We start from the raw sequence: 230,598 nt of genomic DNA, 5'->3' as shown, positions 1-230,598 counted from the left end.
TATAACCAGGCCGTACCCCTCTGCCCATCCTCAGGTGATCGGTCTGTTTGTGCCAGTACCCTTGGAAGGTGATGATTTGATGTGGCTTCTGCCAGTGCCTTGCTCTTGTGTGTTGCTGCTGGTGTTTCAAATGCTACTGAAGATGTGAAGGGTTCTGAGCAATTTTCTTTGTATTGGGTCCAACAGGAAACTGCCCTCTGGGCATCTCTCCTTAGGCCAATTGTTATTTCCCTCATTTTTTCTTTCTTTTCTCCTCATACTTGTAATACGGGCTCCGCAACATGAAAAAGAAAAGCATAAGAGGGATGAGAAAGTAGGGGGCATAGATAGATACGAGGGTTAGCCGTTCGTGGAAAGTCTTAGGTCCTTGTCCTTTGAAACCATTGGCTTCGGAGAAATCCTCAAATAGAAATGTGGAGAGAATTGGAATTAGAAGTGACATGACGTGAACTGAGTAGATGATTGCAGGGGTGCGGATCCACTTGCAGCCTCCTGAAGTTGTTGGGAAGAGAGAGATAAACATTAGTTCTGTTCATGACTCCAGGGATGCCCATGACATTCTCCATGCTGTCTCTGCCTGTTTCCTTCGGCTGAATCATTCTACCTCCTTTTCCAAGTGGAAATAAATGGAAAATCAGATATGTTATAGTACTTCCTAACTGAACAAACTAAGGTGACAGCTGGGGCCCTAGCACAATGATAGCTGAAAAAGCAAGGGTGGGGGTTGGAATTTAGAAAAACTAGGGCAGTAAAACGGCCATTACCAGTTGAACCTGTTAGGTCTAAATTCAAAGGCAGGGGACTGCCAGTAGCATCTGTTAAGTAAGTGCATCTGTTAAGATCAACAGATTCTGCTAAGAGATGGATTTGAGGGCTCCAGTGGGAAACAGGTTGCATAAGCTTAGTTGCCACATACGTTGGTACGTCTACCTTCTTATAAAAGCATTAATCATATAGAGACATCGTAAGAATCGTTTTTAAATAAGAAGCCCTTTAGGAATTAGCCTGAGGGATGCCACTGCATATAAGGCAGTATGATACTACCTAAAGCAGAAAAATAAAAGCCAATGATAAAAGAAATTCTGTGAGGAGAGTAAAAAAAAAAAAACCAATAAAAAGCAACAAGTTCAATCTTTAAGTAGTCTCAGGTTTCATGTATATGAGAGATTTCCAGTTGGCTAAGGCCATCATGCAGCCCAGCCCACCATATACTTAAGTCAGCCACGTTAGTGTCGGTTTACAGGAGCTACCCTGGCCATTCCCACCAGATCACCCTCACACAAACTACAGGAACTACTACCCTCTCCCTTGGGGATACTTTCCCAAAAGATTTCTGGGACCTGATTTCAGAGCAAAAATGGGATTTCCCCACCATTTACCAACCTTTGAAAAAGGCGTATGTTGCAACAGGAAAGAAGGGCAGCTGAAACACAAGCTCGCAATACAGGAAAGACTTAAACCATGTTGGGGGGTCCTGTAGCAGAGGGTCTTTGAACTCCTTAGCATACCACTTTAGCACGTTTCTCAACTGGAAAAAGAAAGATCACAATGAATATAGCCACCTGGCAGGATAGGCTCAGCAGCTCCAACCCATTGGAAGAGTCATTCCCCAGTCCCCGCTTGGCAGCAGATGGCACACCCATCACAAGCTGGCGTTTGTGATGCAGGCTAGATGATTATTTAATAAAAACTCACTAGCTCTAACTCAAATGTTACCTTCTCTGAGAAGCTCTCCTCAGCTCTTTCGGCCCCTTTGTGCCACCCAGCATGTGTTTGTGATTCCACGATAACGCATACATGTGTTGCCCATTGTCAAAAGCAACATCTGGCACTTAGTAGGCTCTTAGCTTGCAGAATGAACACACAAATATGACATATCTGTCAACAATATCGTTCTTTATAAAGAAATGACATGTGAAAACCATCCTGACATCTGTCCTTTCAATAGTAACTGCACACCAAGCTCTGAGGGCCACGTTTTCTCAAATAACAGAAATGAATTGAGTTTGCCTTTTTGAGGGGTGCGGGTGGGGGTGGAAGGGAGATAAATTGAACCTCTGCGAAGATGCAATTTTATACAATTTAATCACCAAATCTCAAGCTCTTCATCATTCTTAATCCCCCTAGTTCTCAAGTCTTTTCTTTTAGGAGACCAGTAGGATATCTGTAGAACAAACTGCCTCAAACCACAAACTATATAGTTTCTAGGCTATGTCAGAACTTGAGGTTAGGCCCCGTCCTCATGTCAAAAGATACAGATCCATGCTGACAGGCAGAGGAAGGAAGGAGGGTTTGAGGCTGCCCATTTTGTGCTTTTTTAAGAGCCCAAGGTCTAGGGCTCTGCACGCTCTGTGGACTACCGAAGGTCTATTGCATCTAACCTCCTGGAGATGGCATTGTCTTGACACTCCTGCCTTCAAAGCCAAATATGTCTTTCTATTATGATAAATAAAGGCAACTTTCAAGGTAAAATTTAGCTTACAATGGAAAATCCAAAGATATTTTTCCTGTTAATGTTCTTTTTCCCTGTTAATTTTTAATCACAAGATAAAGGCTCACTATTGTTAAATAGAGGCCTCAGTGGTGCAAGTGAGCTTTAAGCAAATATCCGGAAACAAGCTGTTAGCACAGTAATTTCAGAAAGGCTGTGGCTAGATAACCAATTTATTGACCAAGTGATCTCTAGTTTGTACTTAACTTGAAATTTAAATTCATGGCAATACCCTTAGCTTCCTGCTAAGTAAGCACTTTTCAGGATGGTAACGTGGTAGAAAATATTCATAAAGGTTAGGCCATGGCACCTCTCCTGAGCTCTTGTTTCCTCATCTGTAAAACAAATACTGGACTAAATGTTTTTTAAGATTCTTTTTTGCTTTCTAGATTTACTTAAAATATACTGGAGAGAACAACCTGCTTTAAAAGATTACTGCAGGATTTAAAAGGCATGCTGGTTCATTTGAATTTCATTTTCTATTCGATTTGTATACAATCTCTCAGATCCACCTATTTCATAAATCCAGGTAGATCTGTACAGCACTGTAATTTCTAAGGGTTGCAGGATGAAAGTAGCAAAATTTGAAATAATCATCCAGCTCTTGTAGTAATCAATTAGAACCGAACCACTTGCCCACAGTCACACAATCGCCACCTGGTGCCAGAAGAGGGCTAGTAGAACGCAAAGCACAGGTCCCCAGCAGAGTAAAAGGCGTGGGACCTGGGGGCAAGAGTGGCTGGCTCTGAGTGCTGGCTCTGGACAAAAGCACTTAATCTCACTGAGCTTGTTTCCCAATCATAGTACTTCACTGTTGGTAAGATAAAATGAATTAATACATACAATCTTCAAAACAATGGTTAACACCTAAAGATTACTTAGTTGAATGTAATTAATACGTATTTGGAGAAGTTTAATTCTATTAAAATTTCACATGCAACTGGTCATTAATAAGAATTATTCTTATTAGGGTAATAAGACCAACTAAGGGTAACAAAACAGTTTCCATTTATACCTGAGTCACATTTGACTCAACTTACCATTGTTATCAATTAAAAACATTCGCCTGGCCTGCACATGGAATTCTAAGGCATGTTTTCAAAGAGAATCTGAGACTAACTCAAGGCTTTTAAAATTATTATTTTCCCCAAAGAGAAGCAAGAAAACCATCAGTCATCACTCTAGGGCAACAAGAGTGACTAGAGACACAGGCCTTCCAAGCCAGGATGCCCATGTTCCTAATGCCTTCAAATCAGACAGACAGACAGACAGACACAGACCCAGACCCAGACACACACACACACACACACACACACACACACACACCCCTCTCTCTCTCTCTCTCTCCCCCACCCCCATCAGATCCTGCTTGCATTGGCCCTTGACTTCTTAGAACAAGCTGACATTAAGTAAAGCTGAGAAAGCTTTACCAAATCAAATACATAATTTTAAACAGGAACTTTATGATGCTGGACATATTTTAATTGTATTTTGTGAGTGGTAAGCAAGGATTTGTGGGAATGGCACATTCAGAAAGGATAAAATAACAGCTGTTAAGTCTGGAATAACCTGGAGTAACATATCTGCCCAGTATTAAAGGAATTCATAACCTTACAGATTATAAACAGGCAGCCTGCCTGAGTTTTGCTGGCCACACGGACTTTGAAAACCACAGACATGGCTCTCTTTTCTTCAAGGCAACTAATGGCTAATGCAGAGCTTTGACAACCTGTTTAGAAAAAGTATGTACTACCTGGGCCTGTGTGGTAGGCTGAATAATGCCCCCCAAAGATGTCCACATCGTAATCCCCAGATCCTGGAATGTGTAACCTTACTTGGCAAAAGAGACTTTGCAGATGCGATTAAGGATCCTGAGATGGGGAGATTATCCTGGGTTATTTGGTGAGCCCTAAATGTAATCACAAGTGTCCTTATAAAAGTAGAGCAGAAGGAGATTAGACTATAGAAGAAAAGGCAGCAAAGTGATGCCAGAAGTGGAGATTAAAGTGACGTAACCACAAGCCAAGGAACACTGGCAGCTACCAGAAACTGAAGAGGCAAGGAACAGATTCTCTCCTAAGACTTTCAGAAGGGATCAGCCCTAGCAAGATTCATTCTGAACTTCTGAATTCCAGAACTGTAAGGAATAAATTTATGTTGTTTTAAACCACTATGTTTTTGGTAATTTGTTACAGCAGCAACTGTATATGCTTTAGCTTATAATTCAACCCAACTCAAATACACCCTGTATTTGCTTGAGTTTACAATTCAATCCAACTCTGTCTTGACAACTGAGACTACAAAGTCCTGACTTGCCCATGACACTCATGCAAATCTGGGAATAACCCAATCCAAGTCTGCAGTCCAGTGCTCTAGTCACACACTACCTATGCTCTTCCCAAGAAAAGTTAGGTCAGAGGTCTTCCCAGCTATGCTTCAATTTAGAAGCAAACAAAAAAAGGCTGTGGAGTGGGGTTACATTGTAGAGTAATGGCTCTTTACCTTTCTGGTAGGGTCAGACTCCTGGAAAAACTGATGGAAGCTATAGACTCTCCTTTCAGAAAACACTAGGCATACACAATTTTGCATACACCATCAAGGGTTCATGGACCTCAGGTTAAGAAAAAGCATTTGAAACAGGACAGAGACTCATGGGCATGGACAATGGACTAGCGGTTACCAGAGGGGAGAGGGGAGGGGAAAAATAAAATAATAAAATGTAAAAAACAAATAAAAAAATAAAAAGCACTTGAAAAGAAACAGGCAAAATCCAATCTATAGGTTGACAAAGTCAGTCTGTGGTACTGTTGGCAGGTACAGACAGAATGGAGAAACAGAACTGAGGACATGAATTCCATGGAAGTTACACAGGGTCCATACATGAAAAGACTCAGGAAATGATATTCTAAAATATAAAGCATTAAAGGAAAGTTTGAGGTAAAGAATGCTTTCCAACCACCAAGAAAATAAGGCTTTTCACCTCTATTTCTACTCAGGTGATCATTCTTACTAGAACCCAATGAAAAGGGATGATCTGAAAAGCTGTTAATTTACTTCTGAGCTTTTGAAGTTGGTGGATCCTGATCTTGAAGTAATGACCATCTGCGAATGCCCCTAGGACAGGTCTAATTCTACTTGAATTATTTTTTCGGGATTAGATGGTATTTTAAAGTTCTTCCAAGAAACACAATCATAAAACATTCAACGGGATTTAGACACTGGTTCATCTAGGACACTTCCCTCAAATACTGACAACTGACCAGAGGTGGGGTGTAAGAGCCTTAAACACACCCAGGGAAGAAGTGTTTTTACAATGGACAGTGTTTTGTCCCCAGCAGCTTGGGGGAAGGGTCTGGGATAGACAAAACCCTCGAGTTGAAGGGTAAGGAGGAGCTGGATCACCAGCAGGACCTAAGGAAGGCGGGAGAGAAAGAAAAGCCATTGAGACACCAAGGCACAATCGCAGCGCGCGGAGGGGCCTCAAACTTTGCCACTGGCGGCCAGGGCCGACGGGCGCCCTCACCTCCAAGGGGTAGAGTTCGTGCGGCAGCATCACCTGCATGTCCAAGAGCAGGGTGATGGGGATGTGGAAGAGGAAGAAGAGCCCCAGTAGCCACTCCAGGCCGCGCCGGACGCCCCGAGTCCCCAACATCCTTTCGTTGGGCGCGACAGGAGCCGAGGTTGCGCTCGCCTGGACAGCCGACGTGGGAAGAGGAGCTCGCGTTGTGCATCCGGACCTTGGGCGGCGGGCGGAGGCCGCTACAATTGGTTCGCAGAGGAGAGGCGGGACTCTCTGCAGGGCGCTTTGTTTCCATTGGCCGCCAGGAGCATCGCGTGTTATGGGGAGGTGGGCGTCGGCCTGTGGGCTCTAGGCCCAGCCGCGGGCTCCCCCCTGTGGCCCTTTCACTCAGTGCTCCTTTCATTCACTCCCTTCGAGCGCCTCCTGTGTGCTTGGCGGTGGGCGCTTCTGGAGATGGAGCTCCCAGTGCCGTGCGGATGTCACAGACCAGGGCCGACTGGACAGTGCATTGTGATCTGGGCTGTGGCACTGCAGTCATGGGCTGTGGGAACACCGGGCAAGATCCCTGTCCCGCCAGAGCTAAGGGGTCTTGGAAGCCTTTCCAAAGGTGAGTAGGAGGCAGCCAGCCTCAATTAAAAAAAAAAAAGCAGAGATAAAATTGACAGGTTTTTGTGACTGGCTGTGAAGAATGAGGGAGGAACAAGGATTCATTTATTCATTCAACAAATATTGATTTTTATATGCTGGACCAGGTCTGCTCCGGATGGGGCTGCCATTCGCGGAGAAGAGGGACAAAAAGAAGTGAGTTGAAGAGAAGGTAACTTGGCTCAGACCATGTTGACATTAAGTAGTCTTTGCAGCATTTGAGTGAATTCTTGGAGGCATTTGGATGAACCTGTCTGGAGATGTAGATTTGTGAGGCATTAATGTTTGATGGGAGTTGAAGTTCTGAGAGCGGAGGCCCTGTAAAAGATTTGAGGAGCTTCGACCTCAGGGTTCTTGGGAGGAGGGAAATGAGATGCAGGTGGACAATAGGAGTGCGATGTCACAGAAATGCAGGGACAGAGAGAGGGTCAGCTGTGTCAGAGCAACACTGAATAGTACCCACTGGTGGCCCTGTGAGAGCCAGATGACAGCACCATCAGGTGTAAGGAAGTAGGGAGATGGAGGCAGGAAGTGTAGATATCTGTTTGTGAACCCGGGGCGGGGTGGGGGAGACATGGGGCAGCAGCTGGAGGGAAATGCGTTCAAGAGAGGGCTAATTTATTTTTCAGGTTAGAGAGACTAGAGTACTTTCATCTGTTTAGATGCTGTTGGAAGTTTCTGGGATGGGGAGAGGTTGCCCATACAGGAGGAAGAGAGAAAGAAATGGGGCTCCAGGACCCCAGGACCCCAAAGAGCTGGAAAGAATGGAAGGATTGGGGTTAGGCCAGAGGAGCTCTGTGCTCCCCAACATGGGCCCCATGGGACGAAGACAGAGAATTTGTTGGCAGTATAGAGGGCCCAGCTAAGGTGGGTTACCATTGATCTGGAGGCCCCAATCGCCTAAGCTGTGTGCTTTACTCCACCTTGGGGTATGTTCAGAAAATAAATGGCTGTTGGACTCATCCAGTTTGGGGTTCAGAAAAACAATGGTGATTTCGAAGAGTTGAATGAGTGAAGAGATGGAACAAGCAGGTCAAGCTGGATAGGTAGTGAAAGACATGAGGCCAAAAGGGCTGGTAGAGAAAAGTGGAAGAGTGAATGGATTTGAGGCTGAGGAAGCCTTGCCAATAACTGGATGAATGGGCCAGAAGGATGGGAAATTATGATAAGGGAGTATGATGTCTGAGTTCCTGGAGTCAGGAAGAGGTTCTGTCCATTGAAGGTGTGGCTAAATTGGAGTGGAGAGGAAGGTCTTTGGAGATGAAGTCAAGGGACAGAGGGCTCAGGGTGTGCGACAGATTGACTGCAAAGGCCACCCAGGATGGTGATGGCAGTCAAGTGGAGAGAAGACTGTGAGCCAATAGCCAAAGTCTTTAGTGTGTAAGGGGCGTAACCAGGATGAAAGTGGGCATGGGCTTTGGTATGGCTCAGACCTCAGAGAGTAGAGGAGAAATGGGTGAATGTGGCCTTAGCGAGCAGGGAGGCTGGTGACTCTACTTCCTGACCCTGAGCTCATGAAGTGTGAGAAAATGAACACCTTGCACTGGAGAGAGCTGTGGAGAAGCCAAGACCTTGAGGGACAGGTGGAGCTAGGTGTCAACTACTGCAGGAGGTGAAGGCTGAGGGTGTGGAGAGCTTCGTTAGCTCCGCATTAGAAGGATTTAGGCTCTGGGGAAGAGGGGTGTTTACTAGGGAGAACAACATCATGGGTGGCTGAACACTGTCAGAACACAAAGTTCTGTCATCCCCAGGGCCTTCTGGGAGCAGGCTGGAGCATTCTGTACACAGGTATACTCAGGAGGGTTCTGGCAACAGCATGCGCCTCCGTCCCCAAGGATGGCTTTCAGGACACAACAGCATCTTTTAAGCTGTACCCCGTGACTATAACTGCTTGCTGCTGGGAGGGAGTGTGGGGTCTCTAAGCTGGAATTTGAGAACGTGGTAAGTGTACAGCTGTTAATGTGACTGTTCCTCAAAAAAAATTCTACCCAGCCAAGTTCATTATTTGTAGATAAAGATTTTCAAGGCCAAATACTTTCACTGGAAGTCTATCCAAAAAAAAAAAAAAAAAATCTGTCCAGCTGCTGTCTTAGTTTGAAATTTCTTTACTGGAGAAACGGAGAAACAGCAGCTCTTAACTTCACGAGGTCAGGTAAGTGATAGAAGGCAAATGGCCCTCTACCACTTGCTGTGGAAGACATGGCTAATTAGCAGGTTCCTGCCCAACCTGGTTGAGTGAAAGAATGAGGGAGGAGAGGCAACACTTAGCACCTTTTGAAAATTATTTGTATTGTGATGAGACAAATACCATTAGCCAAATAATGGGCCCTATGGTGGTGGAAATGGAACTCTAACATTGTAAGCCCAAATACAAAATGCTCAGAGAAGGCCCGTGCTAGACCCTCAGCTTTTCTCTTTGGCAGCAACTATACAAAAAGCTTTTTCTTCTCCTCTTGTCTTTTGTTTCACTTTTCTCTCTCCTTAAATACACCCACCCTTCTTCCCCGACTCCTGCTCACTTCCCCCATTCCTTAAAATACTTTAAGGCTCAGCTGAAGGCCACCTCCTCTGATTGGCCTGATTTGGTGGCATTGCTGCCATCTCTGAACCTCTTCTCTGACATGTTTATTCCTTTATGAGCAACACTGATCTGAGTACCTTTCCCGCTAGACTGTAGGTAGATTCCTTGACAGTGAAGACTGTGTCTTTGGCATCTTTATTTGACTAACACAAAGTTGTTAACTAAATATGAGACTCCTTTGTCACACGGAGACCTCTTGCTATGCAGTGAAATGGTAAAGGGAACCCTGGGTGTAAGAACAGCCAACCAATGGCAACATGGAGATATATTAAATTTCAAGAGATTCTGCTGCTAATGGAAAATGATAAGACCTGGAAAGTTGCTGTGGCTCCAGAATCAGCCACATACCTTAAAGCCAAAACATATATTCATTAACTAAAGCTAAGATTCCATCACTGCTGGAGGCTATGTGCTGGAGATTCAGAATGGTCTTGAGATCTGTGGGTTTCACTGAGGCAGACAGAGGACAACTGGTCAGCTGTCTTGAGTGATTACCATCTTTTCATGTCAAAGAACCTGTGAACTTGGGTGGAGGGACAGAACAGGTGGAAGTTAATTCTGAAAGACTTTACAATTTGGATATTTTGTTGTTCATAGGTCTTTTTGCGTTAATTTTGACTTTAAAAAATATTGCATTAAAATATTATCTCGATTACTGAGTTTTTTGATGCCCACCTAAGTTTTGTGCTTGAAGTATCTTACTTATCTCACCCTAGTCCCAGCTCTGGTTGTCAGGTAGGGGTGGAGCTAAGTTTGATTTGGGGAGGAGAGGTCTGCTATTGGGTCTGGAAAGTTAAGAGCCAATAGATTTGATATCAGGCAGTAGGGAGACAGTGGGAGATCTTGAGCAAGGCAGTTTGGAATTACAATAGTGTTTCAGAAAGATTCATTCATGTGCAAATAGGACTGGTTGGGGAAGGCTGGAAACAAGATATTGGAATTTGTATACTAGATCACGTGTTTTCAGAAGTTTTGCAGCTAAAAAAGGAAAGAACTGGAGGTATTAGGGTCAGTGTTTTTAAAAAGATAAATGTATCTAAATATATTTAGTGATGGAAGTAAAGGGGTCTATTAATGGAAGAGTTAACAGTTCTCACTTAAGGAGTGACTACTATATACTACTATATAGTAGAGCAGGGGTTGGCAAACTTTACTATAAATGGCCAGACAATAAATATTTTAGGCTTTGTGGGCCGATCTCTGTCCAAACTACTCAACGCTACCGTTTATTGTGTGAAAGCAGCTATAGACAACATGTACATGAGTGAACATGGCCATGTTCCAATAAAGTTTATTTACAAAAACAGGCATTGGGTCTGATTTGACCTGTGGTGGTTATAGTTTTCTGATCCTCTCCTCTAAGGCATTGTCACCTTCAAGGTCAAGGCCACGTGACCGTGGGTTCTAATTAGTAAGTGGAAAAAAAGCATGGAAGGAGTGCATCCACCATCCTAAGGCCTAGGCCTGGGAGTGACACACATCCCTTCCAATCACATTCCATTGGAGAGCATCTTACTACCAGGGGGTCTGAGCATGTAGTCTAGCCTAGTGCCAGGGAAGGAGAGGTTGCCATGGTCCATGAGAGTCTTTGCCACAGCTTCCTTTAGGGGCAGTTTCAGAACCTTCATGAAAGGTATGTTCGCATACTCAGAGAAATTTTGATGAATCCTTCACTATATGGCTGAACCTGTTTAGGGTGAAAAGAAAATGCCAAGTGTAGAAGGAATGATAGAATTAGGAAATCAGTATTTTCTAGTCACTAACGTAATAAATAATTGGGGCAAAGATCGTTAATAGATGGCACTAGGTGAGTTTGTTGAGGAATACAATGTGGCCTCCAAATATCTCTCCATAGATTACTTATTAATTACAAAGGGAAAAGGCACCTTTACAATGGAGAGATCTGGCAAACACAACCTTAAGCAAAAGACCAAACTTAGTATCACCAAAATTAGGTCAAACATTATATGCCTCCTGATCTGATGGATACCACATCACCTGTATAACAGTCTTTCCAACTTGAATCTAATCACGAGGAAACAATCAGAAAAATCTAAATCTTTGTAGGGCATTCTACATGACAATTGGCCATGTGCTTTCATAAATGCCAAATGCCATGAAAGAAAAGGCAGAGAGATTCTCCTATATTAAAAGGTGCTAACAAGATATAATCAAATGCAAGACATGATCCTTAGCTAGATCTTGAATTTTAAAAAATAGCTATAAATAAATTTTGGGGGACAACTGGAGATATTTGAACATGTCCTGTGTATTAGGTAATATACCCATGTTAAATTTCTTAAGTATCATAATGGAATTGTAGTTATGTAGGAAAATGTCCTTGTTTTTAGGAGAAACATTAGGGGTGAAGTTTCATAATGTTTTAGCAAAAATAAAGCACATGTATTTGTATACATATACATACATTATGTATATATATATACACATACACACATATTTGTTACATAGACTAATAAAGCTAATGTGATAAATGTTTAAAACTGGTGAATCTATGTGAAGGGTATATGGATTTTCATTATACTATTTCTTTCTACTTTCCGACAGGTTTAACATCTTTCAAAATAGTTTTTGGACAAGCCTAACTGCTCTCGAAATACAAAAACACAAAAAGGTTTTCTTATTAAATGCTATCATTGATGTTTATTTTAACAGAACTGGAAACTTTTCATTATCCCTTTTACCCTCAGGAAAAAATAGAAAAGCTTTATATAAATTTTTTAGTGCAGTGTTTTCCAGAGGATGCTAAACTTTATCATAAAATTCTGAGGGTAATATATTAAAAAACTATTAGAACTAATCAACAAGTTCAGCCAGGTTGTGGGATAAATACCAATATACAAAATCAATTGTATTTTTATATATTAGCAATAAACAATCTGAAAATGAAATTAAAACAACTCATCAAAAATAATTACTCGAGAATAAATTTAAGAAAGGAATGTAAGACTTGTATACTGAAAACTACAAAACATTGAAAGAAATGAAAGACCTAAATAAATGGAGAGAATTCCCATGTTCACGGATCAAAAGATTTAATATTGTCAAAATGGCATTGTTCCCTAAATTCATTTACATTCAATGCAATCCCTATCAAAATCTCAGCTGGCCTTTTTGCAGAAATGAACATGTTGATTCTAAAATCCATATGGAAATGCCAAGGGACTCAGAAAAGCCAAAATAATCTTGAAAAAGAACAAAAGTTGGAGGACTCACACCTCTTATTTCAAAACTTACTGCAAAGCTACAGTAATTAATACAGTGTAGTAACAGACATATTTCAATGGAAGAGAATTGAGAATCCAGAAATAAACCCTTACATTTATATGTATATATTTAATTGTGATAAAATATACACAACATAAAATTTACCATTTTAAACATTTTAAGTGTACAGTTCAGGGGCATTAAGTACATTCACATTGTTGTGCAACTATCACAACCATCCATCTCCAGCACTTTTTCATCATCTCAGACTGAAATTCTATGCCCATTAAAAAACTCCCCATTCCCTCTCATTCCCTTGGCCCCCAGCCCCTGGTAACCACTATTCTACTTTCTATCTCTATGAATTTGACTATTCTAGGCATGTCATATAAATAGAATCATATGGTATTTGTCCTTTTATATCTGCCTTATTTCTCTTAGCATAATGTTTTCAAGGTACATTCATGTATTATGTATCATCATTTCCTTCCTTTTAAAACCTGAACAATAATTCTTTGTATGGATAAACCACATTTTGTTTATCCATTCATCTATCAATGGACATTTGAGTTGTTTCCACTTTTTGGCTATTGTGAATAATGCTGCTATGAACACTGGTGCACAAATATATTTGAGTCTCTGCTTTCTTTTGTGTATACACCCAGAAATGAAATTGCTAGATCAAAGAGTAATTCAAATTTTTTTTTTGGAGGAACTGCCACACTTTTTCATAGCAGCTGTGCCATTTTACATTTCTATTACCAATGCACAAAGGTTTCAATTTCTCACATTCTCTCCAACACTTGTACTTTTTGGGAATTTTTAAATCTTTTGCTTCAAATGTATTTTAGTTATAACTTTATAGCTACCGATCCCAACAAATTCTTATTATGGATAACTGACTACCATATAAACAAACTAATTGGAAAGTTATCATTGGCAAACCAAGCAGTCAAAACTAATTTCCAAAAGGAAAAAAGTCTGCCTTCATTTTGTTTGCATTAAAAAAAAAAAAATCTCACTTCTGAATTTTAAGTCAGAGCTGTGCCATGAATTTGTTACTCAAGTGAAATAAAATACTGCCAATCTCAATATTTCTTCCTAATGCTATCTTTGCTTTTACCTTCAAGGGTTTCTCTGTCAGGATTGATGTATTCAGAGTATTGAGATGAAATAGGTGAGGTCTTCATGAACAAAAGCTGTTTCAAATTTTTCCTTCACTTGGCAACTCAAGAAGTTTTTACACACAGGGAGACTGCATTAAGATGTGTAAGAAATATGCCTTTTGTAAAGTGAGAGAATGATGATTATGAAGGAGGTGGTGGAAAGGACACCCTGGAGAATGGGGATGGCAGAAAACATATTGAAGTTGACTGTCTTAAAAACATGTGCCTATGAACCTCCTGGAGAGTCTTCCCTTGTCCCCAGGGGTCTGTGTATCCCAGGTTAAAGAATGCCTGTTTAATTTATTTTGTTCCCCTCCCAATTAGACATTATTATTGCTCTATGCAGTCTGTGTTTGCTTAGTTTTCTCCACATTTATCAATTCCTTTGTTCAACATTCTTGCACTGGAGACCTTTTAGTTATCCTTTTTATTCTTCTTGAAGTACATCCTTTAGAATTGCCTTTAGTGAAGATCTGTTGATCGTGAACTAAATTTGTTTTCTGAAAATATCTTGTGTTTTTGCACTAAATGATAGTTTATAATTCTAGATTAAGTTATTTCCTCTCATTCTTTTAGTTTCAATTGTTCCTGCTGAGAAGTTTCAATGTTATGGGTAAAAAACTCAGCTTAACCTGATTTTCAATAGATGAAAGAATATATTAATGTTTTTGTCTTTCTACTGGTCTTTTTGCCATATATATGATGATGTGAAGACATGAACTTTTCAGGCCCCTGTTAGTAAAATAAATGAACGAATATTGAATATAAAATTTGGAAAACAGTCTACGGCCATGCCACCCTGAACAAGCCCAGTCTTGTCTGAAGCTAAGCAGGGTTGGGCCTGTTAAGTACTTGGATGGGAGACCAACTAGGAATACCAGGTGCTGTAGGCTTAAAAAAAAATTTGGAAAACAGTATGGTATGAGAAAAGGTACACAAATGAATAGACAAGGCTACATCTGAATCTGACAAAAGTGAGGAAATTTGTACACCTAAATGCCTTTCATTTTTTTTTTTTCAGTGTGGTTAGTGGGATGGAAAAAAGTTAAAAAAATGCGGTTTGAACACTTTTAGTGAAATTTGTAATAAAATAAAAAAGAAATTTTAAAACATGTACTACTATACATGTGAGCGATGGCTTACCTGGGGAAAGCTGGTTAGTTGGTTCTCCCTTGAATTATTTGCCTTCATGGAGAAAAATGTCACGACAAAGGATAAAACATGGATAAAGGGTAATGAATAAGTTATTCATTGTTCACCTTCGTAATAAAAAATTATGGCTCAAATTAAAATTATGTGTCTTCATGTGGAATGAAGACACATAATTTTCTACATATATGAAATGGAAAAGGCAAGATGCAGGACAATGCACAAGTTATACTATCATTCCTATAAAAATATATAAGCTTGATTATGTAGAGTATCTATCTCTGGAATGATACACAGTAACTAGAAATAGTGGTTTGCGCCTATAAGAACAATTTCCTTTACACTACGCTTTTGTAGATTGTACCATGTGAATGTATTACCAACACACATCAAAGAAACTACATATATGTATATAGTTTTAAAAGGATCACAATATTGTCTTTACAAGACTTTTCTTCTCAAGGATAAACATTCTCAAAAACTCTAAGGCAAAGCTGTTCATTTTTAAAAACCACAGCATGATTGCTGCAATTAAGAATTAGAATAGATAAGCTGGCTGTGAGGATGAGCTGTGAAAATTAGTATTATCAAAATAAAAACTTAAATAAACCCATCTTTCTTTACTAAGAGGTCTCCGATGAGTATTCCCCTGAGAGAGTAGGAGACTGACTACTGGATCAGAGACCTTTGAGGTCTGCTACCTCACATAAATTCTGACTGACCTCTTAGTGAGAAGGTCCACTTGTTAAAAATTCTACCAACAGCAACCTAAAAACAAAATTTACCTTTTCTTCCAAGTATCTAGGCTCATTGATAAAAGTCACTTAAAAGTGTAGGGGAAAATGTTACTACTTAATGTGTTTGATTCTCAAATTATTTTAAACCTGGGAGAGGAGAAACTAGATGTTAAATTCAGTCTAATTCAGCACTGATTTCCAAAACGGAAAATAAGATTTAATAGCATCTAACTCATTAACTGAAAAAATTTTACTTTTCCCCCTCCTTTATGGTGTGTTAAAACATTAGCAGTATATTAAAGAATGGAATGCATAATGTGCATGAATTCTGGAGTTAAGATGGGAGCGAGGAGGACTCTGATTTGTTATGTAGCTGGGTGGATGGGGAAGCCCAGGAACAGTACTGAGGCGTAGAGAAGAGATGGAGTATCGCAGCTCAAGTCTTTCTCTTCCATCTCACCTGCCAAAAAAAGAAAACCTGGTGCTGTGTTGTCAGAGTACCACCCCGGCACAGGTCCTAACCCAGTGTGACGAGAGAGAGCTACAGCCTGGGTTGGCTCACAACTCTGTCCCCTTTGCCCCCAACTGAACACACAATTCCTTTCCCTTCCACAATTCCTCCTGAGATGCTCAGAGTGGCCCTAGCTAGTTAAGCCTCAGATATTTTGCTAGTCTAGGAAAGGGGAAAAAATGGGGCCAGTAAAGTGAGAATGATCTAATAGTAATAAAGTTGTAGGGTGAAACATTTATTTCATTTTTGACATAGCTGAGGTGCCTATAAGACACCCATATGGAAATTTCTAATAGGCATATAGGAGAGGTTGAAAGTCAAATACTGCAGGGAAGACTCTAAAAGTGTCCATTTACTAATATATTGAGATGTTACTAGGGCATAGTAGGAAACATCACCCCCAGAAAGCTACCTTAGTTTCATAATTCATGCAAATTTTACATTCTATTCTTTGACATTTTTATTTTGATAAAAAAATATTTTAAATGACATCTCGTGGAGGAAAAAAAACTTACAAACTTTATGAGTCATCTTCTGGGTTCTTAAACTGCAAACAAAATGCAGCTGATTATAGCCCTAACTTATCCATACCGACTCCACTGGCTGTAGAAATTCCACATTTTTGTGATTATCAACAATTTTAAATAAAAAAAATAAGGCACAGATTCCTTGGTTAGCTGAGCAGGTTCCAATGGGAATAGGTCAATATATTTTTTCTAACATTTATCTGTGGAGAACTTTAGTTGCAAAGTGTTATATGTGCAGTTCATAATGCTTTCTTGTGAGTGATGAAAACTACTTTTCTTATTTAAGCATTTTTTTAAATATTAATGAAGCTTCCTTATAAGTAATTCTTGCACTTAGTAGGTATTCAAAAGGGTGCTGAATGAATAATATGTGTATTTGTATTAATGCAGATGAGTTAGAACAGTCAAGTCACCCTATGTCAGGAAAAAAAAATCCACTCATTATGCTAAACCAATAAAAGAAATGGGAAAGTACATGCCATCTACAAACCCAAGAGTAATGTTGGTTTATCCAGCTTCTGGAAAAGTATTCCGAAGTTAGGAAGTCTGGTGTCAGGTCTTAAATACGTACACACCACCCAGCTGGGACATCTTCCTTAGCTGGAAGTAACTTTGGGCTGCAAGAAGCAGGAAGCAGAAAGGAAGAGGGGAAAGAGATCAAATCCCCTAGGCAGTCTGCTTCATTCGGAGCAGTTCCTGTTTATTTAATAGAGTTTGATTTCATATGAAAACAGGGTTCTTTGCTCAAAAAACCACTAGGTAGACTCTAAGGTCTGGAAAGACTTACAAATTGTATACATTTAACTCAAAATGTCTTTGATATTGGTTAAGTTTTCAATATATTTTTGGCAAGCTAACGTTTCTGGGAAGATTTTTTTTAAAGCACATCTAATTTCCTCACATATCTAAATGGAAATATAAATAGGAAATGTCTCAAAACTTTGCAAATTCAGGATACAAGCTGTACTGAAGAGAAAACAAAGGAATTGAAATAAAACTGATGACACATCTTTTTCAAATGTCACATTTAATGTTTTCACCACTGTACTTCAAATCTACATTGTACAAAGTGACCAGTAAGTGTGCCACGGTAATTGACCAACCTCTGAGATTGTACCTTTCACACCAGTGTCGTCTTGGGCTCTTTTGATACTAAACACGTTTCTCATTCAAGTGAATTGAAATGCTTCAGTTGGGTTGATTCTCAGGAGCCTCATAAAAAAAAAACAAAGATATTGCACCATCTTTGTTTAGTAATTCAATGTTTGTTTCTTTCACAGCAAATAATTACTTCATTGAAGTTAAAACTTCCAAACATAACTTATTAATAGTCTTCAAATTCAGCTCAGATCACTCAAGATGAAAATACTCTGCTAAATACAGATAACTTACAATAACTTTAACAGTTAATTGTCCATAACACACACCAAGGTTTTTTCCTAGACCAATTTTAAGACGATCCATTAGTATTCCTTGTACAGGTGAAAAACGATCTTCAATTTTCTTGTCTTTTTATTTTTAATATAAAAGTTGGAAGGGACATTCAAGTTTCAAGTCTCCACATTGAACTTAAAAAAAAAAAATAGTCATCATCAGCATGTGGAGGTAAACAAGCCAAGTTGTATAACTCCAGGAGGTAGAGGCCTTCAGTTTGTATTCATATATACATATGCACAGAAGAATTCAGTGTTCCAACAGAAAAAAGAATTTGTCAAAAAGTAATAAGTTATTTACTACTGTGACATTTCAAGACTCCCACAGCTTTGCCTAAGGACACAAACACATTTGACATAATTCCCTATGTGCCTTTTTTTTTTTTGTGGCTTTAAAATTTTTTTAAATTTGTTTTTGTCTTTTATTATTTATTTTTATTGTCCAGTGCAGGAAAAGTCTCACAAAATTTCACAGACCTAAAATGTGCAAGCTAGTTCTCTCTATACAGCAATGTTGGGATTCTTTTGAAATTAGCCCAGAAATGAATTATTTACATACATGAAAGATGCATGCTTGGGGTTCTTTTATGTAAGAAAGAGCAGAAAAACTTCTAATAAAAATAGATTAAATATATATATATATATTTATACTGGGTAAGGAAAACAGAAGTTTAGTCTCTCCTAGTCACAAACTCATTCTCTCTACCCACAACATTGGATTTTAGACAGCACACATCACCGTCACGGCTCTAATGAGAAGCTAATTATAGGGCTTGATCATTAGGTGGCATGCCCCTCCCCCCGCCCCCCCAGGTGCAGCCACGATCATCTCACGTGGCTCCATGATTGGTCGCAGGCAGGCAAGGTTTCTAGATTCTTTCGTTTTAGAAAACCCATAATTTTCAGGAATGGCTCAAATATCAAAATGTATGACTGTGTATGTGTGTGTGCGTGCGCACGCGTTTGTGAACAATCTCACTTCATTTTAAAAAAGAAAAAAAAACAAAAAACAAAAAGCACAAAACCCCAAACTCCCAAATTTGGTTCAATTCTCTTTTGTTCTGAGGTGAGCCATAACAGCTGCACTAAATTCATAAAACATGTGCAACTCTGGGTAAAATATTTTTCTTCTAAAAGCACAACCACTTTACAAGATTAAAAGTCTAGTAACATTTCTAAATATTATTCATATCATACAAGTAGTGGTTGTTAATTTAAAACTTCATTAGTAAAATTACAGTACAAGCATGATTAACCTCCAGAATTGCAAATCCCAGACTCCAGTGGAAAGCTACATTACATCTTCAGTAGTACGTTATCTTCCACCGTCACTCCCACACTAGAGGAGAGGGGGGCATCTCAGATGGCTGAGCAACAGTGGAACTAGAAAAAAATGGAGACATGGTGAAATCAGCTGAAACACCGCAAAGGGCAATTCACTGCTGCCTGTTTTCCTTTTTTAAAAAATTATAAAGTCCATTTCTGGATTTTTATTTGTTTCTTAACTTCTTTAAAGTTGCATTTGTTCCAAATTGTTTAAGGATCTATATTCTACAGTGACATTTCAAGACTCCCATGGTACAGTGGCTAATACATGGCCTTGAAAACAACATATCATTTATTAGTTGTGTGACATACAGCAAATTCCTTCATCTTTTGTTTGGAAAGGGATGATGTTATCCACCTCATTGTTGTGGTAAATAAATGAGATAAGGTATACAAAGTGCTTTCCACAGTGCCTACTGCATAATATAAAGTAAATGATAGCTATTATGAATAATAATGTCTATTATCAATCAGGAAAATAACCTTAAGGGATACAGAATTATCCATCTAAAAGTAGCCTCTCAAAATGCACTGACTTTAAGTGGAAATCTATTTTGAATGAGTCTCATAAGCATTCTTTATCAAGTATTAATTGAGTAATAATGGATAATCATTTAGCATTTGTCATCCACAGATCTTTTTTATCATTTATTTCACATGTCTGTCTAATGTTGCCAACTAGCTTATAAACATGATGGTGTGTGTGCAACCATTTTGTTTCCTTGGGGTTCAGGATAATGAGTAATTTGCCCCCTAAAGGGCATTAAAACACCTGACTGACTGGGCCACTTACTCTTAGGGGAAAATATTAAAACGAAGTACTTTTAAATCACAGAGAAGTAAAAGTGCAACACGATTCCTTCTTTCTACTGAAATATGCATGGAAGAAATGAAAGTCCTCCTGATTTAAAAATTCTAAACAAAAAAATCTTGATTTGGGTTCAATAAATTCAATCAACTTCAATATCACAAATTAAAGTCCAATTAAAATGGAAGTGAGGGGAAGGGAAAGAGAAGCAGGGAGATGGAAAAAGGAGAGAGAAAGGTAGGTGGGGGAGAAAGGAGAAAGAGTGTGGCCTCTCAGATCCAAATCTGCTCTTCTTTGTGATACCAGAGCCAGACCCTGTTCACATTCCTCTTTTGCCACATGGTTTGATGTTAGCCTTTGTCGCTAGAGGGCGCTGGAAGAGCTCTGTAAGGCCACAGCATTAGGAAGCAGCTGTCTTTCCTGGTTCTGGTGTGCTTGTTTTATGCTGTGGAAGGTCCAGCTCTGGTCTACCTAAACATTCTGGCAAATTTCTTTGCAACTCAACAGACCTCTTTGATGGACCAGTTCTGTCCCCACTTTTGAAAAGTTTCTTTTCCACCCTCACACTGTATGTTCCTATCCTCTTCGAAGAGTTCCAAATCTTATTAGCCTTGGGTAGAGGGGCCTCCTTTAAGTTCTTCACTTCTTCCTTGTTCACTCTCCCTCAGTTTAGAGGGAGTACATGTTTTCCGCATTTGCTACTTTGAGACTCTTCTGAATTCTCTTTCATGCCTTAGTAGTTAACCATCTTTTCCTAGTTAATGTTTCTTACTAAATTTTACTGGGTGTGGTTTCCTTCTCCCAACTGGACTTTGACTAAAACAAGGAGTTAGAGAAAAAGACTGAGAAGGAAAGAATAGAGAATGAAGCTTGCTAGATTTCAAAACAGGTTTATAGCTCTTTAACTGATAAGCCTATGGGCTTCTTCTTAAATAGGACATATCAGCAGTCCACCTATGAAAAATAATTTTCTTGCTTGCAGTTATTATTATAATGTAGATGGTAGTGGGAACCCAAATGACCATGTCTAACTCCAGGAGAGTGGCTGCCACACTGTTGCTTGCTGCAGGAGGATCCCCAAATACATGATCAGGCAGCACAATGGTCAAATGGGGAAAAAAATGCTGATGCAACCACAATGAATTGGCATCAGTGTAAAACTAAAGGTGACTTTTTAATCTGTTTTTGACTAAAGCCAAAGCTCATAACAGAAACTTTCTGTTGGACTTCTTATCTATGTTATCTAAATAAAAACAGAAGTATGCTGAATAACCAAATCACAATGGCATCATTTTCATTCTAACAAGAAAGTTAGAATTACATACACATAGTTAGTTACCTAATAAAGCTCTTAAAAGCAGCAGACTGAGGGTTGATGCAGAGAGGCACTCTGTTTCCTTTCTGCTGTTCCAGAATGAACTGGTGAATAATTTCTGTGGAGAAAACAAACATCGTACCAAGCATGCCAATTTGCGGGTCTGGGAGCCGTGGATTCTCAGCTAACTCTAGCCAGCACTAGAATGGCATTTCCTACTGGTTTAGTTAAATCAAACACATGTCATCTATTAGGCAGAATCCAGCACAACTTTCCTGAAACCAAAATGGCAGTTGCTGCTAAACACAGGCAAAAACCTCTGAAGTGGCATTTCATGGGTTGGAATTCCCATCATTAAGAGTAAAATGGTCTATAAATTTGAGAGTGACTCTACAGGGTTGGCATTATGAGTGAACCCTTCTCAATTGCTAGTAATTACCACCTTCTTGAAAATCACTTAAATAACCTCAGTTGGTGTTTAAGTACATAGTTTTGGGCTGCTTACTATGGGGACTACTCTCTCTCCCAAAATGTCCTAGAGCAGACACAAAAATCATTCAGAATTTTGGATGTCATTAACCCCCATCCCACCCCAATAGGAGATCGTGTGGGGAAATTTTATGAGTCAACTAGCAGAAATTCTCTTCTCGTCATCAACCAAAGACTCGTTCCCTCAGTGTATGTTTATCTTTTTTAAAACATTGGGTGTTATACAAAAAAGAAGTTCACAATGTTTCATTCAATAAATAAATTACAATGAGTGAATACGTATTAAATATATTGAGTCACACTCATTAAATAAGCCGGCTTTGAAAACAAAAACAAAATATTCATTCTTTTGCCTGACCTTCCTCTGGATATAATATTAAATCAGTGTTTTATAACACACAAAGCTTTCTTGGCATACATGGCCTGAACAAACAGCTATATACAAAGTTGTAAAATAAAGAGACGAAGGAGCTTTGGTCACCATCCAGATCTCAGCTTTACATGGCCACAAAATGAAAAATGTTACTAGTCATCCTGATCGGCCAAAGACCAAAACCAAAACCAAAACCAAAACCAAAACCAAAACCAAAACCAAAACAAAACCCCAACTCACCTTTAACCTGTCGAACAGAACTGAGGTTCTTCTCAAAAGTGTCATCAAATTTGGGATTGGTGACGGGCTCAAAGTCACTGGTATAAACTCTTCCAGTAGAGGTGGAAAAGCAACATTTACACATACATGTGTGATATCGTAGTCGCCCTTCATCTAGGTAGGGGTGGGCTAAGGCATCCTTAGCGGATATTCTTTTGGACTGAAATAAAATTCAGAGACCAGCACATCAATACTACAGATAAACATGATTGTCTATGCAGGTTCTTTCACAAGACACAGTAACTATTTTATGCAACTTATATGGTACATCCTGTGTAAAGATGGGGTAACTGAATTTAAAGGTGAGTAATGTAGCAGCAGCAGGAGTATATGATTTAGGACAAGAAACTACTATTATAAGCCATCACATACCACAAAGCACTCAGAAATGACTTTCTGCTAAGATCCTGAGAAGTTCCTACCTTGAAATAAATGGAAGCAGGGTCAAAAATGACAAATATCATGACATTTAAATATGTAATGCTTCAGAGGGGTAAGTTTACATTTTAAATAACAGTTATAGTTTCTAAATATGTCTCAGCATTTAGAAGAGATGTGATCACAGTGGCAATTTTATAAAGCTGCTTGAAACTTTTATGTTCTTAGAATACCAAATCGACTTTGGGCAAAAGCCTGACAGCTGCTGGAGTTAGGCAGCAGATAACAGCCTAAATGCCATGTTTAAACATCCAGCTCAGTCTGAATATCAGCAGCCTGTGGATTTCTGACACTTCAGATCAGAATACTTAATATACTAGTTTCAGGCTGATAAACTATAAACTTTTAAATTTATTTCTACATTAAAAAAAAAATGTCCCTTCCTTTAGCTCAGTGGACATATAAGTACTACTGAGGAAAAGTGAATTTTAAAAGATGTAAAGATGGTCTCAATAGTAGAGAGTAAAACAAAACTGACACTTTGCCCTACTTTCAATATGATCAGGCATTTCACATAACATGATTAAAAAAAAAAAAAAAACCATTTTGTACTCAATTAAACCAAAAAAATAGCCAGATCATCCTGACTGGTTCTAGTCCCCCAAATAATAAAATGTTAATCATGTCCCATAAACCTGGATTCCCTGAAAACACTTTTGTTTCTGATTTTTTTAACATGCTGATATTAAAAGGCATGTCATGACCTTTTAGGACATGATAACCACAAAGGAAAGCTGCTGTTTATCTGGCATGGACAAACCAAACTTGACAACCTTGGTTATGTTCCTTTTGCCACCTGCCATGTTTTGTATTTGGTGGTCAAGCTGAAGTCTGATTCACTGGTACTCTTAGCAAGTAAACTTTTTCTTTTTTTTCCCTAAATGCAGCTATTCCTGGAGGTTCCACCGGGATAAAGGACTACTGTCAGAACCAAAAGAATCAAGCTGGCTGACAATGCACCTTGACCAGAAGTGGGCCGCTCATCCTCAGCGTCTCTGGCCGGTCTCATCTGTGGGACTAAGTTCTTTGGCTTTTGCACACTAAATGTTGCTCTTGGCCAAGTTGATTTCTGTTTCCGATTGAGCATGATCATGTCTGGCTGATCATGTCCACACTTGGTGGCAGCAGGGATTGAATCTGGGGTTTAATTTTATCATCTCACCATTAAGTCATTTCTGTCAGGTGGCAAATGTCAGAAATTAGGTCCTTATCAGCTGCCATCAGCAGCTGGAATCTGGTTTCGCTCTTAGTCTTTTTTGTCCGAGGATTCTGTTATTTCCTGAAATTTGAGAACGCAGCATTGAAAGGATTTTGGTGTTTCCCCAACTATTGATAGATGTGTTTGTATGATCTCTGTGTGCCAAAATGGGGGGGGGGGTGTCTTCTAAAGTGTCTTACCTAAGAGAAGCCTTTGAATAAAAAGTGAATCAAATTCATAGCACATCATAATCAACTTTCATTTCTCTAAACAAATTAAAGTCTCTTTATGACTTCTGAAATAAGGCTAAAGAAAGGAGACTGCCATTTTGCAAAGGGTATGGACACTGAAAAGAAATAACTGTCCTGCTAAATAGAGAAAGAAATTACAAAATTACTCAGATTTTCAGTAAAGGTGTTCTTTTGAAAGACCTAATGGTGCTTAATTATGTCCTATGTATTTTAATTACATATTGTACATATCTTGTTTCTTTAACTGATCACATTTGTAATAGATATGGATACTTATTTCTATCCTAGATTTTGTTGCTTTATCAATATTGGCTCTTCTAGTTTTGAATAAGTTGAGAAAATTTTCCATTTTATAAATATAAAATATTTCTAAATAAACAAATTGATGTACTTTGTATATTTCTGAAGACAGTTAAAACATCATATTATGAGATCTCTTAAAATGGAGCTAACTCCCATTCCAACTGGCTTTTAGAAACAATATTAACACATTAAAGACATGTAAAAAGAAATGGAAAAAATATTATTCTTCCTTATCTATTTAATATATTGGCTCTTTAAAATTTTTTCCTTGGTAAATATATAAATCAAAGATTAAAAAAAGCTTTACCTGTTAAAATAATATTCTTGGTTACTAGGTTACAAAGTATGAAACAAAACATAATTCTATAAGATAATGAGGTCATGTGACATTCTTATGCAAGATGACTCTTTGGAAAAACCAATCTGTTATAAAAATTTAAAAACATGTTTTCTTCCTAATTTTACCTCCAATTACAAATAATGTTAGCAAAATATCCTAGTTTATACATGTTTTGGGTTTGTTTTCTCACAAAAAGCCTAATCATTTTGAATTTGATTTTTTTTTTTACTGCTTTTGTAGATTAGATAAACTAATATCACTCTAAGATTATGAAATTTCAAAAATTACGTGTTCAACTAAATTAGAATGAATAATAGGTAATGTGTTTCTAAAAAGAAATTAGGCTTTAGAATGCTATAAATCATAAGGACTTAATGTGTCAACTCGAATTTTAATCTTCTGATTCTCAGTTAACATAAGACTTTACTAATATTAATTTGAGTTAATAAAGTCTGTTGACACCTGTATATAATTTTAATATGCTTAGGCTCTTCATTAATACCTTATAGAATAGCTATCAATAAACAGTCAAAAAACATATGAAAATAAATACCTTTGGGTTAAAGTACACACATTTTTTTTACAGAATGTAAAGGACTGTGTGATGGTATGAAGATGTGTATGCAAGATAACGTTTTTGTTTGTCAAGGGAAAATAATGAACAATTTTGTCTAAATTCCTAATAATTATTGTTGTGCTTTAAAAATATTGCTTTTAGATAAATTAAGGTCTCTGGAGATTTGTTTATCATCTTCACTATTTTGAGGTAACAGTTAATTACATCTTTATGAATTGATTATTTATTATACTCCATTCCTTCCAATATTGTTGATATTATAATAAAAGAACCAGAATCCCTTAATCTTATCCTCCACTGCTGCTTTCTGCCTTTTTCTTATATTTGCCTAAAGGCTCCTGGTACCAAGCTAAAAATCAAGAATTGAATCTTTCATAAGAAATATAACATGGACCTCAGTGAAGGACTATTATCTGGTACTCTTGACAATTGTCTTCATGGTATAATTCATGGGTATAACGGATATCATCACCTCAGACAATCACCTCTTAAGACTGAACCAAGTAACCGAGTCAGGATGTCCAGGAATGTTTCAGTGCAGGAGCAGACATGTGGCAATAGGCTGCCTAACCCAAGATCAACAAAATGAGAATTAACTACTGCAGACTAAACAGACTTAATGAATTGACTTAATTATGGTTATTCTATTTTTAATGACTTTTAAAATCATTTCTTCTTAATATATCGCTAACACTCAACAGGTTAAAACCAAAATAAAATTCCTTTAAAATGGCATCTATTTCTAAGTGAACTATCAGAACTGAAAGAAAAGAATCCTTAATATCAATCATAAACAAATAAAACATCAGACCAATTTAAAAATAATAATTCTGTAAAAAAATTACATATTTGTTGGCCTTGTTCTATAAGATGATGATAAAAATGGTTAAATGTTATGCAGTGGCTTAAGACAGTCCAGCCTCAGAGTTGTAAAGACTATGAGCTCCTGGCAGATCAGGAGCATTAATAAACATGGAACCTCTGAGAAAGAGGATACCTTACAGCTGTAAGTATTGTAAGTAAAACCTGGTACCAGTGAATCACATGGTTCTTGGTTCCTAATCTAGTAGAAATAATAAAGAGAATAAGGTATTTCTGACAAATAAAAGTAAATTTTAACCTCGGGGCCTTTACAAAACCCTCTATGGGCAGACAGAAATTACCTCTGGAGGCTGAATTCTGTTGCTCTAGTTTTGTTAACCATACAAAAGGTCTTTATGTATTAAACAAAATCTCCTGTTAGATATGCAGATAAAACTGCCAAATAAAAAAATATGTCAAACTAATGACACTAAATCACAAGCTCATTGGGCAAGTTATGTTGTTGGAACTGTCCTTAATGGCAGGAACTTGACTGCAAGGAGAGACTGTGGAATCAAGAACCTCCGCTTTGTCTTGCTTTCCTATCACTAACATGCCAAAGTAAACAAAAGGAAAACAAAAAATAAACACCAAACAAAAATCCACTTTGTACCCTGAGTGTAACAAAAATAACTTGATCACTCTGATTGGTTCTGGTCCCCTAAATAATAAAACCTTTACTATTTCTTAGAAACCTGGACTCCCTAACCAAACATTTTTATTCCTAATTTTTGTTATGCTGATGTCTCAAGATAGTTCTGACCTTTGTGGATTTGATGATCACGTGAGACAGTTGCTGTTTTCTCTTCAAAAACAGACCAATGTAAACTTAATGATAATTTTGTGAGTACTTTCCCCCTTTAAATACCTGTTCTTTTTTGTATTTGGTGACTTCCTTGCATTCTTGGCAAGTAAAATTTTTTCTAAATGCTTCCATTTTTGAGTCTTCTTTGACAATAGTTATTGGCACAGACATGAATAATAAATATCCTTTGAACGAATGACTAAATGAAGAGCTGAATTTTGTCCCAGAAGAGTCAAGATTAGAAATGGCATTTGGAAAAGCTACTATTTCAACGACTGAAAAAGTAAACGATTTTTCAAATAATGTTAACCTTTTTTTCTCCTGATTTAACTTGCCAAGCTCCTTTTACAAATATTGAGATAAAAAAAAGGGTGGTACAGTTCCTTATCTCTCTTCACCTTGACTGATAAGTGTTAATAATCAAACTTCTGTGTGATGAGCATGATATAGATGAAATTGGGGACTACAGTTTATCTTTTGAAAAGTCATTATTTACACTGCCCATCTATCGATGTTTTTCTTAAAACACATGTGTTTTTAATTCATTAAAAAATAAAAACAAACACTACTTACTGGATCAAAGACCAACATCCTGCAAAGGAGATGAACAGCTTCATGTGTAGCCTGGCTAGACAGGGTATAAAGTACAGGAAGAGATGGCTGTGAAAAAATAAAGAATTCAAATATGTAAATGAATCTTTGTGTAAGTAGATATGGAATACAGCCAATTTATGACAAGGTAAGTACCCAGATCTAAAGATGTATGCACATAAATCTAAAACTCAAAGGAAATGAGTATTCCTCTCATTAACCAGTCTTCAAAAACAACTGTCATTGACTTCCAATAGCATATTTTATATTACATGATTACTCATTGTAGATTAGAGCACAAAAGAGCCCATGGAAAATGAAAGCTAATCCTGTAAATATGGAGCTCCTTACACTGTAAATGCTCTGGCAAGAAGGGAAGAACAAACATACCTAGGGGTGGGAGAAAAAAGATTTAATATCTTGTCCATATGCAAAATTAAGCATGTGAACTGTGAAAAGTAAGCATGTGAACTATGCCTCATGGCAACACTACCATAAAGTTGCTAAAACACTAGTCCTAAAGGAGCTATAAGGCACTCAAGGAAGTTACAGAATCTTCTAAACAAGAAGTATGCTATTGCTTTCTCTAGCTATGCATATTTTGCCTTTAGCACTTAATTTCTCATTGTCTTTGTAGGTGGCAGGCATATCCACATGCCCATATCTAACCTGGCGCTGAGGCAAGGAGATGGCTCTGATGACATGTGAAGTCCCAAAGCTTATAAAGCTTCCATTTCACTGCCTGGAGGGTCAGGGGACAGAGCAGGTGAATGGCATTGCTGCTCTCTCTCATATAAGTGACACTAAAAGGTCTCCTTGTATCTCGATCACAGCCTCAGAATCTTGCTATGACAACTACTAACATCAAATATTTTACATATCTGCCTCCTTTCAACAAAGACACATAGGAAAATCCAACAAGAACAAGATAACTCAGAATCATCCGGAGATAATTATTCAACTTAAAGAAGTTTTCTTCAGGATCAAGGAGTAATAGAGATGAGATGGGGGTTCTAGTTCACTAACAAATTAGATAAATCGACATGTCTGAATCTCAGTATTCTAAATGATATCTTAAGTTTACTTTAGTTCTAAAATTATATGAGACTTGTTAGGACTACTACAGATAAAAAGCATTATATACATAGAACGTATATGTAGTTGTCATTCAAATATTTGTGCACCAACTTACTATTTCTTGGTGCATTTACATATTTGCAGACAGAGAATTATTTTTGTTAAAATATGCAAGTCTATGGTAGCTCTGAAATTATTTATATTAGTCAAGACAATGGGGTGTGTGTGTGGAGAGTGTGAGGAACAGGTCTTAACTAACAACTTAAATATATTTTTCCCTAAGAATTTTTTTATTGGGCAAAATGAAGTAACTTGATATTCTTAAAGGATTTTGATTCTTGGTTTCACTGTAAATAGCTGTCTTCCTTTTCACCTGTTTGTGCAAGTTGGCAGCCAAATTCCGGCCAATTCTTACTGACTCAAATGTCTCACCATAAGCAATTCTTTCCTTTCCACTCCTTAAGTGAATCTACCCCTGATCCTATTTTTGTGGTGAAGATTATGTTATAGTTTAGGGAAAAGAATACTGGAAGATGTGGGTTCAAGTTCTAACTTTGCCATTACTAGACTCGGGTAAGTCATTTGAACCTTGGCGTTCTCATCTATTAGACTGCACCAGTAGACCTGTCTATCAACATCATTGCTAATCGCCTAACATCCACCAGGTCCTGAGCTAGGTGTTGGGGCAAACAAAGATAAATAACACCTTTCAAGTAGGCAAGGAAAACATAATCAAGTAGTTCCAGAAGCCACTGAATGGAGGATAGAGAACAAATTAGAAGGCAAAATTTATAAGACTTAAGGACATCTGGATATGGGATGGGGAGCTTGTGAAAATCAAATAAAATTTTAAACACCCCCCCCAATTTCTTTACAGAAATATACCCCCCAAAAATATACTAAAAATAAGGCTAAGTTTAATTTCTGCCTAGAACAGTCAGTCATATTATATACTTTCTCTTCTTCTGTGTTTATATGCATTTTAAAAAGAGGAACAGAGAAAAAGAAGAGTCAGTTTAGTCATGCCAATACCTCTCCAGAAAGATAACCGTTAATAACTTAGTTCTAGCACTGGCTCCACAGGAAAGATGCAATGTTAGAGATGTTGCCATTTCTATTTCCATTTTCTTCCCCTCTAATTCACCAACCATAATGGTTGAAACCAGATGGGCCCAGAGTATCAGAACTACACAAGATGTTTATAATCCTTTTCAAGTGCAATACAATCAATTTCAATAAGAGAGAAAATAGAATGCTTAAAATATACCCTAAATCTCCTCTGGAAAAGTTTTTGCCAGTTCCCCTAACATTCATACATATCACCCCCACCTTCTTTAAAGTCCATTTTCTATTTGTTCTGCAAGTTTATAAGTCACTCAGCAATGTAGGAGTGAGTGGGTGCCAGTGCTGAAATCATGAAGCAAGGAAGGGTTATAAAGAGTACTCTATTAATGAATGTGATTGTCAGTGAAATAAATCAAGGATGAGCTTCTGGTCTTGGGTGAGAGGCCCTAAATGGTTATCCCATATAAGCCAACTGCAGAATGCTGGTCACTGCAGTGGAGTCAGCCAGGCTGTGTGAGTCCTATTGGACATTCTTGTTAGTTTTCATTTGGCAGCAAAGAAGCTGTGATTGTCACTCAGCAATGTTAATTGAGTCCGTACAATGCACAGTGCCCAGTGGTAAGCACTTTGGGGTTATATAAAAGAAACCCTCACTTGAAAAATAAATGAACTAAATGAACTCACTAATATACTCTGATTCTATTAAATGTAAGATATGGTCCCTGTCAGGAGACAAGACTATTTTAACTTCACTGAAAATAAATCTATTTCCGACAAAATTAGCTGGGAACAATCTGAGGAGAAAAGATGATCTAAATCTTATAAGAGATGAACAAAAGATTAAGTTAGACTTTTCAATCCTGTCAACAGGTCAGTGTCTCAACAAGTATCTACCTTAATAGATACTTAGGCCATGGCAGCTGAGATTCTCTTCACCCAAGATTCTGAGCTGTAGAAAAGAGACAGTAAATAAAAAATTCCATACAGTTTTTGTCTGCCCAGCATTTCCTGACCATTAGGGAAACACTGTCTTTTCACTCTCAAATCAAGTGGTTTGGCTAGGCTTGATTTCAACCCTGAACTCCAAAGATGGCACCCGACTCAGCCTGGCCAATCAAATGATATATCCTCTGAGCACCATGACTGGCTCCAGGATGGGCACCTGGTCTGAAAGAGGTTAGGGGACAGCCATGGAATGGCTAACCCAACAAAATCCCCCAATCCTCTTCTTCCTTGTTGACCTTCATTATATGGGATGGGAAAATACTCATTTTTTTTTCAGCCTGTCTTGCATCTGGAAGGCTACATGTTACACAATTCTGAACAATGACATACATGCAGAAGTTTAGCAGGCAGGCTTCTGGGGAAACTTTTGCTAGTGCTCCCTTTGTCCTCCATTTTATGGCTTTGAATGTGAACAAGCTACAGCCATTTTGTAACCATGAGGCAATGAGAGAGTATGAAGTCAACATTCTAAAGACGGCAGAGCAGAAAGAAAGAAAAAAACTAGATTCTTGATGACATAATTGAGCTGCTATATCAAACTTGATATGAAGAAGAAAGGAATCCTATTTCTTTACTGTAAACAAGATTTTCTATTACTTATAACCAAACACATTCCTAAATGAATCAGAGAACATCCAAATATTTTTTTCTGGATTTATTTGGGAAAGCTCTTTCCTGAATGATTTACTAATAGTACGTGGGCCTGGACTACTGGTTCCATTTTTGCAAACAGATGGAAAAAAGCCTGTCTGAAAATGAAGCCAACACACAGGAAAACAGAACAAAGAGGGTCAGATTCCTGGCACAGAACATCACTCGATTACCTGAATCCAGCAGGGCCTGAAGTCAGTTGTAGCTCAAGACTTTTTAGTTATATAACTAGTAAGTTTCCTATTTTTGCTTAAGTCAGTTTTTAACTGATTTTCACTGGAAAGTGTACTATTACACCACAGGGAAGTATGTATATTAATCGATCAACACAAGTAAATTAATTTGAGGCAGTAATCTGTGACTTTAAGAAGATAGCTAATTAGGTTCTCCTGTACATGTATATAGTTTTCAAAAAGTCTCAACAAACCAATAGCACATATTTCTGTTTGTACAAATATATGTAAATAGGTGCACAGAAAAATTTGTCAAAAAGATATTCTCAAATTAATTCAGAGGAGACTGGGATGGTGTGGGGGATAGCTAAGGATGACTAACTCAGTAAAAATTTTATTTTACATGTACTCACATATTATTTGCATATAAACAAATGAAATAATAATAATTTTAAAAAACCCTGCTGAAGGTATATGTACCAGGCAGTGACTAGCTAAGAACAGAGGTTTTAGAATTAGAGAAATTTAGTTTTGAGATCTGGCTTATGGCCTTAAGCATATTATTTAACCTCAGTAATCCTCTATCTTCTATCTGTGAAAAGGAACAATAAATGGTACATTATAGTGTTGTGAGGATTTAATATATTAATTAAGGTAAACATCTTTTCATTCTTGGGATAAACTCCCCTTGATTATAATACGTTATTAAAAAAAAATCATAAGCTTTAGCTATTATTTTAGAGTGATAACTTTGTTAATATTTATTAAGTATTTAGAATGCCAGGCACTATTTTATGCTTTCCTTGCACCCACTATCTCTTTATTAATATAACAATTTAACGAGGTTGGAACTATTTTTATTCCCATTTTACAGGTGAATAAACGGAGGCACACAAAGATTAAGTAATTTGCCAAAGGTCACAAAATGAATTACTGGTAGAGTTGGGGTACATATTCGGTCTGTCTGAAAACTGCAGTGTACAACTCCTGGGATATCATTCAACATGTGCAATGTGATGAGCCTGAGACTGACACCACAGCCTGCACTCTTAATCACTATAGTCCAGAGAAACATAAACAGAGTATACGTTCAGTATACTGAGCTAAGCACTATGCCCTTTGCAGAACAGTCATGATGTATAGAACTACATAAGCTATATTGTATATATTGGATTGGGGACCAAATTAATCTTTTAAAGTTAAAAAAAATCCAAGTGGCTACATACCAAATATACTTGTGTGTGGGTGTGTATGTGTCTTCCAATCTCAGCTTTAAATAGCTGTAACATGAATGGAGATACCTTCAAGCAGCTGCTAACAGGCTAACTAGAGACATCTAAGATATGCATCATGGGGTAAGAGAAGGAGTAGGAAGGGAAAAGGCAGAATCTGACTAATGGCTGCCTTAAAGAGCTTCAAGAGTCTGTTAACTTGTTAACGTCTCTCGAGAGCAGTGGTGGTATGAAGATCGACTTGCAAATGTAGATAAAAAATTGAATTTCCATACTGGGGGAAAAATGCAACCAAGTACTGTGCTAAGTTCATTTACATTCAATTATATATGGCAGGTATAACTTACTCTATACAAATCTACCTGGGCTGGTGTTCAAAGACCATGAACACCTGCCTAAAGAGACCATTGCCAGAATGGGTTAAAAGCCATCTAAAGATAAGACTTGAAAGTCGGTGCAAAGCATATCTAACTTTTGAGCAGAAATGGTCCCCTAATTAATTTTCACTCTGTCAGTCTTCTCTTCAAAATCAAAATATCAAAAATCAAAATATTCAAGACTAGCCAGAGCTAATCCTACCTTTTACTATGATGCTCTCTTAAGGCCATCACTAAACTTAGTGATAAGCAAAATGTTAAGCTCTAAGAAGCATTACTATTAAGAGACCCATTCATGGAAAAATGTATTAAGAAAGAATTCTGTTAAACATCTTAATCTATTTAACTAGTTAAATAAATATGGAACTTAAAATTTTCCTTTCTTCCTCCCTTTGTTTTAGACAATAATGATAGTTACTAGTTCGGGCTGGTTTTAGAAGATAAACGCACTGTACCTATTGCCCTTTATGCCAGTGAAAATGGATGCTCTGGAGTCATACTAGAATCACAGAGAGGAAAAGGCAAGGCCTTGCTTGACCAAACATCTGGCTGGAAAGCTGAAAGAAGGAGTGTTAAACTCGGTCTATCATTTGGTCAACTGGATCAATCAGAACTTCTAATGATCACTCAGATCATCTAAATACCCAACTTAAAAGAAACCATGCGAAAGCTGGGGACAATTACCTGCCAAGCTTCCTGTTTCAGTTTGTTTCTAAGAAAAGTATTCTCCTTAGTCATTCTTCACATCATTAAGCTGTTTTGTCCAAAGGAGATTAGGAAAGTGTTTCTAAAAAATGCTGCTAAATCAACAGAGTAGAGAGAAAGACCATCTTGTCTTTCTCAAAAGTGAGTTGGCTGGTTCCAAGTAATAATGATCAATGCAAATCTGACAATCTCTCTTCATACTTTTCTAACAACATTCACATTTGATTCCATGTTAGTGGCAAAAGTGCAAGAGGAATAGCTTCACATTCTTTGCTGAAATAAAAGATACCAGGTCTTTTGGCTCAGTATTTGATATACATGTACTAGGTTAGGGCATCGAGGTTAAAGCTCCACCCCCAGTAACTTTTCCTAGACACATCAAAAAAGCAGGAGACAAAAAGCCAGGGGTCATTTATTAGCAGGGCTACAAAAATATTTACTTTTTCCTATAGCATTGGGAATTACCATATTTTATTTGATTTGACAAATATTTAATATTTTCTTACTTATGGCCATGACATACGAAATAAATAAAACTTACAAGTAACGTTTTTGTTTAAGAATTCTTACTTCTTTATTCTGTTGGAAGGGAAATCTCGTCCAAACAGATGGTTACCAAATACAGATACCCTCCTTCTTCTTTTACCTGTTTATGAGGACCCCTGAGTATGTGTGCCTTAGCGCCTTCACAAGCCGTCCTCATTGCTTCCAGTGATGGTGTGCCCAAGAGATCCGTGATCAAATCCAACTACAAAGAAACGTGAAGTACAGATGGATAGATAACAAGCTCACGTAAACAACTTTTCATTAGAGATGAGGACCAAATCTGGCAGAAGTAAACCTTAAGGCAATTTCCAGATTAACCAGTAGGATCCCCTATTTTCACTTTTTGGACTATTAAAAAAACCAGAAAAATAATCATTAGGAATCTATGTGATAGAAATATAGAAAATATGTTTTTAGCAAGCATGGCATTCTAAGGCTATAATAATTTAGAAGTCGGCATCTACCCGCCCTGTGTCTTGATACCATAGCATCTATGATCCTTACAGAGGTGAACTGCTCTTCTGCTGATGGCTAATGACTATTACTTTCAAACAGTTAATGAATAGATTCTGATGCTTTCACATGGATTCAGGCTCATCAAGGAGCTAATCCACAAATCAGGCAGCTGTGATTTAGTAAATACTCAGAACATTCACAGCTGAAATTAAGGCTAAACTATCAATGTTTGGGCCAGTTACACATCCTTTACATTCTAGTTATGCTAGAAATCTCTCACACTGGCAGAAAACTGTGGTACTTAGAATCTAACAATGACACTGTATAAGGCCACATTTAGTTAGCTGGGTACAATAAAAGAGACCAATAAAAACAGTCTTCTCACAAACAAGTCTTTCTAAGTACCAAACTACCTTAACAATTTTCTGTAGTACTACTATTGTTTTAACCTCATAACCTAATTAGCAGTAACATATCATTCGAATTCCTCCAGAATGGAAAATTTTTTACCTAGAGAATATTTCTTTTCCTGGTGCCAGGGATGCCAAATATAAAGCACTATTTTCTGCACTTATCTAAACCGTGGGGGTAACCATCAGTGTCAATGACCTCCAGGATAACGGAGGTATCTAAGTAGCTTGTTCTCCACAGAAGTAAAGACCTCTATACAAAGCTTTTTGGGAAAAGTGCATTGGTGCTACTTTCGGACTTCTGAAAACTACACTAAAGGCAGAAGGAAATGACTGGCTCATGAAAACAAATGGAAACATTCAGAATGTTGTTTAAAATGAATCAGATCCATGAATGAGAAACATTTTTATAAAGTGTGCTGGTACTAAAGTACCTAGGATATTTATTTCTCAAAGATACAAAGAAAATGCTACAGAAAATAACCAATTCCATTTAGAAGTTATTCTTTTTTCCATCTTATTTACTTTATTTTTTATTTTTTTTTAACTTAAATTTATTGCTACTTTTTCCCATTTTATATCTTGATTTCTCACCCCCAAATACACTAATGGTAGATTCGAGTTTCCCTCAGAGGCTACGTCAGACTAGGAAACTCAAGATCTATGTATTTCTCTAGACTATGAGGTATCTGAATATCATTCCAGTTGCTTCACACTTTCCTTTATATGTTCTTTTCAGCAGCAACCCAAGGTCATTGTTTAATATATAGGATTTGAACAACCCCTTAAATTTAACTTAAGCTTTTTTGTATAGCAGCTTTTTATGTCCAGGTATGCTAGCCATATAAGTAACTCTGCGAAACTCTACAGAAATTGAACAGTAAAGTGGATACTGTCAAAAGTACCCAACATTAGGTAATATATTATTTTTATCACTAGGATCAATGTTTAAGATGTAAACTTAAAAAATAGATTTTGCATGTGTAGTAGAGAAATACATTTAAATGTTGATTATAACATATAGTTTCTAATGTATCAGTTAACAATTCTTTGTAGAAAGAGCATTAAAGAAATGATTCCATTTTTGTTCAAGTGCCTGAATTATTTATAAAGATACATGGTAGTTAAGGTGATCTTTTAAAATGTGATCAATAAAATCTTAACACTCTCTTGCTCAAAACTTTCATATAGCTTTCCATCACACTTTGGAGAGAATAAAATCCAAAGTCCTTATCAGGCTGACATGGTCCGGCTCTCTCTCTCTGATCTTGTCTCCTACATGCTCTTCCTTGATTATGCCATCCCTCCAACATGCCACACTTGTTCCTGCCTCAAAGGCTTTATATTGGTTGTCCCTTTTCCCAGAACACTCTTTTCTAGTATCTTGCTCCCTCATTTCACTTGGGCCACTCTTCAAATGTTATCCCTTCAGAGTATCCCTTAGGACTGTTCTGCTCCACAATCATTCTCTATCCTTAACCTGATAGACCTGATCATTACTTGGGATTATATTTATTTGTATGCTTATTTATTTTGTTTCATGTGAAAGTCTCACGAAGACAAGAACTCTGTCCTATTTACTGCTCAATCCCTAGCATCCTGGCACACCACCACCATCATAATTGCTAACATTTACTGAGTGCTTACTATGTGTCAGGCCTTATTTTCACCTTTACTACTTTGTTTAATCTGCATAACAATCTTCAGAACAGTTTAGCATGCCCAAGAGTTAATAGATAGTAAATGGCAGAGCTAGGATTTGAACCCACCAATTTCACGCTACAGCCTGAACTTATCATTGTTAAATTATTCTCATGCAAATGATATTGTTAAAATTTATTGATAAAAAACACTTAGAAATTATCCCAAGAAAATGTGTAGTAATGAATTAGCAATAAAGGCAGACAATGAAAGTATCATGAATGGTTTATTAAAGCTACATTTTAATCAGCTTTTGATGTTCTCTGCCATATTTAAATATTTTAGCCCAATAATAAAGGTTAAAAATGTTCAAGATTAAATAATAATAAAGGTTTCTAAATGTTCAAGTTTAAAGAAACCAGCACTCAAAATTTATATTCTAAGCATAAACTATAAGTACATTAAGTCACCAAACACATTTTCAAGTCAGACCCATTCAGTTAGAAAGAATAGAGGCCTTCTAACAATTGAAGATTATAACCTGTGGAAATTGTTACAGCAGAGTCTGCTGCTATGCATCAGTGCATGTAATAAAGTCACATCCTTTAATAGGCTTGTAAGTTATAAAATGAATCTCTCTCTGAATGGAATTGAAAGCATCTAAAGCCTAAAGTGGTATCATACCTGCTGAATGGGACTCTGTGCCTGAAACAGTATTCTTCGTCCTAGTAGTTCTGCAAAGATACATCCAACAGACCAGATGTCAATAGCATTGCTGTAATGACGGCTTCCCATCAGGATTTCTGGAGCCCGATAATACTGAGTTACAACTTCCTGAGTCATATGACGAGATTCATCTAATTCTTCCACTCTGGCCAATCCAAAATCACAAATCTAAATAGAAAAGATTATCATTATATTGTCAAACAGACAAATGGAAAAGTAAAACAAAACAACAACAAATTAAAATCTTGATAGACCTCTAAACTCTGAAAACTTTTCAATGGTACAAGTAAAGAGTATTTGTGTTAATATATAACTTGATCTTATTTGGATGGGAGGGAAAAGTCTCAAACTTTCATATTTCTATATAAAATGATATCTATTAAAAATATGCTTCTTATCTTTAATGTTTTCAAGTACTAAGCCCTCCCCCCAAAAAAGCTGAATATATATTTCTAGGTTTTAAAAAACCAAGCTATCTATTTTCAAGGATGGCTTATCGAGAAAGATATTATTAAAAAAAAAAAAAGGCACATCTTGAAGGTGTCCTGAGTTATGTTCACCATTTTTATGGAATATATATAATAAAATTTCTTTAAAACTATGGGTTTCAAACTGAGTCCTGCTAAATCCAGTTGTGAGGAAGTACTTCAGGAGTTCCATAAACACTGTACCTCAACTTCACATGTATTTAAACGCTAATCACACTCAAATGTATAAATACGTCAAAATGTAGCATACTGTAGAATGCCAGTGCTACTAGGTTCATTCATTTCTTCATGCCATAAATATTTAATTGAGCGCTTCTATGTTTTAGATAGTATGCTATAACCTGGAAAGACTGGTTAATTTATATTCAGACCTAGAAATAAATCTTTCCTTGCTATTTCTGTTTAACTGAAAAGTATGCTGAGGTTGCAAGGTGAGCTGTTAGTAAACAGCCACAGTGCTGTCACCACCAACTTTTGTTTGTTTTCAGGAATTAAAATTTTCTTGATACCGGGCAACCAAACACACACTAGGAACACTGAAAACGAGATAATGGAGTGATGGCTATCTAAGCTCCAGTAATCTAAGTGATTAACTTTATGAGTCACTGTTATAAGTGACAAAATAATACTTTTTATCTGTTTTCTAAGTTGAGGTCCCAGCATAGATTTTACTTGAAAAAAAGGGCCTGGAAGCTTAAAAAAAAAAAAAAGAAATTGAAAACCATTGCTTTAAAGAAAACAAACTTTACTCCTAATTTTTGGCAATCTTCTCTTTCTGTCTTCAATTTACTTTGTCTGGTCAATTCAAATGAATTCGTGTTTGTATGCAGAGATATTCAAATCCTTCCAAAGGCTAGAGTTCAATAAAACATATTTTATTCTCTATTACTCGGCCATAAATTTTTAAGATATCTTTTAGAACAAAGCAAAAGCAAAGGAAATAACTTACATGCACTTTCCTGTATCTTTTTTGTATTTATATATATTTAAAAAAACCCAACCACCCACCCAACAAAAAATGTTTTCTGTTATCAAGCAAGTCCTTTGTTAAAAATATCAGTCTGATCTGGAAGACGAGCAAAACCCAAAGAAAAAAGCTTATGTGATAAGATAACCAAAAGGATATTGAGACTTCCAGCAACATTATCCATTTTGTGCATAACAGGAAACAAAATATATTCATAATATGAAAAGATACTAATTTAAAAATATACTAATTTAAAATAAATATTTTATCATAATTATTTTCGATGAATTTGCACTTGAGAAGAGAGTATCAGTGTTGTAGCCAGGCGCTCTGGTTTTTAAAAGTAGGCTACTAGGACAAGTCAAAGCAGAGCAAAATTTCAATTTATTCTGGTCTGTGTGTTGTTTATTCATAAATGACATTTTTCTTTACTCATTCATGTAGCCAGAGGTTACAATACCATAACAGACTATTGGGAAAATGGACTTCAAGCAAGCAATTAATGGCATCAAGCATGACAAGTTCTACATAAAATACTCTGTGAAGTTCTCCAACCAAAATCCAAAATCAGAAGAAACTGGCTTAAATTGTCATAAAACTGATTTGGTTTCAATAAGACAAAAAATTCTTGGCTATAGGATTCTAAATTAAAAATTTTTTTTTTTTTTTTAATTAAAATGGGTTATGGGGATAGGTTGCAGCTCTCTTTAAAAAGGTGACAAGGGAGGAAGAGAATGAACTGAATGACCTATAGAAGGAATATTCGGTGGATTCTGGGGACAATTAATCTCTCTGTGGAAACAAAAGAATGAATTACAATATGAGTTGTTTTCAGGTAAAATATGAAATACAGGTTTTTAATCTTTCTAGAGTTAAAACAGGAACAAAGTTCTTGAAGGCTATATGAAGGGAGAATTTTTATTCAAAAGCAGCATAACATGCCAATTTTTAAAGAACATTGACCCACAGTTTAAAAAAAGTATTTAAAATAAAAACTGAAATTCACTTATATATTTGGTTTTAATGTTTAGTTTAATTGACAACAAGCTAAGCAATAATGACAACCTGGATTACTTTTATTTTTAATTATGAAATTAATTTATTTTTAAATTATACTTGACATACAATACTATATTAGTTTCAGATATACAACAGTGATTTGACATTTATGTATCTATGAAGTGATTAACACAAGTCTAATAATCTGCTACCACTGTGCAAGTTATCACATTAGTGACTATATTTCCTATGCTATACATTAGATTTATCTCCATGATTTATTTTATAACTAGAAGTCTGTACCTTTTAATACTTTCACCTTTTCTACCCGTCCCCCATTGACTACTTTTAAAGTAGAAACCATTTAAAAGTTTTCGTTTTTAAGCTATATCAGTCAAAAACGTTAAGATTTTACATTTACTGCAGACTGAAACACCATATAATACTGTAGCCACTCATAAAATAAGTGGAATTTTAATTTTCTCAAACAGCGATAACACAACTCTAGGAAAGCCCTTACCTCTAAATTCTATGATGGGGAAAAATATGGCAGACCTCTCACTATTTAGAACTTCTGCTAATACATATCTCTATTAGAGGTGATAAAATCCACATATGTGGATTTTACAATTTGTGAATTACTCTGACAAAAGACAATGGGGTGGGGAAGGTACTGGAAAAAGTAAAATTAAAACTGATGGCTTGAGATTTTGGGGCTACTAACTATAATTAATCCTGTAAGTAATTCCCCTTCAGAGGAATAACTGAAGACTGGCTACTATATATTGTGGAAATATATTTGACCCTTTTCTGGTTTAGTATTTTACTTTTAAATGTTTCCATTTCCCTACTTTGCTATCTCAGTCAAACAGCACACAGATATGTTAGCTGTACAAAAAGTCTTCTTAAAAGCCATACTTCATTCCCATATAAATAGAAGCTTACTCATCTTTTGATATTTCCTCTGATATACACTTCCTTTAATAATAGAACAATCTGAAAAGAAATTGCCTTCTCTATTCTTGTTTCTAGTCACACTGCAATTCCAATTTCAGTGCTTCCAAAACATATGAAAAATATCATGAAGAAACCATAAGTCAATACTACAAATTAGTTACTATGGCCATGACTAGTGATATTGCTAGAGAAAACTGAGTTCTTTAATTTTTGATAAAGTGATAAAAATAAATTTAATATTTCTTTCAAAAAAAATATTGTTCTTAAACCTGTTTGACATTCTGATTTTTTTTCTTAGATATTTAAACTGAAAAGCTACCTTTAGAACACAGTTGCTGTTCACAAGGAGATTCCCTGGCTTAATGTCTCGATGTAAAATGCCAGCTGAATGGAGATATTTCAAACCTGAAATAACAAAAAGATTTAATTGCAGATATTTAATTCCTTTTACTCAACCAATGATTTAGGGAAAACCACAGAAACAGAGAATACAGGATTTAAAATTGTTCCCTAAATAACTGCATAATAAACATTATTAAAAGTTTGACTTAGTTTTACTCTATTTTGCTAAAGTATCATCAAAGGTTTACACAATCTAGAGATAATTTCTCTAATTCAAAAGATTAATTACATTTAAGTATAGAAAAGCTTTTCAGGCAATGGAGGTAAGGCTGACCATACCAATATCCAGTGGCTATTGTAGCTCTGCTACTGATACTTTCAACCTGTGATTCTGAGCCTGCTCCAACAAAACAGTTCCCATTAGCCAACAGGAGTCTTTCCCAGGACAGCTATTCAATGAGTGACAAAATTCAGAAACCTGCCCAGGTTTCTTGGTAGTATTCTCCACCACTGAGAATCAAGAGGGTAATTAATTACTTTAAAAATATTTTTGACATCTTAAAAGACTGGAGGCTTTAGCACTGTTAGATAAAGGTCCAGCCTCAAGGTGTTTTCTGAAAAAAATATGGCAAACTACATTTTTCACAAGTGTAAAAAAAGATCCAATATCCACTATGAAAGGTGAACTTTATAATGTGTACATGTTTTAATCCTTTTGGCAGATGCTTTTCAATCTTTATAAAGAATGTTTTAATTCTGTGAATTTAGCGGGGGGCGGTAGTATTTTACTAGGTCAGAAAGCTATTTCAGTTTTAAATAATTCTCCATTTGTAATAGCAAAACTCTGAAGGACACACCCAATGGTCAGAAAAAACTCTAACAATATCTGCCCAAATTGTTTCTTTATCAAGTCAATGATCTTTAATGAGCCGGACTGGAGGACTATTTAGTTGGCTATTTCTATCAGTCTCCTCCATGTTGTGGTTTTAAGAGTCATTTTGTTTTTCTAGAGTTGGACTTAGGTATACCAGTAAACACTCTGACCAGGTGCACCTACTGCTGGCTTGAAGAATGGATGACATCCATAAGGAACACAGTTACTTTTCAATTTTGTGGTCTCCTACTAAACCATCACTGCTTAACAAACCATCCTGCTTATTTATCTCTACAAATTAACCCACCCAAATGCCTAATGAATGAGACAGGGCTTTGTATTCCATCACTGAAAATAAGAACCGTATGGCTACTCTTAAAAACCTCTTATTTAACATCAAGTATAAAAATGGTCAAAAGAAAAAAGTCTTTAGGGACAAAGAAAGCATTGAAAGGTCAGATTAAAGTTCAAATGAAAAGCAAAGCAAAACATTTCATTTATACAGTGACACTACCTTTTTCTTCATAATAAAGTCTTACCTCGCAAAATTTGATAAAGAAAAACTTTGACATGATCTGAGCTGAGTGGTTGAGGAGAGACGATAATTTTATGTAGGTCACTCTGCATCAATTCTGTGACAACATATCTTGAGGTATAAAGTTAAGGAAAGTTCAGAAATTCAGCTCCCAATGCCCTCAAAGTAGGTACCAGATCTAAAGAATAACTTCCATTCTTAAGGCTGGAAAAAGCTTACGAAAAGAAAGCTTCTAGCCAGTATAATAGAGGTGAGAATCCAGCCCTTAGAAGATAAAACATTGCCAAAATTAAATAATTTACTGTTTAAAAGTTAGCAGTAGTAAACAACCAAGTGACTTCTCCATACTCAGCATTATAAAAGAGACAAATAAGGGTAGACATTTTAAATGACAGCCAGGCCAGGAAAAGTATGAAGACCAAACAGTCTCAGGGTCTATTAAGACATCCTGGAAGTGTCCTTTGAATACAAATGAGAGGGTTGGTGGTCTCACTCTAGGCCACCATTGCACCAATGACAACCTACCTATTAATTGTAGTTTTGTTACTTTATAAAGTATGGTACTCCTAAAATATGTAAAATGGTTTGTTCAAATCCAAGTCTCTATAGTATTAACAATTCTTTTATTACTTAACTATTTACAGATTTATACCCTTACTAAATTTTAAGCTTCTTATGCTTTGTACTCTGTTATATTCTCAGAGTTTTGCTCAATCAACACATGGCAGACAATCAAAGGCTGGGGCCTGGGGAGAAATGAAGATATGAAATTCAGAACTCTTGCAATGGTAATGTCTTTTGCCATATCGAGGAGAGATTCATGTCTTACCCCACCCACACTTAAGAACTCATTAAGTCTGAGTGAGTTTTACGATTTAAATAGTCATACGTTGCTTAACGATGGGGATACTTTCTGAAAAACGCATCATCAGGCGATTCTGTCATTGTGCGAACATCAGAGTGCACTTACACAAACTTAGATGGTGTAGCCTATTGTTCCTAGGTTACAGACCTGCACTGCATATTACTGTACTGAATACTGTGGGCAAATGTAACACAATGGTAAGCATTTGTGTATCTACACATAGAAAAGGCATAGTAAAAATATGGTATAAAAGATTAAAAATGGTACACCTACATAGGGCACTTACTATGGCTGGAGCCTGCAGGACTGGGAGTTGCTCTGCATGAATCAATGACTGAGTGGTGAGTCAATGTGAAGGCCTAGGACATCACTGTACACTAAAGCTACACTGCATTTATAAAAACATTTTTCTTTCTTCAGTAATTAACCTTAGCTGTTTTTTTACTTTATAAACTTAAAAATTTTAAAAACTTTTCAACTTTTTTGCAATAACTTAGTTTAAAACACAAACATACTGCACAGCTGTACAAAAAATTTCTTCTTTATATCCTTATTTGACAATCTTTTTATTTTTAAAAAACTTTTTGTCAACAACTAAGACACACACACACAGCAGCTTAGGCCTACACAGGGTCAGGATCATAAATATCACTGTCTTCTACCTCTGTATCTTGTCCCAGTGGCAATGACACAATAGAGTTGTCATCGCCTATAACAATACCTTCTTCTAAAATACCTCTTGAAGGACCCGCTTGAGGCTCTTCTTGAGGAAGTGTCACTCTTTTCAGAAATATGTCTATGGTGGTTTGCTTGGTTGCTTTTTTCCATCATAGATTTGCTTGTAAGTGAATAATGTACCATGAACACTCCTCCTCTCTACTACTCTGTTTTGGCAAGTAATTTTCCTCCATGATCAGCTTATCCAGAGTTTCCAAAAATTCTTCAGCTGCCTTCACATCAGCACTTGCAGATTCATGAATTACTTTCACATTATGTAATGAATAATGATTCTTTAATCATTTAAACCACTCAGAGTTAGCAATAAATTCAACATCACAAACTTTTTGCTTTGGTTGTGATCGTCATGGTGCTTAGAGGGATGTGCTTCTGTGTTTGGTTTTTAATCCAGCTCATTAGAAGTTTTCCATGTCTGATATAGGCCCTTCTTGAATTTTGTTAACCTCATCGCCTTCAATGAAGCAGATCCTTTAACAGCTTCCGTCACTTTGTTCCTGTTCCTCAAGATCATAGTAGCTATGGTGGAATGGGACATGTTTGACTGATGAGCAATACCCATCACTGATGTTTTACTTTCATAATCTTAATCACTTATAATTTCATTTCCTGGTCAATCGCTTGACATGGACTTTTACTAACAACACAAGCAGTGGATCTGATAAGCTTAGGGGCCACGATAAAACAACACAAGATTAAATCAAGCACAAGGGAAAATGATGCAATCAAAAGACGTTAGTAGACACAGGATGTATGAGGCTGCTGTTAGCATAACACAGCATTCTGTTTTACAACAAATATAATCAATCCTCTAGCTCCAATGACCAGTTTACTAGAAATATGAGAAGTAAAAAACCAAAAGACACCATGAAAAAGCAATCAGCCAAACACATGATGTTGATCATTCTTGGAAAAATCTAACAAATCAATGAAAAAAGAAAACGTGTGAAGGGAAGAAAAGGTAGGAATGAATGTTTGGAATAAGAGAGTCTGAAGAGACATAATAACTAAATGCAAGCTATGAACTTCATTTAAAGCCAGATTCAAACAAATTGATTAAAAAAGAACTTTGATAGCAAAGAACTATCTAATTTTATTAGGTGTGATAACATGATGGTTATGTTTTTAAGGTCCTTATCAGATAAAAATGCATATTTAAGTTATAGGTAAAATAATGTGATACTTGGAATCTACTTTAAAATACTCCAGTACAGTCTACGGCCATGCTACCCTGAAGAAGCCCAATCCCGTCTGATCTCAGAAGCTAAGCAAGGTCGGGCTTGGTTAGTATTTGGATGGGAGACCACCTAGGAAGACCAGGTGCTGTAGGAGTAAAAAATAAAAAAAATAAGGGATTGTAAGCTGACAAGGTCCTTGCAATCTGTGAGGTCAACCAAGGGTTGCCTCACCCAAAATAAAAAATAAAAATAAACAAATAAAATACTCCAGTCTACCTTTCCCTCCCTTCTCAATAAAAAGGGATCAAGGAAAAGAGATTGGCAAAATGATTAATAATTGTTGAAGCTGGGTATCGGGCTGTGGTAGTTATTATACTATTATGTATTTTTGAAAATTTCCAAAATAGTTTAAAAAACACCCTTCATTGTAGAAAACTAGGGAAATGCAAAGAAGTCACAGAATATAAAAACTACCCGGAATCCTTCCTTTTTGAACTAACCTATAACAACTTCATGAAAATGTTGTGTACATACATATATGTATACTTAAAATAGGGATTATATACACACAGCTTTGCTGCCTGTTTTCTTAATAAAATATAAGCATTATACCATTATTAAATATTCTAGTAAAGCAAAATTTTTATGACTATATAATGTTCCAATGTATGGATATATTACAATTCGTTTGATCAATCTGTCATTGTTGAATATCCAAGTTATTTCAATTTTTAAAAACTATTTAAAATAATCCTGAGATAAACATTATATATTTATATGGCTTTATGTGAATCTGATAATATCCTGATATATTCCTTGAAGGAGAATTATGGTGTCAAAATAGACCATATTATATAATCATATTATATATTTTTATTTAAAATATCTTCTGAACATCTTTCCATGGTATATGATTCTTTTACATTATTTTAAGTGTTTGTGTCATTTTATATAATATGTCAAGACTTAAGCAATCCCCTATCACTGAACATTTAGGTTATTACTGTTTGTAATGTAGCTCTGTGGAAGGACTTAGAGCTTTATAGTTGTTTCATGAGGGTTCCTCAATTATGCTGATCCTCTCTCTTGGGCTAATCCATTTCTCCAGAAAACCACCTTCCAAACTGCTGTCTTAGAAGGCATAGGTCAGGCTGCCAGGGTTCTATATGAGTAGGGGAAGGGACCAAAGTCACCACAGTTAGCTCATGCTGTCTCCAAGGAATAAAGCTTTAATCTTCTGCAGGACAGGAGATCTGAACATCTTATTACTTCTTACACAGGCTTATAACCTGTCTCCCTACTTTGAGATGCTTAATGTGTTCCATTCTTGAGCTATTCTGATGTTCTATAGCATGAACCAACCCGTTTCTGTGTTCTCACTACAGCATACATTTCTGCCTCTTTTAGTTTTTAACTCTTAAATCGCATTTTAGGGGCACTGCAGGAAAGACTGGCAGTGAAGATTTGTGTTCTATTAACTGTTTTCATGTTGAAAATTGTTTACATGTTTATTGGCCACGTATATGTGTATGAGAGAAAAAAAGAAGAGAGAGACAGAGAAAGGCTGTTCTTGTCCTTTGCTCAATTTTCTATTGGGGTGATAATTTTTAAGAGTGCTTTACATATTAAGGTTATTAATCCTTGTGTACATAATGAAAGAAAATTTCCCACTAGGAAATCTTAAAGGATAGAGAGACAGGAAAAACTTCTATTTGTACTATTAAACCTTAATCAGAAGTATCAATATTTTTAAGTTCATTCCAGAAATCTCAAGGGACAAAAACAAAGAAACATTAACAGGAAAAAAAACAAACAAAAGAAAAACAGAAAAACTCTGCAACTGCCATCACTATATTAAGTGTTGTTAACGAGAAGTTTTACTCAGGAAAAAAAATTCCTAAACAGAGTATGAAGTACTTTTCTATATAGGATGTCAGCCATATCTGCTGAGTTTATTGACAATTTTTTGTTCCTGCCAGGATTGAAAAGTTCTTTCCTGGACGTGTATGTATAAAGCAGGTTATATTCTATTCTGTCTCCCAAATCTACAAAGCTGGCAGCCAAGTTGTGACGCCAGAATTCCTGTTAGTAGCGACAGTTGGTATGCATGTAAGCAGCAGAGAGAAAACACCTAATTTTTCAAGTTATCAAGTTGAATTCATACTGAGGGTACTTGACAAATCTTGTTTTGATTTACAAAAGGTACAAACTGTTACAAAAGCCAAAAACAGAGAATAAGTAAGAAATAAATGTCATATGCTTTCTTCTAACAGTGACTACACTTTCAAAGAAAGGGGAAAAGGAAAACATTGGCTGGAAATGGTCCTGTTCTAACCAGATATTTTACAGATAATTATTCATTTCAGAAAAATATTCTTACATTTCATTTAGCATTACAAAACATGTATTTCTAGATCAGGGTGTTGTTGAGCCTAAACCTATTAGATTTGAGTTGATAATACCGGACTATATTTGACCAACAAAAATAATTTCAGATGTTTCAACCTAATACAGAGCAAAGTATTACCAGATTTCAAAAATTCAAAAAGCAAGGTGTTTGAAATGGCTAGCGAACAGTTCAAATGGTAACGTCAATTCTTCTACACTAAGATCACATACATATGTGCTTAATTTTTCTCTTGAAATAATTTATTTCTCAAAATATAAACCAGCAGGTAGTCCCACAAATGACTAGATCACCACATCATTGTCCTCAGGATCTGTGAACTTGCAAAATTTTTCATTCAATTTCTTGTTATAATATTTAAAAAAGAAGAGTTTAAGAGTGCTACTTTTATATCTCTGCTTCTTAAGATAACAGGCTGGGTTAAAAAAGAATGGAGGTCAGTTAATAAACTCTTAATTTAACCTGAAAGTTCAGGGCAAAACCACAAAAAGCCCTGGTCCACTTTTACCATTTTGTTTACCTTTTTTGCAGAGATGCTTTCCCTTCCTTTAGTATCTTTTAAACATAAAAGACTTAACCATTTTAAATGTATGATTTTTACAAAGAAAAATCCACAGAGATTTTTTGTTACACTTTAGTTTAGCAAAGTAAATTCTTCAGGGGAAATACATTTTTCACTCAAGTAAAGCAGTTTTTCTTTACAGAAAACAAGCCAACAACCAACCAGGCTGACCTTTTACAAATTAACTTCTCCAAAAAATACAATTCCTGAATTTGAAGATTTAACAATATAGGTGTAGAAATTGAGAAGCAACACATACCACTTTATGATAAGGTTTCCAGTTTGCTCTAGTATAAATTCTCTAAAGTCTCAATCCCCAGCATAATATCTCCCAGATGTCTCAACCAGTTGCCATGCCAACTAAAGCAGCTTAAATTAAATGAGGGCCTGAAAAGGCACCTGCATCACTCCAGGTCTGTTGCACATTAAATAAAGCTCTCTTGACAGGGACTCAGAGGTGCCATTAACTTGAACAGTAGCTATCTGATTATTGTTTCTGAGTAATCTAATGAGGGTCTCTAAACAAGAGGAAAAACTGGGTGCTCTTTCTCTCTCCCAGTCCTTCTAAATGGGACAGCCTCTCCAACAGCTGGTGCACCCACTGGGTCAATGACTTTGCTATGGCCTTTTAAGTTACCACTGGGTAAAGATAAAATATAGAACCAAAGTTAGAGCTTTCAGGAGACTATTAACAGATTAACCATTTTCCCCTATTAAAACTTGTCATTAAAAACATGATCATAAAAAACACACTGTGCATGGTATGCCAACCTCAGAGTGCTTTAAACAACTCTGCTATAAAATAAATTACTGTTGATTGCAGCAATTAGTTAAGTAGCTCCATGAAATATGGATTTCAAAAAGTACTGATTTGCTTCAGAAAAATGAATGATGCAAATTAACAATTAGAAATGTATAAGGGGTGGGGCATGGCAGCTCTGATGCCTCAGGTGCCTAAGAGAAACAAGTGTTACCATGTTGTTTTAAAGAGTTAATTTTGGGGGAGATGTTGGTGGTAATATTGACGTTACAGAAGCTTCTTTACTACAGTGTTGAAAATAGTCCTTTTGCATTCTCAAATATTATTAATCCCTGGAGAAAATCACTTAATAGAAACACAAACTCAGGGTAGAGAAGTTATTACCCAAGGTCATATTTCCAGTCTGTAAAAAACCAGGACTACCTTAGGTTTCCTGACTCCTAGTCCAGTGCTCTCTACCTCACCAAGCTGCTTCCCACAGAAGCTTGCCTAGTATTCCCATTTCTTAACAAATATCACCACAGTATACAGATTGAAATAAAAAAAGCTGAATTACTTTTAATTATGTGCTATGAGGAGAAGAAAAGGAGAAAGGAAGCTAACTTTTTGTTGAAGATACTATGTGCCACTTTCTATGTCACCTCATTTAATCCTCATAATACCTAATTTATTAACTCTCCGAGGCTGGGAGAAGTTAAACTGCTGACACAGAGCTTGGATTCTAACCTAGGTGGTAAAGATTCTGAGGCCTGACCTTTTTCATAAAATTTGCCTCACTTTGTTTACTATTAAACGAGAAAAATGAAATTCATGAGACTTGACATTACTTTCACGTTGCAAAAACTAGGTTTCAAGGAAAAATCAGAAATTTAATACTTCATTAGTTGATGCAGCTTTTAGAATCTCTCCTTTGCCATGTGTTTTCAAATGGAAAGTCACTCTCTTCATTCTTCAACAAATATTCTCAACAGTATAGCATGTGAAAGACACTGTTCTAGGCACTGGAAATGCAGTGGTATACAAGACCGTCACTGCCCTCACTGAGTTTATAGCCTAACAAGGGAGATGAACAATTAAACAGGCAATTACAATACAGATGCTCAAAGATTACAACGTTATGATTGTTAATCTCACAAAGCCCCTTAGACATTACTTTGGAACGGAATATGCCAGATTTGCCATCAGATAGCCAATAAAAATAAAAGCAAGAAAGAAGTACAATCAGGAGATATTTTTCAAAGAGATAAATCTCTAAATTATTAGAATTGCTAAATTCCAGTGACTACAGAGATTTAAACCTTTAAACATGTAAAAAAAAAAAAAATCAAGATTTCTTCAGCTCCTACTGAATTTCTAAATTACATGCACATTCTAATTGGCAATTTAGCTATATCTGTAAAAACACAAACATATTTGGTTTCCAAAAATGGTTCACCTTAACATTTTTTAAAAAACACATGAGAAATAATAATAAAAGCAATTAACATTTATTAAGTTCTCACTATGAGTCAGGCACTTTCTAAATGCTTTATGTGAATTATCTCAATGAAACCTCACAACATAGGTGGCAGGTTATTCTAAAGAACTAATTATTCTGAGTTTTAGTCTTTTCTTTTGGAAGGAACTGAATCCGAAGACATCTGAAGTAATTGCCCAAATCCACGCAAGTACTCTTCTTCATTTCTTCTAGTACCTAAATGGTAGGTCTTCATTCCATCACTCCTAGACCATACATAACCTCAAATAACAAATAATTTCACAGTTTGCTGAAGAATTATCCTAGTTTGCTGAAAAGCATTTTGAGTCTACTTTGTACCACTTTTAACATAGTCACCTCATTTAACACTCATAACAACTTGGGACTATTCCCAAGTTGTAACTAGACTGAGGGTGAAGAAATGTCAGGTTGACAGGCCAAATAATATTCCTTTTGCCAACAGCTGAAAAATAATACAAAGGTTAAAAAAATCATAAAGGCAAGTTTTCCTACCTCATACTCTCTTTCTACCTCCTGAGCATTAACTTTTTTAAAGTCTTATTCCTTTCACCCTTCTTTAGTCAAATTACAAAGCTAAAATTGACATTTTCTTGTACCTATGAATCATATATTCCCCACTATTTTTTTTAATGCATGAGGAAAACTTAAACAATTAGAATATGTGTGTATATAATAGGAACCCCTGGGTAACTATTTGTGTGTAGTGGGATAGAGTGGTAGGCTAGTAGCCCTCACCATTAAAGAGTCTGAACTAGAGATTGCTGGAAATATAGGACAGGCCTTCGGTGGGAGATCTAAGTTGAAAATATAAGTTTGGGAATCATTACTTATGGCAATAAATAAATAACAATCTCTACTTTCTACTAAATGAAATCTGCCACAGATGGAATATTAATTTTGGTTTTGGTTATAATCTTTTCTTTGCATAAGATTTTCTTTATTAAAAAAATTTTTTCCATTTCTTTCCTTCTTTTATTTTGAAAATCTGGATACTGAAATTATGGAAGCATGTCACCATTAATGAGTTAGAAATTCAACCTTGATGACATGACATTCTTTAGAATAAGGCACACCAATATTCATTCTGTACACTAATGCATACCAGAGTTGTTAAGTGTACAGTGTCCAAATATAATATGCAGGACATCCTGCTAGACTCCCACAAAGGTTGCTTAAGAAGAAAATGTGTTCATGGGGGACAGAGTTTAAAACAGGAAAAAACAAAAATAAGGAATTTTCTGGGGATCAAAGAAATGAGGTGGGAATGTATTAGATATACCAGAAAGGCAGAGAAAAAAGACAGATGTTTAGAATTAAGAAGTTCTGTACAATTTTCTTTGATGCAAAAAGGATTATGGGCAAGAAAACTAGGAAACTAATCTAGAGCCTGGCAACACACAACTCAATGGTGAGCCTCCCCTGACCTCCTGCTCCAATTAAAACAAATCTGTACTACAACCAATATTTGTTTAATCTACCTCTACGATGCTGTACCTATTTTGGGAAGTAATTTAAGAATGCATGATAATCAGCCTCATGCCAGAAAGCCTAACTACTCCAACTGTCAAAGGTAATTCTGCAGAAAAAGCTACACAATCATTGCAGAAACAAATGCTGACACCAAATTCTGACCTTCAATTATGTGTAAGATGATTGAGTCCTTTTCTGTTTTTAGGATATTCATGATTACTCAAGCAGTCTCAGTGGCTGCAGGACTGGTGCCAACAGCATTTTTGTTTAACCATCATCATTAGCACCAATAAATACTGACTGGGCACCAAATGGGTGTAGAGAGCATGCTAACTCACTGACAACACAGAGGAAAAAGATGGATGCATGCAAGGCAACATTCAAAAGATTATAAAAAGATCGAGACTGATATGTAAAAATCAAATACAAAAAACAAAGAAGCAAAATGATTTTAACAAACATGGCCATAGAAACTTGACAGAAAAACAGCTGGTATTGTGAGTTTTCTATATGTTAGGCATCCAACTTTAAACTTTTTTAGCCTCATCTATTCCTAATTACTCTAAGAAATAAGTCCGATTATGATTCTCATTATACAAATAAGCAGAGATTTAGAGTGGTGAATGAACTAGACAAAGGTCACAGCTAGTATTCAGCAGAGTTGGCACTAGATCTCAGCCTTTGTTCCTAACTTGTGCTCTGTCTTTCAAAAGATGAACTAAACCTCAGCAAAGAGGGAAATGAAATAATTCTACTTCAGAAGAGAGAAGGCCAGGAAGCTGATTTTTAAAGTGAGGAGTTAAAAAGGATTTACACAGTAGGAGGCAATGTAGTGTAGGTTTTGGAATCAAAGACCAGGTTAGAATCTTACTCTTCCACTTACTAACTTGATAACATTAGGCAAGTTAGATGTTATATGGGAATTACATATAAATGCCAGGCACATGGCAAATAGGGATTACACAGTAGCTGCTATCATCATTATCATCATCATGGGAGGAAGAAAGGGTACTGAATTTATTAAATATCAATATGCCAGGCATTGTGCCAAATGTCTTACATACGTTAATTCATTTATTCCTTGCAATAGTCCTTTGAGAAAAAATATTATATCCATTTATCATTGAGGAAACTGAAGCTCAGGGAAGAACATCAAATAACTTTTTCAAGATCAAAAAGCTAGTACGTGGCAGGGGGTGGGGAGTGGTTATCAGGATTTGAACTCAGGGCTGCCCAATATCAGAGTCCATGACTTACCAAAATGACTGTGTTCTTATTTCTTCCTAGCATTTCCATTCCCCCCGCAAGAAAAAGCCAAAAGAATAGAAGTATAAAAGAAACACAAAACAGGTGACCAATTTAAAAAGCTCTTTTAAGTTACTGATCTTAAAAGGAAAGATTAGGCAATCTTAAAAGGATATCATTGCTGAAGAGGAAAAATTTATTCACTTATTGAGGTCTCATGAGGTTTTTTGTTTGTTTGTTTGTTTTTGCACCACACAACAGTATGTCCATGATAGTCATACTCCTTCATATGAGGACAAAAATATTTTCTTAGACCAAGATAAGTTTTCTACAGGGCATATATTATTTTTGAGAGAGACATAGATTGGTTTTGGATAGACTGAAAACTCAAGGGAGCAATTAAAAGCCCTAATATCTGTGAGGTCTCTGAAAACCTCCACAAAGGGGATCCCTGATTTTGGTAAGGAGCTTCTAGTAACCTGGAGTCTTGAGCCCAAGGTGGCAAAAATTAGCTATCAGATTGGTATCCCATAACTGATTAGTATTCTATATTTCTAAAACAACAAAAACACATACATAAAACAAAACTTTGTTTGGCTCACGCATATTTCCTTTGGAAAAATGCCACTTTGACCTAATCCTATTTTCTACCATCTGGCTCTCTTGCTACCTCTAAGTGAGGTACCAGTAAGAGGAAAAGATTATCAATTAAACACATAATTATTAAACCCATCACCAATTATACAATTCAGTGCTCTAAATTAACACTTAATAATACTCATATATGTGCAGAGAACTGATATAAGCAATACATATGTAAGTTGTACTCTGGCTACAATACAGATTTGTGCTAGTGTGCTATAGGTCTATTATGTTCCCTGCTCTCAAATAAATTGAGTTGGTAGCAGGAGACTCAGCTGGTCTATGAAGTGGCTAAAAGCCCCAGCGCTTCCCCAAATCCTCCAATTAAGGCAGGTCTAATATATTTAGTGGCTTCTGAAACCTCTGGGTCTCCACATAACACATGCCTGCTGGTGTCTACCAACTTTAAAAAAATAAAGCCTGAACAGTGGACTTTAACAAAAGATCAAATAAATAGTCCTATGAGCGTTCCTAAACTCTCACACCTGAATTAAATATGTCTGGAGGCTAGTAATCAGAAGGTTAACCAGAAGGTTAAGCAATTCAGGAGAATGATAATGGACTTTTAAGGCTTTTCAGCAGCTCAAATTAGGTGTGGCTTTGTTGTTATTCAGTACCACCTTCTAATAATTGGGAGGCCTGATAGCATTTCATTCCCACCAGCTGGGACATTTTAGAGATATTTATTTTTAAGAGGTGAAAAGACTGAATTCAAGCTTTAGATTTTGGCTTCACCTGGAACACAGGTGTTTCAGAGAGCTGCTGTGAATAAGTTGTTCCAGCTATGTACAGTGGCTCTCTACAAAGCAGGGGGGAAAAAATCCAACTGTGAGCTAGGAACTTTAAAACAACTTCGGGCTTTGTTAATACACTAAGGCCTAGGTAATCTTTATGTGGCCAGGAAGGGACTACTACTAGGGGATGTGACTACCACTGTAGAGCATAACGGGGAGTGGTTCTTACAATGGCAGGCTGAAGGAGGAAATATGTCATATCTTTCTCATTAATAAGAAAGGATTGGTAAAGGTAATGAAAAAAGCAGTAAGAAAGATAATGTGGATGCAGTCTGGAGAAAGGCTTGGAGGTGCTAGGTGAGATGTACATGAAATATTTTCTGGGAAGAAGGGACCAGGTTAAGGGAATATGAGGTAGTGAGGTTAACAACCCGTTCCTCATTAATAGTTTACATCTTATTTAAAAAATCTCTATAAACAGGCTAGGTTTGTTACTGATAGGCCATTATGAAAGTCCATTTCTTTGTGAGTACTTGCTAATGCCATCTGTTGGTAGTGGGCTTGACACACTTTGTTTTCACTAGAAAGTTCACAGAAGTTCCTATTGTCTTTCTGGGTCACTAAGTTCTATCTCTGTCTATTTTTCCATTCCAGTTTAATTCTCAAGATAACTCTATGAGATAGATACGATTATTATTCACCAAGAAATTGAGGCACAAAGAGGTTAAGTAACTTGCCCGAGATCACACAGGTAGGCTAAGAGGGAAAGATGGGATTCGAATTTAGACTCCATGTTCTTTGCCACTACAACATAGTTTCTTTCTCTTTCCTCAAGCTAGCAGAATATGCTGGCTCGGTAGGCCCTGAAACAATCATAAGGATTTTGAAATAAACAGAGGACGAGGATCTTGTTCCTGTTTCATGTGATAGTAAGTCACTAAATTCAAGACTGCTGCTGTTAAGCAGCAGAAAACTAAGAGACGATGAGAGTATCGCAGTCAGCAGGAATGGAGAAGGACACTGATTTTAGAATGCAATTATTTAGGCACTCTACCAAGTGCATGGTACCGAGGCTTTGTAGGGAGAAGAAAGGGAGACACTTGCTTGTCAGTTTCCTATAACAGTCCTCTAAGAATATGGGATGAAGGTCGATTTTCCACATTCCCAAGTTCAGGCCTGCCAACTAGTCTATGACTTAGATTGTTCCCACCTTTCAGGCAAAAGGGAAAGAATAAAGTGATTCATTACATAGCTTCTAGAGTAATAGAAACTGGGGGAATCTATAAACTATTAGGAATGAGTGCTTACTATTGATGATAAAGTGTCGTGCAAATATAAGAAAACACAACTAAATAAGCACTTCAGTAATAGAGCTAATCACTCTGGATAGCTCAAGTTGTGTATATATGTGAAAATCTGTGATATGGTCTTGTATAAAAAAACTATCTATCAGGTTCAACAACTCTCGCCATCTAGGGTGCAGCACTATAGCCAGCTGGCCTGCTTGCTAAACTAAAGTCTAAGAACACATTTAATGTTCTATTAACAAATGCAATGAAGACACAAATGCAATGAAGACTGATATATGAAGAACTATTAATGTGTTAAATCCTTTCAGATAGCAAAATAAAAGTATTTAACTGGTTTAGCTAGATTGGGAGAAGAAAATGGAGAATCTATTGTATTGAATTCATTCTGTAAATGAATATGGACAGAAAGCTTTGAAAACATAATTTTAATCCCTTAACATTTTTACTAACTTCAGACAAGAAAAAGTAATTCATTCTTTTTTCCATTTCATATTGGACAGAACCAACACTAAGTCAGATTATGAAAAAGAAATTTTGAAATTTTGGCTAGGTGGAGAGCCAGAGGAGAGAAAGAGCAATTAGGGGGATCATTTTATAAACTATATAAATGTCTAACCAATGTACTGTATACTTGAAACTAATAAAATAAAATTAAAAAATTATCAAGTAGGTGGCATATGGGTCAAGGGTTCTACAATCATTTTTTAAAAAGCCTTCCAGCTTTGTATGATACATTTTGGAACAAATATGAGAGTTAAGTGATTTTTCCAAAAGGATACAATAAATTTTTGGTTTAATAATTGTAGTATGCGGATCCTCAAGTCTGGCTCCTTGAGCCATGGATTCTGTTTTATGAAAGGAAAAGTCCAAGAATGGCAGTTAAAACATGCTTAATCCCAAATAATGCACACTAATTCTGAAATCCTGCCATTCCTGTTTGAAAGAAGAAGATCTCACAACTATAAATATGCCAGCTTTAATATTATCTCTTTCCTCATATCTTTTCCTTCCAAAATCTGGTCCACAGAGGAGGGAAATTTCAACCGAGACCTCTAATATGGAACTGCCTCTGAAATAAAAATGAGGGCATTAAATAGCATGGATAATGAAAATTCGGTTTATGGATATTGTCGATTTCAAACAATGCTTTCCACGTGAAAGAAAAACAGCAATGTATCACAGAGAGAATTGCTTTCTCTTGTAACAAATGGTCAGCCTTAAATCTCATCATCTTCTTTGCAACAAAAAGCATGGACGCCTTCACGACTAGAAAAAAGATCCGTGTGTGTGCTTCAATTAGAATCACTGACCTTTTCTGTAGCATGCCCGTGTTTCTCTATAAAAATCAATGGGATAAAAGGTCACGTTGTTAAAATGTTTGAATACAACAATCTCTTTCCCTGATAAAGGCAAATTCTTTTTCTTTTTAAGGTAAACAATTTGCTATATAGAATGTTGAAAATTAAAGCTACCTTTAATTTGCAATTTAAAATTGACTAAAAAACATGAATTTCTACCACCAGAAAAAAAACCCGGAAAGCTGTCATTCTACATACTCTGGCATAGCCCAGAAGGTTCTGTTGGCTGAGTCTTTGGTACTAAGGCTATAAACACATATGCAATAAAACAGAAAGAGCATTCTAGAGAAAATGTTCTTATTTTAAACGTCAGCTCTCTTCTCCCCAAAGTGCCCTGGAGAAGGCAAAAGCAAGTTCTGTGTCTGTCAAATGTAGATGGTAGAGCCTGGTAACTACTTATCTTCCACCATCATAACTCTCCTAAGCAAATGTACATATACACAAACCCAAGGAATAGAAGCCAAACGAAATGACTGAAATATTCACTGCTTTTTTTCTGAACATAAAAAAGAACATTTGAAAGAAGAGCCTCTACCTAGTTTAGAAAAACATTTTACCTAATTCACGAAGACTAGGGGAAAATTCTTCAATCACCGCTTGATTCAGAGGATAAAGGATGCACATTATCAGTCATATAAACTGCATCATACTTCTTTCTGCCGACACAACAAACCTTTAACACTTCCTTCAAGAGACAATGAGCCCTCAAATTAGACCCAACCACCTATCTTTTCTGAATGGTGAAAAACTTACTTCCATGTCTAGACAATCTGGTTTCAAATGTCCTTCCACCCAACAGTATTTGAGGGCAATTTACTGCAGTCTGATCTACTGTAAAGCTGCAAGAATGATGTCATTAAAACGGAGTAGTTATGCTACCATAAACAACCACAAACTGCATTCTCAAGGGAGGACAAGCCTCTCAATATGCCAAACTATAGATTCTTCCTTACCTACCCAGAGCTACCCATCACAAGTGAAATTCATTTTTGGTTGAAAATTTTGAAAGACAAAATTATCAAAAGGAATAGTGAGCATTCAAAATATACACAGGACAAAAAAATCTAGAAGAATCTAGGAGAGGTATATCAGAAGTCTGTTTCTGAGTGCTTTTATGTCAGTTAAGAAGAGATAAAATGGTGGTCCATTTAAAGAGATCTGCCTCCTCTGTCAACATATTAGATCTATAATGTCAATTATATCTCAATAGTTGGAAAAAAGATAAAATCTGACATAGAGTGCTTTAGCCATTTGTTCAGAGTACCCACTTTCTAACATTTATGGAATAAATGCTTTATTATACACTCAGATATGCCAACTATTAGCATTGTTCCACATTGCTATTTACTGAAAACATCTATGCAAAAAGGGTTACATGGATGCACCAAAAGAAATCAGATACTGTCTAAAATTTTATGGAAGAATAAGATTGGAAATATTGAAAATATATTTATATTCTACTAATAGGTAACTATGGATTGATATAGGAAGGGTTAATGAAAATGTCTTATTCTATGAAAATTCTAAGTTCCAGTTAAGTTTTCCAAACTTTTTTTGGGGGGATGGGGGAGTGAGCAGAAGGGAGAGAATAAAGGCAGAGCAGTTTTTTCTACTTAAGAAAATTTGATTAGTAGCTCTATTTTAAAACTGATTACCTGGTATTATAATTATTTGAAAATTGTCAATCATCTCCATTGACACATGAACTCCTTATCCAAGGATAACAGCAAAGGCTGTTATGCTTTACATTACCTGCTAGAACATCTTTCCTGAGGGTAAAGTTCTAAAGTTAGGGTATAACATGAACATTAAGTATCACCAAAAAGATCACCTGGAAAGATACTATGTTGGAGACCAATATAGCAAACTCTCATTAAATTCACCAGGACTGTGTTCTGTGGTATTGGAACAGAGTGCTGTTTTCTTTGATTGAACCCCGTATGATACAGCAGGCTTGTGTTAAAAGATCATGCTATATTAAAGTACCTCTTTCAACACCAGCACCGCACTCAGCTTGGTGAAACGCTCTGATGATGGGAAGCCTATGGGAGCTGAAATTACCCGAGGAATAGCACATTCTTGATTCCTATCTCGTGTTCACTCTGGAAAATAAGCTAAATGAATAAAATTGAAAATAAACTAATTATTTCTTTTTTAGTCATGTTAAAAACCATGTTGCATATGCTTCAGTTTCAATGCATGATTCTAACTCTACTGTAAATTCAAAAACTCACCATTCAAAGAATGAACAAAACAGATTTCGGGTGATTAGTACAAGGCTCTGAGTCAAACTTTCCATACCTCATTTTGAATCCTGCCCTTTCCATTATTGATGTGCCAGAATAAAATAAAGGTGGGACTTTCTGCCTAAAATATAACATATTTTGACTTTCTTAAGGCTTAAACAGAAGATGAATTAGATCTTGAGGTTTTTAAAGATTTGTAGATCACAGTTAATTTAGTTGTCAAAAAGCATTTATGATGGATTTACATGAAGAGCATCAACATGATTATGGGGAACATGGTCTTCATCTAAAGAGCTTTTAAGTAGAGGAGTAAGCTACTTCCTTCTCGCCTACCCTTTCTCCAGGTTATGGTTGGTCCTATCCGCTACTGCTCAAAGACCTCTCCTTTAAAAATACACACTCTAGAACCAAATTGCATAGTCTTTTACCTTTGTCTTTTCTAGCATATCTGATTTTACCTAGATGACACAATAGCTGGTTCATACTTGCATACTGAAAGTCCCTCAGGTAGTAACTGATAACTTCAACATTCATGCTTTAAATCACTCCAGTGCTTTAGCCTAGTGGATCCTAACTGGAGCCTAGTGAGGACATTAAGATAACTGGCAGGAACTTTAAAAAATACTAGGACACAACTCAAACCAATTAAATGAGAATCTCTGGGATGTAGGATCAGGGCATCTGCATTTTAAAAAATGCTTTCTAGGTGTTTTTAATGTGCAGCCAGGGTAAAAATTCTCTACCCCTCAGTTTCTTAATTTTCTGGTTTAGAAAAAAAGTGCAGCTCACGTAGGAATGCTATGTTTTCTGGGGTTTGACATTTTCAGCAATCAAACTACTAAAAACAGAATGCTATAAACAGAATGATGTCATTTGTTTCCAAAGACTATCAATATACTAGAGCGATGCAAAAATAATAAAAGCGAGATAGTCCATGGCAAATTTTGGGGGTAAGCTTAGGACTATAATCTGTGAGTTATCTCGGGGCAAACGGGAAAAAGGTGAACCATCTGAATTCTATGGACTTTCATTATCATGTTCCTTCATCGACCTCAAATCATGGCTCTGCTTTATATCTTGAAGTGATACAACTTGTTCTAACTACAAATTTCCTTTCTTGGAACACAATCTCCATATTCTAACGACACCAATAGTCCTGCTGAATCTGCTCTTTGCTTTCATCTCAACATTTTGTCTTTGGATCTCACCTCTCCCCTTTCTCAGAGTACATCGAGTCCTCTTCTGATTTCAACTGCTTCTCTTCCAATGTGGCTAGCCATTCTGTAATGTTCTAGGTAGCCTGCCAGACTGAAGTATGATAATGTTTTCCAATCAAACAATTAGAGCTGATTTCTTTTGGATTAAATTTCAGTAGGCTCAAAGTAATTAAGTGCCAAATTGTTTTCATACAGATGTCCAAATAGAAGAAACTCAAAGTATAAAATGAATAATACAATCTTTTAACAAGCTAAAAGTTCAGCTCGGAAAAATACATAATCTTTAATTTCTATTAAAGAACTTATTTTCTAGGTTGACATACTTGATTTAAAAAATATGAAGACACAAAAGCTAGATGATAGAGGTTGTGGTAGTTTATTGCTCCTACCATACCTGCTAAATCTGTTGCACCTTGTAGGTAGATTTGCAAACAGTTAAATCTAGACTTTTGTCTTTTTAAAAGTTACTTAAAGAATTATGTAAAGAGGCTTGGTCTTTCAAAACCCTAGCTAAATTTTTGGAGGGCACTAATATGATTATTTTATTACAGTTTCAGAGAAAGACATATGATTAACTGCATGATACTACATGCTGATATGTTTATTGTACACTTGATTACATCAAAATGTTCACAGATCTAGGCATTTCTAAAATTAAATATTCAATTAGTTTAAAAGACATCTGGTTTAAAATGTTTACCTGGAGTGGGGTGGGGGAGAATGTTTACCTACTAAAAGTTACACATGCAATATAATATCCCAATTTTCTGGTCTTAGAAAAAAGTGTGAGAATGTGGTACTGTATGTATAATGGAAGATTATTTATTTCCCTTTACAACTGAAATATGACATAAATTTTTGACTCTATGAACTGAATTATTTATCAACTAATTATTAAAACATGCATTAGATGCATAGCAATATATTTAGAATTTACCTAAAACGAGAGCTTCAAATAGACCTCAAAAAGTTTCTTCAAAGCACAAGTCTATGATCATATATTTAAAACTCAAAATATCACCCATTCCGAAATCTGCAAAGACACGACAATCCTCCAAAAAAACCCATCATCTAAAAACACTTGTAATACCTATGCCATATTTCTGAGATACTACAGAGGAAGCTGCTGACAGATGGATAATACATAAAGTTGAAATCAAATAGTAACTTGAGATTCTATTAAAATTGTCAATGTTTTTGTGCTTTAGGTATTAAGTTGTCTTATTTTACAGAGAGAAATAAAAGAAAAAATTATTTTTTGCTTTGGCTACAATAAACATATTTGTATTAAAAAGCACAGGACCCAGAAAACTTCCTGTCTGGGATAGAATCAGCAAAGGCAGAGTTCATATATAACTAAAGCATTTCTTACGTTTCCTTTTAAAAACACAAATTTTTAGTATCTTGTACTCTAAGCTAAATCATGCCTTCCTAAAAAGTCTTTATAATCCTATGGCAGCTATAGGTTTAATTCCTTTTTATGTTAAAAGGATTCATTGTTTTCCAAATGGCATCACCACTGGAAAACACTTTTTTCCCCCCTGTGCATCATTCTACATATAGCTAAAAATTATACAACAGAAAACAAGAACGCTGAGGTTTAGTTTGAATGATTTTCCCATCTGTATCCAGCTAATTACTGTGAAAGCAACGAGTATCAATTTTTAACCTGAAGGTAAAAAATTAAATAAGAAAGTGAAACTTTTAAGTAAATGGTACACCAGAGGGTTCCACAAATATTTTATGGCAAAGTCTTTTATTTAAACATTCATGAACAATTTTGGGGAGAGTCATTTCATATAAACATTCTGTTTATGAAATGGGCTGAAATCAGCTACCAACAGCTACTATATCACCTATTCACTCTTGGTTTTAAAGCATAACTATTCTAGCTTTTCCTCTGTTGTGCAAGTATTTGAAATAATAATGAATCAAGGATTCCCCAGACTCGATTAGATTATGGTCAATAAGAAGCAACTGAGAACTTCTAGCTTACTGAAACACGCAGGGTTTTTAAAGAATGACAAACCCAATTACACAAAACTAATACCTCACATAAACAATTCATGTTTGAATTATAAGACAGAAAATGGATAAAATGAATTTGTTAAGTATTCATGAAGAGAACTGAAATATATTTGGCATTTATTATATAAACCCGCGTTCACCAATTATCTTATATGAAAACATTCTTTGCCCACAGAAGGCCTATGTGCAATAAAGGCTTAATTCAGCAGATGTGGGTTACCCAAACCCTACATATTTCCAAGTCTTTAGGATTGGCCCCTGACCAGCTCCTGGGAAATAACATTTGCACTTTTGCAATATTTTGTTTCCTAAGAGTCTCTTAGTACCTGGTGCTTTGGCCACAACACACAGTTTATGCTAACAATGTGATTGAAGGTGCACATCTGTTTTTGTTCACCTGGGCCTTGGTCCAGCTGTATTAATTCAACCTCTGGTGGGGAGAAAGGTGGATGGCTGGAGACTGAGTAGCTAAGGTCAGTCCCTTGGGCTTCCCTGACTGACCTCCAACAAAAACCCCGACTCAAAGGCTCAGATGAGCTTCCTTGGTTGACAACACTTGCCTGTGATGTCATAAATTGTTGCTGGGAGAATTAAGCACTATGTATGCAATTCCACTGGGAGAGGACAACTGAACTTTGTGTCTGGTTTCTCAGGGACTGTTTTATACACCCTTTTCCTTTGCTGATTTTAATCTGTATCCTTTTGCTGTAACAAACTGCAACTGTGGTGGAACGCCTTTCCTGGGTCGAGTCCTTTCAGAGAATCACTGAACTTGAGGGTGATCTTGGGGATCCCCAACATAGCCTGTAATACAGTAAAATTGTTATTCAATAAAGAGAATTTCTTCTAATTTCAAGGTTTGGTCAGCAACTTTATTTCCAAAAAGGCAGAAATAGTATTATACACTCAAAGGAATGCCTTCTAGTATGTGGATTCCCTTACCACCAATTAAAAGGAGTCATTAATGCTTTCTCCTCAGTTGCTACTACTGACTTATAATTGAGGAAAAAATTCTTCTATCTTTAGGTTAATTTGGTACTCTTTTAAAAAGGGCCATCCAGCCTAGCCTAAGACCTCAGGTATACAAAGAAACTCTTCTCAGCAAGGAGTCAGTGAAGGGCCAGTCCTTTCTTTGGAATGTGCAGGGTTGGAGCACCCTAACTCCAATGATTTAACCTTTTACAAAGGAATTAATTTCATAAAGGATTCATGAATTAAAGTATCACCAAGGATTACTGTATTCAAGAGCTTTTGGTTTATCAGATCAAAACATCCCAGCAGTGCTGATCAGTCGCAATTCTGTCTAATAAGATTTCCCAGTTCCCTAGTCAGCTTAGTCATTCTCTTTCCCTTTGGGAAGCTCTTAATTGTTCCCAGTTACTAAGGAAATTATCGAAATTAATTGTCTAGTATGAAATCACCTACCACCTCTGTAAGAATGAGACTTTTGTTTATTTCACTGCTGAATCAGAAAAAGTATCTTGCTATTATACTGGTGTCCATTCTGAGTCACAGGCCTAGTGTTAATAAAAAGCCTTGAGTGGATAAACTGTACTATCATGAGCTCACTGACCTCAATGTTTAGGATCTCGTCTTTCATTTAAAGCTTTACCAAGTGTAGAATGTTAAATGGTGATGCTTTGTCAAGAATGTCAGATGGACTAACTTATGTCCTAATATTTTTCATGCACAGTCCCAGGAGCTATTATCAGGCATTAAAGCCTTTATCCTGAGACAACCATATATGTAGGAGTTGAAATCAAGACGATAGAGTCAGACTGCCTGGAATTGAACCTAGATCCCAACACTTACTAGTTCTGTCATCTTGGTCAAGTTTTTTATCTTTTGTGCCTCAATTTCCCCTTCTGTTAAATAAGAATAATCACAATACCTCCCCAGATGGATGTTACAGGGATTAAATTAATGCATATGTGTACGGAACTTAGAATTGTACCCTGCATCTTATGTAAGTCATGGCTATTACTAACACCATCACCACCACCATTATTTCATGGAACTTGGGACATTTAACTTACATTATCTCTTTAATTTTCACCTTACCCCAAGTGGTAGAAAAAAGGGTAGAAGTATCCTCTTGACTGACAGGCAGTTGTTATATAGTGACATGAGCACTTTACTGAGATCCACTACAACATAGCTGCCTCACTGGTTTTATCTGCAAAATGAAGATGGTAATAACCTATCTCATAAGACTGTGTAGGGATCAAGCAAAATATCTGCTCAGATGTCAGGATATATTGATAATACCTGGTAAAATTACCTGGTTCCAGGTACTCAACCACTTCTGCAAGGATGAGATTTAATACACTTCAAAGCATGACCCCCAAAATGTGCTAAATAAATGAATTAATAAAAAATTGTCCCCTTCTTTCATATTCCCTGGTTAGGATACATTTCTTCAAAATAGTCAATGTGTGGAGGTTGGAGTATGTCAAGGGCAGAGAGTACCTGAGAAAAGGGGGAAAAAAAAGTCAAATTTAGAGAACTAAAAAAGAAACAACATGACATATATGCACGTAAATACTATTAACACTTTAATGATTTAAGGTTTAGTTACGACTGCCCACTAAAGTTAACTAAATTTATCAGTCAAGAAACAGTTGTACACTTTAAGATGTGTTTGTAAACTTACTATCTAAAAAATAATTCTACCTAAACCAAATGAGAGAGGCAACTGGGTTAAACCACATGCTACCAGAACCCCTGCATAGAAGAGTGTTGGAAAGAAATGCCCTATTTTTTTTAACAATTGGTGCTGCTCTCAGAGTATGAAGAGCCACATCTACCATTCATTCTTTTATTCCTCTGTTCAAAAAATGTTTACTAAATGCATTCTATCTGGAAAGCACTGTGGCAAGCTCTCGGGTTAAACAAATTAGACATTAAACAAATAGTAACACAAATATATAATTATGATATTTATTATTATGAAGGGAAAAAGTAAAGAGGAATGGGGAGAAAACGCTTCCCTGAAGTCACACTACTCTAAGAGTGGAAGGCTGAATAGGAGGAGTTGGTCAGGCAATGAGTAGGCACTGAGGCAAGAAAGAACCAGGAAGAGCCTAGAAACAGAAATGCCAGTGCTTACGGAACCTAGTGGGTGGGAAAAAAATAGAAGAGAAAGGCAGGTGATATATCACACAAAAGTTCTTTAAATTATGTTAAGCATTTTGAATTTTATCCCAAGTATAAAAAAAGAAGTCCCTAGGGTGGAGGAAAAAAAGACTTTAAGGCATCTGAAATTCAAGTTCTTTATAAAAGTAACATACTACCAATATCACTTCTGCCATTGAAACAGAATGAATAAGCCTATTTCCCCTACCAGCTGTCTAGCTACTCCTTCAAGTCTCATCTATGATGTCACACCTAAGAATCTGAACATATCTTGCTAACAAGAAATACCAGGCTCAAAGGATATAGAAGAAGTTATTTAACAAGAAATAAATTGTGCAGTGGTACAAGTTCAAATTTTTTGATCTTTAGCTTAGTCTATTAAGAAAAAAAAATTTTATTATAGAGAATTTCGAACATAAAAGAATACATAAAGAATACACATGTACTCAACATCTGGCCTTAGTAGTTATCTATACATGGCCATTCTTGCTTCATCTATACCCTTCACGGTCCCTATATAATTTTGAAGCAAATACTAGATTTATTTCAGCCATACATGAGTAAGTATCTCTAAAAAATAAAAACTTTAAAATAATATAATTGTAAAATGAAAAATTTAATGTTTTTTAATACCATCGAATATCCAGTGCTCAAATTTCCAGTTTCCTTCCTTCTTTCCTCTTTTCCTCCCTCCTCTCTTCCTTTTTTAAGTTTGTTAGTCAAAGTTGGGAGCTAAAGAAGACTTACACTGTATGGCTGATTTATGTCTTTTAAGTTTTAACCCATAGATTTCTCCGCCATCCCCTTTTCTTTTCCCTTTGCATTTACGTGTGGAAGAAATCTTGTTCATTTTAAAAGTTACTCTTTTTTCAGCCAAGCATTTGTCACTTTAAAATTTTAAATTAAACTAAAACTTCCTGTAATGAAAAAGCCTTCACTTACTTTAAAACCAGTTAAAGGTTTTAAAATAGTTTGGATGTTTTATAAAGGACATATTTCTTTCCTTTCTGAATTAAAGTGTTTATATTCAGAATCTTGGTACAAATGGGAAATAACAGATTTTCCAGTTTCTTCAAAGAATAATTTTTATCATATAAAAGATAAATTATTTCATTTCTATATTTTAAAAAACCCTATAATTAGCCAGTGTCACAAATTCATGTAAATTCATTTCTCATTATGTGATAGAACAATTTTTAGCATGAATATTTGATGCCTGAGGAAGGTAGTTAGAAATTAGTGTTTTACTTGACATCTTTCGGACTCAAAACTCTATATCTGAACGACATACATCCTGTCTTGCAGGAAAACAGAATGCAATGAGTGACAGCGTCCATTAGACAAAGCTATTTTACACTTCAAGTCTATCTGCTATAATTAGAGGGTATCTAGAGGAAAGTGACAACCATATATTTAAACCTTGATAGAGAAGAATGAAGCTTTCTTACTCCAAATTTGATGAGGCTTTTTGTAGAAAAGCCATATAAAACAGGGTTAGACATTTGCACTAAAGCATTTAGCTGTGATGGTTAGCTCCAAAGAAGCAATATTTTAAACTCTGCCTGGAATTTTTTAAACGTCTGTTGTTTTTAACTCCTGTTCTTTCTACCTAAAAATGTTATCAAAGGATGGCATTCAAAAATGTTTTGAGGTGGCAGAAAAAGTGCTAATAAGACCAGTAGAAATGATCCAGGAATCTCCGAAGTGAATAACTGAGAAGGAATAGTAGCAGAGTTTCAAACTCCAAACTTCATGTTTGACTCCCTATTTAAAAAGCCCAAATCCTTCTATATATAACTCTACTATTATTTGTGGGAATAAAGTGTGTTAGATTAGCCTTGTGATGTAAATATAGGAGGATGCCTGTAAAGACTTTGACTTGTATGTAAAAAAAAATCAATGTACTCCAAAATACCACCAATTCTTCAAAGGATCTCAAACACACACACACACACACACACACACACATACACACACACACACACACACACACAGCTAATTAAAAAAATGAACTAAAGCTTAAATAATGGTCATTACCAAACAGTGTCTCAGCACATTTCTCAAATCTTCTATGAAATAGACAAAAGCTCATTATGGTAGCTGCTTTTTAGAATTTTAACCTCTGTGATGTTAGAAGATTATAAATTGGTTACATGATGAGTAAATGACTTAGTTTTTTTTTTAGTCAGTCCTTTATCAATAAAACAACTGCTGTGAATAACCTCAATTCCTAATATAGAGACTAGAAATTTAACTGTTTATAGAATTGAGTTAAATCCCATATTTAGCAAAGGAGCTACTCCCTTCCCATTCTCTCACATCCCCAGTAGAATTTAAGTTCTTTTAAGGCAGAAATTATGTTTTTATGATTATTTTTTTTTACAGAGTTGTAACATAAAGTAAAGTACACAAATCCTAAGTGTATAATTCTATTAATTTTTACAAAGTATATATGTTAAATTTTTACTCCATGATTAAAATCTAGATCATGAAATTGAGCATTTCAACATCCCTTCCCAGTCAAAACCCCTCCCTGCTCAGAGGTTACCACTAATCTCGTTTCCATCATCACAGATTTGTTTTTCCTGTCCTTCAACTTTAACAAATCAAATTATGAAGAGTACAGTCTTTTTATATGGCTTCTTTCACTTACTGTTATGCCTATGAAATTCCTGGTTGGGATGACATTGAACATATAGTTTAAGTGGTTCATCCTTTTTATTGATGTGTAGTATACCATTATATGAATGGAATAAGACATAATGTATTTATCCAGGATATCAGATAACATCTGGGTGTTTCCAATTTCTAGGTATTATGAATAAAGCTTCTATGAATATTCATGTATAGGCCTTTTGGTGGATATATGCAATTGTTTGTCCTGAGTATGGCAAGGAGTAGAACTACTGGGTCATTGGGTAGGTGTATATTTAGTTTTAGAAGAAATCACCAGTTTTTCTAAGTGTTTTTACAAATCTGCACTCTCACCAGCAATGATAGCATTTCAGTTGATTCACATCCTTGCCAGCACTGGGTATTGTCAGTCTTTTTGACTACAACCATTTTGATGGATATACAGTAATATATTATTGTAGTTTTAATTTAAATTTCTCTGATGACTAAAGACTTTGAGCACTTTGTCATATGCTTACTAGCCATTTGGTTATAGATTTTTTTGTGAAATTCTTGTCTTTTTTTCTTATGAGCAAAAATTCTCTATTTGTCAGAAGCTCTTTATAACATATATGTTTAGATACAGAATTTACAGTCTGAAAAATGTCAAGTAAAATATTTATTTCTAATGAACTTTCTAAAACTAAATATTTATTTTTAAAATTGTTCTATTATATTGTATATGTTGAAAACAATTTTTTTTGGATACCTGTCTTTGATCGTCTTTTCATTCTTTTAACTTTTGATGAGCATTAATTCTTAATGTTAATGGTGTCCAGTTTAACAATCTGTTTTTAAAAAATGGTCAATACTTTCCTTGTCCAGCTAAGAAATATTTGCTTATCTCAAAGTCATGAAGGTATTTTCCAATGTCTTATTATAGAAGCTTTATTATCTTACCTTTCACATTAAGTCTATGATCCATTCTGAATTAATTTATGGATATGTTGTGAAATAGAGGTTTTTCATATGAATATCCTGTTTTTCATATAATTCCTGATTACTGAAGTGGCCATCTATTTCCCCCAATGGACTGCGGTAATGGCACCTCTTTTGTAAATCAGGTGAACATATATGCGTATGTCAGTTTACAGACTCCCTATTCTACTCCATTAATCTATTTGTCTATCCTGGTGCTGCCTTGATTACTGTGGCTTCATATGTCTCAATACCTGGAAGTGTGAATCTTCAACATTGTTCAACTTCTTTGAAATTGTCTTGAGTATTTTAGGTCTTTTCCATTTCCATAAACTTTAGAATGTTTCTCAATTTCTATACACACACATAAACAAAACCCTGCTGGGATTTTGGCTGGGATTACATTGAATATCCAGTTCAACCTGAGAGAACATGCCTATTAATAACAATGAGCTTTCTAATCCATGAACGTGAAAGGCTGTATTATTTTAAATGTATCAAGAATCTGCCCAATACCATAAATTTTAGGCACAGAGTACACAAAACCAAATTTACTCAAAAGTAACCTAATCTACAAAATCCTTTGCCTTTTCACATTCCTTAGCAGCAGAAGCATCAGCATAATAATGTTTACAGCTAAACAGTATGTTTGCATTGAGAAGGGTCCTATTGGTCCCATACTGATATGATTCTTTATCCTACTTATGAACCCAAAGAGGCTTTCAGTTAGGTCAGACTATACAAAGGAAAATGAATGATCCTTCTTTGGCTCCACTAACTCCTCAATGCTGCCTCTACTCCTCTCTAGAGCAGTCCAGCATTAAAAGACTGGGAAAAAGCAACTTCAGGAAAAAGTTCACTGAGATTTCTCTTTTTCTATCACTTTCATTCATTTACTCACTTTCCAAATAGACTGCCTACTGTGTGCTTAATGCTATTGCCCAAGGACAAGAAAAAGCCCAAGACTTGTATCAGAGGGGCTCTTAGCAGGAAACAGTGGGCCATAAGGGGGCTCGGAATGAGCTTTAGAGGACTAGTGAAAGCCTAAAATGACATAAAAATTCTGTGTATGCGCATTTTTTCCAAGAAGGTTCATAGCTTTCATTAGATTCTCAAAGGAGTATAAGATTGAAAACACTGAATCTTTCCTTATCCATGTTGATAATATGACAATTATGTGTGGGTACACACATGCACAAAGGTAGGTAAAGAATATTTTTCCAGATTTTATAATAGCTCAGATTCCGGTTAGACACTAGTGATAAGCCTAAACGACATCCATCTTTGGAAAGTTAAACCCATTTCTATTTCCCTGAAGTTACATCAAGGTGAATCTATCTTTTAAGATGATAAACGACCTGTTCTTTAAGGGGGGAAAAAATGTGTGTATCTCAATCAGTCAGATCACCTGAAATCAATGAATCTGATACAGTGACTTGGTAGGTTATGTTCAAAAGAAAACCCGAAGCCTCCCAGGGCTCTGAAACTATTCTCTGACATATAAAAAATCATCCGAATCGAAATCTGACCTTCCTACATCAGCCAGGTTAATCTTTCTAAATGTCATTTGTATCATGACATTCCTTTCTTCTATTCGATCAAATCTGAATCTCAAAAGAATCATTTTAAGGTTTACCTTCTCCATTTAAAAATATTCTTTGAGCTTCTAAGTCCATAACAATTTCTCTCTTTTCCTTAATTTTATGGTAGTTTTCTGGCAACATTCATCTGAGAAACTTAAATAAATATAGCTACCTGGGTCTCAACCCCAGAGATTCCAGTATGTCTGGAATGTTTAGGTTTATCCAATTTAGTATGTCTGGGATGAGACCCATGAATCTACATTTTTTAAGGTTTACCTGGTGATTCTAATACACTTCTAGGTTTGGTTTCCCAGCTTTTTGCTACACAGAGAACACAAACTGTCCTGGATTAATGTTTAACCATGCAGGCACTCTTCCCACAGCACTGTTATCATAGTATTTATCACATTACTAAACTCTTTGGAGGTAGAAACCCCTAGAAGCTAATGTAGTTTAGGGATATAGGATGTGTACAATAAAAGTTTATAGAGTTAATGAATATGGACTCTGAAGCAAGACAGATTTAGACTCCAATCTTGTGCCACTTTGACCCTGGGCAAGTTACTTAACTCTAAGCTTTGGTTTACTCTTCTGTAAAGTAAAAATAACAAGCCCTATCTGACAAGATTTTAATGATTAAATGAATTAATGTATATAAAGCATCCAGCACACTTCCTGACACATAGTAACATGTTAAACACCTAGTCTACTTCCCTCAAGAAACGAACATGTTTTAAACTTTTTTTGTACCCTCTACATGACCTAGCACTGTACTCTGTACACGGTACATAATTAACAAACATTTGTTGCCTTAACTACGTCAAATATCGGTTGCCTCTTAGATTGGCATTCCACACATACCACATGTGCTGGCCCTGAGATGCTTTTGAAGATAGATCTCAGAGCACAGCATAAATTCATTGTGTATACAGTGGTGGTGCCATGTCATCTTCAACTAACTGCCTCACTTTTAAACCAAAGAAGTCACAAGCATTCTCTTATGATAGAGCTTAGGGGCTCCAAACAGTTGTGTTTCACAAGGTGTGATTTTCAAGAATTCAGTGTGTTTCTTTTCTTGCACTACTTACTCTGATACTAGCTTTATGACTTAATTAATTATGCTATAGCAGCGGCCCCCAAACTTTTTGGCACCAGGGACCAGTGTTCCTATGAAATCTAATGCCTGAGGATGTGAGGTGGAGCTGAGGCGGTGATGCTAGTCCGGGGAATGGCTGCAAATACAGATGAAGCTTCGCTTGCTCGCTTGCTGCTCAACTCCTTTTATAAAAGAATGATATATCATCATTCTTTTATAAAAGAAGCCAAGATAGGTCTGAATATAATAAACCATTTGAAACTCTTAGTAAGCAAATTTCCTATGCTATCTTCAAAATATTTCTTCACCATGGATACCTTTATTTGAGTCTCTGACAATGTACATCGGGTTTGTACTATTTGATGCTAGGGTGTACTCAGGCAAATTCGAGAAAAAAATAACTAAGCAAGCACTAGATAGCACTAGAAAAAAATAACTAAGCAAGCACTTTCAAAATTTGAGGAACCAGTCATAAACTTGAATGGTATTTTCAAAGTTATTGAAACAAACATTGTTAGGCAGTTCCAATCAACTGAAAGACAGAGATAACTTTTTTTCCAAGTTTAAGGAAAATGGATTGCAAGAGGAGTAATCATTAAAATGAAATATGTCAAACCAAGGAGCTTCAAGTAAACATAAGTTTAATATTCCTAGTTTTACCAAATACTTCAAACTTATATGAATTTCTCTCTGAGAGAAACACACTTTGGCCAAAGTTCTAAAGGTTACTGTGCAAACAAGCAATGAGACTCACAAGAAATTAACATTTTTTTGATAAAGTTTTTACTCCAGCAATTAAAATACCATAAATTGAGTACCAAATGCAGAATGTGAGGCAGTTTTTCTTTTCACATGACACTGAAAACTGAGTCCAATGCTAACATTCCCCACATAAATTTTACACATACCAAACTTTAAATTCAGGATTAGTTGAGGTGAAGCTATCTCTCAAACCACAATGATTCTATTCGCCCATGAGTCTTGATAACTCTAAACATAGCCATAAAAAAGCTAACCTATGTTACTTTAAGAGCTATACTGTTTTTTAAGAGGAGAATCTGTTTTTCCACATCTTTAACTTAATCTCTGATTAGAAACATTAAAAGATAAAAATAAGACATTTAAAATCAAGGGCCCATTATTTTCACTTAAATCATCCAGACTACATATTACACTCTCTATTTTTATGTTGAATATTAGTATTGTTCCTCAGCTAAATATTAACATTTGCCTTATATCAATTAATATTTATCTGTCAATCAATAAATCTTAAAATTCACTTAAACTTGCTCACTATGTGCAAAAATGCAGATTTCCAAACCCATTAATAACTTGTGTGTCCCCTTTTTAACTTTTTTGCTCTTTACTGATACAATTAAGCATGCTTAGGAAACAGTTTATCCCAAATGCCAATTTCACTTACATTATCATGTTTAAAGAAACACAACATCTTCAATTCCCGGAAGACCCTTTTGCAAGAGACCAGATTCTGGAAGACGTTGGGCATCTTTTTGAGTGCTACTCTCTTTCCATCTCTTGGATCTGTTACTGACCTAAAGAAGCAATATTTAGGGGGAGAGAAAAAAACAAACAGAGAAATCAATTCCAAAACTTGTTCTTTAATGTTTCAGAGAATAACAAAACTTTATCTTAAAAACTCAGTAGTAAATCCACTTAATAATGAATGCTTAAGGCGTCAGTGAGAAAGATTTAAAAAGTACACACCTATAGTCAAAAGGAATGTTTAGCCCACATATTTGCCATTTTTTTTTTTTTTTTTTAAATCTCTATTTTTCTACGAAAACTACTCTTTCTGAGAAGTTACTCAGCAATACATCTGAGGTAGGAGGACTATTAGTGGCAAAGTCATTTTAAAAATGGCGCATGTAGGAGTGGGGAGTATAGAACTTTAAGATGATTGAGGTCAAATTAGTTTTATGCTTTATTTTCAGAACCATATTCAAGATAGTAGAGATATCCACTCAGATGTTATCACATTTAGTTCAACATAGAGAACACAAATTAAATATATTAGTTTCTTATACAAATCAATAGCTTTTAGTAATAAAGATTTCAGTCTATCAGTAGTTGAACAGTGTCTCCTCCTCAGAAGACTGCGTGTCAGCTTATAGGTATAACTTCTAGGTTATAATTTCGTCCCTTCTGTTTCTCAGCTCTTGGTGTGACAGCTGTCTCTTGTAATTAACTATCTCTTTAATAGTTCAGTGTCTCCCTTTTTAAAACTCTTTTGGCCTTCTAACCTGTATAATCAATTCCTTGTACTTCTCCTATGTTTGAAATATTAGTGTGGTTTCCATTTTTATGACTGGACCAAATTGATACATATTAAATCAAACAGTTAGAAAAAACCAAAATAGATAAATCTGGTAAATATGGCCAATTGGCCATTTGACAAACTCATTTTCCATAAATTAACATAAAGTTTTCTTTCCTTCCACACATCATCTATGAATGGTTGTCTCTGTATAATTTATTCCTGTCAGATTTATTTTGCTAGATTCCCACCTATCTTTCCCAGTTACCATGATCTTTCAGTTCTTGTTTCAGTCATCCAATGTTTTGGCTATCTCTCTCAGATTTGTGTCATTTAAAAAATCTGTTAGGTATGTCATAAATGCCTTTATCCAAGTTACTAAAGTTTAGAACAAAATCAAGAATAGATCTCTGCAACAGATAATAACACTAGAAACCATCGACGACTGGCATCCAATCATTAATCTTTGGTATGGTTATTGAATTAGTTACTTATTTAATTAACTACAATTACTCAATTTCTCCATCTTGTGCTCGAGGATATAAGACATTCATCAATTTGCCTTCCTAAAAGTAAAGCATTTGTTACCTACAGGTCTAAAAACCATATCAAGTTTCTTTATGAATACCATGACTTCTTTATAAATTCATCTTAGTGATCACTATTTCCTTCCCTAAATACTTGTGAAACTTTTAAATGATGCATTCTAGTATTTTTAAACAGCATGAGAACTCTTCTTTCTTCCACTGATTGAAAATTTGGTAAAACAATTAAGTATTATTTTTAACTCTTCAATAGCTTGAAATGTAATTCGACTAGGCCAAAAGACCTAATATTCTTAACTGTTGTTTAAAAAATACCAACCAAAATCCACACCACTGTTTAAAATCCATATAAACTAGAAAAATAAAATAGGAAGGAAACCGAATTATAATATTTAATTCAGAAGATATATATGTTTTTGTTGTTTCAATACACAACTTCTGTACTGGAAACTGTAAGAGAGAAATGTCAATGAAATAGCAAAGAAGGAAAATTTCGGATCACATGTTGCATTTAGATGTCAATGTTTCATGAGTCTTCTTTAATCTATGACAGTTACTTGGCATTTCTTTGTCTTTCACAACAGTGGTATTTTTGATGAGTATGGGCCAGTTATTTTGTAGACTATTCCTTAATTTAGGGTTCTCTGGTGTTTTCTCATGATTAGATTAGGTTGTGCATTTTTAACAGAAATAACACAGAAGTGATATCTTCTCAGTGCATCACTTTAGGAGGCACATTATGTCAATTTTCCTCATTACCGGTGCTCACTTTGATCAATTGGATGAGGTTTGTCAGATTTTTTTTCCCCTGCAAAGTTTCTATTTTATCCCTTTGCAACTACGTGAATATTCTTTTCCTCATCAAACTTTGACCCACTATCTTTGGCATCCATTTATGATTTTTTGCCTAAATCAACTATTAGTATGATGACTACCAAATGGTACTTTAATAATTTTAATACCTGCACAATATTAGTTTTAAAAATGAGTAAATTGATTTACCACAATGCCCTTTCCAAAGGCCTCATACAGCAATATTCCTTCCCAACTTAACAGTCATTACTCTACTGTGGTGAGGAAAGCTGCTCTAAGATAAACCTACTTTGGCTCGAGGTTAGTACTGTGCCCTGTAATATTTTAAGGTAAAAATTCACAAAGCAGCATTTTATTTTATTATTTGTGCAAAAGTCAGTCATGCCTATGGCTGGTAACAATATAACTCTAATGAATGTGAATGGCTGTGCAGTAATTTCACGCCATGTTGAGTTTGTTCTCTCTTAACTTGAGGTAACAGATGCTTTAGTTCAGCACAAACAGTACCACAGAACAGATAAGAGTGGAAGCCTGTTACACAGGAATTCTTTTATTTTCTTTGTTACCGAAAGGCTTGCTGTGCTTAGTTTCTCTGCTGCTGCAATACCCTGTTTATTCCAATACACTTGCTAATGAAGCTCCAGCTGTAGAGATAATGAAATAACATTTAGGGCAACATTCCTCATTTCAGAAAAAAGGAGCCATCTTTCCACCTATAATTCCCTTACTGGTCAGTTACCTTCTCTACTAAATATTGGATGCCCTAAATAAAACAGTATATCTGTCATTTTATCTGATTATCTTCATGAGCGTTCAAGTTATACTAACATAACTTACTTTCTAAGTATTAAATTAACATTTGATTCTGCAAACGCTATATTAAAAATAAAGTCTTAAGGGTTGTTAAGAAAGAATTCTTTCTTACATCTGTCCAGAGTGCATCAATTCTTCTCTGCACTTAGAATACAAGTTCAACTCTTTGCCAGAAGAATCCAAAAGCCATTTTTCGGAAAGAAACAGAGTCAGTCAACAGCGTACAATACCAAAACAGGAAGCTTTTTGGATCTGGTATGGCTGTTTTGTTGTAGAGTTTTCTTAATGTCAGGAAACTGTGACCATTGCCACGAATTTGCTTAAATCACTGATAAGCAGAAGAGTTGGAATGAAACAAGGGTAAAATTTATAGGGACACTTTCCCAGGCACTAGAATGTTACAACATCTTTAAATTAGTATTAGCAAGAAGCTCCAAGAAATTATATGCTCCTTCATTTTATATGAAGAATCTTTTCTCCATGCTTTAGCAGTTTTAAAGTTTATGTCTCTGATCAAAGGAAATAAGTAACTTAAAATGCTTCAACTTGGATTAAGAAATCAGGTTCTTCTAATTCTATTCACATAAACTTATAATCAGCAATCTTTTATATTTTTGCTATATAATTACTATGTCAACTGTACCAATACAGTACACATCTCAATAACAGAACCTCCTAGACTCTAAATATTTAGATTATTGCTTTCACATTCCTTTAGAAATTCATTTCCTTAAAAGTTATTTTTACTTGTATTTATATTAAATCTGCTTAAGAAAACAATAGCCAACTATGAGGCAAAATTCTTGACAACAAATAAGTCTAGAAAATGTACCTTATTTGTACCTTAGTCCTTAGTCCTTGTTATATGTTCAAGGACACTATACGTTAGAAAATGAATTTATTTTTATGTCTCTCTGGTCTAAAAGAATTTTAACGGCCTGTAGTTTGTGTGCACTATGACATAATTTAGAGAGCTGCATACTATTTGGGAGAAAAAACCTTGTAGGCTTCCCTGCTTCCACCTAAAAACACATTAAAAAAAGATTATTTTATATATATGTGGAGGGTGGTGTGGTGTGTGTGTGTATTTAATTTGTTCTATTAGTTGGGGTTTTCTGATTTTTTTAATGTTTATCCAAATTTGGTATTTGCTGAGTTAGCTCTAAATATATGAAAAAGATTCTTTTCCTTTTTAAAAAGATACTTATAAAATGATCCCCAAATTTGTTAATTAGATATTACAAAGAAAAAAGGCCTTATACAATAGCTAAACCAAAGCAGTAAAATAGTTCATTCTTTTTCTCATATCCTAACACCACTGCTAAAAAGAAGAAAACATCTACATTCTACTGAAAGAGTTAAATATGAACTCCTTTAACTCTCTGATTAAATAAATATAAATAGCAATGATCCCAGCAGGTGAGGTACTACCAGATATTCTGATCTGTGGTGAGACATCTGGGGTGCTGATAACAGAGGAGGAATAAGGAACTGGTAAGCCATAAGTATCAGGCTGTCATATTTATTTTCAAACACTTACTATAAGAGAATAAGATCTAACTTTTAAGACCTTCACAATTCCTCAACCAATAATCGCTGGTTAAATTAAAATATAGGTGAAAATAATTTTATGCTAATTGTTGTCTTGGAAATATTTTTTGTTCTTTAGACCACAAATTAATTAGTTCCGTTCTTACTGCAGATGCTGGGAGGATATAGAGACTCTTTTTCTTCAGTCACTGTCAAATATCTCTGTGAAGAGTCTGACCTGCATGCAGGAAAACTGCCACACTATCTTTTCAATGGGGATTTTTCTCAGGTTAGAGGGTGAACATGACACAGCCTAGTCTGCCAAATCTAGGAAGTTTTCATGGCCCCACTAGCTACAGCCCTCTCCTAGAAACAGACCTATGAATATTGTATGGGTAGGAAAACCAGATGCAATGAAGGAAAGGTTTCTTTAAAAGCTCACAAAGGAAAATAATTCACAACTGCATTTCCTTCTTGCATTTTAACACTGGGCAAGAAGGGGTTACAAGGGGTAACCAAAACTAAAACAATGTCACACAAAAATGTGCTTGCTTTTAATTGCACTGGTGTTTTTCTGAAAGATATATGTTCAGAAAGAGGAACACTAAGGAATATGAACTTTTTTAAAAATTAAAGAATGGCAATTTTTGCTGTACATTATGTTTATAAATATAGAAACACCAAATGAAAGCAAAAAAGTTTTATTTGCATGTTAGGTTTATAACACTATGGCTTTGCCAATGTCAAAAAATTGTAATGAATTTAAAAACAAAGTTCACATTATGAGAAAAAAAATTGTTTTTAATTGTCACAGAGAATGTTTTATCATTTAGTATTTTAGTAGTTAAGCTAATATTTATTAAAATATTTATAAAGTAAATATTGACTTAGGAAGTAAATACTATTAGTATAACTGAATGCTCATGAAGGTAATCAGATGAAATTATTAAATTACTTAGCATAAAATTTAAGTCCTAATACGCTGCTAGTTAAAATCAAACTGTCCCAACATACCAATAAAAGTCATTTTTGAAATAAAAGGTGAAATTTCAATATGGCTTAGAATTATTTATGGTTATAAATAAAATGTTCATATTTTCTTGAAATGCATACTTAAGTATATATAGGTGAAATGACAGATCTAAGATTTGTTTTAAAACATTTCAATAGTATTAGTGAAATCAAATGAAGTAAATCTTGATAATTATTGAATCTGGTTGGGGTTTAACTATTCAAAAGTAAAAGAAAATGTAGGTTTGAAAATTTTCAAAATGAAAAAAAATTTCAATACTATTTATAATACCAAAAATACTCAGTATGAGATTAAAACTAACAAAAGCTATGCAAGACTTCTACACAAGACTAAAAAATATTACTGAGAAAAATTAAAGACAAATAAATGGAGCAACATACCATATTCATGGATTAGAAAACTCAATTCAATTCTCCCCAAACTAATTTATAGGTTCAGTGAAATTCCAAGCAAAACCCTAACAGGTCTTTTTGTAGACAAATTAGTTTAAGTTTTTATGGAAATGCAAATAAACCAAGGACAGCTAAGACATTCTTGAGGAAGAATAAGGTGAGAAAAATTGCTCTACCAGATATGAAAACTTATTATAAAGTTACAGTAATTTAAATAACTTTGGTATAACAGACCAATGAAAGAGAAATATGACCCAGAAATAGATTTTCACATATATAGGCACTTGGTTTATCATAAAGGTGTCTCTACAGTTGGGAACGTTGTGCATTAAGCTTCTGTTTCTCAGCTTCAAACCCATCTGTCTAAATACTGCTCTATAAAACTGAGGCTAACACTCTGCAAATCACTTTGGTTTTGCCAACTAGCTCCATGTTAGGCTCTGCCTACAGGGGGCTTTAGGGGAGACTGCAAGACTAGAGGAAGAAAAAGAGACTTACTCCTTCCTGCAGGCTTCCTATCTGTCTCTTGTTTCTGTGTCATCCTAGCAATACTTCTTCACTCTAAGCAGTGGTAGTGCCTGTAATAGCAGCTGAACCATGTTATAGTTTTCCCAACACTTATAAAACCACTCTCACTGCATCCTCCTCCCCAAGATACCAGTAGTAGGGAGCTAGTATCTTTTCCTTAGATGTATGAACTTCTGCTGCGTGGAGTTCTAAGTCTTAATAATTCCAACCTCTTCCCTTTATTTCTCCAGCTGTAGAGGGGTGGTAGTTACTTACTTTCATGATACGTTAGTGGTGTTCTCTTCTTGGTTTTTTTAGTTACCTACAACTTTACTTTAAGCTTTAGTTACAACTTTACAACTAATTAGCAAATTCCTCCTCATGTTAAACTGTTTAAATAACTTGTATAATTTCTTTCTCCTGATTGGACCCTGACAATGACAACATTCTTTTCAATGTATGGTATTGGAACAACTAGATATCCATATGGAAAAACAGAATGAACCTTCACCCCTATTTCAGTCTATACACAAAAATAAATTCCAGGTAGACTGTACATATAAATGTGAAAATCAAAACCATAGTTTTTAGAAGGTAACATAGAAAATAACTTCATGATATTGGGGAAGGAGATGGTTAAAGAAGTACAAATTAGTAGTTGATAGATGGTCACGAGGATGGGGAGCATGGCATAAAGAATGCAGTTAGCATTAATATGTTGGCTAGGTGGAGGGCCAGGGGAGGAAGGGAGTAATTGGGGGGATTGTTTTATGAACTATATAGATGTCTAACCAATGTACTGTATACTTGAAACTAATTTAAATAAATAAATTTAAAAAAGGGATACAAATAGTATTAATCACAACAAAAAAATTGATATATTTGACTACTTTAAAAATCAAGAACTTTTCAAATCTGTACATTGTTAGGAGTAAAAATGCAAGTCACAAAGTAGAACATACTTGCAACATTCATATAAAGAACAAAGGGCTTTCATCCAGATATATACAGAACTCCTACAAATCAATTTTTAAAAAGGGCTTGAATAGACATTTTACAAAAAAGGATAATCCAAATGGCCAACAAACATGAAAAGAAGCTTAACCTCATTAGTCATTTGGGAAATAAAAATTAAAACCACAATAAGAGCGTATTTATAACCACCAGAATGGCTAATATTAAAAGTCTGACTACATCAAATGTTTGCTGAAACTATGATGCAATGGGAATTCTTATAGACTGCTAGTAGGAATGTAAATTGGTATAACCATTTTGGGAAAAAGTTGGTTTTATGTACTCAAATGAAGATATGTATACACTATGAGCTAGCAATCAGATTCCTAGGTATATACTCAAAAGAATGTGCACACCTACACACTAACACACACATAGGTATGTTCTTGGTAGCATATCTGTAATACCTATAAAACTGGAAACGACCCAAATAACCATTAACAGTAGAATGGATGAACAAGTTGTCACATATTCATACAACAGAATACTCAACAGCAATTAAAATGAACTATTGCTGCACAAAACAACGAATGAATTTCACATAGTTTTGAACAAAAGAAACCAGCTGCAGATGAACAGATACTGTAAGATTTCATTTCTACAATATTAAAAATATAAGCAAAGTTAAATAAACTCTGATGTTTAGGGATGCATATTTAGGATACAGAAATTATTAAAGGAAGTAGTTACGATAAATGTTAAGATAGTTGTTATCTTGGGGGAAGAGGGAATATAATGAAGGGAAGCAGAGGGGACTTTTGGGTGTTGGGGATGCCCTATTTTTCACATAGACGGTGGCTACAGAAGTGTGTACTTTGTGATAAATCACAGAACTGTGCACCTTAATTTGTGTGCATTTTTGCATGTGTTGTTACCTAACTAAAAAGGTGAAGACAAACTTCCCAGTCAAATTTTCAAGCATAAAAAAGCATTTTAGATTGAAATCTGTATGAGTCATTTTTAAAGAGAAAGATTCTTTCATTTTTCATAAAGATATACATCTATATCATCCAATGGATTTTGTCCTATTGTTCCTTGTGCCACTGGTTTATTCTGTATACGTATCTTTCTTATGTTTTGGTAGAATTCCAAAGGAATTTGCTTGCCTAAAAAAATAAATGTTTTCTTCATCATTACACAAGAATATGCTATTAAGAAGCATTCCACAAGAGAGTGCTGTCAGCAGAATTATAGTCCCACCCCTAATCTAATCACAATCTCATAACTTCTTCCATTGTGAATCAAAATGCTGAAGCAGCTGCAATATATATGTGTGCTTCAGGTTTTTAATTAGTTAGCCTTTTTAAAAAAATAACCCAAACCAGAAATATTGCAAATACAAAACAGGAGGCAGGACTTCCAGCTGTGCCAAACTGAAGAGGTCAGCAAATCTCCCCCCTAAAACAACAATAAAACTGAAAGAAAGTGTCAAAAACAACCGTTTCAGGATTCCAGAAAACAATCAGAATCAAACGATAAATTTAAAAGTGTTTAAGTGTTTATTTATGAAAAATTGTGGAACTTTGGGTAAGAACAGTGAAAGTCAGTGGCATTACTGCTAGGGGCTGTGCTCTTTACCCATTCTCCAACTCCCATCCAAGTGCAGCCCATGCCTTAGTTGTACCTGGGTAGGGCTGGCCATGAAAACCAGAAGCTTCACTGTCAGAGGTTGCTGATGTGATCTGAAGTGAAGGGCGAAAACTACACACCCAATGGCATTGAGAATAAAAGTATTAAACTTGACTGGGAAAGAACAAAGAAAGCCTAAAGTTCTGCTAGCCTGAGGCTGCTGTCCCAGCTGGGAAGAGGAAAAGACTAACAAATCCAGAAATTTAACAAGGAGATTCTGGAAATGAGCGCCAGGGGTACTAGGTAAAGTCTCCATACATCCCTGGCTAACTGGAGGCTGCATACATGCTCAGAGGTGACTGGAGAGGGTCTAAGCTTTCCACAAATGGGAGGCCTCCATTGTATGAGGGAAAACTGAAAGGCTCAGAAGAAAAAAAAGCTGGAACAAACTGGAAAACTACATGAGCTCCCTAACATACTCACAGATAGATCAGCAAAGGGTAGAAGTTTTATTGGTTCAAGATGTTTGAACACAATCTTTAACCAGTCACTGGCTGACCATTAAGCTATGTAGACACAAGGGGGACCCCAAGAAGGTCAAGCTAAAAATTAAAAAATAACAATTAAAAAAGAAAACAACTGAGCAGAAACTTTAGTGGCTGCACCCCACAGGAGAGAAAGAATTTGCATATAAAGTCCAGTCGAGTTAACTTAAATACAATCAAATGTACATAATAACAGTAATAATGACAACTGTCAGAGGTGGGAAGGGGTTGAGGAGGAATCAGATCCAGAGTTGTTACAATATATTATCAAAGATGTCCAGTTTTTAACAAAAAAATTACAAGACATGTAAAGAAATGGGAAAATGTGATCCATACTCAGAGGAAAAAAAGCAGTCAATAGAAATTGATTCTGAGTGGGCTCAGCTGTTGTATTTGCAAAGACTTCAAAAGCAGCCATTACAAATATGTTCAAAGAATTTAAGGAAACCATGTTTAAAGAACTAAAGGAAAATATGGTGACAATGACTCAACAAACAGGGGCTCTCTGCACAAATAGAAACCACCAAAAAAGAACCAAATCAAATTCTAGAGTTGAAAATACAATATTATATGAAAAATCCACTAGAATAATCCCATAACAGATTTCAAACAGCAGAAGAAAGAATCAGTGAAACCAGAAATTATACAGTCTCAAGAACATAGAGGAAAAGGTTTGAAGAAAAAGGAACAGCCCCAGAGACCTATGCAATAACACTGAGTGTACTAATATACATCTAATGGAGTGCCAGGAGAAAGGAGAGAAAGGAGGAAAAAATATTTGAAAAAATAATGGTTAAAAACTTCCCAAATCTGATAAAAAACAATCTACAAATCCAAAAAGCTCAAATATTCTCACATAGAATAGACACAAGAGTTCTGCACCTAGACACTTCATAGTCAAACACAGATCAAATCAAATACAAACTCTTGAAAATAATAAGAAAAACAATACAATTAATTACTGACTTCTCATCCAATATAATGAAGGCAGAAGGCAGTTGGAATGCCATATTTGCAGTGGTGGGGAAGGGGAGGACAAAAATTCTGTATCCAGTTAAAAAAGGTCATATCCCTCAAAATTAAAAGCAAAGTGAAAACATTCCAAGAAAAATAATGACAGAGAATTTGTTACCATCAGACTCGCCATAAAAGAATATATAATAAAAGAATTCCTTTATTCTGAAAGGAATTAAGTCCAGAAGGTAACTCAAATCCACAAGAAGAAATTAAAAACTAGAAATGGCAGATATGTGGATTAAAAGAACATATTGTTGGGCTTATATACAGATGCAATATATATGACAATAATAGCACAAAAGGGAGAGGGAACTGAACTATACTGGAGCAAAGTTGCTGAATTTTAACAGAATTAAGATAGTATTAACCTAAAATAAATTGTCCAGAAGTTAAGATTCATACTGCATTCCCTAAATCAATAAGAAAATAACTAAAAAGCCATAAAAAGATTTAAAAAATAAACAGATGAGTTAAAATGGTCAACTAAAAAATAGTTGTTTAACACAAAGAAATACAATTTTGAAATACAAATTTGTTTAAAATAATTAAAGGAAGAATGTTGGAACAAAATAACTCTTGAGATATTTAGAAAAGAAATAGCAAAATGCCAAAAGTAAATTTAATCATATCAATAATACTAAATGTGAATGGACTAAACGCTTCAAAAAATGCAGAGAATGTCTGGCTTAATTTTTAAAAAACAAGATTCAACTATGTACTATCTATAAAAGATAACATTTTAAATTCGAAAATAAAAATTCGTTGGAAGTTAAAGGATGAAGAAGATACAGCATATAAACAGTGACCAGAAGACAGCTGGAAAATAATAAATTATGGAAATCCCCAAATATTAGAACAGTAGATATTTCTAAACAATCCATGGTTCAAAGAAAAAAAAAATCACGAGAAAATTAGAAAATATTTTTAATTGAATATAAATTAAAATGCAGTATATCAGAATTTATTGAATGCAGTTAAAGCAGTGCTTAGAGAGAAAATTTGTACCTTTAAGTAGCTATATAGGAAATAAAGGCCTCAAACCAGTAATACATAATCTTCTACCTAAAGAAAACTAAAAAAGAGCAAATTAAACTCAAAGAAAGCAAAAGGAAACAGTAAAACCAAAATTAAAGCAAAAATAAACAGAAAAACAAATCAATATAACCAATGAAATAAAAAGTTGGTTCTCTGAAAAGGTCAAACAAATTGATTAACCTTTAGCTGACTGACCAAGAAAAAACAGATAAAAATGGACAAAATCAGGAATGTAAAAAGGACATCACTACTGATCCTATACAAATTAATAGGATTATAAGGGAATGTTAAGAACAACTTCGTGCCAACAAATCAGAACACTTTGATAAAATAGAAAAAGTCCAAGAGAGATAAAAATTACTGAAAATGTCCTAAGAAGAATAGGAAATCTTGAATAAACCTATAACAAGAAATTAAATTAATGATTCAAAATAGTCCCTCAATGAACAGTCCAGGTCCAGATGGCATCATTAGTCAATTATATCAGACATTTAAAGAAGAAATGGTACCAGTCCTTCACAAATTCTTCCAGAACTTGAGAAGAAACCATTTCCCAACTCATTTTATATGGCCAAAGTCAGAAGAGATGAAAACTAAAGCTTAATATCCTTCATGAACATAGATGAAAATAACCATAACAAATGAGTAGGAAATCAAATCCAACAACAAAAAATCCAACCCCCATTCATGATAAAAACATTTAAAAAACTAGAAATAGAAACTTCTCCAACTCGATAAAGGGCGTCATAAAAAACACAGAGCTAATCACAATGAAAGGTGGAATACTTCCCTGCAAGATCAGAAACAAGGCAAAGATGTCTGATCCAGCTATGTCTATTCAAATTTTACTGCAAGTTCTCATCAGTAGAAAAAGGCCCCCATTCTGATTTTATGCTGTACAATTTCCTCCCTTGATATCTATATAGTTTTTCCATTTATCCAAATAGATATCTATATAGTTTTTCCACTTATCCAAATAGATCACATATTAATCACTTATTCAAAGACATACAGAAAAAGTCATTTCTGTCTTTTATTTTAATATTAGTGTTTTGTTTAATTCATTTGGAAATTCTTATGTTTGCAATGAGGTATTAGTTTATAACAATATAAACCATGAATCAATTTTTGGAACTACTACTTTGTTCTGTATTTTTCAACCAATATTATTTGATAATTATCACCTAATATGTCTTATAACTTTTTCACACATATATTTTATTGCCTTTTTATCAAATTCTTTAAAGCAGCCACTATCAAATTTACTTTATCATAATCAACTAGTGGGCTTTAGAAAAAACAAAATAACTCTATTTCATTAAGCTTATAGCAGGGCCTATGAATTTGTATTTTTAAAAGTTCCCAGATGACAATGACTTTTAGGCAGATTCAAGAACTATTATTTTAAACACAGTGCTTTTATAACTTTAAAGTCCATAGGGATCACCCAGAATTCTTAAAATCTTAAAATGTAGATTGATTCGCTATATCTGGGGTGTGGAATTGAGATTCTACATTTTATAACAAGCTCCCAGGTGATACTGACCTTGTAGTGCCAAAGCTTTAAGATATAATGGCATCTTACTTGATTAAATATTAAATATACTAATATAGTAAACAAGGGACTTTAATACATTTGTCCTTCCCATTAACCAGGGTACAACACCCTATTTATTCAAACTTCTTTTATGCTTGCCATTAAGTTTTGCTGTTCACATAACACACATTAAGCTAAAGTGTTTAACATGTACCACTGTAAAAAAATATATATTCATTGTTATGTAATCTATATAGATGGTTCTTGACCTACTGTGGGGTTATATCCTGATAAACACTGTGGAGTATTGGTTGTTTACCTTTGTGATCTTTTGCCTGACTAGGAACTAGGGCTTACTACATATCCCTAGCACAGGAAAAGATCAAAATTCAAAATTCAAAGTATGGTTTCTGCTGAATGCATATTACTTTTTCACCATTGTAAAGTCAAACCATCATAAGTTGGACACTGTAGTTACTTTTAATTTAAAATTTGCTATTTTCCTAAATTCAATTATTACACTGTTGAATTCTTAGATTTTCTAGGTATATAACTATCATTTACACTGTGACAATTTAATTTCATTCTTAGATATACCTGTACTTCATTTCATTGTTTAAAAAACATTTGTATGTTAGCTGACATTAGCACTGATTGATTAAAATGGAAGATGCCTCTACTTTTCTATTTTGGCTAATGCTGACTTTTAGTTACAAATATATAAGGAAAAGCTTTTTATATAGGGAAAATCTATTTCCTGTATACTTTTTAAAGCTTCAGAAATAGGTGTTGATTTTTAAAAAATGTTTTTAGGATATTTAAAATATCAATCCTTGAGTAAGGACTCTATCAAATGTGCCTTCCCAAAGTCTAGAACAGTATCTTCCCAATCTTAGGTAAATGAACATTAGTTTAATTGATTTTACTACTTCTCCTAATAATGGAATGGATTACAGTAATAGTTTTCCTTATACTGAAGCAATCTTGAATTTCTACACTAAATTTCACTTGGTCATGGTGAATATATTTTTTTAAATGTTGAATACCTTTTAATATGTATTCTATTTACATTATTTTAATCTATAGAGTTTTTTTTAAATCTATATTTATCAACAAGATTAGCCTGCATTTTTATGTTCTGGCCTTATCAGGCACCGTTATGTCTGCTTCACAAAATAAACTGGTAGCCTTCAGTGTTTAGTAGTTATTTATATGATATAGGTATTACATGTTGAAAATATTCACCAGTGATTCCAGCAAATTTTCTTGTGTTTCCTACTAACTGACTTATTCAAAGTATCTAGTTGTGTAGTATTCTAAATTTTTATAGTCTAAATTATAAATTTTTACAAAAAACTATCAATTTCAGGAGTTTTCAGCTTAATTTTGTCTACTTTATCACTATTCTTTTCTTAGATCCTTTTGAGATTAACCATCCATTATACATAATTTTTTTTTCCTATGAGATAGGCATGCAGAGTTGAACAACTGTCAGTTTAGCCTTGCCAGACTTGTAAGCTAATAATCAGTGAATAGCTTTCTAGAATAGCTTTTTGTAGTATGTATTTCCCTTTTCTATCTGGTTGAAAATCTGCTATATTTTGCTACTCATATCTTTCTTATTGTATCATAAAATGAGGATGTTTTAAGTAAAATGTATGCTGAAAGTGTTTACTAAGAAAGAGGTTATTCAAATCTGTGCATTTAAAATAAATGTTATTTCCATTTCATTCTCTCAAAAATTTATTTTATTATATTACTGAGAGCAATAAATTTTTGGTTTATTCAAATTTAAATTCTGATAGTTACTGTCTCCTACTCAAGTGTTCTGATATATAACTTTTGTATTTATCAGTTTTTGTTTCCCATGGTTTCCTGTTATGTAATCTGGAATGCATCTGCTGGCAAAAGGAAGTTTTAGGATACTTTATGTATATTCATTATATATGAACTGAAATGATTTTAAAATAATAATGTATAGGAAAATGCTATTTTGTTAATATAAATAAAGCATACTGTATTACAGAATTTGGTTGAGGATAAGTTCTGAATATGCAAAAATATTCTAAAAACAAAAAAAATTAAGAAGTTGATCTTGTTTGAGGTATATTTTCAATAAAATAGGTATAGTGAGGTGCACAAATCATTATTCTATGTATTTCATGCTAGGTTCTCAAACCACAAATACACATGCTTTAAATGCAGGGTAAGTTTTGAAAAACATACATTTTGGAAAAAATGCAACAGCAAATATTATAATTTACCCCCGATTTTTAATTATGGTAAGTAGAACAATAAAGAAAATGAAATAAATCACCCACAACAGGAACATCAAACACCGCAAACAATTTTTTTCATATGCTGTTATTCTAACATAGGGCTGCATACAGGCGTGGCTCTGGGCACTTAAGCTTGCTCTGGTATGATGCAAGATGCAATATAGCTCTAAATGAGCAGGGTGATCCTAAAAAGCTAACAATGTCTACCCCAGATCAACTTGGGGAAATGGGAATGGACTCAAACGTTGCTAGCAAGAGATAACAAGGGTTTTCTTTTATAGCTGATTTATGGGTATTATCACAAGGTCTTCAGGGCTCACTTAACAAGAGGTAAGGGGAGGATTTGGCTGCCCAAACAAATACCTGGTAGGGCTGTATCTGATGACTGAGACCTTATTTTTCCCTCAATCCATTTTTCACCAGCAAATGACACTCGCAACCCTTTGAAGAGTAATTCTCATTTTCTCTCACTTGAAAAACTTAGTTAGCTGGAGAAAAGGAGAGGAAAACACCATCCTAGGTTTAGATCTGAAGCATACCAACCTTTAAAAATTTTTATATTACCAGTTTAAAAATATATAGAGATTAATATAACATATAGATTATATCATTATAAACTCTATAAACTCTCAAGTAAAGAGGGACGCATTTGCTTCAGCCACAGTTTATTAGCCATGTTAGAGAAGCCACCTGTTACACCACAGCTAGAATTTCACATGTGTATTATATGGTAGGAGGATTTTCAATTCTCCTTTGGGCTATAAATTTGAAAGACAGTGTTGGTTGAAAGGAGGTGCCTGTTTCCTTTCCTTTCAGCTAAGACTGAAAACTTTGAAACCAAGGTAAAGATTTAAGGTAGCAATCAATAAAAAAAGTCTATCTGAAAACTACTTACGACATCTAATAAATATAATTAAAACCTAGCCCCTGTCTTCCATCGACTGACCCCACACTTAAATAAAGTAAAACTGATTGTTTATGTATAGCAATTTGTTACTGGGTCATACAAATCCCCAGGAGAAACAAGCCAGAGAAATAAGAAACTGCCAAGGTCTGAGAAGAGGCTAGAAAAAGTAGCTTTACATACTTTTATTCCAAGACCATATCTCAAAATCACTGCCTGCTCTTAGAGAATATAGTAGTTTCAGTGAACAATGTAATAAAGTGAACATCAGGCAGGAAACATATTCATCATTAGACAAATAAAGGGTCAATGGGAACTCTCAAGTTGAAAAGAAATTCTGAAGTGTTTCACTAATGAAGTAGCAACCACAACCAACAATAGAAATAGAATGTGAGTATACAAAATAAATGTATGAGTCAAAAAGCTGGCAGGTAAAGTGGTCAGAATAAATTCTTCAAAGAGCTTATCAATCTTGAAACTATTTCCCTTGGAAATAATATTCTAAGATTAAGAAGATATTAGATTTCTGCCTGTTTTCAAAAGTATTTATTCAGAACTTGGTTTCAAAAGTTTGTCACTGACATTAACTTGCCACCACTGCAATAACAGATAAAATGTAAAAATCTAAGCATACTTCCAAATCCATTATTGTCTCACTGTAAATACACATTTAAAAATTCTCTTAATTAAATCTGCAGGACTTTAAATACATAGTGACTATCTGAAGCACTCTTCTTGTACTGTTTTTAATATATGGCTCAAAACAAACAACTTTGAAACAAAAATTTTCACATTACAAAAGTTCTAAAGTTCAGAAAAAAGCGGTAAAGCATAATCTTAGGAAGTGAATGCCAAGATTTTTAACTCATAATGAAAAGGCATGCGATGCATAATCTCAATGGTGGCTGGCTTACTAAACCTCTAAACTTCCAGCGAGTGACCTACAGGACTCACCATGTCACTCTCATACAACATTTAAACACTATATATATATATATATATATATATATATATATATATATCTATCTCTGCAAGAAACAGGGTAAGAAAAACATGTTAAAAAATAAAACTTCCGTCCACTTCACCATTGTTGTTTACGATGGAATGGCAACTTCTACGTTCTCTAAGTTGGACCAGAAACCAGAAGTGCTATTTCCTTTTCAAATGGCTATTCTTAAGCATGTAGCTTAAAAGTCCTCTAAAGAGTTAGCACAGCATATAATAAAGGTAGGATAAACTTACATAACATTAGAAACACTCTAATACTCTGTAAAAACAAAGACTTTTTCAATGTCAAAATCATACCAAAGATATAAAAAAGTATTTATGGAAAAAAGAACTTCAATGATCTAACGTACACAAAAATAAATCTAATAAAGGATGAAGATAGATAGGTAATAGATGGCTAGATATATAAAAATGTAAAAATTTACTGCAAAATACAAAAATAACTTGAATAAACAAACTTAGGCTAAACCATATTCCAGAAAGAGAAGAGTATGGCAGACTGTATTTTCCAAAAACGGCCACAATATTACCAGTCCCAAATGTTTTTTAAGACTTCACCATTCCTCTCATGGAAAGATGGGCCCTAGCTTCTTCGCTCTCCTTGAATCTGGGGGATGGCAATGACTAACAGTTATTCAAATGCTGAAATTCTCCCAAACGTAGACCAATCGAACGAAATCTCTCTCGACCTTTGGAACGGAGCTACCATGTAAGCAGTCAGGCTGTCCTGCAGCCACCATGCTGAAGTGACCATATAGTGATTGAGATTCCTGAGGCATCTCAGCTGTTTCGATCTTCCCATCTTAGGCACCATTTATGTAATGAAGCCTTCAGATTGATTCTAGCCTTTAGCCCTGGAGCTGTCCAGGATGACACCAAATGGAGCAGAAACTAGGTATCCCCACTGAGCCCTCACCAGACTGCAGATTCATAGGTACGTTGTTTTTAGCCTTAAGTTTTCAGGTGGGGTTACGCAGCCAGAGTTAAGTGTGAAAATATTAGGATGTAAATTATTGATTGATTCATCTATAAATTTAACAAAATTACAATAATACTCCAGCAGGATTTTGGAGAAAATCTGATAAAATGATTCTGTAGCAGATAAAGACAGCCAAAAATTCTTGGGACACTAGCCCCTGCCCTCCCTGCTATTAAGAGTTGGGTCTATGTCCTCTTCACAAAGCCTCCTCTGACCAACAGAATATGGCAAAATGACACCACCAGTTTCCAGGCCCAGGTCTTCGGACACCAGCAGCTTCGACTTCTTGTCTGGAACACCGGCTTATAAAGACCCAAGTCACCATGGAAGAAGTCCAGCTAGACTATACAGACCACATGGAAAGGCCCTGAGGCCACGTGGAGACGGATGAGCACCCAAGTGATTCCAGCTTCCAAGTGATACCCTCTAAAGTTGTCTGACACGTGAGTGAAGCTTTCCTGGACCCTTCAAAACAGACCAACTCACAGGTAGATACCACCAAATGACCTCAGTCAAATCACGAATCCTAGCCAACTGTGCTTGACTATTTGACTCACAGATTCTGAACAAATAAAATGACTGGGTTTTAAGCCACTAAGGTTGGTTTGTTATGTAGCAATAGATAATTGAAACAGTTCTAAGATTTATCTGAAAAAATACATATTGATAGATAGAAAAATGGTAAAATGAGAAGATACTTTGCTGGCCAGATAGCAAATGCAATAAGTTACAAGTTAATAAGCTACAAGTGATAATATTATTTATGGTATTAAAATAGACATACATATCAATTTTAAAAACTAGAAAATTTTGAAACAGACCCAATTAAAGATTTTAGAGAATGATAAATATATTCAAATAAAAAGGGAAAGTACACATTATCCAATAAATGGTGATGGGACAACTAACTAATTACTTGGAAGGGGTTTATCTTTACCTTATATTTTATGCTAAAACAAACCAAATATACAAATAGACTGAATATCTGGAAGTACAAAATAAAGCCATAAAATCACTAGAGAAAATGAATACAATTACTAGAGGTGAACATTTACTCTTCAAACGAACAAGACCTTTCTAAACATGACACAAAGTAAAAGCCATAAAACAAAAAACTATAAAATTTGACTGTATAAGAATTATAAACACTATAAGAAAAAAAGAAATCCAGGAAAACATTTAAAAATATGATAAATAATACTTTATTTTTCATATATAAAGAAATTTACAAATTGATAAGAAAAACAGAAACAGCTCAATTTTAAAAATAGGCAAAGGGTATAACAGATACCTTACAGAAAAATATATATGGCCAATAATTAAAAGAAGATTAGCTGCTTAAAAAGAAGGAAACAACACTGAATGGAGTCAAGTAACAGAATCTAGACTTTCTACAACACAGCATTCATAATGTCCAGGATATAATCCAAAATTACCTGATAAATGAAGAACTAAGATAATAGAACACATGTGCAAAGGAAAATAAAATTCATTAAGTTTGACTCTGAGATGCAAGAGACGTTTAAACAAAAAGACAAGAATTTTAAAACAACTATATTATGATCCTCAACAAACTAAATCAAAGCATGCTTTTAACAAATGAAAATTTCATCAAAAAAATAAGAAATCTCAGTTGAAAAAACAAAACCAAACAAAAGACATAAGGAAATTCTAGAGCTAAAATATTCAGTTTCTGAAATAAAAAATTCACTGAATAAACTTAACAGCCTTTGGAAATGGCAAAGGAAAAAGTAAGTAAACATGAAGACAGGTCAATAGAAATTATCCAAGATGAAGAAAAGGAAAAAAATATTTTTTAATACAGGAACAGGTCAGGAACCCATATGATTAGATCAATTAGTCCGACATATTTGTAATTGAAATGCTACACAGAGCAGAGAAATTAAATGGGACAAAAATATTTCAGAAATAATGGTTGCTATTTTTCCAAATTTAATGAAAGCAACATAGTCAAACCGTTGACATTCAAACATTAAGTGCAGATATTGAAGGCAGCAAAAGAAAAACAACATATTACATACAGAGGAAAAATAAACTGATTCATAAGAAACTTCTTATTAGGAACCATGGAAAGCCAAAAGAGTGGAAATAACATCTTTGAAGTGCCTTTGAAAGAAAAAAATGATAAATATCTGGTTAATGCAAATGCTTTTTTTTGTAATTGGCCTTTTCCTCTTAATTCTCTATAAGCCATAAAACAGTTCAAAGAAAAACTTACATCACTGTTTCCTGGGGTGCATAATACACATATATAATAATTATACTATAAAGGATGAGATAGTTTGGGAATAATGTTGCAAGACTTAAATGTTTTATGATTAGTAGTGCATTATTAATTGAAAGTGAGCTGTGAAAAAGTAGGGATGTATATTGCTATATCTAGGGCAACTACTGAAAACATAATTCAAAGAAGTATGGCCGAATAGCCAAAAGAAAAACTGAAATCAAATTCTGAAAGTATAGTTCAAATAATCCAAAAGTGAGGGGAACAGGCAAAAAGAAACATGAAAACAAGAAATAGAAGATAGTAAACAAAATGGGAAACTCGAACCTGATTATGTCACTAATTATGTTAAACATTTATGAACTAAAAATTCCAGTTAAAAGGCAGGGACTGTCAGAATGGATAATAAAACAAAACCAAACTATATGCCATCTATAAAAGACACAGCTTAACCATGAAGATAGACTGAAAGTAAATGAATGGAAAAGGACAGACTATGTAAACGGTAAGCATAAGAAGTCAGGAATGGTTATATTAACATTAGATAAAATAGATTTCAAGACAAAATTTATAGATGATAAAAAGAAACATTTTCTACGCATTAAAGGACAATTTATCAGGGAGACAAAGCAATTACAAGTGTGCATGTGCCCAATAACAGCTTCAAAATAAATGAAGCTAAAATGTACAGAATTAAAGAGAGAAGTAGACAACTCCGTATAGTTGTGATTTTAACAGCTCTCTAAGTAATTGGCAGTACAATTAGACAAAACATCAGAAAAGACATAGCTGACCTTTCCTTATTGGTATTTATAGAACATCACACCCAATAACAGCAGAATGGATATTCTTTTTAAGAGTATATGCTATGTTCACTCAGGACAGACCATATCCTGAGCTGTAAAAAAGTTTAATAAATTCAAAAATATTAAAATCATACAAAGAATGTTCTTTGGTCACAATGGAATTAAATTAGAAATCTATGACAATAAGATCAAGAAAAAAAGAAATATTTGGAAATTAAAAAACATATCTCTAAATAATCAGTTAGTCAAAGAAGAAATTACAAGAGTAATTTGAAAATATTTTGAACTGGAGGATAAAATACCACAGATCAAAATCTGAGATGCATTTAAAACGCTGTTTACAGAAAAATTAATAGCTCTGAATGACTGTATTAGAAAAAAAGATACAAACCAAATAGCCTAGATTTTTACCTTAAGAAGCTAGAAAAGGAATAGCAAATGAAACGTAAAACAAACAGGAAGAAAATAATAAAGAGCAGAAATCAATTAAAGACTGATAAAATTGCTAAGCCTCTAACAATATTGATCGGGGGGAGGGGGAGAGTAAAGAAGGCCACAATTTATCAGTATCAGGAATGGATAAGGGCACATCACTATAGATCCTTGTAGCTATTAAAAGCATAATAAAGAAGTATAAAAAATTTTTAATGCTAAAAGTAATGACCTAGATGAAATGAGCAAATTTCTTGAAAGGCACAAATGACCAAAACTGACCCAAGAAGAAACAGATAACCTGAAAAGTCATGTATCAAAGAAATTACATTCATAATTTTAAAACTTCCCTTAAGGAAAATTCAAGACACAGATGGCTTCCCTGGTACATGCTATCAAATGTTTAAGTAAGAAACAAAACCAATTCAATGTAAACTCTTTCAGAAAATAAAAGAGGGAACAATACTCAATTTATTTTATAAGGGCAGTATTGTTCTACTATCAAAGGCAGAGATATCATAAGCAAAGAGAATTTCGGACTAATATCCCACAAGAACATGTTACAAAAAAAAAAAAAAACTTTAACAAATTGTTAGTAAATTGAATCCAATAGTATATACAAAGAAAAACTCATCACAATCAAGTGGTGTTTAACCTGGGAATGCAAGGTTGATTTAACTTCTGAAAATCAATGCAATTCACCATATTAGAATAAAGGAGAAATGGTACGCGATCATTTGAATAAATGCAGAAGCACTTGAGAAAATTCGATATTCTTTCATAATTAAGCAGATGATCATTTCTTCAACCAGATTAAAACTGGCAGCTTTTATAATATCATACTTGATGAAAGGCTCAATATTCTCTACGATCAGGAACAAGGCAAGGTTGTCCACTCTCACCATTTCTATTTAAGTGTACCTGAGTACTTAGCCAAAGTGCTAAGGGAGAAAATAAATAAATAAAAGGCATATGGGTGAGAATTTAAGAAGTAAAACTGTCCTCATTGACAGATGATATGATTATGCAAACTCTAAGGAACTCGCACTAAAGCTACTAGAATTATTAAATTAATGCATAAAGTCCCAGGATATGAGGTTAATATATAAAATTCAATTGTATCTCTATACACTAGCAATGAACAGTTAAAGAAAAAAGTTTTGAAAATAATCCCATTTACAATGAAATATGATGAAAAAAATCATGTACTTAAGAATAAATTTAATGAAAAATGAGCAAGGTCTATACACTGAGAACTATAAAACATCATAAAGGGAAATTAGAGCCAACCTAAATAAAAAAATATATTATGTCTACTGGCTTCAAAGACCTAACATTATGCAAGTAACAAACATAACAAAATTGATCTTCAGATTCAATGCAATTCCAATCAAAATCCTGCAGGCTTTTCTGAAGAAATCAACAGCTGGTTTTAAAATTTATATGAAAAGATAAAGGACCTAGAATATTCAAAACATTTTGAAGAACAAAGTTGAAGCACTTACTACCTGATTTCAAGAATTACAAAGCTACAGAAATCAAGATGGTGTGGTAACGGCATAATGATAGACAGGCATAAAACAGAATAGAGTCCAAAAATAGACCCACACTTACATGTCAACTGATTTTCAACAAAGGAGCCAGAGAAATTTCAGTGGAGTAAGTGAAAGAGATTTTTCAACCAATGATGCTAGAACAATGGAATAACCATGAACCATGACCATTACCACACACTGCATATAATTAAATCAAAATTGATCACAGACCTAAACATAAGAGTTAAAACTATTAACTTTCAGGAAAAAAATATGAAAGAAGTTTTGTGACTTTGTGTTAGAGAAAGATTTCTTAGGACACAAGAGGCATGAGCTATAAAAGAAAAAAAATGAAACTAACTTCATCAAGATGAAAAACTTGCTTTTCCAGAGAAACTTAAGAAAATGAAAAGGCAAGACACCAACTGGGAGAAAATAGTTTGAAAAACATATGACAAAAGGCTTGTATCCAGAACATATATCTCATATATTTCTTTCAACTCGACAGTAGAAAGACTAACAATACAATTAAAAATCAATAAAGATTTCCACACTTTATAAAACAGGATATGCAGATGAAGAATAAGCACCTGAAAAGATATTCAACATCATTACTCAAAGAAAGGCAAATTAAAATGACAGTGAGATTCCACTACACACCCACTGGAATGGCTAAAGTTTAACAAGACACACTTTTAGCACTAAATCACAGTGTACTATAATTACGGACACATTTCTCTATTTCAATAAAATATAAGCTCACATAGAAGAAAAAGACTGACAATAATAAGTGGTCGAGAGGATTTGGAGCAACTTGAACTATTACACATTGCTGGTGGGAATGTAAAGTGTTCAGACACTTTGAAAAGCAGTATGACGGTATCTTATAAACTTAAGCATATACTTAACATGTGACCGAGCAATTACATTTCTAGGTATTTTACCCAAGAGCGGTGAAAATATATATCAACATAAAAACTTATACATAAAAGTTCACAGAAGCATGATTCATAATAGCCAAAAATTCTGTGCAATCCAAATGCTTATCAAGTAATGAATGGATAAACAAATTTTAGTACACCCATATTATAGAATACGACTCAATATTACAAACGAAATACTAATAAATAAAACAATGAGGATGAATTTCAAAACACTATGCTAAGTCAAAGAGGTCAAATTGTATATATTTGTTTGATTCCATTTGTTTGAAACTCTAGAAAAGACAAAATTACAGTGACAGAAAGTAGACTAATGGTTGCCTAGGGTTACAGGTGGGAGAGGGAACCAACTGCAGGGGAGTGAGAAGGAACTTTTTATGGTTAGAAACCCATTCTACGTCTTGATTGTGGTGGTGGCTGCACAATTGTATATAATTACCCAAATTCATCAAACTGTACAATTAAAACAAGTGAATTTTATTGTATATAAATAAAACTTTAATAGAAAACACAATCAGAAAACAAAAGGAATGGTGTTCCACTTCACTAATAAAAGAAATGATATTGAAATCATGAGCTATTGTTTTCTTCTTCAACAGACTTGGCTAAAATTACATTAGTGATAAAAGGTATTAATTAGTACATTTCTAGGGGCTAATTTGGCATTGTCTACCTAAACTCTTGAAAAATGTGTGAACTTTTAGACCCATTAATTCTACTTCTAGGAATTTTTACTACAGAAATAATTGGACAAATTAAATAAGACTGTATACAAGAATAGTATTAGAAAGCTTTACATAATGGTGAAAAATAACTGCAAAAAGCCCTGTATGTCCAACAATAGGTGAACAGTTAAATAATAAAAAATATCCATCCAATTAAAATGATGTAGCCAATAATATACATGTGTCCTTACTGATGTATAAAGATGTACTCAATATTGGTTTTCTTCCCCTTTCCTGCATTCTATCCTGGTTGGTACTTTTCACAAAAATGTTTACTTTCTGCTTGTGGGAGTTATGGTACAACAAATAAGTGACTAATAACTACCATAACAGTCAGATTCAAAACATCAGAAGAAAAATAAAAATTTCTGCCCTCTTTTACCCCATCTTGGGTATACGAGGCAATATTTTCTAATTCTTATGCTGATTGAAGAAAAAAAAAGAACCTTTGAATTTGCCTCAGTATTTTCACAAAATTTCTGACAAGAGCAACTATTTTATTTCAGAAGAGCCCTGTCCCACAAATTTAATGTCATTTTAATAATTTACTTACAGTTTGCCCTGTGATAGATAAAGAACTAACACAAGGTTGTAACATACACTTTTTAGGTTTGTATTATTTGAGCCTCAGTTCCTTATGTATAAAAGAAAAATAGTGGGGTATGGGATTAGCTCATTTCTAGTTTTAAGGAAGATAAACCTATTAAAAATCAGTCAACACCTTCAAAAATTATAGAATTGGCAAATGCAAAGTGCCAAGAAATAAGTCTTTGTCAACTAGTCTGGTATACCTTGTAAACACTCGCTTAAAGCAAAAAAGGAATAGAATCTTTATTAAATCTGGTGAATTTAAACCTAGGGAACATTTACTGTACCATAAAATAGAAATTCGATCTGTCAAGGAGACTAACAAAGGCAGGAACCACAACTGAAAAGCGATATATCCTCAATGGTTTCCTACTTGCTAAAATTTAAAGTCAATTATCTTACTTGAAGACAGTGAAAATGTACGAGCATCTGTCATTATAACCACATCAGCATCAGTAATAAGATGACTACTACTCCCACAACTACAGGTAATTTCAAACAGAAAAGAGCAATATCTTAGTAGTTATCAAGGTAATAATTTATCATGTCTACTTTAAAATAATGTTCTCCAACCCAACTAAGTTCAGATATTCAAATCAAGTAAGGATAATTTGGTTAAAAAATGAAATACAACTTCAGTGTCCACTTAACAAACAGTACCACATCTAATAAATTTGCCCTGCAACACAGCATATATCTTAATTCAAAGAAAAGAGTAAATAACCTATGTAAAATCTTTGTAAATTTGACAGTAAAGAAAGATTTGAGTTTTACTTGTTTAATGCCAAATCAAAGAACACAAGTTAAATATACACACATATAAGAAATGAAACTCACTTATTAAATCTTCTTAATAAAGGAAAAAATTACGTTTAGAAGAATGGCCAATTATACATAACGGTGTAACTTAAAATTTTCCGTAATTAACCAGGTAAATATTTTGCTCTCTGAACATTTTTTTCTGCAGTTGCCTTCAAAGTTACATGATAAGAATAATTTGTCGATGGCCTTTGTCTCATTTTTAAGTTAAATTATATCCCAAACCAAATTGAAATACAAGCAATTGGCTCAAGCAAAGTTCCATTAGATGGAAGAATACAATTATTAAGTCGGGCTGGAGATGGTGGTGATTGGATATGTTGCTGCAACATACAAGACACAGCCAGACAAAACAAAGCATGAAACAAGGGAAAGGCTCCATCCTGTCACGGTTTAGACCCCACAGCATCTCATGTACATATTCTACAAGGCAACTACTGGGAGAAGAATGTACCTCTTATTTTCTAACAAAAAAGTATATGATTTGTTATCTTCCTATAGTAAGAGATTTCTTAAACTGTTTCCCTGACACCTGAGATTTGTAAATGTAATTTTTCATTAGAGCCTCATTTCTTTATTGAGGAAAATGAAGATGTTCAATATTTTCTTTTTCCTTTTTCTCTGCTGTTTGGAAACTGAGGTGCGAGTGGGGAACCGGAGAAGTATCTTCAAGATCTACATGGGCTTTTTACTGATTTAGATCAATGGCCCACTGAAAGTATCTCTTTTGATGCTCAGGTGTCAGGATTCCAATATTAAAGTTCAGGTAACCTTCTAAGTCCAAATGCAATGACTGACATACATTTTTTCCTTCTTTAATACTCCTTTGATTATATCCTCTTAGGTCTAGAGATCTGAGGCTATACTGTAGAAAGATTTTTAAAAAATATAATAACATTTCATTTTCAAAACCTCAAGTCTATACCAAATGAGTTACGATAACAGTTTTGCAAGATTTTGGTCAGCCTACATTTTCTAGACTTATTTAAATTATACTAAAATAAACTATACTGTACTTTTTTCTCATGTATGAAATTATAATTTTACATAGAATCAAGGACTCAGACGTTCTACAATCCTCTTCAAAATTAATTCCTATTTTTAGTGAGTATGAAGTCCAGAATGCTATTTAAACTAGATTCTTCTGAAATTAGTTAAGTAGCTACCATTCTTCTTCAACTTTTTCAAAAAGTATATTCTTGGCCTTCAAAAGAATGCTTATGCTGACAATTTCTTGAATATCACCATTTAATAAGGCATAAACATGAATGTGCAAAATTATACTTCATTTGTGAGAGAGACTTGGAGAAACACACAGGAAATTTTGAAAATGTTAAATTTTCCATTCTGTTTTTATGGTTTTAAGATAACTGCAACCGTTAGAACACACAACCAAGAGAAAAGGACAGGAACATACTTGAGGAAAGATGACTTTTCTATTTGAGCCAGCTATTTCAAGAAATCCTAGAATACTTACAGTGAGTGTCAGAATGCCATCTGGCTGTACTATTGATGTAATTTTTAAGTGTAACTTTAAGGATTGATGTAATCCAGAGATGGAGTTGGGAAAGGAAATGCCTAATGGGATAATCACTTCAACTATATTTATTTTAATTGCAGAAAATTTGAAATCATATGATACTTTACATACTGATCAAGAAGTGAACTTTACTGGTACCTTGCTTTATAACAGAGCCACCAACGACTGGAGTATGCAATTATACTGCAATCCTGAGCAGTAAGATCCTTGACTCTAGAAGTGAGCTTTAGGTAGATGTAACTGTTCCAAACAGCTCTAAATTTCTTCCACAACTATATGAGTTATAGTCTGGGGGTGGGGGAGAGGGGTACATGGGGCGGGGGGAGTAAAATAATTCCTTCACATGCAGAAACTACTAATAATCTGAGTTAGGAATGAAATGAATCAGACACACTGACATGTAAAATGGTCAGCAAACTCTTCCCTAAGGTCCAGGCCATAGTCCAAGTTGACTCCCCTCCCAGTTTGAGGAGTACTACAATGCTTAAGAAAGAGAGGGAGATAAAACTGGAGGACCAGGACAGGGAGGCAGCAACAGTAGAATGGTGGAGCATTTGATAGCACATGCTCCACATACAGGTAAAACTTGTCTCTTCTCCCTTGAAGACAATCCTTTCCCTGCACACACAGCAACAGTTTCCATTTGAGGTTCCTGATGGCTACTACTTGTGTATTCCCAATGTTCTTTCTCATCATATTCTGATAAGCAGATTACCTTTCTCACCATCCAAAAAGACTTCTTCAGGAATTAAAAAAATGGACCTGGGAGAGGTGCCCTTTCCTCTTTGGTTAAAGAATAGCTATAGGGATGTGTACTGAAAGCTGCCTCTGTTGTGTAAAGGAAAATAATTCAAGAAAACAAACATAAATTGCAGAGAAAGACAAAGGAGACAAGAATCCTGATAATATTCAAGTCTTACATTTCAGATATATCTAAGGCTAGTTCTACTTCTATCCATTTTGAGGTCTGGTTATATAAGCCAACAAGTCTTTTTTGCTAGAGTTTGAGTTGAACTTTTGTAATTCAAGAGATCCCACTCTTATGCCAACCTTTACTAGATGGTTTTTGTATAAAAATTGCTTTAGTCTCTCCTCTTTACCTCACAGATCAAAAATACTGTAATTTGCTTCTCCAGCAAAGCCCTAGGAGATGGCAGTTTTTACAACAATCTTTCTCAGATACTTAAATCTTTTCATGACTGACTTTACATTATATACTACCATGGATGCAAATTAGCTACTTTGTCAAGAACTCTCCTCATCTCTCCCAATACTACTTCCTTTTCTGATATGCAAGTCTTGGACCCAGTCAGCAAAGAACAAGTGGCTATAGCTGGGTTAATAATGCAGTAAGTATAAATATACCCATGACAGTCATTTCAAAGGTACAAAAGAGAAAGCCATATGCAAATGTGTTCTTGCTTTTAGGTTCCTAGGACAGAAATGATCGGACATCAATTTTCAAATTACTTGGGTTGAAACTACTTTTGGTTGTTTTGGTGGTGCTTTTGTTCAGAAATCTGAGGAAAGAATCTAACCATTCCCTATTGGCAAACCCTAGGAAGTTGTGAAAATCATAGCCTTTTCAGAGAGCTTAATTTCACTTCACATAAATAAAAACAAATCATTTTACTTGTTCACGTCATCTTATGAGAATATAACTGCTACTGGCAAACATGAGTCTATTGTATCCTAGTAAAAATAATACAGCTTCTTTCTGCTACCCTTGTTATTGAGCAATAGTTTTTTTTTTTTTTTTCAATCTTTCTTGCCATTCTCTTTAGAGATGTTGAGTTGAAATTCTAATGTGTTCTAATGCTAACCATATCCTGATTTAGGCAGTCTAACAGCTGAATAAAGCCTGACACAATGTTCATCAATTATTAATACTCACAGAAACCATTAGAGTCTAGTACAACATCAATAAATTAGCTGAACAAATGAAATAAATGAATAGTGAGAGCCTTTGGTGTGCAATTTTCATGGGAAAGGTTGTTACCTTCATTTTTCAGAAAAGAAAACTGATGCACAGAGAAATTCACAAATTTGTCTTGGGAATAAACGGCAGAATTGGGATTGGATTAAATTCTGTTGGACTGAAAAGTATGTGTTCTTCTTCTTTTCCTTTCTTTTTGTTTTATACCAGGTTGCTCTCTCTGAACTCTGAAGTTCTATGAAACAGCAATTACAAAGCTATCTCTCTATACTTTCAAAAGACACCTTTGACCACAATTACCCTTGACAGAATTCTCCTTTTTATTATAAATTGCTCCTCTGGGTATGCCTATGGAGTAAGTTAGGGGGAATATGCAGCGAGGACATGGAGGGAGAGTTAATGGAGACCGCCCACAAAAGCTCTACTTTTGGAAATGCTATTATATATAGATTAGCCTACTTTAGGAGTGCTCAATTTTGGTTTCATTAAGTATGTATGTACTTCATAGCCAGAACTATATTTAAGAAACCCACTGTACATTTTCCCAGCATCTGGTCACAAGAATATTTCAAAGAAACTAAAGTCCTTTGCTTCATTAATATATGTCCTCTCAACTTCCTTCCCAGCCAATCATTAGCTGGGAGAGAGTATTTCTCAAAAATCTGGCTGAGGAAAACTAAAAACATAACAAAAATTAAACCACTTAGTTTCGTAGCTGTTTTTACACAGGGACAGGAGAGTCTGTTTTGTTTCACCTTTATCTCCCTGCCACTTGTTATACAGTAGGTGTTTGCTGAAAGAGAGAACTTTACTAATGTAAGCCTGGTTGGAAAACCAGTCTTATAAAATATTGTTCACTGAGCTTAAGAATGGAATAATCTTAATAAGGGAAAGAGAAATCCTAAAGTTCTGTTCCAAAATATCTGTGTAGTTAATGGGAATGAGGAAATTCCCTTGCAAATGATGCCTTCCTCCAAAGAGAAAAACAAATATCGCCAAATGGAAGAATTACCATATACTGAGTAAATGTTCGAGATCTGTTTTTATTTGTTGTAAAGACACATATGAATCCACAAGTTTTCTGAAACTACTAACATATTAAATGTTACGTTTTAATGATCCAAATTCTTTCTCAAAGACAAAAAATGCTGAAAAGCTTTCCCTTTCCCTCCATTCTCCCACCTTCCTTAAAAACAACAACAACAATGACAACAACAAAACTATGAGGAAACAAACCAATCTTAATGCATTAAGACAGGAAGCATGAGACCAAAGAGAAGTTGGTCCTGACACAGGGACATTTTACTTTAAAAATGGGAAGGAAAAGACACTGTGCAGGTGGTACATGTCACCAATCCAAAGAGGTTTTGCTTTTGGCAGCACATTTAAGAAATACTTGTATATTGTTCGTTTTAATGATTTCAAGGTCTTTCTTGTTTAACAAGGGGTGCCGACCTGGCAACATTTCAAAACATGATAAAATGACATTCCGGACATAGAAGATAGGCTGGTTGTCAAAAGAAAAAAAATCTGATGTCAGCATGACAGAGGTCTTTTATTTTGGAAGACAGTTAATAGACACATTTTTTTTTAAAGGCAGGGATGGGGGACATTACCCAGTATGATCAGTTTTACTTGGATTAAATGCCATAAAACTTGCAATATGTCTTCTGGGATATCTCAAAGAGAAACCAGTAAGGTTCTCCCTACATGAAAAGAAATGGTTCCACAGACCAGACAGTCTCATTTTACAGATTCTTCTGAAAATTTTAGTCATTACTTTTTAGAAGAGACTATTAGGAAATAGGTTTTACATCTATAGGAATAACTTTTATTTGGTTACTTTGGTACAGATTACTGAAATGTAACTTACCATGTGAATGAGATTTATGTAGGAGCAGTTATTTTGTATTTAACGTGATGAAGCCACAGAAGCTATAGAAAGTATATTAACCTTTGTTCAAATCAGTGATAACATATTTCTGACACATATGTAAACACAGAAATTAGACACTCAAGTACTTATTACCCAGATAAAACGTTTGCCGCATCTGCTTCAGACATCTTTTGTTAAGGCATTAAATGCTATAGATGCATCAAAAGATTGCTTGCCCTCAATCTCTCCCTCCCCAGAGTTAACCATTATCCTGAGTCTGGTGTGAATCCTTGATATTCATAGTTTAAAATTTTTGATACATATGACTGTATCCATAAAAACATATATGATTATTGTTTTGAAATTTTACATAAATGGCATCACATTGGCTTAAGCTTTTACATATAACTTGCATTCTCCCACGATCGGCTTTGTTTTTAAAATGTATCCATGATGATCCATCTAGATCTAGTTCACTCATTTTATGTATAGCACAGTATTCCACTGTATAAATAAACTATAAGCACAGAGCCAAGAAATTCACTGAAGAAGAAACATGTAAAAATTATACCAAGATACATCATAATCAAATCACTTAAAACCAGGTACGGGTGGAGGAATTGGATGAAAGTGGTCAAAGGTACAAACTTTCAGTTATAAAATAAATTTGAAAGTTACTAAGAGAGTATATCCTAAAAGTTCCCATCACAAGGAAAAAAACCTTTTTCTTTTTTTTAACTCTATGAGATAATGGGTATTAACTAAATGTACTCATTTGGTAATCATTTCGCAATATATGTAAGTCAAGTCATTATGCTGTATACCATAAATGTATATAATGTTACATGTAAATTATATCTCAATGAAATGGAAAAAAAGTGCTTAAAACCACTGATAAAGAGAAAATCTTATAACCAGAGAATGAAGATATATTACATACAGAGAACAAAGATAAGGATTACACCACATTTCTCATTGAAAACAATGCAATCTAGAAGACAATAGAGCGACATCTATAAAGTACTTAAAAGAAAAAACTGTCACCCTAAAATTCCATATCCAACAAAAATAACTTTCAAAACTGAAGATAAAGACTTTTTCAACCATGTAAAAGCTGAAAGAACTTATCACCAGCACACTTGCACTGTGAGAAGTCATGAAGGAAGCCCATAAACAGAAGGAAAATGATACCAGACAAAAACATGGGTCTACACAAAGGAATGAAGAGCACAGGAATAATAACAAAGGCAAATACAAAGACTTTTTAGTATTACTTAAATCTTAAAATACAGTCGACCATTAAAGCAAAATAACAACAATGTAGCATGGGATTTTAAAAATACATAGAAATAAAATGTATGACAACAATAGCACAAAGGCCAGAAGGGGCAAAATGGAAGTAGACTACTAAGGTTCTTATGCTACACATAAAGTAGTACAATAACAACTGAAGGTACACTGTGATGACTTAAAGATGTATACTATAAACCCTAAAGCAACTACTAAAATAACAAAGCAAAGAGTTATAGCTAAGAAAGCTAATAAGAAAGATAAAATGGAGTCATAAAAAATACTCATGATCCATATAAAAATTGGAAATCATCAAAATTATGAAATTCTACACTTCAAATGATACTGCTAAGAAAATAAAAAGTCAAGTCACCTACTGAGAGAACTTATTTGAAAATCATAGCTGGTAAAGGATTTGTAGTGAGAATAAAAAACTCTCAAAAGTCAATAAAATGAAAACAAACACAATTTAAAAAAAAAAAAATAGAAGTAAGACTTGAACAGACATTTCTCCAAAAAAGACATATGGCAAATCCTAGTCATTAGCAAAATGCAAATGAAAACTACAGTAAGATATCAGTAAATACCTATTAAAATATTTAAAATGTAAAAAATTGACTCTTCTAAGTAGCAACAAGGATACAGAGGAACTGGAACTCATATACTGTTGGGAGATGTAAACTAGTAAAACCACTTTGGAAAACAGTTTAACTTAAAAAGTTATATATACGCTTACCCTATCACCTGGCCATTCCATTCCTAGGTGAAATGAAAACATATGTTCATGCAAAAACTAAGACATGACTATCCATAGCAGCTTTATTTGTTTAATAGCTCCACACTAAAAATAACCCAAAACTATGGTATATCCCTATAATAGATTACTACTGAGCAATAAAAAGTAATTAACCATTGATTTGTGCAACGTGGATGACTCTCTAAATATGCTGAGTAAAATAAGTCAGAAGAGTACATTCTGTAGGATTCCATTTACATAAAAGTCTAGAAAATACAAACTAATCTATATCGACAAAAAGTCTGGAGATGGGGAAGTGGGTTAGGAAGGGAGGCATGGAAGGGGCAGATTACAAAGGAACAAAAGAATCTTTTTGTGGTTATGAATACATGTTCAGAATCTTGACTGAGGTGGTAGTTTCATAAGTATGTGTATGTATATACATATATATCAAACTTATTGTATTGTAGAATTTAAATATGTGCAGTATAAGCCAATTATATTTTAATAAAGCTATTTAATCTGAGCCTGTTTTCTAAAAGGGTACAAACTTTCTGTTATAAGATGAATAATTCTGAGGACCTAATGTACACCATGGTGATTACAGCTGAATGTATGGTATTGTATAAGTTTTGGTAAGAGAGAATTTAAGTGCTTTCACACACACAAAAAATGGGTAAATATGTGAGGTGATGGATGTGTTCACTCAATTGTGGGAATCCTTTCACAATGTATATGTACATCAGCTCACCACGTTTTACACTTTACATATAGTATTGCAATTTTATTTGTCAATTATGCCTCAATAAAGCTGAAAAAGTCTTCACCTGTTTTCATTAATCGCATTGTTGGCATAGGTATGCAGAGTGCTTGCTGTGTATGTACTATGGGATGAAACAAATGCATACTTATGTGACGTTTTCTCTCTATCATTTCAATTGCCATTGAAAACCAGGATTCTCAATATGTGAGAAAGAAGATACAAGTGTATGAGCAGAGTTTTAATAATTAATTTCAATTTGAAGTATCAGTATGAACTCCTGATGTCATTTTATCTTAAAAAGATCTGTGTACTGAAAAAGCCTTAGAGGGTTCAGGGAATAGGTGAAGAGGGGAGGGGATTAAGAGGTACTCACTGGTAGCTACAAAAGAGTCATGGGGATGTAGAGTACAGCATGGCAAATACAGTCAGTAGTATTGTAATAGCTATGTATGGTATCAGATGGGTACTGGAATTACCAGGGTGATCACTTTGTGAGTTATATAAATGTCTAATCACTGTTTTGTACACCTGAAACTAATATAACACTGTGTGTCAACTGTAATTGAAAAAAATTTTTTATAAAAGAAGAAAAAAAAGAAAAAGCCTTAGAAACAATGACTAACCCAAAAGGAATGAATAGTACCTCTAGTGACCAGAGGACCTTGGAGAAATGGCTGGTTCCAGTTCTGGGATAGGAAATGTAAAGGCCTGGAACATTCTCTCATATCTAGACTACCAGACTCCTAAAATTATGTAGAAAAGGACTCAGGAGCCCAGTGCCAAGATAGTGTAATCTGTACATCAATAAAGGCAATAACTGCAATGAAATCAAAATATCAAATATGTTTAAATCCATAAGTTAATAATATTAATTGGTCACTGTTTCATTATTCTGAAAATGGATAAAGGGAACAAATCATGCATTTATCCTACCTTCCCTATACTTACCAACAGGTAATCAAACAGAAGATGAAGTTTCACTTTAAAGAAGTATTTCATCTAATAAATAAGAGGGTATGGTAGAATCAGAATATTACCATTTTGCAAATCTTAACAAATCAATGGGTCTAGGCATTAGTCATCAATGTCTACTAATATCACAAATAGAGTGAACCCTATATATGTGCCTCCTGATTAAGTACGCACCACTAGCTAGTGAAGTAGTCATGCTCACCCACTCACATCAAAAAAAAAATAATTAAACACGAATGGGATTAAGCCTCTAGATCCAACTACTAATGAACAGAAAACAACAGAATAACATGCTAAACCACATGGATGCAACCAGTAAATCTCAGTAACCTTTAAAACAAAACCACTTAGATTCCTTAAAATTAAATTCTAAGGGAAAAAAGGGGAGAAATACAGAGAAGGAACCACTTCCTTGATGTGGGCATTCTCAGATTACTCTAACCTTTCCCTTTCCTCCTTGGTGACCTTGTCCACTGTATTAAGCTACAAACTTTATGACCAACTAAATTTCTCGAGTTGACACTACGAAGGTGACATGTCTAAAGCCCAAACTCATCATGGGTTATAACTCATTGTACTAAAAGGAATCTTAGAGATCATCCAGTCTAACATTTACCTAATACATTTATCTAATGCAAACAAGGTCACTTTCTTCTTTAAAAACTTTGGACAAACAAAAAATGCTGACACTCAAAACTCAATCTCTGTTTCTAGTTTTAGTTCCTTCTCTCTATATAATCCTTTTCCACTGCCAAACTAGGCTATATCTATTCTCCAAATATGCTGACATGTCCTTACCTCATGTTTTCCTATCACAGCCCCAATGAAACATTCCCATTGATGAGATCATGAATAATTTTAATTTCTGATTTACATTTTTCTATGTAACAATATGGTCAATAATTAGCATTTCTGAGGTATCTTTGGTATTGAGAATAAAGTATAAAACACACAAAAGAACCAAGATATAACCAAATCTATCTTTCCAAGTTCAATTCAAATACCACTTGTTAATTCCTAGATAGCTCTAATTCATCTCTGACCCACACTTCCTAAACTCTGTCTCATGTACATCTAGGCAGCCTATATAAAGTTAAAAAATCAAATCAAATAAATTTTGAAGTAATAAACTCTAGGCATGCTAGAAATGGGGTAATAATCTGCACAAAAATGTAAAGTGGTTAACTTTTCTGTCTCTGTGAAAACTCATTTATTTTGCCTGTTTAAGAGAAAAAGACCCACCCATAATCCTTATAAGTATTTTGCTTGCAGTTGTACTTAATATCAATTTAACTCTCATTTTTCATGAGATATAATCGTAACCAAGGTATTTCTAATTTCATTAGAGTCACACCTTACATTAGATTTAGAGACTAAAGTTAAGGCAAAAAACGTAAGTTCTTTAACTTACACAAATTCAATTATGCATGCTTGGTAAAAGGCAACAAAATGACAGTACTGTAAAGTTGTACTTTCATACATTGTTGGTGAGTGTAAATCAGAACAATCTTAGGCAAAGACTTCCATTGCCATCTAACAGCATGTTCTCCAACTTTTCCTAAAAAACAGAACTGTAATTTTTTTCAAGGCAGCGATGTGAAAAGGCTATATTTTCCTTCTCTTCTGAGGCTAGTGTGTCCAAGTGATTCAATTTTGTCTAATGAAATATAAATGGAATTGTTATGTGACTTCCAGGAAGGATTCTTAAAAGGAAACTAGTAAAATGTTTTTCCTTGCCTCTAAGAGAGGTAATTAACTGGGTGACTGGGAAGACAGAAGAAAATTTTGTAAATCCTTGTATCTTTTGAATTCTGAACCATGTAAAAAAAACAAAACAAAACACATTAATTAAAAAACAAAAACTATAGTGACTTTTAAAAACTATTACTGGTTTAGTGAAGAAAAAAATGGCAATTTCAGTATTTACAGAATATCAGAAGAGATATTTGCTGTGGAGTCAAGTAAACTATCTCAATTAACCAATTAATCCACCTACTCTACAAGAAAGCAGCAGTGCTTTCTGCAACACAGTACCTAGGTAAACATTCCAGCACTCTGAATCGTCTGTTATTAAAAAAACATGTTCCAAATTAGTGCATTTGAGTTTAGAACATGATAAAAAATAAACTCCAGTTATCTCCCTAGAATAAACCAGCGAATGGAAATATATACTTGCCCCTCTAAGTTTAAATTTTATTTGTTTCTTTATTTAATGAATGACACAATGGAAGATGCTCTTTTGGTGTGGGGGATTATTAGAAACTCGCTTTTTTCAAGCTGAACTAAACTTTAACTATTTTATAAATATCAGTCGGAAAATTTACTAACAGACTAGAGTCAAAGGGGGAAAAACCCATAGAGCATATGTGACAGCACTTACCCAATCAGGTATGTTAAACATTTTGAGCAGTTGAAATAAAGCAATTTCCCAAGCAACACTTTTTATGATTAGTCATATACAGAACTTTAATGCACTGAAATTGACTTGTACAGCACGCACGATACTGCAAAAAAATTCAAAAATCTATGATACAGAACTTACAGCCTTGTTGACAAGTCACAGCCCAGACAATATAGAAGCCTGGAACACTTTAACCCCATCACTGAGACTGGCAGTAGATAGATGGGTTCTTTCTATTTCTAGCTCACCCACTCACCGGCTTTCGGACTTTGGGTCAGACACTTAACAAATCAGTATTTCCTAACTCAAGAAACATATTTCATCCTTATAAGCTAGTGAAGGCTGCTGCAACATTTATTAAACTTTAAACCCACCATTTGTTAAACGTTTTTATATACAGTATCTCATTTAATCCTTATGCTAACCATGTAATTAATAGGTAGGTTCTTTTACTTTCACTTTACAGATGAGAAAACAATACTAAGAGAAGCTGTTCTTAGTACTGTTAAGAAGATGCTTAGGAACTAGATATCTGATGTACATCCCTGGTTAACATTTAATACAAAGGCTTAGACTCTGTATTTCAAAAGTATGTAATAATCTAGTACAGTGATCTTATCTTGTCTGAATGTGATATAAAGGTAACTTCCTGTCCGTGCCACATAAAATCACATTCTTTTCTATTCCAAAAACATATGTGGTTAAAAAGGAATCAAAATCTCCACATACGAATTCATGTTTAGGGGTGTTATCCAAAGAAGGGTTATATATTAATTAATTCAACAACTATCAATCACCTTTGAGGTGCTATGTTAGGCACTGTCCATACCCATTCTGACATTAAGAACTTTTCAACCTAATATTTAAACAAACACAATTAGATTCTAGAAAGTAAGCCTCTTCATTGGTGCACATAATTCTGAAAACAAATGGAAGACTTAACACAAGACGATTCTCTGCGTAACAAGCACTTAAGGGATGGTACAGAAACGACAGTGTGGGAAAGGGCAGATTTAATATACAACAAAAGAATGTTCTTTTCTTCTGCTCATTTCTAAACTACATGACTATTATTTCAAACAGTCCTCTGAATTAAATTTTTATGATCAACCAAAATACTTTTCAGAAAGGTCCACAATTGAAACCTTAGCTTTAAACTACACAGTATAACCTATTCTAATGGTTTTTTAAAAATCCCTTCTAAATGACTATCTAGGTGTAACTTTTAGGATGAAAGAGAAAATTCTTGGATGTGCACCTGCATGTGTTATGTTACTTAGTCATTACAAACATGTGTTATGTTACTTAGTCATTACAAACATGCTATTTCTTTGATGTTTACATTTTAAAGCTTTTACAGCCAAAAGCACTCTACTCAATTCAAAAACTGATAGGCTTTAGTGAAGACAAATAAACCCTTTTGGATCGTCAACTGTAGAGGTCAACGTTAAATTCTGCTCTTCAATTCCATCTCACAATCCAAACTGATCCCACATAAGAAGAGCTAAAGAAAACACAGGGGATTGGGCTCCCCTTTTAAATCTCACCTACCCTTTTCTCACGCCTCCTATTTACAAGGACAGGAAGGCATCCTGGTTTCAGACAAAAGGAATTGATAAAAGTTGGATGAACATATTAGGAGAAACTTATAATTAGGCATCTGGGACTTGTAAAGATGCATTTTGCCAGAATATTTTCTTATAATCCAGGTTACTCAAATAAATTTTATATGTGTTAGCACACTCCTCTTTGGTTCCTTCTTAAATAGCTAATAATGTTTAAAAAACCACAAGATTACATAGAAAACTAATTTCTTTAGCTGGGTCTGTCAGAAAAAGTCAGTCCTAATATGTTGCAGATGCAACACTGCTATTTAAAGAGTTACTTTAAAAATTCATGATGGGTTGTGGGGAGCTTCCCTTTGTGCAGATGATAAGATTTCAGTGATAAGGGGTATAAAAGCATTTCTAACACGTGCTCCTGAAGGGTGATTTGCTTAGGGACACAGAATTTGTTTAGACATGTCAATATCAAATGCAAATCTGATACCAGGTAACTCTCAAATCAACATAAAAACCTGACTACCTTTGCTCTCTCAGTATATACAACAATAGGTCTATGTGAAGGTTTAACAAGAGGCTTCAGGATAAACCTCAAAGGAAAGCTTTACTTAATTTTACCCCCCAAATGGAAGAGACTTTCCTCCAGTTCTTTAGGATTTATCTGTGTGTTTTTTTCTTTTCTTTTTTTTTTTTAATTTGGTGAAAGGGTCAAAGGAGGAAGGTGGACATTCTAATTTTAAAAAGTCATTTATTTAGACTGTCATAATCCTAATTCAGGGTGGAGTGTTGGGGACTGTTAGGGATTATTTTCAGAATCAGATGAAAGTTAACGGATCCTTTTCTTAAAAAGTGATAAACACACAATATTGCACACAATTTCAAAGATTCACAGATCTCTGAAGCTGCTGACCTGTACATTATAATATAATCCATAATACTGGGAAAGCTGGATATACACATGCAAAAGAATGAAACTGGATCCTTACCTTATACCATATACAAAAATTAACTTGAAATGGATTAGAAATCTAAATATAAGACCTGAAACTATAAAACTTCTAGAATAAAACATAGCGATGAAGTTTCACAATATTAGATTTGGCAAAGATATCTTAGATAAGACATCAAAGTACAAGTGACAAAAGTAAAAATAGACAAATGAGACTACACTGATGTTAAAACTACAGAGCAAAGGAAACAATCAGCAGAGTGAAAAGTTAACCTACAGAATGAAAGAAAATATTTGCAAACCATATATCTGATAAGAGGTTAATACTCAGAATATATTAAGAACTCCTACAGCTCAATAACAAAAATAATAAATAACTTGATTAAAATATGGGCAAAGGACTTGAATAAACATTTCTCCAAAGAAGATATATAAATTGCCAACAAGCATATGAAAAGATGCTCAATATCACTAATTATTCAGAGAAATGCAAATCAAAACCACACTGAGTTATCACTTCACACCATTAGGATGGCCACTATCAAAACAACAACAACAAAAAACAAGTGCTGGCAAGGATGTGTAGAAACCAGAACCCTTGTACATTATTAGTGGGAATGTATAATGATGCAGCTGCTATGGAAAACTGTATGGAAGTATCCCCCCAAATTTAAAAATCTCAACAAATTAAAAAATAGAATTACCATATGATTCAGCAATCCATTTTTCGGTATATATCCAAAAAGAATTGAAGACAGGCTCTCCAAGAGCTACTTGCACACTGTGTTCACTGAAGCATTATTCACAATAGCTAGGAGGTTGAAGCATCCATCCATCAGAAGAAAACATGGTATAGAAAACAGAATATTATTCAGTCTTAAAAGAAAAAAAGGTACATGAATGAACCTTGAAGACATTATGCTAAGTGAAATAAGCCAGCCACAAAGACAAATACTGCATAGTTTCACTTATATAAGGTATCTAAAGAAGTCAAACTCATAGAAATGGAAAGTAGAACATAGTTACCAGAGGACAGTTGTTCAATGGTAGAGCATTTCACCTTTGCAAGATGAAAAGTCCTAAAGCTCCGTTACGCAACAATGTGCGTATAGTTAAGACTACCGTGCTGTACACTTAAAAATGGCTAAGGGGGTAAATTTTGTATTATGTGTTATTGACAATTAAACAAACAAGAGTAATAAAAAGAAAAGAAATCATAAACTAGAGAGGCTGAGGTTGGTTTTGAAGGGTCCTTTAATGTTGTGCTAATGAACTTTATTAACATTTAGAGAACGAGATAGGTTGCTACAAGCCAAATATTTAATGACTACTTTGTGTCTGGCACTGTGCTAGGCACATTACATACACCATCTCATTTAATCTTCCAATAAGCCTGCAAATGAGTACAAAATAAAAGAGAAAGTGGGTGAAACTGGCGATAGGGAGAACCACCATGAGAATATTTGCAATAATGCTGGCATACGGAGATAACAGTGATAAAATTTACTAATGCCATTAGCTGGAACAACTCCCAAAAAAGCCTTCAACAAATTCCTGGACCAGGTTTAATTTTGCTACTAAGAGGAAAAATTGCAGGTTTTTGGTTTGTTCTATATAATTTCGTTCTCTTTCTTCTTTTTTTAACGTTAACATGATCATACAATTCAGTAATCCTGCTCCTTGGTATCTATACGAATGAGTTGAAAACTCCACACAAAAACCTGCACATAAATGTGTTTATAGTAATTTTATTCATAATGATCAAACTTGGAGGCAACGGTTAAGTTCTGTGATACAGATAATGGAATATTATTCAACACTAAAAAGAAATGAGCTATCAAGCCACAAAAAGTCAAAGAGGAACTTCAAATGCATATCACTAAGTGAAAGAAGCTACATATTATATGATTCCAAATTTAAGACATTTTGGAAAAGGTAGAACTATGGAGACAGTAAAAAGATACGAAATGATTGCTAGGGGTTTAGGCAGAGGGTGAGATGAGCTGGGACACAGGATTTTTAGGGCACTGAAACCATTTTGTATGACACTTTAAAGTTGGATATGTCATCACACGTTTGCCAAAACCCACAGAATATACAACATAAAGAATGAACTCTAAACTATAAACTTTGGATAATAATGTGTCAACATTGGTTCATCATGTGTAGCAAATGTATCACTTTGGTAAGGGATGTTGATGGTGGGGAGGCTGGGAGGAGGGAGTTGAGAAGGACAGCAGAGAACTGTACTTTCCACTTAATTTTGCTGTAAACGTAAAACTTCTCTAAAATATAAAATCTATTATTTTAAATGGTAACAATCTTTTACAATATGGTTAAAGGAGATTTTTTTCATTTTTATTTCAATGCTTAAAGATAAAGGCATGTTATTTCAGGAAATCTCCTAATGAGTACATTTTAATTTTCTTCTATTGGATATGCAATGATCTAAACTCCCATTCAGCTATCTTTATCAAAAATAATTACATAAGCTTTGTAGGAGAAAAAACAATAACATATAGTACTTCCTGGATTGAAGTAGTACTCTATGCATACTTTTAGCTAATTGAATAACTAGAGGCATTAATAGCTTCTTTTAGTGCTACTTTATTTGGTGTGGGTTTTTTTTTTTTAGTGTTTAAATAAGAAGTGTGCACTTTAAGGTAGAACAACCTTGTAAGAATTCTGTTCTATAAATCTGAACTATAAAAATGCTTGAGAAAGACTGGAATTTTCTGTGAATCTGTATTTGTTAAAAATTAATCTTTCAAAGCTTACAGGAGAGAGACCTATGATAGCAACGTAATATAAGGTTAATGTTATAAAACATGAAAATCTAGGATTCGTTTCTCTTCTCCAGTATGAATGAATAACAACACATCACTGACAAGAAGCCGAAGTTTCCATTTTCTTATTAATTCCCTCCATATTAATGTAAAGTTTAATATAATAGTATTCTCTGCATCAAACTGATCAAGATGCCTGATTTTAATCTCTAGATTAATATTTTAGATTAATTTACAGTGCCAGATACCTGATAGGCTTAAACAGTTATAATTTAAGTATTAAGTATTCTAAGACAGTTCTCCAGAATGACTTCTGTTCCCAAGGGCTGGCAAACATGAGAGGAAAGAGAACGGAGGTTTGTGTCTAGTATAAGAAAAAAGAAGGCAAAGGAAAGAAAAGAAAAGAAAAGAAAAAAGAAAAAAGAGAAGAAAAGAGAAGAGAAAAGAAAGAAGAAAGAAAGAAAAGAAAAATAAAGTAAGAGGATAAGAACAGGAGAAGGAAGGAAAGGGGACATTGGTATGAACAAAAGAAAACAATGAGAAGAGGAAACAAACAAAAAGAGCTGGTATGACATACAGCACTAGATTAGTATAATTTTATGTATATCTCTGACTACAATTCTCAGTCTTTTATGCTACATCATAACTTCAGAGGCAGAAGGAATAAGGAAAGAGCAAAATATGCCAGTGGTGAGATGAGTCCAATGATCACTTTGTACTCAATTTGTTTAGATAGAGGGCAAATGTTTGAATAAAACGCATGTATCAATGATAGCTAACCCTCTTTATTCCCATTTCCTTCCTTCCACTGTTTTATAAGTAGTGGATTCTCTGTATTTTATTCATGTAATTAACAAAATAACTTAAAAAACGTATAAATAGATGCATGAAAATGAGGGTACTCATCCACTTTCCCCATTCTCAGACAAAATACCAGAAAAGTACCTTTGTTGTTAGAAAAGAATATAGCTCTCTCACATTATTTCAGCTAATCAAACAGTAACCAGTTTAACAATCACTCGAATTTTTAATTACCAGTATCATTTTCTTTAAAAATCTGGTCTCTAAATTAGAAATAACTTGAAAGAGCTCACAATCCTTTTTAGCCTCCACATACTAGAATCATCACCAATGTCAGCAAAACAAAATTCTCCTTTTCTCTAAACAACTCTCCTCATTTAAAACACATACGAAGAAAGGAAAACAAAAATGGGCTTTCTACTTCTCTCGTTTCAATTTGCTGTTTTTACTACATGGGAAAACATTTTTAAAAGATAGATTTTGTTTGTTGATGTTTTTAGCCTTATTTATATCCCACCACATTCCAAAACAAATGGGAGGTAGCTAAGAAAGAAACATATAGTGTAAGATTTTTAAAAAGAGAAAAAGGAAATAAAGGGAAGGAGAAAAAATGGGTAGTAAAGTTATAAAGTGAAGGGTGTGTGTGAGGGTGCTAAAAGGTGGGTGGTCTGTATGCAAAGTAGAAGCTAAAATATTCTATATTCCTTAACCAAGGAGGCTGCGCATTTGGCTATGAGCCTTATAATAAGTAACCAAAGCAAAAGTGGAAAACTAAGAATAGTTTTTAAGTTGAGACACTTTCACTCAAATGCCCAATTTCAACAAATAAGACAAATGAGTCTGTGGGCTCAATAGTTATGACAAAATTCCAAAAAGATTCAAGAATATAAAACAAGATAAACTTGAGGCACAAACTGTATAGCGACATCGCGTAAGCAATACTAAAAGGTTGCCATACAAGTTGTTCTTGCCTAATGAGTAATACTAGTTGTTTCAGGGAACTAGTACCTCAACTCACATGGATGGGAAAAGGTTATTTTCATTTCCATCCAGTGATTACTTACATTTTATTCAGTTTCTGGCCATTACAAACATGGCCTATTTAGTAGTGAACCTTTAACAAAAGTACTTGCTAGTTTTACCTAAATCACCTTAGAGAGAGGAGGTTTCTACTGGAATAACATCAAGAGTCAGTTGTCTGGATCAGCTTAATGCTGAGAGTTTGCTTATGAATGTTTTAAAATTTGATTTTCTGCCAGATCACATAATGTAAACCAACAGGCTAATACAGCCAACACTCCTTATGAGCAATGTAAAGTTATACCATGTTTCATTAACTGTAAGATGAAACCAGTGGTAAATGTGCTATTATTTTTGTATCACCAAAAAGGAAACACACACACACACACACACACACACAGTTTATTAAGCTATGGGATATGACTGATTGTAAGAAATACTCTGATTATGGAGATGATAAAATGAAAAATGGATATCAGAAAAACGTTTACATGTGAAACATGCTCCTTTGAGCAACATGAACCAGGTGGTTGTCCACTTGCCAACCTCTGGTATTGGCACCTCCTCTTGCTTTCTTCTCTGACCCCGTACCTTTTCTATTGTTAAATCATCCCGACCTCTGCTCTAGTTGGTCTTCTTACCATCCTGTCTCTGCTCTCTACTAAGTAGTCATACTACTTATTTCTTTTCCTCATTTGTACATATTCAAATATGAGAAAGAATGCTAGGCAGAAGAAATACGTGTTTATAATCTCAGCTTCTCCAAGGCACACCGACTCTTTTTTTTTTTTTTTTTTTTGCAGGACAAGTATATAATAGCCACAAAATGACTATTACATTCACCATAGAGAAACTTAAATTTGGGCAACAGGAAACAATACCATCCCCGCTACTCACCGCCCAAGTAATTGAGGTCATTTAGGAAACTTCCTTCTAAAAAAATAGTGCCCTAGAGGTAAAAATCCCCTTTGATGTTCCAGACACAAAATTCTGCTTCTAGAAAATTCTATGTATTTCATAATTTTAAAGTAAACTAGAATTTAAAATTGGGATCTAAATCTCCAGTGGTTCCAAAATTGTATCGCCCAGCCACTCTGGAGATGGAAGGACTGATAACATTTTAATCGTACTTTAATCTCTTCTTAAATATGACCAGCCCAAACAATTTACCAGATACTAAAATTATTTTTATCTTAGATTGCTGAATGAAGTTTAACTGCTTTAAAAGTTATTTTCTAAAAATAAACAGTAAATAAATTATAACAATCCTGGCTAAAATCTTAAAATGTCATGATTTGTTATAAAGGTTTTTGAACATTCACTTCAACAAACTTTAGTGAATGCCTATTACATGCTAGGGACATAGAAATAAATAAAGTCCAGTCTCTCGCTTTGTGTCTACAGGGATATCTTTCCGTCGAGACAAATAGATTAGACTGACAGAAAGACAGACAGATAGCAGTATGGAAACAAAGAAATTCATTCATTCTATCTGGGGTATATATGAGAGTGAGAGTTGAGTCAGACAGGGAGAAGACGGACCAGACTGAAGCGAGTGAAGAGTAGGATGCTTTAACAATAGAAGTGGGAGGAAGAACATTCCAAATTTGGAGACAGGACTGAATGTGGACTTTATTTTTCCCCTTAATCTCTATCTTGTCACACTTCATAAACAACTAGAGGTAATTCCCAAAGATACATTGCATATAGAGTAAGAGGAAATTAGGTTGAAAAATGTACCTAAAAATGCTGGTAAAATGTGTTTCAATGAGTAAATTCCTTTACTTCCCCAATAATATGATCAAGAAAAAGCCTTCAATACTGTATACAGTCTGTATATTCAATTCTGCACCTCTCTGGGAACTGCAGGGCCCTTAGATGCTTTGGGAGGAAACCAGTATTGGAAAGAGTTTTGGTCTCAGTTGCAGGACTAAGGTTCTAGGACTAACCTTGAAGGAGAAACAAATGAATTCCTGAGAGCAGAAACAAGAAGCATAAATTCACAAGAATGAGGAACGCTATAGCCAGAGTTTTCCCTGGAGTTACTGGCCAATATTTGAAGGACAAAAGTCTTAGTTTTAATGGACTACCTGCTGGGATGACAGGAGGTTACCTCTGCCCCTACCATGGAGACAGGTTAGATTAACAATGCCTGCATAAATATGCTGAGACTCCCCAAAAGGCTGCTTCCTTAGTGAATGAAATAGGAAAAAAATTCATCTTCCGAGGGAGATGACAGAGGGTCTTTATTGGCTTTGGTTCATGGTAGAACAGTTAAACAGAAACATGTCTCCACTGCAAATTCTTAACCATACTTAAGTCTGTACCCCTGTGGGGCTAGAATTCAAACTAGTTGTGAGGCCTGAAAAACTAAGGTAAAAATTTACTTAAAAGTAGGTGGTACTCCTAGACATTCAAATTATGTCTGAAAAAAAAAAAAATCTGATTCCTAGCCTCAAAAAATTATAGCAAATAAAGTTCCAAAGACCATTAGCTCACAATTTTAGAAAATCACAATGAACAAGTACTTATAAGGGTCAATGACTAGCAAACTATCGAATTAGACCAACAAAGTTTGCAGATAATAGAATGATCAGATACACAGTATGAAATAAGTATTTTTAATATGCTTGAAGAAATAACATAGAAAAGTATGATGTAGAAATAGAAGACTATTAAAACTGACCAGGCAGATTTGAAAACAAACAATATGTATTACTTATGGACTTTAAATATGAATGTTAAAAATTCTAAGGCAACTGAAAGAACCAAAATCAGGTAGCAAACTTACAAATTAGAGTAAGGGGTTGGGAAATCTCAAGTGATTCAAAAGCAAGTAAAGAGAAGAAATATGTAAAGCAAGACATAGGGAAAATATAAGATGGTAGAAATGAATTCAACAAGAACAGTACTCATGACTGATGTATATGGATTAAGTGCTTAACTTAAAGGACCGTCAGACTAGATAAAAAATTTAAGTGTAAATTTTTATACTATTAAGAGACACATAAAATACAAGCACAGTAAAATACTGACAGTAAAAGGATAATAAAAGAGAAGATGAAAGAGATATCAAAACACTAAACAAAGAATACTAGTAGCGAGTTAACTATCTCCAGTTAGGGTGTAGAAATTAACAAGGAGGGCTTACAATTAGTCAATGTATTAGATAGTGAAATTAAAAATAAAAATAGCATTTCTACTAGCATTTAAAAATATTAAATAGTTAAGAGTAAATTTAACAAAATGTGTGCAAGACCACTATAATGAAAACTCCAAAACACTGCCAAGAAAAATTAAAGACAAAAATAAGTGGAGATATACCATGTTCATTGATTGGAAGACTCAATTTTGTTATGAAGTCAATTCTCTTCTATTTTATATATTTAACATCATCCTAATCAAAATCCCAATAGATTTTTAAATAGAAATTAACAAGTTAATTCTATAATGACACAGAAATGCAAAGGTTCTAAAATAGCCAAAATAATCTCAAATAAGATCATGAAAGTTGGGAGGACTTTCACTGATTTCAAGAGTTGTTCTTAACCGAGGGTGCTTTTATCCCCTAAGGGGATAATGCAGAGTCAGATGATAAGTATATGCTTAACTTTATAAGAAACTGCCAAACTGTTTTCCATAGTGATTGTAATTTTGCATCCCCACCAGCAGTGTATGAGAGTTCCATTTGCTTTCCATGCTCATGAGCATCTGGTATTGTCCCTTGCCTCTTTATCATTGTCTGGAGACATTTTTAGTTGCAACAATTGGGGGGATGCCACTAAACATCCTATAATACATAGGATAGCCTCCCACAACAAAGAAGTATCAGGCCCCAAATGTCAATATTGCTGAGGCTGAGAAATCCTGCTCTAAGACTACAATGATGAAGACAGTATGGCATTAACATACAAAAGGCCAATGAAACAGAATAAAAGTCCAGATTAGACTATATTTACACAATCAATTCGTTTTCCATAGCTGAATAAGGCGATAGTTCAATAAGAAAAGGAAAGTCTTTTCAACAAAAGGTGTTATAAGAATGGGTTATCAGTATTAAAAACGAAATAACAAAAAAAACACCTACAAACCTTTACCTCACTCTACATACAAAAATTAATTTGAGATATAAATAATCTAAAATAAAAACAAAAACTATAAAATTTCTAGGAAAAAAACAAAGGAAAAAGCAACATAGATGAACTATAAAAACATGTAACATAAAAGAAGATTGGCACAAAAGAGTATATATTGTATGATTCTATCTATATGAAATTTAAGTAAAATTAATCAAAATGATAGAAACAAAAAAAGTGTTTGCCTAGGGCAGTAGGAGGAGAGTGCATGGTAGAATTCACTGGGGTGATGAAATGTTCTTTATCTTGATTAGGGTGGTACTTTACTGTTGTCAAAACTCATCAAACTTCACGCTTAAGATCTGTATATTCTGTTGCAAGTAAATTACAACTGTAATTAAAAGATTTAGAAAAAGAAAAAATGGCAGATGCATTACTAAAAGAGTAATGCATAAACTTTGCTGGAAAAGAGTTTTTAGATATGAGTACATATTTAGAAGGCTCGATGTAATAGGAAATAAATTTTAAACTTGAATGTGATAAGTACTTCGAAATATATAAAAGCAAAAATTGAGAAAAAAGAGAAATACAAATTCACTAGAGAGATATTAACAATATATTTATCAATGGAAAGATAATGCATATAAAAATATATGTTTAATTACATATTTAATTATATAAGGTATATAATATTTAAATATCACAATTGTTAGAACTAGACATCCATATGTAAGAAAAAGAAGCTCAGCCTAAACGCTATAACTCATACAAAAATTAACTCGAAAACAAGATACAGATCACAACATAAACCATAAAACTAAACAACTTTTAGAAGAAAACATAGGAGAAATCTTCATGACTTGTCAGGCAAAGAGTTTCTAAATATGACACCAAAAGCATGATCCATAAAAGAAAAAAAATTGATCAACTGTACTTCATCAAAATTAAAATGTCTGAACTGCAAAAGATACTGTTGAGAGAATTTTTAAAAAGAACTACAGACTGGGAAAAATATTTGCAAATCACAAAACTGAAAGAGGAAGTACATCCAGAATATCTAAGGACTGCTCAAAACCCAGTATTAAGAAAAACAATCCAATTTTAAAATGGGCAATGGCTTGAACAGATACTTTACCAAAAAATGATAAAGAGATGGCAAATAAGCACATGAAAAGATAGATGCTCAATATCATTAGCCATTAGGGGAATGCAAAACCACAATGAGATAGCACTATAAACCTATTCAAATGGCTAAAACTCGGGGGTAGGAAGTGGGTAAGGGATAATAACCCAATGCTCAGGAGCATTTGAACCAAATGGACCTGCCATACATTGCTGGTGGGAATGCAAAATTGCATTCGTTTTGGAAAACTGTTTGGCAGTTTCTTATAAAGTTAAACATATACTTATTATTTGACTCAGTATTTACTCCTAGGTAATTTACTCAAGAGAAATTAAAGCATATGTCCACACAAATATTTGCATATAAATGTTCATGGCAATTTTATTTGTAATAGCCAAAAACTGGAAGCCCAAATGTCATCAACAGGTAAATGGAGAAGAAAGTTGTGATATAAAAAATACAATGGAATACTACTCAACAGAAAAAAGGAAGACTATTGATATCTGCAACATATGTAATAAGGACTGAAGGAAATGTGCCCATTGGATTTGGCACCTGGTTGTTAATTAATAACAGGTCACTGGTCACATATTTGTCAGAGTAGCTTGAGCTGTATGGTATGTCTAAGAAAGCAGCATACAGTGGATTAGGAGGAAACGAAGAGTGAAGGAGTAGAGACAACTGAAGACTAATCTTTCAAGGAGTTTAGTTATGAAGGGAGAGAACTTAGGTTGGTAATCTAGGGGATGATAAAGACTGAATTTAGGGGTGAGCTTTGAGCAAGTTTCTAGGCTTTGGGGAAAGCTACTGAAGAGAGGCAGAGGTTAAAAACCTAAGAGAAGATAATAGATGGAACAAAGCCCCCAGAAAAACTGGAAGAGAACAGGATCCAGACAGAAAAGTGGAAGAAAACCACACAATGTTGACACACATATTTGTCTGTGGGTGGAACAGGAAGTTATCCAGTTCCTGCATCCTTTGGCTTTATTTTCTCTGAAATAGAGGATGAAGTCATCTGTGGAAAGTGAGGAAGAGGTGGAGTAGGAACTTGAGGAGAGTGATAGAGGTTTGAAATAGCTGTTGTGGGCAGTAGAGGAAAAAACTGACTTTAAACAAGTGTAAGACATGCTGGAGAACACTGAAAGCCCAGCAAAGGTTATAAACCACAAAATTTTTTAAATGTCTAGGGATGAAGCCTCAAGTAAGAGAAAAGATACTTCCTTCATCACTGCAAGCCTATAATAAAGTTTATGGTTCACACTAGAAGTAGCATTGACCTAAACTACTACAGTTGCCTTCTCCCAGCTGTTCCTACAGCAAACCATTCTCCCCAGTCCTGCCTGAGCACCATATAAAAATAAATCTGATCATTTTAACTGTCTGTTTAACTCATTCGATAGCTTCCTATATTCATATAAAATCTGAAGGCATTAAAATAGCAAACAAGGTCCTTAGTCTCATCTCTTAGCAATCACTCCCACCCATCTCATCTTTCACTCTAGTCGTAATGAACTAATTCCAGGTCCCCCAATCATACCATGGTCTCTCATGTCCCTATGATTCTGCAGAGGAAATTTCTTCTGTCTGAGCTGTCCTTCCCCCACATCCTTTGACTTTTCACAATCAAAATTTAACTTCAGATGTCATTTACCTAATTTGGACTACTACTACTACTACAAAAAAAAAAAATGCATTGTATAACTACAGGGGCCACCATTCACAATATAATAATGTTAAGAGGTGTCCCCTTGAAATAGTACAAACTGAGGACCTGGGTATCCTACCTATGTCTTCTCATAGTAAGCATCCTGTGCCTATTTGTATGTATATCTTAACTGTAATATGTAATATGTTTAGAAAGATTCAAGTGTAAGTTTCTCCAAGGTAGGAATGTGTCAGGGAAGCCTTCTTGGCCTCATAAATTAGACTAGGTACCATAATCACAGTTTTCCTTCATAAAAGAAAGTTGGTAAGTGCTAACAGATAACAATAAAAACAGCTAATATTTATTGAATGTTTGCTATGGGCAAGGCACTATACAAAGCATTTTACATGCACTATATCTCATTTAATTCTCACAAGAACCTGAGACAAGTACCGTTATAATTCCTATTATAAAAGAAGAAACTGAGGCTTAAAGAACTAAAGCAACTTGCCTTAAGTCACACAGACAATAAGCAGCACAATGTGAATCTAGGTAAATTATGTGAAGAGATTTATTGTCTGTCTTCCCTACTTAACATCATATTAATTTTCTTCTCAGTGTATCCTCAGTTCTCAAATCTTAGTACACAAGTCTTCAATAAAAATGTTTGCTAACTTTAAGATGATTCGAAATTCAGACCTTTACATTTACTGTGACTAAATTTCCACTTGTCAATTTCTGCCCATGATTCTCATAGAACTCTCTCTAAATACCTGTCATCTACTATGTTAGCCATCTTTCCTACCTTCTCATTTTGAAATTTGATAAGCCTTCTATGTTACTGTCCAAGTTACCAATAAAAGTGTTGCAGAGTCCTATATTTAGGTTCAAATAATTATTCTGACTTTTTGATCTGGACATTCTCCCAACTACTTACTTGAAACTACAGCTATTTAAACTATTTAAAAGAACAGATCCAATACTTTGGTACAGTTTTCCTAAAACATTATTTTGCTTTAACTTTTCTAACGCTTGCAGTTTTTCAACAGGTAAATAAACACTCTTTTCTCATTCCATTCAGTTTAATTATTTATTAGCTTCCAAATGTACTGCTCGGGGTTTCTCATTTTGTCATGATTCCTTTCTACTAACCTATTTGTCATAAAAGCTCCAGAAGAAAGAGTGGTGCATGAGATGTTCCATATTACTAATTGAGCTTTTATGAGGGTGAGGAGATAAATCTTCTACAAGTTTACCTCTATAAACATTATCTTTGGAGAAAGGAATTAGAAACTTCCTTTATATATCTAAATATAGACAAAACATAAAATGACTTTCAGATAATAAAATTATCTCCCCTTTCAGGAGAGCATTTTAGCAAATACTTTTTAAAGTACAAAGTTCAGTAACAAAGATACAATAAAATGATTTGTTGTTTTGAGAAATAAAATGAGAAAATGAGTAGACTGAGGGAAAAAATAATATAGATATATAAATCATCCTCAATTTTCAATTATTTTTCTTCTTGGAGGCTTTATAATTGAACATGCCATCATCTTACATTAATATTCTTCATTCATGATGTTTATTGGTGGATAAATTATTCCAGTTGTGTTACCAAACTGACAACATAACAGAAAAAAAGGAGTAACTTGATTATTGTCTTAAAAGTAAAACAGTTGTCAATCTGTCATAATTTAATATTCTTTGCTAAAAGTATTTATCCCATAGATTACTGTGTTAATTATACCACACACATGGTTTTAATATTAAACTCTTCATCAATTTCCAAAGACAGCACAGTACATTTTAGTAAATTTTAAAAAGTTTACCTAAAACATTATATGATTCCAAGTTCTGATTTTAATAAGTAAAGATTTCTTTTTAATCTATAAATTCACTTTGAGACTCCGCAGAGACTTTGTAAATGTTACAGGAAGCTTAATAACAGTATCTACATTTAGTAAAAGATAACTAAATGAAAGGAAATGGACAGAAAGGCAGTATTAGATACAGAGGAGGGCAAGAGGGCAATAACACTCAGAATTAAGCCACTAAATAAAAGACTATGGCATCATCGCTTTAGGATTCTACGAAAAAAATGCTAACAGCCTACCTTATCTATAATTCCTCCCATTTTCTCTTTCTCTTGTTCTCTCTCTTTCTCCCCTACCCCCTATTCAATGGCCTATTCTTATTTATGAATTTCAATAGGCATCACCTCTAAAATCTTCCCCACTAAATTATATGGCATCATTTTCTACAAAATTAATTTTATAATAATTTAAGAAATCCAATATATCCTCTGTATATAACAAAACTGAAAGGAGGAATCATTAATTAATGGAGCATCAACTGAGAGTACTGGATGAAATGATCTTTGTGTCTCTTCTACCTCTATAACCACGAATTAAACCTCCTAAGGAAATAAGCTGCATTTCTAGTTTTGAGGAAGAATGAACTCTCCTTTGACACTTCCATAAGGTACAGAGACCCCCACAAACCATGTGACAATTTATATAACTCTCAAATTCAAGTTAGAAACTCAAGTGATATTGAAATATCACACAAATTAATTGGTGCTACTTTCATCACTAGCACTGTTCAATAAGGCAACAGAAAAATCATCTCTGGGATTGTTCAAAATCATTTTTTTACAAATAATGCCTTTTTTTTTTTTCGATTTTCTTCTAACTATAAGATTATGGGCTCCTTTAAAAAATATTCATAGAATCACAGAATGGGAAAACACTGCAAGTGGAAAATGTAGTACTTCAACCTTCAAATCTCAAAAACGTGAATCACTGGGGAAACCTATGTAAAACTAACTGTTCCTATCACTATCTCTTATAGATCATGTTCCCATAGCGTGTTGCTAAGAATTAGTTATATGAAGATGCAGCTTTTAAATGTTAGCTGGTGCTCGGTATTTAAATTCAGGGGTTATTCCCTATTACGAAATTCTCCAAAACTAGGTTAAAAACAACAACAATAACAGAATCATTACAGTTTAAGTAAAGAGAAATACAATTCGTTTTTGTAAAATAGAAAATAATTTTTATTTGGTAAACAAAGTGGTGAAACTAATGCAAATATCTTTGAAATTATCGTGGACATCATAAAAAGACAGAGGGAAATTTAAAAAGAATGCCTCAATGAACCATTTTTATATTTAACCTAGCTCAGTGTTTCCTCTGGCTTGAGGAGCTTGAATAAATGGGGCAATCATGCTCAAAGTATACAGATTCTGTATAAACTTTTATTCATCTATTTCCTCAAAGATTCATTAAAATGTTGACAAAGAATAAAACAAACTCATCTTAATTTTTTACCATATCTGTTAATTAGAGAAAGGAACCAAAATTTATTAAGTCACTGCATTGTCTATATACACCTCTCTAGGCACTCAAAGTACTTTAACATCCATTTAAAGTACTTTACCATTTGTGTAATGCCCCCAAATAAGCAAAACCAAACAATATATTGTATCGGGAATTTGGAGGTATGACTGAACTGTTCTAAAACTGGATGATGGTGATTGTTGTACAATTGTATAAATTTACTAAAACTCAATGAACTGTGCACTTTAAATGGGAGAATTTTATAGTATGTAAATTATACCTCAAACTTTTAAAAATAAAGCATCAAGAGAATGAGAAGACAAATCACAGACTGGGAGAAAATATTTTCAAAAACCGTATCTAATAAAGGAATGTTATCCAAAATATACAAAGAACTCTGTAAACTCAATAAGAAAACAAAAGCTACCCAATTAAAATGTGGGCCAACGACCTTAGCAGACATCTCACCAAGAAGATATCGAGACAGAAAATAAGCATATGAAAAAAAAAGCTCAACATCATATATCATTAAGGAAATGCAAATATAAAATACTACTACATACTGCTTATAATGGCCAAAATCCAGAACACCAACAACACCAACTGCTGGCAAGGATGTGAGCAACAAGAACTCTCATTCATTGCTGATGAGAATACAAAGTGGTCCAATCACTTGAGAAGAGAGATAGGCAATTTCTTATAAAACTAAACATACTCTTCTGATCATGCAATCTAGCAATCGTGCTCCTTGGTATTGACCCAAAGGAGCTGAGAATTTAAGCCCACCTGCACAGAGATGTTTACAGTAGCTTTACTAATAATTGACAAACCTGGAAACAATCAAGATGTCAGGTAAATGGATACACTGTGGTACATCCAGATAATGAAATATTATTCAGCACTAAAAAGAAATAAACTATCAAGCCAAGAGTAGACTTGGAAGAACCTTAAATATATATTACTAAGTGAAATAAATCAATCAAAAAGGCAACATACTGTATAATTCTAACTATATGACTTGAAAAAGAAAAACTATGGAGGCAGTAAAAAGATCAGTGGTTGCCCAGGATTGGGGGGAAGGATAAATGAATGCATAAAGCACAGAAGATTTTTAGGGCAGTGAAATTATTTTGATAATACTACAGTGATGAATGCATGTCATTATACATTTGTCAAAACTCACAGAATAAACACCACTAAGAGTAGACCCTAATGGAAACAATGTACTTTCGGCAATAATGATGTGTCCATGTAGGTTCATCATTGTAACAAATGTATTACTCTGGTTCAGGATATTCATAGTGGGGGAAGCTGTGCATGTGCAGGATTTGTAGGTTTATGGGAACTCTGTACTTTCTGCTCAGTTTTGCTGTTAACCTGAAATTGCTCTAAAAAAAGAAAAGTCTATTTAAAACAAAAACAAAAAGAAGAGAAAATAAAATAAAATAAAGCTGATTATACACCATGATTAAGTGGACTATATCCCAAGAATGCAAGGTTGGTTCAATATCAAAAAAATCAATCAACATTCAACATCTTTTCACAATAAAAACATTCAACAAACTAGGAATAAAGAGAACTTTCTCAATCTGAAACAGAGTATCTGCAACAACACACTTAATAGAAAAAGACTGACTGCCTTTTCCTTAAGGTCAAGAACAAACAAGGATGTCTGCTCTTGCACCAGAAATTAGGGAGGGAAATGAAATAAAAGACAGCCAGATTGAAAAGGAACAGTAAAACTATCTATCTGCAGATGGCATGATCTTGTATATGGAAAGTTCCAAAAAACTATTAGAACTAATAAAACAAGTTCAACCAGGTTTCAGGGCAAGATCAATATACAAAAATCAACTGTATACACAAGCAATGAGCGATCCAAAAATGAAATTAAGAATCCAATTCCAATTACAGTATCATTAAAAACAATAAAATACCTAGGAATAAACTTAAAAAGTGTAAAATATACTCTGAAACTACAAAATTTTTAAAAGAAATTAAAGGTCTAAATAAATGGAAAAACATCCTATGCTCATGGACTGAAAGACAGTGTTGTTCAGATGACACTACTCTCCACGCTGATTTACAGATTCAATGCAATCTCTCTCAAAATCCCTTCAGGGTTTTGTTTTGTTTTTTCTTCAGAAATTGGCAAGCTGATCCTAAAATTCATATGAAACTCTAGACCCAGAATAGCCAGGACAATCTTTAAAAAGAATGAATTAGGAAGACCCACATTTTCCTGTTTCAAAACTTATACAAAGTTATGGTAATCAACAGTGTGGTAAGGAAAGATATATAAGATCAATGGAACAGAACTGAGAATCCAGAAATAAACTCTTACATTTGTGATCAACTAATTTTCAACAAGGGTGCCAAGGCCATTCAACTGAGAAATAATAGTAGTCTTTTTAACAAATTGTGATGGGACAACCGAATACCCACAAGCAAAAAATGAAGTTGAACCCCTATCTCATACCATCCAAAAATTAACTCAAAACAGATCCTAAACCTAAATGTAAGAGCTAAAATTATAAAACTCTTAGAAGGAAATATACGTATAAATCTTCATAATTCTGGTGTAGACAAAACCCTTTTAGATATAATACTGAAAGCACAAGCAACAAAAAAACAAACTGAACTTTACAAAAATTAAACTTTTATGCTTCAAAGGACACCATCAAGAAAGTGAAAAAACAAGCCAGAGAATGGGAGACTATTTGCAAATCTAGAATACATAAAGAACTTAACAACTCAACAACAAAAAGACAACCCAATTTAAAAATGAGCAAAAGACCTGAATAGACATTTCTCCAAAGAAGATATACAAATTGCCAATAAGCACATGAAAGCATGCTAACAACATTAGTCATTAGGGAAATTCAAATTGAAACCATAACGAGGTATCATTTCACACCTACTAGGACACCTATAATTAAGAAGACAAATCATAAGTGTTGACAGAAATATGGAGAAATCGGAACCCTCTTATATTGCTGGTGAGAATGTAAAATGATTCAGTCACTGTGGAAATCAGTTTTACAGTTTCTCAAAAAGTTAAAATTATCAGATGCTAGACAACCCAGCAATTCCACTCCTAGGTATATACCCAAGAGAAATAAAAACATATGTTCACATAAAACTTATACATGCATGTTCCTAAGTAGTATTATTAAAAATAGCCCCAAAATGAAAAAAATCCTAATATCTAACAACTGATGAATGAATAAACAAAATGTGGTATATCCATACAATGGAACATTATTCAAGCATGAAAAGAGATGAAGTACTGATATATGCTACAACATGAATGAACCTTGAAAACATGCTGAGTTAAAGAAGTCAGTCAAAAAAGACCACATATTGTATGATTCTATATACATGAAATGTCCAGAACAGGCAAATTTATAGAGACAGAAAAATTAATAGTTACCAGTGGCAGGGGTAATGGGGAATGGTTTGCTAATGGGTATGAGGTTTCTTTCGGTGGTGATGAAAATGCTCTAAAATTAAAATAAGAATTTATTCTGTGAATATATTATATCCCATTGAATTGTACACTCTGGGCAAATTGTATAACATGTGAATTTTATCTCAAAGCCATTTTTTTTTAAAAGCAGATAATAATAAATAAAAAATTCAGCATAGTGGCTTTCTCTTGATGGGGAAGTAGGTAGAGAGATGAGGTGGGGAGGTGTTTAAAAGCAGCTTCAACAGTGCTGGTTTTATGTTCTGTTTCTTTGGCTGGGTTGTGGGCTCATGGATACTCTTTTTATTATTCTTTTTACCTTCACCACATATATAAAAGATATGTGATGGAGGTCACAAAGAATAATATTATGTTTGTTCATTTGTTTAAAGAGCACAGGCCTGGGTGGAACCTATTCTGTCACTTAGCTAGGAAGCCTCAGGGAAGTTACTTAGACCTCTCTGACCTATATAGTTCCCTCTTCTAAAAATAGGGACACCATCATGTACCTCTTTAGGGTTATTCTTTACAATAAAGAAACTCTTTACAATAAAGAGTTTCTTTACAATATAAGTTATTATAAAATCTCAAATAAATATCGGCTACACTCTTACCTCACTCAAATAACCATTACTGGTAGACAACCTTCCAGACTTTTCTGGAGCATATGAGTAATTTTTTTCATATTCTAAGGGGACAATCTTTGACAGTGATTTTCACTTAATAAATAGTGAGCATCTTTCAAAGATAACCACTCCACTGTTCATAGACATTTAGGTTGCTTTCAACACAGGCGGATTATAATTAACAGTGAATGAACATCCTTATTAATATATCTCTGCATCTAAGCTCACTGATTTCTTCAGTCAAAGGGTGTGTGCATTTAATTTTAAGAAACTGCTTTCCTAGAAAGTCTCTATCCATCAACACTATCATCAAAAGTTTGAGAGTATTTCACTACATCTGTAATAATTGGGAGAATTATCACTTCTTTTAAAATGTTAATCTAGCAGGTAAAAAGTGGTCTCTTATGTTTGCATTTCTTTATGAATGGAGAATCTTAATGTTTTTAAACAAATTTTATTTCTACAAACAGCTCATTCTCAGCTTTGTTTATTTTCAGTTAGATTATTTATCTTTATTTCTTATTGATTTTAAGAGTTCTTTAAATATTAAAGATGTTAACTTTTGTCTTTCATATAACGTTGCCAATATTTTCCATGAGTTTTTTGTATTTTCTTTTAAAGTTTTTAATGGTATATTTTACCAAACACATATCTTAAATTGCCACACAACTGATGTTCTTTTCTTGCTTTGAAGTCAAGGTAATAAGCTCTTTCTCTCTAAGATGATAAAAATAGTTGTCTCTATTTTCTTACTTTTTGGATTTGTTTTTTACATTTAAATCTCTAATCCATTTGGAGTTTATTTTTGTACATGATGAACAGGAATCTAACTTCATCCCTCCCCACCAATAGCTAAATATCCCAACAAGACACAAAATAAACTGTTGTGTGTTGGAGCTGATTTTATATTTTCTGGAATTTTGCAAACAGACTGAAACAAAGCCATTATTAAAAATTAAATGATATAAACTTACAACTAAATAAAATATATTTATAACAAAGGTCATAAATACTCAAAATCATTACTTCCTAATTATTTGGTTATAATTTATGCTCTTAGGGTTATTTAACATGTACCTTTATCTAAATGGTGAAAATATAATTGTGTGCTACTGTGTTTCTTTTTCCAATTCAGTGTTTAGTGACTTCTTATTGGTAGCCTGAAACGGACCCTTACAAGAATATTTACACCACAGAAATTGGCAAGCCCTACAAACTGGGCTATTTTATTTTTTCAGAGACCCTGTTGTTAAATATACACCAGCAAACCACTGAAATAAGCCATTCTTTCCTTATTAATTTTAAAGAGAATCTCTAGCACATACTAATCTGTCATTTATTCATAAGTTTATAGAACAGAAAAAGGTGCTCAGAATTGTTTTCTGTGCTAGCCTCACAGACTGCTCTCTCTGGTAGGTTTGATATATGAGATGAGACTTCCGCCACAGTTCTATTTTTCTAACATGAGATCACAGTACTGCACTGAGAATGTATTTTTCCTAAACAATTCTTAACTTAATGTATATTATAGAAGCAGCAGCATAATAAAGGACTATTTTGGGAAATAGCTGATTACTGTATATTATTTTTAGATTAGGGCGCTTTACTCTTAAAAAAAAAAATCCATATGCAAGAAAACAAAACACTACTGTGGAGTCATCTAAATACCATTCTAAATGTTCCCTCATAAAAAATTCCTCCATTGCATGAAGAAGTAGAGATCTACATAATGGCAAGACCCAGTGACAGTACTCTTCTTTGACAGTCACCACCATGTACAAACTTAGTATTAGCGACTTTCAATTCAACAACAAAGTTAATAAGTTTCCATTTAGGAGTATATTAGGCTACAGAGGCAGAAATGAGACATGGCTCCAGCCTTTGAAGCTCTCATCATTTTTAGTGGATCAGTGGGTAGAGAATGTGTCATATGTGGTTATAAGCACTTGTTTTTATTAGCACTGAAAGGGAAAGAGAGACAGAAACAGAGAGACTGATTTTGATATGTCTTCTAAGAACGAGCGTCTAATTTAAGAGGGAAAAAAGTCAAAGTATAAAAACTAGTTATTTAAAAAATTTGCCCACTTAGACAAGCTGATATGTGTCCGTAACTAGATCTTCAGTATCTACATCAGTTAAAACACCACAGTGTCCCTATTTTAATGTCTTTCCTGCTGAGGTAAGTCAGTGATTTATATGCAGATACTGATATCAACTGCTTGAAGTAAACAATATCTGCGGCCTATATATTTCCTTACCTGTCACAAGGCATTTAGATTTGAACTCCAGCTACCTCAACCTAGGTGTTTATGTTATGAAACTATGTAATGTAATAGCTATGGGGACTCAAATAACCCTTTTTTGCAAGTAAACCAAAAGACTCACTTTTAAAGACCTGCAGTCAGCTACTTTCCAGTAAGCATAATATCTCACAGTGTAGTCTAGGGAACAAACACAGCAGCTGCCCTTTTTATACACACAGTTGTGGCTTGATATACAGAGTGACGATTTCAACCACTTTCAAACACTAATGTTTTAGACTTTGAAATCTATTTCTTAGGGATTTGTGCTATTTATAGAAATAATCATTACCCTTTGGGAAACAATGGCTCATTTACTGAAAATGAGTTTAACAAAGGAATTATTTGCTACTGAAAAATACAGAGCAGTGAATTGGGTGACACAAATACAGCATCATCAGCTCATGTGACTGTATTAGGGTAATTTACTTTAAAAAAACTACAGTAATTTAAAATTTAGCTTCAACAATATAATATCCTCAATCATGTCTTCTGTCACAAAATTGTGAAACCAGATCTTAGGTTATTTTGAAAATGTCCCTTAACTCCCAACCTGAGAGATAAATACCACAAAAGCAGAATGAAATATTTCCATTTTGCCTGAAGCCTAGTTTTGACTGGTATATGTTTAATTTACACATATGATTCACACTGAATTTTGTTTTAAGTATTAAGAGAATAAATAGCATTCCAAAAGTCACAAGCTTGAAAACTTCCAGTTCCTTCTCTAGTTGGAGAGCTTACAAAACTTATTACATGGAACAATGAGTTGATGCAGTGACGATAAACTTCTAAACATTTTAAGTCTAAATTTAATCAAAACGCAACTTCAGCAAATTCTGTAGAAATAGCCTCAAAGCAGAAAAGGCAAAAGTCACAAAATGTTAACCTAGAAGGATGGTTTATGGGTATATCACTGTACAATTATTTCAAATTTTCTGAGGTTTAAGATTTTTCAAAAAATAAAAGGGGGAGGGGCGCAAGATTCTCAAAGCAGATACACAACACAATTATATGTACCATGAAAAGACTGAGTTGTTTTCCACCAAAAACCTTGTACCTTGTGACATTAAAATTTTCCAGAAACCTTGGAGTTACCAGCACACAAAATGCAACCAAGAGAGTATTCTAAATATTCTATATTTTTTAGATGTATTGTTCCTGGTTTCATTATAGAGTTTTTGTTTTGTGTTTTGCTTTTATAAGAACACTTCCTCCAGTTTCAATGGGCATTAAGTTGGACAGGTATTACTGGTAAAGCAGCAAAAGAGAAAAGATTCTGGCTCAGCTTCTAACCAGCTGTGTGACCTTGAACAAATCTCTTAGCTTCTCTGAGTCTCAATTTTCCCATTTACAAAAGGAGGCAGTTATACTAGATGCATTCTAAAGTATCTTCCAGCTCTGTAATTCCTTTCAGACAGAGTTCTAGGCTTTTGAGAATGAAAAAAATACCGCTCAAAAAAAAAGGCTAAAATCTACTTTTGTAATGTTAGTTAAACAGAATACTAAATTGCATATGTACAACGTAATCATGATCCCAACTCTAATAATATTACAAACACATATACATCCTAGATAAAAAAAAATTGGGAAAAAAAATTACACCAAATGCTATTAGTGGCTATCTCTGAGTTGTAGGTTACAGCTTTTCTGTATTTTTCAAATTTAAAACATATTATTACTTTGATAATGGAGTGGGGAGAGGGAGTTAAAGAAAAAACCCTCCTTTCATGTGCTAAAGGAAATTTTACATTTGGAATGTTTTCTAGAATTTGAATTAATTTTTCCAACAGTTGGAGTTAATCAGAAAAAAATCTCTGGTATAATCACATATCTGATACCTGTCAACAGCTGCTTACAAAAGCTGGTTATCTGCTTTAAAATTAGTAAGCTTTAACAAGGTGCTATATTTTTTCACTCATACTAAAGATTATAATGATCACGGCTAACATTTACAGTTCTAATACTTTACATATATATTGACTCAGTTAACCCTCACAATAACTCTATGAAAGATATACTATTACTATCCCTATTTTACACACGACAACAATAAGGTACACAGGGTTAAATAATTTGCTGGAGCTAATAAGCAGTCAAGATTTAAATGCAGGCAATCTGTCATCAGAGTACAGGCTCTAAACTACTAAACCGTATTATACTTTGTACTTAAAATCTTGTCCTCTTCAGGTCATTCTTTAATGCTTTTGCCCTCAAAGTTCTTCTAAACTACTTTTCTTGAAATTAAAAATAAATGCATAAGTACTAGGATAAAAAGACTGGCCAAACTTTTAACTTGCTGGCTTAAAATTATGATTAATGTCTAAGTCATTACTTCAAAGTTACAGGAAGTATAATTTAATCTCCATACATATAACTAGGTAAGTAATATAATATCTGAGGAATTAAATAGGATTAATTACTAAGTTTAATATTGGAATGTTTTAATAAAGGAAGGCACTTTATTGATCGATATTATTTTCTCACAAATCTTCTGGGGAAAAAAGCCCCCAAACCAACTGTTGTACCTTTCCAAAGTTTCTATTTCAGTGAAAAGATATTTTAAACTGTGTTGCAATTAATTTGTTCAGGTTTTAAAAGAATATGCATCAATATTTATTTTGAACATTGGCTTTAGGACACACCCAGTTAACTTTACAATAATTCTAATTACTATAACATGCAAAACCTGGGAAAAGGAATGCAGAGGAAGCCAACCAATTAAACATTGTTGAAGGTTCTCACCTAATTCTTAGGTAATTCAAACTCAAACCAAGCATGCATACATGCTTTTTTCTGCACAGTACCCACTTACCTGCCAATTTTTATGGCTTCTGGATTACTTTTAATAAAGCTCAATTTTCCCCACATCTGTATTACTAATTTTCTAGCCTGTCAAAGTAAATATAGAAATCAATAGTTTCCTTTTCAAAAATTAAAGAGAGGAAAGTGGAGAAGTGGGGGGAGGGAGGGAGAACTGCACCAAGCTGCCTGTTAACTTAGATGTGCAATGAGACAATCACCCGATAATTACACCCTTTGGGTACTTCTGTACTGGTAAGATAATAAAGTGAAATAAAGTCACCTGGTTTATTTTAATTTACTTACACATTTGCAAATCTGCAGCTCTGTGCCATGGTACATTAAGAAAATTAGCATGTAAGAAAAATCACCTGCTTATGTAAATTGAGGATGGTTTTTATCCAAGCAGAGAAAAAAAAATAGCTGCAATCTGGGTCAAATGACTAATTTTTTATCTATTTGTTCAAGTGTCTCTCTTCACCTTTTCTCTGTAGCTCAGAGCATGAATTTTAGGTCAAGGAATGGATAAACAAAAGTTTCTGTGTTGTCCATTCCCCTGTAAGGAGTTCGCTGCCTGACACTACTGAGCTCTATACTACTTAAATTGAACACAAGACTGATAACTTTAACTAGATAACAAAACCACAACACCAAGAAAGAAATCAGTGGGGGATAGCTGATCTAACTGGGAAGGAAAGCAAACATGGCAAGGATCAGGTACCAATTTCACCTTCTGCTACTTTAGGTAAACAAAGCTTCAGGAAAGAAAGGAAAATACTCCAAATACTTCAGGGCAGACAAGACAATATCACTACAGAAAACATTATTCCTGTTTGCTCTATAAACACACCCAGTCAAGCTCTTCTGAGCCTAAGTTAGATGAATGCGTTCATGGTCATTAATGGCTGCCTTCTCAGCATACATTGAGTAATTCATCCCTCCCATTTAGAACTGACTCCATCTCCAGGTGCAAGTACCACTGGCATCTCAACTCTTCAGCAGGGCACTCCGACCTCTTTAGGATCGAGCTCTAGCTTGCATCCCCAGCCTTATCTCCTATCACCTTCTGCATTGCACTTTGTATTTCAACAACTCCAGCTTCCTGCATATAGACTCTGAATTCACCTAGAATGCCCTTCTCCATTAGTTGACTCCATTCTTTAAACTCGGTTTAGGTATTATTTCTTCTAGGAAGCATCCATATCTTCCACAGAAATCCCTCTTCTGTGTTCCCATAATATCCAGGGAATATCTTTATTGCTGCATTTATGGCAATAAATTATAATTATCTACTTACAAATCTCTCTCCCCCAATAGATCATAATCACCTTTAAATCCCTATAATCCAGCACTGTGTTTCGGAAATAAATGAGTACCATAATTGAGTACTATAAGAACAAATAAGAATAATATACCTTTAAGTTTTTACTTACTGGTTTCAAGTTTTAACTTTCCATCAGGACTCCAAAAGGACTGGGATGTGTTATTATTTTTCATACTGTTTACTTAACTGTGTGCTCCTTCAGGACAATATCATGACTTAAACATCTCTATATCCTGATACCAAGAACAGTACAGATAATAGCAGAAGCTTGATAGAGGTTTGCAAAATTATTTATAGAATTAAATATACTCATTAGTGTCTATGATCGTGCTGGTCCACAGCAGGTTGACAATAAAAATACACTGACTGGTGAGTTCCAACAATGTCAAAACCTTCTACTGTCTGATAGCAGAAATGATTCAATTAGCCAAATTAATTCAAACACAGATGTGAAACTGGTTTTAGGTAAAGAGCACCAATCATGATCAATGGCAGACATCCCTGTACACACTCCCTCTAGTCACAGCTTTGCAATTAACCATTAAAGTTCAGCTCAGTATAGTTTCCCTAGAAGTCATCTTTTCATAATGCCAGAGTGCCAGAATTTTTTCTGATGTCTCTTGGCTAGGTACCTTAACTACAAACTCGGTCTATGATGACTTGTCACATGCTTATTGACAGTATTACAACAGTTGCCTCAGGCACTCTGTTACCCCGAAGCAACAACAGGATCAAACTGACAAGCAATATTATGTTAGGAAATCACTGTTGATCTACATTAGATGACCCAATCAACAAATAATTCACTGGAGTATTATGGATGCACAGGGAATTATATGTAAAACCCAAATATAATTTTATAACGAAAGAGCTTCTACCCAATGGCTTCTGTTTGGCTGGATGGCAAATGGAAGTTTCTCTGGCTTTGACAATTTCCATCAAAGATATCAAATGAGCATATTAAGGATACAGTACATAAACAGTAAATTCTTAAACTGCTAAGACATCAACAACTCTAATAAAAACCACCAAGAATAGCCACTCAATTTTACAATGTAGAAAGTCATTGAAAACTCTAACGCTCCAAGTTGTGAAGATAATGAAATATTCCAGTACTCTATTAGAGTGCTATGCCCTTTTATATCCAGGAATAGCATTACTACCATCGTCTGTTTTAAGGATAAAACCCCAGAACTTAGATTCAAACATACTCAGTTAATCCATTTTGCAAATATTCTTCTAGCATAACATATGAAAGAGAACTCTATCTGCCCCATTTCTTTTTCAAGACATGCACCAGTGGTACTAAGTGATGGCTAAAAAAGTTGCATGTAATTTTGAGGGATATTGTTGTTTTAGCTTGTTTGAAAAGACAATTCTTTCTGAAAATTTTTTTAATCAAAAATATTTGTATTTTTTTCTTCAAAGCTGATATTCAATAATATAACGTGAAATTTATCTGTAAGAATAAAACAAGTTTCTTCTGTTGTGGTTTACTTTTGGTTTTTGAATATAATTTGAGTAATCTTGTCAGGAACCTAAGCACAAAATGACCTCTAATGTTACAGGCTACGGAATTTCCATCATCAAGAAACCAGCTCCATATAGTTAGATTACGTTACTTATATTCTCTAACACTTTGCTTTCTCTACTTTATGACCATGAACCTGCAGTTTCTAAAAGTACATTTGTAGTTAAAATTAACAATATAGGTTTCCACATTTCTAGTTTCACACGAATGCTTTGTTATGTCTAGAAGAGCAATAGTTTCTTTTTTTATGGTGCAGGCTCTGCTTCTTCAAAGCTCTTTTCACAAAGCAGACCTCCCCCCGCCCCACCCCTGCCCCCAAAGAATCCAGCTGTGGCTGTTAATCTTGGCCAATAGAGAAACTTCTCAATACTACAGATTCTTAACCTGTAAAACACTGTTAATAACAGAATACACTTTATTATACTACTGTTTCTGATCCAACTAACTTCAGGATTTTCCCCAAACATATCCCGAAAGCAGTCCCAATTTTTCTAAATTATAGTTTGCTATTTGAGGAGTAAGAGGATCAGAGAAAAAAATCAGAAAAAAAATGCCTCTAATTTTCACAAGATGAGCAAGTTAGACAATCTTTGCCATGCATAAGAATTTACACTGAATAATTTTTCATTAAATTGCACATATTTCCCCACCTCACTGGGATCTTGCTTAGCAATTCACACTTTTTCATCCAAACACAAGTAAAATGAATTTCCAGTAAAGCTGAACTTTGACAATAAGGATGTCCTTCATTTGTTACATTCTGAGAAGAAAAAATTAATTTCCTTCCCAGTATATAAATCCATAGTTCTTTCTAAAACAGTGTAAATGATCTGACTAGAACACCTACCAAGTCCATACAAACATGTATATGATACATTTTTATGTGTTTGTTTTTTAATTAATTGAGACAATAGGACATAATACTTTCTCCCTGATGCTAAATTCAACCTTCCTTATCTCCCTGGCATATAGCACAACTAAGTGGACACTCTATGATATTTGAAGTCATGCCTCCTAAAATAGTCTGCATGTTGATTTCACCTAGTAAATCTGACCCATATATGAAACCACTTCTATGCACATTAATCAACCATTTGATTTTTCTACCAATAATAGGTACAATAAAACAGCTAACCTGTATTGCATGCTTACTGTGTGCTAGACTGTGTACTCATTGGTTTACAAGGATTACCTCATTTAATCCTCACACCAATCCTATGAGATAGGTGCTATTATTATTCCCATTTTAAAGATGAGGAATAAAAAGGTTAAAAATTTATCAAGATCACACCTCTAGTAACTAAGCATCATTATAGTGATGCTTAAGTTTTGAAAGATTTAAATAAAGCCTGCTGAAGGTATTGGAATAAAATTAAAAGTTCTCCAACTTTACTTGGAGTACAAAGGCACCAGACCAAATGAACTCCAGGATCTTTATCTTTCAATTAATCATATTTGTAAAAAACCAAAACACTAATTTTATAAAGTGGAAACTTTACCCAGACTCACTTTTACATTCTGAGAAGAAAAAATTAATTTCCTTTCCAGTATGTAAATCCATAATACTTTCTAAAACAGTGTAAATGATCTGACTAGAAGACCTACCAAGTCCATACAAACATGTATATGATACATTTATGTACATACATAAAATATGTACCATTAATTCGATCTATGATATTTCAGATGGTCAATGCCAAAACTGCCTGGGTGTAGCAGTCTTCGAGCCTCTCTCACGTGGTAAACTTCCTCCAGTTCTTAAAAGTAAACACCTACTAAGATCCTGAAGCCTTATACTGTAATACTGTCCCAGAGTTGTCAGATCTTTAAGCACAACATACTCACCGTCCTCTGTCGAAGATGAACTACAGACAACACACTATTTATAATATCCTCACCAAATGGCTAAGGTCTCTGTTTGTGAGTTGTTTTGTGTTTTGGTTTTGCATTATGAAAATGACCATATGGCCATTTAGAAGCCTTGATATCTGATAAAGAAGGTCAAATTATATATATCATGCTTTGATAACTCATGAACAATATTCTATCATTTGCAATGAATGTATCTCAGGCTACCCCATGATCATATTACCAGGTAAACTGGAACCCTTACTGAGATAAAATACAGCAGACAGTTGTTAATGAAACCTTAATTGAACTGTCAAAGCACCATCTTTACCAGCAAGCCAATAGGTAATTCACTACTTTTACACAACTGTCCAATAGTGATGTTATTCCAGTAGTTAAATTCAGCAGAGAGAGACATCAAGCCCAGTAGACTAAATTGTTCAGTGATAAATTTGAATGGTAAAATGCTTTATCATTTCTACAAATATCTTCCCTTGTCTACATAGAGGAACAACGATATCCCTCAAAATTACATGCAATGTTTTTAGCCATCAGTTAGTACCACTGGGTGCATGTCCAGAAAACGACATGAGAGCAGATATAAAGTTTCCTTTCCTATGATATGTCAGAAGAAAAATACTTGCAAAATGCATTAAGTATATTTAAATCTAAGTGACTCTTATAATGCCCAGCAGGCATACAGTGCTTTGAATCTAATGATGTATCATTGGGAAATTATTTTTATGTTCCATTTAAATCATTTTAGAAAACAGTTATTTCTACCAGGTGCTTTCTAAATTAAAAAGAAAATTTCTGGTTGAGTTGGTCAAAAGGTAAAAAACATCACTAATATCTTTAGTTTGGGTTTCAGAATGCAAGTGCAATTCACTGTGGTTTGGTGTTCAAATCTCTAGTTTTAATAATCTTACTCAGTTCATATAGCAGTTAAATTCCAAATACAATAAGCAATTCAGACAGCAAGTCATCAATATGTAAATATGAAAATAGAAAAACATTTGCATACTAAAACACACACCTGGAACTCTTCTCTCTTTTTCATACCAAATTGTATTTCACCTGTAATAGCTGATAAAAATGCTCAATGCAGCTAACTAGAAAAACCTGGCTAAAGGAAAAAGAAGGACCTGACCAGATCAAGTAACCAAGCAGCAAGGATGCCACAGCACTGTGTTAAGTACTGGAAAGAAAAAGCAGTACTCTCGTAGACCACAGTCTACTAGAATGGAGACATTTATAGTCCTTACCCTCAGGGAGCTTACAAATGTAGTCAGTGAGAGAGGCAAACTCAAAACAACTGGTGTACTACAAGAGAAGATGGTGCACAGAAGGAGGTACTTCGAGTATATGGAACAAACTCCATAGGTGGTAGAGGGGGTCAATCAATGAAAGAATCTAGAATGAATTCAAATCAAACACATTCAGATTTTCATATATCAGTAATTCAGAACATCCACTACCAGAATGTTCACTGTAGATGTTTCAGCACTCCAGTTCTCCACCTCCCTCTTTAAAAAAAAGAAAAAGTTTTCTCTTAACACAAAGTTTAAGTTAAAACTTCCACAAGTCACATCACCATTTGAAAAAAAATGTAGGTAACACCTTTAGAGTATAGTCAAGAATGCTGCAACCCATTTCCCTGTCAGTATTTCTAGTTCTAAAAAAGCAAAGAGGCAAAGCACTAAAATGAAGGAGCATCCAGGTCTAAGAAAATCCACACAAATTCTCAATAAATCAGTGACAAAATTTAAAGCAAGGAACAACCTTTTTCCTGACAACGCTCACCCAACTCCCCTTAGCCACCCCCAAGCTTTGAAACCCTCAGGGTCAGGCAAGGAATGGAAGTTCACCAGTGTAAACGCTAAGGACAGGATATGGAAGGGAAGAGAGGAAGGCAGGAACAAGCAGGTCCCTGAGCAGAGCAACTGAAGATGCATCATTGCTGGCTATACTTTCCCACCAGGAACTTCACACATCTTGGAGAAGGGAGCACTATAGCAGCAAACTCCTGGAAGAACTAGCCTAGATTATAAAATCTGAAATGTATACCGAGATGGCCATATATAATGCAAAAGTAATACTTATCTATTATAACCTGAAAAACAATGACAAATGGAGATATTTACCAGACTAGTTCCAAAGAATTCATTCATTTTCCTGTGGTGATGGGGGCTTTTCTAGACATTAACAGGAAATCCATTTTTGAATGCACTCAAAACATCAATTCATCTACCCACACCAGAATACTTAATCCTTGGTGAAAAAAACTCAGTTCACTCTAGTTTTGATGGGAATAGAATCCTACAATGATAAATACATCTTATTATACACTACTAATCTTCCTAGGAAGGGAAACTAGACAAAATGTTGCATTTAATGTTGCCCTTAGACTTTAAAAATTTTGTAACACTAGCAAAAGTAGAATCATTTCAAATGTTTAAAAAGTATACTTCCTACTTCAGCAACCAACCAAGGGATAGCAGCAATTTAAGAGACACTAAATGACACTAAAACATTACACCGAATGTGGGCCACTGCATAGCTACAGACTACTGACCTCATTTGTGGTACTCATGTGTGATGCTATATTTAATACATTCTTTTCAAAAGGCTAAAGCTACATACTTCCCAATTATAACTTTATGGTTTAAAATAAACCACTCAAGAAATGACTTAATTGGTTCGACTATGAACCCTATCTTCTTTCACAAATTAAGGACTGAAAAGACAGAAGGGATAGCACAATAGTTATGCAAAGTATATCTCAATGACAAGAAGATTAAAAAGAATCAAGTTTGGGTCAGTTGTGACATTTGCTGCAAGTGGGCAACTGATGCCAACTAAAACATAAGAGATGACTAAGATCTTGTAGGAATAAGTGTTTCTTTCACACATTTATCTATCCTATAGTCAGTGGTTTGCTTAGGTTCTAGACCAAAAAGTTTAGTAGACAGCAAACTTATGTGTGTTACTCAGAGGATGCTCCACCAAAATTTGTCAGGACTCAAAAGCCTAAGCCTACATGGCCAATGTATTAGGCCTCTTTATCATGTAAGTAAGGGTGTCGTCCCACAGTTGAGTGGAGAAGCTTTCTCCACTTTGGTCAACATGGAGAAAACCATGAGATGACTCGCCCAATCACAACCATGAGAAGAAACCAGAAGTTGTGTTTTGCTTTTGATACTCACCAGACAACACCAAAGGCTCCATATCCAATAGGTCTATCTGGCTCAATATCCAGCTGCTGTTGTGGATGATGCGAGTGCTGATGATGGTGCGCCTTAACTGTAGCAGCTGCGGCAGCCTGTACCTGAGCTGGGGCTGCTGCAGCTGGTCCAGGAGCCTGACCCGGTGCCGGTGATGGGAAATATGGCTGTTGTTGCCCAGGGTTTAACATGGCTGCAGCTGCGGCCGCTGCTGCGGCTGCCGCAGCTGCCGAAGAGGTATGCTGCTGTACAGGGTGTACGGCAGCAGCCGACCCGGGATGAAGATGGTGTTGAGGGTGGTGGTGGTGGTGAAGGTGAGGAGGAGGGAGGTGTGGAAGGTGGTGGTGATGGTGGTGGTGGTGACCTGCTGCTGCTGCAGATGTACCGCCATTGTAAGCCGCCATCATTTTTGCGTTGGCTCTTGCGCCACAAAGAGACATTCAAAAAAAATGCTCTTTGATTGGAAAGCAAACTAGGTCAAGCTGTCATTTGGCCATTTAAAAATGAAGAAAAACCACTCACTCCACCTCCAAAAACATGGAGCGTAACTGGCTTTATGTCTTCATCAGTCAATCCAAACAAGTTAGAGGATCTTGGTGTTTAAATTTGGGGTGTGCGTGTGTGGAAGGGTGTGGGTTGCCAAAAAAATAAAACGAAAAAGAAAAAGGAAAAGGAAAAAGGGACCCCTTCCCCCCAGGTTTCCTGCCACAAGTGATTACTAAAACTCCATCCTTAATTTGGGGGAGGTTCCAACTTTGAATGTGGGAATAAAGGCCAAACCTCCCGACCCCCTGAACTCCAGACACGAAAAGGATCAGGTAACACACCACCCTTGGAATCTTGTAAGAGGGTTGACTCATCTACCCCTTCCATTCCCACATCCTTTTCTAAACACTACCACCTCCTCAAAAATACAATTTAAAAAAATTCCAACCAACCCAAATTAAAAAGATGGGGGGAAATTTTCTGGGAAACCAGCTCCCCCCACTCGAACTCTCAGGCCTCCCTACATCTCCCCCTACTCCTGCTCAGGTTGACCTGATTGGAAGTGGGGGGGAGGGGGGGCGGTTGAGTACTAAACTTTCCCGAACAGAAAAGAGCCAGGGAAGGAGGCAGGAGCGACAGAGCGAACAGAGGAGGAGACAGGGCAGGACAGAGAGGAGAAAGAGAACCAGGGCAAAGTGAAGGTAAGGAGGTACAGGAAGGAATGAAAGAGAGGTGGGCAGCACTCGGACGGTCAGACAGAGGGAACCGCCCTGGGATGAGGTTAGGATCCCGGGGCCAAAAAATAGCAGCCCCGGGAGGAGGGCGGGGTGCAGTCGGAACCGGGCTGACTCCTACCCCCGCCGCCGGCTGCTTCTGCTAGAAGGGTGGGGGGGGAGAGCGGGGGGGTCCCCCCTGCACGACGGCCCCCGCAGGGCTCAAGGCTGCTCCGTCTCCCCCCCTCCCCCCCACCCAGCTTCCGTCCTCGCGGCCGCTTTCTCCTCAGTCGCTGCAGCCGCTTTCTCTTCAGCCGCCGCCTCCTCAGGCGCCGGTGCCGCCGCGGCCGGACTCACCTCCCCTAGCAAAGCCGGATAGAGCGGAGCCAGCGGCGGACACGCGCAACCAGCCGCCGAGGCCCCGCCCCCGCCTCACACTAACCGGCTGCCCTAGCCAATCCACGCCCACCTGTCTGCATCCGCCTCCAATCCTGTACCGGGAGCTTCAGACAGGCGCACTGTTCGGCCAGTGGCGACAAGGTGTGGGTCTCTTGGGGAAATCCCGCCCCTGATCCGGGATGGGCAGACAAAAAGACCAATCAAAAGGCAGAGTTTGGCCTGACCGACAAGGCTAAAAGCAAATTAAAAACCAAAGATCTCCGTGACATTTTCTTTCGCCCCTCTCCTCTTTTCTTTTTCTTCTTTTATTTTTTTGGCAGGAGCAGGAAGCTGCGTGGTAATCCCGCCTGCAAGAGCTGGAAGAGAGGGTGGAATGAAAGAACCAATCATGAGCCGGAAGCCTAGACCAGAGCAACCAATCCTTGGCTTGAAGATGAAATGGGCTGGGATTGTGGCTAGATAGACACTTGGTTTGACAAATGGAAAAAAAGATTGATCGCAGGCCCACCCTTTAGATCTCCTATAGGTCAGGATTTAGAGAATTCGCTGTCATATCAGCGACGACCTCTTCAGGGGGCAGACCCAAGTGAAGGGGGCAGACCCAAGTAAAGGGGGCGTGGCCCAAAGAAAGGGGCGGGACCTAGACTACGAAGGCGGAGTCCAAATCTCTCGTCCAATGACTGAAGCCTTCTTCTATCCCTTTTAAAGGCATAAGGTGTGAAGAGCTAGGAGGAGCTAAAAGGGATGTCGAGCTTTAGAGACTCGAGGTCCAAGGTTACTCAACGCCACAGTCACAGAAGAAACTCAGAAGAAACTCAGAAGAAACTACCAGTCCTCCGTGGCTAATCCTGATCTTGGCAATAAGAAGAGTTATCTCCAGCATTCACAGCTCCACCCTTGATGTAAGGCTGTTGATACAAATAAAAATTAAAACAACAAAAATAATAAACTTAACCACAATGATCGTAATTTTCTCCCATATTTTTTAGTTAATAAGTTCTAGTCATTGAAACCTTACTAAAGAAATATCTTTCACTTTTATATAACCTCACTTATCTGAATTTTCTCTTAAAATATGAGATAATAAGCTAGCAGAAACTATTTTACTAAAAGTGTACACACTCAGAACCTTGGAGATCATTTTTGATTCCTCTGTTGCCTGCCTACTCCTCTTCTAATTGATCATCAAGTTTTAAACACTTTTAAACACTTCTAACACCCTCCTCCCCAGTCACCACGGTATTATCCAAATTTTCACCGCTAGCACCTTTAACACATATTCCTGCTTGCAAACAAGCTCTTCTGTAATCCATCCTCCATTGAGTTGGACCTTTTAAAAATACAAGTTGGACCATGTCCCTACACTTGATTAAAGTCAGTAAGTCTAAATGGTCCAGCACTATCTGGTTCCCTCCTTCCCCAAGGGCCTTATCTCTCACCTCCACTTCTTTACTTCAGACATTCTAAACTTTCAGTCCTTCAAATGGTTTGTTGCCTCTAAGCCTTCATGTATATCTTTGCTTCACCCACCCACCCACCCTCCACTCATCTAACTTATCATTCAGGTCTTCACATAAATGTCCCCACCCCGAAAGCTTTCCCAGCCCTGTTGTAGAGTATGTGTTTCTGTTATAAAGTTTCATGGCACTGCCTCCCTCATAGCACTGAGAACTCTCTATTTTAATTGTTTACATAGTTTGACCAGGACAGAAAGCTTGTCTGTCTCACTCAACATTGTATGCCTGGTTCCTATGGCAGCGTCAAAAAGATGAATACACTTAATAATATATGAATCGTTGAGTGCAAAAGCGGGTACCAGCCTATGCTCTGCTGTTTACTAGCTCTATGACTTAGGTAATTTACCTCACCTGAATCTCGGCTGCCTCAGTTGAAAATGAAGATAATATTATATGCCTCATCAAGTTGAGGTGAGGATTAAATGGGATGATATATTTAAAAGTTCTTAGCAAATAGTAAAAGTTCAATATATGCTCATTCTCTCTCCCTAGCCCCATCTGCACATAATATTTGGGATGTCTTTCCAGTTTCTCAGTGTGTATCAGTCTCCTCCAAAGTTTCCTAGAAGCTCCTTAGAAATAGAAGGTCTCGGTTCCACACCAGACCTACTGATCCAGAATCTCTTGGTGACTGGGGCAGGAATCTGCTTAACAAGCCCTCCAGGTGATTCTTACATATGCTGAAGTTTAAGAAGGACTGGCCTAGAGAAAAGAGGCTGAGTTTTAAACTTTTAATTTTCAGCACCTAATATAGTACCTAGCACCCAGAAAGTGCTCAATACATATGAAATAAAGAAATACATCCAATCCACCAGAAAATGATTGCATATTAAGAGCTATTTATTTCTGCCGCAAATGTTTATTGAGCACAAACTGTATCTAGGCATTGTGCTGGGTTCATCAATGGGGGAGGAGATGTATGAATTAAAGTCTCTGTCCTCCAGGAGTTCTAAGTGTAGTGCAAGAGTTTCCAAACTGGTGTGTGCACACTCCAGGAGGTGCACAAAGTGAGCTAATAGTCTCCACAGGAAATTAATACAACTAATGCCGCTTATTTCTTATTTCATCTTTTAAAAATGTGGATTTTGACAGTGTTTTATAATATACATAATATACAGAGTAGTGTACATGTATGCAATTTATAAATAAATGAAAATATGTAAATTGGGGATTTATGCCCCCTAAATTATCAAAAAATACTGAGAAATCACTGGTCTAGTGACCATTTAATGTTTATGGTTTAGATCAGCTCTGTCTGATAGAAATATGAGAGCCACTACAACATTTTAAATGTTAGAATTTTAAATTTTAAAGTCACGTTAAAAAATTTAAAAAAAGGAAATTATTTTTAATCTATTTTATTTAACCCAACATATCCAAAATATTGTCATTTTTAACCTTTCATCAATGTTACAAAAAAATATGTTTATTTTTTGATACTAGATCTTTGAAATCTGCTGTATATTTGGCATCTACAGCATGGTCTCAGTTGAATTAAAAATTCCATTTCCTCAGTCACACTAGTCATATTTCAAGTGCTTATTAGCCTCTTATGGCTAATGGCTACCATATTACATAGCATGGATCTAGATGACGGGTTTGAATCCCTGTTCTGCCACTTACTAGCTCTGTGATCTTGGGCAAGTTTCTTAACTTGTCTTAGTCTGAATTTCCTTGTTCATAAAATAGAGAGGATCCCTGACTTCTCTAGTTGATGTGATGATTCGAATAGACAGTCATGGAAAGCACTAGCCCAGAGGCTTCCTGGCTCCTCATCAGTGGCAGTAAGTGGGGTGGTTATTATTAGTATTACAAGCCAAGGCAGTGTCCTACAGTGTCAGATGAAGAAATACACTTTGAGCCCTGCTAAATTCATGTCCCCAGCATTTTATCCATGTGGGGCTGGCCTGACAGCCATCCAATTCCCCTCAAATACATCACCAGACAGCATAATATCCAGCTTTTTCTATTCTGTTCCATTTTCGGGAGCTGAGCATGATGAACAAGAAGTTGGAAGTGAGTCAGCAGGATAGCACTTAGAGCCTAAAAAAGCAAGCAGGACATCAGAATGCATAAGCAGGACTAGAATGTGCAGGAAGTGGGAGGTGATCTTCACTTTTTTTCCAAGAACTGGCACCCCCTTGAGTTGCCTGCAGAGACTTTGTGGAACCTGGGCCAGGCCAAGGGGATTAAAAGATAACCAAGGGAGCAACTCACATTCGACAGCACTGGGTGCTCAATGAGTGTTATCTCATGTGATAAATCATCACTGTATTCCATTTTGCAAGTGAAGAAACAGACTCAGGAAGGCAAAGTAACTTGAACCTCGCAAAGCCAGGGAGCGGCAGCCTCCACAGTGCTTATTCTTTCTACCACCACACCACACCACAAAGCAGGAGGGAATGGCCAAGGAAGCGATGCCATGATGTAGAGGGAAGAATAGGCAGAAAATTCTTTCATTTTCAAGCCTGATAGTCAAGGGCCTCCCTCATTGGATCTATGATACCTTTTCAACATTTTTTTAATCCAAATTCTCAGTGGCAAGCAGGGAAGGCCACCTCTGGCCTTTCAGCATACACTCCCTTCTGGGTCATGCTTCCTTCATGCCTAGACTCATCTATTTTCCAGTGTCCCTCCAGACTCTCTGTCAGCCATGTGACAGGGCATAAAGCTGTCAGTCCAAAAATAAAGCCAGACGTTTGATAAAACAGTGTGAGCAAGGCTGCAAACTCTTGAGCATTTAGTAGTACTGTGGGACAAAGAGCATGTCCACAATCACCTACAGGAAGGCACACCAAAGGAAGCCACATAGGGCAGTGGAAGATTCAGTTTGGGGGCAATACAATGTCAGGAGTCAAGAGAACTAAGGTAGAGATGGGACATAGTAACAAGCTGGGGACTGTGTAAGGCCAGACAAATCCAAGTTCACATGTTATCCAGGCCTTCTTCCCCCATAGCTGGGCTTCCACCCAATTCAAGAACACAACCTGAGTCCCATAAGTGTTCCCTTAGCATGAACTATCTGAGGACTTTAGCATCATCTTACCCCTCTCCATCTTTTAGCTCCAACCCCCAGGACCAAACCTTAGCCCTGACCCACATCCTTGACCAAGATAGCGAGGCAATTTTCAACACTTACCCTTCTCAGGTGAATCAGTGATGAATAATTTTAGTTTTTTTAAAGTTTAAAATACATAGTAGAAGCCTTACACTTAACATTTGTAGGTGCCTTTACTACTTTGACTTAAGTCAGTAAATGAAAGTATAATTCACATGCATTGAACATACAATAAGAGCTGTTCCACATGTTATATAGAAAATGTCCTGTGGATCCATTTTCAGCTTGGACTCCAAATGTGATAAGATACTTTTCATTAAAAGGGCAATAATGAGCCTTGCACAAAACTTTCAGCTATTCACCCCCAACATATCAAGTTGCAGAGCTCAGCCTCCAGAACAGAATAAAGGTTGCCCTCCCCGAAAGTACTCAGACACAGTGGCCCCAGGTTAGAAAGAGAGCTACAGCCTTAAAAAGCCGTTCCTAGAGTTGCCAAGTTCTCTAAGACCATCCCGAACACTGCATAGGCAAAGACTAAGACTGGTTCCCACACCTTGCTGCACATTAAAAGCACCTGCGAACCTTTAAAAACTACTGATGCCTGTCTTCAGGGGTGTGCTGGTAAGTGCTTAACAATCAGCTCTTCAGAAAAAAAAATTTTTTTAATGCCTGACTTGGGGCCTATTTCTGTGGTGTAAAAACTTCCACCATGATTGCTATTTTTGCTAAATGTTAAAATGTAGACAGTATTTTGCAGACACAGCTGTAAACAGGATGAGCTTGACAGGAACCCAACCTGTAAGTACAGCCGACTGTAAAGAAAAAATCAACATGTAATTAACCAAATAGTATATATAAGCCATGGCTAAGCCTCCCTTCAGGGGAGACAGTTTGCATGTGAATCCCCTGTCTCCTTTACTTGCTGCAAGTAAATAAAATAACCATGTCTTGTTCTTGAGTAGAATACCCTAAGTGGTGAGACCCTTAAATTCTCCCAATCCAGGTGGCAGCTGATCACTGCCTGGCACCCACCCCTTTTATTGATATGGAGTGTGACTTGGGCATTAAGATTTTTAAAAGCTTCCCAGTAGATTCCAATGTACAGCAAAGCTTGGAACCACTGGGTTAAGGGACCTCGTAACCACTGGGTTAAGGGGCAAGAAGTAGGCCACATAATTGCCTTTCAGTGACAAATATAACCGACAGCTTGATTGTAATACTTGCCTCCTCCCCTTGGTACATTTTCTCACTCAAGGCAAGTCTTAAATCATCAGCAGAAGTTTGCTGGGTGGGCATGGTCTCAGAGCATGGGGTGAGTGGGAATGGGGGCATGGAGGGGAGGCCGGTGGGAGATCTGAGGAGCCAGTGTCATTGTAACCATCTGACTGGAAATTCCTGGTGGTTCTGGAAACAGTGATAAATTCCTGCTCCAGGATACCCCTCCAGGGATGTCATGACCCTTCTATTAAGACCATCTTTATTCTGACTGGGTGGCAAGCCCTTGATTTCCTTAATTCTTAATCATTATACCTTCAGCTATGCTGACTGAACTCTAGTCATTTTGGTTGAAGTCTACTAAATCTCCACAGGGGAGGTGGGGGAAGAATGACATTTTCTTCTATAGCTAGCTGGCCAGGCCTCACCTCTAGATTCCCATAGCCCCTTCTGCTTATTTCTGTCATGGTACTTATATGGCAGTATAGATGTTTACCTGTGTCATGCTCTGGGAGCTCCCTGAGTGGGGGGACTGTGTTCCTATTTTTCATCCCCAGTGCCCATTGTGGGTTCTTAAGCTAAAGTAAACTGAACTCGTCCATCACATTATAAAGTATATTTAACTTTTAAAAACACAAGTAATTCACAAATAGATTTATCATTTTTCAAAATTCAAAGTTTACTATTTAAGCAAAAATCTCCTTTGACCCTCTTGCCCAGTCCTACTCTCCTCAGAGGGAATCACTATTATCAGTTCAGTGTGCATCCCAGCTAGACTGTTTTGTGTGCATTTACACACACACACGCACATTTAGAAACATATAGCTTATTTTTTGTGTTTTTAAAATATATGCTATTACACTGGACATATAGATTTTATAACATGCTTTTTCACTTAGCAATGTTATATTTTGGTTTTCACGTAACAATATATTATGTTTTGGTGATCATTGCATAATAATCTACTTATTGATCTGCTTTGTTCTTTCAAAATGCTGAATTCGAAAGAAGACCCTGAGATAAGGATTCAAGTGCAAGTACTTTATGTGAGAAGTAATCTCAGAAAATACTGGTAAGAGAATGGGGAAGTGAGACAAGGAAGAGAAAAGAAGCCAATGATGGATTTTTTATCAAGTAAATCATCACTGTAGGTAACCAGAGCTCAATTCCACTGAGGAATTCTGGAAGCCAATGCACAACACTATTGTAGAACCTAAAGAGAACTGGAGTATTTATCCATCAACTTGCATCTACCATTGGTTGAGGACGGCTTCAGAGAGGCATTAATTCCCCAATACTTTTGCCTCACCATGCACCTGGGAAAAGAGGTCTCTGGTGGCTAGAGAAAGCCCTCAGGCAAGTACATGCAGGTTCTAGCAGTTAGAAGTCTGCTGTCATACAAAGACATGGTAAGACCCAAGGTATATGAGTGGAGCTCTGACACGATTCGCCTTTCTTAAATTTCCCATTTAAGTTACTTACCTTTTTTAGCCTTTACAAATAAGGTTTCAATAAGTGTTCCTATCCATGCCTTCTTATACATATGTACAAATACATTTTTAGGATAGATGCCTACAAGTGGGTCCATCCATTACACAATGATCCCCTCTAATTTTACAATGATTGGGGAATGCCTACTGTGATCCACTCTGAGCTCCAGGCTGCTGAGTCTGGACATTTTCTTTTCCTTAATTCCTCAATCTTGCTCTTTTAGAAATTCTTCCAAGATTGAAGAACTGAGAGCAACCGATTACTTTCCTACTGCACTATATGGGAGTCCCATGGCCTTATCTATTCTCTCCACAGTCTATCCCTATGACTTTACCTTTGTCCATTTGGATATCAAGCTGGTCCAGGATCATTTGTTGAAAAGATTATCTTTTCTCAATTGAATTACCTTAGTATCTTTATTGAAAAATCATTTGATCAAATGTGTTTAGAATTATTTCTGGAAACTCTATTCTGTCCCACTAAACTATGTGTCTGTCATTATGTCAGTATCACATTGTTTTAATTAATACAGCTTAATAGTATATTCAATAAACTGTTGAATAGAAGTGATGAGAACAGACTTCTTTGTCTTATTCCCAATCTTAGGAGACAATCTTCTTCCATTTAGTCTTTTGGCATTAATTATGCTGTTCCTGGTAGGTTTTTCATAGGTGCTCTTTGCCAAGTTCAAGAAGTACCCCTCTAATTTTTATGGGTATTTTTATTTTCAATTGGTTATATTTCACCATATTAAAACATGTTGAGACTCTAGGCCTTGGTTCTGTTTTCTCTAGTAATATGATATAGACCTCATAGTTTTGGTGAAATAGATGTGGATTCTGCCACTTTCCAGAACTTATTCATGTTCTCTTTCACTTTTATTTTCTCACTTGTAAAATAGGGCTAATCAATTTTTCAAGGTTATTATGAATGATATTTGGTTTCTTTACATGTATCTGATGCATAGTAGACACTCAAAAAAGTATTATTACCCTCTCTTCATCCTTTATCTTCTCTTAGTAATATGTTTTTGACTTTATATTAATATTTATAATGTCTGCCAAAATTTCACAGTAGGGTTTTTAAAAATAGGTATTGGTCACATAAGAAGGTCAAGATTTCATTGGTAGATGACAGCTCAATGGATCACAGTAACATATGGCATCCAATCAGGTGCTTCCCTCTGCTAACTACAGATTCCATAATTTCCTGGCTCAGACTTCCTTGGATTAACGTGTTGTCCTCACCACCACAAAAACACATGCACTGTTCCAAATGATACCTAATTATATCATGTTCACTGCTTTAAATAGTATATACAGAAAGAACGATTCACAAGTCTTAGCTTCAGTTCAGTTGTACAGAGAAACTTTATTGTAAGTCCATACACATGTCTTCTTAAGGCCTGGAATTCTCCAGTTCTGAACACAGCAGGAGTCAAGCACACCATGGCAAAAAGTGTAAAAATGATGTTATAAGTCCCAGAGCAGTGATTTGAAATGCCAGCCCCAGAGCAAGTGCCTGATGAAGTATTTCACACAGATGTCTACAGAACAAGAAATATAAGGATGATTTGTGAGTTTTTCATAAAGTTAAATGTACTATTTCTTATTCTGAGATTCTACCTCTCCTACCTTTTTGGTATAAAAATGTCCCTATATTATTATTTTATGATCGTTATTATTTATTATCTGTATGTGATAAAAAAAGAAGTTAGCAAATTTATCTAATTCTGCCATACACCACCAGTTAAAAAAAATAAGTTACTAGCCTGAGAAATAGCAGAGGACATTTTCCAGGAGAACTTCAGTATGCCTAGATTTGTGCCATAGTAATAGATTGTCTATCGCCATTATTACTTAGGGAAACTATGGACCTGCTTGGAGTCACTTCAGAGTTCTAACCTCCATCCTCCAACCAAGGAGTGTTGGTGACAGAACCTCAAGGGACTGGATGCAGAGGGCTCATGATGCTCTAGTGGATTTAGGTGAGCCTCACCTGATTTGAAAAAAGTATAGTTGTCAGTTTTGTGGCTCTAAACAGGGGAATGTATTGGACAAGTTGAAAGAGCTACAGAGATGGGTAAATACCAAGAGAAAGGGCCCACATCAACATGTTGATTATTTTGGGGGAATCCCAGGATTTGTAGCCTGGTGTAGGCCATAGAGACAGAATCACGAACGAGAAGCTCAGCCAACTTGGCTAAGGCTTAACCTTAGAAGCCTCCGTTTCCATAGCTGCTAAGTGAAAATGATCACCCTGCCTTGTCCTTCTAGAGTGTTTACTTGAGGATTGAATGATAATGGGTAGGGAGAGTGCTTTGCAAACTACATCATCCCAGACAAATTTAAAAAATGATTCCTTTTTATACTGTTGATGATTGAGAAGGCAATATTTTTAGACATATAACATAGCTCCAGGCAATCTCTTCACTGAGAAGAGATGATGGAAATGTACATGGCCTCTAGGCTAAATACTGTCAGAACATGTTATCACCAAATAAATCTGGACAATAGTGTTTTAATGCCATGTTTCCAAACCTTCTAACTGGGCAGAGAAGCTCAGCTCTGGTGAGATTTTTGGATGCAAAGCAGGGTCGGAGGTTCACAAAAGGATAGCCAGGACCTGTGTCAGCTGCTTATGCCTCCATATTTTGAGTAAACTTCTCAGATCATAACTAGGCTGCAATGATATATGAGTGTAAATTAAGATGGTTCATCTGAAGATCTATTCTGGCATGAACAGATTTTACAAACTGTAAATTATTTTAATTGCTCTAAAGTGCATGCTGTTAGAATATATTCAGATCACAGTCAATTCTTTGATAATAACCACTATCATTTATTAAGTACTACCTATGCCAGTAGTGCTATTTTAGGTGCATTACTATATATCTCATTTAATCCTCCTAATGACACTACGAGAAAGGTGCTATCATTGTCTCCATTTTTAAGATGAGGAAAGTCAAAGATAGAACTAAGTCAAATAAAGAATTAAGTATCATATCCACAGTCATGCTAGTAAGTGACAGAGATTAGATTTGGACAAGAAGTCCCACCCCAGATTTAACCAGTACTGCTCCTCTATTTTTATTAAACACATGCTCTGTTCCTGGCATGGACCAGTAAGCTATAGAGATTTATAAGAGCAAATCTTTGCCCTTGAAAAATAATTTAGTGAAGAAGAAGGAGGCACACGTAATTATAACACAATGTAATAAGTACTGCAATAGACATTCTTATCCCTCTCCCCACGATTTATTTTTCTCCAACACATCCCTTATTGCCATCTAACAAACCAGATTTTTACTTATTTACTATGTCTCCCTCTACTAACACTATAAACTCCATGAGGGCAGGGTTTTCATTTTGTTCACTGCTATGTCCCTGGATCTAGAGTAGTTCTTGGCAAGTAAATATATTTAGAAACTACCTTCAAGGCACAGGAATGGAAATAAAATAAAAATGAATAAGAGATGTCACAAAATATCACATGATTCTTCCTTAGTGATCTGGACTGACAAGATCTTTGTGGAATAGAGAGTGCTGAAAGGCTTCAGGGAGAAGAAAAGACATCAGCTAGAACTTTGGCAGTGAAGTTGCCCTTTAAATATTACGGAGTTATTTTATGTGTATGCTCACATACACTCCAATTCATACCCCACCTTGCTCGTCTCTTTCATCCATATTGAGAAGGTTGGCATTTTCCACAAATTGATATACCTCTACACATTGTTTCCCTTCCTAGAAGGCCCTCTGGCTGTATCCCTTTTACTCTCACCTCTCTTCTGCTTTTTCATCTCAGTTTTATCCTTCGAAAATGTAAGATGTCACTTCTTCACTGAGATGACCCATCCCATACAATTACTAGAATCATAGTTTTGTTTCTGGCCCTACACTGATGGCTCTTGAGAGCTGAGTCTATGTCTTATTCAGCCTGTATTTCCAGAACCAAATGCTGTGCCTAGCATGAGAATAACACCAATGAAATGTTTTTAAATGGCTAATGGAAAAATCAATCATTCTCTCTCTGTCTCTCCACATACACATGCGCACGCGTGCACGCACACACACACACCCCTCATTACAGGGACTATGTACTCTAATTCTAGTACCCCTTTCGCTAAGCTTATGAAAGTACTCCACATGAAAATTGTTCAATAAATTTTGAATAAAAACAACTATAAAAATATGAAGGTTAATCCCATGGGACTACTTGTACTACTTGTATTTATAAAACTTGTTACAAACTGTACAAAGCTACAAAGTAACTTTGTAGTGTACTAATTGTACAAGCATCAACAGGCAAATCAAGGAAACAGAATAGAAAGTCTGAACAAATAAAAGCATGTGTAGATATTATTTCATGAAGGTGACATTTTCCAATTAATTAGGAAATGATGGATCATTCAGAAAATTCTGGGATAAATTGGTTAAGGATCTGGGGTAAAAAGAAAACTTAAATCTCTATATCATACCTGATGCCAAGCATATCTTAAAGATTCACTAACTTGAGCTTCCTGATGATTTTGTGAGGTTGGTACTATTCATTTTATTTCTGCTTTCAAATGAGTAAACTGAGACTCAAAGAGCTTAAGTTGATTGAGTTGTCACAATTAATAAGTGGGAGGAACTGATATTCAAACCCAGGGCCAGCTAACCCTCTAGCTCTTACTCTTTTTATTTTAATTAATTAATTAATTAATTAATTTAATGGAAGAAATGATTCAAATTTTTTCCCAGTCTACCTTCCCCCTTCCCCTCACCCCTACCCTCTGATAATCACTAGTCCATTGTCCATGTAGCTCTTACTCTTAACTGCTACACCATAGTACTTCTTACTAAAGAAGTTTAAACACTTGAATTACAGAAGAATTACCACTAAAAGAAATATTTAGGTGTCATCTTTCCTTTGCCTCGACTGGTCTGTGACAGTTTCTCAGACTTTTCTTATTCTCGATGACCTTGGTTTTGAGGTGGTACTGTTAAGGTATTTGTAGAATGTTCCTCAATTTGTGTTTCCCTGATATTTTTCTCATGGTTAGACTATGGGGCTATGGGTTTTTGGTAGGAAGTCCATAGAGGTAAAGTGCCATTATCATGACATTATGTCAAGGGCACATACTATCGAGATGACATATCACTATTGATGTTGACCTCAGTCACCTGGCTGAAGTAGTGTTTGACAGATTTCTCTATTGTAAAGTTATTCCCCAACCCCTTTTTTCATATTGTACTCTTTGAGAGCAAGTCACCAAGCACTGCCCACACTCAAGGTAGAAGGGAATTGTCTGTGTCCTTTTGACATAGCTTCCTGCCTTCCTTAGCAAGGCACCCTCATCTTTGGATCATTGTGGCTATTGGAATTTTTCAGGATGGTACTATTTAAAAGTCTTTACAAACCATACTCAGATGTAGAGGGCCTTTTGTGGCCTCCCTGAGATTAATAGTAGGCAGGTTTTCAGGGCTTTCTGATGACCCTTCCCATTCTAGATTCAGCTCTCCCAGCTAAGTCCATATCCTCTATTGCTGTCTCACCCCCACTAATACCTATATAGTAGGGTTTAGTAAATGGTTATTGACTGATGGATTTTTTTTAAGTTGGAGGTACTCATTTGTCCAATTGCAAGATTCTCCAAGGCTTTATTTATGGTGGCACAAGTCAGCATCTTTTTTTTTTTTTAATGACATTGATATATATTCACTTAAGAAAATTAATGTACCCATCTCAAGTGTTCTCTTCAGCTATGTGGAAAAGCTCCCATTCCAAAGCATGTGACTCTACTGAAAGAAAAAAAAAGATGCTTTAGGCTGTATGCTGTTACATTTGTTATGAGCATTAGATGAGATGGTGTAAAGCACTTTATATAGTTCCTGGCACACAGTTTGCACTAAATAAGCATTAGCCATTGTTATTGAGAAGTACCGGATCTTTATTTTTTCTTGGCATTTGTTAAGACAAGATTGCATGGAAAAGTAGAGAGAGTAAGGAGATGGGGTGAGAGGCATTTCATGGTCTATTAAAATTATGAATAGAAGAATCCCACTTCTTACAAATGCTAGAAATGCAGCAATAAGTAAAGTGTAAGAACGTACATCTGAAAGTAGTGTTATAAACCAAGTATTAGGAAAGACCAGCTGTACCTCAACTTGTATTTTGATAACTTTATTAAAAAATACTTAATGATAATCTAAGTACCAATTGTGTTAGGGTTTGGGATATAGCAGTGAATAAGAAAGATTTGGGTTTTGCCCTCATGGAGTTTACTATCTACTGTTTACTATTAACCAAGACAGCAGTTAATAAAGAAGTAAACAAATGAATATGTAATTACAAATTATGATAAATGCTACTCGTGTCTACTAGACAATTTAAACTCAATTTATCCAGATGGAATTCTTTGTTGTTCCTGGCCACCTTGCCTAGTGTTTTCCATGTCTGCAAATGGCACCGCCATTCACCAGTTACTTAAGTCAAAAATCTTGAAGTGATCTTTGACTCAACTCTTTTTTAATATCCCAGCCAATACTGTCTTTTGGTTTTATCTCCAAAATGTATCCTGAATCCAGTCTAAGGCCATGCCACTCCAAACATGCCTGATCTCGTCTGGTCTCGGAAGCCAAGCAGGGTCGGGCCTGGTTAGTACTTTGATGGGAGACCACCTAGGAATACCAGGTGCTGTAGGCATTAAAAAAATATATACCCTGAATCTAACTTCTTCTGCCATTCCTAAGACTACCCCATTGTCCAAGCCACCATCATCTCTCACCATGAATATTTAATACATCTCCCTGCTTCCAACCTTTCTTCTTTAAAGTCTATTCTCCATAGAGCAGCAAGAATTGTCATCTTACTTATGACTTAAAGTGGTCATTATAACATTTCCCCCCCAAATATAATAATACTTGAGAATAAATGTAGCCAAGGAGGTGAAAGACTTGCACACTGAAAACTATAAAACATTGCTAGAAAAAACTAAGGAAGACTTCAACAAATGGAAAGACATCCCATATTCATGGATTAGAGACTTAATATTAAGATGTTAATACTACCCAATATTATACATTTAATATAATCCCTATTATAATTTCAATGACCTTTTATGGAGAAATGGAAAAGCCAATCTTTAAATTCATATAAAATTGAAAAGGGCTCTCAATAGCTAAAATAATATTGAAAAAGAAGAAAAAAATTGGAAAATTTATACTTCCCAATTTCAAAACTGTATGTTACTGAGATAAGGATAGACATATAAACTAATAAAAGAGAATTGAAGGTTCAGAAATAACCTCATTTATTGTCAGCTGACTTTTGACGAGGGTGACAAGTCCATTCAATAAGTAAAAAATAGTCTTCTCAACAAGTGGTGCTAGGAAACTGGATAACTGTATGCAAAAAAATGAATTTGGATCCTTACCTCATACCATAAACAAAAATTAACTCAAAATGGATAAATGACCTAAATATAAGTGCTAAAGTCATAAAATTCTTAGAAGAAACGGGGATAAATCTTCATAATCTTGGTTTTAGCAATGGATTCTTTGATATAATACATAAGTATTAGCAACAAAAGCAAAAATAGACAAAACTTCAAGATTAAAAACTTTTGTGCATTAAAGGACATTATTAAGAAAGTGAGAAGACAACATACAGAATGGGTGAAAATATTTGTGAATTATATATCTGGTATATATAATATATGAAGAACCTTTACAGCTCAACAACAGAAAGACAAGCCCAATTTAAAAATGTGCAAAAGATTCGAATAGACATTTCTCCAAAGAAGAATTCAAATTAAAAGATGTTCAACATCATTATTTATTAGGGAAAAGCAAATCAAAATCACAACAAGGTACCATTTCACACCTACTAGCATAGCTATAATAAAAAAGGCAATACAATATAATATTATATAATATAATAACAAATGTTGACAAGGATGTGGAGGAATTGGAACCCTCTTACATTGGTGGTGGGAATGTAAAATAGTTCAGCCACTGTGGAAAACAGTTTGGTATTTCCTCAAAATGTTAAACATAGAATTACCATATGACCCAGCAATTCCACTACTAGGTATGTATACTCGAACAAATTGAAAACTTGTACTCAGAAAAATAAATGTAACTTCATGTTTAACGCAGCACTATTCACAGTGGCCATAAGGTGGAAACAGCCCAAATATCTATCAGTGGATGAATGAATAAACAAACTGTGATATATACATGCAATGCAATATTATTCAGCTATAAAAATGGACGAAGTACTGATACACACTACAGTGTCAATGAACCTTGAAAACATTATGCTAAGTGAAAGAAGCCAGACACCAAAGATCATATATTGCACAATTCCATTTATATGAAATACTTAGGATAGGTAAATCTATAGAGACTGAATGAAGATTAGGGGTTGCCAAGGGCTGGGTAGTGGGAGAATGGAGAGCAACTGCATAATGGGTATGGGGTTTCCTTTTGGGGTGATAAAAATGTTTTGGAAATGGTTGTACAACATCGTGAATGTACTACATGCCACTTAATTGTTCACTTTAAAATGGTTTATGTCATGTAAATTTCACTTTTTTTTTTTTTAAACAAGAAGCCTTTTTATAAAGGAAATCATATTATGCCTCCTTTAGTGGTTTTAGATGAGATTGAGGAGTCAATTTGAGCCCTATCAGGCAGGGCCTGAGGATCATGCTTCATGGGATGCCAAATCATGATCAATCAAAAGCTGTTTGCCATAAAAGACTATTGTCTCAGGGACCAGAAATATTAACCATCACTTTCTCTATAAGAGAGGTCAGAAGTTTGTTTGAAAGAGCAAGGAATTAGCCCCTGGGGATAATAGATTGGTGGATGCCTGCTGACATCAGCCTTGGGTGACCTGATTTATCCTTCTTGTGATAGAGATAGTTTTGCCAATGGTCTATGATGTTTCAAGTCTGATTGTTGAGACTCTCTTGGGGATGGGCACTACCAGTCTTTGCTTCAGCATCTTTCTTTTGTCTATATTTTTCTGACTGACCAATTTTTTTTCTTCTGACTAATTTTCTCTTTCTTGATACATTCCTTAGGCCTGTTAATATTTTCAGGTTTACAGAGGAGCCACTCCTATCTCCTTCAGGTGATTATACGTACTTCTAATACCATCCATTATCTAATTTAAGGTCTAAGTTGCGTGTGTGTGTGTGTGTGTGTGTGTGTGTGTGTGTGTGTGTGTGTGTGTGTTTTAATGGGCACCTCATGTATAGACACAATATAGCCAGAATACTCCCAAAGTAGTAACCCAAGTGGCTGGGTGATTCTCAGTTCAATGGTCCTCAAGGGTATTGTGGGAGTGGAAAAGGCAGTGAATCAAGATCACCTTGGGAGTTTTTCTGAACTTTATGTGGTTGACATCCTACCTTGCTGCTAACTCTGATAGACCAGAAGGTTAAGGTAGGTAGAGAGGACAAATATGAGTATTTTGGATCAGCTCCACAGGTGGTTCTAAAAATCTTTTTTTCTCCTCCTCCATCCTTTTGAGAAATCTCATATACTCAAAGGGAGCCACTGATTGTGGCTGGGAACTTGAGACACACAGACTCTTGTATCAAAGGAACTACGCCTTTCACCTGTGAATCCCGAGCCCAGTTGATTTGAAGAGACAGGAAGATCCCTTGGACTTCCTTGGATACTTTTCCCTCTGCTGGGTCTTTGCCACTATTTTTGTTTCAGAACCACCCACCTAGTTGAGGCTCGCTTTCTCAGGAAAGGCATTTATTCCCCAGAATTCTCACCTACCAGAGGGTGGGAAAGAAGAGAACTGATGGAAGTGAGAATCACGAGGCAAAAGAATATTTGACTGATGAATTAGCCCACCCTCAACGCACCACTTTGCAATAGGGAAAAACTGACTAAAGGGTTTTATAAAGTGAAAGGAAGTGAATGAGTTCACAATCACTTTTTCAGTGGTAAAGAGTAAAGATTCAGGATGAATCTTTAGCAATGGTCAAATTCCCCAACTCACTTGGAAATCTGAGTTGATGAGATAAGCATAGTACCATGCCAACTTCAAATTGTTTCAATTACAGAAGTTGGTGCTTGTCAAGGGAGGCGATCCTTTTTCATGGGATATTTGGAATATATACAAGAGGAAAGGGAACCAGTATTGCTGTTGGAATTCTAGCAGCATTGAGTTGGCTATATCATACAACAGTAAGGTATGAGCGAGTGGTTTTTAGTGCTAGAATTTTAAGTCTGTCAGCATGTCAGTAAGATGATTTAGAGAATGATATATTAGAGCATGTTCACTGATAGTAAGAGTTGGCTCTGTCTCAACTCTTATCCCTCATTTTATCTCCCTAAAACCAAAGGCCACACTAAAAGCTTCACTGTGACTGGTGACCAAATCAAACAGCATGGGGTGACTAAGTGCTTTAGAATTGTAGTTTCCAAAATGGAACTGATTCCTTTGGCAGACATGGCCAGGTGTGGCAGCCTGCTCTCAAGCCAACTAAAAATCAGGAAGGCATTTTCTGCTGGGCTTTGTTTGTAAATTGGCCAGATGTGACTCACAGAAATCTTTTGTTTGGCTCACATGGTATTTTTAAATTTTAATTTGAACCACCATTTAGAAATTCTGATCCCTGGCAGTTTTTTATTTGTTTGTTTGTTTGTTTGTTTGTTTGTTTGTTTGTTTTAAATCAGAAGCTCTGGTAACACTGAGTCTGCATTACTATATGGCAAGGATTGACTGGAACTGAGGAGCAGCATTTTCCTTGAAACAGTTTGCCTCGGTCCTGACTACTCACATGGCACAAGGATGCACTCAGTGTCATTTGAGCTCAGATCTCTTTCAGTGTGCAGGCAGCAGCCAGTGCATACCAGAACACTCTAAACTGAGAGGAAGAAACATCAGACCCCTAGCCAGAAAAGTCCAAAGTAAACCCCCTGAAATTATAATGGGGAAAAGACATGAGAAGTTCCTTGCAGATAAATTAGAACTCATCTTGAAAAGATATACCAGAGGTTAGCAATCCCCATGGAAACAGTTGTCTCTAACCCCCAACAAGTTCATTTCTAGGCTCATTGGATATGTAGTAGTTCATAACAGAAGTGAGTGTGTTGAGGTTGAGAAATTGTCCCTGGTATTGATACATATGCCTGCTGATTGAAAGCCATGTCTCTATGAGCTGTGTGATAACTTCCATGGGGACTATCACTCCTCTTTCAAAACTGTGCTTTGGCTTTGAATCCTTGAGGATCATTGCATGACTAAAGGTGGAAGGGAGAAGCCTGAGGCTTGTAAGTGTTGCCAAAGCAGTAGTTCCCTATCTGTCTATACATCAGAATCCCCTAGAAATTTTTCAAAATCTGATTCCTGGGCTGTATTCCACATCTTCTGAATTAGGATCTTTGGAAATGTGGTCCAACTATTTGCATTCTTAATATGCCCCCCAGGTGAATCTGATGTAGCTATCCTAGTGTGCCAGTTTCTGCTTCTAAGATGGACTTTTAAGGGGCACCAGCCCCCAGATATGAAGAATGTCCTTGAACCTCCCACATTCATCCTGGAACCAGCAACCCCATGCCCCATCAGTTCCTATTATGCCTTTTCCCTTATTGGAGCCCCTGAAGCCACAGATAGATAATGTAGATAGCATAAGACTAACATGAGTTTGAATCTTGTCTCTGTCACTTGCAAACTGAATTGGCTTGAGCAAATTATGACCCCTCCTCAAACCTTTAGCTTCTACATCTGTGAAATGGGGTTGCTAATATCTACCTCCCAGGGTTGCTGTAATGACTTGTTGAGATAACATGTATAAAGCATCTTACTAAGACTTGGGCACATAGTAGTTATGTAGTAAATACTGGCTCACTTTTCAGAAGCCAGATCAGCTGAGTACTCTTAGGAAGTTTTAATCAGGACTCTTCTACCAGGCACCCTAATACCAGACTGCTGATGACAGCACAGGACTCAGGTGAAGAGACAAAAGACTTAAGGAGTCCTGAAGACAATATGCAGCTTTTAATGTTTGGCTTTATATGTCAAAACTTAAGAATCCACTCTCTTTGTTAATGTACGTATGGTTTAGTCCACTTAAACAAAACAAAAACTATTATCTATAGCAACAATTACTATTCTCCTCCTTTCATAATAAATGCCTGTCTCTGGGGGAGAATAGAGAGAAGAGTAATTTAAGCTATATACTCTCAGTATAAGTCTAGAAGACCAAGTCCCTTGAAATGTGCCCTTGATCTCTCAATAATTTGTGAAAAGCTGAGGTAGTTACACAAGTATTTTTCTAAAACATGGAAGGCAAAGGAAGAGAGAATGCAACTATAAATGTCATTAATTTCAACACAGTAGGAGCTCATTTAAAAACTTTAAAAAGTTACACATTTTGCAAAACATAGACTTTATGTCAGAATCAGCCTAAGTAGATAACAATGCAATGTATCCTAAAAAGTTGAAGACAATTATACAGGTTTAGAGTTTATTTACCTGAGCAGTTTTTAAAAAAATGTTGTCTAATCAGATTTGCTTTTGAATCGGGTACTTCCTGGTATTACTAAATACCAAACCTATGGACTCTAATTTGAGTGCTTAAAGCTGTGGCAAGAAGAGCAGGAAAGGCAGGGAATCCTGATCAGAACCATGGGCAGAAGCCAGGTTCTGGAATTAGAGTAAGAAGTCCTGGAGAAGGAGCTGTCCAAGCAATTGGTGCTGACACCCCCAGCGGGTTCACACTGAGAAGCTATAGACAGAAGCAGTGTATGAGGCAGTCTTGGAGTCCTAGTAGAGCCTTACCTAGTGAATTTATGCACCCCAAATGGGAGTGGGGAGGGGATAATCCTAGATCAGAATGAATGCACATGAATAAGGTAAGGCCATTAAACCCTGATGTCCTTGCTCTGTCCAAATGTAGAAGATGTCCCACAAACACCACCAAGAGTTTGAAGATATCACATCTCAAGAATCTCACAAATGGAACTGACATTTATCGAGCACCTAACTGCCTCTGTTAGGTTCTTTACTCCCAATCACTCATTTAAATCTTAAGATATGAGTATCATTATCCTCATTTTCAACTGGGGAAACCAAGACTCAGATTAACTAAGTTTAACCAATATCACACAGCTAGTAAGTGGTGTTTCCTTGAAGTGCAGCCTCAGCCTTTGTTTAACTTCCAAGCCTGTAGCCTTTTACCATGTGAAATTTACCTAGGGCTAGAGCAAAGACCTGAGTGGAACCGTGTCTATTGGATGGAAAGGAGGGTGGGGAATCAAACTCAGAAGGCAGGTATTCAGGCAGACTCTGAAGGCATTGTATTAATTCCATTGTCTCTTTTTTGTCTGATAAGAATATTTGGTGAAAATAATGCCCACCTTCTTCCTCAACCAGAAACCCATCTCTTGTAGTTACTAATAAGATGTTTATCAGTAATAACAACTCTGTTATTAAATGGAGGCAATCTTAATTCTGATATCTTTCCTCCTATAAAGAGCACTAGGTGATTCAATCTGTCCCAAATGAACTAATTCCTCACTTCGCCCTATTTTCCTTTCTTATCTTCTGTCATCTGAGATTCATATTTTATGCCTTCTTCACACTTGTTCTCTTAACCTTACCAAAATTTACTGGTTTGTGTTATCTCCATAAATCTTTGCAATTCTCCCATTTCTCTCTTATTTCTAATGCCACTGCCATGGTTTTAGGTCACCATGATTTCCTGTCTAGACTATTGCAGTAACTTCCAAACTGCTTCCCTTGCCTCTAATTTTGTCCCCCATCCCTAATCTGTCAAATTATTCCAAATGCAAAGTTGACTGTATTACTTTCCTTTATTTAATGTAGTGAGCATAAGTGGTTAAGAGCGAGAGCTATGGAGCCAGGCTACTTGGGTTTGAATCCCAACTCTGCCATTTACTGTGATCCCTGTACAAGTTACTTAACTTTCCTATAGTTTGTGTATCTGTAAAAAGGGGATGATAATAATGGCACCTACTTCAAAAAGTCGTTGTTAAAGATTAAATAAAATAGTACCAGTCATTTTCTCATTTCTCTGGTCTCCTTTATAGCAAAACTCCTTGAAAAAATTGTCTGTGTTCACTGTCTCCAATTTTATTCTTTCTATTAAAAAAAACTTTCTGGTATAGGATTTCAAACATATACAGAAAAGAAATGGTTTAATATATTCACATGTGCCCGTCACCCAATTTTCAATAATTATTAATTTATGGCCAATCTTGATTTATCTCCCATTCCTTCTCTTGGATTATTTTGCTGCATATCCCAGACACATTTCATCTGTAGATACTTTCAGTATGTACTTCTAAAAGATTGCAAAAACATTACCAAAAATCTCAATACTTATCACATCCAAAAATTAAGAGTGATACTTTAGTATAATCAAATATTCAACCAGTGTTCAGATTTTCAATAATTTCAAAGGTCATGTTTTTCCTCCAGTTTGTTTAATATCTAAAGGTTATTCATTGTAATTTGTCGATTTATCTTTAAATTTCTTTTAATCTATAAGTTTTCCCCTCTATCTCTTTTTTTCATTTTTGCAATGTTTTTGTTGAAGAAACCAGCCATTTTTCCTGTAGAGTTTCTTGTAAACTGGATTTTCCTGATTGCCTCCCTGTGGTGTTGCTAAATGGGTTCTTTTCTCCCTGTGGTTTTTGTAAATTGAGTTAGACCTAAAGGCTTAATCAGATTCAAGTTCCTTTTTATTCAGCAGTACATGTCTTTTCATAATACTAATGGTGATAAACATTGTCGAGATCCATTCATTCCCCGGGGTGGGGGTGGGGGGGCTGCAAAATGATAATATTCTATCATTTCTTCCTTATTTGCTACCCATACATCTATAAGAAGAAGCTTCTCCTCACCAACTGTTTGGCTACCCTGAGGAAAAACAGGATATATAAATATTTTTTCCCTTTTGTTTACTAATTAAAAAAAATGAATTTGTTCACTCCAATTTTCTTCTAAACTCACTCTAATCAAGATTTCAACCCCCACCACTACACCATTGAATCTACTTTTGTCAAGGATGCCAATGAATTCTATTTTGATCAATTCACAGGTCAGGTCTCATTCTTCATAACTGATCCATCGACACAAGGATCAACTTCCTTTTCTGGAAATACTTTCTTCACTCGGCTTTGAAAACACCACATTCTCCTGGTTTTCTTATCTTATTGGCCACCCTTTTTAAATCTCCTTTGCTAGTTCATTCTTATCTCTCTAAATTCCTATGTTAAAGTATCTTAGAGCTGTCTCTAAATCTTGTCTCCCTACATACACTCAACTCCTTTGGAGATCTCATTCAGTCTCATTATTTTAAAATGCCATTTATATGCTAACTACTCCCATATTTATATCTCCAGTCCATAGATCATCCTCAGACTCCAGACTCATATACAACCGTCTACTTTATATCTCTACTTAGAAGTCTAATAGACATTTCCAACTTAACCTGTCTAAAATCTAACTCCAATTTTCTCCTAACGCCAGCTTCATCCACATATTTCCTACCCTTCCGATTGCTCTAGCCAAAATTCTTAGAGTAATTTTTGAGTTCTAGTTTTCTCTCATATTCCATATCTAATTTGTGAGGAAAAGTGTCTATTCTTCTTTCAAAATATATCCAGGATCAGATAATTTTTCATGCCCTCCACTGCTACCATTCTGGTCCAAGAGACCATAGCACGCCCGGATTATTGCAATAGTTTCCAGTTCATGCCATCTTCCCTGTCCTTATCTTCCACTTTCATTTGCATGGCTACCACTCAAAATTTGACACTCAATTTAGTCATCCCTTCTTTATATAGAAGCCTGAGTGATCTTTTTAAAATATGTCAGAGTATATCGCTTCTCTTCTCAAAACCTTCCAAAGGTTCCCATCACACTCAAAGCCAGAGCCAAAGTCCTTACAATGGCCTGCAAGGCCCTACATGATTGTCATCCCTTGCTTCTTCTCTGTTCTCATCTCCTATCAGACTCCCCTCACTTGCTCCATTTTAATCACACTGACCTCCTTGAATAAGCCAAGAACACTCTCGCTTCAAGGCCTTTGTATTTGCCGTTTCGTCCGCTTGGAACAGTCTTCCCCTTCTTATGCTCTTGGATAACTCTCTTCCTTCAAATCTTTTCTCAGAAGTCACCTTCTGAATGAGCCTATTCCTGACCTCCCTTTAAAAAACTACCTTCCCTAGCACCATTATGCCTTCTTCCTGCATCATTTTTCTCCATTGTATTTATCACCATTGAATATACCATATATTCACCTCATTTATTTTCTGGTTAGCTCCCCCTACTTGAATGTAAACTGCAAGACAATGGGATTTTCATCTCTTTTGTTTTGTTTACTGCTTTATCCTATAGTCAAGGACAGAACCACATATCATGGTGCTCATGGCTTCATGGGCATGTACACACTCTCAGAAGGGATGCCCTTGCTTGGAGTTCGATGAGTGGTCACCATCTTAAAATTCTTAATAATTTTGTCTTTGAATCTGTATTATATACATTAAGTCTAATGGAACAATGGAGCATGCACTGGGAACTTGGAACTCCCGTTCACATGTGATTCTGCTTCTGTCACACCCCACCTCTTTGGTTTAGGTGCTCCTCTGCCTGCTCCTCTGCCCCTATCCAGTAACCATTGCCACTCTACACCCTGGAGGAGTCTTCAGCATGGGCACGGGGAGGGTCAGAGTCAAGCATATGTGTGCCCATGGTCCAAGTTGCGTGGCGGAGCACTGGGCACCATTGTCTGTCCTTGTCAGGCTAGTATCTCTGTGCTCCAGGAATGCAGTATTAAATAGCAAATGAAAAGTATGATGATTGGTGGAGAGAGTGAGACCGCAGAAGAAAGCAAAAATCTTTCTTTTGCTTTTGAATAAGGGCTCTTCCATTTTCACATTGTACTGAGCCCTGCACATCATGTAGCTGGCACTGTAATACTCAATAAATATTTGTGAAACGAATGGAGGAATATTATATGTAAAGCTCTTAGAAGTATCTGGCAAATGGTAAGCACTCAACAGAAGTTAGCTGTTATTGGCTGTTGCCTTATTAATGGCCACCTCTTGTTTCAAGTTTAACACTCAAGTTATATCCAACTATGTTTTCTCTCCAGTTCATGATGTTTCTGGCATGTGTGTCTTTGCTTAACTTCTCTGCTTGTATTCTCTTTTCCTCTCCTCTACTTTCACTTGCATGGCTACCACTCAACTCAATTATCCCTTCCTCTAGGAAGTCTTTTTTGTTCCTTCTGAGTCCGATTCTCCCATGTGTTAACTCTATCCTCTTCGTTTATCAGGTTCAGTTTTTCCAAGGTGTCTATGGCCCAGGACTTCATTTGGTGGAATTTGGAATGTGGCTGTGTTGCCAACCAGTTTAGGTACCTATTTTGCCAGGAGTGAGCCCCCTCCCCAGCTCCCTGAACCCTGAGTTGAATAGTTGTTCTTCTTTTATCTCATGTCTTATCTAGAGCCAGGTTGATTTCTCTGCCTTAGCCCCCAGAGTCCCAGTAGGACAGGGACTTGCCTGAGCCACAGCCTGCTATTGGGATCCCGACACTCATCTTAGTTGTATAAACAAATATTTCTTCTGGAACCATGATGCAGTTTCACTGAACATTGCATTTTCTTGCATTTAGCTTTGTACATTTTATTTTTTGTTCTTCCTTTTTAACAACTCTGAGCCTCAGCATCTTTATCTGTAAAATGGGTTTAAGAGTATCTATCTGGCAGGGTTGTTGAAAAATTTAAATAAAAAATGCCAGCCCATAGTGAGAGCTTGGAAAATGTATGGTCCCCTTTCTGCCAAATGTATTATTAGCTATCTTCCCCACTGGCATGGGTTTCCACGCTTCTGTGAACACTTTTAAGCTGCCTGAGCTCCACACTGTATGTCATACTGGTCCTGCCTTGGTGTTAGTGCCTATCTCCCCAGTAAGTCCTCCTGGCCCTAGAGAAGAAAAAAAAAATCATTGTTTTGGTTCAAGTGTGATAAACAGTGATTGACAGGCCTGAAAAAGAAGCTGTTGAATAACAAGGGAAAAAAAGCCTCTAATTATTCCCCTTAACCTGTCTGTTATCCCGTCTGTTCAATTCATTCTTTGACAACTGCCTTTCCCCCCTGCTTTAGCTGTTTAGGAATAAATTATTTTGAAGAAATGTGTTTTCAAATAGATTTGTTAAAGCTAAAATGTTGACATTTGGGAAGCTCTCTATATTCTGAATCGCAGCTCCCTTGCCCTCTACCTAGAGACTGGGAATCACTCTTGCTGGGGAACTGTTGGTGATGGTAACTAACAGAGGTGACCAGGGCCAAGTGGGGGAGACCAGCTTCTGGTCCTGGATCCTTCACAATTGGCTGGGTACCTTCTGGCTATCCTTTGCCCTCTTGAGACACAGTTTCTTTTTTTGTAAAATGGACACATCCTATATACCTCTCAGAATGATGGTTGTGAAAGCACTTTGGAAATGCAAAGGATTATTATTATCATCACATGGTGTTCAAAATACTGATTAATTCAGTGAAAGAAAAAGAATAAGTGATGTTGGGCTGGTTGCCCCAGTTCCTGCTCTTGAAACTCAGTCTCTGACCTTGGCCTCTCACTCAGGGTCCTCTGCATAAGTCCTCACATCTCTGTGATGAAGAGAACTATTCAGGGACTCTCCTGGGGCTGGAGCTCAGGCAGAGGTTGGGGGGATGGAGGAAGGGAGGAAGAGGAAGGTTTTAGGAGGAGGAAGAAGGCAGGGCAAGCCAAGATTTTACTGTGGGAGTTTAGAACCACAGGTTTTTGGTCCTTATCATGGTTATTGATACCCCGGCCATATTACTTGCTCATCCTCTCCAGCCGTTGCTGGGCCTTGGGGACCCACAAGTTGCCCTTACGGCATTGTCAATGACCTGGGCCCGGTTCAATCCATAAAGTGGGCTCTCTTGATAGTGAATCTATTGTGATCTGCATGAAGTACCGAGTGGGTGATGTTAAGGAGAGGATCCTGAGCCAGAAGTAGGAGTCCTTATCTAATCATAGAGTCTATTTTTTTAGAGTCAGGCTGATAGCTGTGCAGGACTCCTTAAGGGATCTGAGCATTATAGTAATAACATTAATAATGAGCGCTTTGAGCACTGTTATACATCAGGCAGATGCCAAACAGGGGGACTGCCTGCCCTTCAAGATTTAGATAAAATTGGCTGCTCCCTGCCCAGCTAAATCTACAGCCTACGGAAGTCTAAACTCTGCCTGCAGATCTCTGTGACTGGAGATGTATGCTCCCATCATGCATGTATGCTCTCACATCAGCATTCACATGGTTATAGTGTGGGGTGAAGAGAGACTCACAGGAAGAGGGCCACAGCCAGTGCAGTTGGAGTTGCTGTATCTCTCTTCTATCTCCCCTTTCCTTCTTTCCCTCCCCACTCCCCTCTCCTCAATCACCTCTCTCTTCTCCCCTTCTGATCCTGGCTTGCTTTGAAACTGCCATCGTTTTTCTCTCTATTTATGAAAAGTAATTTCCAAATGCAATGTGATATCCTGGACTGGATCCTGGAACAGAAAAAGGACATTAATGGAAAACTGGTGAAATCTGAATGAAGTCTACAGTTTAGTTAATAGCACTGTATCATGTTAATTTTTCAGTTTTAACAAATGTATCATGTAAAATATCAACATTAGGGAAAACTTGGTGAAGGGTGTATAGAAATTCTCTGGACTACTTTTGCAACTTTTCTCTAAATCGAAAATTATTCCAAAATAAAAAGTTTATTTTTGAAAAAATTACTTTCCCTTCTCCTTGCTGATATCTAGGTACCATCTCTCCTAGTTGCATCTTCTACCCTAAGCTCCTTTTCAGAGGGATTTCCAAGCAAACACAGTTCTGTCCCTAATAAAATTTTTATTCTAGTGTTAGCTATGATAATACAGTTTCCTCTGTCTTCCTACACATGTACATTGTCTTACTTAATCTTCACGATAACGCGTGTGGCAGGTATAATTACTCTTAATTTCCAGATTTGGAAATAGAGGCTCATGGTAGTTAAGTATTATGGCATAGTAAGCAATAGAGACAGAATTCAAATCCAGATTTTTATTCTAAAACTATGCTCTTAACTACTGTATTAGCTTTCTTTTCTTTTGGGAGGGGTCGTACTCTTAGATCAACAGTTAACCTTATATCATAAGCCAAGTTACCCTGACAATCATATTGTAAGTTGATCATCCCATCTATCCATTGATTAATTCAACATTTATTGAGCATGCCATCATGTGTACTGGCTGTGTACTAGGTACTAGGGTTTTATGAAAAGTAACCTCACAGGTTGATCCTATCATAAATTCTTAACTGAGCAAGTAATGTTGGTTAGTCACATTCCAGGCATATAACTTCTTTAGTAAAAGGTAAGCCCTGTCCATTGTTTCTGTGCATCTAGGTTAAAACACCTTTGAAATAAGCCTCCCAAACCACCCTCAAGAGAGCACATAATCTTGTTAACTATCCTGTAATCCAATCTCTGCCTTGCTTTCTCCCACTTCCATGTAATCTTTGTTAAATTCTTCATTTCAAATGCGTGAAAGAAACGGCAAACTGTTATTCTCGGATGCATTTATCTCAGTCTGTTGAGATCTTGCTTCCAGGTGTATCCTCTTTTTTGGCTCAAATACATTTTTATAAAAATTCTCTACAAGTTTGAACATTCTTACGTAGACAGGTTCCAAAAATAAGTAAGACATAATTTCTGCCTTCAAAGGGCTTTAGTCTGGTAGAGGTGACAGGAAAACAGTTTCGATGCAACTAGACAAATCTAGCTATAAAAAAAGTGGAAACGAGGGGCAATGGGGGACTTGGAGGAAGAAGTCGCCTACACTTCAGACTCCAGGAAAGGCTTTATGGAGGAAGAAAGACTTGATTTGAATCTTTAAGGACGAATAGGCATCTTTCAGGAGGAATCAGAAGTAGGGAAAGGGTACTGCAGGCCAAGGAACCAGCAGGAGCAAAAGCATGGAGGTGTGAAAGAAAAGGTGTCAGTACTGCGGGCTGCTGGGGACACAGGAAGTCCATGAAAGGGTTATGAGAGGTGAAATCAGAGATGTACAGGGACCAGATCATGAGGCATCTAAAGAGATTCAACTTGATGAGTTTTAAGGAAGAGAGTGACAGGGTTGGATTTGTGGGTGTGCCTGCTGTGAGAGAAAGGAAGGATTAAAGGGGCAAGTCCTAAACTGTCAGTACCTAGCCTACTGACAATCATAGCCTCACTGGGGCTGGATGTAGGTAAGCCTGGAGTTGCTTGTGGTCATCTGGAAACCCAACTGCAGCAACAAAAATGAGGTCAATATAGACAGAGAAACAGAGCTGAAAGATAGAGAGAGTGACAAAATCCTTCAGAGATATCATTTGAACCCATGAATCCAGATGTGCCTGAGGCTATCTCTAAACCCACCCCACCCCATTCTTTCAAGTTATATGAGCCAAAGAATCTCCTTCTTAGATTAAGCTAGTTCGAGTTGGGTTTCTGTTCAAGTTATTAAAACTCTCTGTGCCTCAGTTTACTCCTTTGTAAAATAGGGATAATGTATTCCCTACCTCATAGAACTATAGTAAGAATTAAATGAGGTTGTATCCATATAGATATAGATATATACACACAATGCATAGTACTGTCTGCATATGGAAAGCATTCAATAAAAGTCATTATTATTATAATTATCATCATCATCATTATCATATTGTTAAACTCCTGGGCTTAAGCCCAAAGTCATCAATCTGAACCCACACTCCATGTCATTTGCAGAAGGACAGCTGTACTTTCTATCAGCTTAATTTCCAAAGGCTCGGGATTTGGCAGTTGCTAGTAGAGCATTTTAATGTGGCTCAGTGTTTTCATTTCTGTCATTTTGTTGTACCTGCCCCCTGAGGCAGCTGAAGCAGAGAAATCCCCAAGAAAAAGAAATATATAAAATAAGAAGCTGTGATGAAGTTCCCTTGTTTTGTTTCAGTTCAAGCTGTTTTTCAGAGTATCTTTTGGTAAGCAAGTGAACTCTTGAAACCCAGTGGATCAAAACACAGGTTGTGGCCCCTGGAGGTAACAGATTGGGTGGGTGGGCTGGGGCCAGCAGGTGATGGGGACAATATGGTGAGGCATGGCAGACAGCAGCCAGGGCAACGATGCATTCCAGAAGTGGTAGTGTTTAAATCCATATAACAGCATGAAGATCGCCCAACAATTAGAGCCACAGATATCAGAAGCCAGCTTAGAAAACTCTAAAAATTATTTTTAACTACACATACCAGACAGCCGGGCTGGCTCCTCTGGCAGCTCTGCCAATCTCAGCAAATCTGAGTTAGAGTCATGGAAGGTGACAGTAGGGGAGATGATGGGCCAGAACAGCATGACTTTTGGGTGTACAACAATGAAAGAAAACCTTTAGACTAGGCTGACCCATGGACCACGACAGCATGGCAAATAAGAAGCCCCTTTCTGTTATCACTGTTCATCCAGGCCTTCTACCTGCTCCTGCTTTTGACTGAGGAAAGAAACTTTTGGGTTTTTGACCCATTCATTTTGTCTCTTGCTTTCAGCCCTGCTCTTTTACTGGAATTTAAAGATGGCTTTCAACATCTTTGACTTTTCATGGTTTCAAGGGCGGGCCTGCATCTCCAATCAGTCTTCTTTGGATAACACCCTGCCTGCCTAGAACTTGATCATGCACTGGTCTTTCCCAATCCTTTTCCCACCTTCCCACCAAGAGGGCACTGGATGGCTTTCCTATTCTTCTTCCTTTCTCTCCTCTCAGAGACTCTGGTTTATAGAGCTCGGTTGAAGATCTAGGATCTAAATTTTAAGGAGTGCCTTAGGGGATCTGGTGCAGGTGGTCTATGGATCATACATTCAGATACACTGCTTCACAGCTTCCATGAACAAGGTTCTGAAGTTCAGATGGTTTTGACAGTGAATCATGCCCATGCTTTTTACTAGCTACGTGATCTTGGGCAAATTATTTCTTCTCTTTAAGCTTCAGTTTCTGCATCTTTCTAAGTTTTGTGAGGTGTCTGACTCAGCATTTAGAAGGGGCTAGGCAAATAACAGGTGTCAATTATTATACTATCCTGTTGGTAGGGGACTCCAAACATTAAACAGGAGAGATGGTAAAAGCTATTGTCTAGAGAAGAAAAAAAAATTTCATGAAGAGAGAAACAAAGTTAGTGTGTATGGTTTTTTTGGGAATGGATGGTGGTAAAAATCTAACTAATTCTGCCCAGCGTACCTCCAAGGTGGGTCCTGATGATCGTCATCTCCTAGTATTCATGCCCTTGTGTAATCCCATCTCCTTGAGTGACTAACAACTCACTTCTAGCAAATAGAATGCAGCAGAAGTGATAGAATGGCATTTCTGAGATTTGATTATAAAGACACTGTAGCTTACATCTTGGGCGTGCTCTCTTTTGGATCACTTATGCTGGGGGAAGCAAGCCGCCATATGAGCAGCCCTCTGGAGAGGCCCATATGTCATGGAGAAGAACTAAGGTTCTTAGTCCAACAGCTCATGAAGAAATGAAGCCTGCCAACAACCATGTAAATGAGCTTGGAATTGGATCCTTCAGGTCTAGTTGAGCTTTCAGATGAGAACACATCCTTGGCCAATAGGATGAGAGAACCTCATGAGAGAACTTGAACCAGAGGCATACAGCTAAGCCATAGCCAGACTACTGATCCATAGAAACTGTGAGATAGTAAATGTTTTTGTTTTAAACTGCTAAACTATGGGATAATTTGTTACACAGAGAGATAATACAGCATCTTTGCTACCTGGGCTTTTAATTTAGTTTCTTTCTGCCTCAGGGCTTCTCCAAGAGCCAACTCAAACTGGCAATGATTATAAATGGGAGACTGGACTGTGTAGAGAGCACTGGGTTTGCAGGATCATGCCTGGAGCAGCAGAAAGCATTTTCTTGATGATCTCATCCCTCAGAGAATGGCTGTGGAGGAACACAGAAGCTAGAGAATAAGGCCTTTCTGTGGTACAAGAGCCAATCTTGGGCTGAAAGTGTTAAAGGCTGTGGAATTCCCCTTGACAAGGTTGAGGCTCCCAGGAGGTCACAGGGACAGGATGAAAAATGAGAGGAAATTGGGGCAGCAGTACAGACTTTGGTAGCACTGACATTGGAGTACAAAGAGCCAGTCTCTGCTACTTACTAACTTTAAATAAGTGTGACTTTAAATAAGTTGTTCAAACACTTAAAACAAACATGAAACCAAACATTTAAAATAGAGATGATAATAACATCTACTCTAAAGAGTGATTTTAAAGATTAAATGAGATAATGTAGGGAAAACTTTTAGCAGAACGCAGGTGAATAGTTGATATTGTTATTATTCCTGGAAGGGGCTCAGATTGGAGATCCTGTCTAGATTGTTTCTGCTGGGGTCTAGGTGGGTGGTAGGAACCAGCAGGGCCTTCCAAAGCAGGGGCGTAGAGGGCTATTAGGTGAGCCTCTCCCTCAAAAATAAATGCGGGAATAAAAGGCCAGTGGAGACCACCTCCAAAGGGAATCGAAACCAGAGACTTCTGATGAAAAAACCCTGTAGTCTACTGAACACAGGATAAGCCTTCAGATATAGCTGAAGGCTTTGACATAAAGAAACTCTTATAGACAACTTATTCTAAGGAGTCTGTGAACAAAAATGGGCAAAAGTTCTCATCTAGAAGTCATGACTCATGATTCCCCAGAGAATTTATATGGGAGCAAAACCAGAGAGAGTGTATTCAGACCTCATTGATGTCAGCAATTTTTTTTTGATGTCAGCAATTTTACACTGAGGAGAAAGTATCAGCCTAACAAGTTGGAATTCCAGAGAGTATTAGAAAAAAAGTGATACTTCAGATACCAAAGTATTTGTAGAAAATATTACAGAAAATATAATTATAAAAGATAGATGTGATTGATCACAGTTGGGCATAAAGATTTAAAAAGATAAATAGATTGAATAATAAAAACATATATAACCACTTCCCAAGGTTCACAAGAGTTATAGTTCTGAGTTGGGTCCATTTAGAAAATTACACATATGTCGAGGTTGCATATATGAATTTAACATAATTCTGAAGATGGAATATTATATACAAGGCCCTACAGAGTACATGACATGATAAGGTTGCCTATATATGATTAGGCTCTAAAGTTTTTGAAACATTAGTGGGTAGAAGCAGAAAAAGTGCACAATTACAATTTACAGATCATTTTCTGCATCTAAATTTAGAGAACTTAATTCACCTTTGGAGACCTTTGGAGAACGCTGCTGCTTTAAGAAAAATCTCAGAATTTCCCTTTAATTATCCAGATGTAAAACATTGTACTCACTCATTATTCTTGAAGGAAATGGTGACATCATTGTTAAACCAACTGTAGATATCGATAATGTAATTTACAACTCTATAAAGCTACCATTTATTGAACATTTACCATGAGATCCTAAGAACCACTTGGGATGCTCATTAAATATGCAGATTCTGAGCCCCTCCCTGGAGATCTAATTTGAAGGCCTGGGGAAAAACCATGGAACCCATAAGCAGGCTGAGCTTTCCTCAAATGTTGCTGTGGCTTCAGACTTTTCTGTCATTATCCCACAACCCCAATTCTGCTGACCCAAGTTCACATGATTAATAAGTGGTGGAGTAGTGGGCAGAACCTGATTCTCATTCTACTCTAGCATGAAAACTCCTGTGTAGTGAAGGATATGGAGTGTCCTGCTGGATTGCAAGTGCAGAAGCAGCATGGTGCTTCTAGAGAGACCAAGCCTATCAGTCACCCTGGGTGGGCCATAGACATCTGTCTTAGGAAGACCAGGGCAAAAGTTTTCCCAGTCTGTAAGTACCTGGGTACAAGCCTGGCCCATTGAAGACAAGCTATTCATGCTAGTGTCCTTGTCATTCTACCAACTAAACTGATTATTATTACTTTTATTATTACAAAGAAGCTTCCATCCCAGACCAGCAAAGAGAATTTATATTTCCTAGTTCTCCTTCTCCTTCTACCAAGTAAGGAGTAAACATAAAATGCTGGGTGACTTGGTTTCTAGTTCTTTCTCCAGCCAATTATTTGCTACAGTCTCAGTTACTTATTTTGGCTTCAGCTTCCTCTCATTTTCTTATGTGTTTAGCAGTGATGCGTCTTGAGCCAACATGGCTTAAACTTCTTGATGTGTTTTTTTCCTACATTCCCAGCTCCTAGCTTGATGCCTAACAGGCATCCAGCAGGCATCCAGAGAAAGTTTACTGGCTGCATTAATGAATGAATCAATGACCTTTCGGGTGTGGAGAAGACTCATAGGTACCTGCAGCTCTGTCCCCTTAAGAATCCCCCTTTTTGGTCTTAGAAACGTCCCTTACTTTGCACCTGACGTCATCAGCCAGGACATAGGAGCAACTTTGGTACAGATATCTTTTGCTTAAAGGAAGCCCATTGTGTGAAAACTTACAGTTGTGGGAATAATAAATTATAATGATGGTGGTTCTTTTAAATAGACATCTGTGAGGAAAGATAAGCAAGAACTCACCATAAAGGCCTTACAATTGTGGGCAGGGCCTGGGAAAGGCTGTTAAAAATACAAACAAGGAAGGGCTGTCACAAAAGACAGAAAATTGTTTCTCACAGTCATAATCATGCTTTAAAAAAACCCCAGCTACCATTTTGATGTGTTTCCGTCTAGTTGTCTTTCTTTGCATATTTTCCATAGAGATTGTAGTGTATATACATTTTTTAAGTCTTGCTATTTTTTTATTCCATAAAACATAAACATTTCCCTGTTATTATAAAGTCTTTATAAATATCAATTTCAGTGGTTGAATAATACTCCATTTTATGGATGTACCATAATTTATTTAACTGTTTCCTGTTGTAGATCATTTAGTTTCTAATATTTTCCCCTTTATAACCAAGTAATTCTGCAAAGAGCTTTGTACATTAAACTTATTCCTCATTTAAGATTATTTTCTAAATAGGAGATCAGGAGTTGAACGCTGGATCCCAGAAAGGGATATTCTTTATACTCTTGGGAATATATCTTTCCTAATTTGGGGGATTTTCTCATTGTTCTTGAGAATCCTGGCTATGGATTCAAACAAGCTGAGTGCAAACCCTTTCTCTGACAGTAACCTGTATGAACTTGGGCACCTCGGTTGATCTTTTTATGTCAGTTCTATAAATTAGGGATGATGCACCTTCTTCATGGGGTTGTTATAAAGATGAACAAGTAATATAGGTAAAGCTTAGTGTTTGACATAGAGTGTGCTCCATATATGTTAGCCACAATTAATTTGTCTATCTTTGGTTATCATTAAGTATGGACCTTTCCATTTATGCTTATTGTCTATTTATGTTTGCGTATGTGTGTATGAATTAAGACACTCTTTTAGAGTGAAAAAACTTAAACAATAAGGGACTCTAAAAGGGAATATTTATCAGGCAACCTACATAGAGCTCTTTCTCAGAGTTCATCTAACTCCAGAGAAAAGCAGGCACCAGTGCCCTGTAGTCTCTACACAGTATCTCTTTGTTTTCTTAGTTTTAAAATCTATCATTTCCCTTTATTTTCCTCCTTAAATGTTTCCTTTAAGACTAACTACATTCTTAAGGATTTTTTTTATTATGTTGAGGGATCCTGTGGGAACATATCACCAACTGTGGAACAAATTCAGAGGGAAAACTAGATTTGATTTTCAGAAATCTGTAGTACCGCCAACCGCTCTAGGAGCACGTTTCTCTGTAAACCAGAAGTCCCAAGGCAAGAAGCCTATTCATCTTGACTCCTAGGAGCACAGAGCAGCCAGAGGAGCCGCTGAGGCTTCCCCTCCCACTGACAGCAACTATAAATCCATTTCCTGTCTTGTAATTATGTCTCTTGTAGTAATTAGCCCCTTCATATCAATGAAGCCAAATTTCCATGTGTAATGGGGTGAAGCCTAAGTGTATTAAATGAAGTAAAATGCAGCTTTGGCAGGCGGGGGACCCTTGCGGGGAGGACAATCCTCCTGTTTGCTGAGTCCTACTGTGTGCCAGACTGTAACGGATGCTTTGCACACCATGTTTCATAAAATCATCACACCGATCATTCTCTCCAGAACCTTCGCCTTTGCTTTCATCGTCAGAGTGCAGCTTCCGCACATACCCTCAGGTGGAAAATCAAACCCATTGGCGGTGCCTTGGTGAACATACGACCACCTGCACTAAAGGCTCTGTGGGTGCAGAAGAAGGAGGTGCTGCAGAAGCCAGACAAGGATTGCTCTCCAAAGGCCTGGTTCTCTCCTGGAATTTCACCTGGACCACACCGCCCCTTCATAGCCTGGAGGTAGGCAGGCATGCATGGAGCCAGCTTTGAGGTGGCATAGAGCTCCTGGCAGGCACTTCAGGATCTCAGGAGTCCAGAGCCTACACAGAGACCCCACTGTAGGGGAAACATTAGGGGCATCCCCGCAGCCCTTGGGAGGACAGGGCAGGAAAGTGTGGGTAGACACAAGGCTGGGGGTGGGGCAGGGCAGAGTTAATGGGTGCTGGCTCATGGCCTTGAGGAGGACACTCGGTCTCAGTAACAAAGAGAGCACACGTCCCTTTATCTCACTCGCTTCTATCCTCCTCCTCTCCTTTCTTTTTTCTTCTCACCTCTTCTCAAGCCTCTCTTTCCCATGATTAGGCTGTGTTGGGGTAGCGGGGGTGAGGGGGGGAAATCCATAATCCCTTCGCTTGATAATTTTTATGAGAGAGGGAGATTGGGCAGAAATTGTCAGGAAGGCTAAGAAAAAGGGTAGGAAGGACATTGGATTAGCCTTGAATCTTTGAACAAGTTATTAATATACCGCTAAGTCCCTTAGATTCCTGATATCTAAAATGAGGATAATAAAAACTGTCTTGCACACCTTACTGGACTGGAGAGTATATGGAATACGTCTCATTTTGATTCAAGAATGTACTAGGTTTTCAATGTTATGTCTGGGGAGACATGTATAAATGCGTATTTATATGTACGTATGCACACATCCCCAACATCACACACACAATCAACTAAATGTATTTTTATCTTTCAGAAATGTCAAACCACCATATGTAATAATAACTAGTTACTACTTATTAACCACTTGCTGTATGCCAGACCTTATGTTAGCTCTATACCTATTCTCTTATTTAATCCTCAAAACCTTATGAGGTAGATGTTATTAGCCCCATTTTACAGACAGAAAACAGTCCCCAGGTTAAGATGATCTCCCAAGGTCATGGACCTCATAGGTGTTAGAACTGGAACTTGAAGTAGGCCTGAAGTCTGAGTCTTTAGTATCAATCATTGTGCTGTTTCTAAGATCCTGGGCTTTTCCATAGCCAGCCATTTGTGGACTCAGAGGGAAGATATTTCCAAATACCATTTCCCCCGGGCTAACTCCCACCTTCCAGGCCCACTGTGGCTGTGGTTCAAAGTGATCTAATGCTTGAAATGAGAAAAACTTTGAGAGTGTGCTGTGATTTTCATCTCTGCAGAGGCCTAGGATGTTTTTCCAGGCCCCTCCCCAGCACTCAGGGAAGAGAGAGCCTTGGCTAAGCCTTCAGGCTCAGGACAGGAGTACCAGGGAGCTTTGACTAGGCGATGGCCCTTCCACACCAGAAGGTGGCTGCCTGCCAGTTAGACTCCTGCCTCTCTCCATACTGTATTACGAAAGCACTGTACCCCCTACGTCTTTTCCTTTACTTGCCTCTTCCTTCCTGTCCTGGTGCCTGCCCTCTTTTTCTTATTACACAGAATTGTAGAAGGGTTCACTACAAGTCCAGCTTCTGTGCCAGGCAGAGAGACTCCTTCTCCATCTTTGTCAATTCAAAAAGTTAGCTGGCAATGGCCATAGAGCTTGGGCTCTAGAACTGAGGGTTCAGATTTTGGCTCTGCTACTTGCTGTGTCACTCGACCTGTCGGGGTTTTCAGTTCCCTCCATTTTTTTTTTTTTTTTTAAAGAAGGAGCTAATAACACTTATATTCTAAGGCTGTTGCTGGTATTACATTAATTAATACTTATAAACTACTTGAGAGGGTGCTGAGTATATATTAAGTGTTCAGTAGCCCTCATTTTTACATCATGGTAGACACTTCACAAAGTGCTTTATACACGTGGTTCTCATTTAGGTCACATAACAACCCTATGAATAACCTCATTATTATCTCCATTTTACAGATGAAGAAAAAGCGAGGTTCATGGAAGTTAGGTTCACACAGCAAGTGAGAGAGCTAAAATTCAGCCAGGACTGCCTGACTTCAAATCTCATGCCTTTAACCTCCGTGCTGCACTGTCTCTCAAAGACCTCCTCAAAAAGTCCCAAATACCTTTCTCATCCCCTTCTGGTGCTTCCTAAGGGAAATCCTTGAAGTGTAAGGAGGGCTGCAGTTGGCTCATGTTCTGTGATGGGAGGTAGAGGCAGTGTGGTGCTGGTGACCTTGTGGTGAGCTGGACCCTGTAATTGCCAGAGTCCCCTCCAGCACTAACGATGGGGATACTGTCCCCAAATTGACTTGTAAGAGGTCTGAAGATGTCTGGTAGAGTCAAGATGTTATTTGAAGGATCTTAAGGGGTAAGACAGGGCAAAAATAAACTTCGCATTAATTTATTATTCTAATGATCATCCTAAAGATAAGCTTGATCAGATATGAACATTGCTGAGATTGATTTGCCTAAAATAAGAATCTCATTTGCATTTTCCTGATTTTCTCCTACTTCATGTAGCCACATTAAGACAGCTGCAGCTCTCAACAAGGACAAACATTTGAAAAAGATGGATGTTGCTTACGTGTATTTATGAGGCATATAATCCTTCCCACCCACCTGTGTGTGTATTGTAATCTCTTTGACAGAGGAGAGGAGGAGAATTTAGGGAACTTCGACGTGACATCTCTGGCTTGCTAATACAAGGTCAACATTTTCAACTTCCCTTTGATCACATTTTTTAACTTATACAGGAAATATATGTTTATGGAACCATAATACAGTTGGGGGGTATTAAACCAAATATACTTCCCATGTAAGTAAACTGGATTAGAGAAGATCCTAATCATCTAGAGTCAGAGTTAGAAAATGTAATTTCATATATCTCTTTTCATTAACTATTCACATAAACCTGGAGAGGTAGCTAGGATAAGCATTTTTATTTCCATTTTATAGATGATGAGACTGAAGCCCAGGGAGGTTAAGGTATATGATATAGGCTTTGTAGTTTGTCAATAGTGTCCAAGACCTCTTGACTCCCAACCCTGGGTCTCAAACCCCCTGACTTCCAGGCCAGGGTTCTTTGCTGACCCAGACGCCTGTGAGCAGGCCTGAGAAGAATCTCTTCTCTGAGAGGAAGACTTGGCCCTGGTCATCTTTCACCCATTTGACCTTCAATGACCCTTCACTGGGGAGACAAAACCAGTGAAAATAACCAAGAGCTAATGATGGACATTTGTACATGCTTCTTAGCAGAGGTGATCACTGATAATAAAGGCCCATGAGGCTATAGCAGCTTAACTTTAGAAAGATCCCACTGATTCTATTCCTTCATGGGGACCAGTCTCCTCTATGGCTGGCCCCTCTTCAACTTGATTTATCAATTAACTTTTGGAGTGGAAAGAACATGGACCATGGAATCAAATAGTCATGGGTTGAGCCCTGGCCTTGCCATTAATGGCAGCTGGTGGTCATAAAGTTGCCCTCTATGTGGAACTTAACTTATTATATTACTTAATTTAATACATTATTTAATGCATCATATCGCTCAATCCTACAACACTGCCGGGAAACAGATTCTAATATTATTGTCCCCATTCTGTGTATAGGAAAACAAATTCATGAAAATAGAGGCTAAATAACTTACCCAAACAAGACAGTCTTGCTCCCTGATTCCAAATCTTATATATTTTTAAAAATTTAACCTAAAAAAATAAGTAATGCATTCATTTGGCTCAAGATTCAAAAGATACAAAAAAGAAAACCGAAAAGTCTCCTTCTGGTCCCTGTTCCCCAGCTGGTGAGTCCACCTTCCTGGAGGCAGCTGATTTTACCGGCTGTGTGTGTTTCCTTCCAGAGATTTGTTATACCTGTACAAGCAAAGAAGCAAGTCCATTATTTCCGCTCTTTTTGGAGGAGGGCGGGGTAAGGGATGGGGGTGTGCATAAATCCTTTTTTACGGAAAAATTATTGTGAAAATTCTATATATAAGACAACAGTACAGTATTGATTTTGGTCATATTAATACAAAAGTAGTGTTTTTAGTTAAACATGCTGTATTCTTTCAATTTTTCTGCCTTCGCTCTTGCTTTTCCTTCCGTACAAAATGTGTGACTCCTTAGTCACACTCCTCATCTGGCAAGCTCCTGGGCATCTTCCAGAATGCAGCACAGATGTCATCTTCTCTTGAGCAACCTTCCTCAATTAACCCCTCTCCCTGCTTAAGGTCATTCATTTCCTTCTTTGTGTCCTGACATTTTCCATACTACATTATAATTATTTTTTCAACTAATTGTATTTCCAAATAGTTTGATAAGTCCTAGGAGGGCATTCATTTATTCAACAAATATATATTTTTGGTGAGGTTCTGCTCTTTTTTTCTTTAAGTGATGGCATATTAAATATGCTATTCTGCTTCTTGCTTTCTAAAAACCTTTTATTATAAAATAATTTTCATGCATATACAAAAGTGGAGAAAACAGTATGAACCCTCATATAGCCATCAGTCCACTTTAACAATTAGCCACACAGGGCCAGTCTTATCTATATCCAAGGTTCTACCCCCTGCCCCCAATATTTTTGAAACAAACCTAGACATCATATTATTTCATCTATAAATAATTCAGAACATAGCTCTAAAAAATGACTAAAAGACATAATCACAACATCTATCACATGTAAACAAATATATCACTATCAAGTCTGAATTCAGATTTCCCTGATGGTGTGCTCTCTGTCTCTGTCTCTGTCTCTGTCTCTGTCTCTGTCTCTGTCTCTCTCTCAAAGATGCTGCTTTGTTCAAATCAAAATTCAAGCAAGGTCCACACATTGCTTTGATTGATCCCCTTGTTTTTATCACCTAACAATACTCTTGGAGATCATTTCATACCAGAACATAAAGAACTAGAACTACTTCATTCTGCAGAGTACTCTTGGTATGGATGTTCTATCATTCATTTAAGCAGTCTCCTGTTGATGGACATTTAGGTCATTGCAAATCTTTCGTTATTACAAACAATGCTGTGTCAAATAACCTGGTAAGTATGTCTCTTTGCACATATGGGGGAACATTTGCAAGATAAATTCTTGGAAGTGAAATTTCTGGGTGAAAGAAATTCACATAAACCTGGAGAGGGTGTTGTAATTTCAAAAATTATCGCTGATTGTCCTTCTTAGAGGTAGTACCCAAGCAATTGTACTTCACTAGCCATGTGGGTGATAACCACTTTTCCAGTCCCCTCCTCAGAAGCAGCGTTCCCTCTCAAACCTCTGTCCCTGAGATTCCCTTTCCTTAGAATGTCCATCTGGTAAACTCCTATTCTTTAAGACTCAGCTCAACTTTCCACCGAACCTAGGTTTAGGGTTGGTGCTCTCCTAGTGCTCCCAGAGACCCCTTTTCACAGCACACATTATACTTCATACTGGGTCTCTCTCCTTCATTGGTTAGTGAGGTTCTTGAGGGCATAGACCGAGGCACACAGTAGGTGGCCTACATAAGTTGGTTCATAGAGGTACTGAAGGACTGAGAGGTTAGGGTATAATCTCTGGATCTTGTTTGGAGTGCAGAGTTCTGCTGTTTCCTTGGGTGGAGCAAATCCAGAGTCATGGATGCATCATCCACTTTTGTAACCCTCTGACACCCAAGTATTGGAGCCCAGAAAAAAACCCCAAACTCCACATTGCCCAGCCCCAGAAGCCTGCAGCAGATGGCATTGCATCACTGAGGCTAGGAGGTCTGATTATCTTAGACCTGCAAATTGTTTATAGATTCTGACCTTTCGAATTGCTTTCTATTTAATATGAGCTGGAAGACCTTGATTTTCGTCATTTTAAAATCTAGGCTTTCTTCCTACCTCACAAACGAAACTGTCATTTTCCAAATTATTATTATCTGGATGGACAGGAAAGGAATTAGGCTCCGCAAAAGCAAGTTAGGTGGGGCAGGTGGGGGTAATCCCATGTGCCAGAGGTGGGGGAGGGTGCAGCAGATGGCTCTCCAGGGAAGCCTTGAAAGCCAGGATTAAAAAGTAATTTTCAGCATGCTGAAAATGGGACTGCAGATTTGGGTCACTGCAGTTAACTCTTGCCTGGCTGTAGGCTGGAACCTTGGTGCCAAGAAGAGGTATCCTACCTAGGGGAGATGCTAAATGAGGATGCCTTGGTTTCTCCTCCCTGGGCTTCATGAAGAGCATCTCTTAGGCCTTTTCTTGAAGAAGGAGGTCAGGCCCTCAGGATCAGCCTCTTCCTGGAGACAAGGCTCCTACTTCCCCTCTGAATGTGAACTTCGTCAGAGGGAAGTTCTTCCCAAGGTTATGGGAGGCATTGTGCTTCCAGGGATTGAACTCTGATCAGAGGCCAAAATTGGCACCTCATTCTGTTATCAAAAGTACTTCAGGTATTTTCCGCATAAAAGATGAAGTGCTGCCCTGCCAATTACTTTCTGTGCTAGAGATACCACAGTGCTGTCACCAAACAGGACTTATCAGTATCTGTCTCTGTTACCAGCTCCATTCCCCCAAATAATTCCTTTATCTCAAGAGCCAATGCATTAAATTCTTTCCCCTGAGGAATGATAGTTTCCCCCATGCACTCTTGTATTGTAGAATTGCAATTAATGGAGTTTCCTTTTCTCTTTGGCTACCAGGAAGATCGGAGCCAAATTTACAAACTAATGCCATGGTCTCCATGAATGCATTTTCCCCAGCTATCTTATTATCTTATTCTAATTTATATATTCTGATTTTATTTTTTAACTTATTTTGCACTATATTGCTGAATGTATATCCCGTATGTTACATCAAATCCTTTGGGCAACTAGTTAGAACATAAATAACTAAACACAGAAATAATTCACACTTTCATTCATTAATGCAACTTTTAAAATAAGCACCTGTTAGACGCTTAATACTGTAGTAGATAAGTGGCTGATGCAAATAAAATACATTTAAACATTTATCGTCTATTATATACCAGGTGCTATGCCTAGGAACTTTTATGTCATCTATTTTAATTTATGTCCAACAACAATTTATGACATAAGAGTTAAATGATCTGGAATACATACAGCACTTAGACCAGGGCCTGATACATTAAGTACTAAATAAGTGATAGCTGTTCTTCTTATTAGGTATCGTTATTCTCATTTAAAAAATACGAAACCATAGTTCTGAAAGGTTAAGTTCTGAAAGGTTAAGTTATGTCGTGAGAGTTTGATGAAAATCATGAACCAACTGCCTAGCAGATAGTACGTATAGTAGGCATTTGATGTCTTTTTGGCTACCCAGAGTTCAATGCTCTTTCAATAACTGTCCCTTTATTTCTCTTTTTGGTAAATTCTCCTCCCTACTGCATTTGTGGTTCATGTGCTCCAAGCCAAAGCTTTTTCATCCCCCACTCCAGAGGAGGAACATGTGACTCAAGCATGGCCAATCAGAGCTCTTAGTTTATCTAACCACAGGAATTGGTTCAGAGGTACAACATGTGACCCAGATTGGTTCAATCAAAGTGAATCCTAGGATATATGTGGATGTTATTAAGAAGAGACTTGTTCTCTTTATTGCTAGGCCTGAGCCTGACCATATGTATGACTGGAGTTTGAGCAGCCACCTTTCTACTCTGAGTAGAGAGCCCATTTGACAGTGGAGCCAACAAGAGAATGTGGAGGCAAAAAATGGAGAGTGAAATGAGTCCCGAGCACATCATTCTCCTGGGTCAAGTCACACCTAAAGCCAACAGATCTGTTTCATCATAGTTCAGTTGCTGAGCCAATAAATTCTCGTTTTTGCTTTAATCCTGTTCGAGTTGGGTTTCTGTCACTTACCACTAAAAACATCCTAATTTATATAAGGCATTTAACAACGTTTTATCTTTTTCTTTTTCCATGTAATGGACTTGCCCAATGTCACATCTCATAAGTGGCAGCATCAATATTTGAGCTCAGTTCTGGCCCCAAAGCCCATGCATGTCATGTTCCCTGTCTGTAAGAACTTGCACTGTAGTTGGGGTGCTAGACAGAGACAAATAAAACTGGTGGATAATGAGCCAAGGTGAGGACAGCTGGCCACTGTGTAAAAGCTGTAGGCGTAGTGCTTCTGGAGCACCCTCACCCTGCACTCTCTCCAGAATCTGTAAGTGGTCTGGGAGAAGCACAAATGCTGATTCACAGACATGCCAGCTGGCTCTGTGGTTTCTATGCAAAGAGCTGATGCTTCCCCTGCTTATTTAGAGGAGAGATCTTGTCTAGAGCAGAGGCTGGATGAAACAGTGAGGGACATATCTACACTGGACTCTCATTCATGATGTGACCTCTTTGGTTGAGTCATCTCCCTCCTGAGATGGGCTTCCTCATCTGCAAAATGAATCTCGACAAATGAGATACAAAGGAGAAAAGTCATTAAACCAAAAGCTTGCTTCTAGGTAGCCCCAACTGAGTAACTGCAAGACTGGGTCTCTCCTACCTGGGGGCCTTGGAGGGTGTTTGTGAATAAGTCCAGTATTACATCATCTTTACTGCTCTGGAAGGACCCTCTGCTCCCTCAGCTCAAGGCTAGATGTTGCCCACAGTCATCACTGCCTAGATGCCCTCTGTCTGTCACACTCTGCCCTGAACTGCCCCTTAGCGTGCTACCCCGCTGCCCTGGACCTCTGATGAGAAGAGAGGTTTCTTCCCTGGTCCTGTTCTCATGGAGAAACTCCAGGGAGCTGTCTGCCTTTTGTGTCATGGTAAACTTGTAGGAAAAGAAAAAAAAAAAGCAGGGTTTGAGTTACTGGGAGGCTGGGTATGGCTCTGGTTCTGCAAGTTTTGTTACTTCCAGGACATATCCTGCCTAGGGAAGTACACCGACTATGCATAGGAGGACGAAAGAGCCAGTGTCCCCACTCAAGGACAATTTCATCAAGTGCAAAAGATATTATAAGCAGCATATTCAAAGGAAATAAGCCCGATAAGAAAGAATTCTGCAAGGGAGGTGCTCATTCAGTTTTGCTCACTCTGGGCAACATAATCATGACTCTAATAATCAGCTAGGACCCACCTCATTCAGGATACAAAGATGATTAAAAGAGAGTGCTTGTAAATCTTTAAAAACTGGCTCTCCAGAAAAAAAATGTTTATTATAAATTTAATATAATTTAATATAATTCATATATATGTTTACTATAAAATTTTATAGATAGAAAGGGTATATAGCACACGATTTACATATAATAAAATGCACAATGCTTTATCATAAATTTCATAAAGCTAATTGATTCTCACAATGCTTTTATTGACCTTTGTTGAACTCTTGTGTCCGTAGCCAAACTATGGTTGCAATTCAACCATGATTTGACAAAATCAGACTATAAATAAATGCTTGATTATTATCCGATTCAGCAAAGAAAGCATTCATGTCACTGAACGAATGAGTATAATTCCAATGTGAATGTCAATTGATATTTGTTTTTATGTTAAGGAGTAAGACAGAGAAACAACAAAGATGTATATTGTAATGTCATTTGTTTATCAATGACATAGTGACTTCTTTGCTGAATTAGGTAGGAGATTTTGAATGCTGGCAGAATAGTTCCTTAATTTTTTTGTGCTAGTCATTATGTAACAGTTATAGACACAACATGTGTTTAAGTTGAATTTGCATGATTAACATTTTCTTCATTATTTTCTTAACTCTATACAATCAACACTTTCCATGATATTAATACTCTTACTATAGCTGACTTCGACCTACCAATGTTAAGTCACTGAATGTGGAATTGGGAAGAGATGCACAATGACACAACATTACATATAGTATTTCTACCATACAGACACAATCAACGTAAGTAACCTCAAGAGCAGAGATGATAATAAAATATAGTAAAAATAATTAGAAAGTGATGAGTTTTGAGTATTTATTACCTTTATTTTTAATGTAATTTATTTCACTATAAGTATGTGTAATTTAATTTTTAATAATGACCGTATTTAATAACTAGCTTGCAAAACTCTTAAAAATTTAACAGTTGGCTCTTGTGAGCCAGTACAAGCTGGATCCAGCACCCTACTGCCAAAGATAGTGACAAACCATACTCCCAACTCAATCCACATTTGGAAAAGAGAATTAGATCAATTGCTCAGCATACTGATATCTGACAAACTTTTAAGGTCAATTCTGGTTTCCTATGTGATATCATTAGCCATGTGGCTCAGGGAAAAATTCTGGACCACTGTGGAACCTCTAGGCTAGTGCTTCTCAATCTGTGGTCCCTGGACCAGCAGCCTCAGCATAACCCCAAACATTTGGGAATGCAAATTTCAGGGCGCATTGCCAACTTACTGAATCAGAACTTCTGGGGATAGGGCCCTGCAATCTGTTTCCTATGTTTCAGATACATGTCCAAGGTATTTTTGATACACCCTCAGGTTTGATGATCTTTTCTGAGGACTATAGTTTGATTAGTACTGCTCACATTGTCCTTGTCCCCATGCTGAAAGTGATGGAGTATCAGCTTTTTAATTCTGAATGATTGTTACTTCTTCCAGCTGCAGTCCAAGTGCACTGGTGAGGAAGAGTTCTAGTCAATCAGTTGCTGTGCAAGGCTTCACTTTCATCCAATATGCTTTGCAAAACGGAGCTATGGAACAGGTGCTCCTCTAGCCTCTCTGCCCAAAGACTCAGTGCTTATGTGACTTCTGGGGTCAGTATTTTCCTGCACTGTGAACAAAGCAGGAGGCGTTTAAACTGCTTTTAGTCAGCAGAAGGACTTCCTGCTTTGGATGGGGGCTCAATGTAGATGCCTCATTTGTGTTGTCTCATGATACTGACTATGACATAAAGTTAAATGTTATTCCTTCCCTGTAAATTAGCTGAAGTGACAAATCCTGGGTCAAATGGCCTGAAACAATAAGAAATTTGTTATTTTTCATAACTGAAGTCCATGGACTTTAGAGTTGGTTAGTTTAAAGGCTCAGCATCAGCATCAAAGATACAGTTCTTTTCACATCTCTGCTATGCCAACCTTCATATTACTTCACCCTTATTAGCAAAATGACTGCAGTGATTCCAACCATCACAGTCAGAGAGTACAAAGTTCAGAGCAGGGGTTCTTCACTGGGCTCCATGGACAAACTCAGGGAGCTCTGAACCCGAGTGGGGAAGAGCATTACATCACTAACCTCTAACTAAAATTTGGTATTTCCTTCAATTATTAATGTAGGCAACAAACTCTAGTAACAGTGGTGTGCTATGGTTTTGTCACCAAGAGAAATCACATGTATTTCTACATAACATAATTGTGAATCTATCATGAAATATCATTCATGCTTATCCTCACTAAAATTATAGTAGTTTTAGACCCGCCACTAGATCTTGATATTGAATGTGTTAATAGAGTATTACATATATTATTATTTCACAAATACGTTGTTTTAACATTTTAATAACTGTGTTACATTATAATTATTCATATGTAATTCATTTTATATATTTAAAAATATTATATTTTAAGAAGAGGTCCATAGAATTCACCCGACTGCCAAAGGGATCCTGGCACAAAAAGTAATTAATGAATGAATTAATTAAACGTTTAAAAATTCCTGACATAGAAGAAAACGAGGGGTCATCTCCTCCCATCTCTCTGGTGTTTCTCTCAGGAAACATCATATCCCACTGGCCAGAACTGGGTCACATGACATTCTTGAGCCAATCATTGTGAAGTAAAATGGAATTATTCTTGGATCAATTAGGTCCATACTTGGTCAAGGCCTTGTGGTCAGTTTTCCCTGAGGTGTGGAGCTACTCGTGGCAGAGTGGATATCAGAACAAATTGGGACTCTGTTAGGAAAGAGGAAAGGGAGAATGGAGGCTGGGTAGGTCGTCCCTCAGGTGCTGTGGGACTTGCTCTGAGTTGCTCAGAGGTCTGCATCACTTTCTTCCACATATCAGAAGGATAAGGCGAAGGTTTTTTTTAAAAAACATGTTTTTATCTGAACATCTGAGGAGAGTAAGGAGGGAAGATGGGCTTTTTACCTTTCCAGAGGAAGGTATGCATAAGTTGAGTCTTGGAGAATGGGTAGGACTTTGCCAGAAGAAAGATGGAAAATTGTTCCAGAATGTGGAAATAGTGTATGCAAAGGCTCGAGACATGAACGGGCATGATGAGTTCTGGGGACTACAGTAGTTTAATATTTGGTAAGAGAGGCAGCGGTGAGAAACGAAGCACCAACATGGAGGGCATTAAGTACCAAGGTTAGGGTTAGAATTCTATGCTGATTAGTTTCTTAGAGGTTTTACGCTGAGCAGTGATCCTATTTCGTTTTTCTTCAGAAAGATCATTCTGGCTGCAGTCTGGAGAATTGATAGAAGGAATGAAAGACTTAAGGCCACTTAGGAGTCTATTGTTAAACCAGAGGAAAGAAGTGGTCTGAACAAAGGTGATGGGGGAAGAGGAGGGGAAGCAGGGGACGGGGAGGGTGGAGGCTGGAAAAGAAAGAATGGCCCTGACAGAACTTAGAGGAATGAGTAAGACCCAGATGACCCCCATGTTTGTGACTTCAGCCAGTGGCAGATAGTAGAACCATTCAGTGAACAGGAAATAGGAGGAAATGCAATTGGGGGCTAGGAGAGGTCAGAGCTGATGATAAGATTATAGGCTCAGAGGTGGACAGATTGTGATATAATTTTGGCTCCTTCTGGTCTTGGCTTCTCGTTTCTTTTATTTTCCCTGAAAGCTCGGAACTTCCATAACTTTTCCACGAGAACCATGAGGCTAAGCCTAAGGGCTCTAAGACCACTGAGGAAATAGGAAGTCACGGTGGAGAAGGGATGACACCCGGTGATATAATTTTTGGTCCACTGCTCCAAAGACTGACTAAAACAATAAAACCACTAATTCTGTCTCCCAATACACCAGGAAATGAAAGCTTTGCAGGAAAACCAACTTGTATTATAATTATAGCCTTTTAAATAAGTATCACGGGTGATATTTAGCACCAAACAATGAGGTGTTGAAGACCTTTTGTTTTTTGTCCTGTTCATAGAGTGAAATCAGACTCATCAGAATTCAGGAACTTTTAAATAGATTTAGAAAGTGACTCTGAGCCAAGGTGCCTGCCACTTTACAGAGTAAATTATCAAGGCAATAAGAAGTTGGAACTTCAGCCTGGGGAAATGGTTAATTGCTTTGCCCTCTAGTTATTGTTTTGGTCCTGTGCTTACTGTAGAGTATGGCATTCCAAGAGAGGGGCTATAAATTTCACGGCAGGGGAGACCTATGCAGTGGTGGGATGGAGGCAAGAAAGGCAAGCAGTTATTTTTGCTGAGGTTAATTATCAATCATGAGAAATATGTACCTTTTTTAAGCGGTGCCAGTTAAACAGAACCCAGTCATTTTTGGCTTCTTCCTGTGTTTTCTACTCCCTTCCCCCACTCACACATGCCCATCAGCAAAGCAGACACACGTGTGGACCCATTCAACAAAGCCTTGGGCTAGCCATTGTTTTAGATGCATATTGCACACAGGGTCCTTAGTCATGGACTTTATTATTCCAAGTCCTTTAAAAAGAGGATGCCTGGCTTGAGGAAACAAATTTCATGAGAAAGTATGGACGACTGTATTGATTTCACATACCCTATATCCCCACCCCACCCTGCCCTGGGACTCTCGTTGTCGTTACTATTTCTGGATCTCTTGTCCAGGGCTTTGAGCTGGACAGAATATAACAGTTATGCCACCCTGTTCTTAGGAACTGACAGGCAAAGTCTGGTAGCATTCACATGACTTTGGCTGCTGGGGGCGGAAGCAGCCGTGGCTGTGGCTGTGGCTGCTTTGGGTGTTACCTGGTGGGTGGGGTGATGGAGAGACAGGTGGGTTCTTTCACACGCTGTAAGTATGTGAAGGCGTTTTGTGCTGTTTGTGTCTTCGCCTTGCAAACTATTGGATGCCTCTGCTCAAACAGAGGCCAATTCTCCAGCACACAGCTCTACTCAAGCGCTGCCTTAGGGAGTGTTTCCTTTGCAGCCAGGCTTGTAAACCAGGCTCTCTCTCCAGCATGTCCTCTCTGGCAGGGAACAGGTGTGCAGATAGTTGGGGCTGTTTTGACAAGGCTGGCACCAGGAGCTGAGGAGGGAGGAGGTACCCGAAGGCGAGGGATCAAGTCAAGGGAGGTCAGCTGTGGGCTGGGCTGGCAGTTGGCTCCAGAGTCCAGGCTTCACAGAGGTGGGTCAGAGGGCCCTGCTAGTAGCAGGAATGTGAGCTGTGCTCCATGGGTCTAGGCCACGTGCTGCTGGCCTTGTTGGCACTGCCTGTGGGGTGAGTGGTTATATAGCTGGCAGGCTGGTGAACCTGGACTGATGCAGGCAAGGGTGGAGACATCAGAATAGCATTTTCCAAAGTTTGTTCCACTGAACACTAATTCTGTGGAACCTAAAAAGGATAAAAGGGTTCTGGGATTATACAAATTAAAGAAACACTGAGTTGAATAAAGGAAAGTGGATCTCTTTACTGAAAAACCTTCCAAACATAATTTGCTAAGGAGTGTAGTAAACCTTTAGGTAGAGATTAGAGCATATAATGTTTCCCAAACCTGTTTGACTATGAAACACTTTTGCGGTGTAGCATCTCTTGGGGTAAGGGTTCCACAGGACATACTTTGGGAAACAATGCCCATACTTTCCTTGCATACTGCATTATGTAACCAGGCTGAGTGCTCAGATCCCGGTACCAGGATGGTGGGTTTTGAATCCAGCTGTTGGTGGGGCTACTGAAGGCCTTTAGATTTGGTATTTCTTCCAATACCAGTCAATGGATATGTCACAGAGAGTTCTCTAGGAACTCAGACCTCTTGATATGAAAATAAGACTGATGATCGTAAGCTGCTTTGCTCAGAATAGTGCTAGTCACGTAAGGTAGTAAAGTAGGAGTAAAGTAGCTAAGAGGTGCCTGCCTGTGGTAGTGGGGGTTGCCAGTGGTAAATAACCTCAGCCTTGAACAATAGAGAGAGGAGAGGACTAGTGGAAGGTGAATATGTAGGGAATGTGAGGTAACATCACTAGGCTGAGTGAGAGGGAGCAATATGGTGTGGTAGCAACAAGCTGGGTTCTAGATTTGGATAGACCCCATTCAAATCTCGGCTTGGCTGTTCATTGGATGTGGAATCCAGGCTAGTTTCTTAACCATCGTGAGCCTCAGTTTCCACATCTATAAAATGGGGTTAGTAATAGTACCTATCTCCCAGGGTATTTGTGAGGAATAAATGAGACAATACCTGTCGATCACTTAGCGCAGGACCTGCTACAAATCAGGAGCTCAGTGAGTATCTTCTAAAAAGTTCTGATGCAGGAACAAATATATGTCAGTTAACAGAAGGGACCAGGGAATGAATGTGCATTGCTGTATACAGAGGGTAGGCACACAGAGGCAGGGTGAATAAGTGAATAGACAGATTTACCTTGGTGCATTTAGGGTGGCTGAGATGAGAGAAGGAAAGAGGCACAACACAAAATTAGTTTTCTGCTTCTGGAACTTGGGCCATCCTGTCCTCAACTTGGCTTTGCTCTTGCCAGTCAGTGTATGGGTGAAAGAAAACTACTAACACGTGCAATAAACTCTAACCTGTGCCATTTAGAGTCTCGAATCCCTTGACATGCGATGGGGCGGCGGGCTGGGGGTTGGGGGAAGGATCTCTGCCACTGGAAACCTGGTATCAACTTATCAAGGGAAAGAAAAGGTCACTGGCATTTTGGGATGCCTGGAACCTAGTGAACCAAGCAATGAGGTCACCAATGCACCCTTTGGCTGTAGAGTTCCATCTCTTAAAGTGATTCATATCCTAATGGAGGAGAGGAGGCAAGATAATGAGCAGCTGCTTCTCCTGCTCTCTGTGTATGGTGCTGTCTCCAGGCCAGGCACAGGCAATTTTAGGAAATGATCTGAGGGTTCAAGGTGAGGCTTGAATGTGGTGAAGCGGTTTATACCACATGAAGGGAAAATGGGGTGCAGCTGGCTAGTGAGTTATTAAGGCCACACCTGGCCAGTTTCAAAGAACATCCTCCTTGATGTGGAGAGGATTACTGGCCAGTTCCTGCTTGATTCTCTGAGGGGTAATAGGTGAGGTGAGGGTGCCGGCAGCCCTGTTTCGTATTGTCTCCAGAACTGCCTGTGCCGCAGGCCCTGGATAGAGTTCTTTCTGGGCGTGGAGGATGTGCGCTGAGGCGGTGTTTAAATCAAACTAGAAATAGCATCAATAGCCAACTTACTATGTTAGAGCCTTTCCACATGCTAACTCACTGAATCCTTCAACCCTGTGTGGTGAGTTTTCTCCATTAGCCCCGTTTTGCAAATGGGGAAACTTGTCCAAGGACAGATTGAGTGACTTGTAGAGGTCATATTAGTATTAAGAACCAAGATTTGAACCCAGACTGTATAGCTCCTGAGGTTAGGTGTCGACCCACTGTGCTATCTTGAGATTTAGCAGAAGTGGAATTCGGTGGTGACCTAGGTGCGATACATGGGGGAGGAGGATGAGCCAGCCCTTCATCTGGCTTGGTCTGAGCTCTGTGAGGCAGAGTTGAAGTAGGTGGCTGGATCAGAACCGAGTTCAGGCCAGAAATACAATCGTCTCGCAGACAAAAGCAAAGAAACACAGAGGCTACTCAGATACATTTTACTGAGTAAGTTGCTCTCGATCTGCCTCAGCAACATTCGCAGTATTTGGGTGGTAGAGGGGAGGTTATCCCCTGGCCCTGTGGTAGTCCCTTATGCTTCAGGGACAAGAGGATTCTGATTCCCGGGAAGCAGGAAAATGGCACTGGCTTTAGAGCTATATAGGTCTGGCAGGGCTTGAAATCCAGTTCCAAATCACAGTAACTGTATGACTGGGAAAGTTATTTAACTTCTACGAACTTCAGTTTTCTCACCTGTACAATAGGGGTAATAGTGTGTGCCTCACAGCATTATTAAGAGAAGTCAATGAGATGATGACTGCATGTCATATAGTGCTTGGGGCATGGCAGGTGCTTGATTCAATGTAGGTTCCTCTGCATGTTTGCCTTCTTTCTCTTTCCTGGAAAAATATGATTCTCTAGGGTGAATTAAAAAAGAACAACAGACAAGTGGTGCAGCTGCAGGGCCCACTGTCCTCCTTGAGTGCCTGTGGCAAAAGAGAAAGTTATTTCTGATTCCAGCTGTGCTTGGAGAGGACAGGGCTGCAAAGAGAAGCCCGCTGGCCCTGCCCGGTGGTGTGTCTGTGGTCGCCATTGTCATGGCACCGATTCTGCCCCAGGAACTGACACCAGAGACTGTACACACAAGCAGGATGGGGCTGAGGTGGGGCCCGAAGGGACACCTGGGAACCTCGGCAGGGAGCTGCACCTTCAAGAGGACTGAGACTGGAGGAGGTAGCTCTGAGGCCTTGACCTGAGAGGGAGGACATGACGGTGACTCCTACCTAGCAGGAAGGCCAGCCTCTCTCCAGGAGACAGCCACAGTGGGGTCCTAGGTTCAGCGCCCAGCTACTCTCTCCTTTTTCCTGCCCTTTCTGGAAAAAGAAACTGGGTGAGTGGTTCCATTGGCTGCTCAACTTGCTCCCTGAGCCACTGAAAAAGAAGATGGCTAGAGACGTAAGGCAAGTGGAATGCATTAATTCATTCATTTATTCAACTAATATTTATTGAGCATGTATTTTCCCCACACGTGTCCTGGACCGTAGGCTAATGCAGGTCTCACTTCACAAACAGCACACTTACTAGCAGTGTGACCTTAGTCAAGGCACTTAACTTCTCTGGACATCAGTTTTTTGTACGATGGGTAAGAAGTCACCTACCTGGTATATGGCAGGCATTCAAAGAATATTGTTTCTCTTTCTTCCCCACCTTTTCCTCCTTTACAAATGTCTGCTGATGAAGGGAGGATCAGAGGCTGCCAGCACTCATTTGCATGTGATTTTGTATAAATGTAGGATGTCTTTTAAGCTGAGGAGGTGAAAAGCTGCCAGAGACCCACTTTTGGCGTCACTCGTTCTGCTAACCACGCCTGTTTCAGTTATCTATTCCTGCAAAGTAAATCAAATCATCCTCCCAAAGTAGTGGCTTAAAACAACAACAATCATTTTATTATCTCTGGTGGTTCTGTATATTCACTGGACATGGCTATGTGGTTCTCACTCAGGATCACTTGGGCAGTTGCAGTCATGGTAGCTGGAACTGGAGTCATTTCAAAGGCTTCCTCACTCGCATGACTGGCATTGATGCTAGCCTTTGGCTAGGATCTCAGCAGGGGCTATCAGCCAGACGTATCACTTCTCCTTGTGGTCTGGGCTTCCTCACAGCGGGCAGCTATTTCAAGACTGAGAGTTCCAAGAGAATCAGGTAGAAGCAAAAATGTTACTTCTGTCATAGTCACAAGTCTGCCTAGTTTCAAGTGGAAGAAATGTAGACTGTATCTCTCAGTGGGAAAATCATGGTGTCACATTGTAAGAATGCAGGGGATGGGAGATCTTATAGTGATCCAGGACGATAAAACCTGCCACACTGCCCAACTAGGAAGAACTTCTGGAAGGAAGTCTTGTGGCTTGACTCTCAGGGATGAAGTTGCTAGTGCACAGAGAAGCACGGGTCCCTTGAGAAAAGGCTCTGGGTATGAGGTGGGGGAGGGAGGGTTCAGTCACTGCTAAGGTAGTTCTTATTCTCCCAGAGGGCAATAGGGCAGAAGAATGGAGAAAGGAAAAAACAACATAGCCTGGCATTATGGGAATTTCTTAAGTTTAAGAAAGAGTATCTAATCTTTATTTGGTGTTCTGATCTTTTTCCAGGAGACCTACTTAAGCTACTTGAGGACGGCCCTGGGAACTCAGGGGATGAGGAAATATCCTGGGTTAGAGGTCAGTGGGCACTGACCCTGGCACCAGGTGAGAGTAGCTTCAGACTTCTCTCAACATCCCTATTTCACCCCAAGGTGGATGGCCATTCCTATCAGGAGATAATAGTCTGGTCTCTTCTCTGATGTGCCTGGGACAAGCCTACATCCTGTATGAAGAGAAATCACCACACATGTCCACCATTCAACCTATTTCTAAAAACTTAATAAATATGTAAGTGAGTTTGGAATTAGTCTTAAAAAAAAATAATTCTCCAGGCAGAAACAGAATGAAATATGTGAAGAAATATATGATCACTTTGCATGGAAAATAAAAGAAGGAGCTCTCCCTCTCCACCCACCCTGTGAATGAGGCAGAGATTAATCTGTTGAAATCAAATGTATAAATTATGCATGGATGGGAACTGGCTCAGGCAAAAGGTATCTGATAGGGTGCTGATGGAAATGAAAATGAGGCTTGAAAGATCAATTCTGCTTTTAAATAAGCTCTAGCCCTGCTCAGGTCCCTGGGTCTGCCTGGCAGAAACACCCTGACTTATCAAATTAGAATACACCCCATTCCCAAACCTTTGGAACGTGTACCTTCAAAGTACTTGCTAATGTTTTGGATGATATTTCTGTGCGTCACCAGGAATAATAAAAAGGCAATAAAAGTGTGAAGGCCCATATTTTTGCTGCCTGATGGCTGATGTAAATCAAACCCACCTCTTCAAAGGGGTAGACAGAAAGTTTTATGGTGTGGGCTACTGCCTGCCAAGGGAAGAGGGGTGAGTCTAAGTCTGGAGATAAGTGTTACCTGCACTCCAGCCATTGCTGTGTGACCCTCGGCCTGTCATTTTACCTCTCTGGGTTTATTGCTCTTCCATCCACCTGTCCACTTTTAAACTCACCTATTCATTTAATTAATTTCATGAGTACCTGCTATGTGCCAGACACTATGCTACACACATATTTGGTGCTAACTAAATACAATCAGTTCAAAGATAAATAGAGCAATTCCCTGTCTTCAAGAAATTCCAGGTCAGAGAAACATAAACAGACATACACCACCTTGTTAGTGTTAAACCAAGGTGCTTTGATCACAAGATTTAAAGATGGACAGGTTTATAAAGGAATAGAGATTGTTTTGCCTGACAAAGAGGATTACTCCCTAGTAATGATCATCTGACCAGAGCTTCACAATGTGTCCTCCAAGAGTCTTTAAGATGACCTCTGCTCAGAATATAGAAGAAGAAATAAGCTTAGATTGCATGCAGCAGGAGCTATTTAGAGGAGGTGAAACAGAATTTGATCATGCATGTTGTAGGTGAACGAGCGAGATAGTGATGGTTGATGTAGCTCTATGAGGTCAGGGACCTTCTCTGTATCTCCAGGGCTTTGCACAGGGCCTGGCTCAAAGAAGGTGCTTTCCAAAGTTTTCTTTAACAAATGAATAAACAAATGGTCCCTTGTCTGGTGTTATTTCAGAATGGAACAGATCCTGCCCTGCTTGTACGAGCAAGGTACACACTTACCTAACAACCTGGCTAGGGAAAGATGTGGCCCTTGCCTTTCTTCTATGATGTTATTTTGAAGTGATGGCTCACTTCCTTTTTAAAACGATGTTATTCAGGGTGTAATATACATGCAGCAAAGTACATGAATCTTAATTGAACAGCTCATTGAATTTTTATGTATGTCCACACCCATTAACCACCAGCAGATCAAGATATAGAACATTTCCTGCTCCCCACAGGGCTCCTCCATGCCCTTTCCAGCCCCACAGAGGAAATCGCTGCTCTGACTGCTCTGCTAATCTTCCTGTAGATTCCACCTCCACATTCCTATCCTCTATGAAAAGAAAGATATTTAAAGGTAAATTTACCTTTATTCTAGGGAAAAAAAATATTAACAGGTTGATTTTATTCCTCCTGACATTAGAAAACATAGAATCACTAAATGTCAGCTTGGCAGTGGTTTTGCACTTCTAGGTCAAGAGTACTTCACTTTTTAGGAAGCGAGGCTCGGTCTCAACATCAATTTATTCCATAGACCCTGCAGGAGAAGAGCTGTCGTTGCCTTTTTTTGGTGTCATTTAGTGTAAGAAAATAATGGCCAGTGGTTCCCAGGGCTGGGGAGAGGTGGGAATAACAGGGAGTGAGTGTTTAATGGAAACAGAGTTTCAGTTTGAGAAGGAGGAAAAGTCCTTGGAGTTGGATGGTGGTGATGATTGCACAACTAATGCCACCGAAGTATACACTTATAAATAGTTAAGATGGTAAATTTTATGTTAAGCATATTTTACCACAATAAAAAAAAATAAAAGAGATAGAATATTATTAAAGAAGAAAATAATAACCAAAATTCCTGTGAATGCAGTGACTGCTTTAAAATAAAATTTCTTTGTGTTAATAACCGTAGATTCGATGTTCATTTGGAAGACAATAATACATGTGAGAGTGAGAGCTATTCTTTTCCCCAACAACGGTGTAAGGTACATGTAAAGATTCCTAAACTGTAACAATGCCTGCAAGACCCCTGCTTCTCCCAATGTCTGAGACCACAGAATGAAATTTACTCTTCATTCCAGCACCCCTCAAATGAAGACTCTGAGGCTCAGATCGGGGAGTGACTTGTCCAGGGTCACACAGCTGGTTTATAGCAGAACCGGGATAAGACATCTGGCCTCAGGTCCCTTCAGTAGGTGCTCTTGTCTCTGCAACACCTCTGTTCTGTGCCAGCAGAAGATCGCATGTGATCTTCTGAGCCTCGGTCTTCTCTGTTTGCTGCAAATACTTAACTAGATATGATTACCAACTTGGGGACTCCTCACTTGCCCTTCCCATTGAGGCAGGAAGTCGGATATACAGCCAAGAGATGGGGCCTCCTGATTCCTTTGTAATTTGACCCTGAAGCTCAGTCGGGAAGCGGGGCCTGATATAGGCTCATTCTTATCATCAAGACTGTGTTATGGCTCCTGTGAACAAAGACAGATGCACCTGGAGGCACAATGTTCAAAGCCCAAGGCTGAGAGTCGAGTTTCAGAATAGAGGTGCTGTCAGAGGCGAGAGTGGGTGCCTTGGCTATTTTGGCGAGAGCTGACAGTAAGGAATTCTCTCTCACAAGCTGTGCAGAGCAGTTTGTGTTGTGGGCTGTCCTGCCTCCGCTTTCCCTTTCCCAGGCTTGGTGGGTGCTGCTGCTTCCCAACCCCCTTCCCGACACTGCTAACGACATCCAATTAATTCAGCATAATATGGTTCATTACAAGTCCTTAGATTGGTAACATTGTTTTCTCAGAGTGCAGAGCAGCCTTCCTGGACTTTCTTAAAGGGACAAGGCTTTGAGACTAGGAGGAGGGAGAGGGCAGAGTCCTGCTTTATCTGCCCAGTTGGATACCAAGGACATGGTGGGTGCCTGAGAGAGGCTGGGCTGTGCTCACTCCAGCAAAACACATCCTTTTGGGTGCCCCCACAGCCCTAGTTAAAAATATGATGGAAATGGAGATGTGGCAAGACACTCCAGCAAGAACATCAGGCCACCCTTGGGGCCTACCAATAGATGCCATTCTTGTGGAGCTAGAGGTGTCAGTTTTGTGCAGTTGATGACTGTGAGAGTTCCTGCAGGGGTGGGGGTGAGGGAGAAGGAGACCCTGGCCCAGACCCAGTGAGAGAGCCTGCAAGGTCTGCTTCAAAAAGGGCCTGATCTTCAGTGGGGAGGAAATGCTTAAGAGAGCCAGGACCTGCCTAAGCAGGGGAGCGGGCACGGAAGGAGTGTGTGTGTGTGTGAGGTGGGGAGGGCGGAATGGGAGCAGCCTGGGGCAAAAGACCAGGAAGAGTTTCAGAACCGGGTAGGGTATGGCTATGAGCCCAGTCATGGGCTCATAGCCATACCCTACCCATGGTGTGACTATGGCCTCCTTGATCTTTATTGTCTTTGATCAAGAGCAAGATAATGATACCTCATTCTTAGGATTGTGAGAACAAAATTGGGTGATGGGAGGCCTTCCATGTGATTGTTAAGGGAGGAGGCTCAGCAGTCAGATGGCCTGGGTTACAATCCTGGCTCTACCGCTGTGCAATCTTGGGCAAGACACTTTGCCTCTCTAAGCCTTAGTTTCCTCACTTGTAAATAGGAGTGTTGTAAGGGTGAAATGAGCACTTAGAAGAGTCCTGGCACACAGGAGGTGCACAATACACGTGAGCTATTATTACTTTTATTAAAGATGTGTGTAGCATGCCCAGCATCCTGTCTGGAAGAAATACCGTGGAGGCTCGAAACTGTTCATCCCATCCATCTCCCTGATGACTTAAATGCCTTGTTTTTAAGTAGAGATATTAACCCCTACCTACATCAGAGGATTTCTATATGGCTCTTCCATAGAACTTGTCCTAAGCACTCTGTTCAGACCCCAGGAGAAAATGATCTTCCCCTTGCATGCCACTGCAAGGCTGCAGACTTCCATCTGGGCCCTTGAATGTGTGGGTATTGGTGGCTATTTTCCTCTTGGAAGAGGGGACTGTGAGGACTGTGGCATCACTCTACCTCCACACTTCTCTAGCGCCTATCCCGTGGGAAACACTCGGGGTGAGCTGGCATGGGCTCAAGGGCTACGTCAGCTGGATGTGGGAGAGGACACATGTCAGGACAAGCAAGAAGGTGTCCGTGTCAGTGAGTGGCTGCTGTATGAGCTGGGAGTAGCAGGGCTCATGCCCACTGAGGCCCCAAGACTGACTCCCCTAGATTCTGGATTCTTCTGAAACCCTCAGGATACGCAGGGGGAAGGATTGGGATGGAACAGAAGGGGAAATAATGCAACTATCTCCCTGTCCCTGCTCATCCCCACCCCCCCGCCTGGTCCCCCACCCTTGGTTAATCACCAAGTCTGCAACATTAAAATCTCCGGGGGAGCAGTTATGAACCCGGAATGCCCAGGCCTTACTCCAGACCAATTAAATCAGAACTCCCAGGGGGTGGGACCCAGGCGTGCGTATTTTCTTGGCAAGTCCTCAGGTGATTCCAGTGTGCTACCAAGGTTAAAAATATCAGATCATCTAGGGAAAGACACCGTTTCAGAGTCTTGGGAATCGCAGGATTGAATGATGTGTCTCAGCAGCCCGTTGTTTCAGATTTCCAGCGTTGCTGTCTTAGAGGGGAGATGCAGAGTTACCGATATTCACTGGGCATCCACTGCCATGAAACCCCTGCCTGAGTGCTGAAGGGAATTTGCTAATAACCCATGGAAAAGATCATAATAACATTTAATAAGTATCTAGGTATGCCCAGCACTTAATAGACATTTGCTGACCCTCACAAAAATTCACAATTTCTTTACTCCATTTTGGAAATGAAGAATGTAGCGATGCTGCCAGCACCCTGTTAGGACCACTCGCAGAATCAGCTAGAAACATCTTCAACCAGCAATGAATGGAGAGTCGATGAATAAACATCTCTGTTTTTTTCACCTCTAGGCTGGGACAGCTCTGAGGTATATTCTATACCAGTGACTTAAACTTGGCTGCATATTAGATCACCTGGGGAATATAAAATTTTTGTTGATGCCCAGGCCATATCCCAGACCAATTAAATCCAAGTCTCTGTGGGTAGGACTCAGGCATGTGTATTTTTTTAAAGCTCCCAGGTGATTGCCATGTTCAGCCAAGTTGTAAACCTGCAGTCTACATCGTCTCCCAGAGTTGCCCAGCAAGAGTGAACCCCAGTTACCCAGTGTGGTAACATGCTCGATAATGCATGTTAAGAGACCCCAATTTCCTTTCTCTGTCTCACTTCCCAATTCGCCTCCTGGAAGTTCCTGGGATCACCTCCCAATCCACTTCTGATATTGAATCTTGATTTTAGGTTCCGCTTCTGTGGGGGATCAAAGGAAGCTGAGATCTGGAAAGGTTAAGCATCTTGCCAAAAACCTGACAGCCAGGACACTGCAGAGCCAACATTTCAAGTCCTGCTCTCCACAGGTGTTGTGGTATGATGGACGAGACAGGTATTCGGAAAATTACAATACAAGACAAAAGGAAATGAAAGATCAAATAGATCTTCAAACAAATGCCGGAGTAACATTAGACTAAAAAGATATAAAAATAAAAATAAAAACCAGCCTAGCAATTAAATATGATTGGGAGTCAGAGAAGGCTACAGGAGTCGGAATTATTTATGCTAAGCGCCAGGGGTTGGGGAGTCCCTCTGACCCCACCCTCTTCTCCCCGCTTACCACCTACCTCTCTGGCACTCACAGCACTGGCTTCTTTTAGTCCAAAAAGCATAGTCTGCTCCTGCTACATGGCCTTTGGCTCTGTTCTTCCCCCTGCCTTTATAACTCTTTCTTCAGATCTTGGAATGTTCCCCTTTCCCCATCACTCAGAATTCAGCTCAAACTTCACTCCCTTGGAGAGGCCCTCCCGGGCTATATTGCCCTTTCTCTTTTCTCTCCCCACAAGTCTCTCTCACATCACCTCATTTTGTTTTCTTTATTTGCACACAACATGTTTGAAATTCATCTGAGGTCTATGTCTATTCCCTTCCTGATCCCGTTGGTCCCCGCTTCAAGGATGCATAGGAGTAGGTAGTACCATCTCTGTCATGTGTGTGTCTGTCCTCTCAGCTCCTAGAACCGGGCAGGCCCAGAGTGCCATGCAGCAGGGCCTGGTGACAGGAGGGGGTCAGGATGAATTCTGGGGGTTGGGAGCAGGGTAAGCTGTCTTTGCTCTTCCACACTGCATATGTGATGATGAGCTGTGCTCAAGTGGCCAAGCTGGTCTAAACGAGCAGTTCCTAGCAGTGACCAATCAATACTGATAGAGGAGCTAAATCAGGTTAAGCCCCAGCTCTCCTGGGTTGGTGTCATGCCATAAATGGCTTCTCAGCAGCCCGAGGTCAAAGGCGCAACTCTCACCCAACTCCCATCCCCCACCACCTACAAAGGGCCCCTACCTGCTGCCAAGGAAGCCTAGCAGCTTCATGTATGTATGCTCTGGGCCGTTGCTCTTCTTCTGCCCTGTCTTTCTCTCATTCCACGTACTAGAATGCCTTTTCCTTCTGCATTTTATTTCTGTGCCCAAGGTCTGAGGTGGTCACGCACACGCTGACATTTAAAGACCCAGCTGAGAAATCAATCAGTGTGGTCTGTCCTTCAGCGCCTCAGGAACCTGTGTGGCTGAGCCAGGCCTCATCTGGCTCACACTCTATCGATTTGTAACTGTATCTGTGGGCTGCTGAAATTATAGTGTAGAACCTGCTTTGAGAGAAATGAGAGACAGTGTAGCAGAGTGGTCAGGAGCCTCAGGAGCCATACTGCCTGGCCTTGAATCGCAGCCTCTGTCATTTGCTAACTATGTGACCTGAGCCACTTGCTCAACCTCTCTGAGGCTCCGTAAAGGGAATTGACTGGAGTATCTGCACTATAGGACTACAGCAATGATAGAATGAATTAATAAACGTAAAACAAGAGAAGGACACCTGCTACATAGTGCTCTATTAATATTAGTTATTGTTATTGTCTTTGGACTGGTGACAGTAACAATGCCCACTTCCCAAGATTATTATGAAGATGAAATGAAATAACTCAAGTGGAATCCACTTAGTGTGCTGTAAACACTCAATACATATTAGTTCTGCCCACAACTTAAGGAGACACAGTCTGGTGAATATAAGCCAAGGGTAAGGATCCCCTGAATTAATGATAATCATTTAGGAGTAAAAGAGGGTTTGAATTATGAATTCAAACATTATCCAACTTTTTGGGAATATGGCCATCAAGTAGAGCAAGGTAAGCCTGCCATGAGTCTGACTGGGAGTCAGGCAGTGGGAAGCTGCTTTGTTCCAAGGAGCTGGTTCAGTCTGAGATGAGATGAAAGGCCATCTGGGCCAGGGGTGTCACGGGTCCTCATGTGACTCCCCGAGCCTGCTTAGTGAGCTGTAGGAGGTAGCAATCCTCCCCCAAATAGATCTGGGCTCCGGGTTTCAGATACAATGTCTTTTTTATATCTACCCTGTGCCTGGGCCAGGACCTGATCATATGCCTGCTTGGATTGAGGGCAAAGGGGAGAGAGAGCTGGGACGAGAGGATTAAGAATTACCCAAGTCCCATAAACATGACCGGAGACAGCCCTCAGGATTGGAATGTGACAAAAGAAAAGGGCCTGGAAAAATGCTGCGTTTGCAGGAGGGAGAGGGGGACCTGCCATAATGGGGCTCTGGTCTGTGTGTTTTACATACATTCACTACCCATGAAAAACCCTGGGAAGCTGGAGCGGAAGTGATGCGTCTGAGGTCACGAGGTTTATAAATGGACGAGCTGGGATTTGAACCTAGGTTTGTGGGTCCCAGAGCCTGTTTTCCCTGTTGACGGTGCTGGTCAGTACCTTGATGGAACAGAGACAAAACAGAAATCTGTCAGAGTTTCCCCGGCATTCTGCAAAGGGAGGGTCCACTGTGTCGGGGAGATGCCAATATTCAGGTCACTAGAGAGGAGAGTTCTGTTGTGGGTCAGAGTTAATGCGGCCATAGTTTTGTGAACAACACCTCCAGATGTTCTGTGCCTTTGACTCTCATTCTGTGCTCATCTTCAGATTATAATTTTATTCCCAGGGATCTTGTTAGCAGGAAGAGATGTGCCAGATATAGCTGTATCTGTGTCTGTTCCTGGCAAGGCCCATTTCCCAGCCAGACCAACAGGTTTTGAACTGTGTGGCAACGTGAGATAGAGGGAAGAGTATTGATTTTAGAATCAGGCTGACTCTACCACTCATTAACCTGCAAGTTCCTTAACCTCTCTAAGCTTCGGTTTCTTTCCTTATCTGTAAAATGGATTTAATAAAATCTACCCCAAGGGAGCTATTATAAAGAATGCCTAATTCAGTATGGGTACTCAATACATGGTAATATTTTTGAAACACATTAACATTCTGGTTTGTCAATCAGTCTTCTTTATGTTGGTCTCACAGCCATTGGGTATCAATAGATTCAAGAGGAGAATTCCATTGGGTTCTAGAGATCTAGACTCAAGATGCTCACCCTTGGTAATGCCCCAAGAAGCCTGGAAGCTGGATCTGTGGAGGGGTGCGAGGTGGCCTGAGGCAGATGGGGAGCACAGAGGAATATTTAAAAAGGAGAACTGAGAGCTGGGGAACTTAGGAGTCCCCAGCTTTGAGAAGACTCCAGGAGGCCAACAAAGCTGAAGGTGGGAGGCCACAGGCTGGGCCAGCCCCGTCCCCACCAACTACCTGCGGATTTACAGCCCCTGAGGAGTTTGTAAAAACATTTCTGGGCCTATTCTTGAAAATTCTGACTAAATAGATCTGGGTTGACACCATAAAATTGTATTTTAAAACATTCTCCACTGCAGAACAGTGTGTATAGTAAGCTACACACACATATATATATATACATATACACACACATAATTTTTCTGAGGTAACTGAAGGTCAGATGCAGAAAAGAGACCTAGTTTTCATTTATACCCATCTGTGGGATTGGAATTTTCTTTATCATGTACATGTATTAAATAATTACATTTATGAATATAATTAGAAATAATTTACTAAAGTAAAATTCATATAACATAAAATTAGTACATTCACAATTCAGCACCTCTATCTAGCTCCAAAACACTTCCGTTATGCCAAAGTAAAACCCTTACCCATTAAGCAGTTTCTCCCCATTGCTTCCTCCTGCCAGCCCCTGGCAACCACCAATCTTCACTCTATCTCTATAGATTTGTCTATTCTAGATATTTCATTTCATTTTATAAGATTTTATGTAAATGGAATTGTACAACGTGTCTTTTGTATCTGGTGTCTTTCATTTGGCATACATTTTTGAGGTTCATCTAAGTTGTAGCATGTATCATTACTTCTTTCTTTGTTATGGTTGAATAACATTCCATTATATGAATATGCCAAAATTTGTTTATCCATTCATCTGTTGATGGACATTTGGCTCTTGTGAATAGTGCTGCTATGAACATGCATGTACATATAATTGCTTGAGTATCTGTTTTTGATTCTTTTGAATTATCATATGGTAATTCTGTTTAACTTTTTGAGGAACCTCCAGACCATTTTCCACAGCAGCTGAAACATTTTACATTCCAAGTAATACAATTTTAAAGGTTCCAAAGGTATATGGGTACAAAGAAGGAAAAAATAAGCTCTGAAATTTTTGTTTTCTAAATCGGAAAATTTAATTTAAATCATTTGCCAAAAATCTAAGCAGGCTCTTGGTACACCACCTGACTGGGCCCTCTGTTCCATGGCTGGCACAAAGAATGGGGGCTGGCTACCCACCCTCCTCCTACCCACCTCTTACCTGCCCTCTACACACACATTTACTTGTAACTTATGGTTACTGACTTTGGACGGAAGTTTTCAGCTGCTCCATTCTTCCTCTTTTCACTGGAGGGCTGTCAATGGGATAAGAATCACAACTTTAGCTGCTGTTATCTGTGTTTTTTGACTAGCCGGGGTGTTCCTGGCTGCACTTCCCGGGGAATTAATCCCCTAAGTGTGGATGGTAAATGATGAAAATCTGGCACATAAATAAAGAGGCAGGCAGCGCTCCACAGACATGCCTCGGAAAGTGATCAACTTGGCACCATGCACCATATTCAATGTGCCCAAGCTCCAGGATTAGATCAAATCCGCAGGAGACGAATACAGGTCATTTTCCATTTCCTTTTCCATTCATTATTCCTTCATTATTCCATTCCATTATTTCCATTATTCCATTTCCCATTCATTTAAACCATTATTATTCCATTCCATTCCATTATTCCATTATTCCATTCCATTTCCATTTATTCTGTACCTTATTCCATTATTCCATTCCATTATTTCATTTATTATTCTAAACTCCATATTCATTTTCTATTCATTTTCCATTTCATTCATTATTTTATTTCATTCCATTTCATTATTCCATTCTATTTCATGCAGTGCCATTACAACCATTATTTCATTATTTCCGTTTCATGCAACAACCATTCAATGATCCAAATAGACGTTCAGGAGGAGGGAACAGAACACCTATTCTACATTAGGCTGTTCTAGATATTTTTATATGAGTTATATTGTGTAAGACTCATAATATGGAGATATTATTATCCCCAGTTCAAAATGAAGAAACGAAGATTCAGAGAAGTTAAAATTTTTTTCTAAAGTCATACAGCTGGTAATTAGGGGAATCAGGACTTGAAGTTGGTTTTCCTAGTGGCCTAGATTATTTAGAATTCTTTTTCTTTTCCTCTTATTTCCTTCCTTTTTCTTTCTGTCTCCCTTCCTTCTACATTCATTTCCATCATGCTCCATATGCCAGGCACACTAGGCAGACACTAAGGATGTCATAGTGAGTAAGACAGACAAGGGCAAACTTTTTTCTGTTGCTCTTACATTGAGTCGTATGACCCCTGGACATTGTCTCAAACCTATTCAATTTCTTCTTAAATGTTCTCACTCACATAATGAACAACTGTAGCAGATCAAAGAGCTGTAATGTTGAAGATAAGTTAAATTCAGGCCTTGGGTTCATGCCTCCTTCAATAGAGCCCCCACAGCTCATGGTTCAAAGATGTGATTAACAAATCTGATCATGTCCCTCACTTGCTCCCAAACCTCCTGTGGTTCAGAGCCTACAGACATTTCTGTGACATGAAAAATAGTAAAGGACCAAGTCAGGTCCTCTTTGTAAACTGAACCATGTGGAAAGTTTGGGGAGAGCATTTTAAGAGGAGCTTTTCTGTACATAATGTGAAATTCATGGATGGAGGGTATCAGCTGGGCATCAGGCCATGGAGGCATTTCTCTAAACCGAGAAGCAAGATGAGGGCTTCAAGGCTGAAAGCCTACCTCTTTTCAGAGAAAGATGCCCTAAAGACATATGTATACCAGTGCTCATCCTACTTTTATCATCGTTGCTTCAAGTTTTGCATATTCAGGTAAGTCTGTGTTTATATTTTGGGAGTAAACATATGCCGAGAGCCGGCAATGTTTATTTTAGTGGAAGCATTTATTTTAATAGCTTTATAAATCATACCAGGAATGTCTTTATAGCATCATTAAGGATTTGAAGGGGTCACTTAAATGTTTAAGTTAGACTTCACTTCTGCCGTTTATGAGAGAGATTATACACTATCAAAGGTCTATTGTAGTTCTGAGCAAGGTAGAAGGGTGTTAAGCTTGATCTCACTTCCCTGGTCCTCCCACCACCCACCCACCGGGTACCTACATTTTAAAGTGAGGGATTGTAGACAGTGAATGGGGAGACTTTACTCGTATCCTTATATTCCTGCCAGCTTTCTCTTGTGTACCAAAGAGGTCAGGATTTGGAATCTAGAGACCCAAATTCTGGCCTATATGCCATCCAGTTGAGAAACCTTGAATAAATCACTTAAACTTTCTGAACTCTTTTCCTTAGCTGTTAAAAAAAGAAAAAAAAAGAATGATAACATCACCTTACCTATGAAACAATGTAATTTTGCAAGGTCGTGGTTAGACCCAAGTGAAATAAAGGCATTCTTGGTAAACTACATGGCTTTTATAATTCCCTGACTCTGCTGCCAAAGTTTGAGGTTAAGATGAACCAGATGCCACTGAAGGGAGGTGTATTTGTTTCCTGTGGCTGCCATAATAAATTACCCCACACTGGGGGACTTAAAACAACAAAAACTTATTCTTTCATAGTTCCGGAGGCCAGAAGTTCAAAATCAAGGTATTGACCAGGCTGGATCTTCTAGATGCTCTGAGGGAGAATCCTTTCCATGCCTCTCTTCCAGCTTCTGTGCTTCTGGCATCTTTGGTGCTCCTCGGCTTATAGATGTGTCTAATCGCTCCAGTCTCTGACTGTGTCTTCACATGGCTTTCCCTGTGTGTCCCTTTGTCTCAAATCTCTCTCTCATTTCTCTTATAAGGATACCAGTCATGGAAATTAGAGCCCACCCTAAATCCAGGATGATCTTATCTTGAGATTCTTACCTTAATCACATCTGCAAAGATTCTGTTTCCAAGTCAAGACACATTCACAGGTGCTAGAGATTAAGACTTGGACGTATCTTTTTTTTGGGAGGGGAGGGGGGGGGGTGGGGGTGGGTGGAAGGAGAGGGACACCATTCAACCCACTGCAGGAAGCAAAGTTTAAATCCTTTTCAAAGGAGGAGGCTAAAACTAATGACAGGGATGAGGATCTGGTAAGGGTGGGATGTAAAGGATCATTAAGGGTGAGAGCGCTGCTGGCTTTTATGTTATCTGTGAAGTACGTGACTAGCACCTCCAAAAAGCCAAACTGAACCAGACTTTACTCATCTCATGGTAGAATAGGAGTCCAGAATTTGGTATCTACTGGTTTTAGTTGCTCTACCAGAGGTATTGGTAAGAGCATGGACTCTGGAGTCAGTCTGCCTGGGCGCAAATTCAGGCTGTATGACTTTGGACAAATTACCTAAGGGCCAACTTAGGTTGAGTTCCCTCAGAGCGGAACCTGGGACAGGATTCCAATGCACTTGATTTATTGAGATTGTGCTCTTGGAAGAAAAGGGATGAGGGAAGCGGGTAAGGGCTGGCAGATGGATCCAACCAAGGATGCAATTCCAGTTAGAGTCTAACTTTTGCCTGACCCTGCAGGGAGCTCTGGAGGATGAATTGCACCACAGAGTTGATCTCACCTGGCAGTAGTTCTATCCTGCAATAGTTAGTCATTGGCTGAGGGCTGCCACAGTGCAGGGAGAAGCAGTAAGCATCTTCCTTAGGTTCGAGATCACTCCCATTCAACCAAACCTCTGAAGAAGGGTCAGCTGTGAGTCATTAGCAGCCAACATAGTAGTTGGGGGATGGGGGCTAATGCTGTCCACTGCACTTAACTTTGTCTAGTTTAGTTTCTTCATCTATAAAATGGAGCCAATAATAGTAGCTTACTCATGGGATTGCTATGAGATTTAAATAGATTAATATATGTGAAGTCTGCCAGATACATGTTCAGTAAATCTTAGCTATGATTAACATACTCTTTATTGTTGGATGACAAATTACCCCCAAATTTAACAGCTTAAAACAACAAATATTTATTAGATAACTCAGTTTCTAAGGGGTAGGAATCAGAAATGGCTTAACTGGGTCATTCTGGCTCAGGGTCTCTCATGAGGTTGCAGTCAAATGTCAGCTGGGGCTGCATCATCTGAAAGCTTCCCTGGGGCTGGAGGGTCCACTCCCAAGCTGGCTCCCTCACATGGCTGTTGGCAAGAGGCCTCAGTTCTTCACCACATGGACATCTTCATAGGCTGCTTGAGTGTCCTCATGACATGGCAGCTGGCTTCCCCCAGAGTAAACAATCCAAAAGGGAAAACAAAGGGGAAGCGGCAATGCTCTTTATGACATAATCTGGGAAGTCACATACCATCACTTCTGCTATATTCTTTTTGTTAGAGACATGTCACTAAGTCTAACTCATACTCAAGGAGAGGAGAATTAAGTTTTACCTCTTGAAGGAAGGAGTATCAAATAATCTGTGGAATTTAAAATCTACGATTGGCTATTAATTTCTATAGCAAGCTTGGAATCTATTATGTTGCTTTCCAAGGAAATTTGTGCTTGACAAATGAACACACAAGTGGGCAATGAATGAATCTCAAGTGATAGATCATTGAGGCATTTAAGTAAAGTAGCTGTCTTTGAAGAGGGGGGACTTCTAGGGCCCAGAAATAACACCATACCTTCCATTCGCACACCCCTACCCCAGGAAATTCCACTTCTCTTGGTCTTCCAATAGAGGCCAAGAATCTGCATTTAGAAGTTTAGCAGGTAACTGGGACATGCAGCCAGATTTGAGAACTTCTGTGTAGGCAATTATTTTACTCTTCCTACACACACACACACACTCCTGATTGTTTTGCTCCAGCTTCCAGCTTCCTGGCTTCACACACCAAATCCATTTCCCTTTAGGCTGCATTTCTGGTTTGTTGGACCTTGGTTTTGCATGCAGTTTTCAGCTCTGCTTACTTTCTTTCCACCAACTCCAAGGAACTCCCAGCTCCTGTCTGGGCTAGAGTCTGTCTACCACTCTTTGGGGGTGGTGTGGGCAGGGAGAGGGGGATTCAGGCTCAACCAGCCTTCCTGTCCTCTTTTTCCACATACAACTTCCATTCTTTGCTACTAGATCTATCAGCCAGACCAAAAGGGAGGGTGGGAACAATTGTATAGATAATTCGAACACTCATTCAAGCAAAAAGGATGATTTTTTTTCTTCCCCTCTTGAATGATCCGGATAATTATTTTAATTCTCAGCTTCACTTTGTCTCTGGAGCCCTGGTCTCTTCGTTTTGTGGCTCTAGTTAAAATTTCGTTGCAGGGATAAATATTTCTGATCTAATTGTTTCCTCCACTCATGTTCCACAGGGAGTATTTTCAGTAGGTAAATGAGAATTAACTTCAATCTCAGGCAATATTAGAATCAAAATAAAGCTATCATGGCAGACCTGCTATCTACATTTCACTTTCTGGAAGGGCCCCAGTCTATTTCATCCTTCCCCAACTCCCGACATACGCAGCGGCAAGGAGCAAATTACCATTTATTAAACTCTAATTATCTTTCTCGTTTTCAATACCATTCTCTGTGTGTATGTGCAGCACACAAGCTTGTACTCCACTGCCATTAAATTAGCAATAAGTCTTGTTAGCATAGCATCCATATTTATAGACAGGGTTGAGTGATGCTGTAGTCACATGGTGCAAAGTTGAATGCCCTTAATAGAAGGTTAGGGATATGTCCCCGTCCTGGAGTGATCCAGGCACACAACAGATGTAGGGGATTTGAGGGGACTTAACAAAGACTTAGGCTGTTTTGAGATAGCTTCAAACCTTTCATGAAAATCTGTAAAAGTCCAAGCAGAGACATCTCACAGTGGGAGAAAAGCTCGTGCTTCTTTATTTGGGTGCGACAGAGACCTGAAGGCCAATAGGAAATGACAGTGTCCTATTTTGTTGCTCTCAGAACAACCGTTCAGAAAGTGCACTGCAGATCCTCTTTGAGCCGGCTGGTTTTGTATCACTCCTCCATACCCAGGATGTCCAGTCCAGGCTGGGCATCTGAGCAATAAAAATTTTTCATGAGATTCTTCCATAATTGCCTCCTACACTAGGTAACTCTCAAGTGCTTGTCAGGATGGTAATATGTGACGGTCCAACTCCTGTATCTTCTCAGTAGGGGAAGGTTAGTTGTGCACCTAGTTAGCCGGGGTTCAAGGATAAAACAGATCCAACAGATCTGACTCAATAAACCCAAGTCTATACAATTACCAACTATATGCCCTTTTCAATAACACCGAGCATTTCCCCTTAGAAATCCAAAGCAGACTCTTTTATGTCCTGTTTCTCACTGCAAAACTTTGTCCTGACTTCTGAAAAGCATGCAGATTCTCAATCATCATCTTTCAGCCAAATGCTGCCTAAAATGGTACAAAGTGACCTGCCTGCTTGGCTTGGTCCAAATTCCACCACACTTGCCAGGCAGTCCATCCCACCTGAGGAAGCTGTAGGTTTCACAGGCTACCCATCTGCCCTTCCTGCTTCCAGTAAAGTTCAGTAGCCTTTGGGGCAGTTCCTTGACCAAACCCAGGTCTTATCTGGTCTTCTACTTTTCATCTTAACTTATTAGATGTAGAATCTGAGCTCTAGAAGGAACATAAGGAGGAACCTTGCCCAACATTTTTATTTTGCGGACAGGTCCGTGGCACTGAGGCAGGGGGAGGAGGATGCGCAGAGAAATCCATCCCCCCTTTGCAGACACCTGGCCTCCCTTCACCTATTGTTCAGCCAGGGCTGTCAGCTCCCCGCAGTGTAATCATCCTCGGCTCATTAACAAGCTGTGCTCATTTGCATATCTAAATATCCCTGTACATAGAAAACAGAGATGATTACATCTTCCCTTTATGTATATACAGGAAAAGGGCAGGGAGGGGGCAGACAGGAAAGGCAGATCACACACTCCTTCTGTCCCTTACATTCACCTGTTGGTCAGTTCTTGTTGTTTTTTTGTTTGTTTGTTTTTGTTTTGTTGTTTTTTTTTTAACCAGCTCATTTTTTCTTTGCAGAGAGAGAATTGATAAATTTTATCTTGTATTTTTTCACTCCATCCTTTTCATTTGGAAAAGCTGTGATTCTTTCCTATTTTCACCTTTCTTTTTCACTTCTTCTGGCTCCACTTCTGGGAGAATACCCCACTTCCTCTTTAAACACACACACACACACACACACATGTGCACACACACACATTATAGCCTTCTACATCCATCAGCTTTATGGAAATGTATAAACACACCCACCCTCATTCAGGATGCTCAGAAACAGGAACTGTCTATCTATAGATCAGCCTGATTACAGTTCATTTTTATACAGCTCGAGAAGCGTGAAAAGTCACAGACTGGGGATAAACCAGTTCTATATCACCATACAGATGATCGTGGCACATGTACATCATTTATTCCAGAAATGCCTTAATGGGCCCCCGGGATCTACCCTATGGATTTCTTGTCAATTTGTAGGAAAAGATGCTGCTCAAGTGATGCCTTCTAAGAGAGTGCTATCTTAATCACAAGGTCGAGGAACACGCTCAGCTCTGCCCAGCTGCCAACTTCCTGGGAAAACAGTTCCTAAACAATGGACCCCAAGGCAGGAGGACCAGCCCTAAGAGATGGAGTGGCTGGGAGGAAAGTCTAGACAGTTGTGGGACTTGCTCCTAGTTTTGTTACTCATTCCATTCACTCTGAAAACATTAATTGAACCCCCTGCTGTGTGCATAATTCTCCACTATTTTTTAACACATTTATTTATTTATTTATTTATTTGCTTATTTGCTTATTTACTTATTTATTTTTGGAACACCTTGGAACACTATTTTAACTGCTTTACAAATATTTGCTCATTTAATCCTCATCAAAATCCTATGAGGCAGATACTATATCATTACCCTCACTTTACAGATAAGGAACTGAGGCACGGAGCAACTTGCCCAAGGTCACATAGCTCATAAGCGTGGTGCCACGATTTTAACCCAGGAAGTCTGGCTCCAGTCTGTGCTCTCAACCACCATGCAGACCTTTCGTGTAGCTGGAACAATGATAGAACGCAATAATGACTATTGCTTGCTTGCTTCCCCAGCATTCATTTATACTTCCTCTGCCAATGGCATCCCTAGTCTCTTCCCAAGGTGATTGGAGTGGTTGTATCCTCATTCCCAGCATTCCCAGATCCAAGGGTGGGTCTTCAACGGTTTAGGTCAATCAGCATATCCGGCCCCCAGCAATCCTGATTGGTCAGGGATAAATGCGTGGCCACAGAGTATGAGTCCTTAGGATTCTGAGTGAAATGTTTGGGGAGACTGTCTTCTACATGGCACTGTAATGTGAGAAGGATGAGCTGCTGGGTGAGGGGAAGTGAGAATGGAACAACTATCATGTAATGTTTAAGAATGAATGCATGGAAGGTAGAGCAGAGAACCAGAGACAAATCAAATCCTTGGTGAAACTGTTAAAGTTGCTGCCTCAGGCTTTGTCTGAAGCTGCTGCTTCCTCCCAACTTTGGAGTTGCCTGACACATAATAGGCTATCAATAAATATTTGTTGAATATATGAGTTAATATAATCCCTTTATTGCTCAAGCCAATTTAAATTGGGTTTTCTGGCATCAGCAACTGAAAGATTCCTAAGTAATACACACACACACCACACACACACACACACGCCACACACACATATCAATAACAAAATAAACATAAGGAAAATGTAACATATATGTACATAGCACACCCTGACAGAAATTAGTTTTGTTAAAACAATATTCTGTAAGATAGGAGGTGGGGGGTTTGTCCTCTTTAACTACCAACATCTTGACTCTAACAGGCATGGTTCCCTGGGTCTGGGTGCCTATTTATAATAATAGAAGTTTTCTCTAAGCTGGAACTTTCTGAAAGTGACAAAAGAATTTCTTAAGGGTAAGTGAGCCTGCACTCTGAGATGAGACCTAGATGTAGAGTGTGATAACATATTTATGAGCTCACAGTGATTCCTGCAGCAGGTCCCCACTCCTGAAGGAATGGGAGTCTTCGTGGCCTGGTATGGATGCGGGAGCAGTTGCTGGTCAGCTAGGATCCTCTTCCTGGGTTCCCACTGCTTTGCCCTGGGCTCAGAACTCAGGACCAGGCTGACTCTCCCTCCTGGACCTTTATTACTAGAGCCAAGTGTTTGGTTCTTTACTTGTTCAATGCTCAGACTTTAAAAACTGGATTGTTTTCAGTCTCTCTCTGTGGAAGTCTGTTTCCCTCTTTGCATGCCCCCAGCTGGGGCTATGGGGCTCTGTTCTTAAGCAAATGACTCTATGTTTGCCTTCATCTGCATGTAGCCACCGTGGCAGGGAAGTGGGGGGACCACATCTCACACTCTTATCCTTTCCAGGAGTCAGTCTCTGTTAGGATCCAGCCTGAAAACAAATCTGTGGTTGTACAGATCCTTGGTATCCTTGGAAAGGATACCAACCTCTCCAAAATCAGAAGTATATGTCACGTATTCAGTTAAAGTTAAACCAATAGAAATGATCCTTAATATTTTATTCCTCTGACCCACCATCATGACCATTTCATAGATCTTCAACATCACAGTCCCCTTGCTTTTTTGGAATACCTTGACTCCCCTCGTTTTCAATGTATATTTGAACTGTTTGCAAATGCGAATTATCAGTTTTCTCTCTTAGAGTTGTTGCTGTTGTTTTATGCCAGCACTGGGCCTCTCTCTTCTGTGGACCACAAAGCAATTCCTGGAACTTTGCGTGTGTAAGGGTAGGTCTTAGGTATACTCAGGTACATAAGAAAGCCTACATGTAAAATAGGTGTGTTAAGAAGATGATATGATGGTGCACGGGCCCTGGCTGACAAGCATTCTCCTCCTTCCTCCCTATAATGCAGGTCTTAAAAACATCAAAGGCCTGTTTCAAAATTTAGAGTCTGTGGCATTTCTTTTCCTCACCCAGTGGAGGCAGGAGTCAGTGCCTTTGAGGTTCAATGGGTGAGTCTTATCCTAGCAAAGCCTCTTCTAGGTCTAGTATGTTCCCAAACAGGTAAGGACATTTCTCATTCAAGACTGTCAAGATCTAAATGAAGGTTGTTATTAGACAAACAAACCTCCAAACCTTTCACTAATGTAAGAAACAAGAAAACAAGTTGTCTAGGTATTGTCTACTGTCTGGCTAGCATAATGTGAGAATCAGAATTCTCTGATATGTAAGCTATAATCAATCCTCCAGACTCCTTAGTCTAGGGAGTAAAAATGGCCCTCTTACTAATCAGTTATATTTTTCTTGCTCTGCTTCTGCATCTCCTGGTGAGGTCCAGTCTCTAATTCCTCTCCCACTGTGATGAGAGTCCCTGGCAGTGGTGTTAATATATGTCCCTGGGTCTGGTCCTCTTAGTGCACCCCCTTGCCTGCCCCCTCCTAACTCCATATTCCTGCTCTGACTCCAGCTTGTCGCCAGATGTTTCCTGCTGATACCAACAGAAGATGCATGACTAGTGATGCCTGTCAACATCTTTGCTGAGGTTGCCAGTGTCCAGCATTGAGAGCTGTTTTATCTGTGCCAAGGGCTCTATTTCCTCTAGCAGTCAGACCCATTTCTGAGCCATTAATGGTTGTGGTCTAAGCCTCCAGAACCCAGGCTGGGTATCTTAGGCAATAGCTTTTATTGGCTTCCTTCAAACGTCACTGAAGCTCTCTTGACCTTGAAACTTGCTTAATATCTAACCACAGGGTCAGGACCTTCTAGGTAACCAGCTGAAGGACAACCTCAGAGGCAGACACTTGGCTGTTCTCACATCACCCCTCTGCCTCTTTTGTTTTTGAACCAAACTGGGTTGCCTTAACTCTCTGTAGTAGTTTCAACTCTTGTTAGTGGTATGACTTTCAGCAAGCAACTCAACCATTCTGTATCTTATTTTTTTTTATCTGTAAAGTGGGGATAATACTTATCTCACGGGGTGGTTGTGAAAATTAAATGAGATCAAGTATTCCATTTACCAGGCATGGAGTAATTATTTACTAGACATCATAAGTTATTCTTAGAAAATACTTCAACTCCTAACCAGTTTTCTGAACATATCTTTTATGTACCGGGTACCTGTCATTCATTATCTCATTTCTTTCTCGCAGCAAGGCTCTTAAGCCTTGGTTTAAGGTTGAATAATTTGAGATTCGTAGAGATCAAGTGGACTTTCCCAACGTCATCCTTCTGGTAAGTGGTAGAGTCAGGGTTTGAACCAAAAACAAACTATAAGGTTTGTGACCTTAACTGATCTAATCTATTATCACTCCAGGATGAACACAGCTTAATCTCAAGTTAGTCTCTTGCTGCAGGATTTTTGGGGTCTTTTTTTTTAGACTATTTTTATAGAAGAAAATTTTGTAATGTCATATTAGGTTAACTAGTACATCCCCAAAGCTGAGGTCACTGTCCTTTAACTGGTGCATTCTGCTTGTTTGTCCAAATATGCCGGGGCAAGAGTGCCTCTCTCATATCCTAATTCGAACTGAGAAAGGCACGTTACCCTGGGTGGAAAGGGTGTTCTCTTTCCTTCATTTTTCACAAAACTGGCCTTGGCTCTCCGCTTCCATGGCAAAGATAAAAGGAAAGGGACAAATAGTTCACATTCCCCTTATTAAAAAATTTTAAAATTTTTATATAGATAGATGTTGATTTGTTTATTAATTTGTTGTGCATTGCTTTAGTTTTTTGAATAAATCTTTGTTTGGATATAATTTTAAACATTTATAGGAATGTTGCAAGAATAGTACAAATACTCCTAAATAACCTTCACTCAGATTCACCAGTTGTTTACATTTTGCCCCATTTGTTTTCATTCTCTGCATTTTTTTCTAAACTATTAAAAAGCAAGTTGGAGACATCATATCCTTTTTACTCCTAAATAATTTAGTGTATGTTTCCTAAGAATGTAACCACAGCAGTCATCAAAATCAAGAAATTTTACGTTGATACAAAAGTATTATCTAATCGACAATTCATATTCAAATTTTTTCCAATTTCTACAGTAATGTCTTTTATAGATATTTAAGATTATTCGCTGCATTAAATTATCATGTCTCTTTAATCTGGAACAGTTCCTCAGCTTTTTTGTGTGTTTTTTACTTTGACATTTTTGAAAGTTAAAAGCCAGTCACATGGTATAATGTACCTAAATTTGTGCTTGTCTGGTGTTTTCTCATGATTAGATTCAGGTTATACATTTGTGGTAGAAATATCACTGACGTTATATTATGTCTTTTGTAGTACATCACAATCGTGGGCACATAATGTTGACTTGGTCCAGTATTGGTGATATTAGCTTTGGTTATTTGGTTTTTCTTCACTGTAAATTTACCATTTCTCCTTTGTAATTAATAAATAATTGTGATAGCCTTTTTTAAGTTTCTGCTTTTTCTTCTTTGACAAATGTTCACAGCGGCTCTGATGTTAAGCCTAAAGTGGGAACTGAGCTGGTTCTAGAAGAAAATCTGTCTCCTCCTCAATTTATTTTCCTCTTTCTCTTCTTTCTCACTTTTTAAAAACTGAGGTATAATTGACACACATCTTATGTATATACACATCTTAAGTGTGCAATGATGCATTTTTACATATGTCTATGCCCATATAACCACCACCCAGATCAAGATACAGAATATTTCCAGCTCCTTAGCTGGTCTGGCCTTTCATTCTAGACATAAGGAGAAGCCATTGGAAAGTTTTCTTATTTTGTTTTTTTGGAAAGTTTTGAGCAAGACAGTGATCTGCTTTGAATGACGTTATCAAAGGTCACTTAGGTTGCTATGTGAAGAGTCAACAGTAGGAGGACAGGGAGATAGGTTGGGAGGTGTCTTACATTGGGTTTACCCAGAAGCACAGCTTGTGTCAAGCATTTAAATGCAAGGAGTTTATTTGGGAGGGGATCCCAGAAAATGCCAGTAGAGATGTAGGAAAGTAGGACAGGAAAGGGAAACTAATCAACAAAAGATGTATTAAGTCAGTTACCACTGTGGAAAACTGGAACTTAATTCTCCTGAGGAACTCTGGGGCCCAATGTAGAATATGCGCCTTCAAGTTATCTTGTCCTAGGAATGAAGAATTGGGGTATTTACACCAACTCTCTTCAGTCATTGGTTGAGGGCTGTTGCTGGAGTGGTTAGCAGAGGTGTTAATTCTCCAGCACATCCTGCTGTGTGGAGAGCAGGGGTCTCTTCACCAGAGAAAGCCCTCAGGCAAAGAAATGCAGCCATACAGGTGTGGCTTTCAGTGATAAAGACCAGGAGAGAAGGCGAGGACTATAGAGGGACTGCAGCAATCTAGGCACAGGGCATGTCCTGGGGGACAACAGGTTCCAGCCTGAGGCTGCTTCCTCTGTGTGTGGGAGGCTGGTGGTGCTGAAGCATGTTCTCGCTGTTGTGAGGGCAGTGGAGGTTCCAACGGGGAATCTTGCAGAAAGGAGCCTGGAGAGGGAAAACGAGGGACTACTAGTCGCCATAGCACTTATATGAGAGGCTACCACTTAAGAATCATCTGGAAATGACTGGAAAGTAGGATAAGAGTGTCTTTGCAGGGGCCTTGTGGCTCTGAAGGAACTTACAGGGATGCGAACCAGAGAAATGTGTGTTTTGTTACTATTCACGCACCCCATCTCTTTTTTCTCATTTCCCAGGCCCGGGAAATGTGGTTGCGTTTTGATGTTTCTCTCTGTGACTGGCCTGGATTTCATGCGCAGACCACACCTTTCCAGCCGGGTTTGGATTTCTTAGTGCTGACTCTGATTTATTCCCAACCTCTGGGTCCTCTGGACTCAAAGCAACACTTCTGTCCCTGCACACACCTCTGTCTCTGTCATCTGACCCGGTCATGACCTCCTACCGGCACATTGCCTCATCTTGCCAGCCTGGCACAACTCCCAGAAAGGCTGCCCTTGGCTTGTCCTATTTCATTTCTCTCCCTAATTTGACACTGACATTGACAGATAAAGACAAGAGAGAAGCCAAACCCCAGGGCATAACCAGTATCGTTCAAGCACCACCAAATTAATCGGCAGACTCCAGGATCATGGGGCCTGGAATACGAATCTCTCCTGCTAGATATGCAAGTGGGGAGTAATTTTTTGGAATTGACATGTAGAGGACCCATTTGCCCAACCAGACAACTCTGATTGTCCAGTTTCTGGAGAGGATAGAAGTCCAGTTTCTGGAGAGGATAGAAAAAACCTGATGTCAAGGAGGAACAAGAAGTGATAGAAAATATGAAGCTCTATAAAGATAAGATGTCTATATTCCACAATTGTGCCCAAGCATGGCCATGGTCTGTGTGAATCTCTTCTTAATATAAAAGGAAATGTCTTCCTATGTACTTATTATCCCAAACCTGCCACATGGAATTGTCTTCTGCCCAAATAAAAGCAGTCATAGCTAAGAACTCCTTGACCCTTGATTTTAATTATCTTTATCATAGCACTCTATTTTACTAAATATTAAATTTCTAGCACATTTTGAAGAGAAAAAAAAAAAATCCTGCTATGAGAGAGGATTCCAGCTAACTGCAAATTGGGAGGGGAGTTCCTTGAATGTCCTTAATGGCCATAGTGAAAGTAGAATTTGGGGGCCCCCGACAGACCTTGTGGAAACAATTGGGCACCCTGGAGTCCTGGACTTGACCAGAATTTGGCAACTTTAGACTTGCTGGCTGCCCGCCCTCATCGGTTATGACTGGGGGAAGCACCCATAGAGCCTTCTTTTATTCTCATCTCTTTACTAACAAGCCTTTATCTAAATGCAAATGAGATTCTAACTTTTTGATTAGGATATTATCTAGTTATCTATTCCAGAAAAACCACAATTAACAAGTGATTTTATTTCTGACTCAACATTTCTTTGTTTGGAAAGTTCATTTGTGGTGTGATACTCTTGACGGAAGTGGGCAGGAGTCTTTTTTTTTTTTTTAATGTGTGGGGGACTTCTGCTAAGTTTTCTTAGATAGAAAGGTGTTGGTTTTTTATCATCATGGGTAGGGGGTGATAGTGGAGTGGAGAGTATGGAGGGGTGTGGTATTCTACCCTAAAGTATTTTTCTAAAGCATGTTGGCAGCTAAGTCTGGTTGTGTTCGTGGGATTGAGGGGAGTTTTACTTAAAGTGACAAAGCAGAGCACGCTTTATCTCAGGATTTTAACTGTAGTTATCTGTGCTGGGGAGACGGCTCAGGGGCAGTCTTATTCTGAGGGATAGTTATCTGAATCCTGGATCACCACATGCTCGCTGTGTGACCTTGGGCAACTTACTTAACGTCCCTGGACCTCCAGTTCCTCATGTAATAACACTACCTAACTCCTAAGGTTTGTTGAAGGATTCAATTAAATGAGTTAACATTTGTAAAATATTTAAAATAGAGCCTGGTGCACAGGACAGTGCATGAATGATATACTTTCCTGCCTCTAATAATAAAGTCTACCATCTTTTGAGTACCTACTAAACGTTCAGCATGCGCTAAGTGCTTTATATGCATTTATCTTGTTAATTCTTAAGGATACAAAGTAGTATTATGATCCTTGTGATAGTTTTCACATATCAGCTTGGTTAGGCAATAGTACCTGGTTATTTAATCAAACACCAATCTAAGCGTTGCTGTGAAAGTACTTTGTAGATGTAGTTAACATCTACAAGCAGTTGACTTTAAGGAGATTACTCTTGATAATGTGGGGGGCCTCATCCAATCAGCTGAAGGCCTGAAGAACAAAATCTGAGGTTTCCCAGGGAAGAAATTCTTCCTCAAGACTCAACATTTTTAACTCCTGCCTGAATCTTCAGCCTACCGTACAGATTTACCAGTCCTCACAGTTGTGTGAGTGTATGTGTGTACATACATATGAAGGCACAGACAGAAAGTGGTAGGATTTGAATCCAGGTGTCTCTTACTATATAGATTATTTTCCACTATAGGCTGCTGTCTCTACTCCCCAGTCATTTCCGGCTGTTTATGGAGCGTGGAATGCTCTCTTACGCTCAAGACAGCAACTATAGAAGTGCAGTTCCTATGACTGTCTGGTTTACTCTATATTCTGGTAGCATTTGGAGGAAAGCTTGGAGAAGGGAGTAGGGAAGAGAGAAAAGGGAGGAATAAAAATTTTATTAGTGAGGTTTTTGGTTGTAAACAACACAAACATACTTTCACCAAGTTACATGAAAAGGAAAGGATTATAAGACTATTGTTGAGGTGGGGCAGCTCACAGGAGTGTGCTCTGTGGTCTGGACCGTGGGAGCCCTAGCTAAGTTCTCACTGCAGGGACAGCCTGGTGAGCCCACTTCAGCCGCGAAGAGTAACCTGGAAGCTGCTCCTTTTTCCTTGGGCGAAGTGCTCAAGAGGACATCTGTCCACCTGAGCAGCTTAGGTCACATGTTGCCCCAGCCTGTACCTGGGCATGGAGAGAGGAGCTGGACTTATAGAGACAGGGGTGCTAGGGATTACCACCCACAGATAATGAGGGAAGCTTTGTTTCCCAAAAGCAAATCGCTGTACTATTAAGAAAGGAAGTGTGTGGTTGACAGCCAACATGATAAATGACCATTGTAGCAGCAAAAGATTCTGAGATTGAATCCTCTTTTGCAAAATATTTCAGGACAGGCCCATCACCAATCTCCAGAAGTGGCTCTTGAGTTTGTGGGAGTGACAAGGAGCGCATCTCTCTGCTTTAGTTTAGGATTTTGGGCCTTAGGAAAAGGCTATTTGTATAAAACTTGCCATGTTAAACATAAATAGCAATAATAATAATAATAATAACAGCAATTAATCTCCATTAAACACTTACTGTGTGCTAGGCTCTATTCTAAGTGCATTGCCTAAAGGTCATCTTGTCTTCACGACTCTGTAAGGTAGGTACAATTATTATCATCATTTTACGCGTGAGAAAATGGAGGGATGTGAAGGTTAACTAACTTGCCCACGCGGCTAATGAATGGCAAGCAGTACACAATAATGTCTTTTTACAATTCTAATCTTAGAATATTAAATAGGATAGGAGACTGTCATATAATCACAAGCAGCAAAGTGCCTTCCGCCTAGCTGGAGAGCTGACAAGGTCTGATGCTTGCTTGATAAAGATTCTGCCTTGATGTCTGATCTGAAATATTCAATTCCATTTTCTTAATGGCTGTCAATCAGTTTCCCACTGTTTCCCCTGAGGCTGGACCCAGCAGGGGTATCGTCAGCTCTTAGGGGCAGCATTAAGAACAAAACCTGATGGGACTGTTTGTTTTTCCCCAGTGAGGTGGCCTGTCCCTCAACACAGTCAGAAATGAGCTCAGATGTCACTCAGGGCTGAATGAATTGCTTCCCAAATCACTGGGCTTCCTGGAGGCATCCAGTATTACCAGAGAAAACAAACCTGAGATGTGAGTTCAAAAGGTGCCTTCCATCATTCCGATTCCTGGGATTGACTCTTAGACCAGCGATGCCTTATAGAAACATAATGTGAGCTCCATACATCATTTAAAATTCTCTATTTTTAAGAATGTAAAATTAATTTTAAAAATACATTTTATTTAACACAATTCAAAATGTTATCATTTAAACATGTAATCAATATTAAATTTTATTATTGAGGTATTTTACATTCCTTTTTAATATTAAGTCCTTGAAATCCAGTGTGCATTTTGCATTGAGCACACCACTGTTTGAACTAGGCACATTTCAAGTATATGGCTAGTGGCTGCCATATTGGACAGTACAGCTTTAGACCACAACCCTTTGGGAAACTTCATTTCTCAGATATGAGCACCTGCAAGGTGACTACATGGTCTGAGACCTCATAGAATTTTCATACCAGAGAAAATGTACAATAAACAAGTAAACATGAAAATCAACAAGGTAACTATAGGTTGTGATGAGCAGTTACCTCTTTATGATTTGGGAGGATACTTGAATATAGTGAGTG

At 37.1% G+C, this 230,598-nt stretch overlaps 2 protein-coding genes, 1 long non-coding RNA gene and 3 pseudogenes across 5 annotated transcripts; 4 read left to right on the top strand and 2 right to left on the bottom strand.

The window, feature by feature from the left end:
• LOC120620954 (sigma intracellular receptor 2-like) lies at nucleotides 1-6,234 on the bottom strand. Its single transcript, XM_039886082.1, has 3 exons — nucleotides 6,015-6,234; nucleotides 1,384-1,528; nucleotides 1-492 (listed from the first exon to the last, which is right to left on the bottom strand). The coding sequence occupies exons 1-3, from the start codon at nucleotides 6,141-6,143 to the stop codon at nucleotides 233-235; spliced, it is 534 nt and encodes a 177-aa protein (XP_039742016.1). The 5' UTR covers nucleotides 6,144-6,234; the 3' UTR covers nucleotides 1-232.
• An 8,175-nt stretch (nucleotides 6,235-14,409) lies between these two features.
• Nucleotides 14,410-14,521, top strand: LOC120621324 (uncharacterized; annotated as a pseudogene).
• A 3,039-nt stretch (nucleotides 14,522-17,560) lies between these two features.
• On the bottom strand, nucleotides 17,561-148,064 carry NLK (nemo like kinase). 3 transcript variants are annotated; one of them, XR_005658041.1, is made up of 12 exons: nucleotides 146,635-147,092; nucleotides 74,249-74,378; nucleotides 65,834-65,889; nucleotides 43,170-43,276; nucleotides 41,734-41,819; nucleotides 37,962-38,171; nucleotides 34,871-34,972; nucleotides 27,922-28,008; nucleotides 22,537-22,735; nucleotides 21,459-21,552; nucleotides 19,242-19,368; nucleotides 17,561-18,120 (listed from the first exon to the last, which is right to left on the bottom strand). XR_005658041.1 is itself a non-coding variant. In XM_039886074.1 (11 exons), exons 1-11 carry the CDS (start codon nucleotides 147,090-147,092, stop codon nucleotides 19,314-19,316), a joined length of 1,584 nt encoding a protein of 527 aa, XP_039742008.1. In that variant the 5' UTR covers nucleotides 147,093-148,064; the 3' UTR covers nucleotides 17,561-19,313. The 3 variants fall into 3 exon arrangements, 1 of the variants encoding a protein (XP_039742008.1); XR_005658042.1 differs by having other exon boundaries at nucleotides 17,561-17,764; XM_039886074.1 differs by having other exon boundaries at nucleotides 17,561-19,368; nucleotides 146,635-148,064.
• On the top strand, nucleotides 45,979-46,097 carry LOC120621285 (uncharacterized; annotated as a pseudogene).
• A 205-nt stretch (nucleotides 148,065-148,269) lies between the features above and the next one.
• Nucleotides 148,270-149,219, top strand: LOC120620957 (uncharacterized). Its single transcript, XR_005658043.1, has 2 exons — nucleotides 148,270-148,391; nucleotides 148,571-149,219. It is a non-coding gene; the product is annotated as an uncharacterized LOC120620957 (long non-coding RNA).
• Nucleotides 149,220-162,099: 12,880 nt separating this feature from the next.
• Nucleotides 162,100-162,218, top strand: LOC120621258 (uncharacterized; annotated as a pseudogene).
• The last annotated feature ends 68,380 nt before the right edge of the window (nucleotides 162,219-230,598 follow it).

Source organism: Pteropus medius, unplaced genomic scaffold (genome assembly GCF_902729225.1).
Source record: "Pteropus medius unplaced genomic scaffold, Ma_sr-lr_union100, whole genome shotgun sequence".
Classification (NCBI taxonomy): domain Eukaryota; kingdom Metazoa; phylum Chordata; class Mammalia; order Chiroptera; family Pteropodidae; genus Pteropus; species Pteropus medius.
This window is presented reverse-complemented; position numbering and strand designations above follow the sequence as displayed.

Bases quoted from the DNA above. Each gene is read 5' to 3' on its own strand.
- LOC120620954 (XM_039886082.1), bottom strand. From the start codon at position 6,143: ATGTTGGGGACTCGGGGCGTCCGGCGCGGCCTGGAGTGGCTACTGGGG. The intron at 1,529-6,014 runs GTGAGGGCGCCC...TTCTTTTTCCAG, and splicing joins ACGAACTCTACCCCTTGGAG to TTGAGAAACGTGCTAAAGTG. The intron at 493-1,383 runs GTTGGTAAATGG...CAACAACTTCAG, and splicing joins AACATACGCCTTTTTCAAAG to GAGGCTGCAAGTGGATCCGC.
- NLK (XM_039886074.1), bottom strand. From the start codon at position 147,092: ATGTCTCTTTGTGGCGCAAGAGCCAACGCAAAAATGATGGCGGCTTAC. The intron at 74,379-146,634 runs GTGAGTATCAAA...TTGCTTCTTTAG, and splicing joins GGAGCCTTTGGTGTTGTCTG to GTCAGTAACAGATCCAAGAG. The intron at 43,277-65,833 runs GTATCCTAACCA...TTATACCTCAAG, and splicing joins ATTGACTATTTTGAAGAAAT to ATATGTTGTCACAGAATTGA.